The 227,049-nt window shown below is 45.5% G+C and overlaps 5 protein-coding genes, 1 long non-coding RNA gene and 1 pseudogene across 13 annotated transcripts; 4 read left to right on the forward strand and 3 right to left on the reverse strand.

Annotated features, from left to right (window-relative positions):
* Window positions 1–26,144: 26,144 nt before the first annotated feature.
* Window positions 26,145–33,273, forward strand: Upk3a (uroplakin 3A). The gene is made up of 6 exons (XM_052747492.1): window positions 26,145–26,484; window positions 27,272–27,427; window positions 28,365–28,644; window positions 29,610–29,692; window positions 31,309–31,441; window positions 32,881–33,273. Exons 1-6 carry the CDS (start codon window positions 26,433–26,435, stop codon window positions 33,038–33,040), a joined length of 864 nt encoding a protein of 287 aa, XP_052603452.1. The 5' UTR covers window positions 26,145–26,432; the 3' UTR covers window positions 33,041–33,273.
* Window positions 33,274–47,409: 14,136 nt separating this feature from the next.
* On the forward strand, window positions 47,410–74,870 carry Fam118a (family with sequence similarity 118 member A). Of its 6 annotated transcripts, none has more exons than XM_052748544.1 (10): window positions 47,410–47,550; window positions 57,596–57,651; window positions 58,199–58,451; window positions 61,083–61,304; window positions 63,622–63,750; window positions 65,870–66,155; window positions 67,764–67,796; window positions 69,161–69,244; window positions 69,829–69,910; window positions 73,574–74,870. In XM_052748544.1, exons 2-9 carry the CDS (start codon window positions 57,605–57,607, stop codon window positions 69,873–69,875), a joined length of 1,101 nt encoding a protein of 366 aa, XP_052604504.1. In that variant the 5' UTR covers window positions 47,410–47,550; window positions 57,596–57,604; the 3' UTR covers window positions 69,876–69,910; window positions 73,574–74,870. The 6 variants fall into 6 exon arrangements, with proteins under 6 accessions (XP_052604504.1, XP_052604505.1, XP_052604500.1 ...); XM_052748540.1 differs by having other exon boundaries at window positions 47,430–47,550; window positions 57,533–57,651; XM_052748542.1 differs by lacking the exon at window positions 47,410–47,550 and adding an exon at window positions 47,596–48,012.
* A 2,013-nt stretch (window positions 74,871–76,883) lies between these two features.
* Window positions 76,884–158,123, reverse strand: Smc1b (structural maintenance of chromosomes 1B). Its single transcript, XM_052748539.1, has 25 exons — window positions 157,963–158,123; window positions 150,987–151,175; window positions 149,635–149,747; window positions 149,345–149,548; window positions 146,598–146,836; window positions 140,250–140,508; window positions 139,248–139,388; window positions 135,087–135,169; window positions 134,086–134,293; window positions 132,046–132,231; window positions 129,431–129,610; window positions 124,777–124,923; window positions 113,157–113,294; window positions 112,485–112,601; window positions 111,605–111,711; window positions 105,204–105,345; window positions 104,211–104,356; window positions 102,710–102,863; window positions 95,842–95,937; window positions 84,615–84,771; window positions 83,732–83,886; window positions 82,588–82,739; window positions 80,858–80,927; window positions 78,806–78,916; window positions 76,884–77,281 (listed from the first exon to the last, which is right to left on the reverse strand). The coding sequence occupies exons 1-25, from the start codon at window positions 158,069–158,071 to the stop codon at window positions 77,138–77,140; spliced, it is 3,747 nt and encodes a 1,248-aa protein (XP_052604499.1). The 5' UTR covers window positions 158,072–158,123; the 3' UTR covers window positions 76,884–77,137.
* LOC128116896 (BBSome-interacting protein 1-like) lies at window positions 121,371–121,864 on the reverse strand. The gene has a single exon (XM_052748549.1). It carries the CDS (start codon window positions 121,777–121,779, stop codon window positions 121,567–121,569), a length of 213 nt encoding a protein of 70 aa, XP_052604509.1. The 5' UTR covers window positions 121,780–121,864; the 3' UTR covers window positions 121,371–121,566.
* Window positions 158,124–158,191: 68 nt separating the features above from the next.
* Ribc2 (RIB43A domain with coiled-coils 2) lies at window positions 158,192–183,395 on the forward strand. Of its 3 annotated transcripts, XM_052748548.1 has the most exons (7): window positions 158,196–158,511; window positions 159,076–159,157; window positions 161,631–161,975; window positions 164,632–164,750; window positions 176,896–177,123; window positions 179,275–179,441; window positions 180,307–183,395. In XM_052748548.1, the coding sequence occupies exons 1-7, from the start codon at window positions 158,380–158,382 to the stop codon at window positions 180,383–180,385; spliced, it is 1,152 nt and encodes a 383-aa protein (XP_052604508.1). In that variant the 5' UTR covers window positions 158,196–158,379; the 3' UTR covers window positions 180,386–183,395. The 3 variants fall into 3 exon arrangements, with proteins under 3 accessions (XP_052604507.1, XP_052604506.1, XP_052604508.1); XM_052748547.1 differs by lacking the exon at window positions 176,896–177,123 and having other exon boundaries at window positions 158,192–158,511; XM_052748546.1 differs by lacking the exon at window positions 179,275–179,441 and having other exon boundaries at window positions 158,193–158,511.
* On the reverse strand, window positions 161,864–174,014 carry LOC128116897 (uncharacterized). Its single transcript, XR_008220618.1, has 5 exons — window positions 173,705–174,014; window positions 173,031–173,102; window positions 167,268–168,736; window positions 166,850–167,170; window positions 161,864–162,548 (listed from the first exon to the last, which is right to left on the reverse strand). It is a non-coding gene; the product is annotated as an uncharacterized LOC128116897 (long non-coding RNA).
* Window positions 183,396–193,101: 9,706 nt separating the features above from the next.
* LOC128116310 (small nuclear ribonucleoprotein G-like) lies at window positions 193,102–193,330 on the forward strand (annotated as a pseudogene).
* Window positions 193,331–227,049: the final 33,719 nt, after the last annotated feature.

Consider the following 227,049-nt stretch of genomic DNA (forward strand, 5'->3'; position numbering starts at 1 on the left):
TTGCCTGCCTAAGGCACCTGATTGGTCTAAGAGCTGAATGGCCAATAGCTAGGCAGAGAAAGGGTAGGCGGGGCTAGCAGGCAGGAAGAATAAATAGGAGGAGAAATCCAGGCTCAGAAAGAAGAGACCAAAGGAAGGAAGGAGAGAGAAGGAGGAGGAGAGAATGAAGGTGACGTCAGCATAGAGAAGCAGCAGAAGTAAGATGTACAGAAGTAAGAAAGGTTAAAAAGCCCCGAGGCAAATGATAGACAAAGAGAAACAGGTTAATTTCAGTTTAAACAGCTAGCCAGAAACGTGCCTAAGCTAGGCTGGGCATTCAAAACCAATAAGACTCTGTGTCATGATTGGGGAGCTGGTGGGTGGCCCCAAAGAAAAAGCCTGGGACCGGCCCCTCCCTTCAGTCACCCTGCCACAAGTGAAACAGGTGTCTGCAAAGTGTCTCTTGACCCCTTCTCCCCTCTGCCTCTTATCCAAGGTCATGAAACAGAATAGGCTCTTTTTGTGGGTGTGGGTGGTGTTTGTCCGTATGTGTGTGCGTGCTTGTGTGTGTGCACTCGTGTGTGTGTGTGTGTGTGTGTGTGTGTGTGTGTGTGTGTGTGTGTGACTGTGTAGAGGACAGAGGCTGATTTCAGGTATCATATTGCTCTCCATCTTCTTTTTTTTTTTTTTTTTTAAATAGGTGACCCAGGGCTCACCAATTATGCTAAACCAGCTGGCCAGCAAGGCCCAGTGACACCTGCTCGATGCTAGGCTTGAAGGCATGTGCCTTCTTCTGAGTCCAGCTTTAAAAAATATGGATTAGCCGGGTGGTGGTGGTGCACACCTTTAATCCCAGCACTCGGGAGGCAGAGGCAAGTAGATCTCTGTGAGTTTGAGGCCAGCCTGGGCCACAGAGTGAGTTTCGGGACAAGCTCCAAAAACTCTGTCTCAAAAAAAACAGCTTTTTATAAGTGTGCTGGGGATCTGAACTCAGGTCCTCTCCCCAGCCTCCAAAGAATATTGTCTTCAGTGTTATCTAGAATTCTCTCATTAACACTCTGTTTTTCTTTTAATAGCTCCCACTGAAACTGCCCTGGAGGGGACAACCTTACAATTATAATTAGATGCTGATGCCTTGGTGAGGAGGAGAGAGTCACAGATTTTGAAAGCAACACCTTATAAAATTGAGATCAGGGAGATTTGGGATAACATTATTTTTGTACTAAGAATTTGAGCCGGGCGGTGGTGGCGCACGCCTTTAATCCCAGCACTCGGGAGGCAGAGCCAGGCGGATCTCTGTGAGTTCAAGGCCAGCCTGGGCTACCAAGTGAGTTCCAGGAAAAGCGCAAAGCTACACAGAGAAACCCTGTCTCGAAAAACCAAAAAAAAAAAAAAAAAAAAAAAAAAAAAAAAAAAAAAAAAAAAAAAGAATTTGAACCCAGGGCCTCAAACATGCTGGCAAGTGCTCTCCCACTGAGCTGTATATCCTCAGTCATTGCAGATGTTTATATTCTGAAACAGAATCTTGCTAAGTATCCTAAACTGACTTGAGCTTGGAATCCTCTTGCCTACTCTAGGATTTCAGACATGGACAGACAGACATAAATAAAATCTTTAACAAATAATAATAATACTTGTCATCCAGAATCTCTGTATTATTTTGTTTTTGTTTTGTTGAGACAGGGTCTCTCTATGTAGCTCTGATTGTCCTGGAACTCACTAAGGCTGGCCTCAAACTCAGAGATCCATCTGCCGCTACCTCTCGAAAGCTGGGGTTAAAGGTGGGCACCAACCCCTGGCTAGAGAGACTTTTCCAAAGCCCAAATCTGAATCCTTCCCTTTTCTGCAGGTGGGACCAGATGCCCCGGAGCCCCCTGCCTCTCCCTCCTGATATTTTGGCGTCTGTACTTACTGCCATCCTTCCAGCCATAAACTCTTAGTGTTATTTCCTCTGTCTGGAAAGTTCCTTCCCATCAAGTTAATTTTTCCAGGGAAGTGTTGAGAATCTGTGACCTAGTTCTGGGTCTGGTTTTCCCTGATCCCTAAGAGCCTGTTCCTGCCCAGAAACCCTGTGTCCTTCCAAACCACCACATCGCTATTTAGCAGAAGAAGTGAGCTAGGAGTAGAGGAGGGGGGGGGGGAAGCAAAGGAAGGTAGTTCTTGGGTGTGTTGCTGGACCCTTGAGGAGGAACACAGCTGTTTGCCCTCAGGAGCTGGCCCTCTATAAATGCATGTTGAATCAGTGAACAGAGCAGGATTGTAGAGGGCACAGAGGTCCTTGTGCTCACTGATAAGCACCAGGGAAGCCAGGAATGTTAAATATGCATGCTTGTCTCTTCAGTGGAAGCGATGTATACCTGTTTTCCACCCAGAAGGCTGGGAATGGATGTTGTTGATAGCCTGGCGATCTATTCTATCTGTAGGGTCAGGCCGCACCGGAATCCCTGAGACCATTGTGTTTATCCCACACTCTTCCTCCCTAGACCTCTACCTTGAGCATTATTTCTCAGTCAATAGAACCCATCCCTAGGGGAGATGTCAGACAGTCACATGTACTTTGTAGCTTGGTGACTGTGGTGGTTAGAAAGAAAATGGCCTCCAAAGGGATTGGCCCTAATGGAATGTGTGGCTTCCTTAGAGTAGGTCTGGTCTTGTTGGAGGAAGTGTGTCATTGTGGAAGTGGACTTTGAGGTCTCATATATGCTCAAGCCACACCCAGTGAGACAATCTACTTCCTGTTGCTTGCATATCAGCATGTAGCAGCTACCTCTCCAACACCATGTCTGCCTGCACGCTGCCATATCCCGACATGACAATGGACTGAACCTCTGAACTCAAGTCAGCCACCACAATTAAATGTTTTCTTTGTAAGACTTGCCGTGGTCATGGTGTCTCTTCACAGCAATAGAAACCCTAACTGAGACAGTGACTTCTTTTTTTTTTTTTCGAGACAGGGTTTCTCTGTGTAGCTTTGCGCCTCTCCTGGAACTCACTTGGTAGCCCAGGCTGGCCTCGAACTCACAGAGATCCGCCTGGCTCTGCCTCCCGAGTGCTGGGATTAAAGGCGTGCACCACCACCGCCCGGCGAGACAGTGACTTCTTGATGACCTAGACCACACCAAATCCTCCCTTAGGCCCTTAATTAAGCTATAGAACCTATCCTTACGAAAGAGGTCACACATACTTTGCAAAAGATTGGATCTAGTCACGCCTTAAACTTTATTGAAATAAATGTTACCAGGAAACTCCTTCCCAAAATTGTTCTGTCCTTAAATATGCTTACAATAAACAGCTTGGGATCAGACCCTAGAAGCTTGAAACACCACCAGCTAACGATGTTGTATTGAACCAGATTTCCTTCTTGCCTCATGCAAATTGTTACTCTATTGGCTGTGACATTTATAGAGACCCCCCACACTGGAGGAGGCCAGAGCCACTGTCACAGTGAGATTGTGAAAACCCCACTGGCTGCAGAGGTTGCTGCTGGCTGTCAATAACAGCAGGAGTGGTCACCAGAGGGACAGGCCAGCCGTGATATGTTGTTCTAGCAGGGATGAGAGGCATCCTCATGTCCAGGGTCCCTCATGTCCAGGACACCTGGTTCCCTGGCTGCTGTGGACCACAGCTGTACCTGGTAGAAACGGAGGCGGGGGAGGCACTTTCTGTTTAAGAAGCTAAAGTAGGCTTTAGCTAAAGGAACCCCGAGTCTCCTCAAAGTTCCCTCAGGAGCCACCAGGTCACAGCCAGAGGGCCCAGGACTAGGGCTGTGGGACCATGGTCAGGGGCAGAAGAGGAAGGGGCTGTAGATCAAGAATAATGACCAAAAAAGCAGGGGCTTGGGTTCAAGTCTTCCCCAAGCCCATCATGCACAGTGACTGCCAGCCAGGGAAGGCTCTGCCACAGACCTCAGTTTCCCCACGAGTCAAGAAGGAAGTGCACATTATCTGAGTGCTTCTCCCTTCTAGATACTGACAGCTGGGAGGAACAGGGAAGTGTTATCCCCAGTTCTGCTGACATCACCTTCTCCCTCCAAACTGGGAGCACAGCTCAGCCTCTCCGAGCCTCAGTTCCCTCCTTTGCAAAATGGTACAGAATGGCCACTCACGGGGGCACTGTGCAGGCTCCACAGGAGGATGTCTGGCAGCCCTGGCATGCCTGGACTCGGTGTGGTCCCTGTATTTTCTCTAAGACCCAGAACTCAGAGAAATAATGGGTTCATTGTGCCCTCCTCCGCCAGCTGCCTGCCTCCCCTGGTAGGTCCTGGAGGGCTGGACGCTGGCAACACTGAGGGGCGTCGTCACCACCCCATCCCTGCAACTGCAGACCAGGACTTCGCAAAGCTCCCCACTATGATTAGCCTAAGAAAAGGAACAAGGGCATATGGAGAGGCTAGAGAGCCGGGTGCTGAGGCAGGTATGTGGGCAGAGCTCTGGGAGACTGCAGTCAGGGAAGACTTACTGGAGGAGGTGGCCCTCCACAGCTTCCAGTTGTGCTGGTGGCCTCAAGAAGAGCCTGAGATTGCTCTCTGGCCAGCGCTAGACTTTTCCAAGGTCTGGCCAGACTGGATCCATCTGCCAAGCTCACCCCGGGCTTGGGCAGCAGAAATGGGACCTGATTTCACAAGTCAGATTCTGCCCAGGTCAGTGACTCACCCACTGTTGCGAGGAGGAACCAGAGGCTAATTAATTAAACTCAGGGTTTGAACCCAGCCCTCTTCCTCTTCCCCTTAAAGGCAGTCGAACCTGAATAGCCCTGAGTCTGTCCGGAGGAAGGCTGACAGCCTCGTGGGGGATGGAGCCCTGCCTTTCCTGGGATTCCAGCAGGAGGCCAACCATTGTGAACCTCCCTCCTCGGCGCCACACCAAGAACTTGAGCGGGACTGTCCTCCAAACCTGCTGCCGTCTTCAGGAGTTCTGCTACGCCTGATCTCTCTCTCTCTCTCACACACACACACACACACACACACACACACACACACACATACACCCCATCACAACTGGGCTTGTCGATTACCAATGTCCCCTCACAGATGGAGGGGGCAGAGAGGGTCATGGGACCCTCACCTGAGTCCACCGCCCCTGCCCCCAACCATCCATATTCCCTAATTCTTCCCTAACTGCTCAGGACTTCAGGGTCTTGAGGGAGCTGGGGGAGGAGCTAGAGGATATCGGTGGGGAGGGGGCTCCATTCCTGCTGCAGACTGTCACGTGCAGCCTTTTGCAGCCTTTTGCCGGGAGGCGCCCACAATCCTGGCAACGATCCCTCCTCACCTATGCTTTGTGAGTAAGCCCAATAAACTCATTGGCGCCCCATAGTGAACTTTGGTGGAATCGTTGGGACCTTAGGAGGAGGAGGAGAAGGTGTTGGTTACATCTCCCCCTGGGAAGGAATTTTAGCAACAGGGCTGCTTTCATGACTAGAGAGCGTCCCAGGCGAGTGAGTGGTCCAGAACCCTGTCCCTGCCAAGCTTCCCTCTCCGGCCCTGCCTCCATGCTGCCCCCTTCTGTCCGCTTGTGGCAGCAGCCTGCGCCGCAGTTAGAACACCCAGGTTAGATCCACCGGAGCGGAACTTGAGGCAGCTCCTGCGTGGTAGGAGCCTGCAGACACATCTACTCAATCAACAAGGCACCCTGTGGGCGCTGGTCTTCCTCACAGAGAAGAAGGTGGCAGCCTCGGGCAGAGCAGTGCAGGTGTTGAGGCTGAGCGGGCTCAGCCCACCGAGCAGCCCGTGGGGAGGTCTGCGTGGGAGGACAGGTGGAGTCTGTACCACAAAGCCCAGGGCTTTATAAACCAGGCATGGTGGTGCATGCCAATCATCCAAGCACCCAGAAGATGGAGGCAGGAGAGATAATTCAGCTGTTCAGGGTTCTTGCTCTTCAATCATGAAGACCAGAGTTTGGGTCCCACAACCACATGCTACCTCAAAGGAATAGGCAGAGATGTATATGTGGAGGACATCAGACACCCTCTTCTGGCCTTCATGCGAGCATACACATACACAAATGCACTTGCACACACATACATACATTTACACACACACACACACACACACACACACACACACACACACACACACACGCGCGCGCGCGCATACACTAAACAGAAAATGTAGGATCTAGACTATAGGAAGAATTATTTTTGTTGTTGTTGCTTTGTTGTTGTTGGTTTTCGAGACAGGGTTTCTCTGTGTAGCTTTGCGCTTTTCCTGGAACTCGCTTTGGAGACCAGGCTGGCCTCGAAGTCACAGAGATTCGCCTGCTTCTGCCTCCCGAGTGCTGGGATTAAAGGCGTGCGCCACCACCGCCCGGCTTTAGAAAGAATTCTTAGAGGCAGAAAATAGGAAGACAAACCCGCATTGCAGCTCAGCGGTAGAGCACGTGCATGAGACTCTCCGTTCCATCCTCAGCACCATGGAAAAAAAAGAAGTCTTTTAATAGCAGATTAGAATAAACTGGGCCCCGAGTAGATAAATTATAAACCCAGGAGAAGAAATTCAGCATCCTTTAGTAGGGAGTGAGCTGTGTCCGTGACACATCGCTACACCCACTTCCCAGTGTTCAGAAGTCAGACAGCGTGACAAGGGTGGGTGGGTGTGTCATGAGATTTCGGGGACCGTGACAAAATACTTGAGAAAACAGCTTTAGAGGAGTAAAGGTCTGGGCTCCTGGTTTCCGAGGTTACCGCCAGCCACTCGCTGCTCTGTTGCTTTGGGTCTATCGGTGGCGGGCATGGGTGGCAGAGGCTGCTCACCTCACAGCTACCAGGACTCAAAGGGCAAACAGAAGGGGCTGGGGACAAAATGTCCCTAAGGGAACACCCACAAGGACCTGCACCCCTGGACAAGACCCTACATCCTGAGTTCGCATTATCTCACAGCAGCCTGTCAAATATGACCCCATCAATGGAGGGGGAGCGGTCAGAGCCCTTCTGATTGAGGCACCTCCCCATCTGGGAACACTGCTGACTGGGAGCCAAGTCTTTTCTGGAGCTTTTTTTGTTTTGTTTTGTTTTTCGAGACAGGGTTTCTCTGTAGCTTTGGCGACTTTCCTGGAACTCACTCTGTAGCCCGGGCTGGCCTCGAACTCACAGAGATCCGCCTGGCTCTGCCTCCCGAGTGCTGGGATTAAGGGTGTGCGCCACTACTGCCCTCGGTGGGCCTTTTGTTCCTATTATTGTTTTGTTTGTTTTCGAGACAGGGTCTCTCTGTGTAGCCCTGGCTGTCCTGGAACTCACTATGTAGACTAGCCTGGCCTCCCCAGTGCTAGGATTAAAGGTGTGCACCACCAAGCCCAGTTTATGCCTCAGTTTCTTAAAAAGCTAAACGTGTCTGTCCCAGGATCCAGCCATTCTACTCGTAGGTTCACCAAGGCAATTCAAATGTGCACAGCTGTGCCACTAGTAACAGCTAAAGGAGAAAAGTGTCTATCCGTTGACAGGCAAACGGGCCAGCTAATGGCAACTATGTCACCGTACAATGCTATCTACTCGGGCATGAGAAGGGACAAACTGTTAATCTCATGTAACAAAACGGATGAATCGCCAAAGGATTTCGCTGAGTGAAAATTGCACTGAGGGAAAGAAGCTGGGCCCAGGCCAAAGGAGAGATTGCTGTATGGTTCTATTTACATGCAATTGTGGAGAGTGCAACCTAAATCTAACCCACAGCGATAGAAGCAGACCCACGGCTGGCAGGGTGGAGACGAGGTGGGTCAAAGGAGGGGGAGAGGAAGAGGAACCAAAGTCCAGCATTGTGGTTTATGCCTGTAATCCCAGCACTCAGAGTCTGAGGCAGGAGGCTTGCCATGAGTTTGAGGCCAGCCTGAGCTACAGAGTGAGCCCAAAACATAACACAGATAAACTCACACACACACACACACACACACACACACACAAATACGGGACTATATTACAAAGGGGCAGGAGAAAGCTTCTGGAGTGATTGAATAACCATATCTTACTTTGCTGGTGTGTTCATGGATGATATATCCCTGTTAAAACTCAACAAATTTTGTGCTGGTCATGATGGCACAAGCCTTTAATCCCAGCACTCAGAGGCAGGTGAATCTCAGAGTTCAAGGCCAGCCTGGTCTACAGAGTAAGTTCCAGGACAGCCTGGGGCACACAGAGAAACCCTGTCTCAAAAATCCAAATTAAAAAAAAAAAAACTCAGAAAATTGTGTAGTTTGTTTTCTATGTTATACCTCAAAAATGTGTACAATGCGAAAATATAAATTAGTTGCCAACCTTGAGGCTGTCTCATTCCATTCAAGCAGCTATAACAAAACACAACTGGGTGGGTTATAAATAATAACAATTTTAGGGGTTGGCACGGTGGTTCAGTAGGTAAAGGCGATTGCTACCAAGCCTCCTGACCTGAGTTCAGTCCCAGGAACTCACATGTTAAAAGGACAGAACCGACTCTGCACACTGTCTTTGGATCTCCACACATGGGAAATGGTATATTTGCATGTCTGTGTGCATGTGGGTGGAAACCAGAAGGGGACTGCAGGTGTTCCGCTGTATGACTCTCACCTTATTCCCTTGAGACAGGGTCTCCCACTGAACCCCGAGCCAGGCTGGCAGCCAGCAAAACCCAGCAATCCTCTTGTCTCTCCAGCGCTGGGGTTACAGATTTGAGTGGCCATTTAAGTGGGTCCCAAAGATTTCAACTCAAGAGTCATGCTTAAACAGAAAGTGTTTCTACCCACTGAACAAGCCCTGGGATGCCACTTGTTAAAAAGACGTATTTGTATTATTTTAAATGATGTGTCTGTTTGGGGTGTATATGAGTGCATGTGTTAGATTTCCCTGGAGCTAGAGACGGTTGTGAGCACCCGGTATGGGTGCTGGAAACCAAACTCAGGTCTTCTGCAAGAGCGGTATATGCTCTTTTTTTTTTTTCCCAGAGCTGAGGACCGAACCCAGGGCCTTGCGCTTAACTAGGCAAGCGCTCTACCACTGAGCTAAATCCCCAACCCCAGCGGTATATGCTTTTAACCACGGAGCCATCCCTCCCAGGACTTCGGTTTTTTCTTAAAATTATACTTTTGATTTTGCCTGGGAAGGCAAGACTGGCTTGCCGCGCTATTCCTAACAGTATAGAGGCCAGTGGCTGAGAAGAGGGTCCACCCAGTTCTTCCAGACCCGGGTTCCTGATGGCATCGGTTTCTCAGCTCCACAGTGGTGGCCGGGTTGTAGAGCCAGCAGATGGGATGGAAGCAGGCAGAGGGATCCGAACTTGGGTTCTCATGCTTGCTGCACAGGACGCGCTCTACCCATGAGTCATTTCTCCAGCCCCAAATTAAAATTACTTTAAGGTTGAGTTCATATAAGGACAACCGTGTCAAAATCATATGTTCAGGGGCTAGGGAGATGGTTTAGCTGGTAATGGCACTTACCAAGCAAACCTAGTGATCTGAGTTCAACCCTGGACCCACAGGAAGGAGGAAGGAGAGAACAGACTCCACCAAGTTGTCTTCTGACCTCTACCTGCGTGCTATGATGTGGACATGCATGTGTACATACACACAATTAAAATTTCTAATTATAATGTTAATCTGGTGTCATGGCACAAGCCTTTAATCCTAGAATTTATGAAGTGGAGGCAAAGTCATTGTAAGGTAATTCTTGACTACAAGGCCAGCCTTGACTACATAAGACCTTGTCTTTAAAACGAGGCCAGTCTGGGCTACCAAGTGAGTTCCAGGAGAGGCGCAAAGCTACACAGAGAAACCCTGTCTCAAAAAACCAAAAAAAAAAAAAAAAAAAAAAAACAAAAAAACAAAAACAAAAATAAAATAAAATAAAAATAAAAAAGCTAGTAAGCACCCGGGCATGGTGATGCACACCTTTAATCCTAGCTCTCTACATGCAGAAGCAATGGATCTCTGAGTCTGAGGCCAGCCTGGTCTACATAGTTAGCTCAAGGATAGTTAGGGCTACACAATAGATACCCCGACTCAAAGCAAAGCAGAAAACTAGAAAACAAATGATATATTTGTGATGGTGTGTGTAAACTGTTAGCACGACAGAATCTGGAATGACCTGGAAGATGAGCCTCTGGGCATGCCTGTGAGATACCGTCTTATGTTAACTGAAGTGGGAAAACCCATTTTAATTGTGGGCTGCAGCATTCTCTGGGCAGCGGATTCTGGGATATATGAAATGGAGATGGCTAGCTGAGCGCTGGCATGCGGGTGTTCATTGCTGTCTTCTGACTGTGCATGTGGAAGCGATGTAGCCCAGCAGCTTCAAGCTCCCACTGCCTTGATTTCCCCACCGTGACGGACTTATACCTTGAACTCTGAGCCCATATAAACCCTTCTTTAAGTTGCATTTGTCCGGGCGTTTTAGCATAGCAGCAAGAAAGAAACTTAGGACAATGATAAACTGCTTCTTTCTATCGCAAAGTTCTTTCTTTTTCTGGTTCTGATAGAACTTGGGCGGACCACCCTGGTGCACACAACCGCCCGCTCCTTGTCCGCAGCGCCCACGAGCGCCGCCAGAGGGCGCTTGACACCCGCGCTGGGTGCGGGGGACGCAGGGACACGCTGGGCAGGGAATTCCCGCCCACACCCTGCATTTCCTAACAAACTTCCTGCACCCTGCACCCTGCTCTTCTCACTCCGCCTTAGCACAAGCAATTCCCTCTGCCAGGAACACTGACTTTCCTTAAGGCATCCTGCCTCCAGGAAGTCTTCCTCCCTGGGCCAGGGCCTTGCTTAGGCAATCTTGGCTGCCCTGTAATTCATTGCAATCTTCCCCGGGGACAGTGGACAATGATTCACAGGCTGGAAATAAGGTTGCATCACTCACCGTTCTGGAATGGTCCTCAGGGGATGCCTGTGAGGGCTGGAGCGTTTTGCAGCACTCTGATGATCTCTCTTGATGGAGCTGTGCCTGTCAATCCTTATTTATTCAGGCTCTCCCCCCAGCCCCACACCCCACCTCACCCTCCCAGGGCTGACTTGTCCTGCAGTTCTGGAAAAGGAGCCCTCCAGACCTGCTCTAAAATGACCTTGGTGTCAAGCCTTGGCCTTGCTTAGACTTTTTCCAGATGGTCCTTCCTCCTGCTGAGGCTCTGCCTGATGGGATGGAAGGTTCCCTTGAGAAACAGGTCCTGCATTTGTGAGCAATGACAAGGCTCAGAGGTGCTTGAAAAGGGACACCGGCGATGGCTGGTCATCTCTGGAACAACCCATCTCTTACAGTTGGGTTTGAACGTGCTAGAACACCCAGCCCTGGGTCAGTGCTGGCCTCCGGCTCACACAAGCACAGTGGGGCTCGAGGCAAGACAGGCGTGAGACTGCATTCCAACCCCAGCATCAGCTCTCTGTAGCTCTGTGACATAGGTAAATGGCGAAAACCTATCTGTGCCAGGGTCCCCCCAGGATCCCCAGGGTTCGGGGATCAGGTGAAGGTTAGATATAGGCCCAAGCTTTTCCCGTGGACCTACAAAGCCATCACCACATGCCCAGGGAGGGGGAGAGGGAGGATAAAGCCGGCTTGGACCTGGGATGGCTGTGAACGCTGAGAACTATGGGTAGGAATGGCCTAGGTTGTCCTTGCCTGTTCCTAGATTGACAACACATGGTGGGGGGGGGGTAGGAGTAGGGTCTGTCCTCTTATCCTAGAGAGGACTCTGCCCAGGGGTCAGAGTTCAATTCCTTTCATGAGGACATAGGAGAGCCAGATGACCCCTGAGTAGAATGGTGACTAAATGGGCTGGGCCTCAGGCTTGGCTCCCTGCAGTCTTGGATCTAGACTGTGGCCCCTCTGCCCTGAGCCGTGGCTGGTTCTCCCAGACTGCCCCATTCCCTGCCCAAATTCTGAAAGGTTTTGTCATCATTTACACACACACACACACACACACACACACACACACACACACACACACACACGAGTGGGTATGTGTACTGAGCACAGGTTCCTATGGAGGCATCAGATTCCCTGGGAGCCGGAGTCACGTGCCATTGGGAACCACCAGACTAGGGTACTGGGAACCAAACTTGGATCCTCTGTGAGAGCAGTACGCTGTCTTAACCTGAGTCATCTTTCCAGTCCCCCAGTTCTGACAATGTGAGTGACCCCAAATTCATGAAATGAAGCCTAACCCCAGTGTGACTGTTATTGGGAATGAGACCCCTGGGAAAATCACTAAGGTTAGAGGAGGTCATGAGGATGGGGTGCTGCGATCAGGGCCCTTATATGGCAGAGATGACTGGGAACCTTCGGTTTTGAGTGTCCCCTCCTGTCCCAAGTGTACCACACATAGATAGGCTGAGAAGGTGTGTGGCATACGCTTATAATCCCAGCTGCTAGGGGGAGCTGAAGAAGCAGAGTGGAAGCTTCGGGGCCAGCCTGGGCTATTGAATGAGACCCTGTCTTGAAATAAAAAGTAAGAGGGCTGGGGATGAAGCTGGGTGGAAGACTGCTTGCCTAGAAAGTGTGTAGCCCTGGGTCCCTGACTCAGCATCAGGATTGTGTGGAGTTTGAGTCTATCCTGGACTACTTAGTGAATCCCAGGCTAGTTTGGGCTACAGACATCCACACCTCAACCAAAGTAAGTTAGGACTAGGTGTGGTAGAACATGCCTTTAATTTCAGTACCCAGGAGGCAGAGTCAGGTGACCTCTGAATTCAGGTCCAGCCTGGTCTATATATTGAGTTCTGGGTCAAGACTACAAGGTGAGACCCTGCACCCCCCCCCCAAAAAAAAGATAAATGCATATAGTGCTTTTATAGGAAAATTAGAAAATTTAGAGATTAAGGGGGAAAAGGGTTCTTATAGCCCAGCCCTACAGAGCTAAGAAGTGCCATTTTCAGGTGTTTTATTTCTGTCTCGGTTTTCTGCTAGCTACTGGAACAAACCTTATACGGTTCATGGTTTAAAATAACACAACTTGATCCTCTCCTTCTGCAGGTCAGAAGCTGGGATCTGCTCAGTAGATGAAAGCTGGGCCTTCGCAGAGCTGGTTCCTTGAGGAGTTTCTGGGGAAGATCCGTGTCTGAGGCATGTCTGTCTCTATAGAGGGAACCCCTAAAGTCCTTGCTATGCACCTCGAGTTCTAGGGGGACATGAGGTTCTAAGGGATGAGGGCGCTTTTGTTCAGCGTTTTGTGATTTTTCTTTTCTCTGGTTGCAACTCGGTTTTCCTCAAAGTCTGTCTATGGTCCTGCTTGGCTTGTGACTTGCTTACCCAGATCTGTGCCTCCAGTGGTCTCTGGGCTGGACCCTGAGCCCGTGTGCTTGTGGGCTAAGCATCATGGCTGTCTCCTCCTGGGGAACTCCACAAGCAAGACCTCACCCTACACCAGCCCAACCTTTCTCCTATCACTAGACATCCTCGACTCGGCTCCCATCACCCAGTATCCCCTGAGAGCCCCCAGCCCCCAGCTTCCCTGCTCTCTCTTTCCTGGGTCCTTTTTTTTTTTTTTTTATGCCGAATGCTATTTATTGAAGGAGGGAAGAGGTCCTAAATACAGGCTTACAGCACAATGGGAGAACCCTGGAGGGCAGAAGTTCACTACCAATGTTTTACAATCTTGTATCTAAGCTGTTAACGCCCAATATGCAGGATACACAAATAAGGAACTTCCCTTAAGCATAGGGAGGACATCAAGGTCAAGGTCAGCAAGTAAGGCAACAGCTACCCAAAATGGGGGCCAGGGCCCTACAGGTTCCCCCTTTTACTAAAAAATGAGCTTCTGACTTAGGTTGCGTGGGATGTCAGCAGGTCACCTTACCCGTCATGGAGACACCTGCCCTCCTAGGTCCTTTTGTGGTCACACTTCTTGGGATGTTCTCTGAAGAGTTTCTGGTCCAGGGTGAGTGAGATGGCTCAGCAGATAAAGGTGTCTGCTGCCAAGCCTGCTGACCTGAGTTCAATCCCTGAGACCCATAGGTGGAGGGCGAGAACTGACTCTCAGAGGTTGCCACCTCACCTTCACACTTGAGCTGTGGTGTGTGCACACCCACATATATACACACAATTAGTAAGTGTAATAAAAAAAAACATTGAAAAATAGAGTTCTGGGTTGCTCCTCTTCTTTGGCTTTGCCTTCTTTCCTGGACCCTCCATTCACTAGACCCCTGTTCTTGGTCCCCCACCCACTCGGGAATGTCATTCAACTATCCTAACTTTTTAAGGTTGTCCCGAGCAGTTTGGTGATGGGACATGAGGCCTGAAGTGAATCCAGATGCTACCAGCGGCTCAGAGCCAACCTGCGTGACTGGTCAGTCTCTCCCCTGGGCGACAAGACACCAGATGCTCTGGTCCTGATGGCCATACACCCCATAAAAAGGCCCAAAGCTGCCGGGCGGTGGTGGTGCACGCCTTTAATCCCAGCACTCGGGAGGCAGAGCCAGGTGGATCTCTGTGAGTTCGAGGCCAGCCTGGGCTACCAAGTGAGTTCCAGGAAAAGGCGCAAAGCTACACAGAGAAACCCTGTCTCGAAAAACCAAAAAAAAAAAAAAAAAAAAAAAAAAAAAAAAAAAAAAAAAGGTCCAAAGCTGAAAATGACCCCGAGCTGAAGCAGGGGCCATTATACTATCGACTCAGGCTGAGTCGCACTGCCCTCAGGGACTGTCCCTGCCATGCCACTGAAGGTTAGGAGCCCAGATGATATCTCATGGACTTATTCCTCCCCTGCTGTGGTTTCACACGTTTTTCTGTGATTATGTGTTATATGACTGACTCCTCCAGTCACAGTTTCCCGAGGGCTGGCTCTCTTCCTGTGACTGCTAGAATAACAGTGTTCCCAGCACATAGAATGGGCACTTCCTACACACTAGTTCAGTGATATTTTTGTTTTGTTTTCTAAAATTATTCTTTGAGGGGCTGGAGGGATGGCTCAGAAGTTAAGAGCACCTGCTACTCCTGCAGAGAACCTCAGTTTAGTTCCCCCCCACACACACACACGGTGGTTTATAATCATTCATAACTCCAGTTCCAGAGGGTCTTCTGGCCTTTTTTGAGCACCAGATACACGTGGCCTGCATACATATGTACATACACGCAGACAAAACACTTACACACATAAATACACACACACACACACACACACACACACACACACACACACACACACACACACATTTGAGACAGGGATCTCTCTAGTAGTTCTGGCTGTCCTGAAACTTGCTTTGTAGACCAGGCTGGCCTTGGACTCACAGAGACCCACCTGCCTCTGCTTCTTGAGTGCTGGCATTAAAGGCCTGTGCCACCACTGCCCGGCTCTATTTGTTTGTTTGTTTTAGATTACTTGTCTGGGTATGTGCATACCAGTGCAGGTGCCCTTGGAGGCATCAGATCTTCTGTAGCTGCAGTGACAGGCAGTTGTGAGGCGCCCAGTGTGGGTGCTGGGAACTGAACTCCATAGAAGGAGAACCATCTATTAACCACGGAGCCATCTCTCCAGTCCAACCCCTTCATTTTAGTTAGGGTCGCTTGCATGAGTGTGGGTGGTACTCTGTTCCTAACGCAGGATCTGCCTGCACCTCCCCAGTGCTGGGATTATAGGCATGTAGCATCATGCCCCACACATTATTTTATAAATCTAGCAGACCACAAAGGAGAAATGATGATCATTTTAAAGTAAGGACAGGGAGGTGTGGGGACTTGCCCAGGGTCATTTATACATTCAGGTCCTCCATGCACTGGGTGTTGCTACATGACCATACATACATGTGCTGTTCAGTAACCAAGCAAGGAGCCTTAAGTCCTACGTAATCTGTGCGCCACCTAATTTGCATGCAGCGCGATCACGCACTCTATGCGCATGCGTGGTGTAGCTGTGTGAGCCCATACGCGCATGTGCAGGGGAATCCATAAAAATCGGGTCACGGACTCCTCCCCCCCCCTTTTTCTTCTTCTCCCTTTTCCTTCTTTCTCTCTCTGCACATGTCTCTCAAACAGGCCTGAACACACCCTCTCCTGTCCCTCCCTTCTCCTAATAAACTCTCATCGTGGGTTTTGTTGTGCCTCATGACTTTTCCTCACAGGGTAAACAGCACCGCATAAAACCAACACTAGGACCCTTGTGAGCCAGTCCGGGAAGACTTTAAGGGCTGTAAAGTCATAGAAGGTTGACTGAGGGCAAGAACATGGCATAGAGAACCAAGTCTACAGCTGGCAGAATGTTCTGACAACAGGAAGTAACTTCTTAGGGCAACATCAAAAGGACCAAGTCAGAGCTGCTGCCCTGCACCTGAGCTGAGGTGGGTGGCAAGAGGGTCTGGGGGAAACCAGGGTAGTGAAGGGGCAAGAACAGTGTTCTAAGCCCACCACCCTACTGCAGTCCTACTGGCTGGCTGGACAGTGTCTTCCCTCTGGCCTCAGTTTCTCCACCAAACCACTGTGGTGATGGTGTATCTAGAGATTCATGGAAACCCCTTGCAGACAGCCACGAAGTGCCCCAGATGGACAGAGTGGGAGAAATAGTCAAAGCACACACAGTTCTGGGGTACCCGATCTGGGACGCCCCACCCATCTCCTTCCAGTGTGCCTAAGAACCTCTAAAACAGCCCTTGGGGATTAGAGCTCACAGGACCAAGCTGCAGCCTGGCACCAGATACAGGTTCTCAAGAGTCTTAGGGAGGTCACTGGGTACCAGATGCAGGTTCTTAAAAGTCTAGGGAGGTCACTGGTACCAGATGAAGGTTCTCAAGAGTTTAGGGAGGTCATTGGGTACCAGATGCAGTTTCTCAAGAGTCTAGGGAGGTCACTGAGTACCAGATGCAGGTTCTCAAGAGTTTAGGGAGGTCACTGGGTACCAGATGCAGGTTCTTAAAAGTCTAGGGAGGTCACTGGTACCAGATGAAGGTTCTCAAGAGTTTAGGGAGGTCATTGGGTACCAGATGCAGTTTCTCAAGAGTATGGAGGTCATCGGGTGCCAGATGCAGGTTCTCAAGTGTCTAGGGAGGTCATCGTGTACCAAATGCAAGTTCTCAAGAGTCTAAGGAGGTCACTATGGCATTTAACCCAGTGAGGTCAGGGTGAGGCTCATCGTCAGTCAGATTATCTTCTGGGGTTACTGCAAGCTGCTCCCCAGAGCCCGCATTCATTCTTTTTTTTTCAAACTATAGCTGTTATTTATGTATATATCACCACAACTTTCAATTCTCTTATTTTTTAATCTCAAAGCAAATTTTACTTAATTATCTTTTTCAACTGAAAATTTTTTTCATACAGTATATTCTGATCATACTTTTCTCCTCCTCCAACTCCTTCTAGACCCTCCCAACCTCCCCATCCACCCAATTCTATACCCTCTCTCTCTTTAAAAAGTAAAAACAAACAAGAAACATACACAAAATACTCCCACAAAAAATCACAAAAATAGAAACTAAAATATACAAGCAAAAGACCAATAAGACAAAAACATGCTCTAACAAAGCAAAAAGATGCAAAATGTCTGCAAAAATACCAGTGAGTTCATTTTATGTTGGGCAACTACTCCTGGGCACGGGGCCTCCCCTGACGTGTGCTTCATATTCTTGGTAACACTCCATTGAAGAAAACTAAATTTTCCCTTGCTAGGCGGTATCAGTTGTACATAACTTCTTGGTTAGGAGTGAGACCCTGTGTCCAGTTCCCCGTCTCAATGTTGGGACCACATCTGCCTTGAACCTGTACCTGCCCTGTGCAGGCTGCCCCAGTCTCTGTGAGCTCATATGTGTGTAAGTTACATTCATTCTTTTGACTCTGACCCACTAGGGTTGGCCCAGGATGTGGGGCCTGCAGGGCCCTGGTGATAAGATTAGCAGGAGATAGTGGGGACAAGAGAATGAATGGTCAGGAAAGTCTTCAGGCTTCCAGACCTCACAGGTAATGACAGAGCTATGCATGTCTGCTGCAGGCTTCATTCCAGTCCCTGACAAACCAGTTTTGCTCTGCTAACCCAGAAACCCTGACCTTTCCACCTTGCAGTCGCTCAGCTTGCTGATCCCCACCCACAAGCTCTTCTGGTTAGTCAGGGAGGCTTTCTCGGGGTCTTGTTGAATCTGACATCCTCAGCTCTCCATGTCCAGCATGGGATGGAGCAGCAGGTAAGGACAGGGGCATGATGCTTAAAAATCAGACTGTCAATCAGCGAATCCACCTTCGATCAGGAGAAGCTGCCTCCGGGGACTGCCCCTGGCTTGAGAATCAGCTCCTGACCCACAGGTGGAACTGTCAGGAAGAGAAAACCACTGACATCTGACCTCCCTCTGAACTCCAGGTCCTCTACTGTACAAAGGGGAACAGTAGGTCTTGGATCCCCCTCCCTACATCTGTGCTCACGCCTGTCCTCTCTTAGTTGGCAGGTTCCAATCCCACCCCCAACTCCTCCAGCCAGACCCAGATCCTCTAGATAGCCCCTTATTTGGACTCCACATCTAATGCATCAGTGGCGACCTGTTAGGGCAACCTTCAAAATACACTTACAGACTCTCCTCCCTTATGCTCCAGGGTCAGCCTGCGCCAGTGTCCTATGGGTTCTTCCTGGGCACCTTGTCTGGCATGACCCGAGATGAATTTGACACCCACAAAGAGCTTCTTTTTTCCCCCCATGCTATTTATATTGATTTGTTGTTGTTGTTGTTGTTGTTGTCTCGAGACAAGGTTTCTCTGTGTAGTTTTGGTGCCTGTCCTGGATCTCACCCTGTAGACCAGGCTGGCCTCGTCACAGATCTGCCTGGCTCTGCCTCCTGAGTGCTGGGATCAAAGGCGTGTGCCACCACTGCCTGGCTTTATGCTGATTTTTTAAAACCACTGGAACTTGAGTTACAAACAGCTGTGAGCCTCCATGGGGATGCTAGGAATTGAACCCAGGTCCTCTGGAAGAGCAGCCAGTGCTCTTAACCTCTGAGCCATCTCTCCAGCACCTTTAAAACCTTCTTCACTCATCTAGTATTGATAAGCTTACATACCTCACAGGACATGGGGTCACGTCACAAGCCCCTATCTTTACCCTTGAGGGGATTTTGCTCTTGGATTTGAAAGACTCACAGATGGCAAGATAGGTCTCTCCAACAGGAGCTGCTTGGGAGAGGCGTGCCCACTCTAGATGCCGACTGTTCAGGCTGACAACTGACAAGGGACTTGGGTCCTCTGTAAGAGCTGGTGGGTTTTTTTTGGGGGGGGGGTTCAAGACAGGGTTTCTCGGTGTATGTAGTATTGGTGCCTGTCCTGGATCTCGCTCTGTAGACCAGGCTGGCCTCGAACTCACAGAGATCTGCCTGACTCTGCCTCCCTAGTGCTGGGATTAAGGTATGCGCCACCCCTGCCCATCCATAAGAGCTGTTTTTTAAGTGCTGAGCAGTCAGAGAGTTTGCGAATGTATTTCTAAGGTTGAGTCCCAAGAGAGAGTTGTCTAAAGTCATGTGGAGATGCTCGAAGCAGGGGCAGGATGTGTGACTCTCAGAAGCCTGGGACTTTGAGTTTCTTCTCTTGGGCTGTAGGAAACAAATCATCATAGTCCATTTTCCACATGAGGTGCAATTAGAACTCAGCAGAGAAGCAGGGCATGCTAGGCCCTGTCTTCCGTAGCTGGCTCCCAGACGTCTAGAAGCTCTGTATTCATTCTAGGGTTCAAAGTCTCTGTGACTGAGCCCCGGGTAAGAAAAAGGGCAATTTTTGAGCCCCGGGATATGCATAAGGTGAGGCTTTGTGTCCTGAACCAATAGGATGGGGACTCTGGGGAGGGGCAAGGCTAGACACTGAGAAGACTGTGCCTCCTTGAAGCACTCAGCCAGCGCGGAGTCCAAGAGGGAAAATAAATGCCGCTGCTGCTCCAAATGGACCCACCAGCCATCTTTTGCCGGTTTGACTTCCCTGTTCTGAGCCTCCAGAACACTTATTACAAAGTGAGGACCCCCGTTTCCCACAGTGTCCCTCTGTTTTCTTAGAGTGACGGAATCCCACAGCCTCCGGGTCACCAGGGTCAGAGCCCAACACTGAAAACCAGCATTGCCCAACATCCCTGGCAGTCAGCCTCCCCAGCTTGTAAACCCACGAGGCAGATCTCTGGCTCTTGGAGAAGCCGCTCAGGGGCAAGAATTTCTACCCCACAAACTGCCAGTGTTGAACTTGAAGGAGGCCTGCACAGGGCTGGGCCCTTCTTCTTCTTCTTCTTCTTCTTCTTCTTCTTCTTCTTCTTCTTCTTCTTCTTCTTCTTCTTCTTCTTCTTCTTCTTCTTCTTCTTCTGTTTTGTTTTTTGAGACAGGGTTTCTCTGTGTAGTTTTGGTGCCTGTCCTGGATCTCGCTCTGTAGACCAGGCTGGCCTCGAACTCACAGAGATCTGCCTGCCTCTGCCTCCCGAGTGCTGGGATTAAAGGCCTGTGCCACCACTGCCCTGCCGGACTGAACTTCTGATCCTCCTGTCTCCATCTCCTGCCAGATTTATATCCTGCTGCTAGGTAGGCCTGCTGTCAGAAGTTCAAGGTCATCCTCCATTACAGACAGAATGTGAGACCTGAGATTACCAGGTCTGGAAAAAAAAAGCCTCAAAAAAAGAAAAAGCCAGAGGTAGGAGGCAGAGGTCATATAGTGAGTTCCAGGCTACATAGTGAGATGGTCTCAAATTAAAAAAAAAAAAAACAAATTAGCTGGGCGGTGGTGGCGCACGCATTTTATCCCAGCACTCGGGAGGCAGAGCCAGGTGGATCTCTGTGAGTTCGAGGCCAGCCTGGGCTACAGAGCGAGTTCCAGGACAGGCTCCAAAAGCTACACAGAGAAACCCTGTCTCAAAACAATAAAAAAAAAAACCCAATAAACCAAGGTATTATTATTTTGCAAAAAGGCTTTAAAATGCTTACAGGGGAATGTGGCTACCGTAGGGGCATGATTCTTTCTGTCTTTTGTGGTGCTCTGGCACTAAGTCACACTTGGCCTGGAGATCTTCATTAGTCCCTGCTCCTTTGAGATCTGCACCGGTCACCCCCAAGTGAGCTTGCTGACATCACATCCTCCTGAATCTCCCAGCCAAGCTACAAAGCCAGCAGGCTTTAAAGCCGAGGCCTGACTATAAACCGAGGAGGAGGTTTTGCTTTATTTATTTTGCTGAGCATGTTTGGGCCTTTGCGGATTATTATTTAAATATTTCCCCCACAAAGCTCTCTCCCTTTTTGGGCAAAGGAGGAGATGAGAAGATGTTCTGTTTGTTTTTCTCAGAGGAAACAGCAGGGCCTGGAGAAGTCAAGGAATTACAGGCCTGCTCTCTCTCACCAGTGAGATCAACCCTGAGGACCCCCTACCCCCATGAAACCCCAGGTGCACAAACAGTCACAAAGCCAGAAATGCCAGCCCCTAAAAACCCTTGCAGGAAACCCCACCCCTGCTCTGGAGCGCCTATCGCTGGGACTTTCTAGGTGCCCAGGATAAGCTGTCTACCCTGCGGGTCAGAGCCCAGCGGTGTCCAACCCCACCCCATTCACAGAGGGAATCTGATCCCCAGAGAGGTGAGAACATGGAACTTCCCCCAGCACCCTCCCCCCTTTTTTATATTGCTGGAAGTAAACCCAGAATCTCACGCACGTTAGGCAAGTGCCCAGCCCTTCCCCCACAGCATTTTTACACTGAACATGTCAAGCCTTTAGGAATGCTGCAAGAACAGCGGTGTGCAAACTCATATCCATTTACAAATGTTGACAAGGCGCCACACTTCCTTTCTCCTCTCTCTCATCCGGTCTGACTCAGGCCACTTCACCTTTGCCCCCCCCCCCCCCCCCCCCGCAGCGTGTGGTGCTTTTTGCATAACCTCATCATCACTATAAAAATGGAACTTCTTTAAAAGAATACAGAGAAACTGTTTTTCCATGCTAGGCTTGGTGGAGCACACCTTTAATCTCAGCAGTTCGGAGGCAAAAGCAGGTGGGTCTCTCTGAGTTCGAGGCCAACCTGGTCCACATCACGAGTTCCAGGCCTGGCAGAGTTACATAGTGAGACCCTGTCTTATACCCCCCCTCCCCATTTTTGTTTGTTTATTGGGGGTAAGAGGTGTATGTAGGTGGCACAGTAGTGCTGTGGGAGGCAATTCTCTCCTTTTACTATTCCCGGATTTGGGGACACAGACTGTGCCCCAACAAGTCAGATTCAAACCCCTGTTACTGATAAGGCATTTAAAGCTGCCAAATTAATATCGAAAGGCAGACAATGAGATCTATTCAGCATGACTGCAGTGGGTAGAGAGAGACATAGATTCAGTGGCTCCAGGTAGAGTTTCAGTGGAGGCCAGTACTATACAGAGCTAAGCGGTCTGGCTCAAGCTATGGTCCCACGCACCATTGACCCATCATTGTCTCCTCTATAAGGTAGGCTGACAAGTTACGAACTTCTGTCCCGGAGAGAAACGTCCCCTCTGGTCAGCCCTGGGTTTGAGCTTTCTCTTCTCAAAGTAAGATTCCTGGGGGGAATTCCAGTTTCTTAGGGTCCACTGTTCCGATCGTCGTACAAAGTAAAGGACACAAACCTCAATTTAGAATATCTGGATCCTGCCAGATGGGTGGTGACACATGCCTACTTTAGTCCCAGCACTATGAGGCTGATTTCTGTGAGTTTGAGGCCAGCCTAGTCTACAGAGGAAGTTCCAGGATAGCCAGGGATACATAGAGAAACCCTGTCTAAAAAAAACTGGGGTTGGGGATTTAGCTCAGTGGTAGAGAGCGCTTGCCTAGCAAGCGCAAGACCCTGGGTTTGGTCCTCAGCTCCGGAAAAACAAAACAAAACAAAACAAAACCAACCAACCAACCAACCAACCAATCAATCAATCAGGAATATCTGCATCCCTGGCGGACATAGATCCCAGGAATTAGACCCTGGGTTGTCAGGCTTGGCATCAAGCACCTGAGCCATCTCACTGGCTCAGAAATGTAACTTCCATGAGCTATTGTTATTTAATATGCATCACAGGCTAACAGTTTCCCCTATCACAGAGGTTATGATAGTGTGCACTATGCATTCCTCTGTGTGTGCCTCTGTGTGCACTAGAGGCAGAACCTGGGCCTTGTGCATGCTAGGCAAAGTGCTCTACCACTAAGCTGCAGTTCCAGTCTTTGGATTTGGAGACTTGGGCAGCTCAGGCTGGCCTCAAACTTGAGATTCTCCTGACTTCTCCGCCTAAGTGCTGGGACTACAGGCATGTGCCACGGTGCCTGGATGGGTTGATTGTTTTTAGATGACTAAGCCAGAAGTTGCCCTGGTGTCTGTAGGCACTACATACCCTTAGTCCCCTCAGTCGGCCCCAGGTCTCAGCTTCTGTTTGACTCTGTCTTTTCTCTTTTAGGACACTGACATTTGCAAAGTGACCAGCTGTTTGGCAGACAGGCCCTCAGTTCTCATCTGTTTGCTTCCTGGCGAGTAGACCCAGGTTAAACTTTGGGGACAGGACACTGCGTAGATGCCTTTGAGTCCCCACTGCTGTAAGTCCAGGAAGCACTTGCTGTCTGTCTGTCCAGTGATGCCTGGCTAGGTCACTCTTCCTTCAGCTAGTCTCTCCAGATCTCTGTACAGAATCAGTATTGACTCACGGACCTGTATGTTATCAAATGGGCTAAATGTTAAATATTACCACCTTTGTTTATTTTGTGAGCAAAGTTCCTCCGATCGGGTGAGGGGGGCCTCTTCAAGCCGGTCTGGACTGGCTCCTTTGACATGTGTTCACCATTCTTTAATGGATTTCAAAAGTCCAGCTCCTCCTGCCTTGCCCATCCCAGCCTGGAGTCAGCCCCTCTCCAAGGGGCCTGGGGACCTTTGCAGGAAGTGGATTTTAGAATGTAAGCATTTTAACTTTGCTCTTTGCAGGGGTGAGGGTTGGAGGGTAGGAGTGGTAAAGCAACTAGGCTCTCTTAAGTGGCCAGAAAAGGTAAAAAACAAAACAAAACAAAAAAACAAAAACAAAACAAAAAAAACCCCAACATTTTACTTACTTATTTGTATGTGTTGTAAGCATGTGCATGCATGTTTGCGTGTACATTTGCATGTACATATGTATGTGCATGTGTGTTTATGTGTTTATGTATACATGTGTGGTGTTTGCATGTGCATGTGTGTTTGTGTGGGCATGTATGTTTGCATGTGCATGTGTGTTTGTGTGTGCATGTGTGTTTGCATGTGCAGGCCAGAGGTTAGCATCAGGTGTCTTCCTCTATATACCATACATTTTTTTTTTTTTTGAGACAGAGTCTCTCATGGAACTTGGGGCTCGTCTTGACAAGACTAGCTGGCCAGAGAATCCCAGGGATCCTCTGTCTCTGCCTCCTCAGCACCAGAGTTCTAGCCGTGCCACTGTACCTGGCTTTTCTCATGGGGGCTGGGGATTTGAACTTAGGTCCTCATGCGTACAAGGCAAGTACTTCACCAATGGGCCCATCTTCCTTGTCCTGTTTTGCTGTAGAGTTCTGTCCACATCCCAAAGCTTCCCCATCCTCTAGCAAGCACAACATCAGAGCTAGGACACCATAGAATTTGCCCTCCCCTCCCCTCCCCTCCCCTCCCCTCTCCTCTAGCAGCAACTTACCGGGAAGGTCCTGAGTTCTACCTCAGGAATCGTGTTCTTAGAGTTCTCTCCAAGAAGGGCCTGAGATAACTGCTTGCAAATTCACCCAGATCCAGTTTCCACACAGATGATCATATTATCCATTCCACACTTTATTCATTTACTGGTTCCCCCACCCATGCTTGCTGAGTCGTATGTCTTGCGTATAAAATTGATTCAAGATGCATTTGGAGATGTGCATAGATTCCCGACACTGGAGGGAACTGGTTAATTTAGGGGAAGAGCCCCCATCTCTCTCATTTCTTTTTTCAAGGCCTGATCATTTATTTGTTCCTTTAAAGACTTACTTCGCTGGACTCAGACTCAGAAATAGAAGCTCTCAGCGAGGACAGCCCACGTCTCCTGGCAATCTGTTCCTGGCGGTTTTTCTTTGATTTCCTTCATTCTCGTGGCTGAGAGTTCAGCACATTCTGCAGCCTCCTCCTTGTTTGCCTTAGTGTGTTGTTTCTTCAGAGCAATACGGTGGTGTTTGTGTTGCAGGCTCTGTGGGGTGACAAGATGCTGAGTCTGGGTGCTTTGGTTCTGGGTCTCTTACCCTCTTTGTTTAAGAGCTTCCTGACAATACACTCGTGGACATCATCATCATCATCATCATCTTTTTTGTTTGTTTGTTTGTTTGTTTGTTTTGTTTTTTTGAGACAGAGTTTCTCTGTGTAGCTTTGGAGCCTTTCCTGGAACTCACTCTGTAGCCCAGGTTGGCCTTGAACTCACAGAGATCCACCGGCCTCTGCCCCCCGAGTGCTGGGATTAAAGACATGCACCACCACTGCCTGGCAGACATCATCTTCTTTAGAGAGATCAGAAGCTGGCAGATTTTGCCAGCTCCCTTGGACCCCAACAGCAGAAGTACTGTAGTATCTGTCAGTCCAAAAATATCCACCTCTCTTACAGGAACATTCTGATAGGCGCCCTTCTACAAGGAATCTGTGAACACACTTGCACTTCCTCTCTCCCATTCTCCTTGGTTCGTAACAAGAATGCCCCTTCCTCAACAGCAGGGGCTCTCTGCCATGGGTCAAGACACCTTGCTTCATAGGAAAACCTTGTTTGTTGTTCCCACCACAGACTGGAAGTCCATAACCCTTCTGCTCTTCACCTAGGGCATACCCAGGGAGTCAGCCCTATTTCTGGGACCATGTGTTTCTCATAGGACCAGTGACATTTGCATTCATCAGTGAGTTTTGACAGCAGTGGCTGGGAAGATGTTCAGCTTCATCTTGAAGGATCCCATCAGCAGAAGAGGCGCCACAGAAAAGAACGGGGTTTCTCCCCACACACACACACCACTTCAGTTCTGCTGGGGAACGACGACCCAGCGTCTTACTTGGCCCATGCAAGCATCTACCATTGAGCTGCACCCAGGCCACCATCACTATTGTCCATTGCTTCTCAGGAAGCAGCGAGGGGTTAAAGACCCTATTCCGTTCATCTGAAGCAGCCCTTGGTCTGGTCCCACCAGTTCCTGCCCCGTCTCAGTCTCTCTTGGGCCTCTGTCTTGCATGGTCTGTGAACAGAAAAGAACCATCATCCAGGACTTCATTTTTTCCATGATTAATTTACCAGTATCCGGCACATAGTATGAGTGTCTCTACTTTACAGTATAGAAATTGAGGGTCCAAAAATGAGAATGTCTCAGACGACACTGCGAAAGCCTCACCTCAGCTTTAGCATGCAGTAGGAGCTTTTCAGAAGGCAAAGAGATGCTTGGGAGCCTTAGTTACTTAATGGTCCCCAGAACAGCACTGGTGGGAGGAGCCCAGGGCTAGGCTGTATGCAAATATCACACTGAGAGGCTTCGGATTGGTCCGCTCGGGAGGGGTGGGGCGTGCCCTTGCTGGTGGCAGGTGCTCAGGGCTGCATCCGGCAAGGTGTGGTGGGCTCTCAGGTTGGAGCGCGTTGCTGAGGCTCATCTCGGGCGATGCTCCTGCTCTGGGCCCTGCTGGCCCTCGGATGCCTGCAGTGTGGCTGGAGTAAGCCGGGGATGAGAACCCCGGGGTGTGTCTAGGGAGGTCGGAGAGGAGCGGAGGCATGGAATGGCACTGGGAACCTCATTTAGGAGGTCTATGATTCCGGCAACAGGGACACAGATGTTAGCAGCTGTAGTAAGAGAAACAGCTCACATTTACGTGTTTCCTTTGATGGGAATCCCAGCGCCCACCCATGGGCTGGCCTCAACCTTCTGAGGGGTGTTGCCAGAGAACACCCTACAAGGGCTGTAGAGAGCAGACCCAGTCCTGTGGCAAGCCCTGGGCTGGGGGAGGTGGAGGGGCAAGTTCCTGGAGTGAGAGGGATGGTCTATACTGGGATTGATTTTTTGATCCCTGTAGCTGAGGCAGGTATGGCGTGAGAGGGAGCCTGCAGGGGTTGAAGTTGAGAGTGGATATGGAAGAGCCCTGAACGTCTGGATTTCACTGTTTTTCCTGAAAGACTGGACTACGTGGGAGGCCAGTGGGGAGCCAGAGGGCGGAAAACGGATACGGTTTTAGAGGGTTCAAGTGAAGAGAGTGGGGTGGAGGGGGAAGGACCCTAGGATAGAGAACTTATAGAGACAGAGGGCAGCTGGGGTGGGGTGGGGATGTGACTGCCTAGGGTGACCAGCGGGGTGGGCACAGGAGCAGTGATTATCTCTGCGAGAAGTTCATGGATTGGCCCACTGGGAAGGCCAAGCCCAGTGCAGGACAATACAGCAAGTGCTCAGATACACCTGTGCCCAGGGATGTGCCCAGAGGTCAGTTCCCACCCTATTGCCTTCACCAGCTGTGGACCTCCAGCCCCAACTGGCCAGTGTGACCTTTGCCACCAACAACCCCACCCTGACCACTGTGGCCTTGGAGAAACCTCTGTGCATGTTCGATAGCTCAGAGCCACTCAGCGGCACTTACGAGGTTTACCTCTATGCCATGGTCGACTCAGGTAAGGAACCTGTTTCCTGATAAAAGGGTCCTTGACAGTCCACAGGGAGGAGGAAGAGGGAACTGGGTGATGGGACGTTGCATGCCTGTGAAGGTCCAGGACCCCCTTACTCATCACTGCCCATGCACACACTGACACTACTGTGAGTGTGACCCCAGACCTGCACTTGTCCTGGCATCCAGGCTGGTAGCGGGGGAGACACACCAATTTTTGAGTACCTGCCTTGCCAATGTCTGCAAGCAACTTGCACGTTATTACCGTAGAGCATGGCATCAAGGCAGGGGTGGGTGGGGTCCCCTCTCTAGGGCTCCTACAGTTATATTCTGATCTTACTGGCATTTGAACCTAGGTCATTTCAGAGTTTTCCCCAGGATTGCTCCCCTTGACCCAGCCCACAGCCCTTCAATGCAAGCTCCTGGGTTTGGGGACCAGGTACCCAGTAACAGCCTTCTGACATTTCCCAGCCTTCCATCCTGTCAGTAGGCCTGATCTGTGGGCATCCTGGGGGTCTTTTTCTGCCACCTCACAGAAGCCCAAAGGCAACAGATGCCAAGTAATAGGTCCAAGGTCACCCTTGTAGTAAAGAAGAAAGGTGGGATCCAATATGGGTCCAGCTACATGCACCTTAGCATTATCTCATCCTTCCTGTGTTATAGGGGAAAGAATCCAGGGCCGCCAATTGCAGGTGGCAGGGGTCTGTTGAGCTGGGGGGTTACAGGGCATTGGAAGACAGAGTGAGTGAGAGATGAACCCACCACCTCACAGTGAAGTGCTCCTGGGCCAGCTGCACTGTTACCACTGAGCTTGTGTGTACAAATCATCCTAGTGCCCAGAACGAACCTGGGTAGACGTGGGCTTGGGGTGTTTGATGGGTGACTGAGTGGTTGTCACTGAGTTGGAGTGGCCAGGGTCCTGACTCCCAGCACTGCCTCTGCAGCCAGCTCCAGGAATGTGTCTGTACAGGACAGCGCTGGGACTCCACTGAGCACCACCTTCCGGCAAACCCAGGGTGGGCGGTCGGGCCCCTACAAAGCTGCGGCCTTTGACCTGACCCCTTGTGGTGACTTGCCCAGCCTGGACGCTGTTGGAGATGTGAACCAGGCCTCAGAGATCCTGAATGCATACCTAGTCAGGGTGGGCAACAATGGGACCTGTCTTTGGGACCCCAACTTCCAGGGCCTCTGCAACGCACCCCTGTCAGCAGCTACTGAGTACAGGTGAGTGTAAATGACCCTGGGAGAACGGAAGACCCAGGGAGGGGACAAATGGGGGAAGCCATACTTCTTAGAGCTTTGGCACAGGGACCAGGTGTCAGGCAGGGGAGGCTTCCTGGTTTGCAGCAGGTACACAGAGGCCCAACAGGACATTGCTAGGCACCCTGCTCTGTAAACACAGTTCAAAACACATCCTCTCTTCCCTTCCTTCTTTCCTTATTTCTCCCTCCTTCCCTGCCTTTCTCCTCCCCAGCCCCTCTTCTGTTTTGAGACAGGCATTCACATAGCCCAGGCTAGGCTTGAACTCCCGAACTGCCTGATTGAAGGGTGTGTGTATTGCTATGGCTTCGCACATTCTGAACGTGTGCCCTTCCACTGAGCTACAGTCCCAGCCCCTAAAGGGGCTTTAATTTTAAGGGTCACTAAGCTACAGGCTGTAGATGAATTGGTCCTCATCGCAGATTATCAGTCTATCCAAGCCGCTGTTTAAACTGGGGCTTAAGTGGGCTACAGAGCTTACCATCTCTCTTGGTCTTCCCTTCTGATTAATAGCCCTCATTTGGGGATTCTTGCACCTAAAACAGCCCTGATCCAAGGGAACCAAGGGAACTGGGCGCTGGTGATGGATGCTACCAGGCTAGCTTTCTAATTCCCTTTGTGACCCCAAGGACCAGAGCTGCTTGGAGGATTATAGATTAATACCCAGAAAGGGTGTTACAGACACATGGAATAAAAGGGGGTACTCTCAAAGGAATGCTAAGCAACAGCCCTAATCCTGAAGGCTTCCCAAAGCAGGTGCAGCCGAGGGGATATGTGGTCAAGTCCAGCATCCTTCTGTTGTCCTGACTCCACCCACAGCTGTCTCCTGGAAGTCTTCCTGTGTGCCCCCCATGGTTCTCCTCCTTCCTGTTTCCTGTGGCTGGGCACCCAGGATAGAGGAAAGTCACTCTTAATCCATCTTCTTCCAGGTTCAAATATGTCCTAGTCAACATGTCCACAGGCTTGGTGCAGGACCAGACACTATGGTCGGATCCCATCCGTACCAACCAGCGTAAGTGCATGCTGGGGTGTGTGGGGGGGGGAGTGGTGGTGGTCATGCAGGTCAGTTCTGGGATACTCCTTAAGGACATATCCAGGAATGCAGGGCCAGGGATTGATCAAGAGGAGGGTTGGCTGTCCCTGGGAAAAGTCCCCCAAGCACTTGGCCATTGTGCTGTTTAATACAATGCTTCTTGAGATATTTTCATCTGAACCATCCCTTCCCTCTTCCATGCTTGAGACTGGCCCAGGTTGGGTGCACTAGAGTCAAGATCACCTGTCTGGATATGGAGACCGGTGGTCCTGTGGATCCTCACGATAGCAAGGATCCATGGCAGTACAGGGATTGGGCACTAAGTGGGGGAACTCAGGAAGAGCCATGTCTTTCCTTACTCAGAGCCCCCTGTACCCCTGAGGCAGGCAGCAAGGGCTAGGAGGCTGCAGAGCAACTGAGGTCCTGTTCACACCAACTCTAGTGCCATTAGGGTGCAGGGTCACACAGACTTAGGTCCAGGGAACATCCATGCTCAGCAGAGCTAGACCAGATGATCGTGACTGTATGGCACTCCAGCACAGAAACCTTCTGCCTCCTACTCCAGCCCCAGCAGGGCTAGGGCCACATGAGGGAGGCTGGTGCTCCAGATGGTTGCTTGAACTCACACACCAGTGAGGAACGTGGTGGAATGTGCGGTACCTTGGTGGGTGGGTGAGTGTGTGAGTGTACATGGCTGTGGGTATGACTGAATTACTCGTGAGTCCGAGTGTGTGGTGTGTGTCTGGGGTTTGTGTGTGATCGTAGGGTATGAGGTGTGTGGCATACATCTATGAGTGTGTAATGAGTGTAGTGTGTGTGTAAGTATAGTGTATTTGCTATATGTTGTATGTGGGTGTATGTGGCATGTCTGTGCTGCCGGGTGACCCCCACCCATGCTCCTTCCCTGCCACACCCCCTGTGACATTCCCATTTATTGTGTTCTTGCTGATATGACCTTGAGATCCTTGGAGCTGAGTCCTGGCTCTAAGCCTGGCCTCTGTCCATCACACAGTGGGCACCTCCACCTCCTTGCCTGGCTAGCTTGGTGGAATCCCTCTAGGAACTCTGGTGGCGGCAGCAGGCCCAGGGTTTCTGGAGCCTGTCCTAAGGGTTGGCCTCTGGGGTGTGCATATGGGACCCCCTAGACCTGGGGTACCAGAGTGGAGTGTGAACTCAGAGTCAGATCTCCAGGGACCTGTCCCAGGGACAGTGCCACAAATCGCTTGCTCGTTGTAGGACCTGTCCATTGTTTCCAAGGGTGACACTAGCCAGAAAGATCGAGAACCACATCCCCTCTGAGCCCTTTGCTCAACTGTGTGTTGTTTAGAATGTGTATGCCATCTATTCCACCAGAAGTCTTGAGTTAGTATATACCTAATTTTAGGCAAGCAGAGGAAGTAAACAGAAACACACAGACTACAGAAGGAGTTGAGGGACAGACAGGCCATAGGGCCAAAGCCTGGGAAGAGCAGTTACTGCCCTGGGTATGTAGGTCGCCCTGGATTCCAGGCACCCAGGGCAGGGGATTCCTGTCCCTGGAAGAAGATCCAGGGTGGGGCATTTCCTGGGGAGTAAGTGGCTGTGGTCCTCTGCAGCTACCCCCTACTCAGCCATCGACACCTGGCCAGGCCGGAGGAGCGGAGGCATGATTGTCATTACTTCCATTCTCGGCTCCCTACCCTTCTTCCTGCTTGTGGGCTTTGCCGGAGCCATCATCATCAGCTTTGTGTGAGTACTGCCAGCTCCTCAGCTTTGTGTGAGTACTGCCTGTGGGGAGGGCCGGAGCCTGGAGACAGAGCAACACGTTCCCCAGGAAAGACTCAACACTGGGTCCTCTGAGACAGGGCAGAGAGTGGAAACCAGGGGCTCCCAGCCATGGCCTTGGTGAAGGCAAGCAGAACCCTGGCATTCCAGGGTCAGGTCATTCACCAGGGGAGGGAAGGACTCAGGTACATCCCAGGCTGTGGGCAGTGGGTCCATTTATATCTCAGTTCTCGGGCTGGGAGTATATAGCTCAGTGTAGCACTTGTCTAGTATGTAGGAGGCTCTGGGTTCAATCCCAACATCCCACAAAAAAAAAGACAAGCTTTAGCTGTGATGGAGTTGTGTGACCTCAGCAAGGCGTCCAGGTCCTCGGTTTTCCCGTCTGGAAAATGAAGGTGACAATAATATGCACAACAGAATGGTAAAGGTCACCTGGAATTAGCCCTGGGAAGCCCTCAGAGAAGTTCCTGGGAGCTGTTATTTAACTCACCCATTTAGGTGGGGAAACTGAGGCCTCGTAGTGGGGAGGATATCTCACGGTCAAAGCCTGGGCCTAGAACCCGGGTCTCTGACAGCAGTAGCCGGGGAGGGTGGAGCCGGACGTGAATCAGCACTCTCCCTCCCCGAGCCTGCAGTGTGCTCACTGGGAGTCTGGAAGCAATGGGAAAGAAAGGGCTTGAAGCAGCAGCAGGCTGGCTTCCTGGAGGAGGGTTCAGCAAGAGCAAGCTCATGGCACAGGATGGATCCCAGCCCCAGCAAACTGAGGGAACTCAGAGGGGTTTGGGACACTGGCAGGGGTCCTAGTGAGGGTGGGGAAGCACATGGGAAAGCTTGTCTCAGTAGGTGACATTAACTGGGCCTCAGAAACTGGCCAGCAATGGGCCCAGAGAGGGACAGTGAAATCTGATTGTCTCCCCCTGGCATTTAAGTTAACAAAGCACCCATGGTAAATGGCAGCAGCCATCAAAAGTTGCTGGGTGGCTATGTCTTTCTCTCCCTTCCTGTTTCATCCCATGTGTCTCTCTCTACCCATGACCCTCCTTCAAGATCAGAGTATCTGCCCCCTCTTCCAGGAAGCCTTCCACCTGGACCTGTCCACTTTGTGTGATCCCTGTTAACTGTGATCTGTCTCTCCTGATGATCAAGACACTTTGAGAACCTGGAACAATGGCCTCCAATGCTCCAGCTCACAGACATGAATGAAACTATCCTCATAATTTCAAGAAGGGTGACATTTCCCTTATTCCCAAGGCCTCACACACCACAAGGGCTACAAACATACTGTTTGTTGAGACTACACCCTCAAAGGCAGGGTACTATCTAAGTTAAGGCCCTGAGCAGCTGCAGGGGTCCAGGTTTGCTCGGCTCCCCTAACCCTGCTTCTCTCTCTCTCTCTCTGTCAGGGACATGGGCAGCTCTGATGGGGAAACAGCACATGACTCACAGATCACCCAGGAGGCTGTCCCCAAGACCCTGGGGGCCTCTGAGCCTTCTTACACATCTGTGAACCGGGGCCCACCCCTAGACAGAGCCGAGGTGTTCACCAGCAAGCTCCAAGACTGAGACAAGCCCCAGCCCCAGGTCCTGGTCTTGTGAGCTGCGGTGATGGTGTTGATGCTCTGACAGGACCAAAGGCGAAGCAAGGCTTGTTGGCCTGGTCTTGTGAGCTGCGGTGATGGTGTTGATGCTCTGACTGGACCAAAGGCGAAGCAAGGCTTGTTGGCCCAACTTGGTCATGAAAATGCTTAATAAAATCTCAAGTGACAGTATCTGGAATGAAAGCACAAGCAGGGGATGGCTATGTGAGTGACATCACATTGAGGGATTGGACACTGGGTCTCAGGAGGTGGGGACACTGTTGTCAAAACTATGGTGCTGAGAACATGTGAGTTACTCAGTGTCAACCCCGAGTCCGCCCCATCTGTTAAATGGGCTGCTGGATCTGGGCTGTTACAAGGCTAGCCTGACCTAGCTTCCTAAACCACTTTCCCTGTGGGCATCATCATGGCCTCTGTTCTGTACCTTCTGGAGAATGATCTTTGCTTTCAGTTTAGAATGAGTTGAGTTTATTAAGTAGATAACAAGCCAATGTAAAAGACTAAATAGAAAGAGAGGGGGGAGGAGGGAGGGAAGGAGGGAGAGAGAGAGGGAGAGAGATAATAGGCAGATGATAGATAGATAGATAGACAGATAGATAATGGATATATAAATGATGACTAGAGATGATGATATATAGGTAGATGGATGGATAGATGATAGATAAATGATAGATAGCTAGAAGATAAATAAATAGATTATAGATGATGAATAGAGAGATGATACCTAGGTAGAGAGAAAGATAGGTAGATTGATGATAGGTAGACCGATGATAGATAGGTAGATAAATGATAGATAGATAGATAGATAGATAGATAGATAGATAGATAGATAGATAGATAGATGATAGATAGGTAGATAGATGATTGATAGATAGGTAGATAGAAAGTAAAACATTATCAAATCAGGAGCTCAAAACACCCAGCAGGAACCGACTAGAAAAGCCCATTTAAGTAGCCAGTTGGGTTCCCATGAGAGCCCTGGGCAGAGTGGAGGACCCCTTCAGGTGAGGCTTCCAAATGGAAGAACAGCCGGGCGGTGGTGGCGCGCGCCTTTAATCTCAGCACTCGGGAGGCAGAGGCAGTCGGATCTCTGTGAGTTCGAGGCCAGCCTGGGCTACCAAGTGAGTTCCAGGAAAGGCGCAAAGCTACACAGAGAAACCCTGTCTTGAAAAACCAAAAAAAAAAAAAAAAAAAAAAAAAAAACAAATGGAAGAACAAATAGCAAGAGAGCAAGATGATGTCGTCATCAAATTGGGCCCTCCCAACATCCAGCAGAAACTGACTGGATGTTAGGAGGGCCCAGTTTGATTAAGATGGGGCAGTCAGCTGGAGCTGGCCCCTCTCTCCTTGACTGAGCTTCCAGCCCCCCCCCCCCCGCCCCCTTTCCCATTGCAGGTATTTTTATACCTTGGGATAAACAGTAGTAACCCCTGTGGGAATGGTTTGTGTCCTAGCTGTTCCATCCTTCCCATCACAGTTAGAGCGGCCGCCCATCCCCAGACAAGGGACCTTGGAGGATTCTCTAGACAACCACACTGGAATCTGAAATGGGATGGGAATGACAGCCAGCTTCGGGAGTTCAAATGGCACATAACAACTGAATAGTGTAATGTACATTACAGGTTCCCAGAGCAGCAGGACGATGAGGAGCCAGCAAATCAGACTGTCACAGAGCAAGCCCAATAGGCTGCAGGACATGCAGGGAGCAGGGAGGCACCAGGTCTGCCTGTGCTCATACGTGCATGAAAAGGAGCTGTTCCTGCCCTGGCTCTGGGTTCAAGACTCATTTCTCTTTTCTGAGCCACATACCGAGATGCTTCCCCTTTGAGGGTGTGCAAAATAAGTCCCAGGCCACCCCTCATCACTGGAAGAGGAGCTCAGGGGCTGTTTACAATAGGAAAGTTCCTTACAGCTGAAGGAAGGTCTTGCGCACACACACATACCCCCCCACCCCCCACCCCCACCCCCGACACACAAGCTAGTGACTAGACTCATCTTCCCAGGGCACTGCAGAACAGTACATGTCTGTGCCCCTCACCTCGCTCATATGTTGAAGTCTTGACTCTCAATGAGTGATATCAGGGTGGGGGGGGGGCTTTGGAATTTTTGGAATGATTGCTGTTGAAGTTGGGGTCCTCACCACTGGGATCAATGTCCTTCTAAAAGAGCCCAGAGTTGGCGTGGTGACACATGCTTGAAATCCCGGTGCTCAGGAAGAAGAGGCAGGAAGCTGAAGAGTTCAAAATTGTCTTGGTCAACATAGTGAGTTTGAGGACAACCTGGGCTACAAGAGAGAACTATTGAGAAAAAAGGACGTGGTGTCAGGGGTGGGGTAGGGGGCATGTAAGCCCCAGTCCTGAGAGCCCCTGTCATGAAAGGATTTAAGGACTGAGTCTCAAAACAACCGGGTCGTACAGTCACCCTGATCTCAGCTTCCAAAACCATAAGAAGTAGATTTCTGTCTTTCATCAGCCACCCTGTGTGTGGCAGCTTATTACAAAAATCCTGCACAGGCTTGTGATGGTCCACTGGTGGGTGTGGACCCAGACTGAGCCACTGGAGGGCAAGAAGGGGTCAGATTCATTTCTATGCCACCCCCTCCCGTTCCTCCCCCCCGCCCCCCAACACACACAGAATGCAAGGGGAAGAGGGAAACTGGCAATGGCAGCCACTGGTTCACTATTCACTGGACACCTGTTCTGTGCAGAAACGATGCAGAGACCGCACTTTGCCAGTGTTCTGCACCCTCAAGGTCAGCAAGAGGGCGTGGCCTAATGGTCGAAAGAGTTGAGATAAACAAGGTCCGTGGGCCAGAGGCCTGGAGGCCTTCCACTGTGGTACAGTGGCTTTTATTCTGAATGTGATAGCCGACCGTGGAATAGTTTCAGGTAGAAGGTAAGCTTGACAAAGCCGGCTTGGCTGCCCTGTGGAGGATGGTGTATCATGGAGCTTTCTGTTGCAATAATGAGATACCTGAGGGGTCAACTAAAAAGACGAAATTTTTAGTTTGGCTGTTCAGTGTCTTAGCCCATGGTCACCTGGCTCCCACGGGATGAGGAAGAATGTCATGACAGAGAGGGCGAGGTGGAGTGAGGATGCTACCTCACGGTGGCAAAAAAGGATCGGGTGAGAGAGAGGGGAGAAAGGGGGAGAGAGACAGATACCAGGGACAGGATGTACCCCAGAGGTCTACTCCTTTCAACGACATCTCCCTTCCAATATTGAGTCCCAGTAGCCCATCCCGTTATCAGTCCAACGGATCAGTCCATCCGTAAGGTCAGAGCCTCATTGCTAGGAATTTGCACCAGTGGAGAACCCCCAGCGGCCAAGCCAGGGTATCCCACGCGTGGGGGAAAACATGCTGGGCAGATGCAGTGGTGGTGACCCGTGGAAAGTCATTCACACCCAGACGCTGCATCCACATGAAGAGTTTATTATAACTGATGAAGAGAAAGACAGGAAGAGGGAGACAAGGAAGAAAGAGAGGGGAGAGAAAGCGGAGGTGTGCACACCTTGTGGGGATGGGGAGAGAGAGTTCAGAAGAGAGGGAGGGGAGGAGTTTTTCCTTAAAATGAGGCTTTTATGTCAGGATGCAGGGCAGCCCCCAAGGGGCGGGATTTCAAGGGGGCAGGTCAGAATATTGGTTTTTTTTTTTTTTGGTTTTTCGAGACAGGGTTTCTCTGTGTAGCTTTGTGCCTTTCCTGGAACTCACTTGGTAGCCCAGGCTGGCCTTGAACTCACAGAGATCTGCCTGGCTCTGCCTCCCGAGTGCTGGGATTAAAGGCATGCGCCACCACCGCCCGGCTTACAGGTCAGAATATTAAAACTCATGAATCAATCGTTTCTCAAAGTGCTGCCTCTGAGGCTCAAGAGTTAACAATAAGTGCTGTGGGATGGTCTTTCTGTACACTGTGAATATGTGTTGCTGCTATTGGTTAAATAAAGAAGCTGTTTTGGCCTATGGCAGCACAGGTTATAGCCAGGTGGGAAATCCAAGAGAGATACAGGGAGAAGAAAGGTGCGGTCAGGCTGGGCGGTGGTGGTGCACGCCTTTAATCCCAGCACTCAGGAGGCAGAGGCAGGCAGATCTCTGTGAGTTTGAGGCCAGCCTGGGCTACAGAGTGAGTTCCAGGACAGGCATCAAAACTACATGGAGAAACCCTGTCTTGAAAAACAAAACAAAACAGAACAAGAAAAGAAAAAAGAAAGATGGAGTCGGGGAGACACTGCTGCAAGTTGCCAGGGGGAGCAAGATGTAATAGAACAGAAGTAAAACCACAAGACACGTGGCAACACATCGTTCTATAGAAATGGGTTAATTTAAGATGTTAGAGCTAGCTAGCGATAAGCCTGAACCAAAGACCAAACAGTTTGTAAATAACATTAAGCCTCTGAGTGATTATTTTATAAAAACAACTGCTGCCCGGGTGGGACCGGATGGGAACGAGAAACTTCAGTCTACACAATAAGCCTTTGGGGACATTTCTAGATTCTAACCATAGTTAGAATGGGGAGCCCCCTCAGTCAAGTGTAGGCTCTGCAGTAACCCAGGCAGGAGGTGTGAACAGCCCAGCAGGGAATGGGGCAGATGGGAACCAGGTGGTGTGCAGCTCTGATGGGGGCTGAAGAACACGCTGATGGACTGGCCGGGAAGTGGCAGGAAAAGGGGTGGAGCTTGTGGGTTCAGGGACAGGGGCACTGGGGATGTGATAATGCCATCTCAAGATGTGCTGGGGGAATTGGGGGAGTTCAGTGTGGGTTAGTTAGGCTGTATCAGCGGAGCCCAGCAGGAGTAATAGGTGTGGGAGTCTGGCACACAGAGAAGGAAGGGGTTCCAGGTACCCATATGGGGCCTTATCTGAGTGAGGTAGAGAGATCATGGCTCCCAGATAACCCTCAACCTTTGCTGCGGAAGGATTTAAGTTATGCCTCAATGCCCTTGGGGATGAGTTCCAGCATACTCATGCATACCAAGGTGCACCGAAGCGTAAATCCCTGTGTACACAACATCTGTATAAGCAGTTTACACATGCCCTTCCGTATCCTGTTTTATTAATTCTTCCGGCAGCGCTGGGAGGGAACCCAGGGACCTCGCACATGCTAGATAAGCATTCTACCTCTGAGCCACACCCCAAGTCCCTTCTGTATACTTTAAATTGTTGGTAGAGTACTTAATGCCTAATACAAGGTTATGTTTATTTGCCTCCAAACAGGGTCTCCCTGTGTCTCCCAGGCTGGACTCAAACTCTTAGGCTCTTAGGCTCCAGCGATCCTCTGCTCTCAGCCTCCTAAGCAGCTGGAGCAGCAGGTGGGAAGCACAGTGCCCAGCTCCTGTCTTGTATAGGACTGTTAAAGTTGTTGTGTTGTGTCATTCAGAGAACAAGGGAAGTCCTGTACAGCCTTAGGCACAGTTCTTGTAGCGCATGCGTGTATGAGCAGGTGCACTTTCCTATGCACGCACAAATGGAGGCTGGGGGTCAGTGTCAGGTGTCTTTATCACTCTGCACCTAATATTAAAAAAATGTCCTTTTACATTTATTTCTTCTGTGGTGGGGGATGAGCAGGTGTATGGAGGTCAAAGAGCAGCTGTCAGGAGTCTCTTCTCTCCTGCCATCACGTGGGCTTCAGGGACGACCTTAGGCTGTCAGAGTTGGCCGGGAGCATCCCCACCCGATGACTCATCTTGCAGCCCTCTCCACCTTAGTATTACCGTTGTTGGGGGTCTTCTCTCTCTCTTTCTTTCTTTCTTTCTTTCTTTCTTTCTTTCTTTCTTTCTTTCTTTCTTTCTTTCTTTCTTTCCTTCCTTCTTTCCTTCCTTCCTTCCTTCCTTCCTTCCTTCCTTCCTTCCTTCTCTCTCTCTCTCTCTCTCTCTCTCTCTCTCTCTCTCTCTCTCTCTTTCTTTCTTTTTACTTTTTATTCAGTGATTTTGAGACAGGGTTTCTCTATGTAGCTCTGGCCATCCTGAAAATCACTCTGTAGACCAGGCTGGCCTCACCCCCAGAGATCTACCTGCCACCTGGTGCTGAGATTAAAGGCATGCTTTTTTTTCCTTTTTCCTTTTTGAGACAGGATCTTACTGTGTGACCCTGACTGTTCCTGAAACTCACTCTGTAGACCAGACTGGCCTCAAACTCACAGAGATTCATCTGCCTCCGCCTCCTGAGTGCAGGGGTTAATGGTGTGCACCACCACATCTGGCCTCTACCCTCCTTTTTGAGACAGGGTCCATCACTGGCCCTGGAACTCACTGTTTCTTGACTGGCAGGTCCTGGAAGACCTGGGACCCGCCAGGCTCTGTCCTCCACCCCAGTCTGGAGATACAGGTGTGCACAACCATCCGTCGCTTTTCAAGGTGAGCTGGGGAGGGGAGCTCAGGTCCTCACGCCTGCACAGTAAGTGCTTTACCCACCAAGCCATCTCTCCAGATCCCTCTGAATCTGCTTGATCCACATTTGGTTGGTTCAAGGTCGCAGAATCCAGATACGCAGTGCCAGCGGTATACAGGCAGTCATCAGGCTGGCCCTCGATGCACGGGGGGCTACTTCTGAGCAGGCGTAAGAGTCTTCCACGGTTGCTTTTCTCTACTTTTTTTTTTTTTTTTCCTATTCCAGAAAAGCAAGCCACTGCCGATCCAAGTGTGCAGCCCCTCCTCCATCCGTCAGAAGAGCAACCCTGTCCTCTCAACAGGAAATAAGCCCTTGCATTTTATGGCACTCCAGGGCACTCCCTTCTGGTGACCTGCCTCCATGGCAGACTGCCACACAAGCCCTTGGGCTGGGATTCCCCACCATTTCTTGGCAGAAAACTGCGGCTGTCCCAGGAGAGGGGCAGGCGGAGGTTTGGGACCTACTGCTCCAGAGCCCTGCAGCCCCATCTTCCTGGAAGCTGTGGTGACAGCCTCTTCACAGCAGGTGTCCCACTTGGCACAGGTTAGCCACCTGTGCTCAGGAATGCAGGGGTGCGAGGAGCTGAAGACAGCACTGTCTTTCTCTTGCTGACTCCAACAAACTCTCTTCTGTCCACCCCCTCCCGCCCCATGGAATCATTTACCTTGTCTCGACAATTGAGTCTGCGCAGCAAAATGTACTACAAGCTTTCTGACGCTCAGGGCAAAGACAGAGCTGGCGGACACCGCTCAGGTCAGGGTTGGAGCTACAGTGATGGAGACCCTGATACAATTTGGGCAGACATGAGCATTGAGTGAGGTCGCAGGAGAAAAGATTGGAAAGCCAGCCCTAACCCCAGTGGCCCACCGCTGGCCTTGCTCTTGTTTTCTTCCCTGAACACCAGAACCTCAAAGCCATCAGGGTGACCTTCTCCCCACCACCTCTGAAAACAGAGTAACCCACGTGCACGGGTCTGTCTTGAGGGAGGAGGTCGTTGTGTGTCAACAGTAACATTACAAAGGGCTAAGTCTGATTTGAGGGTGAAGCAAAGCTCTGCAGACTTATAACCAGTTCTCTCCAAGCCCTGACTATTGGATCAGAGTGGGCCCCACTGGTGGGGAGAAGTGGAATTGTGGCATGTGGCTCCCGGACTCTGTGGTCACGGGGGCTTGCTTGCCCTAGCATGCATATGGAGACCAGAGAGTAGCTTGTGGGAATTGTTCCTCTCCTTCCAGCATGTGGCCCTAGTTGTCCTCTGACTTGGTGACAAGTGCTTTTGCCCACTGACTGGTCCTTGGGAGTAACCCCCCCCCACCGCCCTTTGGTTTTTTGAGATAGGGTACTCAAGGAGATCAGAAGAGTTCATGGGATCTCCTGAAACTATAGTTACTGGAGGCTACACGTGGGTTCTAGGAACAAAACCCAGGCCCTCTGCAGGATCAGGAAGTGCTCTCAACCACTGAGCCATCTCTCCAGCCCTAAAATGAAATCCCATTAAGCCGGACAGTGGTGGCTCACGCCTTTAATCCCAGCACTCGGGAGGCAGAGGCAGGCGGATCTCTGTGAGTTCGAGGCCAGCCTGGACTACAGAGTGAGTTCCAGGAAAGGCACAAAGCTGTACAGAGAAACCCTGTCTCAAACACCACCACTACCACCACCACCACCACCACAGAGAGCGAGGAAGTAAGAGGGAGTCAGGGAAAGATATATGTCCCAGTAGCCTACATCCTCCACAGAGGCCCAGCTCCTCCCTTCACTACCTTCCAGTAGAGCAATCAATCATCTTTATGAGCCCAGCAAGGGAGTCGACCCATTGATTCCGTTAGAGTCTTTATAATCTAATCATTTCTGGAAACACTCCCCCGCCCCAGACACACGGAGAGGTGCACTTTAAATCTTCTAGGTATTTCTCAGTCAAGTATATTTCTCAGTCCAGTGAAAGTTGGCAATTAAGATTCATCATCATGGGCTGGAGAGATGGCTAAGTGGTTATGAGCACTGACCGCTCTTCCAGAGGACCCAGGTTGGATTCCCAGCACCCACGTGGTGACTCACAACTGTCTGACACTCTAGCTCCAGGGGGTCCCATGCGCTCTTCTGGCCTCTGCAGGCACCAGGCACGTACACAGTAAACATACATACACGCAGGTAAAATGCTCGTACACATAAAAGTAAATAAATGTATCTAAAAGTTGGAGTTACATCAGTGGAATCACAAAGTGTGTCGCCCTCCATGCAGTACAGTTCCTTGGAGTCCCACGCCAAAGCCTTTTGATCATCAGGAAGTGATCGTAGAATAAATGAGCCTGGTTTGTTTATCCATTCACCAGGGAAGGGCATTTGGGCTATTTCTGGTTTGGGCTGTTTTAATTCCAGCTGCAAGGCATATGTGTAATCAGGTCTCTCTACACATGAGAAGTTTCACTTCTCTGGGTAAATAAATCCAATCCACGAGTACAACTGCTGGCTTGCAGGGTAATGCATGCTTATTTTTTTTTGGTTTTTCGAGACAGGGTTTCTCCGTGTAGCTTTGCGCCTTTTCCTGAAACTCACTTGGTAGCCCAGGCTGGCCTCGAACTCACAGAGATCCGCCTGGCTCTGCCTCCCGAGTGCTGGGATTAAAGGCGTGCTGGGATTAAAGGCTTGCTGGGATTAAAGACGTGCGCCATCACTGCCTGGCTGTTTTAATTTTTTTTAACCTTTATTTTTTTTTTTTTATGTGTGTGGGTGTTTTGCCTGCTTGCATGTGTGTGCACTGTGTGTGTTATAGTGGGTATCCCAATAAAGCTTGTCCGGGGATCAGAGGACAGAGCCAGCCACTACTAGACAGAGGCCAGACAGTGGTGGCACACATACCCTTCCTTAATCCTATCACTTGGGAGGCAGGGATCCGTTTGGATCTCTGTGAGTTCAAGGCCACACTAGAAACAGAGTCACACAGTGGTGGCACACACCTTTAATGCCACTGTTGGAAAGCACACACACACACACACACACACACACACACACACACACACACACACACCTTTAATCCCAGGAAGTGACATGGATGGGCAGAGAAAGGTATATAAGGCGCGAGGAGACTAAAGCAGTTCAGCTGAGACTCATTGGGTGAGGACTCAGAGGCTTTCAGTCTGAAGATTCACGGGAGCAGGAGCGGCCGAGGAGTTGGTGAGGTGAGATTGGCTGTGGGTTGCTCTGTTTCTCTGATCTTTCAGCTTTCACCCCAATATCTGGTTCTGGGTTTTTTTTATTATAAGACCTTTTAAGATTCGTGTTACATGTGTGTGCTTGGAGAAAAGAGTGATGGGTCCCCTGGAAAGGGACGATGGTGAGCGCTGGGAATGCAGCCCAGGTTCTCCAGAAGAGCAGTCAGTGCTCCAGCACTGAGCCATCTTCCCAGCACACGCACCCAAATCCCGCACCCTTGCCTTTGTTTGAGATAAGGTCTCACTGTGTTTCCCTGGTTGGCCTGGGATTTGCTTTGTTCACTCACAGAGATATACCTGGCTCTGCTTCCTGGGTGCTGGAGTTAAAAGGGTGTGCCACCATGGCCAGCCAAACACCTTCTCTTCCCAAGAGATCTATTTCTGGTACTCCTTACTTGATGAGAAGCAAAGGAAGCTAACAGAACTGAGCCACCCCATTTCTCCACATCCTCACCAGCACTTGACTATTTCCCCCTTAGCCTCGTGGTGGGTGTACGGTGGCTGAGGCACTTCCCATTCCCTCCAGAAGTGGGAGCAGATTCCAGTCCATACCTCTGAGGATGGACTGCCTTCATCAGTCTTTCACTTATTTGTTTGTTTGTTTGTTTGTTTTTTGAGACAGGGTTTCTCTGTGTAGTTTTGGTGCCTGTCCTGGGTCTTGCTCTGTAGCCCAGGCTGGCCTCAAACTCACAGAGATCTGCCTGGCTCTGCCTCCCAAGTGCTGGGATTAAAGGTGTGTGCCACCGATGCCTGGCCAGTCTTTTTAATTTTGAACATTCTAATGTGTAGCCGTACCTCTGAGTGGTTTTGATTTGCATTTCCCTCATGAGTAATTATACTGAGCACTTTTCCAGGTGCTCATCTGCCATCCACAAATCTTCTTTGGAGAAGCATGTGTTTAAATATTTGCTCAATTAAGTTTTTTAAATCTTTCATTGCTGGGAGTTGCTCCTGGGCTTTGCATATGTTAGGTAAGCATCAGCCTTCTCTGTTTTGATTTGGTTTTACACATGTACTCTGCCAGATTTTTAAAAATTGGACTTGGTTATGCCTTGTTACTGAACTGCGGTGAGATCTTTATATATTTTAGATCAGGTCCTTGATCAGTGCTGTGGGATGATCCTTCTGTATGCTGTGAATATGTATTACTCTCATTGGTTTATAATAATGCTGTTTAGCCGGGCAGTGGTGGCTCACACCTTTAATCCCAGTACTCGAGAGGCAGAGCCAGGTGGATCTCTGAGTTTGAGGCCAGCCTGGGCTACAGAGAGAGATCCAGGGCAGGCACCAAAACTACACAGAGCAACTCTGTCTCAAAAAACAACAACAACAAAAAAGCTGTTTGGTCTATAGCAAGGCAGGACAAAGTTAGGCGGGATAATCCAATTAAGGACTGGGATGAAGAAGGGCGGAGTTGGGAGAGATGCCAGTGAGCCAACCAAGAAGCAGGATGCCAGAGGACTGGTAAGGCCACGGGCCACATGGCAATACATAGATGAATAGAAATTGGGTTAATTTTAAAAGTAAGAGCTAGTTAATAATAAGCCTGAGCTATTGGCCAAGAATTTTGTAATTAATATAAGCTTTTGTGTGTTTATTTGGGACCAGGCAGTCTGGACAGAAAAATTCTGCCTCCATTTACAGGTCAGATGTACATTTTCAAGTTTCTTGTAGTCTAAGTCTTTCCCTTACATGACTTATTCTTTCTTCAGGGTCTTATTGGCCCCACCACCCATGTTGGTAGTCATTTTCCCTGGCTAACCAGCTCCACAAGGGCAAGAACGGTTTTCCTGTTGTGTCCTAGCACAGTGGGCACGTGAGTATTTAATCAGTGCCCAGCTGTCCCCAACCATTTCATGGCTGCTGGGGGTGCAGGAGACCCAGGAGAGGAGGGCCTCAGAGCAGCCCGTTGCAAACTTTCAGGCCAGCAGAAAGGAGGCCCTAAGAATCTAGGGCCTAGGTGGAGTAGAGGTGAGACATGGGGTGAGGCAGGCACAGCCAACAGGTGTGAAAGTGGGCCAGAGAGGTTCTGCCTGGATGCTACGTTCTCTCCTACCAGCAAAGCCATCTTGCAGCAGCCACACAGTCCTTCCTGCCCAGAGTCAGGGGAAAGCTGGACGACTTCTGTAGGAATCTGACTTGGGTGTATGTGGGAGAGAGGGGGAGGGTTCAAAGCCCTCTATTGCTTCCTTTGTCTTTAGTGTTTACAGCTTGCATTCGTGGTGACACAGACCTGTGCGTGGCTACAGTGCTTGGTATTTAAATAGAAGGTGGTACTAGGGCCCAGGATCTGTGTCTACCTGGCCTGTTCACTGATGTAGGGCCTAAGTGATAGAGGCCGTCCAATGCTACAATAAAGCAACAGCTTCATCTGGGGGTGGGGGTGGGAGTGGGGGCACTGTCATGTGCGGCACCTTGTGTCCTTCCTGTTCACCCTGTCATGTCTCACTGAATTCAACAGCTGCCTCCTTTCTGGCTGCACAAAGAGATCTGCAGCAGACCAGAGAGCAGCCAAACCCAAGCATTTTTACTAGTTACTTTGAGTCCTTGTGTGCGCGTGCGCGTGCGCATGTGCATGAGCGTATTCATTCATATGTATGAGCATGGGCATGTGTATGTTCATGGCATGAGTATGGAGATCAGAGGACAAACTTCTGTGTGGGTCGTGACCTTGCGATGGGGTCCTTTTTATGTTGTTTACAGCTTCCTGTGCCAGGCTAGCTGGCCTGTGAGCTTCTGGAAGTTCTCATGTCTTTGCCTGTTGTCTCACTATACGGTGTGCAATCACGCCTGATTTTTACATGGGTTCTGCAGATTCAGACTCAGGTCCTCACGCTCGCATGGCAAATGCTTTACCCACACGGAGCCATCTTCCCGGTCCTGACTCTGGTGTTTGAATCTGTAAAAACAGACTAACTATCCTTACGGCAAAGAGTTGCTGTGAGAGTGAAGATGGGACGTTAGAAGAGCTTAGCACACAGTGTGCACTTAGTAACCATTACTGTCCTCTCACAGGCTTGCAAGCACATGCCTTTCAAACACGCTGACATTTCCCGGTCCTGGGGTAGTCCCTGCTGCATGCTCCAAAGGCCACCTTTGGTATAACAAAGAAATCAGTCTGTTCTGTTGAACTCAGGCCATGAGACCCATTTTGTGCATACACCTATTCATGTATTTGTCCAACACACCTGAATGATGCATACCAGCAACACATTGGCACATACCACACTGGCCCCTGGTAAGAGCCACATTATCACTCAGAATAAACACAGTGGCCCGGGGTTAAAGCAGCTTTCTGGGATTGCTCTCTGTAAATCAGGGTGATCCTAGTACTGCCTGGCTGGGGGAGTAGGTGCTCAGCTGTCTCTCTTGGATAGGGGGAAGAAGGGGACCATTGTACCAAATGTGTCCCTTCTGTGGGTCTTGTCCTTGTGAAGCTTCTGGGCTGAGACTTTCAGTCTGTGTCCCCCAAGGGGCTGTACTTGGATGGAGAGTTGAGTTTACCTGGGCTCTACTGCCCTGGACCTTGGAGGACATTCAGTCTCTCTCTGCATACTGTGGGTCCAAAAGCTTCTAGTCCACAGTCTCCTTGAACAAGTTCCTCCCTGGGACACAGGAGCTCCTTCAGTGTCACAAGTGTAGGTCTCAGGACCTGGCCTGGGGCAGGAGCTTGTCAACTAAATTGCATCACACTTAAACTGTACAGTCTAGGGGAGGAAAGCCTGGACATTGGGAGTCAGTGCATGGCTGGTATTGCCAATACAACCTCCCTGGGCCTCCGCCTCTTTTGCTGTTAATTGCAGTAAAATGTGGTGCCGTCAACGGGGTTGTTCTGAGGACTAAAGGAATATTCAGACTCAGGTAGGTGCCGGGTACTGCATGGGAAACCACATGGGCTGACTCCACAAATTTCATGCCGAAAGTCGTTAAGACCAGCGTCTGTCACAAATGCAGTTTCCTTATGGGCTACAGGGATGCTAACAGCAAAACTAGGTAGAAAAAAGGAGGCAGAGAGAGAGGAAGTCCTAAAAACTTGCCTGGGTAGGGCGGACCCGGGAAGGTGGAGAGGAGGAAGTGGGTTTTGTTCCGACCCAGCCTCATTTAGAGAAAGGGGAGGTGTAACCAGGACTTTAGGTTCTTCAGGCTGAGTGCTCCCGCGCAGAGCCCACCCACGTGTGCCGCCCCCCACAGTCCAGGGCGGGTACTGAGTTCACCCTGATTGACAGGCGCGGAACCTGGGCACAGACGTGTCCAAGAGGGGCCCCGGGGCACACCGGGAGGGCCAGGTGCCAGGTGCCGGGTCTGGCAGGAGATGGGAGAGATGGTCAATGTGGGAAAGCAAGCTGGGCCAGGTAGCGGCACAGGCGGTGTAGCCTGTGGCTTGAGCTTGAAGGAGCGCGCCCGAGTGCCGGGCTAGACGCGGCTGCCGAGGGGTGGTTCCGATCGAGCTCGACGACCTTCGCGTCTTCGCAGGGCCGTCCAGGCGCGCAGATGGGGAAACTGAGGACGCAAAGCTGCCGTGAGCTCTTCCCTCTCTAAGACCTCGCTCCCCTCCCTACCCCTGCGCGACTGCGCAGTCCGCCCGGTCGCAGCCCCTCTGAGGGCGGGGCGCGCCACGGCCCCGCCCCCTCCGGGGCGGGGCTTCCCGTTGCCGCGGGGCCGTTGATTTCAGGGCGGAACGTTCGCGCGGGGAGTGCGCGCGCGCGGGGGAAGGCATTGAGGGAGCGCTGCGGGTTCGGCTCGGCAGGCTCCGCGTGGTGCGCGCGCAGCGCCATCCGGCGCACCGCCCGGCGGCTCCACCCAGCCCGAGGGGCGCGGCCCGGGTGGGAGGAGGCGAGAGCGCGAGCGCGAGCGACAGTGGCGACTCCGCTGCGCGGCAGGTGAGGCGGCGGGTCGGGGCCGGATAGCAGCACCGCGTGTTTCCCCAGCCCACAGGACCCGCCCTGAGTGCCCGGGACCCCAGGTCCCTCATGTCCTGGGGACCCCTACCTCCGGCATCCCCTGGGATTGCCCGGGTCCGCGGCCACCTGTGGACTGGACCACCTTTCAGTCCTGGGAAGCCCCCCAAACCCTCCAGTTTTCCCCCAGACTCAGTACACAGAGGACCTCTGCGTCTTCAAGGCCTGAGACCCTGTCACCTTGTGCTCCAGAAGCCCAACAGAATCCCCTCTGGTCCCGCTCCTAAACCTCGGGTCTCCCCAGCCGGTGGACTCCAACCTTTCTTGGGTGGAGGCCTTCAGAGCCACCTCTCCCCACCGTCCTTCCTTCCTGGGATCTCCTGCCTCCTGCTTTCTGACTTGAGGTTCACGGAGCCGTGCAGCTTCTACTAGAGTGTTCTTGAGGTTTGTGATTTGTTAATAGGAATAAAAGTAGAAACATGCGACAGGTCAGCGGAGGGCTACGTACTATAACCGAAGAGGAGATGGGATGTGGGGCTCTGCATATGGGTTTGTGCTCACCGTACAGCGGAAGCCAGTGTGGGACCGCGTTTTTACTCGTGAGACTCATATTGTAGAGAGGCATCGCTGGGAGTGAAGGAGTTGGCAGACAAAGGCTCTTTTAGGTTGTGTCCTCAATGTGTGGTAGTTTCTGTTACCACACACAGCCCACCAAAACCAGTCCAAGAGAGCAAGGCTTGATTACGGTGGCCTAGTTGCTAGGAAGATGGTAGCCTAAAGAGCTGTCTTTCTGGATCTTCATTTAGGGGCTGCTTATATAGGAAATGGAAGTCTGTGGCTGTCTTCCCGAGGTGGAGGTTTGGAGCCAAATGTTACACATGTTATCCTTTTCAGTCTTGGAAATCTCTAGAACAGAGATTATCATTTCCTCAGGCTATCGTCATTGATCAACAGTTCTGGTGCCCCGAAGCACTGCTTACAAAAAAGAATGTACTTCATCTGCTGATTGTGAAAGACAAGGGTCAGGCATGGGTAAAGACGGAGTGGGTGCCCTATGTGATCCAGGACGCTTGGTGCTGGAGGCAGAGGGCACAGCCCCAGCTGGTAAGGTTGGGAGGTGGGAGTGGTTAGCCAAGTTGTGTGGTACTTGTGTGCAATGACCTTAAAGGCAGCTGGGGTGGGATTCTTGAGAACAGGTTATGGTGAAGAGAAGGGATGTGAGAAGTAAAAGAGAAGCAGACTCTCAAAGGCTGAGACGTTGTTGAGGGTCATCTCAGGCAGAGTGACAGGCAGATGAGAAGTCAGCGAGGTAGGCCCAGCACACCAGATGTTAGAACCATGAGGTGTGGGTGGCAGAGCTTCGTCCTGGGAGCTGTCCTTGTAGGGATGATAAAGAGAAAGGAGGAGGCCGCAGCCTCATCCCCTTGGGCTGTCTTCAGTGACTGCTTCTGCGGTGACTTAGGGAACCAGCTGTGGAGGGAGAGAAGTTAGGATGAAGGCAGTGAGGGAAGCGTTCTTAGTTGAGACCATGATGCCATAGCAAGAGGGCCTGAGCCAGAACCTGGCGCTGAGCTTCCAGTGCTGAGCAGAGGCCTGGCTGGTTTAGGGGAACAGGAGGCCAGGGAAGGGCTTAGGGAGGAGGAGTAAAGTAGCTTGTATGTTTTTGTTGTTGTTGTTTTTTGTTTGTTTGTTTGTTTGGTTTTTCCAGACAGGGTTTCTCTGTGTAGCTTTGGAGCCTGTCCTGGATCTCGCTCTGTAGACCAGGCTGGCCTTGAACTCACAGAGATCCGCCTGCCTCTGCCTCTCGAGTGCTGGGATTAAAGGTGTGCACCACCACCACCCAGCATATGTTTTTGTTTGTTTGTTTGTTTCGTTTTGTGTGTGTTTATAGCAAGCTGGAGGGTAGGGGACAGCACATACGTCTGTGTGCATGTGGAGGCCAAATGACAATCTTGGGTGTCATTCCTCAGGTGCTGCCTCCTGTGTCTTTTTTTTTTTTTTTTTGAGGCAGGGTCTCTCACTGGCCTAGGATTTATCACTTAGGCTAGACTGGCTGGCTGGGGAGCTCCAAGGACCTGCGTGTCTCACCATTCCACCAATGGGATCACTAGTGTACACCAACACATGAGACACTTTAAAAAAAAGTTGTTGTGAGGATCAAACTCAGGCCTTATGTTTACAGGTCAGATGATTTGCTAATGGAGCCATCTCCCCAGTCCTGACTGACATATTTTTCCAATGGTCACTTTAGCTGTAGTAGAGAGACTTGTTTGTAGGAAGCAAGACAGACCCAGGTGGTGTGGTTCAAAAGCCCTCTAGGGTTTCACTAAGCTTCTGAAAGCCCAGGGCTCAGGGCCTAGGACACTGACATGGGAACTTCTTAGGCGAGATTTTATCTGTTTGCTCGTAGGTCATAGTCACCTTAGTGCCTCACCAAGGTGACTGTGTCTGCTTTCCTCTAGGAGACATGCTTCCAACAGGGGGTGTGGGCTTGATTCTTAGAGGCCAGCTGGGGGGGGGGGGTCTTGAAGGAAAAGGAAAGGTGCTGGAGACACATGTGGATGTGTCAGCACAGTCCTGTGTGACTGGAGGGGCCGAAGCTGCCAGCAGGAGGTGTCAGTGTCCAGACAGGTGAGCACTTTAAGGCATGGCACACTGTAGACAGTGTGGATTAGAGATCAACAGTGAAGGAAGCCTGGACTCGGGAGAGGGAACTGGTTTCCGGTGGGCACCACAGCACCCTGTGGTAGAGTCTTCGGACACCAGCCACGCATGGCTGACAGTCACTGACAGGGCTGGATTCTAGTGGATTAAATCTAGGGGTCCTTCAAAGCACGCTCCGTAGGTTGCTCTGGTGTTGTCCCGTGGAATGGCTCTAACTACCTAGGAGGTGCACACTGCCCTTTTCACGTGTCAGGGCACAGACTCAGAGGGGGCTGCCTAGGCTGAGGCAGCACAGCACCGCTGAAGTTGACAGGGGCTTTCTGTGAACCTTTCCTTTCCCCACAGCCTGGAGCCGTCTGCCTGGAAAAGTGGCCACACCTCTTCTCCTTCAGCCCTCCTTATCAGTTCTGCTAAGGTTACTGCCGGCAGTTAAAGTGTGACAGCCAGTCTGTGCTGGCTGGCTATGTGTGTCTGTCCGTCCATCCTAGCTTCCCTGAAGGCATGCTTCTGGGGGAATGACAGAGGGCCGGCAGGCTAAACAGAGCAGCCAACCTGGGGGTCCAGGTGTTGAAATGAACATGACAGGGAGACTTGGGGATGCAGGGTGCAGGCAGTGCCTGGGATAGTCAAAGGAGTCTGGATGCAAACCAGTAGCGAGTTATTGCTGTCCCCAGTGCCTGGGGAGATGTTGACCAAATTACTAGAGGCTTACTTTTACCTCAGAAAAATGAGGGCAGTTGACATTATAAACCTTAAGATTCCCCCTAGCTCTAAAATTCTGTGATTTTTTTTAAGTTGCTCTACAGAATATCTCATCTGCATCTTGTGGGGCTGGGGGTCATTTGGTCTCTGTTTGGGGTGTTTCACTGACTCACTAAGTTAATACAAATACCTGTGTTATGGGATGTGTCACCTCTGATGGGCAGACTAAAACCGAGTGCTGTGGGCGGCAGGTTCCTGGGAAACCATCCCATGTATTGTCTGTCATCCCAGCACACTGGCGTTAGAATTCGGACAAGACCTCAGTGTGGTAGTTGCCTCTACTATGGACTCAGTGGGAGTCGTGTAGGTGAGTGCTGTAGGCACTTCCCTGAGAGGGTGGAATGAGATCGTGCATGCAGAGTGCTTTGCGGTTTTTTCCCCTAAAAGCAACAATACTTAATATTGGTTTTGTTGTTGTTTTCAATCTTTTTATTTATTTGGACAAGCTCTCATGCCCAGGCCGGCCTTAAACTTCACCTTAAATTTTTTTTTTTTTTTTTTTTTTTTTTTGAGACAGGGTTTCTCTGTGTGACTTTGGAGCCTGTCCTGGAACTTGCTCTGTAGACAAGGCTGGCCTCGAACTCACAGAGATCCACCTGCCTCCTCCGGAGTGCTGGGATCAAAGGCGTATTATGCCACACCCAGCTACAGGTGGATTTTCTGCTGTTATTTATTTTAGCGATTGGCCTAGTGGCGTGTGCTCAGAGTTAGGGTTTGTCTGCTGTAAATTGTTTTGAAGTGTGTGTTTGTGTTGCATGGAGGCCAGGAGAGGCTGCCAGGTGTTCCTCCCTGCCTTATTCCTTATAAGATTGGGTCTCTCACTGAACCATCAAGTGCCAGGGATCTTCCAGGCTCTGCCCCCTACAAAGGTGTAGGTGCCTGTATAGCTATACATAGTTTTCTGGTTTTTCGAGACAGGGTTTCTCTGTGTAGGTTTGGAGCCTGCCCTGGAACTCGCTCTGTAGCCCAGGCTGGCCTCCAACTCACAGAGATCTGCCTGCCTCTGCCTCCCGAGTGCTGGGATTAAAGGTGTGTGTTACCACTGCCTGGCCACACACAAATTTTAAGTGGGTGCTGGGGGTTCAAACTTAGATCCTAGTTCTTGTGCAGCAAGTAATTTTACCCACTGAGCCATCCCCCCCCCCCATCCCTGTTTCTGTTTTAGGGTCTCATTTTGTAGCACAGGCTGGAATTCACTATGTGGACCAGGGTGGCCTTAAACTTTTGGTATCTTTCTTCTGCTTAAGCCTTCTGGTTGCTGGAATTGCAGGCATGAGCAACCATGCTTGCCTGCCTTTGTTGGTGGAGGGGATCCATGAGCAACCATGCTTGGCTGTCTCTCCCCGGGCGAGGGGATGGGAGTGGAGGGGTGTTGAGGCAGTCTCATGCTGTATGCCCAGGCTGGCCTTTTACTCTTAGTGATCCGCCTGCCCGGTATCCTGAATGCTCTGATCACAGATGTGAGTCACCATGCCTAGCTTTGGTCTCTGAGCTGGAGACAACAATTCATCCTCACACCCTGATTACAGGCCGCAGAAGTTACTGTTGTAGGATGGCCCCGAGGGAGTGGTTCAGAGTTAGAAACTTGCTGGTGTGCTTAGGTAGCTTCTGGTAGCCTGTAGGCATCTTGACCAAGTGCCTTTCAGATTCTGTGCTCACCTGAAGTCTTTGCAATGGTCTAACCAGGGACATGGATGGGGGAACCCCACAGGCAGGTGGGAACGGAGCTTTGGGTTTTTCTGCCATGTCTCACTCAGTACTGTTCTGAGTGCTTGTGGTTCCGAGTATAAGTCTATAAGTCGATTCCTCGTGTGGCTCTGCACACTTCACCTTTTTAAAGCTCCTTCCTGCTTTGTTTACAGTTCAGGTCGATGGAGTCCTGTTGATCCATCTCACCTGAGATAGATCTGTCACCCAGACCCCAGCTGGTTCATTTGTGCCACGGAGTAGACTGGACATTTTTATTATTACCAGTGATTTCTGCCCCAGCACCATGTTCCTCCTGTCTAAGACCCACATAAGGTCCATGTGGTGTGAGAAAGAAGACTGACTGGACATCAGGGATTAGAAATCAGGTGAGGGGAATGGGCCAGCATCAGTTGTAGTGTCAGGGTTGGCAGATGGCCACAAGTGCCTGCTGTGCAGATGCTCCAGTCTTGTGGGAATATGAGTGGCGGAGTCCAGCTTCCTGTTTTCCTGTGTGCTTTTTTGAGATAAGATCTTGCTGTGTAGCCCAGGCTGCCCTGGAACTCAGTAGATAAGGCTAACCTTGAACTTGAAGTGGTCCTCCTGCCTCTGCCTCCCCAGAGCTAGGATTAAAGGAATGGCCACCGTGCTCCATGATAGCCTTCTTTGAGGACCTCCGAGCCTTTGAGTGCTGGGACTAAAGGCATGCGCCACCACATCTGGCTAGAAGTCAAGTTTTTTAAAAAGCATAATTTCTGAGATTTCACAGGCTTGGGCTTAATTTAGTTACTTGTTACGGCACTTTTAATGATCAACAACACCCCCCTTACATCCCCCACACCTATGGCCACTCCCATGACGGCTCTGACTTGTTCTTTCTTCTCTCTGCTCTTTGTGGCAGTGTGGAACCCTGGTGGTAGCCAGCCTTTCAGACAAGGGTGGCTTGTAGAGTTTGGGCTGGGCCTGGCTCAGCAAAGTTCCACCACACAGTGTTCTTGGACCTGAGTGGTTGAGGGTAGGGTAGCCTTGCTCCTTAGCTGGGTGATGCTCATTCTCTCAGGGGGCTGGACCAGCTCTACAGGGCAGAGTTGCAGAGGTGCTTGTCACACTCTCCTCACTTTTCTCCCATTTGTTGGTGTGCCAGTGGCCAAAGAAATCATGTGACTAAGACCAGAGCCATTGTGTGGGGTGTGGATATCTGGAGACTTGATGGGAATTGTCAGTGATCCACCATGGTGGGTTGGAGGTGGGGGTTCCTTTTCACAGCTATATGAAGATGGAGTCTGTCATGTTTTGGACTCTGAACATTAAATGTTTTAAAATTTTAATTTCTGTGTCTGTGTGTGCCAGTGTGGAGTATATACATATGAGGCAGGTGCTCGTGGAGGTCAGGCGCTAGGTCCCCTGGAGCTGGAGATTCCTTTGAACACCTGGAGTAGGTGCTGGGACCAAAGGTAGGACCCCTGTCAGAGCAGTTTATGATCGTAACCACTGAGCCATGTCTCCGGCCCTTCTGATGAGCATATATTTAGTGCTGGATGCCAAGGAGCAGTCTAGCTACTACAGAGCTCATTTGTGTAAAATAGCTGTGATTTCTTATTCTAGACCCAAAACATTGTGCTGAGACTTTGCCGAAGGGTTTAGATAAAGAGGACAGTAACTGCTTTTAAGAGTCTGTTTTGGGCCTGATTTTTACATTTAGAAAACACTGGTAGGTTTTTATGAAAAAAAAAAAAAAATGGGTTGCTATGATGAGTTGGCTTTGAGACTGCAAACTGGTGACGACATGGTCACCTAGGAAACCGAAAGCTGCAGCATCTAAGAGGCCTCTGAAGGGTTTTGTTGCTGTTGTCTGGAATGTGATTGGCTTAAAGCAGCGGCTGTTGAGAAGGGAAAGGAACATCAGAGGTAGAAAGGCCTCCAGAAACTTCTAGGCACAGATGAAGCTGGGCAAATCTCCCACTTGGGCCTTGGTTTAAAAACAAAGGGGAGAGTTTGGCAATCTGGATTATGATGAGGTTTGGCTCTGATCTTTTGGCTGCTGAAAAACAGGAAATGAAGTAATGTCTTTAAGCATGTAGTGTTTATAAAGAACTGTAAATGTCTAAATATGGACAGCGGTGCAGCTAACACCGCACGGTTCCTGTGCTGAGCCTGTGTCTTGTGCGTCCCCTGCTGGTTGCTTTGATCCCTAGAGGTCCCCAGCAGGCTAAAAGCCAGAGGCCCCCTCCCTATGGAGGTGGGAATCCCTGCGCACGAGCTGGCTGCAGAGACCTCTCCAGACCACCAACTCAGGCTGAGGCAGAGCCCAGCAGGAACCAGCCACAGTGTGCCTGCCCAGAGCAGAGTTCTCTCCTGTGAGTGTCTCTCGTTTTCTTGGGGAACTGAAATCTCTTGTTTTCGTGTTACTTTGCCGCCAAGGTCCAAGTGCACGGTTTTGGGTGTTAACTGTGGTGCCTACAGATGTGTGGAGGACAAAAGCAGTTGAACAGGAGGAAGATCTAGGGAGTCTTTAAGTTCTTTCCGTGCTAACAGTTGAGGCTGTGCCATTTTTTTTTTTTGTTTTGTTTTTCAAAACAGGGTTTCTCTGTATACCTTTGCACCTTTCCTGGAACTCACTTTGTAGGCCAGGCTGGCCTCGAACTCATAGAGATCCGCCTGCCTCTGCCTCCCGAGTGCTGGGATTAAAGGCGTGCGCCACCACCGCCCGGTGTAAGGCTGTGCCATTTCTAAGGCATGCTGGCTGCCTCTGACTGAAGTCAAGCTGTAAAGTGCTGGGGAGAGCCGGCCAGGATGAAGGACTTTCCCCCAGGCAGGAAGACAGGTTCACTCTGAAGACAGTTATTTTGGTGGTCTTGAGTTAGTCTGCTCATGTTAACTTCAAACAGGAAGTGCAGCAGCATCTCTGTGCTCTGTCCTTCAGGGGTCCCGCCCCCCTCCTGACTCCTGACCCCTGTTCTCAGCTGTGGGACACAGCTCAGCTGCTTGGCCTAGCAGTTTGGTTCACAGAGCACTTTCCCTCTAGAGAGGACTGAGCTTGGTAGTTTGGCCAGTTACAGGAATCTGCTTTACAGTCGGAAACAGAATCAACGAATATGTATTGGCCCCCTGGACTCTTGGGGTGGGGTCCATAGGGCTTCGGTGTGCAGTGGACAGGTTTTGTGAACTAGAATACTTGTAACTTGCCTTAGAAAGTTTCTAGCAGGTTACAAAAACAAAGTAGACTTGACCGTGTATGGTGACTGCAGTGAGGTGGGAGGGCACCCGCACTCCTCCGGCCCTTCTTTCCCCCGGGCAGGTGGCATCCTCTGCCAGCTTCACTTTTTTTTTTTTTTTTTTTTGGTTTTTCGAGACAGGGTTTCTCTGTGTAGCTTTGCGCCTTTCCTGGATCTCACTCTGTAGACCAGGCTGGCCTTGAACTCACAGAGATCCGCCTGGCTCTGCCTCCCGAGTGCTGGGATTAAAGGCGTGCGCCACCACTGCCCGGCCAGCTTCACTTTTTGGCCCATGGACTAGTTTCTTAGCACTGAGGAAAGGTCAGGGACTCTTGGAGACTTTGGAAGCTATGAGTGTTTTCCTCTAAGGTGGGGGGATGGATGCTTCACATGTTTTCATGGGTGACTGCAGGACCCCATTTCTCCAGCCTGAGGGTGCAACTTATAGACTCATTGAGCTTGGTGATTTCTCCTGGGAAATTATTTTTGGCGACCTAATTCTAATTGAAGAGGAAAAAGGTTAGAATGTGGACAAGGGTTTGGAGTCTGTGGGGAGGGTTGGCAGGGCTGGTGTTCTTCCCACTGCTGACCCCTGGGGGTGCTGCTGCAGGGGGTGCTGCTGCAGGGGTGCTGCAGGGGGTGCTGCTGCCGGGGGGTGCTGCCGCCGGGGGTGCTTCCGCAGGGAGTGCTGCTGCAGGGGGTGCTGCTGCAGGGTGTGAGTGCTGCTGCAGGGTGTGAGTGCTGCTGCAGGGGGTGCTGCTGCAGGGTGTGAGTGCTGCTGCAGGGTGTGAGTGCTGCTGCAGGGGGTGCTGCTGCAGGGTGTGAGTGCTGCTGCAGGGGGTGCTGCCGCAGGGGGTGCTGAGGAGTGGTAGGACTTCTTTTTCTCCTTTGTTTTGAGCTGGAGTCCCTACATAGCCTAGGCAGGCCTTTAACTCAGGTCCCTCTGCTTCTGCCCTTCTGCCTGATGGGATCGTAGATGTTGCTCTGCTCATGCCTTTAATTCAGCAGGTCTGCCGCTCAGAGGGCTGCCCTCCATAGACAGGGTCATTACAAGTTCTGCACACAAGCTGCTCACCATGCTACTAGCATCTTGCATTAGTGAAGGGCTATTGAAGATGGCGTATCAGTCAGTATATTGTAATTCCACATGTGTGGCTTGCTTTTAATTTTGAATAGTTCCTAATAACACAGAAAACTAAAGTTAGGATATGTACTAGGCTCTCAAATTACATGAAAAATATCAGTAAAAAGCCTGGAGGTAAATGGGCAAATGGTACCATAATTCTCAGTGATAGTAGGATATAGGCCTTCATACCAAGTTCTCTGCATATTTCCTTGCTCACAGTAAACATTAGTTCTAGAATCAAGGGATAGGGGATTGGGAAAATTGTAGATGGCTTTGTCTTAAGGAGACATTTCCAGGGTGAAAACACAATGGGGAACTAGCTCATAAAAGCTGCTCACTGCCTGCTCTGGGAATGTTTTCCTTTCTGTTGGCCCAAGACACTCGAACCCTTGACCGGTGGAAGCCGAGGAACTGTTTGTACGTGTCTTTTCGTAGATGGCATTTTCCAGGTGTTCTGATTAGATGGGGAGTCAGGACCTGTGGTTTCAACCCCATCCTTACTGTCTTCCAGGACACTCGTAAGAAGTCTTTCATCTGGGGAGTAGAACCTGGGCTGATGATCATTTCTCTTTAGGATTCACAGATGGAGTCAGTGGAAAAGACAACGAACAGAAGTGAACAGAAATCAAGGTAACTAGAGTCAGTTAGGAAATAGGGGTACGCTGGGAGGGGAACCCAGAGCTGCTCACCACGGTCTCCTCCAACGCAAGAAACATGGCAGAAAATGACTTTCTGCTCCAAGAAGCCATCTGAGCCCCATCTCTAAACCAAGCAGTGTGGAGGTGGAGGGTGGGAAGGCCCCAGGACTGTGAGTGGCCCCAGGTTCCACTTCCTGGAAAGTGATGCAGAATAAACTGCTGCCCCCTGGAGAGCGCAGCGCGGGGGTGGCAGAAAACCTGCATTTTGTCAGAAATTGTCTTGCTGTCACCACAGCAAGATCATTTTGTCCTTAGTGTTTGCAAACTTCTTGCAGCTTCAGAGGATGAGAGGGGCTGAACTGTTTGTTCACAGATACTGTCATGTTAATGTGCTTATCATTGTGAGCAGCATGGACTTTGTCTTCTGGTAGCGTATGGAAGGGCCAGTGTTTGACCTGAACATTCTAAATGTTTCTAGACTGGAAGCTTTCGGTACTTCCAAGCGACTGTTGGATTCTTCTTCCCTTGTTTCTCAATAGGAAGTTTTTAAAGAGCCTCATCAGGAAGCAACCCCAGGACCTGCTCCTGGTCATCGGGACTGGCGTGAGTGCAGCAGTGGCCCCAGGCATCCGCGCACTCTGCTCTTGGAGGAGCTGCATCGAGGCAGTCATCGAGGCTGCGGAGCAGCTGGAGGTCCTGCACCCCGGGGACGTTGCCGAGTTCCGGAGGAAGGTGATGAAGGACCGGGACCTGCTGGTTGTGGCCCATGATCTGATCCGGAAAATGTCACCTGTGAGTCTCAAACCCTTCTGGTTTCACTGGGCTGCCTTTGGGTTCTAGGCCAGGTTGAGGGAGTGAATAGATTAAACACTCGGCCTCCATGAGCAGAGGTACTCATTATTTAGTGCTCAGCCTAGCTGGTCACCGTCCTTTTGTTCTTTTTTTTTTTTATATATTCAAGACAGGGTTTCCCTGTGTAGCCCAGGCTGTCCTGGAACTCAGAAATCTGCCTGCCTCTGCCTCTTGAGTGCTGGGATTAAAGGTGTGCGCCATCATGCCCAGCAGATGCTACCCTTTCAAACCCTGACGTTGTCTGCAGGGGCTGGATCAGCCTGTAGCAATGACCCCATAAGCTGGCTGGCTCTGGATGTTGACATGCTGCATTTTTGGTGTGAGGTTTGTGAGAGGCTGTGAATACTGTGTTGGTAGTCATACCTCTCCTGATACAGTGGGCCCTCAGAAGACATTTTAAGGTGGGAAGTCAGTGTCTGTCTGCTGGTAGAAGTGACACAGCAGAGCAGTCACATAGTTGGTGATGCAGGGGACAGTTAATGAGAGGCACAGCCAGCTCGTGGTGTCTGTGCCGGGTGCAGGTGCTAAGCAGAGTGTGAAGCTGGAGTAGGCCGCTTCTCCCTGGTCTGTGTTCGTGGGAGATGTGCAGTCAGCATTTGGAGGAGGCAGAAGGAAACTTGAGCTGTGAGCCCAAGGGAAGATGATATGAACCTGAAATGGTCAACAGGAAGGGCAGGAGAGCTTTTGGGTCAAATGGTGTGGTTTTATTGTGATAGTAACTGATTCCTATATTGAAACCTGGGGATGCAGCCCAGGAGGGTGCAAGAGCTCCATGGTACTGGGGATCTGGGCTCTGCCAGCCTCAGCATGAAGTGCCCTGTCTTTGTACAGTGGCTGCCTGACTCCCCTGCTGTTTTCCAGTGGGCAGTGGGAGATGGGCTGTCAGCCTTCACCCTTCCATGGCGTCCCATGGAGTCACTAGATCAGTCTGTCATTCTGATGCTGCACCTCACCTTCCCAGGCTGGGGACGTTTTCAGTTAGGTGGGGCTGGGCCAAGTGGGGGTGTTCTGTTAATCAGGGGCAGCTGCCACTGTAGGCAGGGGCTGAGCCAAACCTGACCTGCTAGCCATTTTTATAAGGTTGTGTTGGCATGTGGCCACACCCTCTTGCAGGCACATTGTCTATGGCTGCTCTCGTGCCCAGAGGCCAGCTTGAGTAGTTGCAGAGGAGCTGTGGCCACAGGCCTAACAGATTTACTGGCCTTGGTAGACAAAGGGTGCTGACCCCTTCCTTCTACAGGAAGAGGAAGGCTACATCTGTGGATGGCTGGGCAGCATGGAGGGTGTGTGGCTCATGCAGGGAGAGGCTGTCATGTTGCTCATTGGTTAGGAGAGGCGTCTGAAGTGCTGTCTGTCACCTCTCACCCTTGTGCGCTCTTCTGAACCTCCCGAGGAGTCAGGTGGGGTGGCCAGCAGGCCTCTGCTGTGTTGGCAGGTTTTCCAGGAGGGTTCTGGTGCCATGGATAAAGATGAGGCCTAGCAGGTACTGCAGGTGAATGGCGCAGTGGTGAGATCCCCACAGCCTCCTGGGAGAAGGAGGGGCCTGAGGGAACTTGCCTGGTGGCTCTGCCTTGTGGGCCCTTGAGGTGCTGACTGAGGCGAAGCCTAGGTTAGGCAGGCTGCTCTTCCTTGACCCCTGTGTGTGTCCAACTCAACCCCATCCTCTGGGTCCCTTCAGCAAAGCTCTGCTGCCGCCGCTTCTCCCGGCTCACGCCCTTAGCGCCCTACCTTCCCTGCCCTCTTGGAACGTAGGGACTTTCCGTGTACAAAACCTGGTCCGGGCCACCTCTCTGACCTGCTGTCTTCCCCCTCCCTCTCCTAGCCACACATGGGCGCTTTTCTGACCTTGGACCCATTTTCACTCCTACCTCAGTCCCTTTTACTTGCCGCTGTGTGCTTACAGCAGTCCTGAGAACTCCTCCTGCAGGTCTCTGCCTGGACATTGATTCTTCAGAGAGACTCTGGGGGCCCTTGACCTGCCCACGCTCACCCCAGCGGTAGCTGCACCCCTACTCTGCCTGCTGCCTGGCTTTCCCTGTAGTATTTATTGCTGCAGTGTTACAGCCTTGCCCTTGAGCTCTCCCCCTCCTCCTCCTCCCACCCTCCTCCTCCTCCCCTTCCTCCTCCTCCTCCAAGACTGACTTCCTTCTTTCTGTTTGTAAGAATGTGCCTCCTACTCAGGTACCATGGCTTTGTCACAGTGAGCTCTGGTGTTCCTAACTCCTTTTGTTGTTGTTATTTTGAGACAGGGTCTCTATGCAGACCTGGCTGGCCTGTAATTCACTGTGAAGACCAGGCGGGTCTCAAACTCACAGAGATGTGTACCTGCTTCGGCCTTGTGCACCATCAGGCCCACCTTGCATTCCTAACTCTTTTTTTGTTTGTTTGTTTGTTTTTTGAGATGGTTTCTTTCTCTTTGGAGCCCTGCCTGTCCTGGAACTCGCTCTGTAGCCCAGGCTGACCTCAGACTCATAGAGATCCACCTGTCTCTGCTTCCTGAGCTCTGGGGTTAAAGGTGTGCACCACCACTGCCCGGCGTGTGTTCCTAACTCTTGATCTACCTTTCCATAGCGCACAGGAGACACCAAGCCTAACTTCTTCCAGGATTGCCTAATGGAGGTTTTTGACAGCTTGGAACAGCACATCCAGAACCCCGTGGTGCTGCAGTCCATCCTCGGCCTAATGGACAGGGGCACCATGGTGCTGACTACCAACTATGACAACTTGCTGGAGATCTTCGGGCAGCAGCAGAGCAAGCCCATGGAGTCCCTGGACTTGAAGGACAAGACAAAGGTACGGGCTGGGCAGGAGTCGGGGAAGTCACTGCCGCGGACACGTCACTGGTGTCTGCATTGAAACGAGGCACTGGGTTACTCCTAGATGCCACACAGCCGTTTCCTCAAGCAGCCTGGGAGTCGTGCCCTCCCCTCTTGGGGTGCTTGCTATTATCCACTCATACTGTTCTGTCCCGTGCCCTGCGAGCGTTTCTGTCTACATTTAGTCATTAGCGGTCACTGTGGGAATATGGATGATAAAGCAAGTATGAAAAGAAAGGACTGCAATCCTCCCAGGGTGGGTTTTACTGGCACAGTTGGGATTACGATGTATGCAAACATTTCAATGCTGCTTTTTTTTCCCCCCTTAATATTTATTTTGGAGACAGGGTCTTACTGAATAGCTCAGGCAGATTTCACACTTGGGGTCCACGTGCCTCTGCTTTCAAGTACCGAGGTTCAAGGTACACAGCACTGTGCCTTGCTCCCGTTAGCCATTTTTGTTTGTTTTTGAGACAGGCTCATGCTATATAGTTGTAGCTGGGCTGCAGCTCACTATATAGACCATGCTGGCTTTGAACTGACAGTGATCCTCCTGCCTTTGCCTCCCAGGTGTTATTACTACAGGCGTACTCCATGATGCCTGGCTTCATTAGGCGATTTTGTCTTACTTACTGTTCTGTTGCTATGATGAGACACGATGACCAAGGTACCTTGTAGAAGGAGGCATTTATTTATTTGAGGGTTTGCTTACAGTTCCAGAGGGTGAGTCTATGACCATCATGGTAGGGAGCTTGGCAGAAGGTAGGCAGGCCTGGTGCTAGAGCAGTAGCTGAGAGCTTACATCTGAGCTACATGTTGGAGGCAGAGAGAGAGAGACAGACAGACAGACTGGGCCTGGTGTGGGCTTTTGAAACCTCAAGCTCACCCCTGTGACACACTTCCAACAAGGCCACACCTCCTAACCCTTCCCAAACAGTTCTAACTGGGGACCGAGTGTTCAAATAGATGAGCCTATGAAGGTCATTGTCATTCAAACTAGATTATTTTTATTTTAAAAAGAGCAAATGTAATTTAAAGAAAAGTGAGGAAGAACTTCTGAGAGCGTGTTCTAAGGGAGAAGAAGAGCCCAGAAGTTGTTGACAGTGATTTGGCCTGGCATGGTGGTGCCTGTAATCCTAGCACCAGAAGGCAGGTGTGCCCCTCCAGCTCTGTGTGGCACAGCATTCCCTGTCCCTTGCCAGCAGTGGAGTTATTAAAAAAAAAAGCAAGCAAGCATGGGAGTGCTCGCCTGGAACCTTAGCACTTTGGAGGCTGTGAATTTGAGTGAATTTGAGCCTGCCCCAAGCTACCTAGTGAGTTTGAGGCAGGTCTGGGTACCTGTCTCAAATACAAAACAAAACAGAAAAGCCAAGCATTTCCCTGTCAGGGTGAAAATCCTAATTGTTTCCCTTTTATTGCTGAGGTTGAACAGTTCCACTTCATGGACCATTTTCATTTTTGGCATGTTTGTGCCTTTTGTGATAGTCTTATATTCTGGGTTATTAGGGATTCACATTGCTACCTGTCCTGTTGGCCACTGAGTGGTACCTATGTTCTCTCTGTGGTAGCCTGTCTAGAGTTGGCTGTGGGCACAGGCTGGCTGCTTGGGGATCCTGTGCTGTGACTTAGCCCTAGGAGGGGGTGCACACAGGCTGTGGCTGAGCATGATAGCACCTTAGGAAATGAATAGTCTGTTATGGGTAAGAGAATTGTCGTCGGGCGAGCCTCTGCCCCCAGTTAGTCTGTATCTGTAGAGCCTGCAGATTCAGGAGCCCCACACTGAGGGATGAGTCACAGACATGGAGTGTGTCCTGTAACCCGCTTGGCTCTGTAATTAGAACTGAAATGAATGTAGGGGCTATTGGATAAGTGACCTTTTTATGAATATGTAGTTTTGCTGGTGTAAAAATAACAGCTGGTATTATAGCCCGGGCGTAGAACACTTCATCTCACATATGTGACGGAGGACCTGGGTTTTACCTGCAGCACCAAAACAGGAAAATGGAAACAAACTCAATTACAACACCTGCAACAGCACAGAGTGATGAGCTGCATATAACTTAAGAAGGTCCCTTCCCCCACACAGTCACTACCAGCTGCTGGAACAGCAGAGTTACAGTCCACACACTGTCTGTAAAGATCCTGCTGAGTTCTGGGCAGGAATAACTGCCAGCCACATTTTGTTTTCAAAGTGTAATTATAAGTGGAAACATTTACCTTTTCAGATATTTTCTTCTTGTATCTTGTTTGAAGTAACACCAGGCTTTTCTTTGTCTTGGTTTGGTTTTTGATAGGTCCTTCAGTGGGCAAGAGGCCACATCAAGTATGGAGTTCTTCATATTCATGGCTTGTACACAGACCCCTGTGGGATGGTACTGGACCCATCGGGCTATAAAGATGTCACTCAAGATCCAGAAGTAATGGTATGCCTGTTTTCACTAAGCCTTGGGTGCCTGTCCTGGGGAATTTACGGTGGCAAGCAGCCATCTGGCTGTAGTCTGAGTGTTTCCCAGGCATTCTGGTCGCCTGTTGACCCTCCCTCCACACGGTTGCTGGGGATAGGACCCTGTTTTCCTGTTCTTAGCTATGTCTCTGTGCCCTGGTACAGGGCCTGCATTTTGAGTAGATGCTCAGGGCACACTTTCTGGAGGAGGAAGTGTGTGCTTCCTTAGAAAGTACAAACCCTGGGGAAAAAAAAAAGGAAGTACAAACCTCTCTCTTGGTACCAGCACTAGCTCAACGATTTCCTTGCCAGGGACTTGGCAGGAGTCTTGCATGATGCTGGTAGCCTGTGGTCTTCCTCTGTTTTCCCTGTTCCTCCGTTCTCTGTGTTTGCTCAGGTGTCTTCTGTCTGCAGTCCTCACCCTCCTTACATAGCAATCTCTTGAGCTTTCCAAACGTAGTTTTAAAATTCAGGCTAAGAATGGAGCTCTGGCTGAGCTCTTGCCCAGCACATGCCCTCGGTTCCATGCCAGCACGCACGGCAGACAAAACCAATTAACACCTCATTTTTTGACTGCCTTTGTTCACTTTTTAAGGGTCTCTCTACAGAGCCTTCGCTGTCCTGAAACTCACTATGTAGGCCAGACTGGCCTTGAACTCAGAGATCTGCCGCCTCTGCCTCCTGAGTGCTGGGACTAAACATATTTGCTACCATTCCCAGCCTTCTTAATTTCTTAAACAGATTTGTGTGTGTGTGTGTGTGTGTGTGTGTGTGTGTGTGTGTGTGTGTGTGTGTACACATAGTGAGTGCAGGTGCCAGTAGAAGCAGAGGCATTGGATCCCTTGGAGCTGGAGTTACAGGTGGTTGAGCTACCTGATGTGAGTGCTAGGAATTGAACGGGGCCCTCCAGAAGAGCTCCCAGTGCTCCTTTTTAACCACTGAGCACCTTTCCAGCCCCCCACCCCAAGCCTGTCTTGATGTCCTCAGCAGATGTCCATGTGAAGTGTGTCATGTGAAAAGCCCTATCCTGACAGTATGTTGCCAAGCTCCTCTGTCCTGGCCACCACCCTCCCCCATTTCTGAGATGGGGTCTCATGTTATCTGTCTGGCTTCAAACTTGCTACGTATCTTTGAACTCTTGTTCTGCCTGCTTCTGCCTCCCAAGTGCTGGAATTACAGGCATGTGCCACCATAGCAGGCTATCTAGAACTCTGACTGAGTCTGTGTGTTCACTCCTAGGATCAGGTACATGGTCCCCAGAGCTCTTCTCTGGACTCAGAGTTGATGCCGCTGAGCCCCTCATCATGAGAAAGTGCTGTCCTGGTGTTAGGCCTTGCTGAGAGGGCTTCATGTTTGAATCAGTGACTCCTGTTCCTCTGAGTGACCCTCAGAATCTGTGCTTGGCTTACTGCCTGTTCTCTTGCCTTCACTCACCAAAGTTCACCTACCCCTACCCTACTGTGGGATCCAGTTCATCTAGCCATTCATTAGTTCCAGGGTGTTGTCTGTATACAGCTTGGAACCAAGAAAAAATGTTTGATTCAGGGTCTTTTGACTCTGTAGCCCCAGCTGGCCTGGTACTTGCTGTGTAGACCAGGCTGGCCTGGAACTCTCACACTGAGCTCCATCTGCCTCTGCCCCACAGTGCTGGGATTAAAGGTATGTGCTACCACATCCAGCAGAACTGGGAACATTTTAATGTTCTTGTTTCGTGTTTTAGTAATTGAGGATTGTACGTAAGTCTAGGAGTTGACTTGGGTGAGTTGATTTGGCAAGCCATAGGTGTCCCGTAGCCTGTCCTCATTGTGAGGTGCGTTTGTGCTGGGCAGGTTGGCCAGCACCCCGGCTCTGTTGGTTCACCTTCTGTCCTAGCTGGGAGGTGGATCTGAGCCTAGCTGAACTCTAGTGGTACAGACCACTGCATGGGGTTGACCTGAGTATGTCAAGAGCTCATAGCCTTTCAGAGCTCCTCAGGGTGGCTCTTGGGAAGCCTGGTGGGTACAGGATAGGATGTAAATGAACATAGAGGTGACTTTGTGTTAACTGTGAGCTCCTGCTGTCCTCACAGAGATGTCTCCTTTGTTTTTGGCTTTCCCCAGGAAGTCCTGCAAAACTTGTACCGAACCAAGTCCTTCCTCTTTGTGGGCTGTGGAGAGACCCTGCGCGACCAGATATTCCAAGCCCTCTTCTTGTACTCAGTGCCAAACAAGGTGGACTTAGAGCACTACATGGTAGTACTCAAGGAGAACGAAGACCACTTCTTTAAGCATCAAGCAGACATGCTTCTGCATGGAATCAAAGTGGTGTCCTATGGGGACTGTTTTGACCTTTTCCCAGGCTATGTGCAAGACCTAGCCACTCAGATCTGCAAACAGCGAAGTCCAGGTATGGAGTTCTGTCATTACTTCCCGAGCACGGTTTGGGGCTTCTTCCTTCAGCTGCTTCCCCTCTCAGCCGATGAGACTTACCAATTACCAATAATTAGTTATTCTTAATGCCTCTAAATTTCAAAGTAGAAAATGGGGTGATTGTATAATAGTGACAATCTGTAAGTAGAACTTGAGACTTCTGCCCACAAATGTGGGACACACTGATTCATATTTCAGGCCAGTTCTGTTGGTTGTAATACTTAAACCTTAATTATGTGAATATCATATACATACCTTCATCCTTCACTACATTGGAAAAGCTGAACCTTGAAAAGCACAGAAAACACAAAGCTTCAGGTAGCTTTGATCCCCCCCATCCCCTCCCCCATCTCATTGGTGCTTTGGCCTTTCTAGGGAGTCACAGTTCTGCCAGTTTAAACCACGACCGTGGGAAATACTGATTCACTTTTACACTAGGGAATTAAGGGCTTTGAGTTCATTGTCATAAAACATGGATGATGGCAAGCATGGAAAGTTCTGTATTGCCTGACCTTTCATGGTAACAGGAACCCAGAGGCTCACCATGTGGTGGAATGAGGCTAGCGGAGACCAGCAATGGACAGCTGCACATAGTACAGCCGCCAGGAGTCTGTGCCACTGGTGGTCTAGTGGCTAAATTAGGAGGAGGTGTACAATTAGGGTAGCTGTCAGTTCTTACTGGGAGTGGGAACAGAGAATTCAAGTTGTAGAGAGGGCCCTGCACAACTACAAATTTTACATTTTTGCCATTATTATTTTGTTTATTTTGAGACAGGGTCTCACTATTTTCCTCTGGCTGTCCTGGAACTCACTATGTAGATCAGGCTGTCCCAGAACTCATAGAGATCTGCCTGCCTCTGCCTCCCGTATGCTGGGATTAAAGGCGTGTGCCATCATGCCCAGCTGCCCTTATTTTTTAGTATTAGTACCTTTTGCTACTTAGATGTTTAGAGTTGATAGCAGCTGGGGGAGGTGAGTTTTGCCCAGTGTGCGCCAGAACTTGGGAGCTGGGATTTGATCCTGCACCAACAGAGACAAAAATGTCTTGGTACCCGTTGTGTGCATGGATCTTCAGAGACCTCCCTCATCCTGCCCATCTCTGTCCTGCCCACCAACTCTTGAGACTCCCCAGCCCTGACTCCCTAGAAGGCAGCACCCAGCCATTGAGCATGGTGTCTAGAGTAAGCAGCTGAATTGCTTCCCACCCCCATTGAAGCTCCTTTTCCAGGACCTGGCAGCTGAACAGACTCAGTGAGCGGCTAGGAGTAAAAGGTCACTGAGGTTTTCATCTGTGCCACCTGTCATGAAGGGCATTTGTATTTGTGTTCTCTCCTGATGATGAGGATGCCTACCGACAGGGAAAGTGGCATTAGCTGTTTGGGTACTGTGTCTCACTGCATGGCCAAGCGTCACATGGCCATGCAGTGAGTTCTTGCAGCCGTCCTGCCAGGTGAAGAAGTGGGTGACACAGGCAGGGCTCCATGGTTGGCATGCGATGCAGTTGGCACAGAAGCCTGTCCCAAGCCTCTGCCTGATGAAGAGTACTCCATGTCTTGGCTTTGCTGACTGTTTCCTCTCTTCCCAGATGCTGAGCGAGTGGACAGCACCACCTTACTGGGTAAAGCAGATCTTTACTTTTGCTCCCGACTTTCGCTTCCATAGTCTACTACTCATCACCATTGGTGACGTCATGAAAGTGCCCCTTCCATTCAATAAGTTCTTATCAAGTAGCAGAGAAAGGATAGATGGCAATGCCTTCAGATGGCCCTGCCACTGTAAAGGCACAGAAGTCCATCCTCTTGAAGCAAAGCTGACATTGTAGCTTTACTCCCTTGAGCCTGTGATTGATAGCCCTAGCTGATTTCTAAGAGACCTTCAAGGCATCTTTCCTGTTGTCTTGGTACAAAAGCATGGCAGCCACACCTTCCTTAATCCTAACTTCAAATGTCTTACTTTTCTGGCCGAACTCTAAGGTTTTCCAATTCTTCTCTGCTTTTTGCTTTTAACTCTCACTGTGAAGCTGGCTAAAAAGCAGCTAGTAATACCCATGCCACAGCCTGAGTACTGTGCAGCCTTGCAGTTTCCTTCACCGGATTATTTAGTCTATCATTTTTAAATTCAACCTCCCACAAAGTCTCAGGGCATGGACAAAATGTAGACTTTTAATTCACTAATTAATAATGTTTTCTAGAATGTGAAATGAATGGCCTCTAGTCCAAACCCCTGGAGTCCTCATTTTCCCCTGAGCCTATGAACAGTCCTTACTGTTTGTATTCGAATGAGCATCCTGGGCCTCTGAACACTGAGCATTTATTTCTAAGCTTTTCCTAACATGTTTCTCTAAACTTGTAAATCACTCCTGCATATTGGTTTAAAGGCTTCTGGTGCACATGCTCAGATAGAGCCATGGCCTCAGCTGTTAGCACCAGTTCCCTAACGGGCTTTCTGTGACAAAATTCTGGAGAAAAGCAACTTAAAATATACTTGGCTCTCAGGCTTGAGTCCTTGGTCACCTGGCTCCATTGTTTCTGGACCTGTGACTAAAGAGAGACGTGGCAGAAGAAAGCTGCTCACCTCAGGGTAGCAGGAGAGGGAAGCAGAGTGAGTGCAAGAGACAAGGTCATGCCCCAGTGACTGAACTTCCAGCCAGGCTTCTACCTCCTGCAATGTTGTTGATTGGGTTGGAGACCTCGGGATCTAGTCACTACCCCAACAGCCTCACTTGGGGGTTCTGTGTTGGGGACCAAGCCTAAACCATGGGGTTTGCGGGATACTTCATATCTACACCATAAAAAGTAGGCAAACTGTATTTCCATTTATGGGCAATTTCAAGGCTATGCAAGGATGACAAGTGAATTTCCAGAACACCCCAACTGTTACCCTCATGCTGCCCTTTTTCCTCCTGGACTATTTAATGTAAATTGTTTTTTTAAATTTATTTTTATAAATTTCTTAATTTTTTTAATACAAACATTTTTTAAGGTAATGCATGTCAGGATTGTGCGAAGAGGAAGTTGGAAGAAAATGGAATTGAAATTACAAAAAAAGTCCGACGGTCAGACACTGGTAGGTATTACTTGTTTTGTGGGACCCATCTTAGATCCGTAGTTTCTGTAGTTAGTGCTTTGCTAACACTCCTGGTTTGCAGGGAGGAGTAGCACACACCATGTCAGAGTCACACAGACCTTTCACACCACTCATCAGAGGCACCGTTGTTTTCCCAAAATTTCTATTGAAGTAATGTAATTGAAGGAAAACAGGCAAGTGATGGAGCATCGGCTCAGTTGAGCGTTCATGAGGAAAAGACACCGTTTTCATACCAAGTCAATAGACAGAACCTTTTGGGAGTATTCCCCCACCAGCCAGAGTGCCCACATTAGTCTCTAAAGAAACCACTTCAGACTCTTGCTTTTTGTTATCTCTACCACAGAGGTGCTTGTCAACTGTCAACTGCTCATCTCAGTAGACTCCATTGATAGGAGGCAAGGTGACCTGGCTGACTACTCATGTCCTGTGGCCTCCTTTACTTCCCTTCTCCAGGTGTTTCTAGTTACTCTAGTTACTAGTACTGGGTTTGAGTTGGGGTTGAGTCTGTTGATTAGGTTCTGAAAGGCTCTCCCTTATCTCCCTTCTCCATCTCGCTCTCCCAGCTCCAGCTCTTAACACTGCCAATGTGAAGCACCTAGACACAGGATAAAAAGGAAGCAAAGCCTCTACTCTGGATTCTAAAAGGTGGAAAAAGAAAAGCACTTCCTTTATTAAAGGCATCTGTAGTCTTTCCTTTCGGCTTGTTTGCAGTGTTAGTGGGCCGAGGCTGTGACTTTAGTTGTAGATGTGTGCTCACTATCAGTTACATGTTTATTTTCTGAGCACTCCTTTCTTCCACTTTGGATTGTCTCGCATTGGCAATTATTTCTTCTTTGAATCTTCTCCTTTCCTCTCATGTTGGGAATCATGCTACTTGGAGTCTCTTGGATTGGTTCCACTGTCTTTTATGTTTCCTTTAATGCTTGTTTTGTATTTGTTTTTTGAGGCAGGGTTTCTCTGTGTCACCTCTGTAGACCAGGCTGGCCTTGAACTCACAGAGATCTGCCTGCCTCTGCCTCCCGAGTGCTGTGTGCCATCACCGTCCGGCCCTTTAGTGCTTCTTAATTTTCATTTTCAATTTCTATTAAAACACTTTGAGAAGTTCTCAAAATTATATTTTAGTCCTTAGGTTAAAATGTTAGTTATTTTTGAGTGCCTGGAGCTGGGGATATAAAGCAGGGGCTTATGCATGCCAGGCATAGTGAGCTACGTCTCCAGCATCTAAATTTTGTTTGTTGATGGAGTTCTCACTGTGTATCCATGGCTGGCCTGGAACTCACCATGTATAAATCAGGCTGACCTCAAACTTAAAATGCCCAACTTAAAATTCTTACTTTAATAGTAAGAATAGGTTTCTGAGATTCTTCTCTTATCTGTTGTATAGTGCTGCGATAAGTCTTTTCAAATCTTTGGAGACCAGAGTCTGCTCTGATTATCTGTTACCACCTCAATCCTGAAGCTTTTTTGGATAGATTTCTGATTATAGGCATTTTCCTACTAGAAGAAAAATCTCAGGCTTTCCCACCATGGAATACATCTCTAATCACTTGTAGCACATATGAAGTTGAGGCAGGGGTATCATGAGATTGAGGTTGGTTTGGACCATATAAGAGCCCTTGTCTCCAGAACAACAGAGAGGAGAGGCAAGAAGAAAAGGGAGGGCAGGGGGGAGAGAGAGAGAGAGAGAGAATAAGTATATATACCCAAACACTACTCTTACATACTTATGTAACTCTTCTCTAATAATTTTCCAGAGTTTTGGAACATTTAGCATACTGATGACCTACAAATATTTAAAGTTAACTCCTCAGTGGGTGTCTAGTCAGTACTGTGACAGAGCTTGAGCATTCCTAATGTGAACCCCTCCCAAACTGAAACTTTTTGGTTCTTAAACATTTTAGATTTGAGAGAGAGATGGCTTAGTGGTTAAGAGTGTTTGCTATTCTTACAGAGGACCCTGATTTAATTCTCAGTATCCATGTGGCTCCAACCACCTGTAACTCTAGCTCCAAGGGATTTGACACCTTCTTTTGACCTCTGCAGGTATTCTCTCTCGCCCTCTCTTTCTCTCTCTCTCTATCTCTCTCTCTCTCTCTCTCTCACACACACACACACACTCTCTCTCTCTCTCTCTCACACACACACACACACACACACACACACACACACACACACGAGAAAAAATATATATATATATTTAAAATTACAGATTTGGAAGCATTTTAGATTTCCAATTAGAGATATTCAATCCCTTAAATTCTGTGCAAAATTCCTAAGTCCCCAAAACTCACAAGTCTGGCCCCAAACATTTTGAATAAGGTATACTAGTATGTTTTGGATAAGAGATATATGTACTATACGTTCCAAGGACATGAGTTGCTGAAGTCATCTGTTTTTTAGTCACACTGAACACAGATCACCTAGTCAAATGAAACAAGGCCATTTTAAATATTATCTGCAGAGTGAATTAGTCACACTGGGATTGGATTGGTGGCAGGACACCAGAGGCTGTGGAGGCTTTCTAGAGGTGTCCCAAGAGGAGTGAGTAGAGATGCTGGGACAATGGTTGGGAACAGCTGCTGGAGACTGCATGCTTCTTTCAGATTTTTGTGTAACTTTAGTGTGTTTGGTAATTATATCTTTAACAGGAAAATTCAGTTTTGGTTGTGTATAGACAAAATTCTTTGGCACCTTTCCTTTGGCTTGTATTTTTAGTTGGCAAGGACATCTATAACTAAAATGGTACAGACTAGTTCCTTAATTGCTGCCTCTGGGCAGGTGTTTCTTTTCTGTTGGTCTCCTTCATGTTCCTGGTTTTCCTCACATCTAGGCGTCCTCCACCGTCTGCTGATGTAAGGTTCCAGTGATTGTCAGTGCAGAGTTGTGGGGTTTTGGTTTTGCTTTGTTTTCCTGCTGTCACCTGTATACATGTAGGTTTGACATGTTCATGATCTCTCTGAATGCTGTTTGTTCAGATGCCAGGGCTACTGTCTATGCCATAGAGCCAGGGATCCTCTTTGACACCCTGAGCAACTGTCTCAGCCTTGCTCTCCCAGGCAGTCATACTTAACGAAATGCCTCTGGTCTCTGTTTTTGTTGTTGTTTGTTTGGTTTTGTTTTGAGATAGGGTTTCTCTGTGTAGCTTTGACCTCTGGTCTCTGATGTGCAGAAAGCCTTAGCCTGTTCTGCATATGGATGAAAAAGGTCAAGGGCAACCTTCTTAGTCCCGCTGTCCACACCTGCAGCCTGAAGCTCCCCAACGAAATGGAGTTTCTACCTGTGTTGCTGCCGCAGGAATCTTAGAAGTTCTTATTAATAAAATCAAACCTGAGGCCAGTTATTGGGGTGAATGCTGGAAGGTCAGAGAAGCGGAACAAGCCACAGCTAACCTCACCTGGCCAACTTCTCAGCTGGTCTTGTTTCCTCAGACTGGAAGCTTCTGTGTCCTCATCCCAATGGCTCTCAGCTGAACTGCTGCTTGAAAGCCTGACGCTTAACCAGCTAAAAGCTTAACCAGCCAAATGCTTCTAGTTTCTGGTCCTCACGCCTTATATACCTTTGTGCTTTCTACCACCACTCCCTGGGATTAAAGGCTCGCTTTCTGGGATTAAAGGCGTGAGTCACCATGCTTGGCTTTATCCTTGAACAGATGGATTTCTGCCTCTGGAATGCTAGAATTAAAGGCATGTGCTACCACTGCCTGTCCTAAGTATCTAGTGGCTTTTCTGTTCTCTGACCCCAGATGAGTTTATTAGGGTACACAGTATTTTGGGGAAGACAATACCACCACATGTTTCAGTATTGTGTGTGCATCCTGAGCCTTCATTTCTTTCTTTTCCTTTTCTTTCTTTCTTTCTTTTTTGGATACAGGGTTTCTCTGTGTAACAGCCCTGGCTGTCCTGGAATTAGCTCTGTAGACCAGGCTGGCCTTGAACTCAGAGATCTGCTGACTCTGCCTCCCAAGTGCTGGGATTAAAGGCATGCGCCACTACCAGCACCAGCACCGAGCCTGAGCCTTCATTCTTATCCATATTTAAAATAGGCTTTTACTGCATGTGTGCTGAAATTGCTGTCTTGATTCTACCAGAAAACTGCATGGGGAGAGATTATCCATAGGTCTTTACATGCCTACATTGTACCTGGTCCTTGGTAGTATATAGCTCTGAAAGGCCATTTCTAGACAGTGGCTACTGTTCCCGTTATGGAAGGTTTTTAAAATTTTCAGCATGTGACTTAGCTGGTGAAACAGAAATCCTAATCGAATTTTTAGTGAACTGAAACACTTTGGTATTTCTTTTGCTTAAACAGATGATGCTGGAGGGTCTTGAAGATTTTAAAACTTGAACCTTGAAAACCAGCCTTCTGTAACCACAGTGCCATGCCCAAGTGATGAGGAATGTACAGAGGACTCCATATGGATCTCTACTGTAGAGAACTGTTACACACCCCAGAAGAGCCATGTGGGTGTGTGGCCTTCGTGGTTGAATGGCAGAGCTCCACTATGTGCTTAGCTGCTCAGGAGGTGACATGGACACACTTCAGGTATACTCTGTAAGGACTAATGGACAGCTACCTCAGGGACCAAATTGGGAGGTGGGAGGTAGGATGTACCTGGCATTGTTCCCTTTTCCCATTTGACATGTTTTCTTATGTCAGGGTGTTATTTTTCCTGATACATGGAGGAGAGTGAAGATTGTCCAAGCAACAGTAGTTGCCAAAGAGAAAATAAGACATAAACATTTATATTTTATACCTTTATGTAGAAACATCTTTTACAGTAGAAAGTTTTTTAAAGATGTGTTGGTTTCATTGTTAAATAGTAAAGAATGAGTGGATAGTAGAGGCATTGAACCCACTAGTGAAAATGGTTGTTTTTAAAGGGATAACTAGATCAGTTGGGTTTTTTTGGAATTGTGACATTTCAGTAATTTCTGTTCCAAAGAAATGGTAGACTGCCTGGTAGGAAGTGTTAAGTCCAGAGTCCGAAGACCTCTTTCAAAGTCTTTAGTGCTGTCTAGATCCACTTTGTGACTTAGAAGTTTGAAAGTCAAAGGGAAGCACAAGACCAAGCTTTACACTTTCAGATCTTAAGTTCTAAGCTTTCCAAGTCTTATTTCTCTAGGATAAGGCCCATCTTTTCTGTTCTCCTCTCTTCCCATGGTTCATATTAAGATTTACACTGAGTGCGGTAGGCAATTCTTTGAAAGGGCTTGCCACATTTGAACTACATTCAAGGTTTACTTCTGGGAAACACCCATGCTCAGAGCACTGCACATGGCGAGTTCCTTTGAGAGGGACTATGGCAAAGGCTCACGTTATGCAGTGGTCCTGAAAGGAAGACTTCTTAGAAAAAGGTCTGCATGGCTCATTTGAGGCTACTCATCTTTGATATGTCAAGCCCTAATATCTTGCCGAGCCCTGCCTATGACATTGCATGGATGGCACTGTAGCTCCCAAGGGAACAGGGATAATTAAGAACAGGAAACATAGGTTGAGACAGGGAATGAGGGAGAAGCCAGAAAAGGCTAAAGACCTACCCCTCCCTTTTTAAGTGTGGAAAATAAATCTTTTATGTCACTGGTTATGAATAAAATTTTAAAGTCAACCCTGTGTGCTCAATTTTTCTTTAATTATGATAAGAGGTAATATACAGTGAGAATGTTTAGTCACTGAACTGTGAAATCAAGCAAATTATTACTTTTGAATATGTCTAATTAAAAAAAAATACATGGATTTTTGAAAATTGGTTTTGGGGGGCTAGAGAAATGGCTTAGCAGTTAAGAGCACATACTGCTCTTGTAGAGGACCAAGTTTGGTTTCCAGCATCCACATCAGGTGGCTCCCAACCACCCAGGGAATCTAATGTCCTCTTGTGGACTCTGTGGGCACCTGCACTCATATGCATAGACCCTCAACAGAAAGAGATTATTATTATATTGAGATAGGATCTTACCTTGTAGGCTAGGCTGGCTTCCAACTCATGGAAGTCCTGCTCATCCTGTTAAATGTGATTACAGGTTCAGCAGTGAGGCTTTTTCTTTTTTAAACACATTTACAAAGTGCAAGTACTATCAGGGATAGACAGGTTAAATATTAAAGTTGATCCAATACATTGTTTATATTTACTTATTACTGTATACAAATTACATATAATTATATACAAAATTATATTCTGCTGGCTATAAAAGCAGAATACAAACTGCAAACCAAATCAGAGCCCATCAGAAGCTTTAGTGTCACACCTTTGAAGGATCTGAGTTTTCTTGCTATAACGAACTAATATAGCTACATTGTCTTTTTGTTATCGTGTGTTTTGAATGTTCTTTTATTCCAATATGATTCATGTATTAGAAGGAAACAGTCTAGGCACAGGGTGTTTGCTTTTCACTTTATTAGTGAGAAACACAAAGTTAGCTGACAAACTCCGGCCCTCTCTGGTAGTTACTTACCAGAGCTTAAGAGTCAAGTATTTCAGCCGGGCGGTGGTGGCGCACGCCTTTAATCCCAGCACTCGGGAGGCAGAGCCAGGCGGATCTCTGTGAGTTCGAGGCCAGCCTGGGCTACCAAGTGAGTTCCAGGAAAAGGCGCAAAGCTACACAGAGAAACCCTGTCTCGAAAAACCAAAAAAAAAAAAAAAAGAGTCAAGTATTTCATATGAACCACCTGAGAACCTCGTTATAGCCTCACTAAAGCTAGAAGCTGGATCTTCGAGAAGTCTGCTGATCCTGTCCTAACTGGGTCCTGCAGATCACACCCAGTTCCTTGGAGCGGAGAGAATACCCTGAAATCTTCACTCTGGAGCTCCCTAAAGCTCAGAGGCTTTTTACCTCCCATGTGCACCATGTGCCTCCTTCCACAGTAGACTGAGCTTTAGACAGCCCTCTTAATACCCACTTTTCCCATAAGTTAAAATTAGGGCTATTTCAGGGCAAATTGACTATTAATTGTAGCATTTATGTATTTCATAACCACTTAATATATAGAAAAGCTATCTTTGCTTTTCTGGGGGGTGTATAGTTCAATGACCTTATTACATTTTATTTTTTGTGTGTTTGTGTCTGTGTGTATATGTGTGGTGGAACTAAATCTTGTGACTTAGTCCACTAAGTAGGCACAGAGCATGTTCTGTGTACAAGAAACAAGTTCTATTCAGAAGTGACCATTGGACTTCAGCAATTGGACTAAATCAGATTTCCATGAAGATCTGCAGACAGTCCTGTTCTCTTTGAAACAGGAACAAACACTGCTGAAAACTGTCCACATTCCTTTCTCCATGCAGTAGCATTTACGTTAAGTCGCTGTTACTAGGCAACACCTTATAGTTCTGTACATCCTTAAGATAAACTAGATTTAGAAAAATTAGGATTGTACTAAAGCAGATGACTCAGTTTCACCATCAAAAGTTTTCTGCTTTTAAAACTTGTGAGATTACTTTACCTGTTTTCAGTACTGACACACATTCCCTCTGAAATAATTTCCCATATATCAAGGCTGGGGAGGTATTCAATGGTAGAACACTTACACAAGGGTCTGGGTTCCATCTCCAGGACCACAAAAATAAAAACCTCTAACCAGCTGTTTCCTTTAAAGATAATGCAAGGCAAGACCAGAGTAAAGATGCTGCAGAATTTAAAATTTTATAACCAATTTATTTCAAAACAGAAGTTCTTAAACAAACAAAAAACAAAAGAAAAGCACACACTTCATTCATTGCTGTCATAGGAAACCTCCATTGGAATGGGGCTGAGCACCCCTTAACTGGAGTGGGCTATAACTGTATAATTAAAACTGTAGCAATTTTTTCCATGACACATGGGACTAAACAGAGACTGACCTAACCTCCACAGGGTCAGGGTACAGGCATTCTCATTTCTAACGAGACTGAGGGGACTGTGGAGACTGGGATGCTCGTGATGCTCTGGGCTTCCGGTGTCTCCTGCTGCCTTCTTGGTCTTCAGTGTCTGGATACTTGGAGAGATCCAGAGTCAACACGTGGCTGAACATGCATTCATCGTGCTGAAATGGAAGGAGGCCAGTTTTAGCTCTCCTGCTTACAGGAGAGCTATTTTTCAAAGTGAGGTAGGTCACTAATCTTGACTTGCATTTAAAAGGGATTAGTTATCCTGTTTTTTTTATTTTGTTTTTTTGTGTGAGTTTTTTTTTTGTTGTTGTTTGTTTGTTTGTTTGTTTTGTTTTTTGGAGACAGGGTTTCTTATGTATCCCTGGCTGTCCTGGAACTTACTACGTAGACCAAGCTGTCCTGAAATTTAAAGAAATCTGCCTGCTTCTGGCTCATAGGTGCTGGGATTAAAGGCATGCACTACCACACCTGGTTCAGTAAATTAATTTTATCTTAAAGGGGAGTTGCCTAAAAACTGAAGGTCTTGAATTGTCCCTCTACTCCCTTGGCTCATGTCTGTATCTATTTAAAGACTCTAGTGTGTGTGTATGTGTGTGTGTGTGTGCCTGCAGCGTACGGGTGAGGAGGTTAAAGGACAACTTTCAGGGCTCAGTTCTCTCCAGAGTCGGGGATGGAGCTTATGTTGTCAAGCTTGGCAGCTGGCGCCTTTACCAGCTAAGCCATCTCAATGGCCTTAGCTCAGTTTTTGACCTAAGTATGTGTTTGAATGGCTTTAAGACAGGTGTTTTTGAAATTGTAAAAGTTCTTGTCCCCTTGGAGTGCTGAGTGAACTTGTTTTTAGATATAGTACATGTTTGCGTAAAATATTCACAAGTTAGAAAGGAGAAGCACAGTATTAACAGTCTGTTCTATGTTACTATGTACTACTGTTTTTCAAAACACAACTATCACACTACCCTGCTGTTTAAAGATATTTTTTTACTGCACATACTTACTCTTTGTGTGTGGAAGGGATGAGTTGGTTTTCTCCCTCTATCACACGGGTCTGGAGGATCAAACTCAGGTCAACAGGCTTGGTAGCAAGTGCCCGAACCTGCTGAGCCATGAACTACAGTTTTAATTTTCTTCGTTCGCTTAAAATGTCTTAAATCTCTGTCGAGTAAGGTTTAAACCTTACTCTTTAAAAATCATTTGGTGGGCTGGAGAGATGGCTCAGAGGTTAAGAGCACTGCCTGCTCTTCCAGAGGACCTGGGTTCAATTCCCAGCAGCTACATGGTGGCTCAAAACCATCTGTAATGAGATCTGGTGCCCTCTTCTGGCATGCAGGTGTACATGCAGGCAGAACACTAAACAATAAGTAAATCTTTAAAAAAACATCATGCCAGGCAGTGGTGGTGCACGCCTTTAATCCCAGCACTCAGGAGGCAGAGGCAGGTGGTTCTCTGTGAGTTCAAGGCCAGCCTGATCTACAAAGCGAGTTCTAGGACAGGCTCCAAAATACACAGAGAAACCATGTCTCAAAAAACCAAAAGTAAAATAATAATTTGGTTTATATTGACCCACTGTAGAAAGCCAATAGTGTCTGCAAGCTCCTGGACACTATGGATGTGGAAGGGAATCCCAAGGTTGGCAGGGTCGAAGGAGTTTATGGGGCCTGTCCTCGCCCTGTGTCTCTTACCTCTGGGTAGATGCCTATCAGTGCATCAGCTCTGGAGTAGAACTCCTCTTTCAGGGAAATGATTATCATCTGAAACTGTTCCTGACTCTGCTCTTTGATGTAACTTGAAACCTGGGAGGAAATAAAAAGCACACATTTCACCAGCAAGGCAAGGCCTCCTTTGGGCTCTGGAAACAATGATTCTCTTTCTTTTTAGTTTTTAAAATTACATTTGAGTTAATAACTCAAAGCTTAAAGATTGGGAAAATGAGCCAGGCGATGGTGGCTTATGCCTTTAATCCCAGCATTTGGGAGGCAGAGGCAAGTGGATCTCTGTGAGTTTGAGGCCAGCCTGGGCTACGGAGTGAGTACCAGGAAAGGCGCAAAGCTACACAGAGAAACCCTGTCTCGAAAAACCAAAAAAAAAAAAAAAAAAGATTGGGAAAGTGTAGTATATGATTTCGTAATCAAGTCTTGGTTAAAGATGAATTCTAACTCCTTCGGGAAGCTCAATTCAAAATATATATATATAAGTTAAATAACTGGGGTGTGGTGGTGCACACCTGTAATTCCAGAGAAGCAAAGGGTCTGAGGGAGGTCCTGGAATCCTCAAGGGCATGCCTGAAACCACCTAACATCCTCCCACTAAGGCCCTGCCCTCTTAAGAGCTTCCTTTATGAAGCTCAATTGAAGAAAATCCCTTCCCAGTGCCATAGCCTTTATGTGGGGGCATTTTTTATACAGACCATCGCATCACATCTCTAGTTCAAGACTTCCATTCCTGCATCATGGTTACTGCCATGGCCTCTAAAACCAGAGCCCCTTCTGTGAATGTGTTTTTTTTTTTTAAAGCCTATCTCATTAATTCACTATAGATAGTACTTCAGAAGCACAGTTATCCTGAATTCAGAGCATTTAGGACCAGTGTACTCTAACCCAGACCAATCTTAGGGACTTGGCAAGTTTTGAACTTTTGAATGTTTTGAATGGTATGTTGTGATATTTTATCTGTGTACCCCAATAAAGCTTATCTGAGGATCAGAGGAAAAAGCCAGCCACTATATTTAAGTCAGGCAATGGTAGTACATGCCTTTAATCCTAGCATTTGGGAGGCAGAGATCCATCCAGATCTCTGAGAGTTCAAGGCCACGCTGGGAACAGAGCCAGGCATGGTGGCACATGCCTTTAATCCCAGCACTAACCATGGAGGTCTGGAGGTCTGTACAGACAGACAGAAAGTGATAGAGCTGGGCAGAAAGAGGAAGTGATATAGCTGGGTGGAGAGAGGAAGTAAGAGGGCAGGGAAAGAAAGGCATATAGTCGTGAGTATACAGGAAGTAGTCTCTGGAGGCTGAGGAGTCAGTAAGGTGAGGTTGGCTGTGGCTTGTCCTATTCCTCTGATCTCTCAGTTTTCATCCCAATATCTGGCTCTGGGCTTTTTTTTTTTTTTTTATTAATAAGACTGTTTAGCAATTCATCTTACAGTTTGTTCATTTTGTCATTTTATTGTCAAGCAAACCATCAAACCGCCTAGTCTTCCTCCATGGTTTCTTGAAGCTTATGCTTGAGTCTTTGTCCTGACTTCCTCAATGATGGACTGTGACGTAAAGTATAATCCAAATAAGCCCTTTCTCCACTAAGTTGTTCTTGGCCGTGGTTTTGTCACAGCAACAGAATAAAACTACAACAAAAATGTTCTATTAGAAATTGAAAGCAGGCTGGAGAGTGGTGGCGCATACCTTTCATCCTAGCACTTAGGAGGCAGAGGCAGGCAGATCTCTGAGTTCAAGGACAAAGCAAGTTCCAGGACAGCAAGGACCATTACACAGAGAAACCCTGTCTCAAAAAAATAGGGGGAAAAAAAAAAGGAAATTGAAAGCAGAAGCCCAAGGTGGAGATGGGGGTGGTGCATACCTTTAATCCCAGTACTCTAGGAGGCAGAGGCAGGAGGATCTCTGAGTTGGAGGCCAGCCTGGTCTTCAGAGCAAGTCCCAGGACAGCCAAGGCTACACAGAGAAACACTATCTTGAAAAACCAAAGGGGGTGGGGAATTGAAAGCAGAAAAAATCTTACTTTGCCAATGTTAGTATTGTCCAGGGCTGCATCTACTTCATCTAATACAAAGAATGGAGCAGGCCGAAAACTAGAAAAAAAATTACATGCACATGAGTAACAACTTACTTGTTTTATGAAGACTCAGAGGCAAGGAGTAATAGTCCTTAGGGTATACAAAACCTTTCAGAAATTCTGAGAGACTTCTAGTGCCACCATACCCAGCTCCCACACATTTCAGTGACAGCTCTGAGCTCTCTTCTCACATGTCTGCATACTGGATTCCATATGAGTATTCAGCCATCATCTCCCCTTCCCTCTACCTGTTCTCTCCTGTGGGCAGTTAGTGGCAGCAATTATTATAGTTACTTAGGCCAAACCCATGGAGTCATGACTGACACCTTCACATTCCATGCCTGTCTGTTAGCACCCTCTATCTCTCATGCTATCCTAAGCCACTACTACCTTTCCCCTTGCTTGTTACTTGGACTTAGGGTCTTTGCATTTGCTATTCTTTATTATATCCAGAACATTCTTGCCTTAGCTATCCATACAACTTGTTTCCTTAATTCTTACCCAGTCTAATCTAATCTAATCTTCTTACTGTTGTAAAGTGCTTCAGGGCCACCCATATCTCCATTCCTTTATTTTTTTCTTCATGGGATTTGTCATTTTCAAATATTCTCTATATTAGGGAAATAGTTTACAAATATACTTCACTATCTCCTGAAAACAATTTTTTTTTTTTTACAACAAATGTGATTTGTAACACCCCACAATGGTTTTATACATGAGCCTAAGATCTCATACATGGGAGGCATGTAGTCTATTGCTGAGCTATAGCCCCAGCAAAAATGAAGTTATTTGTTTTGTTTTTCCTCTCTCTTAACCCTGGCTGTTCTGGAACTCATTTTGTAGACCAGGCTGGCCTCAAACTCACAGAGATCTACCTGCTCCTGCCTCCTGAGTGCTGGGATTAAAGACGTGTACTGCTGGGCAAAATGAAGTATTTTTAAGGAAGACACTTTGTTTTGTTCACAGGAGTCTCCACAGAGCCTGCAACAGTACCTGAAAGTGTGAATATTTAGTAGAGTGAAGGGGTAGGGTGCTACCTAGTGAGAATCTCACTCTGCTGTGATCCTGCGTCTGGAGTCCCTCCCCAGCTGACCAGGGTTTGTCTCTGTACCTCTCCTGTGGGGGCCTGTCCCATTCCTTTCTTGAGACCAGAAGTCAGATTCCTGTGATCTTTCTTAGTGATGGGAAGAGGCAGCACTCACACTGCTGCCACCTGCTGTGAATGCTGAAGGCTGTGGTTTGTCTCAATTTTACCCAACTTTTGTTTCTTGATTTATGTTTCAAGAGAAACGGTACAACCATCATCAGTGGAAATGAGGATATTAAGCCCCCCACTCCCTTTTTTAAGGGAACAAATATTTTGCTTTCATTACACAGCAGAGCTCTGAGTATGGCCTAGGAAAATAATATGTAAATTAGGTCATTGCTTAATGTTCATTTTTGGCAATCTTGATATCCTATGTGGATTATCCAAAAACTTTCCTTTTAAAAATAAAGCCAGTACTAGCTATTGACAACATTTGTCAAAGACTGTACTTGTAGGTTCTCTAACTTGATATAGACCTAAAACAAACTTCAATTTATGACTGAAAAATTAGCTTTGCTAAATATTATTAAAGAAAATAATTATAGCTTTTCTGTAGAAAGATGCACTTGGTAACTTGATGTAGCCTTACCTGTGTACAGCAAACAGAAGAGCCAAAGCAGCCACACACTTTTCTCCCCCTGACAAATTGTCCATAGGCATGAATCGTTTGCCTGGAGCCACACAATTATAGCTAATTCCATCTAAATAAGGTTCTTCAGGGTTCTCTGGGCTAAGAAATGCCTGAAACACATTTATTTAGCCATATTAGAAAAGTAATCAATATATTTCAAGTTGAGTGGCAACATATTTAAATGAAAAAAATTCTTTCTCTTGGTTAGGTTTTCCTCAATTTTGATGTAAATGCCTGTAAATACATTTAATTCTAGATTTAACCACAGACATGAGTTATCTGGGATGAGGGAAAGAGAATGTTCAGTGTATCCAAGGCCCAGGTCTTTCCATCATAATTCCAGTCAAACCTTAGCAACAGATGCTGCAGACTTACAAAAACAGTCTCCATCAACTTATTTGTTGGTCTATCTACCTGGCATTTACTATGGGCCACATACTGTAGATATATGTATGAATCCTGTTTTCAATGAATTAATATGCTTATTTTATTAAATAAGTTATGTTTTGTTGAAATTCTAAAATTCAGAATTAGGATCATCTCAGTCATAACATGAGCTCAAGCAGAGCTGGTACATAAATCCTGACCTACATCTTTTTCCACATTTAATTCTACAAGTATTTGCTGTGGCTATTGATAATACAACTGGAGTGGATAATACGATGGGCCAAAAGATTCATTCAAATGGATAGTATCTGGATTTGACCCCACCTTTAGTCTTCCACTCACTTTTGATATGCTGATCAATACAACTATTTCTTCTACCCTGAACCCACTATTACCACAGAGACCAGTAGTTCCATAAAGTCAATTTAGTAGCAGACAATAGAATTTCAGCATTTAAAAAAACTTACAAAACAAATGATCCAACCCCACTCATGTTTCAGGTGAAAAAATAGGCCCAAAGTGGCTCTGACTAGTCTGTGCTGTCAGGATAGTGGTGGAATCCAGAACACGTCTTGAGATGACCGGTCTTCAAACACTGGCTTTGCACCTACATCATTTAAGGACTATGCCATGGTCATTTATCTCTCACCGGAAAACAACACAAATGTCATCATTTACACTAAGCTCCTGTAGTATTGGGGGTTGAAAAACACACCTGGGCACTGCTGTTCCTGCAGAGCTTCTTGTAGATCTGATCAATTGAGACTGAGATGTGCTCAAAACACTGGCTGAAAGCATCGTATCTCCGTCTTTTCACCTGTTCAAATTCTTGTCTACATACTCTAGCTTCCTTTCTGCTGGCCTCAAAAGCTAAGAAAAAAAAAAAAACATTCTTTATTTTTGAGACCATTGGGTTCTTCTCTTAAAATTTAATATATAAAGTATTTCCAGAACTGATTTTTGAGTTTGGTTGTCTTAAATATATATATCTCCAAGATACCTTAACTGCTACTAAGTTCTGAGAATACATCTTTTAAACTCAGTAAGTCTTTTCCTGGCAGAGCTAATGTCTAAATAATATTAGCAAATCCTGACAGTGTATTTAATATATTTATTTTTCTGGTATGAAAAACTTAATTATATGTTTTAAAATAATTAATAAGCCTACTTTTTTTTTTTTGTTAAGACAGAGTTTCATGTAACCAGGTTGGCCTCAAACTCACTATGTGGCTGAGGGTGACCTTGAACTTCTGATGCTCCTGCCTCCACCTCCAGAGTTCTTGTATTATAGGTGCATGCCCTAAACCCAGTTTATGAGGATTTGGAAATGGAACCCAGAGCTTCATGTACATTAAGTATTTGTCCAACAGAGCTATATTCCCAACCCCCAATAAACCTATTTTTAAAGTAAAGCAGGACATTCTTCATGAAGGAAGACATTTTGTGTTTCAGTATTTAAAAAACACACATTAATATAAGGCAACAGACAAAAATACATGGTAATAAAAGAAAGGTACAATACAAGGAGGTCGTTGGCACACACAGAAATAAAACACCCATGAATATCATCTTGCTAACAACTATAAACTCAATTTTACCATCTGCAGATTCTTGAAACTTGTCTCTGACAGCCTTTAAGTTCTCCTGGGCTCGTAGGTTTGGAGCTGCAGTCTTCAGTAGAGTATTTTCTTGCGATGCTACTTGCTCTAGAAGGAGTGTAAGGTGGTCCTCCACTTCCTTATCTGATTGTAGAGCCTATCATTAGCAAAGAACAGCATGGGTTGGCATGCCTTTCATATTCCAAGGTATAACACTTATCATTCTTTGTATGTGTGAGCCTATCTCCCATAGCATGTGTGTGGAGGTGAGAGGACAGCTTTTGGGACTGATTCTCTTCTTCCATTATGTATGACCCAGGAATTGAACTTAAGTTGTCAGGGTTGGTGGCAAGTGCCTTCATCTGGTAGGCCACTTTGCTGGCCTAAGACTGCTGCTATCATATCTCTCCCCCCCCCCCTCTGTCCCTCTTTCCCTCCCTCCATCATCATCTATCTATTTTGTTTTCTTGAGATAGGGTCTTGTTATGTAGTCCTGGCTGGTCTGGTATTTACCATGTAGCCTGGACAGGTATTATTAAACTTGTAGCGATCCTCCTGCTTCAGACTACCAGATGCTGAGATTACAGGTGTGGCACCACACCTGGCAAGGATGCTACCATCTGACTCTACTTGCACCCTCTGCATCTCCTTGCCCCCTTTGTAAGCCATTCTGGGTTTGGTACTGCAGTCACACAGGCAATGTTTGCAGCTTCCCTACCCAGCTGTGCCTTTCTTGCTCTAACACTGTATAATGCTGCTCTGTGAACATTCTTTACCTCCCAAGATTATGATCATGCCCAAAATGTGAAAATTCACCTATCATCTGTTTCTTTGTTCATTAAAAATAATATTGGTCATCTATTATAGGTTAGTTTGAAAACTAGTCTTTGCCTTAAAAGAGCTCACAGAGGGGCTAGAGAGGTGGTTCAGTGGTTAAGAGCACTGTCTGCTCTTTAAAGGGCCTGAGTTTGATTTTTAGCATCCACATGGCAACTTACAACCATCTATTAACTCCAATTCCAGGGGATCTGACACCTTCTTCTGGCCTTTGAGGGCACCAAGCATGCATGTGGTACAAGCATACATATAGGCAAAACACCCATACACATAAAAAACATTTAAAAAAAAAACCTCAGAGAAGGAAAAAATACAAACTGACATTTACACCAGGATGAAAAAGCCGCCTCACAGGATGAGCACAGGTGCTACAGGGCAGAGAGAAGGAATCCAAATGACCTAGAAGGTGTAATGCTTAACTCCAAAGCCAATGAATAAGAAGGGGGAGGAGAAAGTGTAGCTATGTTATTCCAGGAAAACTTCCTTGACTCCTAAAGGCGGTTAATTAATATGTAATAAGGATAATATTTAACTTACTAAGAGAAAGATTATCTGGAAACTGAAATAAGCTGCTTATTTGGGTGACTTAAAAAATGAATAAATTTTAAGTGATTAAAAATGATAGTTTCCTGCTGAAATACTATGCTTCCAAGTTTCCCCTGCAGACTACAGAAGTCCTTTCCACCCTTATAAGGGGCCGGCATCCCATCTTCTTCTGTAGGCATTTTGACCACCCACATTCACAGGCGACCAAGTTGCCCCACTACTGGGAATAAACATGGCCCTAAGGCTAGACCAAGCCTCTCTTTCTACTTTCTGTCTCTCTACAGCTGCCTTTAAATAATCTTAACACACTGGTGCCAAAAGACCAAGGAAGGCATCTGGAGGTGGAAGCTGTCCCCCACCTCCCCAAGCTGGCAACTCCAAGCCTTTACTCTAGGACCTTCTCTGTCTCAGCCCTTTCTCTCACCTTGCTGTCTCATCCTGACACAGTTTGACTTAGGTGGGAGGCCACGATGCATTCAACCAAAACACACATGCAACACAACAAAATGCCAGGACAAGGTAATTGGTTGCACTTAACCCTGGTTAGGTTTGGGAGTTCACCAGAGCTTTTTTCTGCTTTAAGACCCGCTGGGACTTATCAAAGGTTACTGGACTGGACATTGTTAATACATATAATGGAGTTTTTTATCTGAATCTGTCAAATGTTAATGGACTAGACATTGTTAATGTAATCTTGACGGTGTATATTGTATATACTTATTGGATTTAATTTTTCTTGTATTAGTTATAACTTTTTTTTAATTTTAGACAAAAAAGAGGAAATGTGGTGGTATTGTGTTCCCCAAAATATTGTGCACCCTAATAAATTTATCTGGGGTCAGAGACAGAACAGCCACTAGATAGAGCCCTCTGGATCTCTGTGAGTTCAAGGCCACATTGGAAATAGCCAGGCATGGTGACACATGCCTTTAATCCCAGAAAGCGAGCCTTTAATCCCAGGGAGTGGTAGTAGAAAGCAGAAAGGTATATAAGGCATGAGGACCAGAAACTAGAAGCTTTTTGGCTGGTTAAGCTTTTGGACTATTTAAGCATTCAGGCTTTTGAGAAACAGTTCAGCTGAGAGCCATTGGGATGAGGACACAGAAGCTTCCAGTCTGAGGAAACAGGACCAGCTGAGAAGTTGGCCAGGTGAGGTTAGCTGTGGCTTGTTCTGTCTCTGCTCTTCCAGCGTTCAACCCAATACCTTTGATCTTATTACTAAGAACTTTTAAGATTCCTGCTACAATGGAAATGCATCAGACTTTCCATTGGCTGTGAGAACCACTAGATTAGCCAAAAGCTCTGAGAACCTTCCACTGACCCTGTGGTTTCTTAATACTGAAACTATAACTTTTGGGGACACCCCCTTACTTTCTAGGTACATTAAGTCATTACAAGGCATTGAGGATGCTCTATGCAACTGGATTTGACCCATTTTTTTTTTTTTTTGCCTTTGTCTCTCATCTGCTTCAAGTTTTTCTGTAGAATTGAAACCAGTGATTCTCTTTCACCTTTTAATGCAAATCTGGTCTCAAAATACACGGAGAAATGGCCACTGCTGGCCCATTTGGAACTTTCAACTTTTAGTATCTAAACTGATAATAATGGAATGGCAGCATGGTCTGAGGCTCCCTCCCCCATAAAACTCAGTTTACTTTAATCTTTCTCAAGATTCTGGCTTACAACCATGCTCAGAGTCAGAATGACTCCCACTGTTTCTTCTGGGCCTCTAATCTTTATTCCTGAGACTACACAGAACTCTTGCCTTCTGCTTTTGGCCTAGCCTGTCTCTCCTCTTTAAAGCTAAGAGGTAGACATTTTGGATTATCTGCCCCAGCTGCCTACCCACACAAACTGGTTATGGATATGTTGATCACTGGGTTTAATCTTAGAGAGAATTGAATGTCTTTTTGGGTATCTGAAAATTTTTTTCCTTCCTTTCTACTCTACCGAGAAGGTAGGCTCTGGAGCTGGAATTTGGCCTGTCTGCTCTAGACCCAAGCATGTATGTTTAAAAAAAGTTTCCTCCAAAGTCTGTCCTAGGTCAGGCTGGTCACCTGACTCTGTGACAGGGAGGAGAGCTAACCAGAACAGCCCAAGAAAAGACACTTTGTTCTTAAGGATAACTAAGAAGCCAACTAATTCCCTTAGAGGTTACAAATGGTAAGGTGTTTTTAGTTTTTCAAGACAGGATTTCACTGTGTAGCTTTGGCTATCCTGGAACTCACTCTGTAGACCAGGCTGGCCTCGAACTCATTGCTTGCCTGTACCTCCCGAGTGCTGGGATTAAGAGCATGCACCATCACTGCCCCCAAAAAGGAAAGGTGTTTTAATTCTGAATTCTCCCCACTTTTCCTTCATTTTGTTTACTATCTTCAAAGCTTTTTTGAAATTTTAACTTTCTGTATTTTAGGATTTGTAAGTTCACTGAGTAGGACTTTAAAAGGACGCACAGATAATCTTAATTTGCTAGAACATGGATTCAACTTTTGTTCAGGAAAAAGGTAGCTTGCCACATCTTGGCTGGTGACCTAGCAGCCATGTGACTTGGCCACCAACTTTACTAAGGTTAAAAAGAGGACATGTCATGTGACTTCACTGTGATCTTGGTTAGGGTGACCTCACTATGTCTTTGCTAATTTTGTTAAGCTTTAGCTATTTGATGGAACTGATCATATAAAAAATATGGCATTTTGTAAAAATACATTATAAATGGATCATGAAAATGAGGTTCCCTGTCTCTGTGGACTGTATTTATGATTTAAAGTTTACTTTGATAATAATGACCTTTAATTTACGAATTATGAGTGTTTTAAGACTCAAACTTAAAAACTGTATGATCCTAATCTTATAAAAGGTATGAACTTGTTGTAAACTATTAAGATATAAAAATTAATGGTCAGTTAGATGTAAAAAAGCTTAGGACAAATGTAATCATTTAATTCCAAATGACAAGCTCAGAGAGAATAATTTTTATCTTCTACCATATAGTATTCTGTATATTTATCAAAATTAAGAACAAAACAAGTGTAAAGTAAACAAAGTTTGTTTAATGTAAAATAATATTCAAAATCAGGTATATAAAAAATTCGTCATGAAAGTTTGAATGCTTGAGAAAAATAGGTTAAATTTACAATATACTTGTATGGCATGAAGTTCCTCAGGCTCAAATCGTTCCCTTAGATGAAGCACAATCCCACCACAGTAAGATGCATACTAGCCTCCTTAAAGGACAAGGCCGCATGGGAGTTAAGACCTGCCAAAAGTCTGCTGCTTCTGTTCTGGCTGTGTAGGTCTGACCAGCTCTGGCTATATAGGCCTGGCCAGCTCTGGGCATGTAGGTCTAACCAAAACCAGAACAAACAAATCAGAAACCCTCCTTAAAGATGAATTACTCTTCATGTCACACATGACAGAGATTTTTCATGCCCAGTGGAGGATCTCAGAGAGTCTGCACCCATATTCTAAGTGTCTCAAACAGCAAAGAGGCAAAAATAGCAATTACTCTGTCCTCAATGTCTCCCAAATTAGTATTTGAGGATGCTGTGAACAGGGAAACCTTGTACTTAAGTCTACCACCTGACTGGTATGGGGCTTGTATGCTAGTTCAATTGAATATGTCCTTTACCCCGGCTTTCAATTCTTCCTCTTAACAAAAGCTAATTCCAGGGTCCACACCCTAACCACCATGTACCCTGATTAAAGGAGGCTGCCAGAAACTCCATCATCAAACTCACAGCTTTGAAAAGTTATTCAGACTATCTAAGTGGTATTTTTGACAGTTGGCTTTTCTATCTGAAAAGTCAACAGATGATTCTATTAAGTGTTATCCCTTAACCCATAAGCCCTCAGGTTCATCAGGAGCTGACTTAGATGAAGGAGATTGTCTCCAACCTGGGCTCACCTGTAGTGTTTTGAAAATATAATCTATTCTCTGCCCAGATAGAGCTCCAGGGCCAGTGCCTACACTCTTACCTTGAAGCCTACAAGGAGTACACAGGCTTTGGGATAATGCTTGTGGATATTTCTTAGAAATTCCAATGTGGGTGGGCGGATGTGACCCACTTCAGGGACAGTGCCAGGTGGAGAGTTTGACAGGGGCGGTACACCTGTCAAACGGTAACGCAGGAAGTGTCCTAAGGCGAGCTCAGGGAGGTTATTAAGAAAAAAAAATTTAAAAAAAAATTCCAAAAGCCAAAAGCTTATTTAATTTGATTATCTTGCTTTACAAATTATACCTCTAAATAATCAATAGAATGATATCAAGAAATGTGCTTACTACTGTTAGTATGTGGTAACCTACCGATCTGTCCATCAACAAAAGGAGTAAAGAGTTGGCCTTCTTTGTTAGTTTAGTACATGTTACATGTAAGTTATTTGTTACAGATTTGACATGACTGATTGTTTTCATTTTTCATCTGTTTGTTGACTGTATGGAATGAAATGTTATAAAAATTTTACAAGGCTCTGTTAATAGGGCTAATTTTAGAAAACTATAAAATGAATCATTTATTCTTAACAAGGCAGTCACTATCTTTGGGAATATACCTTTATTAAAAAATTAAAAATAATTTTTTGGGGAATACAATTTAGAATGAAATGTCTTTTTACATAACCTAGCAATATAAAACATTTACTGTATAATCCTGGAATGTAAGTGTAACAATTTGATGTTAACAAAAATATATATTGTCATGTTTTCAAATACTAGATATGGACATTTAAGGTAATAGCCCCAATTTTACTTTATCAAATTGTTTCTAACTAGAAATTTTGTTTTATTTGAGATATTGTTTTTGTTCATTATCACTTAAGACACTCTCTGTTCAGATCCATTCCTTGGATGATGACTTTAACTGACTTCTTTCACACAGCCTCCAGGTCCTCGTTCCTTATGCAGGAGTCTGATATAAACAAATAGCTAATTACAGTCACCTCATCTTTCTGTAGAATCCAGTACATGGTCCAGTCAGTTGTACAATTTCATTTAACTTCATATTATATTGACTCATGTTAATGTTGATGCAAAAATTCCCTCATTAACTGTCTCTTAAAGTTCCCCACAAAGTTGTAGTTATTACCTCCTGACTTATGTTCTGGATCTTTGCCAACAGTTAAGTTTCACCACGGCCCCTTGGTTGGCTGTTGCTCTCCTCATCACCCTTCTGTGAGCCTTGAAGCAGTTACTGAGCGAGCCACACTCCCAAACCCCTAAATGCAGTTTGGGTGACCTCTAAAAGGGGCCTAGTGGGCCATGGGTCATCCAACTCATCTGTCTTTTTGCCACACTGGACATTGTTTTTGGGACTCCGAACTAACAGCAGGACTGAAGCCTTCCTTGAATCAACTAACCTCTGTCTCATCAGCTCAGAGCAGCTTCACATCCTCCTCTTCAGGACCACCTTGACTCCTTGACTTCTTGACTGCTGCAGTACTCCACAATGAAAAAGGACCAGCTCTGACTACTGCTAAGGATGGATTTATGCCTCCCTCAAACAATGCTGCCTCTATGCCAATCAATCAATCCTAACTGGTTTTAAATGAAGCCCAAAGACACAGGTACCAAACAAAATTATTTCTGGTCCCTCCCACTCTGGCTTCTCCCCTTGATCACTTTTTCCTCCTTATTATCCTCATGTGGTGGTATTGTGTTCCCCAAAATATGATGCACCCTAATAAACTTATCTGGGGTCAGAAACAGAACAGCCACTAGATATAAAGGCTAGAAAATGGTGGCACTCACACCTTTAATCCTAGCACTCCAGAGGTAGAAATCCCTCTGGATCTCTGTGAATTCAAGGCCACATTGGAAACAGCCAGGCATGGTGACACACGCCTTTAATCCCAAGAAGTGAGCCTTTAATCCCAGGGAATGATGGAAAAAAACAGAAAGATATATAAGGCGTGGAGACCAGAAACTACAAGCATTTGGCTGGTTAAGCTTTTAGGCTTCTAGCAGCAGTTCAGCTGAGATTCATTCTGGATGAGGACTCAGAGGCTTCCAGTCTGAGCAAACAGGACCAGCTAAGAAACTGGCGAGGTGAGGTAGCTGTGGCTTGTTCTGCTTCTCTGATCATTCAGCATTCACCCCAATAACTGGCCTCAGGTTTGATTTTATTAATAAGACCATTTAAGATTCCTGCTACATCCTCATACCTATGTTTTTTTTATTATTTTTTAAAAATTTTATAATTTAATTTAATTTTACATATCAGCCACGGATTCCCCTGTCCTCCCTTCTCCCGGGTCCCCCTATGCCCTCCCCCCACATACCTACGTTTTTACCCTTTTATAAGTTTTACTTACTGAACTTCACCCTATACACAAACAAAATGTTTCACATTAGCTCTTCTGACAGCTCTCACTCTGCAACAACTCCATTTGTTCCTGATCCATCTGCAAAAAAGACCTTTTGGATGCTGTGGAAAATCTGGCTAAAAGGGACCTTCATCTCTTTCACCCCAGGCCAGATATAATCCTTTATGTTAGTCCTCTATTGTCTCCTGTCCCCTTTCTTTGATGTTCTGTGGCTCCCTGCTACTTCTGCTAGCTTGTTTTGGTGCAACAGTTCCAGCAATGTGACCAACCAGTCACTGTTACCTGAATCAACATTTTCTCTCACTGGCCCACTCTGTCTCTCCTGCATCTGTTCCTTCCTACTCCTCAACCTTCCCAAAAGTATCTTTCAATTCTATTCTGTAACCAAATCATATCCTTACAGCCCTCTAGTTATTTTTCAAGCCTCTTCAGGAATACAGGATGGCAAATGCCTGATCCATCAAAGCCAATTAAGTTAAGACTCACCCCCTGCTACATGACCAGAGGAATCCCTCTAACAAAGACCCTCCTCAGCAGAAAGCAGCTACAACATTCCTGCCTCTGCATTTTTTTAATAGCCACTTACAATTAGGAATGATAGTTTCCTGCTGAAAGACTACACTTCCCAGCTCCCCTTAGGGGCTTAAGGAAGTCGTTTCCATCCCTATTAAGGCTGCTGTCCATCTTCTGTAGGCATTGGGCCATCTACACATATGGGTGACAAAAGTGCTCCCTCACCATGAATAAACATGGTCCCACCTGAGGTCAGACCAAACTTCTCTTTCTGCCTTCTGTCCCTATACATCTGTCTTTAAATAGTCTAACAATGTAGGCAAATGAAAACTAAATAAAACATCCGCTGGGGATATAGCTCAGGTAGTAGAGTGCTTGCCTAGTAGAGGCCTGGGTTCCACCCCTCCCACTTCATACATTGGTATAGTGAGGCATGCCTCTAAACTCAGTACTTGGGAAGTGGAAGCAAAAGTATCAGAAGTTCAAGGTCATCCTCAGCTACATAGTGAATTTGAGGCCAGTCTGGGTTACATACCCTGTCTCAAAAAACCAACAAAAATAAAACTAAATACTCCAGAAAACCATCAACACAAAATAATTTACTGGATAATGAGACAGAAAAGGACTTTTCTAAACTAATGTAAAATGAGAAAGCAGTAAATAAAAAAACTGTAGAGAAGACAAAAGCCATCAAAAATAAATCAAATAATCCAGCAAGTTTCCCAAATACATTAACACATGATGTTTAAAGATGTGGGCTTTGTTACTCAGCATCATCCTCACTTTTCAACATTGCCCATGCTTTGAGAAGGTGAGCCATTCTTACCTGTGGGGCCGTGTTGAGGGACTAGGAATAGCAATGACTGACTTGGAGTAAGGCTAAATTCACTTGAGCTACTGGCTCAGAAATGAACATGTGACTTGTTTAGATCACAGTGTAACAAGGGGATAATGGCTTAGGCTTTCTAGGACCAACTTCAGTTTTAGAACTGAAGTTCTAAAGTAGGCAAGCACTCTACTACCTGAGCTATCTCCCCAGCGGATGTTTTATTTAGTTTTCATTTGCCTACTTTGTTAGAATATTTAAAGACAGATGTATAGGGACAGAAGGCAGAAAGAGGGGTTTGGTCTGACTTCAGGTAGGGCCATGTTTATTCTTGGTGAGGGAGCACAACTTCAGTTTTAGAACTGTACTACTCCAAAGGCAGGTTCACTTCTCTGAAGATGCTGGCAGTGTGGGTAGGTAGCCCAGATGGCAGCAGTCACTATGCCCAATGAGTTCAGGTCAGCCAGCCTATAGTATGACTATCTCATAAAAAAAAAAAAAAAAAAGGCCGGGCGGTGGTGGCGCACGCCTTTAATCCCAGCACTCGGGAGGCAGAGGCAGGCGGATCTCTGTGAGTTCGAGGCCAGCCTGGTCTCCAAAGCGAGTACCAGGAAAGGCGCAAAGCTACACAGAGAAACCCTGTCTCGAAAAACCAAAAAAAAAAAAAAAAAAAAAAAAAAGGTTACCTATTTTCTGCTATTTGTAATAGGCATTTGGCATTCATCCTGCTCCAGGCTCAGAAACAACACCCTTGACATTTCCCAAGGGATGAGATGAAAGGAGCTCCTACTGTTATTCACAGTCTGCCCCTTTCTACTGTAATGGGGTAATGCTAATAAACTGACTTTTGAAGGATAAGAACTGACTGCTGGTGTACCAAATAGGGTTAGAAGCTTGTAATTTTTATCATGTCCTCTCTGGGAATGAAGAGAAACTAGGGATTCAGTTTAATCACCAGTTACCAGTTGAAACAGTCATGCTTAGAGGGAAGCAGGCATCGAGGTTGGTGGACACATGGAGAGGCTGGCAGGGCAGCACATCTACAGGAGGCAGAATGCATGGGAGCTCTGTACCTCCTCCATTCCTGTCCTATGCATCTCTCTCACTTGTCTCTTCCCATGTTGTATCTTTCATAACAAACTGGTAAATGTATAATAAATTATTACCCTGAATTCTGTGTATGAGTGTAGCAAATTACTGCACTTGAGGGCTGAGGAACCCCTGGGTGACTGGCATCTGTAGTGCAGGCAGTCTGTGCCCTTAATTTTTGGAATCTGATGCTACCCCAGACAGGCAGTGGCAGAATGAACTCCAGCTGGTGTTCAGAGAACTAAATAACTGCTATTCCTCTGGTGTTGGAAACACTACACACAGATGTTAGGTGGTGTATGCACATATTTGTGTGTATGCACATGTATGTGTAGAGGCCAGAGGCTGCCTTTGCTGTCTTCTTCAGTTTCTCTCCATTTTATTTTTATGTAATTAATTAATTTTAAAAAATTACAAGTGTTTTTGCCTGCATGTGTGTCTGTACACCACCTGCATGCAGTGCCCACGGAGGCCAGAAGAGGACACTGGATCCGTTGGAACTGGAGTTACAGATGCTTGTTAGCTGCCATGTGGGTAAAGGGAACAAAACCTGGGTCCTCTGGAAGAGCAGCCTACTCTAACCACTGAGACATCTCCATAGCTGTCTACCTTATGTTTTGAGACAGGATCTGTCACTGGATCTGGAGCTCACTACTGACTGGCTAGACTACTAGCCAGTGAGCTTCAAGGACCTACCTGTCTCTGACTCCCCAGTTCTGGGATTACAGACTTAAAACTTCAGCACCTGGCCTTTTCTGTGGGTCCTGGGGAACCAAACTCAGGTTACTATGTTTGCTTGGCAGGCACTTTACTGACTGAACAACCTCTGCAGCTCATATTTTGGTTTTTGGAGACTGGGTTTCATGACACATGAACTGACAGTCATTCTCCTGACTCTACCTCATAAGTGCTGGGAATGCAGGCATTTGCAATCATCACCCCAGTTTTCTTTTTTCTCTTTAATGTCTCTTCCCCCACAAAACAACAAATGCTACCAACCACCCACCCCAAATATCTTAAACTTAACCATGTAAAAATGATTCTATAGTATTTTAATAGCCAATATTACTGTTAATCACAAACAAATCTTTAAATTACCTTCAAATCCTCCCTTAGAGGACTGTAGTCTATTTGGATGGATGCTTCTTTCTCATAGATATCAGCTGTTGCCTGGGTACTTTCTGTTTCAGTTAACTGAAAAACATACACAATTGCCTGAGTAGTAACCTCTACTCCGGCCACTTGCTGAGTCATTCAGATCAAAAGTTAACCCCTTGTATAGCAACCAAACAGCCACAAAGGCCTGGTCTCAGTCATTCTTGACATAATCATGCACCAGTGTCCTGTGCTCACTTTGTTGCAAGTGCACAACCTTACTGATAACGCAGTTGGAAGCCACTGTCAGGGCTGACATACTTCAATGCAGTCCGCCCTGCATGTCTGCTCAATTCTCACCTCAGCTGCCTCCTCGCTGTCTTCCCTTAAGCTGTCTTTCTTTCCTGTCTAAGTCTCTGGGACCCACTCAGTACTAGGTTTTCCTTTTTTTTTTTCTGTTAGAATGTATGACTATCTAATATAAAAAAATTAAAAAGAGGAGAAAATTACTGTATTCAACTATTGTTTGGCTGTTGGTGTAATATTGATGAAAACCAACTTACAAAATGAAAAAAGAAAGCATTATTCATCCCTTAGTAGACTTCTTAGCAATGTAAACTCAATGAAACTACTTTTTGAATTAAGTTTATGCTTTGCATACTGTATGTTAAAACAGCTCAAATGCAAGTTAAAGCTGAATACAAAATGTGTTGCAGAAGCTCTACATCTCATGAGTGTGACTCCATTGCATATGAGAGAAGACATAACATTTGTCTGAGTTTGACTTACTTTGCTTAATGTCATGATCTCAAGTTCTATTTTCCTTCAAACAATATAGCATTCTTTATAGTTGAACAAACTTTCGTGTGTGCATATACATTTTCTTTCATCTGTTGACTAGAATCTAGACTAGCTCCATATGTTGGCTATTGTGAACAGTATTGTAATAAACACAGATATGCAAGTGTATCGGTGGTATGCTGATTCCTTAGGGCACATAGAGGGTAGTAGTGTATCTGTAACATATGGTGGGTTTTTGTTGTTGTTTTACTTAAGGAATCTAAGTGTCAATTCTTGCTGTTAGTTCTTGAGTTGTTGGAATCCTTTTCATTAAGTTCTTGCCTCTACCCATATTTTCAAGTGTTCTGTTTCCACCAGCAGTTTTAGAATTTCAGGTCTCACATTAAAGTCTTTGTCTATTTTGAATTTATTTTCACATATTGATAGGGAAGGAGAGTTCCATTCTTCTACATGTGACATATAATTTTCCCAGTGTCCTTTGCTGAAGTTGTCTTTTCACCAATGTTTGACTTTAGCACTTTTACTGAAAATCACACTGCTTAAGTGTATATACATGTTTCCCTCTGGATCCTCCATTCTGTTCCACTGGTCTGTGGATCTTTTTTTTTTTTTTAATGTTAATAGCATGTTGTTTTATTATGGCTCTGTCATATAATCTGAGATCAGGTATTGTGATACTCCAACACTGCTTTTTCTGCTTAGGGTTTTGCTATTAAGTCTTTCGTACTTCCATATAAATTTTAGTCTTGTATAATATTAGAGGGACCAGCCTTAATATTATACATCCCAGGGGCTCAGGAGAGAGAACTACTAACGGCGAGGACTATTTTCAGGAAATAGAATCTCAGCACACCGAGCTCTATAGTCCACTTGCTTTAATTCCTCTGGTATAACATCCTTTATACCCAGCTTCAGTTCTGTTCTCATGTCTAGCTCCTTTCTTGGCTGATTTCTCTCTATATTTATCTACTGCTTCCTCTAAGTTCTATCTTAATTCTTTTGTCTTAACTCTGCCTCATCTAGGTCCTTTTCATCTTGTTCTTACCCAACTAGTACTTCCCCATCTGACTCTTCCTCATCTTCCATCTCGTTCCTCTGGTGCTCTTCTCTAGCCCTTCAATCTAATTCTTCCCCATCTCAGTTTGTTCCTCTCAAGTTTTTACCCGTCTAGTTCTTCCATTCTCTTTTCTCTTCTCCGTCTCCTCATGCCCTGGAAGTCCTGGTATATAAAGCCAGGCTTCCAGGGTCAAACTGAGGGGTAAGAATCACATAGGGAGCCAATAACCATTAATTATCATTTGCAACCCCAAAGGGAAGTGACCAATGGGGAAATGAATTAACTAAAGGCTAAATTCGGGTAATATCTAAGAAGAGGGAATCTTATGTACTCAACTATAGTTTTAAACGTGATTAGTAGAAAATGTTAAGAATCTATAAGTTGTTAGGTCAATGGGAGAAAATAAAACTGTCTTCTTTTTTCCTGTGGCTCCTATCTGTCCAAGCTATCTGCCGTTTTTCTGCAAGGTGGGGGAAAGTGTGCTCAGTCGCTAGGCAACCCGTGTACAGCTAGATGCCTCTGGTGATAGTTAAAGGGAGATCTGGAACCAGAGGTAAGGTTTGGGAAAGGAGGAAGTAAAGCTTAATTGGCATATCCGCCAGGCCTTCTCAAATGGGTAGCCTGGATGCTTAAGTCTGTTCTTAGAGAGTACAGAGGTATCTCTGATAAGGTACTTTCCTCCATCTGGGGATGGACCTGGCTGGATGCTGCCAATGATGATAATTACAGGGAGGCTTGAACTGAGGTTTGGGCTGAGCATAGCTGTCAGCACAGGTTATCTAAATATTCCTAGAAGTGGTTAGGTAAGGAGCTGGCAGTCTATAAAGTTAGTAAGGCTGTAAGAAAGGAGGGTCTTTATGTCTTCAATTCTTTTTTTCAATTTCTTTAGAATTTTAAAGTTTTAATTGTAGAAGTTTTCCATCTTTTGATTTGGTTTATTCCTAGGTATTTTATTTTATTTTTTGGCTTTTTGAAACAGGGTTTCTCAGTGTAGTTTTGGTGCCTGTCCTGGACCTTGCTCTGTAAGACCAGGCTGGCCTCGAACTCACAGAGATCTGCCTATATTTGCCTCCCGAGTGCTGGGATTAAAGGAAGCGCCACCACCGCCCGACTTGGTATTTTATTTTTTGAAGCTGTTGTGAATATGTTTTTCCTTATTTCTCAGCAAGTTTATTATTGATATGTATAAAAGCTTTACTGAAAAGATTTTTCTACGCCTTTAGTTTTTAATCTCAGCTCCTTCTTCTACCACATTCTGTTTCTTACTGGTATTATTTATTCATTTAATAATAACAGTTCCCAAATGTAGGAAAAGCATCATGCCAAATCATGTTATATCTTACGTTTTTTTTTTCTATTGGAAATAAACTGTAATGAACTGATAAATAAAAACATCACACAACTAGATTAAGGTAGCCACCTTAACACTTGCCCAGTCTCAAACACTATATATTTTAGGGTTTTTTTGTTTTGGTGTGTTGGGGGCAGTGGTTTAGACAGGGTTTCTCTGTATATCCCTAGCTATTTTGGTACTTGCTCCATAGACCAGGGTGGCTTTAAACTCAGAGATCTGCCTGCTCTGCCTCCCAAGTGCTGGGATTAAGGTTTGTACTACCAGGCCCAGCTAGAGTTTTACACTTTCACTATCGCTTACATTTCTACACTTACCTATCACACACACACACACACACACACACACACACACACACACACACACACACACACACACACACACACACACAAAAAAAAAAAAAACCCCACCATGACAAGGTTGAAACTAGGAAAATAATTAGCTCTATATCTTCTTTCTTATGTGTCCTTTTGCCTGCACTCCACCCTTCCTTATCACATTCTACTCTGTCTCCTGAGTGCTGGGATTAAGGCATCTGCTATACCACACCCAGCTCTAAGGTCTTCCTTTCTGAATGTTATACTATAGTAATGCAATACACACACACACACACACACACACACACACACACACACACACACACACACACACACACACATATACATTATAGGACAGGAAGGATCTATATATGAGAAAAAGTGATTTTTTTTCCCCCTGACTTTGGATCACCATCTTTTCAAAACCTGGTAGGTGTTAAACACTTTGCTGAGAGAAAGGCTGAGGACATGAGATGTTGCACTAGAGCTTCAGAATTCTGAGTCCTCATAGAAGTAAGCCTCATAGAAGATAGGCAGCTCCAAGGGCTGGGTCTAGATTCCAGTTATCCTCAGGTGGTGGGCTCAGCTTCTTGCCATCAAAAGCAGGTCTATCAACCTTTTCTTTTAAAACTTTATTAATAGATTTTATGGTGGTTTGAATGAGAATGGCTCCCATAGGTTCATAGAGTTGAATACTTGAGTCACTAGGGAGTGGCACAATTTGAAAGGATTAGGAGGTGTGGCCTTGTTGGAGAGAGGAAGTGTGTCACTGGGGTTGGGCTTTGAGGTTTCAAAAAGCCCATTCCAAGTCCAGAGTCTCTCTCTTCCTGTTGCCTGTGGATCTGGATGTAGAACTCTCAGCTCCTTCTCCAGCACCATGTCTGCCTGCAAGCTGCTATGTTCCTTGCCATGATGACAATGGACTAAACCTCTGAAACTGTAAACAAGCCTCAATGAAATACTTGCCTTCATAAGAGCTGCCATGGTCAGCCAGGCAGTGGTGGCACACACCTTTAATCCCAGCACTTGGGAGGCAGAGACAGGTGAATCTCTGTGAGTTTGAGGCCAGCCTGGTCTACAAAGTGAGTTCCAGGATGGCCAGAGCTATTACACAGAGAAACTATCTCAGGGCAGGGCCTGGGGCCGGGGCAGAGAAGAACTGCCATGGTCATGGTGTCTCTTCATAGCAATAGAATGCTAAGATTTAAACATTTTTTTTTATGTGTAAATGTCTTGACTGCATGTATGTATGTGTACCATGTGTATGCTTGGTACTTGTGGATGTTAGAAGGCAATGGATCCCCTGGAACTGGAGTTACAAAGAAGGCGATGAACCACCTGATGTGGGTGTAGAAAGCTTGGTTCTCTGCAAGAGCAGCAAGTGCCCTCAACTGCTGAGGCTTCTCTCTAGCCCCACACTGTACTTTTCTTTCTTTTTTTTTTTAAAGATTTATTTATTATGTATACAGAAGAGGGCACCAGATCTCATTACAGGTGGTTGTGAGCCACCATGTGGGTGCTGGGAATTGAACTCAGGACCTCTGGAAGAGCAGTCAGTGCTCTTAACCTCTAAGCCATCTCTCCAGCCCATCACACTGTTCTTTTCAATGCCTGAGCTAAGCCTCCTACCACCTGAACTTCCTGGTGCGTTAGCATCTAGTCTTCCATTTCACTATGCCTCCTTGAATGTCTCCCACTGTGGGGGCTGTGGCAGGATGACACCAGACACATTTACTTGTGACAGTTCTTATTTTCAGGCTCCCAAAGTAGCTCAGTCTTAAATAGGTTTCTTCTGAAGATAGCACTGAGCCCATGGGAAGTGACAAAGAAGACTTACTTTCTCTTGTTGACCGACCACGATGAAGGAATCACTATCTCACCACAATCCCCAATAGGATTCTAAGTTTTTGAGATCTTTCATGGGCTTGTCCTAGTGCAAGATTGCTAGTTTCTTTTTACCAGGGCTGCTTCTACTCTGCCTCTTTCATCAAGGAGTCATGGAAGTCAGTTTTCCATCAGATGGTCTTCCAGTATTTCTCTTGCGAAGAATCTGTTATCTGTTTCTTCTTTCTTGGTAAATATACTTTCTACCTTTTGTAATTTTCCCAGAGTACCTGGAAAATCTCTTTCTTTCTGCCTTTTTTCTCTTTGTCTTTTACATTTGGGGTTTTTTATAAAGCCATCTTTAAGCTCAGGGATCTTTAGCTTTGTTTTATCTATTAGTAAGCCCATATAAAGTATTCATTTCTGTTAGTGTTTCTTTTGGTTCTGCTTAAAACCCCCACCCCTGTTTAAATTATCCTTACACACTGACTATCCAGTAGAGCTCTCAGTTTATTATCTCGTTTGTCTTAAATTTTGATCCTGATACTGCCAACAGCCCCATCCATTTCTTAGTTTAAGTCTGATGTTGGCTCTGATACTTTTCCTGACAGCTAGCTATGTGCTGAGCAAAAGGAGCTACTATAAATAGTCCTTCAGAGGTGTAGGAAGAGAAGCACCTATAGCCCAGTGACTAGGTGCCAATCTTTAGCAAGCTTCTGTGCCTGGACTATGAATTTCACAAGCTTCTCGGTGCATTTTTTTCTTCCTTAGGATGATGAGAGATGCCTGAAGTGGAAGACTGCTAACACCAGACTGTTAACACTTAAGCACTGTTAACCTCAGAAGATGAGGTTCTGGTAAAGTAATTTCTCCAGCGGGCAGCAGACACTGTTAAGTGAGAACCTGATGTCACTTCAGAAGGTTACAACATAAAAAAGTGCAAGGTCGCTGAGCAGTGCTAGTTTACACCTTTAATCCCAGCACTCAGGAGGCAGAGGGAGGCGGATTTCTGTGAATTCAAGGCTAGCTTGGTCTACAGAGCAAGTTCCAGGACAGCCAGGTCTACATAGCAACCTTGCCTTGAAACACCAACACACACACACACACACACACACACACACACACACACACACACACACACACACACACACACACACAGATAAAAATGTAAGATCCTGAGATTGGCTTTCTCTAGAGTTCATATATATATATATATATAAAACATATATGTTTGAGATATGATCCCACTATATAGCCCAGAATGGTCTTGAACTCTTGATTGTTATCTCAGCCTTCGAATCCCTCAAGTTAGAGGTCTATACAGTCTTGCACCACTATGACCATTTAGAAACCTTACTTTTCTTTTTAGATAATGATTCCTATTAATTCATCTTAATATTTTAATATCTGCCTTGAAATACCCTGTCACAAATATTTTCCCCTTTCCTTTCCTAGAAAGAGCTAAAGAAACCATAGCACGAGCAGTTAAAGACATCACATATTGTATTTTTGGCTAGATACCTCCACTTCAATGATGTCCTCCAATGACCCCAGCGCAAGACTTATCTCTATGTCCTGAACTTTGCAATCCAGCAGCAAGTTATGCTTCTCTAGTAGCTTCTGTTCCAAAGAACCCTGAACGATTACAACTTCTTTCTGTAATTTTCCCACTTCCCTGTAAATACAGGCATGAATGACTTTACTCATTATGTAATTATACCAAAGAATAACATGTTACATTATAAACATACACAAAAATGTTACTTTTTTTTGTTTTGTTTTTTGAGACAGGGTTTCTCTATGTAGCTTTGCGCCTTTCCTGGAACTCACTCTGTAGCCCTGGCTGGCCTCAAACTCACAGAGATCCACCTGGCTCTGCTCCCGAGTGCTGGGATTAAAGGTGTGTGCCACCACCGCCTGGCTGAAAATGTTACTTTCTTATGAGAGCTCCAAGTGCCAGTTCCTGAATTACACATTATCACTCCTGAGAAAGAGTATCAATGTATGCATTTGATCTAAGAGAACATTTTTCATAGACATTTCTTTAATCAGAGATAGCAAAGACCCTGCCTTCCTTCAGTTATTTTAATTATTTTTCTTGAAACAAGGTTTTGCTATTTAACTCCTGTTGACTCCAAACTTTTTATTATCTTGCTTCCAACTCCCAGTTGCTGGGATTACAGGTGTGTCTCCATATCCAGCCCCCAAAAAACTTTATTTTTAAATCTGTACAATTGTCACCCTGCATTTCCTCTTCAGATAGGCTGTGTATTTTAGAATCTTAAACTAGGAGAATGTCTCTTAGCAGATAGATACCAGATCAGTTATTGCATCCCTGACAGCTTGGTTTCCATCACTCACAGAATGCCTTAAGTGCAAGTGGGGGACTGAAAGTGGGGTATGAGTGTTAACACTAAGTCAACAAGGACCTTTAAATTGCATCAGAAAATGGACAAAAAGAGAAAAAGAAAACAAAAGAGAAGAGATCAGGATACACGGGGAGGTGGAGGAAGATGAGTGGTTTTCAAGAGTGTAAAGAGAAGCAGAAACAACTCTGCTGAAATGAAATACAAGAGGCAAAATCTCAAAGCACTGAAGGTCTCTAGATAGTAAGGAAAATTATGACAGGCCAAGGGTTGAGCAAAGAAAAGTGACAGGACAGCAGATGTCATTTTGACACAAATCAGGTGATTCAAGGTACTGATTGTCCTCATCGTGATGGCACATATACTTATCAGGTACCAGATACTGCTTTAAATGCAGACATAGACAAGAGGGAATCCCTGAATGACAGGAAAATACCAGTATCAAAAGAGATTCAGAGTAAAGGACTACACAAGGGTTCAGTTTTCAGCTGCCAAAAAGAACTTCACTTGTTTTCTCCATGTTTAGAACATCTGGAAGATGTTATCTGGGACCAAGAGCAACAAAGAGTAAACATTCAAACAAGTTTAGATAAGAAATATCAAACTGGAAGTATAAGTTTAGAATATTAGCCATGTCTTTCAAACTGAAGTATTACCTATCAACAGCCAGAAATTTCTTGCGTTCCTCTTCAATTTGAGTATGAATTTTCTCAATGTTGGAACTCTGAGTGGCAAACACTTCCTTAATTTGTTCTTGCTTTACCATGAGTTCATCCACGCCTTTCAGACATTCTTCTTCAGTCTGAACAGAGAAAATTTGTGTGTGTGTGCGTGCATAAAACATTTTGTATTAATACAAAAAGGTTCTGCTATTATCTGTAAAAATACCTACTCATCCTAAAAAGAAAGCCCCTTAACCCATGTGCTCAGATTGTGACCCTTTTATCCTATAGATTTTGGAAGCTAGTAATCATTTCCTATTTTTGTCTTTCCTTTTGAATTCTCTTCAACCTGCTGCCACCTGACTTGTGTTCCATTTGTCCAGGGGAAGTGCTCATGAGACTATAAAATGCCAGCCTGTCTTAACAGTTTTCATCACTTCTTCCTTCTCATAGTGCTGGGCTTCTGTACTGCCTCCTCTTCTGTCTTTCTTCCTAAAATTTCTGAATTTTCTAGAATCCCAACTGTTTCTCCATTGCACCATGCTCTCCACCTCCCATAGTCTCAGCCCTTGTCATATGCTTTTAATTTGCTCTACAAACTAGGAATTCCTGCCATACATGGAACATATCAGTAATCTAGCTCTCAGGAGGCTGCGACAGAATTTTGAGTTTGAGACCACCATGGCTATATAGTGAAACTGCTTCTGAAAACAGAGCAAACCATAACTCAACCAGTAATTCTGAAGTCTGTAGTTCCAGTCAAGAATTCTCTTGTCATCTACATGCTTGAGTCCTCTCTGCCACGGCTTTCTCTCTTCCTACTTAACATCAAATAACGCATCAGTTCTGTTCGTTTTACTTTAATGTTTCTGAAATATGTTGCCCCCATCCCAATGAGGCACCCTTGGGTGCTCAAAAAAATTGCTACTCAATGAAAGAAGTCATAACGTCAACAAAGTGGTACTTCAGCCACCCATAATAAATTACCTTCTTTAGGTTATCAATGTCTTCTCTGCCTTTCTGGATAGTCATTTTTAATGTGTCGATCTTATTCAGTTTCTTCTTAAGCTGATTTCGACTATATTCAAGCTGAATATTAAGCCGAGTTTTTTGTTTTTCAAACTCTAATCTAGTATAATAAAATCAATCAATATAAGTGGTAAGAAAAGTACGTTGATTCTTTTAACTTTTTTCCAGATTAAAAAATTATGTGTATCTGTGGGTTTATGTGTACCACATTTGTACAGATGTCCACTGAAGCTAATGGGCATCAGATCCTTGAAACTGGAGTTACAGGTGATTGTGAGCTGCCTGATATGGGTGCTAGGAACCAAACCTGGATCCTCTCCAAAAGCAGCAAGTGCTCTTAACCACTGAGCCATTTTTCTAGTCCCTTTTAATTTTTTTTCTTATAGGAAATTTCAAAAATAAAAGTAGAATGAATGCTATAATGAACCACATGCAACTTACCCAATTTAATAATTATCAATTCATGTTTACTCTTGTTTCACCTACAACACCATTCAAAGCTACTGGACTGTCTGAAGCAAATAGCAGATACTAGGTAATTTCATCAATAATGCTGTATGAAAGTGATTGTTAATTCATAACCACAAACTACTATACCCTAAAAATATAAAAATGTTCTTAAAATAATCACTGTCATTGCCAAATTTTCTAACACTATATTAAAAAGTTTGGTTGTTTGCATTAGGATGTGTATATTGACAGTTTCCTTCTTTCTTTCCTTCTTTTCTTTCTTTCCTTTTCCTTCCTTCCTTTCTTTCTTCTTGTTTTTTGAGACAGGGTTTCTGTGCAGTCCTGGCTGTCCTGAAACTCAGTCTATAGACCAGTCTGGCCTAGAACTCACAGAGATCCACCTGCCTCTGCCTTCCAAGTGCTGGGAATAATGGTGTGCATCACCACTGCCCAGAGATAGTTGATAGTTTCTTAAACCTTTTATAATATAAATTATCTACTCACTTTTTCTTTAAGTTATAATCTATACATTTATTCTTAGTCTTTGTGAATAGCTATTCATACATAAACTTCAAGGTTGGGAAATTAAGAAGTTCCTGACACTTTCTTTTTCTGACAGTTCCATAAACTCCTGTCAATTAGATGTCAGTTGGGTATGTCAGTGCATATCTGTAATCTCAGCACCTTGGAATGGAAGCAGGAGAATCATAAGTTTGAAGCCAGCTTGAGTTACATTTGAATAATTCAGTGTTTGATATGTAGACAGCTTACATACTATAAACTCTTATCTTTAAAAGGTACAAAAAGAAAAGTAAATCAAAATAAGTACTAGGAAAGAAACAATAATAGACATTAATAACATAGAAACAAACACCTCACAGAAAAAAAAAATCAATGGAACAAAGAGGCACTCTTAGAAAGGATATGTAACACTGAGGTACCTTCAGCATGATAACAAGAAAAAAGAGAAATGACAAATCACCAATAAAAGTACATGAGTAAAGATGCTACGGATTTTAAAAAGTATATTTAAATAACTTTATGTCAGTAAGTTTGACAACTCATAAAATACACAAAGTTCATGAAAGACACAAATCACCAAAGCTCACTCAAGAAATATATACTGTAGACTGAATGATGAATAACCCTGTATTTATTAAAGACACTGGCAGTAAAAACCTTTCCATAAACATGTAGGTAGCCAGCAGGGTGGTGGTGGCACACGTCTTTAATCCCAGCACTAGGGAGGTACAGGCAGGCGGATCTCTGTGAGTTCGAGGCCAGCCTGGTCTACAGAGGGAGATCCAGGACAGGCTCCAAAACTACACAGAGAAACCTTATCTCGAAAAAACTGAAAAAAAAAAAAAGTTAAGTAGCCAATTAGGAAGACACTCAATTCTATTCAGTCTCCTCCAGAAGTAAGTAAGAGACCTCACAGCTTAAGTTTAACATTACCTTGATGCCAAACACTACAATGATATAAACAAAACAAAACTACAGGTCATTATACTTAAAAGAGACAAAAAAATTCTCAACAAAATTTTAGTGAATCCAAAATATTTGAAAATGATAGTTCATGATGACTAAATTGGGCACATTTTATGTATGCAAGGTTGTTGAACATTTGAAAATCAATGTAATTTATTACTGAAACTTAACGTATCTTTAGAACTCTAATTATATAAGGATCTAAATGGTTACCAGAGAAAGTATTTAAAAATTCAACATTCACATATGGTAAGAATTTCCATGAAGAATTCCTCAATTTGACAAAAGTATCTTAACATTTATATACATTATACATTACTGTAGAAGTCTGAATGCTTTTCCCTTAAGAATGAATATGTCTGTTCTCTCACCATTTTATTCATTCTGAAGATAGTGCAACAGGCAAGAAAAAGAAAAAAATACTAACTAGTCAGGAAGAAACAAAACATTTTATTTACTGAGAATTATTATTCTCTCTCTCTTTTTTTTCTTTTTGGTTTTTTGAGACAGAGTTTCTCTGTGTAGCCCTAGCTGTCCTGGAACTTGCTCTGTAGATCAGGCTGCCCTCGACCTCACTGAGATCTGCCTGCCTCTGCCTCCCAAGTGCTGGGATTAAAGGTGTGCACTGTCAGGGACCAAACATGGACCATGGAAAAGTACTAGCTAGGCCAGAGAACAAGCCCCTGCCCTAAACCAGATGTCCCCAAAGATAAAGAACAGGTCAGGTAGGTCAGGTAGCATAGTAACAGAACAATGGGCCCTGACCAGTGACCTTACCACCTAGCACAACATCCTGTAGCCTCACGACTTGCACGTCTCCCTTCAACTGCATGTACGGCACGTTGTGCACCCCTTCCCTCTTTCCTGCTCCCTTCCCCTCCCATGCTATATAAGCCATGCTGAGGAGAATAAAATTTGCAGCTTGATCAGAACACTGTCTTGCTGTCTTCTTTCGTTTCTCCCCGTCCCTTTCATTCTGTCCCGCAGGTGGGTTGCCCCCGTTGACACCCCGCTGGCCGTGGCAGTGCACCACCACCTCCTGTTGAGAATATGATTCTCTACATAGAAACTCTAAAGAAATCTGTCAAAGGGCTAATAGAACTAATGTGTTTAGCTAAGTTTTAAGATACAAGGTAAGTTTAAGGAAAACTAATTTTATTTCATTAAGAAGTTTTATAATTTATGATTTGTGTGTGTGTGTGTGTATGTATGATATGTGTGTAGAAGCACATATGCCATAGTGCAAGTGTGGTCAATAGACAACTTTGTGAAGCTATTTTCTCCTTGAACCTTTCCAAGGGTTCTGGGGCTTGAACTCAGGTCACAAGGCTTCATGGCAAGTGCTTTACCCATAGAGTCATCTTGCTGGAACTACTTATATTTCAATATACTACCAACATACAATTTTAACCTGAATTTAAAAACAACTCAATTTGCAAAAGCACAAAGATATGAAATGCTGAGGAACATATGTCATGAAATAGGCACAAAACTGAACTTATATACTGAAAACTAAAGACCATTAATGAGTGAAATTAAAAATGACCTAAAATAGACAATGTGTTTGTCGATCAGTGTTTAGTTGTTAATTCTTCCTAAGTTGACCTCTAAATTTAGTAGGATCCAAATAGAAATCTCACAAGTTCTTTTTAAGAATATGTGGTGGTTTGTAAGAAAATGGCCCCCATAGGGAGTGACACAATAAGGAGGTGTGGCTTTATTGGAGGTGTGGCCTTGTTGGAGGAAATGTGTCACCATGGGGGGGCGGGGGCAGGTATTGAGGTCTCTTTTGCTCAAGCCACACCCAGTGTGACACACAGACAGACACCTGTGGATTAAGAAGTAGAACTCTCAGCCGGGCGGTGGTGGCGCACGCCTTTAATCCCAGCACTCGGGAGGCAGAGCCAGGCGGATCTCTGTGAGTTCGAGGCCAGCCTGGACTACCAAGTGAGTTCCAGGAAAGGCGCAAAGCTACACAGAGAAACCCTGTCTCGAAAAACCAAAAAAAAAAAAAAAAAAAAAAGAAGTAGAACTCTCAGCTTCTTCTCTAGCACCATGTCTACCTGCATGCCTCCGTGTTCTCCGCCATGATGGTAATGGACTAAACCTCTGAAATTGTTTTCCTTTATAAGAGTTGCTGTGGTCAAGGTATCTCTTCACAGCAACAGAAACTCTAAGATAGAATAGCAATTGAAAAATTGATTCTAAAACCTATGGAGAAATGTAAAGGACTTAGAACAAGAAAAAGGGTCATGACTCTTTTCCACCATTGTACTCTTAGCCCCTAGGAAGGGTACCTAGCACATGTACAGTAAATACAAGTTGAATGAATGAAGGAGATATGAAAGTGTTACAGAGATTAATAGAAAGACTGTAGGCCAAATGTTGATAATTTTGATTTGAAAAACATTTTCTCTCTTTTTGGGAGGAAGGTGGGTGGGGAGACAGAGTCTCTCTTATGGAGCCCTGGATGTCCTGGAGCTCACTATGTAGACCAGGCTGGCCTCGAACTCATAGAGATCCACCTGCCTCTGCCTCCTAAGTGCTGGGATTAAAGACATGTGCCACCATACCTGGAAACATTTTTTCTCAAGGACATGTATTACTTTTATATTTCAATGTATTTGAAAAGATGATACATCCATGTGGTACAAAATGCAAAAGATGTAAGATAAACAAAAATTAAAACTTCTGTTTTTCATGTTGGCTTTCCTGAGGCAGCCACTGACCATTTCTAAACACAAATGGTACATGCCCTCCAGGGTACCATTTGTCTACTGATTTTCTTTATTTGTTTGCCATATAATGTAAGTTTTTCCATATATTTGTATTTCATTTATTTGGGTTTTATTTGCTTGTTTGTTTTTTTGAGACACAGTTTCTCTGTGTAGCTTTGGCTGTTCTGGAACTCACTCTTTAAACCAGGCTGGCATTGAACTCACAGAGATCAACCTGCCTCTGTCTCTTTAGTACTGGGATTAAAGGCAGGTGCCACCACTGCCCAGCTTATTTTTAAATGTTTATTTATATGTGCTTGTCTCTGTGTGTAATCCATGTGCATGTGGATGCCTACAGGGGCCAGAAGAGGGTGGTGAATACCCTGGAGCTGAAGTTACAGATAGTTGTAAGCCCTCCAACACCAGTGCTGGAAACTGAACACTGGTCCTCTGCATCAGCAACCAGTACAGTGCCCTTAACTTTGAATGATTTCTCTAGCCCCAAGAGATTAATATTACAAATTCTCTTATGACACATTCTACTATTTTTATATTTGTACTTTTACATTAAGAGGTTTTTTTTTTTTTGTTTGTTTGTTTTTTAATTTTTGAGACAGGGTTTCTCTGTGTGACAGTCCTAGCTGTTCTGGAACTCAATTTGTAGACCAGGCTAGCAGGGTTTCTCTGTGTGACAGTCCTAGCTGTTCTGGAACTCAATTTGTAGACCAGGCTAGCATGGAACTCACAGAGATCTACTTGCCTCTGTCTCCCAAGTGCTGGAATTAAAGGCGAGCACCACCACAGCCTGACAACATGATTTATTACAAAAGTACAACTTTTGCCTGGTCTACAGAGTGAGTTCCAGTACCACTAGGACTGTTACACAGAGAAATCCTTTCTCGGGGTGGGGGGAGGGGAGTACTTTTGTCCACTGACATTACATATCAAATCCCTCCTTGTAGATGTATTTCCGGACTCTACTTACGAGCTAGTTCCTCATGGCTTATACTATGTTTTAAAATTTGGGAATTGGGGGCTGGAGAGATGGCTTAGTGGTTAAGAGCTCTTGCTGCCCTTTTAAAAGAAGGCTGAGTTAGGTTCCCAGCACCCACACTGGGTGGCTTCTAATTGCCTTTAACTCCAGCTCCAGGGGTTCTGACACTCTCTTCTGTCCTCTAGAATGTCTCACACATTTGCATATAGCATAAATACAGACATTCACATATAAACTTGAATCTCTAAAATGAAATAAAGTACAACGTGGGAGTTCTAGTCCCACTACTCACTAGTTTCCTTCATATTTTACTTGTCTACTTCCTATGTGAACTTTAGAATCAGCTTATTTAAATAAAAAAAAACATGTCTATATAGGTGGTGTTTAAACTACAGATTAACTTAGGAAGAAATTAACTTCTTTATAAAGAGAACTGGTATGGCTTTCCTTTTTGTTCTGGTTTCTGTTAGGTTTCTTGGTAAGAAACTGAAGTTTTACTAGCTTCTCCATCCTCTGTAGTACTGAGGATCAAACCCAGGCAGGGCCTTATGTATCAAATGTGATCAACTACTGTACTGTAAGTTTACCATTACTAGCTATTTCTTGTTGAACTGAAATAAAGCCCACCTCAAGCTTAATTCCTTTATATTAGGGAATAGTTATTTTTATGTGTATACCAATACTGCTTACCAATTTTTAAATAAAAATACCTTTTTTGATCGTTTTCTTGCTGCTGTTTAACATGTTTGTCCTCAAATTCACGGATATTTTCCACACCAATTTCTTCACAGAAGTCTTGGAATATTTCATCTTCCACCTTTTAAATTATTTTAAAACAACTGATTTAATAACCATTTTTAAAAATACATAATCAGTGTTATCATATTTCACTTTTAGCTTTTCCTGAATTAGGTCAAAAGCTAATCAGTGCATTCAGCCCAGTGCTTTCTCGTCCTTATCTCCATAAACTATGCTCATATTATTTTCAAAGTTCTTATTCAGAAAACATGAATACATGAAAAAGCTTATGAACTGGCTTTATTAAATGGTATTACTAATGGTCTGATAAAAGCTTTAGAGATTCTATGTTCTTTAGCCCTGCTAAAATATAATGTTCTATGTTAAGAAAAAAACATGTATCCTTTATATGAGTAAGATGAAACATCTTGGACAATAAAAACAACTCAGGATTAGAGCACAGAATCAGTAATAAATTCCAAAAAACTGGCATAATCTCAATCCAACAATAGTATCCAGCCTCAAATACAATAGCATTTTAATAGTAAGTCATGTTAAAAACTTGTAGATTTCAAACACAAATGTGGTAAGACTGATACAGCAGTAAGTAACATTAATGCCAGTAGATAATCAAAATCATGGGAAACTACAGAGGTCCATGATCCTCTGTACTGGTAGATCACACTTTGATATTATGCTCTGTTCTGGGCATGAACAAATAACAATATCCAAAGGATGATTTTTCCGAGCTAATCTTGAATCCACAGTTGTGTGTACATAGCCAAGAAGCCCTAGCTCTGGTCTAGAACTATATTCTATAAGCCATTTAGTAACAAGTGTAATATTTATTACCTTATCTATCTTATCTTGCAATTCTTCAATTTTTTGTTGCTGCTTGTTGATTCCTTCATTCAGCATAGTACACTGAGAATCAATATTCAGCAATTCACTTTGTAGCTGAGATTGCTCCTAATAAGAAAAAAATTCTGCTTAATAATATGACTATTTTATTTTTATACAGTAAGGCTAAAAACATGATAGATGTCTTTTACAATTAATGAAGAATCGTTAGCTACAACAGATTCTGGTACAGCCAGATAACATGATTAAATACTATAGAAATCATCAGGGACTGTAACAAAATCTTAAACATGGGATAAAGTATTTACAATTACTTAACGTTATGTAAATATCCATTTGGGGAGGGGCAGGGTTTTTCTGTGTAGCTTTGGCTGTCCTAGAACTCCCTTTGTATTAAAGGTGTGTGCCACCAAAACCTGGAGTAAATACCATTCTTAAAATTCTATGTTGTAGCTGGGCGGTGGTGGTGCACACCTTCAATCCTAGCACTTGAGAGGCGGAGGCAGGTGGATCTCTGTGAGTTTGAGGCCAGCCTGGGCTACAGAGTGAGTTCCAGGAAAGGCACAAAGCTACACAGAGAAACCCCATCTCGAAAAAACAAAAACCAGAAAATTCTATGTTGTGATACAAATTTCCACCAAACTTTAGACAAGTCTACATTACCCGGTAAAATGCAGCAAGATGCTTCTTTTTCATTGTCTCTAGTTCATTTTGTGAATACTTGAGTCGTGTATTGGTTCCTTGTACTAAAGTCTGTATTTGTTTCAGATCTGTTTCCTTTCGGAGTGTCTTCATTAACCCCTAAACAGAGAAATGTGGGAACATTTTACAGTGGAAAAGCACTTTTACTATTCAGTGCTTTCATAATAAAGACTCACTGATTTTGCACACAATCATTCAACAACTTCTTCCGATAAGAGATATGGTCTGGGGAATGTAGAGATGTCTCAGTGGTTAAGAGCACTGACTGCTTTTGCAAATAACAAAGTTCAATCCCTAGCACTCACATGGTAGCTCACAATCATCTATAACTTCAGTTCCATGTGGTGGTATTGTGTTCTCCAAAATATTGTGTACCCTGATAAACTCATCTGGGGTCAGAGAACAGAAAAGCCACTAAATACTTAGGACAGGCAGTGGTAGCACACGCCTTTAATCCTAGCATTCCAGAGGCAGAAATCCATGTGTTCAAGGATACAGCCAAGCATGGTGACTCACGCCTTTAATCCCAGGGAGTGATAGTAGAAAACAGAAAGGTATATAAGGCGTGAGGACCAGAAACTAGAAGCATTTGGCTGGTTAAGCATTTAGCTGGTTAAGCTTTTAGGTTTTGAGCAGCACAGTTCAGCTGAAAGTCATTCGGGTATGAGGACACAGAGGCTTCCAGTCTGAGGAAACAAGATCAGCTGAGAAGTTGGCCAGGTGAGGTTAGCTGTGGCTTGTTCTGTCTCTCTGATCTTCCAGTGTTCACCCCAATACTTGGCTCAGGTTTGATTTTATTAATAAGAACTTTTGAGATTCATGCTACAGTTCCAGGAGATCCAATGCCCCCTTCTAACCTTTGCAGGCATCAAGCACTCAGGTGGCACAGACATATGTGCAGGCAAAACACTCATACACATAAAAAGGGGTGGGGTGCTGGAGAGACAGCTTGGTAGTTAAGAGCATTGGATATTCTTACAGAGGACCCTGATGTTCAATTCTCAGCACTTACAGGGTAGCTCACAACTGTATAATTGAAGTCCCATGGAGTTGCTGATGACCTTTTCTGGCCTCCATGGGCACTGCATGCATGTGGTACATTCAAGCCAGAACACTCCCCTTTTCTATATATATGTATATCATATATTTTATCACATAAAGTAAAAATAAAAGACTGGGTATGTAAGTACATTTGTCATCTGGAGTAAGGTAGCATACAACTTCCACAAAAACTAACAAACTTCCCAACAGAAAAGACAGGAATGAAAAGTGAAAAACAATGCTAAACAACACACCTGTCTTTATATCTCAAGTATTGGTGTTTTATTTCATGCAAGACATTTACAGTGAAACTGACTGGTCAAAGATTTATTGTTTTTTGTTTTTTTTTTGAGACAGTTTCTCTGTGTAGCTTTGGAACCTGTCCTGGAACTCGCTCTGTAGACCAGGCTAGCCTCAAACTCACAAGAGATGCCTCTGCCTCCCAAGTGCTGAGATTAAAGGCGTGAACCACCACCACCACCACCACCACCACCACCACCACCTGACAGTATTATTGTTTTTATTTATTGTCTGTAAGCAGTGGATGAATGTTCTTTCCCTTACATTTCACTAGAACTATGTATTGAAATTTTCAAGACTTATTTTAGTATATGTGCTGCCGAAGCGAGCACATTCAAGACTTATTTATAAGAATAAAGCAATCTCAATTTGTATACTATCACGAGCATGTCCTATTTCCTGACCATATGGGTGTTGTATTTCAGTCACTAATAACTGTGTGTGTGTGTGTGTGTGTGTGTGTGTGTGTGTGTGTGTGTGTGTGTGTGTGTATAGATTTCATGTGTGTGCAGTGCCTGTGGAGGCTGGAAAAGGGCATCAGATCTCCTGGTGCTGGAGTTACAGGTGGCTATAAGCGGCTCAACGTGGGTGCTGGGAAACAAACTCAGGTCTGCTATAGCAGCAATATCTCTTAACTGTTGAGCCATCCTGTATCAGTCAGGGTTCTCTAGAGTAACAGAACTTATAGAATGATTCCTACATATAGAGAGAAAGGATTTATTAGAGTGATTTATAGGTTGTGGCCCAGCTAATCCAACAATGGTTACCCATGAATGGAAGTTTCAAGAATCCAGTAGTCATTCAGTCCATGAGGCTGGATATCTCAGCTAGTCTTCAGTTTATGCTGGAATCCTGAAGTAGGCCCTAATGCCAGTAAAGGAATGAACTTGCCAGCAAGAGTGAGAGCAAGTTGGCAGAGTGAGTCTTCCCTCTTCCATATCTTTATATAGGCTTCCAGACGATGTGGCCCAAATTAAATATGGGTCTTCCCACCTCAAAGATCCAGATTAGAAGTGGATCTTCCCACTTGAAATTAAGCAAAAATCCCTCACATGTGTACATTCCCTTTTTGAGTTTTAGTTAATTCTAGGTGTAGTTAAGTTGACAACCAAGAATAACCATCACAAGTCCACCCCTTGTGAACTTGACACAATCATATCTCCTTATGTCACGATTAATTTCCAAATGAAAACAACAACCAGGTCATGATTATGCCTAACATAACTATCCCACATACACTTGTGAACATATATTTAACCAGGTAATAACTACACCTAACATGACAACTGCAAACAGATTATAAATTTAGAATAGGTGGCAATGTCCCTTGAAGGACATTCTTCTAGTATCACAAACTTAAATATGATAACCATTGATAGTCTCTTTAATTATATGATAAAGAAATTGAGAAAAGAAATTGTACAAATATCGGTACAAACACATTTCTTTTTTCAAGACAGTGTTTCTCTGTGTAACAACTATGGCTATCCTGGAACTCTCTTTGTAGACCAAGCTGGCCTCGAACTCACAGAGATCCACCTGCCTCTGCCTCTTGAACGCTGGGATTAAAGTCTGCATCACCACCACCTGGTGATTACACACACATTCTTAAAATATATGACAGAAACATTCATGTCAATTATAATCCTTGTTTCTGAAACTAGTTACATAGCCTTAGATAGTATTTGTAACCACCTTCTTCTACTACCCATTTCATATTTCCTCCACCCTCAGCAAGCACTTCAGCAGATCTTGGCTCTTTTCCTGGAGGAGTGACCAACACCTTTATTCCAGATGTGTCTTGTGCCCTTTGTCATCCTGCCTGGATTAGATTGTTGCAGTTTCCCATTGACAATCACAGGATGTGGTAGCACCAAGAGATGCCCTAAAGGATCTCCTACATTCCAGATATAATCTTTCTTACCTCTATTGTGGAGAAACAACCCAATTTCCCCATGGTAATTTGGATCAATCACCCCTCCTAACACTGTTATTCCTTACTTAACCTGTTGGCTTAAGGGCATCAGAAGCCCAAAGTGGCAGGAGGCTGGGGGGAGTCTGAGCTTCCAGTTGAATGAAATATTTGTTGTGGCTCCTGGCAGGAGCACTCCCCCACTCTGGAACCAAAACTTCTAGGCCAGTAGAACTTAAGGTTGTGAGAACAGGAAGCAAAAATTTTCCCAATGGGTCACTAGGAGTAATAGTGAGTGGAACCACTCAATTCCTGGACCCGTGGATTCTGGCTATGGGAGAAACTGTACCATATACTAGACATTGATTCAAAGCATATACTGCCTTCTGTTGAACCTTGATCTAGCTTTCCAGGCTACTGCCACCTAATTGGTGCTGGAACTGTGTCTTCAAAAGGCCATTCCATCTTTCTATCAGGCCAGCTGCTTCAGGATGGTAGGGAACATGTTAAGACCAATGGATTCCATGATCATGCTCACTGTTGCACTTCTCTGGCTGTGAAGTGAGTTCTTTGATCAAAAGCAATACTTACGGAATACCATGATGGTAGATAAGGCACTCTGTAAGTTCACAGATGGTGGTACTGGCAGAAGAATTATGTGCAGGAAAGGCAAATCCATAACCAGAATAAGTATCCATTCCAGTAAGAACAAAGTGTTGTCCTTTCTACAGAGTAAATGGTCCAATATAGTAAACCTACCAGGTTGCTGGCAGGTCACCCTGAGGAATGGTGCCATATCTGGGGTTCAGTGTTGGTCTCTGCTTTTGGCAGATCTGGCATTCATCAGCAGCTGTAGCCAGGTCAGCCTTGGTGAGAGGAAGTCCATGTTGTCAAGCCCATGCATAACTCCCATCTCTGCCACCATGGCCACTTTGTTCATGGTCCACTGGGCAATGACAAGAATGGCTGGGTAAAGAGGCTGACTGTCCACAGAATGGGTCATTCTATTTACTTGATTATTGAACACATCAGCTGAGGTCACCTTTTGATAAGCATTTATATGAGACACAAGTATCTTCACATCCTTCACTGATTTGGAAAGATCTATCTACATACTTCTTTCCTAGATGTCTTTCTTACCAATTTTCTAATCATAGTCTTTCCAAGTCCCTGACCATCCAGACAAGCCATTGGCTATAGTCCATGAATCAGTGAACAATCACAATCTGGACATTTCTCCTCCAAACAAAATGTATGACCATGTCTATTGCTCGAGCCTACTGTGAAGATTTCCCTTTGCTGGTGTCAAGACTATCCCAGGAAGGGATTATAATGCTGCAGCTGTCCACTTCTAGGCAGTGCCTGTGTAATGGGCAGGACCATCAGCAAACAATGCTCTAGTCTTCAACCAATCAGGGCACACCCCATGAGGCTATAGGTGCATGCTTGGTAGCAGACAACATTTTAATGGGAGTAGAAACCATAGGTATTTGGGCAACAACTTCATGCAATTTCCTTGTGCCTTCAGGACCTGCTTGGGTCCAGTCATGTATATACAACTTCCATTTGATAATGGATTGCTCCAATATACATCCTACTTTGAGTTAGTAGATCACATGTAACACCCAGTTCATGACGGGCAGCTCAGATTGCATGGTAACTTGATGGCCCACTGTCAAATGTTCAGTTCCTACTAAGGCTCAATAGCAGGACAAGAGCTGTCTTTCAAAGACAGAACTGCTGTCTGCAGATGATGATAGAGCCTTGCTTGAAATTCATAAGGTCTCTTCTGTGTTTCATCCATAAGGGCCTGCCAAAAGCTCCAAACAGCATCCCTATCTGCCACTGATACCTCAAATACCATTGGATCTGTTGGATCATATGGTCTAAATGGTAGAGTAGCTTGGTTCTATTGAAGAGCTTTCTCCCCTTCCAGGCCCCACACAAAACTAGCAGCTTTCAGCCGGGCGGTGGAGGCGCGCGCCTTTAATCCCAGCACTCGGGAGGCAGAGGCAGGCAGATCTCTGTGAGTTCGAGGCCAGCCTGGGCTACCAAGTGAGTTCCAGGAAAGGCGCAAAGCTACACAGAGAAACCCTGTCTTGAAAAACCAAAAAAAAAAAAAAAAAAAAACCCCCCCCAAAAAACCAAAAAAACTAGCAGCTTTCTAAGTCACTTGGTATATTGGCTGGAGTAACACATCCAAGTGAGAAATGTGTTGTCTTCAGAATCCAAATAGGCCTATTGAATTTGTGGTGGGACAGACCAGGTGCAATAACTTATCCTTTACTTTAGAAGGAGTATCTCTGCATCCTCAAACTACTAGAATCCTAAGAATTTCACTGAGGTAGAAAACCCTTGAATTTTGGTTGGATTTATTTCCATCCTCTGTTGCACACATATGTTACCAATGAGTCCAAAGTGGTTGCTACCTCCTATTTACTTGGTTCAACCAGTGTAATGCCATTAATATAATGAGTGATGTGATAGTCTGTGGAAAAGAGATGGTCAAGAGCTGTGTGAGTTAAGTTTTGACACAGGGATAGGCAGTTAATATATCCTTGAGGTAAAACTGAAAGCAAATTGCTTCTGGTGGTCCTTATGGACAAGTACCAAAAAAAAAAAAAAAAAAAAAAAAAAAAAAAAGATACTTGCTAGATTAACAGCTGTGTCTTAGGGTTTCTCGATTGCTATGAAGAGACACTATGACCACAGCAACTTTTTGGGGGTTTTTGTTGTTGTTGTTTGGTTGGTTGTTTTCTTTTCTTTTTTTTTTTTTAGATTTATTTATTTATTATATATACAGGGTTCTGCCTGCATGTGTCCTTGCAAGCCAGACCAGAAGAGTGCACCAGATCTCATTACAGATGGTTGTGAGCCACCATGTCGTTGCTGGGAATTGAACTTAGGACTTCTGGAAGAGCAGTCAGTGCTCTTAACCACTGAACCATCTCTCCAGCTCGTTTTTTTTTTTTTTTTTTGGTTTTTCAAGACAGGGTTTCTGTATAACAGTTCTGGCTCTCCTGGAACTCACTTTGTAGACCAGGCTGGCCTCAAACTCACTGAGATCCACCTGCCTCTGCCGCCCAAGTACTGGGATTAAAGGCATGCGCCACTACCGCCCAGCCCACAGCAACTCTTATAAAGGAAAACATTTAGTTGGGGTGGCTTATAGTTTCAGTTACCATTATGGTGGGACATAGCAGTATGCAGGCAGACATGGTGCTGGAGAGGGAGCTGAGAATTCTACATCTTAATCCACAGGCAATAGAAAGTGAACTGTGTGCTACACTGGGCATACCTTGAGCATAGGAGACCCCTCATAGTGACATACATCCTCCAACAAAGCCACACCTCCTCATAGTGCCACTTCCTATGGAAGCCATTTTCTTTCAAACCACCACAAGCTGCATACCATGTACCAAGAGATACATTAATCTGCTCAAGTAAGGACACCACATCTAGAATAGCAACTGAAACTAGAGTGAGTTTTGGATAGTCAACTACCATTCTCCACTATTCATCTGTCTTCTGTAGTATCCAGATAGGAGAGTTAAAGGGAGATGTGATGAGAACCACTGCCCTGTATCTTTCAAGTCCTTGATGATGACACTAATTTCTGCAGTTCCTGGGGATGTGATATTGTTTTTGATTCACTATCTTCCTTGGCAGAGGCAACTCTAAAGGCTTCCATTTAGCCTTTCCAACCATAATAACCCTCACTCCACAGGTCAGTGAACCAGTGTGAGATTTCTGTCAACTTCTAAGTATAGCTATTCCAATTATACATCCTGGGAGTGGGGAAATAACCACAGGATGAGTTTAGGACTCATTGAACCTACTGAGTTGAACTTGAACCAAAACTCCATCAATGATCTGATCTCCATAAGCCCCTACTTTAACTGGAGGGCCACAATGTTTCTTGGGATTTCCCAGAATCAGCAACAGTTCAAAACCAGTATCCAACAGACCCCAGAAAGTCTGGTCACTTCCTTTCCCCCAATGTACAGTTAACTTTGTAAAAGGCTGTAGGTCCCTCTGGGGAAGGTCTGGGGGAAGGCTAACAGTAAAACTTTTAGGTATTTTATACAGGTCCTTCCTCAGGGGAACCTGGCCATCCCTTCATTCAAGGGGTTCTGGGTCTGTAAACTGGTTCAAGTCTGAAAATTAGTTCATGGGTCAAGATTCCCTTTTTGTCATAATCCAATGTAGAACTCCTTTCATTTGTTTGGTAATTTTTCACTTAAAATGACTGAACAAAAATGCAATACACTTGTTATCTATTTCATGCCTAGAAACACCATAATTGGTTAGCCAGTACCAAAGGTCCATATGAATCAAGCCACCATGACATTCACTTTGCCTATGCTGACCATTATGGGTCAGGCCATTATGGACATTACTTTGTGCTGCCCATTACAATAACTACAATCACCTTGACTTTGATGATTCAGTACTGCCATCTGGCCCCTGCTACTTCAGGGCTCAATTAAACCCACTGCATTTAATTCATCCAACGGAGCATCAGCCTCTCTAGCCCTAAGGTCTGGCACAAGGTAAAGGGTGGTGGCAAAGTTCTTCAAATGTGCTGGTGCCCCTCTCACCTTTTTACATCTCAGAGGATTAGTGAAAGGCAGGACTTCTGGGATTTCCCATTGTAGAGGATTAGGTTTTACCCAGTGTACCCACTCTAGCATTGCAACTCCCTGAGCCTTAAAATCCCTTCATCAACACTAAGTCGAGAGATATCAGGCATCTCCAACTCCTCTTTAGTAGGCCATCTTTTGAAAAATGCTTCAGCCAACCATTCAAATGGACTCTGGACTATCCATCCAACCCCCCCCTTTTTTTTTTTTATCCATAAAAGATGCATTTAATTTCTTACATTCATAACAATAGGTATGGCAAATAAGGTAATTTATAATTTTAAAAACTTTTCCAAAATCCCCCAACTTGATAAAAGCTTTCTTTTTAATATAAACCAATGTTTAAGTTCCCCAATTTTTTTTTTAAAATTATAAATGTCCAGTTTGATTATATATTTTCAGCCTATATTTATAGAATAGTTTCTAGTTCCTGAACAGGTAAGATGGGGCGTCCATCCCCTTAAAGTGGTACTCGTCACTGGGCTCTTTGCCGGTCTTCTTTTTCGGCCATTTCTTGTTGGCGGATTGTATCCTGTGCTGCTTGCTGCATTTTCTCCAGTTTTTCCAGAGTCAGAGATTTTAAGGGTAAAAGTTTGGGTTTACACAGCACCATTGTGGTTACATCTTCCACAGACAACTGCCCTTGTTTTGGAAGGACTTCATGGAACATCGACTTCACTTCTGCCATCTATAACTGCTGGATACAGTGCTTTTGCTCGGGTTCGTTCCTTCCCAGACCGCTCCGCTGTTGCCCGGGGTAACGGGGACTGAACGAAGGACAAACCCAACCCCCTTTTTTTAACTGTTCAATCTTCCATATTAAACCTAGAATCTCTACTCAATGGGCTCATATCAATAAAACTCTCCCCAATCCAGTTTTATGTTCCTTTGACTGCTACCCCTCAACTTTAAAATCCATTCCCACACATATTCCTCAGATTCCTGTTTGAATGAATTAGCAAACTCATTAAGCTCTTTATTAGTGTAGTACACCTTTTCATGGACTACACTTTCCACCTCCCCTCTAGGAGCCTGCTTTACCTTATGTCTGGTTATAGGTCTAGAGGCAACTATTGGTAGGTTCCAAAGGATATCAGTATTGTCAGTCAGAGACAGAAAAGGCAACATTTCAAGGGGTGAAAGTTTATCTTCTGTGGAGGGTGGAGACTACTTTCTTAGATAAACCCTTGAGACTCTGAGAGTTCAAAGTTCTCAGCTTCAATAGGGTCTTACTACACATCCCCATTCCAAGTTATAGGATCCCATTCTTTACCAACTAATGACCTTAACTGTCAATGCCCTCTGAAGCTGATACTTGAATTTTTGCTGTTATTCAGCCAACCTTATAATGAAGGCTTTGGTTTTATTTTCTGCAACTTGAGCTGTGGCTGCTGGAGAGAAGATTCTCCTCCAGGGCATACTTAGAAACCTTTAGATTGTTAATGTACATCTGGAGCTGGTCAATTTTATCACTAAGTTCATTGCTGTCTTTCACCATATTCTGAGATGCTAGAAGTTGGTTAATTTTATCACGAATCTCATTCTTTTCCTTTGTCAATTTATGCAGAGATGTTAGTAGCGACCAGTATCATCATTTTCCTTATTTTTCCACAAACTGTCAAAAGTTTTATATGAGTCACTAAATCTGTTGCCACTGATAATTGGTGAATCGAGATAATCAAATGCATCTGTCTCCTTAAATTTGTAAAAATAGTTCACACTGTGGGCTGTCAGTACTCTCCAAGCTTCTAAGAGAGGCTTCAGTAACTGGAGAGGCTTCCGTAACTCTAAGTGCTGGCAAATTGGAAAGCCTATTTCAGATACTTAAAATATTCATCCTTATACTTCAGTTACTCTAGAATCACTTTCTGGTACCAAAATCTGTATTAGTCAGGGTTCTCTTGTGTAAGCTTATAGAATGAATACCTACCTACCTACCCACCTATCTATTGGATTTATTAGGATGACGTATAGACTGTGGTCCAGCTAATCTAACAATGGCTGCCTATGAATGAAAGATCCAAGAATCTGGTAGGTCTTCAGTCCATGATGCTGGATGTCTCAGCTGGCCTTTAGTATATGCCAGAATTCCAAAGAAGTAGGCTCAATGCCCATGAAAGAATGGATTTGCTAGCAAGGTGAGAGCAAGCTATAAAAGACTGAAGCTTCCTTCTCCCATACCCTTATATAGGCTTCCAGCAGAAGGTGTGGCCCAGATTAGAGGTGGGTCTTTCCACATCAAAGATATGGATTAGGAGTGGATCTTCCCACTTCAAATAAGCAAAATTCCCTCACAGGTGTGCTCCTCCATTTTGGGGTTTTAATTAATTCCTGATGTAGTCAAGATGACAACCAAAAATAACCATCACACATCTCTTCAGCCCTGAACCAATTAATCTTTTACTTGGATTTTAATTAGGCCTAGTTACTGAATTTTATAAAATGTCTTTTCTAGACACAAGCATATGACTTTTCTAATTCATATGTTGGATTACATTATCAAGTGTGTCCTAATTAGGTTTTCTATTGTTGTGATAAAAACACCGTCACTAAAAATAACTTGAGGAGTAAAGGGTTTATTTCATTTTACACTTCTAGGTTAATAGTCCATCACTGAGGGAAGTCAGGCAGGAACTCAAGGAGGGCAGCAACCTAGAAGCAGGCACTGATGCAGAGGCCATGGAAGAGTGCTGCTTACTGGCTTGCTCCTCATGGCTTGCTAATCCTGCTTTTGTATAGCACCTAATACCACCAGCTCAGGGGTGGCGCTGCTCACAATAAACTGGGCTCTCTTGCATTAATCATCAATTAAGAAAATACATCACAGTCCATTATGGTAGGAACATTTTCTCAGTTGAGGTTTCCTATTCCAAAACAACTCTAGATTATGTCAGTTTGACATAAAATCAGTCAGCAAAGTGTGATATCAAAAAATCCATGTGTTTTTGGAACAAATTTTATCTGATTATATATATTCTCTTACTATATTGATGAAGATTCTATACCTACATTTTATTTAGAAATTATACACTTAGAGCTGAAGAAATGGCTCAGAAGTTAAGAGTACTGGCTGCTATTGCAGAGGACCTGGTTTCCATTCCCAGCACCCACATGATGGCTCACAACCTTCTGTAAATGCAGATCCTGGAGAATTTTTTTTTTTGAGAGGAGTCTCAATATGTAACTTTGGCTGTCCTAGAACTCACTATTGTAGATAAGGCTGGCCTCAAACTCACACAGATCCATCTGCTTCTGCCTCCAGAGTGCTAAGATTAAAAGTGTGTGCCACCATGCCTGGCCAAATTAAAATGCAATGTACAATATGTATGAGAAAGTACTAACTTAGTTGTTACACAAATATCTTAAAATATGTAACAATACCTAATACAAAAATGTGTGCAGGGAGCCAGATACAGTGGCACACGTTTATAATCCAAGCACTTGGGAGGCAGAGGCAGGTGTCTGAGTTTGAGGCCAGTTTGGTTTATACAGTGAGTTCCAGGATAGCCAGAGTCAGCCCTTGTCTCAAATAAATAAATAAATAAATAAATAAATAAATAAATTTAAAAAAACAAAAACAAAAACAAAAAAAGAAAAAGTCACAGGAAACAATTCACAGAACTTAAGAAAAATGACTTGGATTTTGTATAATTATTTTCCTTAATACTTTATAACTTTGATTTACCTTTAGCTCTTGGACTAGTTGGCCTCTTTTATCTTTTAGACTGTGCAACTCTTTCTCATCCCAGCATTGAGCCTTGTATTTTAAGTCACTTGATCCTCCAGAGATCACTCCAGATTTTAAAAATAGCGTTCCATCAAGTGCTACTGCCTGCATCATAAAAACATTTTACCTTAGAGAAATGTATTTTAAGAAAGACCATTTTGAAGCCGAGATTTTATAGATGTGAAAAACACCTTCCAAACTTTACTAATAAAATACTGCTTTATGAAGGAATACAAAACACAAATATAAAACCCATTTTTACTAAGGCTAGGCAACAAATTAAAAGCAATCTCAGAGGTTTAAGACAAGCTGTATATTCATTCCAAGCATACATAATTCTGAAAAGCAAAAACTATATTTAGTATCAAATAATTTGCATTACACAATCCTGTTTTGAAGATTCTGACATATATATTAATAGCTTACTATGAAAATGACCTTTAAGAACCTTAGGATACCCCAAAACAATTGCATTCTCCAAAATGAATATGGAAAGAAATTTAAAGTCAAGGTATAAAATTGCCCCAACTTTAGTGAGTTCTTTAATGGAATAAATTAATCAACTTTCAACATTTAATAAATGTTTCTATACTTAATTAGAATTGTAGTTTAAGAGTTTTCTCTCTGGGTCCCACCAAGCCCTGGCAGTTCAACAGCCCACTTATAAAATAAACACACTGGGGATTGGGGATTTAGCTCAGTGGTAGAGCGCTTGCCTAGCAAGCACAAAGCCCTGGGTTCGGTCCTCAGCTACGGGAAAAAAAAAAAAAAAGAAAAAAAAAATTAAACACACTGACGCTTATATTATTTAAACTGTTTGGCCTAATGGCTCAGGCTTCTTGTTAACTGTTCTTATATCTTAAATTAACCCATTTCTATTAATCTATACTTTGCCACGTGGCTCATGGCTTACCGGTACCTTATATCTCCCTTGTCATGGTGGCAGCTGACAATGTCTCTCTGCCTCAGCCTTCCACTTCCCAGAATTCTCTTCTCTGCTTGTCCCGCCTATACTTCCTGCCTGGCTACTGGCCAATCAGTGTTTTATTTATTAACTAATCAGAGCAACACATTTGACATACAGAACATCCCACAGCACAGAATGAAAAATGTTCCTGGCCCTAGGCCCCACAGCTGCTTTCCCCAGAGATAATCAAAATTTTTGTTTAAATTCTTTGATATTTTTCTGGAAATATTTTGCATGTATAAATGCCTTCAGGTACCATATTACACATTAGTGTACATTTGTTAGGGTGGGTGTAAGGAGAAAAAACCACAGCCTTAGTCAAGCATACTAGGCAAGCACTCTACCCTCAGCCTTATATATTATTCTTTTTTTTTTTGTTTGTTTGTTTTGTTTTTTGTTTTTCGAGACAGGGTTTCTCTGTGTAGCTTTGCGCCTTTCCTGGAACTCGCTTTGGAGACCAGGCTGGCCTCGAACTCACAGAGATCCGCCTGGCTCTGCCTCCCGAGTGCTGGGATTAAAGGCGTGCGCCACCACCGCCTGGCTTATTATTCTTTTATTGATATCCTTTTTCCTTAGTTTTTAAAGATTTATGTGTATGAATGTTTTGCTTGTATGTGTACCATGTGCATGCCTGGTGCCTGTGGAGGCTAAAAGAGAGTATCAGGTCACCTACAAAAGGAGTTGTATGTGGTTGTGAGCCACTATGTGGGTGCTGAGAACTGAACCCAGGTCTTCTGGAAGACAAGTGCTCTAAACTATTGAGTCATCTCTCCAGCCCTGTGAGAAGCTGTGTTTTTTGTTTGCCTTTTTTCTTTTTGAGACAGATCTGAAGTAATCGAAACTGGTCTGAAACACACTGGAGAGCCAAGGATGACCCTGAACTCCTGTCCCTTTTGCTTCCACTCCCAAGTCCTCTGGGCTTACAGATAGGTGCCACCATGCCTAGCAAAACTGCTTTTTTTACATTATGTTGTTTGTAGGTATTGTATGTAGTTTATACATGCTACTATTTTTTTTAAATAAACTAGGTTATTTTGTAATGTCACTTGAAATGTAAAATTCTAAAATATAGGAAGTCTATAAGAAATCAAAAGCACAAATTACAGATGAGGGAATTTCTGTGAAAATGTGTTATCTACCCAAATTGTTTTACCAAATCTAAAACACAGAAGAAAAAAATTATTTTTACATTTCTGGAATATAGTTGAGATACTGACAAATAAACCAGATTAAAATTCTGAAATACTAAGAACAAGATAGAATATAATGAGATAAAGCATGTTGTGAACAAGAAATAAACTGTAAATATGTGTTAAATGAAGGGACAAATGGCCTTATCTGAGTATACAATCTTTAAAAAAATCTATTTTACAGGGGCTGGAGAGATGGCTCAGTAGTTAAGTGTACTGGCTGCTTCTAAAAGACTGAGTTCCAGTCCCAGTGTCCACATGGAAGCTCACATGTAACTCTGTAACACCAGTTCCAAGGAGCTGATGCCCTCTTCTGGCCTCCATGGGTCCTGGGCACACACATGGTGCACAGACAAACATCCATATACATAAAATAAAAGCCTATTTTATAAATATACAATTTTCACACAATAAGATATCTTAATAGGTAGCATTAAACTTGCTTATATTTAACACATAGAAATCAATGATAGTGGTTACTAAAAGATAGTGATGTTACCCGTAATATTTTTTTTTTTTTTTTGGTTTTTCGAGACAGGGTTTCTCTATGTAGCTTTGCGCCTGTCCTGGAACTCACTTGGTAGCCCAGGCTGGCCTCGAACTCACAGAGATCCGCCTGGCTCTGCCTCCCGAGTGCTGGGATTAAAGGCGTGCGCCACCACCGCCCGGCCTACCCGTAATATTTTTAAGAAGCACCAAATGTATGCAGCATTAATCATGTGAGAAAAAAATGGTTAATTTAAGAATGGAAATTCTTTTCAGAAGAACAGCTTGTTTTGTATTGATTTTTTGATACTAGGCATTTTAGGTAACTGTTAATTGATCATGAAGTGGTTATCGCTTGCTGAGGACTATTTGCTAGGCATTCTGGCAGCATTATGTGTGATGTTCTTAATGTAAGCTTCATAATCTTACGAAAGATTATTATCTCCTCAATTTTAAATTAAAAAAATAAGGGTTTAGGAACTTACCTAAAGTCATATAAGTAATTACTATATAACATCAGTCTTACTTTATAGCTTAGGCACTTAAGCACTGATATACTTTATAAAATAATATATAATTACTTGAGCAATACTTTAGTACTGCTCAACAGAATGTAAATTGTTCAGGTGAGAAAATATATTTGTGTGTGTGTGTGTGTGTGTGTGTGTGTGTGTGTGTGTATGTGTATGCATGTAAAGGCCAAAGCAGGATATGGGGTGTCTACTGTTCTATGCCTTACTGTTCTGAGACAATATTTCTTATTAAACTAGAGGCCTGTTATTTAGATTAACTAGATTTTGGAATTCAAATGTTTCTGCCATCTAATGCTAGAATTACAGGCATGTGGAGCCATACCTGGCTTATGTGGGTTCTATGGATTTGAAGTCAGGTCTGCATGCTTATAGAAGCGTTCTTACCCACTAAGCCATCTCCTCTGCCCCTAAAATATTTACTTTTTAGAGAAAAATCAGTCTCTTGAAAGACTAGTATTCTCTAACATTTCAATTGTGCTATTATAAATTCAATTGTGTTAAACTTCAATGTATGCCTGCCAGTGGTGGTGCAGGCCTTTAATCCCAGCACTTGAGAGGCAGAGGCAAGCAGATCTCTGTGAGTTTGAGGTCAGTCTGGTCTACAGAGTGAGTTCCAGGGCAGCTAGAACTACAAACAGAAATCCTGTCTCAAAAAACAAAAACAAAAGCAAACAAACAAACAAAAACCCCACATACAACAAACCAACAAAATTTCAATATATAAAAATATTCCTGTGGGGACTGGAGAGAAGTCTCAGAGGTTAAGAGCACTGGCTGCTCTTCCAGAGGTCCTGAGTTCAATTCCCAGCAACCACATGGTGGGCTCACAACCATCTATGATAAGATCTTGTTGCCTCTTCTGGCATGCATGCCGAATACTATATACATAATAAATTAATTAATTAAAAAACATATTCCCATTAAGTTATGTATGAACAAAGAATGTAAAGAAAGCAACAAAAATCCTCCCTGTTATTCAAATGTAGCACATAGAAAAATGCAGGGAAAAACACAGGGATCAGCAAGGGCATGTATTCCACCAAAGTAAAAAACTCAACTGCCTTAGGATAGGAAATCAAATTTCTAAAATACAATTTTAGAGAATGTTACAGAAGTTAATTTTATAAGACTCAACTGAAGAGCTGAGCATGTAGCTTAGTCAGTAGAGTGCTTGGCTAAATATACAGAGCCCTGGGTTCAATCTCTAGCACATACACAACTGGGCCCGATAGTACATGCCTATAATCCCAGCACTTGGAAGGCAGAGCCAGGAAGATCAAAAGGTCCCGTTATCCAACATCAACTGAAATCACCTTATGTTATCCTAGGTTGGTTTTCCTTATTAAAAAAGAACATACAAAAGCAACAGAGGGGGACAGAAGGAGAGAGGGAGAGAAAATGAGAACATTAGTGAGAAGTGTAATCAAGTTTCTCACCTTCCGTCTTTCAGGTCCACCAAATGCAATATGTCTTGCTTCTTCCACAGTCTCACAGACAAGGCCATTTCCACAAACAAACTGAATCACTTTCTTTAGCTGAGGAAACTGAGTCTTTATAACATCAATCATCATTTTACAGCCCTTAATTTCCCTTAGTCGTTCATTGATTGGCTTGATCTGAAGGGTTAAAAGGAGATGTAGTATATTAGAATAAAACCAAATGCTTATTATATTCTTTTTACAGTATAGCCAAGGGTTAACAATGTGTTCTTTTTTTGGTTTGTTTTGTTTTTTTCAACAGGGTTTCTCTGTGTAGCTATCCACCTTTCCTGGAACTCACTCTGTAGCCCAGGTTGGCCTTGAACTCAGAGAGATCCACCTGCCTCTGCCTCCCGAGTGCTTGGATTAAAGGCGTGTGCTACCACCGCCCAGCTAACAATGTGTTCTTATATGCAATGTACTTGCAGTAAGAACATGAGAAACTTATATCCCACATTATATCATGTACTATTTTTTTAAAAAATAGGAAAATTTCATCAAAAGTCAGAAGAACTTCCAGATTCACCTGCCACTAACTATTATGAACAAAACAATACATAAGAAGTACATTGTGTTCTTTAAATCATAAAACACAGGTGAATGCAGTTGCCACTTAAGATATGTACCCAAAAGCAGCTTAGTACTTAGAGATCTAAATACAAAACAAAAATAACCCTCTAGGCTGAAATGACCAGGAAGACAGCCTTCAGATTACAAATGTAATTCCAGGTTTCTTTCTACAAGTCATAATTTTATCTGCTGTGTATTACTGAAAACTAGCAAATATGATCTCATTTCTGTTAAACAAAACAAAAATCCTATGTATACTAAAAGATGCATATGTACATACATGGGAAGATAGATATATACACACATATATGTGTACACATGTTTCACATGGCCTGAGTGTAGAGAAAAACCCTCTAAAGTAGAATTTAGGAACTGTGTACTAAAAAGAAATACTCCTTTTATAATTAATATATTTCTATATAATTAATATATTTCGTGTGTGTGTGTGTGTGTGTGTGTGTGTGTGTGTGTGTGTGTGTGTGTGTAGGTGTCCTCTGGATGACTCTGGAAGTCAGTGGACAACCTATGGGAATTGGTTCCTTTCCTTCTACCATGTGGGAAGAGGAACTGAACTTTGAACTCAGGTTGTCATGGTTGGTGGCAAACACCTTTACCCACTGAGCCATTTGATGCCCCTGTGTAAGATTTTTGTTGTCATTATTTTTTCCTATATAAGATTTTAATTTAAATTTTTTTGTCTACATATATGTCTGTGCATCACATGCATGAAGTACCCACAGAGGCCAGAAGAGGGCATCAGATGACCTATGATTGGAGTTAACAGATGGTTGTTAGCTGCTGTGTAGGTGTGCTGGGAATCAAATCCAGGTCCTTTGTAAGACAGCCAGTGCTCTTAACTGCTAAACCATCACTTCAGACTCTCCTGTATCAGATTTCTGTAAAGTATGTGTTTGTCTTAAAAAATGAGTAACAAAAATGATTTTTACCAGGCATGGTGGTACATGACGTTAATTCCAACACGTTAATCCCAAACAAGAGTTTGAAGCCAGCCTGGTCTACATAGCGAGTTCCAGGTCAGCCAAGACTACAAAGTGAGACCTTGTCCTCCCCATCCCCACCCCCAAAACAAAAATATTCTAACAGGCAAATGAATTAAAAGTAAAATTCCATCATGGGCATATGCACAAGCAAAAATATGAAAGCATAGCACAAAAGGTGAGTCTGACCTTAAGTAACACAGTTGGCATTTGTTGACCCCATTCCTCTGTGCAGGCACTGTGCCAGGTAAAGATCCCTTGCAATAGTCCAACAAGGGATTTATTCCTTTACTTCATAGATGAAGAAACTGAAGTTCAGAAAACTTAAGAACCAACTGGTAGGGGGCTACTTAGGAGTAGCACCAGGATCCATGCTGGATGGATCTGTGTTCTTAACCACTATGCACTCTGCCTGCAGTTCAGGGTTTAGACCACTGAACTAAAGAGAACATTTTCTTCAGTGGTCAATAAAAAGAATCTCTAAAGAATAGTAATGACAAAGATCCTTCTCTAGTTTAGGAAATCAGATTTAGTTATGTTAATGTATTTCACCACCCACATCTCAAGATTCAAAATTTGGCCTGCTCATCAGGACCAGACACCTGCACTTGAGTTGCCAGTTACCAACATGTATGTCTTAATCCAGTTCTTATACTTTGTTACAAAACAGAACATATTGTTGGTAGTAGGCAGAGCAGTGTACTTCTCCAGTGATGGAACTGAAGGCATTAAGGTAGAATTGTAGCAAAACTCGATTAGGAAGAAGTAATATAAATCAAGAAAGATAGCAGTTGCTTGTTATTATTCACCCACCAGTTCATAAACACCAACCACTTGAATGACTGACTGGCTAACTGACATCCAAGTTACACCATTATCACCCACCCCACCCCTGTCCCATAGCTGCCAGTTTGAAGCAATAAAGACATTAAATTTAAGACATATTAAATGAAAGTCATATTAAATTTGATAACTAATAAATAACCAAACATTAAAATTTCTTACATCAAGGTAATCCAGAGCCAGGAATGTCTCAGGTTCGGCTCTTTCCTCCTTCAGAAATCGAATACAATCTTTTGCTACCTTTTCCGAGGCTACAACAATGGCAACCATATACCGGCCAAAAAGCTTAGTCACAGCCAGCTGGTATTTCTTATGAATAGGATGACACAGATCAAGAAGTCTTCCAAACTTAGTAGGAGAAGAAAACAAATACATTAATGAGAAACATGTAATTGTTTTTAATGTAACAAAGTAGCATAGATAACTAATTGTATAAAATTGATATGTCTAATTTAATAGTTACATTCAAAATTCAACTGAATGCTTAAATATCTTTAATGTGGTCAGCTGTTCAGACCTTTCATTTTCTACAATGGACAACCTCTTGATTGCCTTTCCACAGTATGAGCCAATTGCCTTCTTTGAGCAATAAGTGACTGAATCCATATTCCTGCTCTAGTCACTCTCCTTGGAGGACAGGCTATAGGAGGGCTCAGCTGATGCATTGTAAAAGTACACTGTTTGATTATCTCATTCTCTCTATGGAGTTTTTAATTAGCATCCTGTTTCAAGGCAATTCTATCCTGTGTAGGAAAACACACTTTATTTGGTGGGAGGGATTCAAAATAGGCTCTCAACTTAATGAGAAACACTGGAGGAACCCTTCATTGAGAGAACATTTGAGGTTCCTCCCTGATTTTCTAGTTTTTAAAACCAATTCCCTCTACTTGGGAAAGGAAACAAGCACATACGTTGTGCTTCTTGTCAAATTAAGGCATACCAGGTAAGAATTTTCAGAATTTAGTCAATTAACCAGTTTGGCTTCTATAGAGTTTGGAACAAGCAATCCTATACTTAAAATTGCTGAGCCATCTCTCCAGCCCTTTCTCCTTCTTTTAAAAAGAAATCTGCACTATGATTTGCTAAATATGTGTGCTAAAAATCTGCACTAAATATGATTGCTACACTAGTGGATTTTTTAAAAATAGGGCTGTGTCATTTTGTTATGAATTGAAGAAACAAGATTTGGCAACCTAGACCTATTCATCATCCATGATTCCAAGTAAAGATTGAGTAATAACACCAAAGACTTGAGGATATATATCTCAGTTGGTGGAATACTTGCCTCATATACATGAGGCCCTTGCCTCATGTACATGAGGCCCTACGTTTAGTCCCCAGCAACACACACACACACACACACACACACACACACACACACACACACACACACACACACACACACACACACACACACACACACTGTTCCCTGAAAAAAAAAAAGATGTTCAAGAAAGACAATGTAAAGGAGATAAAGGAGGTGACCATGAAAATGTAACACACCATGAAGTTATGGCAAGTGTTTTGAAACAGAGCAATGATTAAGTGTTAAATACTAAAAGACAGGCCATAAGAACTCATAGGGAACATTGAGGTAGAAGTGAGGCCCCTGATATAACAGAAAACAATGTTGTGAGGCTACCGCCCCATGTGACAGAGGATAGTATTGTATTTTGGCCAAAGAATACTACTAAGTACTACAGGATACAGTCAGAAAATGAAAATATGGCAACGATACCTGCCAAAGATCACAAAGAACTTTGGTTTTGAGGTTTCTTGTTGGGAGGATCAAAAAAGACTACTTCACACCATGTCTGGGGATACTGGTCATAATGTATACTGGCTAGGTACTATGCTCATGTAAATGTTTCTTTTCAATATTTACTTACAAACACAATTTGAAATTACTTACTTCTTGCTCTATTTACTATTATATTTTAAATATAAAACTACCAAATATAAAACACATTTCTAAAATACTTCTGCTTCCTTACAATGATTATATTTTTCGATCCCAAGTAAGAAGACTACTTTTAGAAATGAGAAAGTGTAGCCTTTAAAATGAACTATTCGGGGTTGGGGATTTAGCTCAGTGGTAGAGTTCTTGCCCAGCAAGCGCAAGGCCCTGGGTTTGGTCCTCAGCTCCGGAAAAGGAAAAAAAAAAATAAAAAAAAATTAAAATGAACTATTCATTCTAATTACCACGGAATCTGGGTAAAGTCTTTTAAGATTTTCCAGAACTTCAGCTCTCTTCCGCTGACGTTTTCCCTCGTGGTTATCAATTCCAGCATTCTGCAGTTCACTTGTGATAAGACTCAATTCTTCATTGACTTCAGACATTCTTGATTTTGTACTGTCAACTTCTTTTATGAGGGCTTCTTCTTGCTGTTTTTTATCTTTCAAGCAATCCCTACAACAGTAACAAGAATAACAACCACCTGGCACTGTACAAGAATGGAGTAGTGCTCTATCAATTAAAAAACAAATACAAAAAAACCAACCCAACACTAAACAGGCAAAGAAGATTTTGATTATTCTTTGTTTATTTGAAAATACAAATTTCTGGTTACTACAAGAGTTAAGTATAGGCCAATATAAACCAAAGTAATCATCACATGCTTAATAATATCAATGCAAAGTCAACTAAAATTCCTTAGTGGTAGATTAAATACTATATATTAGCTTTTATGACACAATTCATTATATTTTTAAACTTTTTGAAATTTATTTTTATGTGTATGAGTATGTTAGCCTTTATGTATATCTATGAACATTTATCTAGTGCCCATGAAAGCCAGAAGAGGGCATTGGATCCTCTGGATCTGTCATTACAGATGGTTGTGAGCCGAACTGCCATGTGGGTACTTTGAATCAAACCTGGGTCCTCTAGGAGAGCAGCCAGTGTTCTTAGCTACTGAGCTACCTCTCCAGCCCCCACAATTCATTATTTATTCATGAAATATCAATATCAAAAGATTTAAGTATTGCTATTTTTACATATTTATATTTTCAAAATTTAAACATTTTATTCATTTTTATTTTCAATTTTTAGATAGATTTATTATGTGGCAAGTATAATTTTTAGCATTCTATAAAGAAATGAAAGACATTGAAGTGAGAACATCACACAATGGTAACATTCATTCACTATTTAGATAATACACTGGATCATTTAGATACTGAAAAGATTGTTTTCTACTCACATGCATGTCTTTGTATATTCCTCCAACTTCTCTATTCGTTTTTTATGCTCTTCTATTTGCTCTTTTATTTGTTTTAGATTTCCCTATAATAGGAAATAAAAACTAAAATCAATTCCAACATTCCAAACCAATAAAAATGACGCATCTAGAATTTATTATAAGCTGCTAAAAGCTTGAAATGTATAAAATATGACTATATGAAAATATTAAGGGTTTGTGTGATAGCTTAGCAGATAATGGTGCTTGCTGTTAAGCCAACTAATGAACTGAGTTCAATCATCAGGACATAAGAAAAGGAAAAAGCCAACTCTCTCAAGTTGTCCTCTGACTTCTACATATGCATCACAGTGTGCTCGGGCATTCACGTGCACACATACAAATATATAAATAAATGTAATAAAAAATTGGAGAAAATATAAAAGAAAAATTTAATTTTGAAAAAGCCATCTGATAGAGAGCTTTTACATCTCATAGGTCGGGGATCAATTCTGACTATATTTTGCTAAATATTTGGTCTCCAGTGATTTTATTTATAAATTCAAACTTCAAGCATATTATTTTTTTAAAATGTATTTTGATTTATTTGTTTTATGTGTATTAATGTTTTGCTTGCATGCATGTATGTGTACCACATTCATGCCTGGTGCCCATGGAAGAGGATATCAGATACCCTGGAACTGGAGTTATGGATTATTGTAAGCCAACCATCTTAAGGGCTGGGAACTAAATCCTAAAAGAATGCCAAGTGCTCTTAATCATTAGTCATTTCTCCATCTCAAAATCATTATTTTCAAGTACCTATACAGTTCTTATCTGTCTTGCAAACTAACTCATTCAATAAATATTCATTCACTGGCTACCATGTAGTAAGAACTCGAGATATAATAATGAGTGGGACAGAGTATAGCCATCTTGACTTTATGTGACTATTGAGGATTTGAACTCAGGTTCTTATATTTGTGGAGCTATGGCAACAGAGACAAGAGAATTGGTAGGCCTTACTGGCTGCTAGCCTAGCTTCAGGTTCAGTGAGAAACCTTGTCTGAAGGAAATCAGGAGAGAGAGGGAGGGAGGGAGGGAGGGAGGGAGAGGGAGGGAGGGAGGGAGGGAGGGACAGAGAGAGAAATAAGTGATTACAATAGAGTAGTTAAGTATCACCATGATGCAAGAACTGACAGGGCCTCTAATAGGCACAAGGGAAGGACTTCATGAAAGTCTTGCTCTATTTGTCCTTCACCAATAAATTCAAATAATGCAGAGCACAGTATAAGTCACCTGAGAAAGGCAAGGTCTAAGATGCCTGAAACCACACATAGCACTGCATCCTAGACAAATCATGTTTTCTCCTATGCAAATGTACCAATGACACAGTGACTAAAAATAAAACAGAACAATACAACAATGTAAGTTTACTTGTGAATTGTTTATTTTTTTGAATTTCCTATTTAGTTAGCCAGGGATATAACTGAAACCATGGGAAGGGAAACTGGAGGATAGGGAAAGCAGTCTCTACCAGAATTTTAACCTTTAACCTTTCTTCCATCTAATTGATGATAACCCATGAAACAAATATCTAGTGTGCTGGGTGCCAGTTATAAAAAAAATGAGCAAGACAGGCTGAGAAGATGACTCAGATGGCTCCACAAATATAAGAACCTGAGTTCAAATCCTCAATAGTCACATAAAGTCAAGATGGCTATACACACCTGTAACCTCAGTGCTATGGCAACAGAGACAAGAGAATTGGTAGGCCTTACTGGCTGCTAGCCTAGCTTCAGGTTCAGTGAGAAACCTTGTCTGAAGGAAATCAGGAGAGGGAGGGAGGGAGGGAGAGGGAGGGAGGGAGGGAGGGAGGGACAGAGAGAGACAGACAGAGATGGGGAGGAGGAGAGGGGAGAGAGAGGGAGGGAGGGAGGGAGGGAGGGAGGGAGGGAGGGAGGGAGGGAGGGAGGGAGAGAGCGCAAGATACTTGCTCTGTTCTTCTGGGCTCTGTAGCAATACACACTGGCACCTGTACTCACCTGCACACACACAAGTACATGTCTTCCCCACTTCCCAGTGCCCCCCCGAAAATGAATATGGGCAAGACATAGTTTTCTTTTCTGATGGAATGCACACGTTGAAATTAAGAAGCCCAACATTGAAATTCTACTATTTCACTTAATAATTCCATTCAAAGCTGGATGTGGTGGTACGCACCTTTAATCCCAGTACTCAGAGGGCTGAGGAAGACAGACTTCTATGAGTTAGAAGCCAGCTTGATCTACATGGTGAGTTCCAGGCCAGCTAGGGCTGACTCAAAAAGGAAAACAAATCCATTCAGGGCTAGAGAAATGGCTCAGTGATTAAGAGCATTAACTGCTTTTGCAGATACAAACTCTCATGAAGAAACATGTTTGGTATGTTCCAGGAGACCAATACAGCAGATCAAAGAAAGGAAAACAGGAAGGAGAACTGATCAACAAATCAGGTAGGTCCACATAGGTCACTTAAGGATTTTGATTTAAAATTTTTATGTGTAACTGGGGAGCCTCTGATAGATATAGAGCCAATTTCATGATTTGACTAAGTCACTGCATTATGGCTGCTATGCTGAGACTACTGTGTAGGATCAAGAATAGTAGCAAAGAAAACTGGTAGGCTTCTGAACTGATCTAAACCAAAAATACAGTGATGTGGACAAGAGTGGTAGCAGTAGAAATGGAAAAATGTAATTGGATTCTTGTTATATTTTCAAGTTAAAGCCAACAGTTTCCTAAAAGAGTCAAAGACTGGCTCCATATTTTTGACCTGAGTAACTAATAAAATTAAAACATCATAACTGAAGAGGGGAAAGACTATGAAGCAAATTTTGGTGAAAAGATCCAAAGTTCAGTTTGGGGTCCAACTTTGAGATGTTTGCTCAACACCCAAACTGGAGAACCTGAAGTAGCAGCTGGAGATATACATGGTTTGAGTTTTGAAGGACTGAGAGCTAGATGTTCAAATTTTTAGTGCAGTATTTAAATATGTGTAACTACAGATCACCAAGTCAGTGAATACATGTAAGAGAAAAACCATTACTTAGAAACATCAACAACAAATTGGGCTTACAATAGCACTTAGCATGCTATATACACAAATATCAGGGTGGGTCAGAGAAACTTCATAATGTGTAATGAACTATCTTTGTTGAATGTGCAGTGACAGACAGTAGTTTTATACCCAATCCCTAGTCTTTAGAAAAGGAGTCATGAAACATTAAGAGGGAGTGACTGCTGAGTTTGTCCTTCACTGTGACACACCTATCCTCACTGTACACACAAATGCAAAATGTAAGGCCCAGAGAAATCTAGTAATTTAGTTATTTACTGAGATTAAAGACAGTAAGTAACAAGCAAGATGGGCTGAAAGCCAAGTCCATCTTAGTCTGAGGAAGAATATAATACTATCTCAACAGTTGTTTCCAACATAGACTGACTAGCTCCTCTTGGACTACAGTCATTCCTCAGATCTGTGGGGGAATGATTCCAGAACCCATCGTTAGTCTAATTTGCATATACTCAAATTCTTACATAAATGACAGTATTTATATATAAAATCAACACATATCTTCCTGTATACTTTAAATCCTCTCTGGAAGACTTACAGTAACTGGTACAGTGTAAATGCTATATAAATAGGTGTTGTATTGTATTGCTTAGAGAATGACAAAAAGTACACAAAAAACGTTTGGTAAACATATTTTTACCCTGAGTACTGTTGATCCTTAGTTGATTCCACAGCTTCAGGACCCACAGATACAGAGAGCTGAAAGTATTTAATGTCCTCAATGACTTTGCACTTATCTCTATGATGAGATTTACTTCTCCCATCCTCCTCCTTGCTCTACTGAACTAAAATACATGGTCAACCTTGTTAATTACCATACAGATGCACAGAACAGAAACACGAATGAAGTCACTGCCTACTCTAACTATAAAAGTGCACCAATTATTTTGCTGTGCTAAGGAAGTCAAACGTAGGACATCAGTGTTCTACCACTAAGCTATACGCTCCTAGCCCCTCAGATTTCTAAAATTTGTCTGATATAAATCCATTAGTATATTGAAAAGGTAGTATAAAAGGGAGTACCATCTCACTGCGAATAATTCTAAGCTATGACTATATAATCCATGATACCTGAGTGTCTCCATGCCTCCTCTTTTCAAATGCCAGTCTTTCTCTTTCTGCTTTCTGTTCCCACTGCAGTTTTTCCAGTTGTTGGGTCATTATGGCTACCTTCCGTCTTACTTGCTCCTTAAGCTCTTTGTAACGATCCAGCTATATAAACAGCATTGACATATTACTCACTTAAATGAAGTTATTTGTACAACATCCTGTTCTCATCAAAATCCTTATACAAATTAGATCATAATTAGACATCTTCTCCAGGTAAAATATGTGAACTTAATATGAAAATCTCCTTATTAAAAACTCTTTAGATAGAACAACAAAGTAACCAAGACAAACTCTATAATAAGGTCTCTGACAGAAAATCTTAAGAAAAGAAAATCTTGAGAAAATGGTACTTTCTTCTATCTTCCTAGTCACAGTGATTGTGGTATATGTATGCTGTGACACAAGACTAGCATAACTCAATGAAAGAGATGAATAATGACACTTTCATTGAAAGAATGTTTGAAAACTAAGTTACATGTTTTTAGTTTAGTTATATTATGTTTTACTGACTAATAATTTTAATCCTGTATACTGTATTACATTGACTATTAACTCATCACTGAACAGTTAAAATCATCTTAAGTAATTTTCTCTATCAATTAAGTCTCTTCAAAGTTACATATATCTGATCTTTAAATTTATGTAATATCCAAGAGAGAATTGTTTTATCTTTAAAACAGTAACGATTACCTAACTTTTATTACAGTATAATTCCAGGTAATACTGGACTTTAACTAACTCATAAATGTTATAACACCATCTAACTATATGAAGAAAAAATAGCTTAGTTTCAAGATTAAATTTAAATTCTGCGAATAGATTAAAGAATTTTTAATTCCTACAATGTACATTCTAGGGATAATCTCAACAAATTATCAGAGATGTCACCCTTTAAATTTTTTCTAATTAAAAAGAGAAACTGAAACAATAGAAAAGTGTTTCTAGTATTTTCATTTTCTTCACCTGACTATTTTCCAATTCAATGTCTCGACCTTTATGTAAAATTTCTTCTTCCATCTGCTTTTCAAAACTTCTCCATGCTCTATCTAAATCAACCAGTTCTGCTTCTAAGGCTCGTATGTCATCTTCCTGCTTGGAACATTGTTTTTCATTGTCTGTTATCAATTTCTTAGATAAATCCAATTTCTTGAGATGGTGAGAAGTATTTTCTTTAGCTTTAATATACTGAGGCCTCTTCTTACTTAAAATTGCTTCGAGAGATCTAAAAAGGAATTTTTAAAAATTTATTTTAGCATATAAAAGCAAGTAATTATTTATTTATTTATTTATTTATTTATTTATTTATTTATTTTTGAAGACAGGGCCTCACTATGTAGTCCTGGCTGGACTGGAACTAGCTTATGTATACAAAGCTGGCCTTGAATGCAGAGATCTTCCTGTCTTCTATGTGCTGGGAATAAAGGCATGAGTCACCAACAAGCCTGGCCAAAAGGAAAGTAATTTTGACCAAATATCATTCAAAATTAAATTCTAAAAATTAACTTGCAGAGATTGTTAGGCAGACCCATAGTTGCCAGAGGTTGGGAAAGGGAGAGAGAAAGTATTGAATAGTAGAAACAGAAGGGTATTTTTTTAGTGGTTAAACTATGAATTTATCAAAATCAAAGGAACTTTATAGCACCAAGAGTGAACCTTAATGTAAACAAAATTTTAAAAACTGATGTAGGAGAGGTAGGTATACCAAATGGAATGAAAAATGTGACAAAAGACTAATTGTATCACAAGTGTATCTCACAACTTTATTAGTGGGATGGAAAGAGAAAGAGGTGGCTTAAGCAATTTTTAGAAGATTTAAAATCATGTTTGTATCTGTATATGGGTATGTACACTAAGTGCAGGTGCCTTTGAAGAACAAAGGTGTCAGGTCCCCCAGAGCTGGAATTACAGATGGTTATGAGACACCAAACATGGGTGTTGGGAATTTAATTCTAGTCCTCTCTCCAAGAGCAATACACTCAACTCCTAGGCCATCTCTCTAGACCCCTAGCCTAAGTAATTTTCCATAAACTTTGAAAGAAGATAATTAAGCCAAGTGGTGATGGCGCACACATTTAATCCCAGCACTCAGGAAGCAGAGACTAGTACATCTCTGTGAGTTAGAGGCCAGCCTGGTCTATAGAGTGAGTTTCAGGACAGCCAGGGCAGTTATACAGAGAAATCCTGTCTCAGAAAAACAAATAAAACAAACAAAGAAAAGATAATTATACAGAAGCACTGTATTCTATGTGTAAAATTGTTTCTCAAGGGGAAATGGGCTGACTGTTCTGATATTGCTGTAAATGACTGTTGAAACTGAACACTTAAACCAATAACAGAATTCAGGCCTTTCACTGTCAAAAAGGAGTTTCTAGAGAAACAGAAGGACAAAATAACCCATGTGGTAACAGATTAAAGTTGGGAGACATCAGTATGATTCATGTTTATGTTGATATGAATACAGATGTCTACCTATGGAACTATTTACAGAAGTGTATATATATGGATGTTCTAGTGATACAGTTGGTGAGTGACCAGTACTTATACAGAAATGTGTGTGTGTGTGTGCGCGTGCACGCACGCGCGTGTATACACATACATACACACGTTAGTATGTGTGTGTGTGTGTATATATATATATATATATATATATATATATATATATATATATATCTCCATACTTTCTAATCTGCCAGATGAGACAAGTCTAGGAACAGTATTAATGACCACTCTTAGCATGTAGATGTGGAGTCCTAATACTATCCTCTACTTTTAAAAAAGAGAACTCCTTGGAGAAGTGACTAGTGCTAGGTCTGGAGCAGGTTCACAAAAGCTGGGAAGGTTGTTAGGACTAAGTCAGACAAGACGAGCCTGGAGCATTTTGCATTTCCTGAAAGTAAAGAAGTGCTAAACAGAAAAAAAAAATCACAATGATGGGATGTGAAGCATAAATCTAATTAATCTTATTAATAAAAACCAGGAGTCAGGTATTGGGGTAAAATGTGATAGATCAGAGGAGCAGGAAAGCAGCCACAGTCACTTCCTTCCTCTTCCATTCCTCCACTCCAAAAGGGCTGAAATCCTGTCTCTGCCCTGCCTCATCACTTCCTGTTCCTTTCTGCACAGACTGCAGACCTCTATGGTTAACTAGTGGCTAACTCCACCCTCTGACTCCAAGCAACCTTTATTTGTCAGAACACAAACAACATATAACACAACAGATATACAAACAATTCAAAGAATTTCCACAGAGAGAATAATTGAAGCAATAAAATAAGCAATACAGTATTGGGTTATAATTCCAGATGGAAAATATCTCTAAATAGTAATATAAAAATAACTGAACAAGCTGGGTGGTGGTGGTACACACCTTTAATCCCAGCACTCAAGAGGCAGAGGTAGGCAGATCTGAGTTCAAGGTCAGCCTGGTCTACAAATTGAGTTCCAGGACAGCCAGGGCTATACAGAGAAACCATGTCTTGGAAAACAAACAAAAACTGAACAAATAACTGAGATGAATCTCCTGTGCAGACATACAAATATATCACATGAACCTTGCCTCAAAGTGGAGAAACTCTCACCTCCGTGTCAGCTGTGCTGAAAAGAAAGGACTAACTTTACTGCAGAGAAACCTGACAAACTCACTCTTAGTCAGGTGATCAGGTCAACATGAATAGTGATATGTTGATATTAATCACAGGATATGCCTAGAATATGCTGGATGATATTTTACTTCACCTTCAGAAAACTAGCCTATAAAAAGCTAGAAACAGTATTTCTTTAAAACTGCCATGATGATAAACTATCACAGCCCAAAGGAGCCCAAGAACAAATAACTAAATGTAATGTGGTATTCTAGGACAGAAAAAAAGATGTTAAACAGACATTAAGAAAATATAAATGAAATATGGATGTAATATGTATCAATATTGATTTATATATTCTGACTATACTAATTGTTAGCATTTAGGCATCTGTACTGGCCTGCCCTTAGGGTCCTGACAAGATATATCCTCAGCTACAGCCACTATGAGCACCCCCTATGCACATTTGCTACGTTTCTTTATAAAAGGTGGACCGTGCCCACCTCCTGTCTCTTTCTCTTCCTTTGCTCTCGTCCCCAGGGACTGGTCTCTGTCCCCTTCTCTCCCCTCCCCTCAATCAACCGCCCACGTGGGCCCTGTGTAATGCTGTGACTCCTTCCTGAGATTTTAAAATACAATATTTGGTTCCGTGACTCAGATAGGCTCTCCTGGCAGTCTAGATGTGCTAGAACGTCTGCCTGACAGCCCTACTTTCCCACCTAAGGGATCGCTGGGACTCTCCACCCAACACCGACAATGGGTAAGCAGCAACCCCCTCCACACTTCAGTTCTGGCCATTTCCCATGAGCAAGGCTGTTTCTAGAGCACATTCCTCGCCTTCTGGCTTTTCTCAAAGTCCTAGTACTAGGTAACTGTGTCTCACTCAGGCTCTTAGCCTATCAGCCCCTGCTTTTTTGGATGATGATCCACTGAGCAGCCTGCACCTCACTGAATTTCTGGGATGCTACAGATTCCAGCCTTTGGATCTTCTCTATCTCACTCATGAAAAATGCACCTACCACCATACCTACCACCCGACTTAAGAGCTAAACTTATCTACCTTTACCCTAATACCCCTTAGATATCAATCCAAATGGCCACTTACCAGCACCCCACATCCCGGTATTTCACAGGACCTTTGCAACTTCTAACAGCGATCCAATAGTTGGAAGGGGGTACCTTGTTTTCAAGCTTTTTTCCAAGCCCTTCACTCTGTTCTTTCTTCCGGCTCTACTCAGCTCCTGCTAACTACAAAGCCTGCAGATGTGCCTCCCTGTTAAGCTGCATTTCCCCTGCCCAGCCTCTGCCAAAGCAGTTGCATCATCACCTGTCTCCAGGTCCTTTTCCATGGCATGTGCACCCTTAAAAGTGCCTGCCAGGCCGGGCGGTGGTGGCGCACGCCTTTAATCCCAGCACTCGGGAGGCAGAGCCAGGCGGATCTCTGTGAGTTCGAGGCCAGCCTGGGCTACCCAGTGAGTTCCAGGAAAGGCGCAAAGCTGCACAGAGAAACCCTGTCTCAAAAAACCAAAAAAAAAAAAAAAAAAAAAAAAAGTGCCTGCCAGGCAGAGCTCACTCCCTTTGTCTCTTCTCTTGCCTCTTACTCATCTTTGTGTCTAATTTCCTCTCTTGCCTCTTCTTTTCTCTCTTGCTTCTCTTCCTCTTGTCTGCCTGCTTCTCTCAAGTCCCCACTCTGATGCAGCCTTTCACTCTTTCATTCTTCAGCTCTCCCCCTCCCAATAAACCTCGTGCACTAACTCTGCTGTGTGTGGTGTGTTTGCTTAGTGGCATACCTTGGCAGGGCCCACCAAAGGTACCCACTTCACGCTAGGACCTTATCTGCCTGTTTCACCCACAAGGGATCTGCTCTTTCACTTGCAACAAATCTGCTTTCTCATTCACCGACAGCTTTGCCTTCCATCCAATACCAACAATTGGGTCTCTGGTGGGGCTACCTGCCTCTGATCATTTCCCTAGATCATTCCTCGAGCACAGTCCTCACCTGGCTTTTCTCGAAGTTCTGGTACCAGGCAACTATGTCTCTCTCTCAGGCTCTTAGCCCCTGGCCCCTATTCTTTGGATGATGATCCACTGAACAGGTTGTGCTCACTTAATCTGATCCTCCCTGGATCCCTGGGATACCAGAACATTCAGGTCTTTGGATCTTCTCTCTGCCTCATCTTTGGGAACTGTGTCATACACTTCCTCGCTCCCACTGGGATGCCTTTTGGAGACCCCTGACCATTCTTTGGACCAGGCAGTTTGGGAACTGAGAAAGAATTCTCCACTTTCTTTTTCTTTGCTCCAAGACCTTGTGTCTGTCTGCTCTTCCCTCTCTAAATGTTCTGTTTGCTGAAATGTGCAAATCAGAGATGGAGGAGCCAGCTTCGTCTTGCTCAGCACATATCAGTTCTCCCTTTCTATTTACTTCTGTGTGTATGTGCATGTAACTATTAACAGCAACCAAATGGCTCTCCTCCATTTTGGCTGATGACCTCATCATGATTTGTGAGCTCCAGGGAGTTGACTTGAATCCATCTGAACATCTTGCCAGGTCCATGCAGTGCTGGATGGTTCCACAGAGCCTGGACAGCGAAGTGAAACAGCCAGCTACCCCGGGATGTGGCCAGCACCCTAGTTTTCTCAGGTCTCCCAAAGATGATCAAAGCCCCTCCCCCACTCCTTGCAGTCCAGCAGAAAGCAGTCTTGAGAGCATGGTGCCCTCATCCTCGCCTATCTACTACCCCTTTCTAACTCCTCACCTTTTTTATAATAAACAAAGGGGAGGAATGTTAGCATTTTAGGCATCTGTACTGGACTGCCCTTAGGGTCCTCACAGGATATACCTCAGCAACAGCCACTATGAGTACCCCGATGTGCATTCACTATGTTTCCTTATAAAAAGCGGGCTTTGTACACCTCCAGTCTCTCTCTTTCTCTTCCTTTGCTGGTGTCCCCAAGGGTGGGTCTCTGCCCTTTCTCTGCCCTTCCCCCAATAAACCTCCCATGTGGGCCCTGCTGTTTGGTGTGACACCTTCTTGCTGTTTTTAAAATACTAAACTAATGCAATATGTTAGTAATAAGAGAAACAGCATGGGAATATGGGAGAAAGGTACCATATTTGTAACTGTTCTGCATATCTAGAGGCATTCCAAACTAAAATGTACATTTTATAAAGTCAATTTCCACCAGGGATGGTGGTGCACACTTTTTATCCCAGCACTCAGGAATCAGAAGCAGGCAGATCCCTGTGAGTTTGAGGGCAATGAGGGCTAGCTACACATGAGACTATGTCTCAAAACAAAACAAAACAAAATAAATAAATACAAATTTTAAAAAGTTAATTTGTAGGCTGGGAATATAGCTCAGTGGTAAAGTACTTGCCTACCAAGTGTGAAGGTCTAAGTTCAGTCCCCATTACTGTCTCCCCAAACATATTATCTCCTAAAGTGTTAATTATATTTTCTCAATTATCATGAAACTCAACTACTGGACCAGAGAAATGACTCAGTGGGTAAAGTTACTTGCTGACAAAATTAACCTGAGTTCAATTCCTAGAACCCACATGGTGGAAGGAGAGAACTGACTTCTGTAGGTTGTCCTCTGGCCTCCACATGCATACTGCAGTAAGCATGAGCTGGCATGCACATGTACACACACAGATTAAATAAATGTCAATAAAAAAAAAACTTTTAAAAAAGCCTAAATGCTAACATCTATTTTAAAAACTTACTTCAGTTCTTTTTCTGTTTGCTGTAGTTGTCTAGTTAACATGCCACGATCCTTTTTCTTAGCTTTAATTATGTTTTCATGGTGAGACAGAGTGCCTTTTACAACGTTCAAATTCCTGTCCATATGCTCTAATTTAGTATTCAGAACATTAATTTTTTCCTCATTGTAATACAGTTGGAAAAGCATCAGTTGTATCTTGTTTATTTTCAATTCTTCAAGAAGACTTTGGTAACGTTCTGCCTATAAAACAGTACAAGAGAAGATAAAAGGGTATACATTTAAGCTTCTGTTCATGAACTTGATAGTATCAGCACATCATTGCTAACAAAATTTGTCATAGAATTATCTCTTCCCTGCTTTCTCTCATTTTTTTTGGAGACAGAGACAAGGCCCAGCTAGTCTCAGACCTGCTATGCAGCTGAGGATGACCCTGAACTCCTGATTTTCCTATTCATCTCTCAAGTGCTGGAATTACAGGTGTGTACCACCACATCCATCCAAGAAAGATTATTCCTGAAAAAAGTAGAATTATTTGAAGGTTTCTTAATATATTTCTAAAATAAAACAGCAACCAAGAAATGAGTCTGCATTCATGCACTCAGTGACCAGGTTGTGACAGTGAAGTAGTCCCTGTCAACATGGGTCCTCAGAAAGTCGGATAAGTTCCTTAACATTGCTGGAATCATCCTCTTTACTATAAAGTGAAAGGAACATTATATAAATAGGTCCCTAGCCACTTTACAGTAATTCCAAGTAAAATTCTTGCTCTAAGAAGTAATTTTTACACTGATAAAACTAATAAGACTATCAGAATTTTAATTTACACATGAAAAGAATTCTCTTAACATTCGTGCTAGCAATAAGGAAAACAAGGGAGTGCACCATCACCTCATGAGGCGGGGTCTTAGTCAACAAAGTTTAACTAATAACTTGTAAACAGATGCCTGCCAAGGATATTGTAAAAAAAATAATCAGGAAGCTCGAATATTCTAATTGTCTTTATGAAAATGTATTAAGTTCTGCTACTCTATAAGCTATTTCAGTATGCTCTAAATACTATATTCTGACTTACTGCCCACCCCTTCACACTAACAAAATACAGAGCAGATAAACACGTTCGCAATATGAAGAAACTGAGCAATATTACTAATAAGGAATACATTCACCTTCCATTTATTTCCTCAAAATATTTACTGAGCTATACAGCAGATCCTGCTTTATGTGTTGGGAATATGGTTGAGAATAAAATGAGATAAATCATTCTTATTCTTATAAAGCTTATATTCCAGTTTTTCTAATAGAGGGTAGAGGACTCAGAGACTACTAAAAAAACAAACAAAAATAAACAAGGTAATTTTATACAGAATTATATGCTACAAAGGACACTAAATTAGTAATATGATAGAAAGGAGGAGACAGCAATTTAAATGAAGCTTTGAACAGTAAATACTTAATGAGGAAATGGTTTGGAGAAAGCTTGAGTTATAATGCATCACCTTTATAAAAAAATCAGAAATGTTTGTGAGAATACAACTATGTTCTATTAAGCCAGACATTACAGAATATAAAAACATATAATGTTGTTCTTGTAAATTGTTTTGAAAATGTAGTTATTTTTCATTAAGAATATATTAGCCATGTCAACATAAAATGAGCCAATTAAAAATTATTGAGTTTTAGGCCGGGCAGTGGTGGCGCACGCCTTTAATCCCAGCACTCGGGAGGCAGAGCCAGGCGGATCTCTGTGAGTTCGAGGCCAGCCTGGACTACCAAGTGAGTTCCAGGAAAGGCGCAAAGCTACACAGAGAAACCCTGTCTCAAAAAACCAAAAAAAAAATAAAACCAAAAAAAAAAACTTATTGAGTTTTAATTTAAAACAGAGTGGAAGAAATGGCTCAGCAGTTAAGAACACTGGCTGCTCTCCCAGAGGACTGGGGTTTGAGTATCAGCTCCCACATGGTGGCTCACAACAGTTTGCAACTCCAATTCCAGAGGATTCATTGTCCTCTTCTGGCCTCTACAGGCACCAGACACATGATACACATACACACATTTAGGCAAAACACCCATGCACATAAAAAAAAAATAAAGTTGAAACATAAATAAAACATATAAATATTGGCAATACAATTTGCTATGAAAAACTCTTTGGGGTTCTCAGTAACTTTTACAAGTGTACAAGAGTCAAGATCCGAAAGTGTTGAGTACCTCTGCTGTACTGTCTTATATGGCAGACAGATAGAAATAGTTTATCGTGGGGCAGCAAGATGGCGCAGCAGGTGAGCACACTTGCTGCCAAGCCTGACAGCCTTAATTCCCAGGAACCACATGGACAAGAGAGACCCGACACCTGCAAGGTGTTCTCTGACCACCACACATGGATCTGTGTTGCACATACACACATGAAATAAACATTAAAAACTATTTACCTTTTTTATTTTATTTTTTTTTCTGAATGCCAGATTTTGTTTTATATTATTGATGGAACCTTTTAGTACCCCACAGCCAATAATGTGGGGTTTTTGTTTGCTTCCTTTTAGTTTTTTTTGAGACATACTTTCTCTGTATAGCTCTGACTGTCCTGGAACTAGCTCTGTAGACCAGGCTGGCCTCAAACTAAGAGATTCACCTGCCTCTGCCTCCCAAGTGTTAGGATTAAAAGTGTGCATCACCATGCCTGGCTAATAACTTATAATTTAAACAGAATTTTTTCTATTTAATATGTAATTATTATTGGTGACATCTTACCTCTTCTTTTTCGATTTTTGCATGCTTCCGCTCTGCTGCTACATTTTTTTTTCTATTAAAATGAAATTGTGCATCTTCTTCAGATTTTTGTAACTTCTTTTTCTTCTCCTCATATTCTCCTATAAACTCTCCTGAAGTACTGATTTCTTCAAAAAATTGAGTCCTCTCTTTGGGCTTCTTCATAGAAATGGACTCTACAGTTCCCTATTAGTAACAGTAAAGCACAACAGCATGTAAAATATGGTAACATGTTTTAAAAACAAACGAAACAAATGAGTGTAACTACTTACCTGAAAAACTAGACAGTTCTGTGCTTTGACTATTATGCCTATCTTTTCCAACTGTGCTACATATGCAGAACGACTCACAGGTTTATCCCCAAAATGAAATTCTGAGCATCCCCCTAAAATAAACAAAATAAAATGTTATAGAATGGTTTTATTGAAGTAGGTATATAACTAATATACCTATACATAAATTCATTTAATTACTCAATAAATATATGTATTATAAACTAAAGATTACTTCACGGTAGTAACATAAAAAGTGTTTTACCTCAAAAAGTTCGTATCTTAGAGATAGAAACAAAATATTCAAATAAAATAAATAACATGTGAGAAAGTAGTATCTATAAGGAAAGACAGAATGTTTCTGCATGTGGGGGAAGTCATTACAATTTTAAATACAGTGAAAAAAGAAATTTTTATTGAAATGGAGAATTCTCAGTTAAAAAGCCAAAGACTAGGTACTGTGACATGGCCCAGAGTTCCAGCACCTTTAGGAGGATCACTTGAGCTTGTTAACAGCACATTGAGAGCCCATCACAACCAATAAATGTCCAAAAGGGAGTGAGAAAAATTGGCCAATGACTACTCCAAGTGCTAAAATGCAGAAATACTTAATTATATATCTAAAATGATATATAATTTAAGTTAATAATACAGTTTTCATACTTTAGAAATGTAGTGAAGTCAGACATGGTAGCACGTGTGTGCAATGTCTACACTTGAGAGCCTAAGTAGGATTGTGAGCTAAAGGTCAGTTGGACTACATATCAAGACCTTGTCAAGAAAGGGAGGGAGGGAGGGAGTATTTATCTTAGTGAACTAGAAAGAAAACAGCAACAAGTAAAAGCAATAAAATATATATCTACTTTTCATGACTTTATAAAGTCCTTGCATGATACACACATGAGCCATAATAGTTTATTAGAGTAATATAGGGAATTCATAAATAAATAATAAGAAATAAACATTTTATTCAAGTTGCTTTTAGGTGTATATAGGCCAAAAATACACTTATTTACTAAGAAAACAAGCACAGAGAAACAGAGAAAGAAGTTTTATGATGTCTCTATTTAGAGATAGGCTCCCTCCATCTTAGACAAATAGCCAAGTATAAAAATGTTACCTGACAGTAAGAGTATTGAAAAAGTGAGTCTGCTTAAGCAAGAGACTTAATAGGGAATAAAACAGGTTCTGTTATTTGCTTCTAAGAAAGAATCTGTTACTCACTATGCTGGTGAATTCTAAGTCTCACACTTCAAAGAAAGAGTAGGCAATCAGACACTAAACTAAAATTCTCTCTCTCTCTCTCTCTCTCTCACACACACACACACACACACACACACACAAACAATTACCTCGGATAATCCTTGTGAAAGTTTTCTCTTCTCCACTGTCCTCTATGTATATAATTTTTACACTTGCAGAAGAAGAAACAGGTTTTCCAATATGTGCTCCATGAATAAGTTCTTGAATATTTTTCACCCTTAAATTAGTTGTTTTTTCTCCCATTACGAAACTAAGTGCATCCATTACATTAGATTTTCCTGAAGAAGAAAAAAAGGTGAAGAAAGATTCTTCATTATTATATTATCATTATTATTATTATTATTATTGTTATTAGTGGTGGTTTTTCAAGACAGGGTTTCTCTGTGTAGCCCTGGCTGTCCTGGAACTCACTTTGTAGACCAGACTGGCCTCAAACTCATAGAGATCCACCTGCCTCTGCCTCCTGAGTGCTAGAATTAAAGGCATGTGCCGCCACCACCCAAAAGATTCATTCTTAATGACTGAAAAACCTTCTGAGAGCCAAAGAAATCAAACCACCAATACAAGTGAAATATAGCCAATATGCAAATCTCAGAATTCTTGTTTGGTCAATGTTCAAAATCTATGTGATTGAGAAACTTCAGGTAGGTGGATTGTTTCTCCCATGTAACTGTGGCAGAGAGGTGTGAATGTAAGGATATAAACACATGAATCAAAAACTAATTAACTAAATAAAATTAAACAAAACAAACATAGACCTCAGCTCTATCCTATTCCTGGATATCTGTGGTTGATATATTGTGCACCCTAATAAACTTATCTGGGGGTCAGAGAACAGAACAGCCACTATATTAAGCATAGGTTTAGGCAGTGTTAGCACACGCCTTTAATCCTAGCATTCTGGAGGCAGAAATCCATCTGGATCTCTGTGAATTCAAAGCCACACTGGAAACAGCCAGGCATGATGTAACACGCGTTTAATCCCAGGAAGTGAAGGCAGGAAGCAGAAAGGTATATGAGGCTTGAAGACCAGGAACTAGAGTCTTTTTAGCTTTTAGCAGCAGTTCAGCTGAGATCCATTTGGGTGAGGACTCAGAGGCTTTCAGTGTGAGGAAACAAGATCAGCTAGCTGAGAAACTGGCGAGGTCAGGTTGGTTGTGGCTTGTTCTGTTTCTCTGATCTTTCAACATTCACCCCAATACCTAGTTCTGGGTTTGTTTCTATTAATAAGACTGTTTAGAAATTCATGTTACAGATATCACACAGGGCAAATTACTTAAAATCTCTATTTCCATAACTCCCATTTTATAAACGGAAATAATCACATAAACATAACAGCACCATATCCCTCTATATTTAAAAAATTTGAAAAGCTAGCTGAGCAGTGGTGGCATAATACTTTAACCCCAGCACTTGGGAGGCAGAAGAGGCAGATCTCTGTGAATTAAGAGGCAAGCCTGATCTATAGAGCAAGTTCCTGGACAGCCTGGGCTGTGTGGAGAAACTTTGTCTTGAAAAACAAACAAACAACAAGAAAAAATTTATAAAGCTAAATGCTAACTGAATCTAGGATCTTCTCAAGGTATAAATGAAGACTGCTAGAATCTTCATGATTTTTATACTTGGAACTGGGCAGGGTTTTTACAATTTCTTGGTAAGAACGGCACATGGTACCTACACTTGGTGAGACATGATTAGAATTAAATATGTGCTTCCTTTCTAGGAGTCTGGAATTTGGTTATGTGCTAGGTAGAGGGCAAGACTATCTCCCAATAAAAACCCTGCACATTGAGTCCATGAGGTTTCTTGGTGGCATTTCAACATGAGAACTTACTGCTTAAGAATTCAGCTTTTCCCACTGCTGAGTTTGCTTTGTACCTCTCCACTGTCATGCATGACAACCCTGAGTAAACTATATGCCACATACTTAAGGATTGCCCAGCAAATCACCAAACCAGAGGGTAGTCCTGGAGATCATCAACCCCACTGGTAGATTCACACTATATGGGGAACCTTTAAGATGAGTTCTACCAAAACTATAAAATTTGTGTTTAAACCAGTTGTGGTGGTACACACCTTTAATCCCAGCACTTGGGAGGTAGAGGCAGGTGGATTTCAGTGAGCTTAAGGCAAGCTTGGCCTATACAACAAGCTCCAGGCCAGCCAAGGCTACATAGTGAGACCCTGTCTCAAAAAACTAAACAAAAATCCTTGTGTTTGAGTCAGGTGGTGGTGGCACATGCCTTTAATCCCAGCACTTGGGAGGCAGAGCCAGGCGGATCTCTGTGAGTTCAAGGCCAGCCTGGTCTACAGATCTATAGCTTCTCCAAAGCTACACAAAGAAACCCTGTCTCAAAACAAAAACAAAAACAAAAACCAACCTTGTTTTTGAAACAAGGAATTCAAATATTTTATCTCCTCACCAAGTAAATCCTTTCCTACACAAGGTTCTACTATATTCCCAGAACTTAAGTGAATTAATTGGCTGACTGCTTCCTGCTTTCCTTCATTCCTTTTGCCCCAATTCTTTTAAAACTAGCCAGTTGCCAAGACTGAGGTCAGAACCCAGCTAACGGGAAAAAGACACTATCTGCCTTAGAAAAAACAAGTGCACTTCCAGTCTCAGTGAGCTTGCTCTTCCCAGCATACCCTCTTCATCAAGACATCTGTTAAGATACTTCAGCTGGAGTAGTGGTCTTTTTCTTTGTGACCCCAAACCTATTTCTAACATTTCACAACTATGAACCCATAAATAGCTGTAATTCCAAGATGCAATGTCAGTTCAGCTATTACACAAGCAATTTGAATTTCCAGTGCCAGAAAGTAATGTAAACAAAGGTGGTTTTAGAGGGTTAAAGTCCTTCTAAAAAGAACAATAATAAGTTTTTTAAATGCTACAACAACAGCCAGGTGGTGGTGGCATATGCCTTAAATCCTAGCTCTCAGGAGGCAGAGGCATGTAGACCTCTGGATTCGAGGCCAGCCTTATCTATAGAGTGAATTCCAGGACAGCCAAGGCTACACAGAGAAAGTCTGTCTTGAAAAAACAAAACAACAAAACAAAAAAAAGCAGCAAAAATCATGGCTTATGAAGATTGATAAACTTCATATTGAAAGCTACTATAAGACACACATGTAGGACAAAACGAACATTCACTGAACTGAATCATGTGGCAGAAATGAAGCCAAATAGATGGATCTTTATTGAAAATCTTCTCAAAAATATTTTTCCCCAATTAAATTTTTCACTCAATGTATGTGTCCAAAAGGTTTGCTTTATTTTTATTTTTTGAACAGGATCTCACTATGTGGCCCTGGCCGCCTTAAACTCCATGTAGACCAGGACAGTCTCAAACTCACAAATTCACCTGCCTCTGCATCCTGAGGGCTGGGATTAAAGGCATGCACCACCACATCCAGGTAAAAAAGTTGTATTTTCTTAAGATAGTCAGATAATAAACAAAAAAGACAATTACAAATGGTAATAAATATGGACAGATAAAACTGGGAGATGAAAGAATAGAGTAATTGCAAGAGAAATGAAAAGTGTTTATCTGTCAACTAGTATTAACCACTATCTGTTATTAAAAAAGAAAGAAAAAAACTGAACAAACCAAGCCAAGAGACTGTGGATACCTGCTATGAATAATTTTAAAAGAACATTAAGAAAGTAGCTATTCTGAAAGAGTTGTATTTTAGGCTATGATCGCTTAATACAAATGAACCAAGATTTGAAAACTCCTTGAAACATAACTGTGTACCTCTCCTTTTTGCCATTCCTTTCCTATTTAAAATTCTTAAAAGCCTCTTTAATCTTTGATCTCTTAGCCCTCAAAATATCCATTCATCCTACAAACATTTTCTGAACATTTACCAGGCATTCTGTTAAGTACCAGGCCTAAAAAGCAGTAAAATATAGGTTTTGCTCTATCAAAATTTAATGGAAGTCACAGTTTTGGACTATCCTCTTAACTAGATATCAGACTATGAGACCAAACCAACAGAATAACTCGTAAGTTCCACACAATCAAACTGAATTTTTTTTTTTTTTTTTTTTGGTTTTTCGAGACAGGGTTTCTCTGTGTAGCTTTGCGCCTTTCCTGGAACTCACTTGGTAGTCCAGGCTGGCCTCGAACTCACAGAGATCCGCCTGGCTCTGCCTCCCGAGTGCTGGGATTAAAGGCGTGCGCCACCACCACCCGGCTTTTTTTTTTTTTTTCCCCAAACTGAATTTTTAAGGCAGGAAGTAAATCCCCACATAGACTGGCTTGTCCTGAAAGCAGGAAGCTCACAACAACCAATTAGAGTCCAATCTACCTCAGCTGGGTATAAGGAAAGTAACCTGTCATACCTCACTGTTGGCCAATCCACTTTTATTGTTCTTATAAAAGCCAACCACTCTATTATTCCTACAATACCCATTCTACTTCATAGAATGAGGTGTGGCGTGATGATACAATCACAAACAAAAGTCAATTAGCTCTTTAAACTTGCTGTTATTTTTCTTTCCATTGCTTTAAAGTGCTTATAGTGGGAGAATGTGATCAATCTGTTGAACCACTTTGGTGCTGGACACTTGCCATCTGTTATTTTTTTTTGCAATAATTTTTGCAAATTTGGTATTTGCATTTTACAAAAGAAGAGGCACAAAGTCAAACATGTTTTAAAGTGAAATATTTGATTCCCAAAATACATTGTTTCCAATAAATGTGGGAAATTTACTATAATAACTTTAAGGAAAAATGTGAAATGCCACAGAAACCCCTAACAGAAGCACCAATAGCTAGAGATCAAGTTGGATCTTTTTTAAAAATTTTATTGCGTAAGTGTTTTGCCTTGAATGTGTGTATGCATACTACATGTGTGCCTGGTGCCTGCAGAAGCCAGAAGAGGTTGTCAAGATTCCTCGGAGCTAGAATTACAGATGGCTGAGAGCAACCACAGGGGTCCTGGAAACTGGATCTAGGTCCTCTGAAGAGTGGCTAGTACTTGCAACCACTGAGCCACTTCTCTAGCCTGAGTTAGCTTTTCAGGAAATAATTCCAGATGAAGTTTCAAGGACTAAGTCAGTTTGGAGAGGGGAGTGTTAAAGGTAAATATATCATTCCAGGAAAAGACAGTAACTTGATCATAGATACAAAGGAATAAAAGAGCATGGTACTATTCCAGTTCTTTTTTTTTTTTTTGGTTTTTCGAGACAAGGTTTCTCTGTGTAGCTTTGCGCCTTTCCTGGAACTCACTTGGTAGTCCAGGCTGGCCTCGAACTCACAGAGATCTGCCTGGCTCTGCCTCCCGAGTGCTGGGATTAAAGGCGTGCGCCACCACCGCCCGGCATTCCAGTTTTTTTTTTAAAAAAAGCAGAATATTACTTTTATAAAGTTTATACTTGGGAGTGTAAGAGAAAAGGCTGGATAAGTTATCTAATTACAACACACTACATTAAAGGAATTGAACTTTATGCTTTAGATTATGGGAAGTCAAGAAAGGATTTAAAAATAAAAGCACTGTACTAAATTAAGATAAATTTAAAGGATATAACATTCTGATACATTATGTAGGTCTGAAGTGGAAAGGGTTCTGGCTGAAGACTTTTTGAAATTAGTTGAGGAAATCTGAATTTGAACATCAGATGAACATGTAATGAAAGGCTAATCTTCTGAAGGAGAAACAGTACATATTAACTCATTTTTTTTAAAGTTTACGTAGGGAAAAATCTGTATAGAGATGCCCCAAAGGAACAGAGCTATCATCTCTGAATTGTAAATAAATGTTTGATTTTCTATTCTTATTTTCAAGTTTTGTATGTTACATGTATACTTTTTTTTTTTGAGACAGGGTTTCTCTGTGTGGTTTTGGTGCCTGTCCTGGGTCTTGCTCTGTAGACCAGGCTGGCCTCGAACTTAAGAGATCCGCCTGGCTCTGCCTCCTGAGTGCTGGGATTAAAGGCATGTGCCACTGCCGCCCAGCCATGTATACTATTTTTAAATGAAAATACTGTTTAAAAAAAAAAAAGATTGTACCACTAGATTATCCAAAATGGAAAAAAATAAGCCGGATGGTGAATCAGGGGGTAACTTCAGGTCGTATGATTAGTAAACATTAACTGCAGGCCTGCCGGTGGAGGCTTAACAATCATTTGCTGAAAAAGATGAATACACCAGATCTGCTGTGTTCAGACTGGAGACCTCTGCTGTGACTGATTTAAACGCAGCACCAGTCAGGAAACCTATTTTAGAAATTACCTTTTAGGCACTACAATTCCCTCTCTTTACATTAACTATGCCCGGGTTACGACGGGTTTTGATTGTCCCAACAAAGGCCAAATCCATTTCATTCTCAGTATTTGCTGCTGTTGGGGTGAGGCGGTGGGGAACGACAGCGGAGGGGGGCTGGGGATGGGCGAGGACAGCCAGCAAGGGTGGTGGCGGGAGCAGTCTGGGGCTCTTGGCCCGACCCAGCCCATTAGGAAGCAGTGAAACCTCGGGCCACAGGGCGGCCCCAGGCTCCTGGGTCCCCTTCAGACCTACAGCGGGTGATGCGGGTGGGGGGGCTGGAGGGGGTGGCGGTCACGCTGGGTCCCTTCAGGCCAACAACGGGCAACAAGAGGCCCCTGGGTCCCCCTCAGGCTGCCACCCGGGTCCCTGGGTTCCCTCGGGCCTACAGCGGTGGGGGGGGGGTGGGGGGTGAGAAGGGGTGAGGGAGGAGGGGGTAGTGGGGTGTCCCCTCAGGTCTACAGCAGGGATGGGGGGGTCACTGGGTCTCCTCAGGCCGGCAGTGGGTTCCCTCGGGCCTACAGCGGTCAAGTGGGTTCCCTGGGGCCTACAGCGGTCAAGGGGCGGAGCAGGGGGGAGGGGGGAGGAAGTGTGGGGGGGGAAATGGGGTGTCCCCTCGGGCCTACAGCAGGTGACAGTGGGGCCTGGGAGTGGCTGGGTCCCCTCAGGCCAACCACGGGCGAGAGCAGGCCCCTGGGGTCCAGGCCGGGGCCCCTGGGTCCTCTCAGGTCCACAGCGGGCGGCAGCGGCCTGTGCGTCCCCTCAGGCCGAACTGCCCTGGAGCGCCGGTTACCAGAGCCGTTGGGGCCGATGATGCAGGTGAACCTCTTGAAGGGACCGATGACCTGGCGGCCTCGCCACGACTTGAAATTCTCCACGAGCAGCAGCTCCAGCCGCCCCATGGCTGCCCTCCGCGCCTCCGCCGCTTCCTCGTCGTGCGCCAGGGAGGCAAAAGCGCGGGAAGGCCCTTGGCCAAGTCTCGCGAGACTGGGGCGCGCGCGCGCGAGAGGCTCCGTTCCTTAGCAACGGAGGTTGGTTGGTGTTTCCCTGGGAATCCGATCCCTGCGCCGCCGCTTGTTGCGGAAAGCGGGCTGCGGGTGGCTGCGGGGACAGACGGGCTCCCGAACTTTTGGGAGCGCTGCTTTTCGGAGCTGCAGCTGGCTTATTTCTGTGGCCTTTTTCTTACCGTGTGTGTTCTGAAGGCTGTTTCATGCCCGATTCCAAAACCATGGAGGTAGCGATGCTCCAGGACCTGCGCCAGGACGCTAACCTAGCCAAGAGGCGGTACATGGAGCTGTGCAGGCAGGGACGGGTCTTCGACGCCAGGAACAGGATCATTGGGGTGAGGCACCAGGGACGCAGAGGAGCCAATGCTTGGAAGGAGCGTTTATATCGAAGCACCAGGTTTGGCTGGGTCGACTTGAAAAGCCTTACCCCTCCAGCAGTGTCCCAGCGGGAGCCAGTGGGGGAATGGAGACAAGATTTACTTTCCCCCTACTTCGTTCATTCTTCCAGGTGACAAATGCCCTGGCTAGCCCGAGTTGGGTCCAGGAAGTGGGAGACCTTGCAGAGTTTACCACGTACTGAAAGAGGCAATGCCTTATTAAAACGGCCACAGAAAATGCAGTGGGATGAGCACCAGCACAGACTGGAGCCTGAAGGGGAAATCACAGAGGGTTTCTCAGAAGAGTTTCTAAGCAGTGTTGAGAGGGTGTGTGTGTGTGTCTGTTAAGGAAGTGAAGGATGCTCTGATGAAAGCTGACAGCATAGGCAGGACACCCAGCTATAAACAAAGCCATACAAGCATGGGAAGGCAGTTTGTTGATGCTATGGCCAGATGAGGGGGATTGTGGCCTACTGAATAATGTTAGCTGGCTCTAACCTCTCTTCCCATGTCCATTCCTAGGGAGACACACAAGCCTGGGATGTTCAAGTCCGTGACCAGAAGATAAAAGAAGCAACTGAGAAAGCTAGGGATGAAACTTTTGGTGAGCATTTCTACAGTGTTCATCCATCACTTAAGGCCTCGTGTCTTCATTTCTGTGAAAACCAGAGCAAATGCTTTGTATTCTTGGGGCCCTGGATTCAGTCCCCTGCATGTGCATGAATGAGAACACACACACACACACACACACACACACACACACACACGGTTATTATTTGCATGGTCTTTCTCCTTTTAAAAATTCCACAATTTTGTCAGGCCGTGGTGGCACATGCCTTTAATCCCAGCACTCGGGAGGCAGAACCAGGCGGATCTCTGTGAGTTCAAGGCCAGCCTGGTCTACCAAGTGAGCTCCAGGAAAGGCGCAAAGCTACACAGCGAAACCCTGTCTTGGAAAAAAAAAAAATCCACAATTTCTTGTGCTCAGTTGACTTAATGAGCATATTCTTCCTCTCAGGAAAAAGGAGTTACAGAATTTTTATGTACATCTTAGGAAATATATTTTACATAAAAGGAGTGTTTTTCATTTTTTCTTTAAAAATCCTTGCTCTAAAAGGGGAAAGCCTTAAACACATACACGTGCACATTCTTCACTTCAAACTCGAAGCTGACCTATGGAGAACAGCTGTTGATGTCAAGCGACACACAAATCCTGGAGCTCAGACCTCTGAGCTAACTCAGTAATGTACATGGCTCACTAGGCTTACTAGGTTCTAGTTCAAAATTTCAAACAGAATCCAGTTTTCCTTTCATGGCCAGTGATTTCACCTATTGTTGAACATTTGGCTTTTTAAAATGTCATGGGATTTTTTAAATATGAAAGAGCTGGACATATAATTGTAGAGACAAATATGTGTCAGTTTAGGCTTTAAGATATATGATGAGAAAAAGACAAAAGTTGTTATCAGTGGTTGTTAGAGTGGTTGGATTATGAGTGAAGTTGCTTTTCTTTATACTATTATACATTCTCCAAACTTTTAATCTTGTTTATTGGTAAAGTAATCCAATGTAACAGACACACATGTGACCGCCACCAGGCTTGATGTCAACATTTTGCCATGTTGGTCTCAGGTGTCTTTTTTTTTTTTTTTTCAGAGACAGGGTTTCTCTGTATAGTTTTGGTGCCTGTCCTGGAACTCACTCTGTAGCCCGGGCTGGCCTGGAACTCACTGAGATCCGCCTGGCTCTGCCTCCTGAGTGCTGGGATTAAAGGCGTGCGCCACCACCACCTGGCTGGTCTCAGATGTCTTAAAGAGTTCTGAGAACTATGTTGTATATAACACAAGTACCCCTACCTCCTTATGATTTCCCCCTTTTTTCCTCTACAGAAGTGTGCATTTCCAATGTGTTTATGCATATACTAGTTAATGTATCCTTAATGATATAACTTGCTCTCGTGTGTCTTTGTGTCTGTGTGTGTGTGTGGCATGTGTGTGCAGGTAAGCATGCCCATGAAAGCATAGAGGCCACGTAAACCAGGCAGGCAGGCCTCTCCCTCCCAAGTGCTAGGTCTGAAGGTGTGTACCACCATACCCAGATTTTAAAAAGTTTTTGGCAAATACTGCTGCAACGAATGTCCATGTATTATGTACCTTACACATGTGAGAGTGGCAGTGGAGTTGAATTGATGGGTCAGATTGCTTTGTTAGAAGTGTACCAAGTTATGCTCCAACAGCAGTGAGTGCACAAGTCTCGGTCTCCTTCTTCACATCATTACTAATGCATGCCATTGACAGAATTTTAAGCGTTCTGCCTGACGTTCATTGAATGTATCCCATGAAAGGTTAATATTCCTTAATATTAAGTATGTTGCCCACTTGTGTTTCTTCACAGTGCTTTGCCTTTGCTAGCCCGTGCTCATTTTTCAGGTGGTTTTCCTGTGTATGTAAAGTCTGTTTGTAGGTGCTTTTTATATATGTGTGTAGCACGAATCTTATAAGGTCTTATTAATAAAAACAAACCCAGAAGCCAGGTATTGGGGTGAATGCTGGAAGATCAGAGAAGCAGAACAAGCCACAGCCACCTCACCTTGCCAATTCCTCAGCTGATCCTGTTTCCTCAGACTGGAAGCCTCTGAGTCCTTATCCAGAATATATCTCAGCTGAACTGTGCTGCTCAAAAGCCTAAAAGCTTAACCAGCCTAGTTCCTGGTTTTCACGCCTTATATGCTTTCTGCCATTACTTCCTGGGATTAAAGGCCTGAGTCACCATGCCTGGCTATTTCCAGTGTGACTTTAAACTCAGAGATCCATGCCTCCAGAAGGCTAGGATTAAAGGCGTGTGCGCCACCATTTTCTAGCCTCTGTATCTAGTGGCTGTTCTGTTCTCTGACCCCAGATAAGTTTATTAGGGTGCACAATATTTTGGGGAACACAATATCGCCACATATGTGGATATTATTCTTTTAATGGCTATGTTACAGTTTGGGAACATTGTCCTTAAGGCATGAAAACTAGTTTTAAAGTGGATTCATTTTTACTCATCTTAGCTTATATGTATGCTTGTGTCTTTCCTAGCTGCTGAAATGAGGCACAATGACAAAGTCATGTGCATCCTACATGACCGCGAACGGAGGGACAAGAAACAACTCTGTTGCGCTATCAATGACTTCCAACAGAGCTTTCAGAAGCCAGAAACTCGCCGTGAGTTCGATCTGTCTGACCCCCTGGCCCTTAAGAAAGATCTCCCAGCCCGGGTGTCAGACTGTGACATGAGGAACACCATATCAGGAATGCAGAAGTTCATGGGAGAGGATTTAAACTTCCTAGAGAGGAAGAGGTTCCAAGAGGAGCAGAACAGAGAATGGTCTCTGCAACAGCACAGAGAATGGGAGCGAGCGTGGGCTGACCACAAACTTGCAGGTAATGAAAGAAAAGATAAGTTGATCTCAAGAGTCTTTCCAGCAAGTCAACCCCCTAGCTCAGTTTTTGTGGGTGCTTTTAAAAGCTCTGCCAACATTACAAAATTCAAAACCTCAGCCCTAGGAGTCGACATCTCCAAATGTGCCTCTACAGTACAGGAAACGCTTTCTGATCACTCTATTGCCTTAGTTTGCTGTGATAAAACACCAGGACCAAAAGCATCTTTTGGAAAGGGTTTATTTAACCCACAGGTCACAGTCCATCACTAAGGGAAGCCAAGGCGGGACTCAAGTAGGGCAGGAACCTGGAGGCAGGAGCTGAAGCAGAGCCTGCTGAGAAGATGAATGAACGTATATAAGGTCTTCCAAGTCTCCTGGGTGTGAAAATGGAGGTTCCACGGGGTACTTTGGGAGCCCAGTCACAGGCCCAGTGCTAGCAGGTTCTCACCAGGACTCACTGGACCCAGAGAACCTCTGGATTCAGACATGAAAGGGCCTCTCCGTGGGGAACAGAAAAACTCTCCAGCTCCTCCTTGGCAGGCAGTCTCCGCAGCAGCCGGCTCTGAGCAGGTCACTGGTGAGAGAACAGGAAAGAGCTGCCAGGAAGAGCAAACCAGGGCTAAGTGGGAGCTACCGCTCTGCCCTCCTCAGCTGCTCCTGTCTCTGTGTTAATTCGGTCCCCTTGCTCAGCTTGGGCCCCTCCACGCCTCTTTTCTCCCTGCTGTCTTCCCTCCCAGCCTCTTCCTCTGGCCACCTTGTCCACTAGAGTTGCTGTGGCCAGCCTGGCCCATGGCCTCCTGCTCCCCTCTCTGAAGTCAGCTCTCAGCCTCAGCCCCCTTGATTTGGCTTGCCGGCCAGTTCTTCCCCTGGTTGCCCTCTTGGAGCTGCTCCTCCTTCAGCCTCCCCCCTGCCTGTCAAACCAGAGAGCCGAGAGGCCATCCTGACCCCGTCTTCAGCCATCCTCCACTGTGCCCCTTCTACCTCCTACGTATACTTTGAACACCTCTCGTCATCCCTTTTGCCACCACTGTTGAGAACAAGCCACAGTCATTAAATTTTCTCACCTGGATGGACTTCTGCTGGTGGATTTCCAACTGTTTACTCCCCTTCTAGTCCATTTCTAACATGTCCGGCAGAATGATACCTCTCAAATAATGTCAAGTTGGACCATGCCACACCCATGCCCTTGTCCTGGCTCAAAGCTATCTAATGTCTTCATGGGATGTAGAATAAGATATAAAACAGCCGGGCGGTGGTGGCGCACACCTTTAATCCCAGCACTCGGGAGGCAGAGGCAGGCGGATCTCTGTGAGTTCGAGGACAGCCTGGGCTACCAAGTGAGTTCCAGGAAAAGGCGCAAAGCTACACAGAGAAACCCTGTCTCGAAAAACCAAAAAAAAAAAAAAAAGATATAAAACAGCCCATAAACTGTACACTTTGGGCCTCTGCTCGCCTGGACAGCATCATCTGATGTCTCCACCTTACTCATGGCATTTCAAACATTTTGGCTCTTTCACTCTGGATTCCATCATGTGTCTCCTACCTCAGGGCCTTTGCACTTGCCCTGACCCTTTAGTCCTTCAGATCTGAATAAACGTGTCCTCCTAGAAAAGCAGTTTCTTGGTCCCTACCCTCCAACTCCCTAGTCAGGTATTTCCATCATTTCCTCTCATCCTCCCTTTCCTCTATGGACTAGCACACTTTGTATATCTGTTTGGGGGAGGTTGTGTGCTTTGAACCCGTTTCTCACCTCTGGGTTGTGTGCATCCTGAGCAATGTGGGGCCCAGTCTAGGCTCTTGATCAATGTCCAGTGCATGACAGATTAACAGATGATGAGTGAGCTGAGGATGAAAGTGTGCCGAGGCCAGAAAGCCAAGGCTAGAGAGTCTGGTTCTTCAGGACTGCGCTATAGCATAGTGGAGGAGCACTTGCCTAGCATGTGTGACGCCCTTCATCCCCAGCACCTCAAAGAGTGTGCTCCTTGTTTTTGGAGATAATGAGGAGCCTCTCTAAGCACAAGTACAGAAAGCAGAAGCTGCTGACTTTTCATATGTCCATTGCATATCAGCACTGTGCCTCAGATGAGGGCGGGATGGGGGGATGACGGGGCGGGGCACAGAGGTTAAGCAATAGCTGCCGATAATGGTGCTCGGCCATGTCTGGAAGCCTGTTCTGACTCCAAACCTTTCTACTTCACTCCTGATGTCCTCCACTTTCACCCCACTTTGTCCCTGTCACTGGCCTGGCAAATTTCTACTGTCACTCCACAAGTATCTGTGCACTCTGCTCCAGATCTTGTCTGGTTTCTACAGCCCTTTTTCCTGTCCCTGCCACCTCTTGCCTTTGTAAGGCTGAAACCACCTCCTGATAGACCAGGGTTAGCAAGGCCTAACTAATGTACCCTAGGACTGCTGCAGACATCACCAGTTCACAGCAGACATCATCCAACCATCAAGATCACTAGTAGCCCTTGCTCACAAAGATCTACAATCTACACTTAAATCATCCAGCTCTCCCAGAACCTGGGAGGCAAGTAGCTTTTCCCCCTCCACTTCCTCCCCCTTCTCTTCCATGGTAAGAAATGAGTGTGAATCGCCATGCCCTGGTGGTGCCCTGGTGGGCATCCCCAGGCTGATGGCATCTTGTCTCCTGGCAGAAGAGCATCACCTGCAGACAAGACTGAAGTTTGATGAAACAGCCCGAGACTTGCAGAAGCTGGAAGGCCTCACCAGGAAGGAAGTCTGTGCAGCCATGAAAGAGTTCAACAAGAACCAGGTATACTCACCCTGAGCTCGGTCTGAAGGGAAGGACATGCACACAGCAGCTTCCTCTGGGGCTCCTTAAGTTGTGAGAGGCCCCAAGTTCAGACTACTCACACCACCAGCTCTGACAGAGCCCTTGACAGGGCTCATCCCGGGAGAGAGGTAGGTGAGGTCTGATCTGGCCTGTCCCTCAACTCAGACTGAAACCTGGAAACTTCACCATGCAAGCTGCAGGGGCAGGGGAGGGTGTCAGTTTTTAAAACCTCCAGCACAGGACAACAGGAGCATTTGCCCAGATGAACACCATCTGGCCTGGACTGGTCTCTGTTCTCATCATGTCATAAGCTCAGTAATCAGGCAGTCAGTGCAGACCAACAGCATCCTGCTCTTCTCAACTGCCTGGCTTCCCCATAAGCTTCCTGAGCTCCAGCCCCTCCTGAAGTTGATCCAAGTTCTTTTCTCTCCTTTGGAAACTGCACCCTCCACGTGGTTCGATTCTCAGGTGATTGACCAGCTCTCCCTGTCTCTAGACCTGTGGTTTCTGGAAGAAGATGGCTGAATTTATTACACATTTACTGTTTTCTGTTTGTTTGTTGTTGCTGTTGTTTTTTTAAATCGAGACAGGGTTTCTCTGTGTAGGCCTATCTGTCCTGGAACTCACTCTGTAGACCAGGCTGGCCTCGAACTCACAGAGATCCGCCTGCCTCTGCCTCCCAAGTGCTGGGATTAAAGGCGTGCACCACCACTGCACCCTGCTTGGCATTTACTCCTAACCTCACCTTAACCTTAAGAGAGAACTCAGGTACCCGCGTGGGTTTTCTGTAGCGCACGCAGTGTTTGTGGTGTTGGTAGTAACACACCGTGAGCTGAATCTGTGAGATGCAATGCAGGAAAATGCTCTGTAATGGGCCATGATCAAAACTCGGAGAGGCTGCCATGAATCAGAGAAACCTGGTCTCCAGCAGTGGGGAGAGGAAAAGGGGGGCAGACTGCCAGTGTTGGTGAGGGACCCAGAGGACAGATTCACACCTGCAAGCTGCAAGTGTTCTCAAACATAACCTAGACATAACCCAGTCCTTTTGTTTTGCAGAAGGAAGGCTTAGCTCTAGGCCTCACAGTGAATGGCAGGATGGAGGGAGCTCTTGTCAGCTCAATGGCTCTTGACAGTCACTCAGTGTTTATAATTCAGCAGATGTGGTCCGAGCTCCTCCTGTGAGCACTTCTGGGATTCTTATGGAACCATGGTGTCTCACTCATGGATTTGTACATTTGTGTGTGTTGTGCATGCACATGTGCGTGCAGTGCACTTATACATATATACATGTACATATACATGAGCACATACACACACTTTTTTTTTGATTCAGGGTCTCACTATGTAGCTCTGGCTGTCCTGGTACTCACTATGTAGATCAGACTGGCCTTGAACTCACAGAAGTCTGCCCGCCTGAGTGCAGGGTTCAAGGTGTGCACCACTATGCTTGGCTCATTCCATTCTGTTTTGATAAGCATCTACGGTGTTACCTTCAGACCGCACGGCTCCTGTGTGGATACTCAAGGTAGCACTGTCACAGTGCCTCTGCCCGTGGAAGCTGCACTTCAGCCTCCACAACTCCTGTTCCTGACTGGAATCAGACTTTGCCATTTAGCCAGGAACATGAAAATTCAAAGAAAATTCCACGCTGGGCACGATGGTCCACACCTTTAATTCTGGCACTCCAAGGCTATGGTAGAATGAGTTCCTGGCCATACTGGGCTAGAGAAAGAGACCCTGTCCCAAAACAAAAAAGAACCTTCCAGGAAGGCCATTTTGTGTCAGCAGGGCAGGCACAGTGGGGACTGCTTATTTCATTAGAAGGTGGTATGATGGGTTGTGGGGATTTAGCTCAGTGGTAGAGCTCTTGCAAGACCACTTGCCTAGCAAGCGCAAGGCCCTGGGTTGGGTCCTCAGCTCCGAAAAAAAAAAAAAAAGGTGGTGTGACATTGGGGTTTAGCATACAGGCTTAGAGCCTACCAGCAGGGTTCAAGTCAAAAAGCCCTTCTTTGCAGCCTTTGGCAAAGCCCATCGAGGCCTGTTTTGTCTTCTTCAGAATGAGGAGGAAGGATACCCACCTTACCCATCAGTATTCACTAACTCTTGCTCTGGTAAGGCTGGCCTCAAACCTCAGTGGCTCTCCACACGAAACCATTGTTCCCCTCTGCTGCGTGTCCATCCCAGACTGGCTAGGTCAGTGCAACTGCCAGGGTTCCAGCAGCACAGAAAGGAAAGGATGTGGTTGGTCCCATCGGTGGGCAGTTGCCAGGGTTCCAGCAGCACAGAAAGGAAAGGATGTGGTTAGTCCCATCAGTGTCCTCCAGGAAGCTGCACAACCACCCTTGTGTTGCGGTAACGCCCGCGTTACCGATACCCGTTCACCATGTCCGAGCGAGGGGCTGTGGATTAAAAAATAAGGGACAAGAGACAGCGAGTCATTCGCCACGGCTGATGCCGTTTATTGAAAGAGGGAGGAAACCTTAAATACAGGCTTACAGCACAATGGCGGATCCCCGGAGGGCAGAAGTTCGCTACATTCTTGCATCTAAGCTGTTTACACCAAATGCAGGATACAGGAACAAAGAACCTCCGGTTGATCATTAGGTGAGAAGGAAACCAGCAGGGAATCTGAATAGGGAGGACATCTGGTCAAGGTTGGCAAGCAAGGCGGCAGCCACTTACAGTGGGGGGCCAGGGCCCACAGGTCCCCCCTTTTTACTAAAAAAATGAGCTTCTGACTTAGGTTGCGTGGGACGTCAGCAGGTCACCTTACCCGTCATGGAGACACCTGCCCAGGCCACACAAGGGCTCTGTCTTAGGTTGATGACCGCCCCCCAAGGATTACCCGTCTCTGAATACTCATTATCATACAGACTCAACCACGTGAGCTGTAGAGTGACTGCTGCCAAAGATCTCAAAGTGGCGCTGGGCTTGCAATCTGTGCGACACAGAAAAGACCAACAGAAGTCCTAACCCACCCATAGCCAGGAGGCTAAAGGCAACTGAGCCATTCCCTTCTTAAACGAGCCTTACTGCAAATTGGAGTCCTTGTAAGGTGGTATCCCATAAGCAAATGGAACTTGAGTTTTAATAATTTTTAAACTTTCAAAGCCAATTTAAATGTATAAATGTAGCATTAAATTTATCATGCCCAATAAGATGAAAGATTAACTGTGGTAGCTACTTTTGCTGCCAGGGTCTCCATTGTGCTAGCTGTAGTAGCCAATTAAGAAATAGCAATCCCAGAAACAATAGCAGCAGTGGCCACCACCGCTATAACAGCAACAACAGCAACAGCGATGTCAGAGTCTCTTCTGGAGCGTGTGAACATCATCTCTGTCTAACTGCCACGGTCCACTGGCATGGACACAGCTCCAGGAACACGAACCACCAAGGCCCATTTTTCTTGATCCCAGCACTCTGCAAAAGAACAACTAAGAACCATAAAGAAAACAAAAACAAAAGCAGCAAACAAGGAGCAGAACTAATGGTCTCATTAATGGCTACATTCAGGCTCACAAATTTTAAGGTATCTTCAAAAAGGCTAGATGAATCTCAGGAGGCCAATAAATGTTGCACAGAGCCACTCTTGAAAAGTAGGTGCTACACCAGCTTGAAGAGGATTGTGAAAATGAAAAAGGCTAAGCTGGCATGCTATTGTTAACAAATGGAGGTCATTGACCTTCAGAGTTATCCTTAATCTCCAAGGTGTCTGGGTGACACATTCTCAACATTTTTGATAAAAGTTACCATACATTACCTTCTGAAGAAACCAACCGCATGGCTACAGTTCCTAGGCTTACATTAATGTTTGCCAAGGCTAGCCTTATTGGGTTCTCAATCTCCATTGGCATCAGAAGGGGAGAGTTTTTCATGAAGGCCCAATAGGTCTCTGCCATGTCGGGATTCAGCAGCAGCCACAGGGGCACACAGTGCTCAGGAACCCAAAGAGGAACCTCATTGTCCTGTGGAAAGACACAAACAGATCCCCGGGCCCACACCAACACCGGATCGGGTCCCCTCCAAGTGCCAGTAGAAAGATCCTTCCATCACACCAGGGATGATTTGCAACAGGAGCCCTCCAGTGCTTATCTGCAGCGGATACTCCAGCAGAATCCACCGATAAAAAATTTTAAATATAGCCAGCCGGGCGGTGGTGGCACACGCCTTTAATCCCAGCACTCGGGAGGCAGAGCCAGGTGGATCTCTGTGAGTTCGAGGCCAGCCTGGGCTACCAAGTGAGTTCCAGGAAAGGCGCAAAGCTGCACAGAGAAACCCTGTCTCGAAAAAAAAAATTTTTTTAAATATATAAAACAAGGGAAAGAATAGAATGTGGAGAGGAGAGATGAGCTCCTAGCTCCCCCCTTTTTACTTTAGCAATATATGTTTTTAAGTATGATGGCAGCGTTCTACTATAGCCTGTCCTTGAGGATTATAAGGAATACCAATCTTATTAACAATAGAAAAGTCTTGGCAGAATTTTGAAAATCCCGTACTGCTGTAGGTGGGACCATTATCAGTCTTTATGCATTTTGGCACTCCCACGTAAGCCAAAGCATGAAGACAATGATTCTTTACATCCTTAATCTTTTCCCCTGAATGGGCAGAAGCAAAAATTAGAGAAGATTATGTATCAATAGACACATGGACATATTGTAATTTTCCAAAGGAAGGCACGTGTGTGACGTCCATCTGCCATACATGATTAGGTAAAAGTCCTCGGGGATTAACTCCCAAATGAGGGACAGGTAAAAATTCAACACAAATAGAACATGATTTAACTATCTGGATGGCTTGTTCCCGGGTTATGCCCGTATGATGACAAAGAGATCCAGCATTAAGATGATAACATTGATGCAACTGAGTAGCCTTATTAAAGGCAGAACAAACTAATGTGACAGCCATACGAGTAATGGCATCAGCCCTCTGATTACCTTCACTTAGAGGTCCAGGCAATTGAGTGTGAGCTCTAATATGGCCCACATAAAGGTTATGTGAGTGGGACCATATAAGTCCTTGCACTTGCAATAAATATTTGTGAATGGGAGAAATGGATGCTATGTAGGCTGTTGTCTCCAAAGGCATAATGTGCCACATATTGACTATCAGTATAAATATTTACACTCTCATCAGAAAACATCTGTAAAGCAAGCAACAGTGCCTGTACTTCTGCCATCTGGGCAGAAGTGCCCTGGACTTTCATTCTCTTTACTGTGTTACCAGAAACCACCACAGCAAAACCATGTGAAGTGCCATCAGTAAATACCACACGGGCCTGAGGAATAGGAGTCATCTGTACTATCTTGGGAAATATAACAGGATGCAATTTAAAAAATTGACATACATCATTAGAGGGATAGTGAGTATCAAACTGACCCTGCATGGAAATATGTCAATATGGTCCAATTATTATCATTAGCTTGCAACCATGCTATTTGAGACTGGGTGTATGGGGTCACCACAATATCTGGCTCCTTACCAAAAGTTTGAACACTGATCTTTTTTTTTTTTTTTTTTTTTTTTTTTTTTTTTTTTTTTTTTTTTTTTTGGTTTTTCGAGACAGGGTTTCTCTGTGTAGCGTTGCGCCTTTCCTGGAACTCACTTGGTAGCCCAGGCTGGCCTCGAACTCACAGAGATTGAACACTGATCTTGATTCTCTCAAATATAATCTGAGCAACAGCTTGAGGATAAGGAGTAATGGTTTTCGCTGGAGAAGCTGGGGAATGTACCCATAGAATAGGACCTGTTTGCCAAAACACTCCAGTAGGTGAATGAGTAAAACAAAATATCAAATACAATAAGGGAGAAGAAAGATTTATATACTGCACGTGAGCCTGTTCCAGGGCCTCTTGCACTCGTTGTAGGGCTATACGTCCTTCAGCTGTTAATTTACGGGGAGATAAAGGGTCAGGGTTGCCCTTTAAGACATCATACAAAGGGCAAAGCTGACCTGTTGGAATTTTTAAAGTGGACCGAAGCCACTGAATATCCCCCAGAAAGGTTTGGAAATCATTAAGTGTGCATAGCTGATCCGTACGCAGAGTAATCTTTTGTGGACGTATACCCATGCATAACAATTCATGACCTAAATAATGATAGGGAAAAGATACCTGTACCTTTTCTGGGGCTATCTGTAAATTAGCCAGGCTAAGAACCTCTTGTAATAGAAAAGGCATCAAAAACAAGTGTTTTATCTTTAGCAGCCATTAATATATCATCCATGTAGTGAATTATATAAACATCTGGAAAAGCTTTTCGAACTGGAGCTATGGCCAAAGACACATAAATTTGACATATAGTAGGGCTATTGGCCATTCCTTGAGGCAATACCACCCACTGATATCTCTGATAAGGTTCCTTAAGATTTTCTGAAGGAACACTAAAAGCAAATCGAGGACTGTCCTCAGGATGCAAAGGAATGGTGAAGAAACAATCCCTCAAGTCAGCCACAATTAAATGCCAATGTTTAGGAATTGCCACAGGGGCAGGCAAGCCAGGCTCTGTTGTTCCCATGAGAAGCATGGTTTTATTTACAGCCCTAAGATCCTGTAATAGCCTCCATTTTCCTAACTTTTTAATAACAAATATAGGTGAGTTCCAAGGTGAAGTGGAAGGAATGATATGTCTAGCATCTAACTGTTCCTTAACTAATGTGTTCGCAGCCTCCAATTTTTCTTTAGTAAGGGGCCACTGTTCCACCCATACAGGGTCATCACTTTTCCAAGTGATTTATATCAGTTGTATAATCGAAGGCTGCTGTGCAGTGACCCCTATGGAAAAGACCCTAGTCCTCTAGTATCCCCAGGACCTCTAGTGACACAGTTTTTGTCTGCCACAGGGAGTGGGTCTCCTTGCAACATTTTTCCTAAGCCTCTGCCCGGGCAGTAGCCCTGACTCTTCAGCATCTGTAGTACAGGCTGTGTACTGTGTAAGCACTGCTCCCATACCATCTAACACATCCCGTCCCCACAAGTTTACTGGCATGTCAGGTAGCACAAAGGGTTGAAAAGTTCCCGCATGACCTTCCTCATCCTTCCAATTTAAAAGTAGCCTGCTCTGTAATGGCGTCTGAGCTGTGCCGATACCTTGTAGGTTAGAGGTAGAATTTTTAAGGGGCCAATTGGGATCTCAGGATTCTTGTGAAATTATAGGTATATCCAGCACCAGAATCCAATAATCTTCCAATCTCAATCCCATATAATTTTTTTTTTTTTTTTTTTTTTGGTTTTTCGAGACAGGGTTTCTCTGTGTAGCTTTGTGCCTTTTCCTGGAACTCACTTGGTAGCCCAGGCTGGCCTCGAACTCACAGAGATCCGCCTGGCTCTGCCTCCCGAGTGCTGGGATTAAAGGCGTGCGCCACCACCGCCCGGCATAATTTTGTTTTAATTTAGGCTGTTTATCATTGATAACTGTTTGTCAAAACACCTTTTCTCCTGTACTTTCAAAACCTCTAGTTCTACATATAGGCGCCATTTTGCATTTAAAATATGAAAGCAATAATAATTGAGTGATTCTATCACCAGCTTCTGTTTCCATGGTCCTTTTTACATATGCCAATTATAAAAGTATTAAATACAATCTATAGGATTTGAAAAGGTAACTTTAGGCAATACTCGAGTATTTTATATAAAATCTTAAAAAGAGGATCCTTTTTTATAAATAACACATTAGCACAAATAGCCAATTATTAACAATGTGCACCAAACAATTTTCCTGTATTTTATTTACTGGAAAAATAATTTTGTAACCTCTTTATCAGTAAGAGATTATTATTTATGGGTTAATCTTAGCAACATTGTTTAATAAGCTAACAACCCAATCCATTTCAGGTGTTATATTTCTATAGAATTAAACCAAGAATTTCTAGAAATCAACTTAAATAGCAGAGCCAAATTTTCAGTAATGATTAACAGACAAGAGCACACCTAATATATAGTTCAAAATTATGAATCCTGTTCCTTTAGTTTATCTACCATGAGAATCAAACATTCATTCAGACATTTATTAAGACAATCAAAAGAACAGAACATCCTTTATTCACACAGCATTAACTTAGAATTCAATGTCCTGACCGAAACCATTTTTCACCAGAAGTTAGGCCCCGTTTAAACTTTAGGTGCTAGTCCCTTCCTGGGCCTCTGCTCGCTTGGCGGGAGCTGAGGCTGCAGCTTAGCTTTGCTCCGCCCAGTGCTTGAGCTCTAGTGCTGGTGCCGGCCCAGGCGGCACTCCATCGCAGCTCCGCCTCCCACTAGTGCGTACCTGTCCATCCGCCCGCCGCTCCGGGCTATCTCCTGCACGCCTTTGCCTGCCGCTGCTGCCGCTGGGCGCACCCTGCGTACACACAAACTCACATTTAAACATCCTACTCCCATGAAGGGACTACCTAACAATGAGTTATTCCCGCCATAAGGGAAAAACAGAAAAACATTTCCCACGAAGGGATCCTAAATATTATTCCCACTCCGAGGGAAAATTAAAAAACATTTGAACCAAAATAAGCAAACAGACAGCAAAACTTCTAACCTCTGGGCTTGCTTGCTGTTCAGCCAGCAGCAATGAGGCCTACCTGCCGATTCTTTGTAATTCAGATGCTGCACTGCAGAAAGAGCTCAGACTTTCAGCTATCCTGAAAATTCTACAATTGGAAAAAGTCTTTTCTTCCTCCATTACCACTGGGAAGAGGCTTCTCTCTTTTATTCATCCTTCCTCTATAGGGCCCCAATCTTTAGGCCTAGTTTCAAAATTTTTCCCCTTTTTATCGGGAAAATCCTTTTTACTTGATTAAAATTTTTTCTCCCTTTTCTAACGGGAAATTTCCTTTCCTTCCCTCTTCTCTATTGGGAAGATTTCCTTTTTTATTTAAAATCTTTAGTTGTCTTGCCCTGTCTAACTGCGGTGGTGCCCTATTTGCACCCATGACAATTCACTCTTACCTTTTCTTTTTTCTTTAAAATGCTGGCCAGCCTTCCAAGAGTGTCCATCAGCTTGTTCCTTCTTTCTCGGATCTCGGTAGGGTCTTGGTAGAATCTTGGTAGGGACCTCCATTTGTTGTAGTAACGCCCGCGTTACCGATACCCGTTCACCATGTCCAAGCGAGGGGCTGTGGATTAAAAAATAAGGGACAAGAGACAGCAAGTCATTCGCCACGGCTAAATGCTGAATGCCGTTTATTGAAAGAGGGAGGCAACCTTAAATACAGGCTTACAGCACAATGGGGGATCCCTGGAGGGCAGAAGTTCGCTACATTCTTGCATCTGTTTACACCAAATGCAGGATACAGGAACAAAGAACCTCCGGTTGATCATTAGGTGAGAAGGAAACCAGCAGGGAATCTGAATAGGGAGGACATCTGGTCAAGGTCGGCAAGCAAGCGGCAGCAACTCACAGTGGGGGGGCCAGGGCCCACACCCTTGCTCACTTTTTGTAGGATAGAATAAATGGTCAGGCACAGTGTCATAGTCAGCATCTCTATTCAGTTTGAGGATGCACACAGTGTGTTAGGACAGTTTAGACCATCATCAGGACTCTGAACAGTAGCCACTATTTATTTTTAAATTTATTATTTTTAAATTATTATTATTTATTGTGTGTGTGCACACGTGCGTGTGTGCCATATGAATGCAGGTACCTTCAGAAGACAAGGTGTCAGATCCTCTGGAGCTGGAGTTATAGGAAGCTGGGAGCTGCCTGATGTGGGTGCTGAGAATAGAACTTAGGTCCTCTGCCCTTAAACATTAAGCTCTCTTTCCAACCCCAGTAGCTGATATTTTTATCCCTGGCAACGATTCCCTGCTAGCATGTTTGGTTATTTGACAGTCCTACCAGAGAGGCTGATTAATGCCTTTTCATTTATTAAAAAAAGGCTCAGAAGGGCTGAGCAATTTTCCAAGGGCATCCAAATACTAAATGGCAAATATTTGAATTTGGTCTTGTCTGCCACAAAGCCTGTGCTGAGTGACAAGGCAGCTGGCCTTTTGCAAGCCCCTGCCTTTCAAGTCCTCTGCCCATTCTTCCCTAGGAAGAACAACCAACGCTGGGAAATGTCTCCTAATCCATCTCTGTTAGTCAGGTTGTTATGCCCAGATTGTGATCCCAAAGATTCCACCAAGACCTTAGGTACAGAATGCAAAAGCAAGGTTTATTTCTGTTAACAAGCCGCGGGCAGGGAATCTCGATCCAAAGCACTCACTCGTAGTAACCGTGAGGCCAGGAGGAACTTGCTTTTTCTTTGTGTGGCTAGCTTTTTAAAGGCAAAATCCACAAGCCCTTCATGGGGTTTGGGGGAGTTTTGCACGGGTGCAACTTGGATTGGTTTATTTTTATCTCTGTTCTCTTTTAATTGGGTGAGGGTATGTAACCTTTGAATTTACTGGTTGGTGGTTACAATTTATCACTTTGGGGGCAGTCCAGCACAAGTCCCAGGCTTTGTCCTTGAGCCACCATGGGGGCTGGCTGGCCAAGCACGTACTGCACATAACTCTAAGTTGGTGAGGGGCCCCAGAGAGTAAACATCTGGCTGAACTTTGAGCAGTCAGAGTACATGCAGAAAGGGAGCTACTGCAAGGACTATGTCTTTTGTTCATGGCCCTCTCAGAAATTGCTTGCCCAAGTCTCAGGAAACTGAAATTGAGGCCTGATCTCTGAGAGAAGACTGAGCAGCCTGTTATGGCATCTGCTTGGTCCTTTCAAGGATTTCTAGAGCAACAGAACCGATAGAATGAATCTCTCTGAAAATGGGGTTTCCTAGCCTGGCTTACAGGCTGTGGTCAGCCTGTTCTAACAATGGCTGACTCCTGACAGAAAGTCCAAGAACCCAGTAGTTGTCCATTTGGTCCATGAGGCCGGATGTCTCCGGTGGTCTTCAATATACCTCAGAGTCCCAAGGATATAGGCTCTTGCACCAGTGGAGGAATGATCTTGCCAGTGAGAGTGAGGGCAAACAGGCAAAGAGCAAGGACTTCCTTCTCCTGTATCCGTTACATAGTCTGCCACCAGGTGTGGCCCAGATTTAAGGTGGGTCACTGTCTTAGTGTTCTATTCCTGTGAAGAGACACCGTGACCAGGGCAACTGTTATGAAAGAAGGCGTTTAACTGGGGGCTTGCTTACAGGTTCTGAGGGTTAGTTATCATCATTGGTGGAAGCACGGTGGCATCATGGCAATGCAGCAGTATCTGAGAACTTTTCATCCTGACCCACAGGCAGCAGGGAGAGAGAGAGACACTGGGCCTGGTGTGGACTCATTTTTTTTTTTTTTTTTTTTTTGGTTTTTCGAGACAGGGTTTCTCTGCGTAGTTTTGGTGCCTATCCTGGATCTCACTCTGTAGACCAGGCTGGCCTCAAACTCACAGAGATCCACCTGGCTCTGCCTCCTGAGTGCTGGGATTAAAGGTGTGCACTACCACCGCCTGGCTCCTGGTGTGGATTCTTAAAACTTCAAAGCCCACCCCCAGCAACACACTTCCTCTAACAAGGCCACACCTCCTAATCCTTCTCATCCTCAATTAGTGCCACTCCCTTGTGACCAAGCATTCAAATGTCTGATCCATTAGGAGCCATTCTTATTCAAACCACTACAGCCTTCCTACCTCAAATGATCCAGTAAAAAAAAAAAAAAATCCCTCACACATGTCCCAGCAGCTATAGATGTAGTCCATCACACCATCTCTTGACTGTACAGAGAAATACCTGCAGCCCAGAGAGGCCAGTGTACTATACAAATCACACAGACCTCACTTCCAGGCTCTGAGCGGTGAATCAGCAGGAATTCATTTGTAATGGGAGCTGTGCTGAAACTGTCAGGACTGCTGAGGCAGTTATGTGCTCCGCCTTTAGAAGTCACCACTGTGGCAGCTCGTGGTGGTGGCCTGCAGATGTCCAAAGGTTTTAGGAACCATGGCATGCACACTGCCCTGCACTGGAAACGAGCCAGTGGGGCAGCTCCTTGCTTTGACAAATTGGTGCAGAGACCCACAGTTGTACATACACCAGTGGGGAATGACCCAAAGCCCAGCCGTTGCCCAACAGTGCTCTGGTAGCCTGGGGTCTCGAACCCGCAGCCAGGGCCCAGATGAGATCTTGACCCTGACGTCTCTCTAGCGTATTCTGAGGTCCTTCTCTGCACAGATTGTGGAGCTGGCAGAAAGGAAGAGGCAAGAGAAGCAGCAGGAGCAGGAGGACAACCTGGCCGAGATCACCAACCTGCTGCACGGGGACCTGCTCTCTGAGAACCCACAGCAGGCTGCCAGCTCCTTTGGGCCTCACCGTGTGGTTCCTGACCGCTGGAAGGGCATGAGCCGGGAGCAGCTGGAAGAGATCCACTATGTTCAGAAGCAACAAATCCAGGAGAAGCTGGTGAGCCCCTCCTGGGCCACAGAGCCGCCTCTGCACCCCGGAGTTACCGCCACACCCAGCTGTATGAATGTTCACTCTGAGAGTTTCCTCTGCCGGAGGCAGTTTTCAATCTGGTGGGGGGATAAGAGCCAAAAACTATGGCCATATGATATGTGTGGCACATGTGACAGAAGGGTGACTTCAGGCCTTTTGGAGGATGGGACTGGTGTCTACGGAGATGGGAAGTTGGTGGGAGGGACGTGCTGGTGGTGTCGGGGCTCACAAGTACAACTTTGGATGTGTTAACTGTGTGATGTCCACTAGGAATCTGTGAGATGAGGTTTGCCTGCTGTGGCAACAGAAACCCAAAAGCCCCCACTTCCGCATTGTAAACAAGGTAGAATCTGTCTTCAATCAGCCCTCAGAACCGTCTCGGGCTTAAATAGCAGCTCTGTGGCCACTGTATTCTTCCATCCTGGGCACCTGGTCCTACCTTTGTGCAAAACGGCTGCTTGAACATCAGCTATCACACACATGAGGAAACCGTGGAGAAGGAGAGGTCAGGATAACATTTTAAAGGAGTTCCCCAAGACATTTCCAGCCATGTTTCATTGGACAACATTTAGATTACTCCAACTGTAAAGGACATTGGGGAATGTAACACTAGTGGTTCTCTACTAAGGATGAAAGGATGGTGGCTCCTGGGGACTCTTACCATTTGCTGTCCACAGTTTCCAGGTAAAGTGTAGGTGGGGAAAACTGAGGAGGAAGCAGGGTTTGTGATCAGGACTTAGAACAAGGTCTAGGCTAGGGCCTTATGTTTGGAGTTGTCAACTACAGAAAGTAATACGGTAGCAATCCCGGGTGTGATCATGGGTGAAGAAGACAGGAGAGGAGCCCCGAGGTCTGGGGCTCAGGCATGGCCACCATTTCCAAAGCGGGATCCTGCTGAAGGCAGCCAGGGAAGGGGTGGGTAGATGGATGCCGAGAGGGATGTCCTGGAGGTCAGGGGAGGGAAAGTGTTCCTGGAGGGTGGAGAGTCCCTGCACCACACACTCCCAGGCTGTGGACTGGCCCCTCAGCAACCCAGCAGGAGAAGTGCTGGGGTGAGGAAGGGCTGCCCTGTGATCGGGTGCAGGGGAGGCTAGCCTGGGTGGAGAGCACAGGGCGAAAATGGCAGAAGGCCTTGTCTGTCTGTCATACATCTGTTCAGCTAGGCTGTGGAAAAAGGTTGCTCCCTGTCCTAAACCCTGCATTTTGGTCCAGTTTTTAATCTAGAAGACTCAGAAAGCAGGACCACACAAAGGGAGAAAGACCACGTTAAGATTCTTGCTCAGGCCGGCCCTTGCTCCATGCCTCTGGGTGCTCTGGCTTCTCCATGTTTTCTGTGCCTGGGGCGATCCAGAAATGGAGCTTACGTTGAGGCAGGTGTGCTGCTGGCTGTGGTGTCTTTACACAGTTCCTATACAGAGAGGCCTCTGAGAGTCCCAGAAGCAAGGCCACTCCTCCCAGGTGGCAGGTGACTAAGCCAGTGCAAGCTGACTTTTGGCCCTGACATGAGGCCATGCTGGACACCACCGTTCCTCTGGTGTGGATGCCCCTCTTTCCTTCAACCTGGCCCACCCAGTTGCTTCTCCTGGGAGATCATTTGTGGGAAGCTCACCAAGCTGAGCTCTCTCGGGAGCCACTTCTCTGCACTAATCCAGTGTCCCCGGAGGGCTTCACGCTTCGCAAAGAAGAATCTGGAGTGCACAGCCAGGGCTGACTATCGCCCACACCCTCATGGTGACACTGTTGTCACAGGGTGAGGTTCAATGTCAGCATGCTCAGGGGTTCCACAGGTGATCCACGTATTGGGCAGCTTGCTGGGATGGTATCTGGCTTGCTAAGCCAGCTGGGAACCTTCCTGAGGACCTGATAGAGATCAGCCTGGCTGGGAGCACTGTGGGAGCCAAGTCCCCAGTTCCTTCAGGAATAAGAGAATATCAATGCCATTTGAGGCCAGAAAGCAGTCAGGCCACATAGGACAAGGGCAGGGTGGGTGAGGTCACGTGACCTTCCTTCTCCGAGCTTCAGTTTCTCCATCCACAAAAAGAGGCCAGATTTCCTAGGTGAACCCCCGGAGCTCCTGGCCCCCGGGAGAAGGTGGTAAACCCCCTTTCCCGCCTTCAGAGGCTTCAGGAGGAAGAACGCCAGCGCATCATGGACTGGGACCGACGCAGGATCCAGAAGGCCCGTGCTAGCCTACTGCAGGAGCGACAGCAGCAGCGCTTGCAGCGGGAACTGCGCAGGGCCCTGGATTGCAGCAACCTCAGCTTGGCCAGGGAACAGTATTTACAGTGAGTGGCGGGGACCTCACATAGGTGCAGAGTAGGGAGGCAGACCCGTAGGTCACTGTGTGTACCCTAGGTGCCTGAGGAACACTGAGTCACCAGAGGAATCGGGGAGGCTTTCTGGAGGAGGCTTCGTGGCTGAGCCTTGGGGTGCAGTAGCCGCCTACTGTGTGGCCTCTCCAGGCAGAGGGAAGGAGGGCTCCCAGGCTCTTTCACGTGCCAGAGTCACCTGGACACAGACAGAACCCCAAGAGTGACTCCAGGATGCAGCCATGCTAGAGAAACTAGCATCTGAGCACCAGGCGACATTGGCTCACACAGCTATTCTTCTATCCTGAACTTGAATCTTGAGGGGAACCCTAGGGTCTGTGGCAGTCAGAACACTGTGTCTGACAGTTGTGGCTTCCACTGGGGATAGAAAGGAGCACTCAGACAAGACCTGACAAGACAGTCATCCGCTTGTGGCATGGCCCCGTGAGTCACAGACACCAAGTCCTTCCTCTAACTTCAGTGTCACCACTGAGGAGTAGTGGAGAGGCCTCTTTACAAAAGAGATACATTTTTAGTAATGTGTGTGGGTGTTTGGCCTGCATAAATCCTGTGTACCATTTGCACGCAGTGCCGGTAGAGGCCAGAAGAGAGCATCAGATCCACCTAGAACTGGAGCTACCAGGCTGTTGTATGCCTCCACGTGGGTCCTGCAAACTGAACCTGGGTTCTCTGCAACAAGTGTTCCCAGCCAATGAGCTGTCTCTCTAGGCCCGGGGGACTCTTGTTTTGAGCCCGTTAGTGTTGGAATGGATTCTATAGTGTGAGGATAAAATACTTGCAGGTGTGGCCTCACATATTTGCTCTTTTCTTTTGTTATTAGGAAAAAACGAATGGATGAAGCCTCCTCAAGTCAACCCACAGAAGATTATTTCTCACAGTTTAATACAAGAAGCCGCTAATGGAAAATATTCCCCTTTTCTTTTTTATAGTAGTGTGGTCCCCAGGACTCACACTTACTTCAAAGTGAACCTGCTCCTTGGTCTGAACATCTCCATCAAGTCTCATCACCCTGGTGGAGAGTGCTGTGGTCATAGGGCATAGTGGACCAGGGGTCTCATCACCCTGGTGGGGTGCTGTGGACATAGGGCATAGTGGACCAGAGATCTCATCACCCTGGTGGAGAGTGCTGTGGACACAGGGCACAGTGGACCAGAGGTCTCATCACCCTGGTGGGGAGTGCTGTGGACATAGGGCATAGTAGACCAGGGGTCTCATCACCCTGGTGGGGAGTGCTGTGGACACAGGGCACAGTGGACCAGGGGTCTCATCACCCTGGTGGAGAGTGCTGTGGACATAGGGCACAGTGGACCAGGGGTCTCATCACCCTGGTGGGGAGTGCTGTGGACATAGGGCACAGTAGACCAGGGGACGGACACAGTGAGGGCCGCTGTGCCGCTCAAGCTCTGGGCTGGCTGCTGCAGTCACTTGCTAATTCAGTGAGCATCGTAAGTGTTGTTCTGTGTGCTCTGTGAAGCACTCCTTTGTTGGATTCTCATCCTAGAGGCTGACCAGTACCTCTGCCATTGTCTAGTGGGAGAATCTGAGTTAAAGGCACACATCTGGCTTATCGTGTGATTCTCCCGCCCCTCCTCCCCACCGCAAGGAAATGTCGGCACTCAGGATTGAACCCGGCAAGTCTGGCTTTCAGCCTTTTCATCTCCTTGCTGCTGTAACAAAGACCCAGGCAACAGTGGCTTCCATAAAGCATCAGTTTTTATTTCTTGCTATAACAAAAGCCAGTGGCCCTAGAAGCCCCGCTGGTGGGGGGAGGGCCCAGTGCCTTGCTGCTTGCTCAGCCTCCCTCCCTTGCCACTGTGTAGCTCCCATCCTAGGGTCTAGCCTCTGCTCCAGCTTGCAACCCTGTACCACACCCTGTCATCAGAAGCTAGCATTCCCTCCCTTCAGGGATGTGGTCCAGAAAGTACCCATGTCGCCTCTGCTCCATCCCCACTGCGACTTGAGCTTCTGCCAGCAAGAGTGTGCCTTTTTGGTCTGGGTGTCTCCAGGATGATAAAGACTTGAGGGGATGTCCAGACCAAGGAGACCTCCACATTTACCCATCACAAATGCATTCTCTAGGAAACAGGCCACCACCAACACTGTCCACAGCTGCTGGGCTTTCAGGACGGTCAGACCAAGTTGAGGTCACCAGCACAGTAGGGCAGTGTGCTCTCAATGGCCTTCACTTTTGGCCACAGGTGTGAACAGGTACCCTTGAAGGCCTGTCCTTTACAAACACCCACCTGGGCCGAGAGTCCAGTGGTAGTGACCAAGTAGCCCAGGATGTTTAGTCAGTCACAGGATCTACCCAAGCTTTCCACAGGCTTCACTTTGCCTGGGTCTTTCCACACAGCCTGTACTTCTGTCATAAAACTGCGACCTGTTGTTCTGCCTCATGGTTTTCCTCAGGGACTCACACACCCCCTGTGAATGGCTCCAGCCACAGGTAGACGAGGCCTCTCTTCTCTACAGCAATGTGGAATCCTGTGGAACTGAGTAAAATGTTGCCAGAGGCCCACAGAAACCAGAGCACCTCATCAGAGAAGAGACCAGGGCTGAGCCCTTCAGAGGCACCTCTGCCAGCTACACTGTGCCCACCTGCGTGCTTGGGTGGCCCCACTACCCAGCCCAGGGCACCCACCTCTGGAACTCAGCCGTTTCCTGAGCAGCAGTGTCTGACTCCAAGAATGCATTATGGGACAAGAACACACCAGGAAGAAAGGGTGGGTGTGGATGCTTTGAGGAGGGAGCCTTAAGAGACCGGGCAGCTTCAACAGTAGACACTTCTAGCTCCTTGCAGTTCTGAGGGTTAGAAGTTTGTAATGGAAGCCAGGTGGTGGTGGTGCAGGCCTTTAATCCCAGCACGCAGGAGGCAGAGGCAGGTGGATCTCTGAGTTCGAGGCCAGCCTAGTCTGCAGAATGAGATCCAGGACAGTCAGAGCTACACAGAGGAAACCCTGTCTTGAAAAACCAAAAAACAAAAAACAAGTTTGTGATGGAGATGTCAGGAAGAGGAGGACAACAATCACACTGAGACAGGGCACGATGACTCCATGTTAACAAGTGCATTGATAATTACCCTACTTCCGAGTAAGGTTATGGTCTGAGCTATTGGAGGGTAGGACCACAAGTCATCCCATCACAGAATAAAGTGCTGAGACATTGATAAGTCTATGGGGAACATTGATGAAAGGACCAGTATTTGGCACAAAGGACAGGAAATATAGAGACAAATACAGGAGACAGAGGAAGAGAGAGTAGGGAAAAGAACAAGAATGGGGGAGGAACATTTGTCCTGGAGGGACAAAGGACTGCCTCCGAATTGAGAGGAGACAGATGTGGCCCATAGGCAAATGGTGGCCTATAAAGGTAAAAGGGAAACCTCATTGCCAAATAAGGGAACAGACCTTGGTGCTAGCTTCAGGAATGTAATCTGATGGTTTTTAGCAAGGCAGAGGGAATAGGGGAAGGGAAAGGCCCACCAGAGCCATGTTTGCCATGTTTAGGCCAACTAGAGTCCCTTCAATGGGTGCCCAGGCTAAACAAGTCAGCTTGGGGTGGCATTCTGTTGATAGACAATGGACAGCCAGCTGAGGTGATGGAGCCTCCTGCTTCTGAGGACTGTGGTGGTTTGAAAATGGCCTTCAAGGCACATAGGGAGTGGCACCATTAGGAGATGTGGCCTTGTTGGAGGAAGTGTGTCACTGGGAGTGGGCTTAGGGGTTTCAGAAGCTCAAGCCATGCCCAGTGACTGACTCTCTTCCTGCTGCCTGTGAATCCAGATGTAGAACTCTCAGCTCCTTCTCCAGCGCCATGTCTGTCTGCGTGCTGCCATGCTCCCCGCCATGATAATGGACTAAACCTCTGGATCTTTAAACCAGCCCCAATTAAATGTTTTCCTTTATAAGAGTTGCCATGGTCATACTATCTCTTCACAGAAATAGAAACTATAACTAAGACAAGGAGAGAGACAGTAAAATGTCCACAGAAACACTATGTGGAATGGATCAACAAAACGTGATGTCTCTGTACGGTGACTGTTCAGCCCTAGAGAGAGATGAGTTGCCAACAGAACACACAGCATGGATGGCCTTGAAAACATGCCGAGGGAAGAAGCCAGTCACAAAAGGCTACACTCAGTGTGACTACATTTTTGTGTAGGTCATGTCCAGAATAGGTCTTTAGAGACAGAAATCAGGTTAGACTTCTGCTAGGGACAGGCTTGAGTGGTAACTAAAGGGTATGGAATTCCTGTGGTTGCTGAGAATGTTGTAGAATTAGTACCAATGGCTATAGAACACTGAATATACCAAAACCCATAGAAATAGACACCATCAGAGGATGGGTAATATGAAGATAATATAGAGGTGGGTGAGATGAGGAAGTCACATTCCACAGCCAAATTGCAAGTGGGAAATTGACTTTTGCAAAGTCAACCATGTGCTTAACCTGGGGGCTGGAAAAGAGATGAAAATAATGTCCACACAGTGACTGTTATGGGGATGGCCATAATGTTTCTATTTGTTAAAGCCCCAAACTGGATCAACCAAAGTGTTTGTCAACAGGTAACCAAGTGCACATCTGTGTTGTATTCATAATACCACAGAAAAAAGTTGCCAATAAAGTCCTCCAAAAGGCAGAGACAGAAACCATGAGCATAAACACCACGCAAGATATGAGCCTATACAACCTGAGATACACGTGTTGGAGGTAAAACTATTCTTTCAGGAAGGCAGGAGGATGACTACAGAGAAACATGTAGCTACTTGCTAGGACTGGAGGAAGTATATAGATAAAAATAGTTACTCCACCCACTATTACCAGGACTGCAACTGAGGGCCCCTAAAAACCCCAGAACATCAGTGTTAAGTGAGCTCCCTTTCTGTCGGCCACTACCACATCCACCAGCAGGTGGCGATACGGGCTCGCCTGCTCCAACTTCCACAGAGCCCTGGCCATCTTGTTTCTACAAGCGCTGGAGTGTCTCTGCAAATAAAGGGAGCTGGCAGGGGAAGGTCATTATGACAACCTGAGCAACTGCCACTCTCGGCGACAGTGCGATGGGACAATAGGACAGGTCTCCACGCCGTCCCCGAGCGGCAGGCCTAATCCTAGTCACCGGCAGAGCATGGTGAAGACAATGATGAAAGGTGCGGGAGGTGGGAGCCAGGCAGGAGCTAAGCAGAGTGTGCGTTTACAGAGCGGGGCTTCATCTCTGATTGCTCGCCCGACCCCTGATATCCGGGTCTCTTTCCTAACCGTTACCTTCAGGCACTTGCTGCCCAGGGTGGAGCCCACGCCCTCTGCCAGATCTGGCAACAATCAGTCTTTCCAAGTCTGTCTGTAGATCTGTAGAGCGTCCCCTTTGTTTTCTTTTATGAATGAGGGAGGTCAGCATTTTAGCACAGCCCTGAAATGGGACATGGCCAGTAGAAGGCCCAGGACCACAGGAGTCTTTTTTTTTCTTTTCTTTTCTCTCTCTCTCTTTTTTTTTTTTTTTTTTTTTTTTTTTTTTGAGACAGGGTTTCTCTGTGTAGCTTTGGAGCCTGTCCTGGAACTCGCTCTGTAGACCAAACTGGCCTCTGCCTCCCAAGTGCTGGGATTAAAGGCACGCGCCACCAATGCCTGGTCCACAGGAGTTTTTTTGTTTTTTGGGTTTTTTTTAACAGTTATTTTAGAAAACACTCCAAACTTCCTTCTTTCAATGTTGCCAGAGAAACTTCAACTCTGCTAAGCACAACTTGGGGACCAGAACACCCCAGAGCTAATTGAAGAAAGAAAACGCTAGGGCCATCTCCTCTACACCAGACTGGTTTCTCAATTAATTACTGCAAAGGTTCCCATCTGGGGCTTGGGTTCACAGTGTAGCTTTGTTAACAAGATGTCCAGGCAGAACCTAGGGCAGGACTCACAAGTATCTGGGTCTTCTGGGAACAAGAATAGGAGCCAGACAGTCACCACTAAGTCTCGAAGGTCACTCAGTGTCCTTGGTTTGCTTCTCTGATAAGAGGTCCAGAGTGGTCCACTGACTGGCCCAGTGTTCATTCTCAGCTCAAGTTCAGGAAGATGCACAGTCTACAGGCCCCACCTCCAGCCTCATCCTCTCCTGGGGAGAGTTTTGTGGGTCAGAGTTTAATCCCATGGGGAAGGAGCAGTGGACTTGCAGCTGTGGAGCCCAGCACCATGCTAGCCCAGTGTGATGATTATCTTATTAAAGCCTTCACAGTCTTTTTCTTACACAGTCCTCGTCCCAGAGGAAGGTCAGTGGCTTAGAAAGGTAAACTAACTTCCCCAAGTCCTCAGGGCCAGGAGAAAGTGAAGTCAGGTTTTGAATCTAGTTCTGATTCCAAAGCCCTGGCCACCTCCCCAGAACAGAATACCCAACAGGCAACCATCAGCAGAGTCCCCGCCCTGAAGCATTAAGCTGACACGGGGAGCTGGTGCGGTTAGGCTTGAAGTCTCTGGGCAAAGCCTAAAAACCTGAGTTCAACCTCTGGGACCCAGAGTGGAAGAAGAGAACCAGCTCCCAGAAGTTGTCCTCTGACCTACACACACACACCCACCCACCCACCCCCACACACACTTTTAGAATGTTGAATATTTTTTGAAACTCTGACCCAAGGAGATGGCTCAGTAAAGTGCTTGCATAAGCATGAAAACCTGAGTTCAGTCACCAGACCCACATAAAAATGTCCCACATACCTGTAATCCCAGTGCTGGGGGAGTGCAGACAGGAGGTCCCCCTGGCTCAGCCTATCCTACTTGACAGCTCCAGGCCAGTGAGAGACCCTGTCTCAAAAAACAAGGTAGAGCCGGGCATGGAGGCGCACACCTTTAATCCCAGCACTTGGGAGGCAGAGGCAGGCAGATCTCTGAGTTTGAGGTCAGCCTGGTCTGCAGAGCAGGTTCCAGGACAGCCAGGGATACACAGAGAAACCCTGCCTCAAAAAACAAAAAAAAATTTACACAGAAACAAGCTCATTGCTTGTGTTGATCAGTTGGTAACCTATGATTGGCTATAACTCAAGTGCTGTGACAGGGAGACTCAGTTACTTAGTCATAGGAGTATACTCATAGTTAGGTTCCACCATGTTTAAATGTCAAGCTGGGCTACTGCTCACTATGTATGGAAGCCATTTTTGGGTTAGACTTTATCATCCAATTATGGAGACAAGTTTAGGCTAAGCTCCAACTACTTTCTTTTGGTTTGTTTCGAGACAGGGTTTCTCTGTGTAACAGTCCTGGCTGCCCTGGAACTCGCTTTGTAGACCAGGCTGGCCTCAAACTCACTGAGATCTGCCTGCTTCTGCCTCCCAAGTGCTGGGATTAAAGGTGTGTTCCACCACCGTCCAGCCCCAACCACTTTTATGTGGGTGACAACTCCCTAGTACAGCTCTCTCTTGTGCCCAGTCTCTGTCTTGAATTCCAGCTTGATCAGTCAACTTGGATGCCTCATGACAAAATTAGTGTGTCCTGGGCTATAGAGTTGGTTCAGCGGTTAAGAGCACTGGTTGCTCTTCCAGAGGATCTGGGTTCAATTCCCAGTGCCCCTGTGGCAAATCACAACCATCTGTAACTCCAGTTCCAGGGGATCCAATGCCTTCTTCTGGTTTATTTGGGTAGTAGGCACACAGGTGGTATGCAGATATACATTCAGGCAAAACAGTCATATACATAAAATAAAAATAAAGTCCTTTTTAAAAGGTTATTATGTGGGCCGGGTGGTGGTGGCACACACCTTTAATCCCAGCACTTGGGAGGCAGAGTCAGGCAGATCTCTGTGAGTTTGAGGCCAGTCTGGTCTACAGGACAGGCACCAAAATTACACAGAGAAACCCTGTCTTAAAAAAAAAATTATTGTGTCCAAGCTGCTCTCCCTCCTCCCCAAACCTGTCTCCATCCATGTCAACCCCATTCTTGTAACTGCTCTGGACAGAAAATTTGGATTCACTGAATTTCCTCTCACATACACACACAAGAGAGAGTGAGAGAGAGAAAGAGAGAGAGAGAGACCCCATTAGCAAAGCCTGTTTGCCAGTCTTCAAACATATCTCTCTCTCTCTCTGTGTGTGTGTGTGTGTGTGTGTGTGTGTGTGTGTGTGTGTGTGTGTGTGTGTGTGTGTTTATGTATGCATAAAACAAATTTCAGTGTGTCTCACCTGTCTGGGTGAGACACCTTGATCCAAGGGGACCAGCTTTATCTAAGCCAACATCTACCTAATCTCTCCTCTTGTGTATCTATTTCTTTCCATCCACCCACATTTCTTCTCAAGCTGCCATCACCACAGAGCCAGGGTAAAAATGCAAGGCAGATCTTTTCAACTGCGAGAGGAGTCAAAAGTCCACATGGCCGTGCCGCCTCCCTTTCTGTTTCTCTTCACCCTCTGCCCCACCCACCTTGTCTCCTTGCTGTGCCCTGGTCATGCCCCACATGCCTGCCTTAGGCATTCTCCACACTTGCCATTCCCTCTGCTTGGCATGCTCTTTCCTCCAGATACAAACATGGCTAACTGTTATTTTCTTAGGAACTCAGCTTAGCAGTTACCTTATGTTGGGGGGGGCTTTTCCTGGCCCCCACATAGAAAGGCTCCATGGTATCCTTCCTGCCTCCATGGCCCTTTTACCTCACTTGTAGAACCATCATTTGTCATCCTTTTGGCCACTAAGATGCACGTTCTGTGAGGGCAGGGGCTGCTTCATTCACCGTTACTCCCAGAGCCTTGAACAGTATAAGGCATGGGTTTGTGGCCTGAGTTGTCTGGGAAGAGTTTCATAGTCTGAACCTAAACAGCCAGGGCTCTGGTATTGTTGCAGCTATCCCTGCTCAGTGTCCTGAGAGCTGAGAGGAAAACAGACCTGTTGTTGTTTCTGTTCTTTGGGGGGCCCACCACCCAGCTCCCAAATAAATCACACATGGAGGCTTATACTTAATTATAAATGCCCGGCCTTAGCTTGGCTTGTTTCTTGCCAGCTTTCCTTAACTTAAATTATCCAGGCTACCTTTTGCCTCTGATTTTTTCCATTCTCTTACTTCTGTAAATCTTACTCTTACTCCATGGCTTGCTGTGTAGCTGGGTAGCTTGGTGGCTGGCCTCTGAAGTCCTGTTCCTTCTCTGGCCACTTCTTTCCCCTCCCAGAGTTCTCCTTCTTTATATCCTCTCTGCCTGCCAGCCCTGCCTATCCTTTCTCCTGCCTCACTATTGGCCGTTCAGCTCTTTATTAGACCATCAGGCACAGTAACACAGCTTCACAGAGTTAAACAAATGCAGCATAAACAAAAGTAACACACCCTAAAATAATATTCTACAATGCCGACCCACCAGAGATCAATTGACACGATGATCGAGGAGCAACCAGGGAAGAATTCATCCTGGGCAAACAGGCCCCTGCATAGTGTAACCTAGTTATCTGACCCAGTTAGCTGACAATGGGGAATGCTGCTGGTTCTGGGAAGGGCAACGGAAGTCCAATGGCCAGCACCCCTGTGAGACATGAGGGACAACAACCAGGCAGGAAAAGCCCTGCTGTGGCACCTGAGAGACAGCTTGAGGTCTCAGAGAGCATGCTTAGCCAAGCCTGCTGGTGTTGAATGTGCCAATCATCTCAAGTTGGAAAGGCTGCACCGAGAGGCTGGCCACACTCACCTTGAATCACGTTCAACCTGTGTTTGGTTGGTAGCCCTTGCAAGTCATATACTACTGCCAAGCGCCTCATCTCTGTAGATTCAAGTTTGCTGGCTGGGGCTGCTGCTCCAGAGAGCTCACACTCTGGAAGGAGGGACTGTTCATCATTCATCTGACATGTGATGAGAGATCATGCTGTGCAGGCACAGTGCTATGCCCCTGGCTGTAGCAATTAAGAGAGCTGGGGTGGAGCTCAGTGGGTGTATTAGTTACTTTCCTGTTGCTGTGACAAAACGCCATAACCAAGGAATCTTATAACAGGAAAGGTTCACTTGGGCTTATCGTTCCAGAAGGATAAGAGCCCATAATGGCAGGGAAGCATGACAGTAAGCAGCAGGCATGAATAGGACACTGAGAGCCCACATCTTGAATCATAAGCAGGAAGCAAAAACAACTAACTCAAAAATGGTGCATGGCTTTTGAAACCACAAAGCCCATCCCCAGTGACATACTTCTTCTGGCAAAGCCACACCTCCAAAACCTACCCATACAGCTCTACCAACTGGGGACAAAGTATTCAAACATCTGAGCCTATGGGGGACATTCTCGTTCAAACCACCACAGTGGGCGAGTTCTTGCTTATCACATTCAATACCCTAAATTCAAGGTCAACAATTAGGGGGAGGGTAAGAAATGACATGTAGTCTGGAAAGAAGAGGGACAGAAATAAATAAGCAAATACATGGGCAAGACCTAACTCATATAGCCCCATGTAATGGCTGAGAGCAATTTTGATGTTTTTATTAGTAAAGGAAGCTGTCGTGGGGAGGAGGAAGCTGTGGTTGATATTTTCAGAACACTGTCATCATCCCTACTTGAACCAGGGCAAGACCTTGCCATTCCCTGAGCCCGAACCAGGAAAAGCCTGCCATTCCCATGAGTCTGAGGCATCGGTGTCTTTCCCACGGCCATGAGTCTGTTTTCCAGGAGTCCGGCCTCCACTCAGGGGCGACAAGTTGGTCATGCAAGTGATAGGTCTGACTGGGTGATGTGGGGAGCTGGCTGGTCACTGAGGCACCAAGCATGTAAGGGGAAAAGAGGCTTCCCCAGACTCAGCTGAAACTTGCCAGGCAAGCAAGCCCCAGGGCAGGTGTAGAGCTGATTGAGTTTCATGTCCACTGTGTGCATAAGATAAACAGCATGGAAAAGAAAGACTTTGGTCTCAGGATCTGGGTTCCTTCCCTCCATATGATCTTAGCTACACGTTCAGCCTCTTTTTCCTCTTCTCCAGGATTCCCTGAGCCTTGCCTGGGGAAGCCATAACTTCATCAAGGTCTAGAGTGTTTCAGGTTCTCAGGACTGAGGGTTTGACGGAGCCCAGTTGTCTGAGGCAGGCTGTGTCATCTGCCTGCAACAACACAAGTTGGGGGTGGAGGGACAGGAGCAGAGCCCGGGCTAGGTTCAGCTTCCTCAGCCTCCTGTGACTTCAGCCAGGTATCTGACCCCCAGTCACTCACCTAAGACACACATCGTTGATGAGTAAGTGGAATGGACGTGTGAGAAGGTACATACTGGCCATCCCAGGTCACTGGGGCCTCAGGGACTCAGACCCAGTGTCAAATGGGTGTGTAGAGTCATATTCTACACTACTACCTTCTGTCCTCTTATTGCTCATGTGCTTTTGAAAATATGACTTAGATGTCCCAAGACTGGGTTTCCACATTTGTAAAATGAGGTTAATAAACACACTGTCATCCTAATCTTATTCTGAGAATTAAATGACAATTACATAAAAAAAAAAAAATGCTTCGGGGATATCCAGGGCTCATGCATGTAGCATGTCATGCCAGTAATTTACATGGAAGGAGCCAAAGTCATCGAGATCAGATTTAACAGGGGGAGGGTAACGTTTCCCAGTAAAGTCCAAACCATGAGCTCTGCATAAATATTTTTCCATCTCTGTCGTAGAAAAGTCACCCCTCCCGGTGACAAGCGGCTGGAACCTTTGGTAAGCAACATCAAATGAGAACACATCTTATGTGATGACTTGTGGCATTGGCCTGTTTCTTTTCTCAGTAAACAAGCCCTGATTAGCCCTGTCTGGAGGGCCCCCCTGAGTGTGAGGCTGGAGGTTGGGGGAAATGCCCAGGCCTCTTCCCATCGGCCTTCCTGGCTGAAAGTTCAGATGACAGCCTTGACTCCCTGGAGCAGCTGGCCTTCTTCCACCCAGAAACACTGGAAATGGATCTGCTGGAGAGTTAGCCAACGAGCATTTCTTGGAATCGTAAATGTCTGAGGGCTGCTGCAATACTTTAGATTATCTTGTTTTCTTTATCCGTGGAAGCCAAGGTTTTAATGCAGCATCTGTGTGAGTATCTTTTGATAATAAGAACCAAATGTTGTTGGTGGAAATGACTGGAAATTACACCGAGGATCAGAATGTGGGCTTTTAGATTCCCTCTGGAAGGCCTGCTGAGAAACAAACACATAAGACGTCTCTCCTACAAATCACCTAGGGATGTCGCAACCCTGGGGGCTCCTGCTGCCTCCTCCCTCCAGGCATGGGTGGGCTGGGACTGTGCAGCCTCTTGGAGGCTTCTGCCAGCTGGTGGAGATGCCCCACAGCTCCAATCAGTTCTCCAGCCTTCTCCTCTGAGTGCCTTCCTTGGCCGCATCTAGAAACTTCTACCTAGACATCCCACAGGCCTGTCAAAATCAAACCCATCATTTTCCCCCAACCTGGCTTTCTCTTCTATTATTACCAGATGCCACACTGATGGTCCTACAGGAGAAACCTGGAGCTCATTCCTGACCCCTCCCCATGCTCCCCCTACCAGCCGATGGCATGTCTCACTCTGACGTCATTCCCTCTTACCCACACATTGGCTCCTGTCGTGGCATCCAGTCTCCCCCCCAGACACCAAACCCTTGCAGGGTCTCCTTTGCCAGGCTCCGATAGTGCCTCTTTTTTTCCAAGCCCACCGCCAGCCAAAATGATCTTCTTTTTGGAGGGGGGCGGGGAAACAGATCCTATTCAACCATAACCAAAACTGAAGGTGGGGCTGCGGAGAGAGTTCAATCAGTAAAGTGTTTGCTGTGAAAGCATGAGGACCTGAGTTTGATCCCCGACACCGACGTAAAAAGCCCAGCACTGGGATGCACATCTGTAATCCCAGTGCTGGGGAAGCAGAAGCCCCGCTCACTGGCTAACCAGACCGGATGGGTTGGTAAACTGTCCCAGTGAGAGAGCCTCTCTCAAAAAATGAAGTTAAGTAGATAGCTTAGGCAGTAAAGCAACTGCCATGCAGTCATAAAGAGCTGAGTTTGGCTTCTCTGCATCCACATAAAAAGTCAGGCTGCATCGGTAACCCTAATAACCACAGGGCTGAAACAGGCAGGTCCCTGAAGCTCACTGGCCAGTCAGCTTAGCCGATCAGTGAGTTCTGGCCTCAGTGAGAGACCCTGTCTCAAGCACAGAGGTGGAGAAGGATAGAGAAAGACGCTGTATGTTGGCCTCTGGCCTACACACACCCTTACTACAGGGCCGGGCAGGACCAGAGAGACTTCTGGCTACATTTGGTGCCCCACATTGGGCACCACTTGTTAAGATCAATCCATGTGAATCTATTTAATGGGTAACAGAGATTTATTAAGACATAAATTGGGCTGGAGAAGATGGCTCAGTGGTTAAGAGCACCAACTGCTCTTCCAGAGGACCTGAGTTAGATTCTCAGCACCCACATGGCAGCTCACAACTGTCTGTAACTCCAGTTCCAGGGGACCAGACACCCATGGCAAAACACCAATGTGCATAAAATAAAGTTAAATAAAAAAATTTTTAAAAAAGATACAAATCATTACAAAAGTAATGATTACTGGAAAGCAATTGCCTTGCATGGTAGTAACGTCAGACATCAGCACCCAACCTGCCATGTGTGCATTTGTGAAGCTGCCTGCTCCTTTCCATCGTGCTGAACTACTGAAAAGTCACCATGAGCAAGGCCCACCCTTCCAAATTGAAGAAATTTATGGACAAGAAGTTATCTTCGAAGTTAAATGGTGGCCGACACAGATAAGTAATACCACGAGGCTTTGATCTTTATGAATCTTGTGATTGGTGAGTGTGTGGAGACGGCAACTAGTGGGCAACAGAATAACATCGGCATGGTGGTCATACAAGGAGGCAGCAGCATCATGTTAGAAGCCTTGGAAAGAGTCTAAACAATGGCTGTTCACAAGGGCTGTTCAGCAGAGGAGTCCACATCCCCTCCCCAAAGTACTGTTTGGCTGGGGTGTAAAATTGGCTCATGTACATTTTCATATGAAACTTTTTGATAAATAAACGTTTGTGATGCTAAAAAAAAAAAGATATAAATTGAGGAAATACGCTCACGAATACAGAACGGAGTAGACAGCTGAAGTTGTCCTCTGATCTGACCGGGAGCCAATCCACCTGGCAGTTCAATCAGACCGGGAAGTAGGCAGCAGGGAGCAGGGGCTCATGAACCTTCTCTCTTACCTTTTAAGAGGTCACATACAACGGCAGGAAGCACCACCTCCTTCAGGCCCTATAACTCAAGGTCATAGGCAAATACTACTATACTCCCCCAGGCTCCCGTAACTCAGCACCAATAAACAAATTGGTTTGGATGTAATTGTTTCTTTTGTCTGCTAGTGTCCTATCTGGGGTGAATAGATGTTCTATTAGTCTCTTTCAGTCCCCCGCCCCCATGAAGCATACTGCCATGAGGGCCTGTGAATTCAGAAATGACTGGAAGGAAAGTTGGCAAAGGAGGGTCCTAAGAGGGTCAGAGGGTACCAGAGAAGATACTGAAGGCAGACCAAAGGCTTGGTCAGTCCCTGGGGTCTGGCAAAGTGTTAGTGAATGGCAACGGCCGATTTCTGAGCGAAAAAGCTAAAGGTGGCACATGCTCTCTGACTTCCCTTTCAAATTCCACTGCCTTTAACAAGGACTTCGCCATGGAGACTCTACATGGAGGCCCACATAGGCCCGCATTCCCTCACCTGGAATCAGCTGCTTGGCCCTGGGCCAGCATCTCCATGGTGTAGGTAGGCCTGCCTGCTGCTGCCTCTGGAGCCTCTAATGAATAACAGATTTGAGTGCATTTGTTTGCTTTGCTTTTAGAAGGCAGCCATGAACTAAACATGCATTAGGTGAATGAAGTAGCCCCTTTCCCTCAAGCTTTCTTCCCTGCCAGGCTGCCCCAACATGCCCAAAGTGACAAGCCCTGAAGAACTCAGTGTGGGGTTCTATGGGCTCCCCAGAGCCTCCACCAGAAAGGAAACCACAATTCATTCTGTGAGACCTTCTCTGTCTTTTGTTCGGACTCCTCCACATTCTGCTGAACACCACTCGAGAGTGCCACCCTCAGATGGCTCCTAGCTTCAGATGAGAACTCCAAGCCCTTAGCAACCAAGTCACATGTGTGGTGGTATTGTGTTCCCCAAAATACTGTGAACCCTAATAAATTTATCTGGGGTCAGAGACAGAACAGCCACAATATTAAACATAAAGGATAGGCAGTGGTAGCACACGCCTTTAATCCTAGCATTCCAGAGGCAGAAATCCATGTGTTCAAGGATACAGACAGGCATGGTGACTCATCATGCCTTTAATCCCAGAAAGCGAGCCTTTAATCCCAGGGAATGGTGGTAGAAAACAAAAAGGTATATAAGGCGTGAGGACCAGAAACAAGCAGCATTTGGCTGGTTAAGCATTTGGCTGGTTAAGCTTTCAGGCTTCTAGCAGCAGTTCAGCTGAGACCCATTCTGGATGAGGACTCAGAGGCCTCCAGTCTGAGGAAACAAGACCAGCTGAGGATCCTGCGAGGTGAGGTAGCTGTGGTTTGTTCTGGTTTTCTGATCTCCAGCATTCACCCCAATAACTGGCCCCGAGTTTGATTTTATTTTATTTATTTTTTTTTTATTTTATTAATAAGACTCTCAAAGACTCATGCTATACACATGGGCAGTGAGGCCTGGAACTCGGACATCGCACTCCTGAAAGCACGCTTATGGAACAAGCTTCAGCCATTCCTCTTCCACATTCTCTGACTCTCTCCACATAAGGCCATGGACAACTGAGATGCAGGTTCTAAGGGAACCATGTACACATAGCTTTGAACAAAGTACTCAGTAGAGCTTTGCTCACAGAGCACATGGGTGCCTTGCTTAGTCACACACCAAGCAACACCTCACCCCACCAAACTCTCCCTCCCTAGTGTGAGCCCCTCTTTTGGATTGTGACATTAAAAGCCCCTGGGCAGCCTTTATCCATTCACTTAACATCCATAAACCCATCTTTCTGAGTAGAAGTCACCACACATTCCCACATTTCCGAATTCACCATCAATCACCCTGTGGTTTTTCTGGGGCTGGCAAACCTGGCTTTGCACACAGCAGGGTCACAGAACTAGCAGTGGGGTGGCCTCTGCACAGAGGAGGCATCCTAAGAGGGGGTCCACTGCCAGCCACCCCAGCCACAGCACAGCCTCTTCCATGGGGCGCCGAGTAATTGGTTCTGTATGGTGTTTGTTATGGCTTATGTCAAAAAATCAGAAAAGAAGCCTCTGGGGGAGGAAGGCTTTTGTCAGACACCACATGGCTGGGCCCCTGCTGTGGCTCTGCTAACCTGGTCCCAATTAGGGGTTTGTGGGACTCGGGCTGTGAGCTTGTTTTTGAAGCTCTTTGACTGAATTTTGCCTCCTCAGAGCCCCGCTTCCTTTTCAAAATGCAGACTTGCAAAAGCCTTGGAGGTGCAGCTGAGCGGGGGTCCTACAGTCGGGCAGTGTTGGAATACTGTTCATTCTTGCCTCTCTGCACCAGGCAGTGCCCAGAGCCAGGTTGTGGGGCTGACAGTCAAGCAGATGGATGCTTCCAACTGATGCTAGTCACCTTGATTCATGAGGGAGCTGGATGGAAACTTGGGGAGAGATGCTGTTTTCTTCCAAGTCTTGGGCACCATTTTGCCATCTACAAAAATACCCTTTGCTATATTTAGGCCCTACTCATAGGCCCTGCTCTCGAGAATGTTTCTCAGGCTGTTTTTATCATTTAATATTTTTTCCTGCCACCTGGAGAAATCATCAAGCATTTGAGTCCCCCGAATTCACTCTTCCTGCAGCTCGCTAATTAAAACAAACCGCTGGCCAAATTACTACCTTCAAACGGAATTCGGGCGTCAGTGGAAAGTACTGGCATGTGTTTTTCCCACCCTCATGACTCCTCGCTAGTGTTTATGAGGCACCTGCCCTGTGCCAGGCCCTGCTCTGTGCTATACACAGGTTTGCTCACTTCAGGCTCTTGTCCCCTGTGGGAACCATGAGTCACCATCACACCATGTTAAAGACAAAGAAGGCCCACCAGGGAAGTACAGCCATTGGTCCCCATCCCCAGAGCCTCAGGGAGAATGATGCAAAGCTTTGCTTGACTGTCCTGGGACTGATTTGTGTGGTGTGACACTCTTCCTGGAGAGGCATGAAGAAACATTTACTTACCCCAGATAGGGAACTGAGGTCAGACCACGGTGTGGATAACATTGAAGCCCGTCTTGGTGAATCAGTGGGTTTTATTGGGGTTACTTACAGGAGTATGGGTGAGAGGTTACTTATGGAAGCAGAAATGACTCAGGGTAGCTATATCAAAACAGCTCTCCCCAGCATGGGTGACAGCTCCTCAAAGCTGGAGGAGAGTGTTGGAGAGTGTCCTTTCCAGGTAGTTCAGCTAGTCTCAGCCTCTTCCAGACAGCTCAGATAGTCACTGCTCCTTCCAAGCATTTTGGCTTGTCTGCTCCAGGCAGCTCAGAACATCTGAGAGCTCCCCTCAGCCATTTTTACTGCCCATATAAGGATAGGGCAGGAGAGACCTAGTGAATCTGGTCAGTTTCAGGGACTTCCTAAAGCCTTTGAGTTGTTTACTTCCTGTCTTAAGGAGCCTATCCTCTACAGGATGGAGTGTTTCACCTCCCCCCAGAAAATCCTGTGTCTTAAGTAGCTTCCTCACAGGAAGGACAGTTTCCCTCCCCTTTAACATCCTGTGCCTTAACCAGCTTCCCCGAGAAAAAAATGTTTTCCTCTTAGAACATCCTGTGCATTACTGAACTTCCCTCCAAGACGGAACATTTTGTCCCAGAGGAAATTGCTGCACAACACGACACCAAGACTCTCTTGAAGGAGACCCCTGTATAGCAGGGGCTCCCTCCTGGACCCCAGTTAGGCACAAACCACACACAAACACCTGTTTTCTCAGAGAGACCCTTTATTCAGCAGGGAAGAAAAGTTAAAGTGGCCGCTTTCTGACTCAGGCAGAAAGACAGCAGCAACTGGCCTTGCAGGTGGAATTTTTAAGAAGAGAAAAGGGGAAGTCTGTGTTAGAATGGGCTATGGTGTGGTGGTAAAAAGACAGGGGACAAGGGGAAAGGGACAATGAAAAAGGAGCAGGGGTATTTGTCCTGGAGGGACAAAGGACTGCCTTGTAGAGAGGAGACAGATGTGGCCCATAGGCAAATGGCTGTTTATAAAGGTAAAATGGGAAACCCTGTGTTAGGATGAGGTGCTTCATTTTAATTGGACATGTTAATTAGGCGAACCAAAGGGGGCTTTTGATTGCTGAACTTCAGTACTTTGATAGCTGGACCTTGGTAGTCAGCCTCAGGAGGAGGAAGTGGCCAAATAAGGGAATGGACCTGGGGGCTAGCTTCAGGAATGTCGCAAGGCCCAGGGAATTGGGGAGGAGGGCAAACGCCACCAGAGCCACATGCTCGAGTGGGCTAGTGTCCTCTCATCCCTCCTATATGGCACTCAGTGCTAGAAGAGGCAGGTTAGGGACAGTGACTTCTGAGGGTACAGATTTTATTTGCACATGGAATCCCATAGGAATCTGGAAGTGCGTTCTGAGGGAGGGCTCTGACCCAGGAGGGGTTGATGAGAGCCCATCTCCTAGTACAGGGGTTCCCCAACCTCAGTCCCACTCTCAGAGTCTGTTCTTCGCCTCTAGCCCCCTCCTCAACGAGGGTGACATTGACACTCTGTTTACTGCTCCTGGGGCTCTAGCACTACAGATGTGAAACAGAGAAGTTCTCCTAAACCAGCCCTGCCTCAAAGATTAGCTCTCTCTCTCTGGTGTGTGTGGTCTTTGGCTCAGACACCTGGTCTAGTTCGCTCACAGACTCATCATCCACGCTGCTGTTTGGGCTTAGGCCTGGCTTCTGCAGAGCAGCCAACAGCTTCCTGACTGTGTGGTTTCCAACCTCCTTCTGGGAAGGTCAGTCACAACAGTAAGGGCTGCATCCTCCTGAAACTGCCCTTCCCTGCTGGCCCAGGAAATTGAGAACAACTGTGACCTTCAGCAGTGACACAGGCCATGCAGCACATGGGGTTATCACCTCCACCTGAGAGAGAAACGAAGGCTGCCACGTTTTGTTTGTGTGGTTTGCAAAGGGGTTTCTTGTAGCCCCAGGTTGACCTCAAACATGAGGATGACCCTGAGCTTCTGATCCCCCTGCCTCTGCCTCAAGAGAGCTAGGATTATGGGTATGCACCTCCACATCCAGTTTTTTGTGATGCTGGAGATCATATTCAGTGTTTCGAGCATGGTAGAGAAACATTCAACCAACTGAGCTACACCCCTAGCCCCTGAAGCAGTCGTTCATGAAGATATCTGAGAACCTTGGGGCCAGATTCCTCCAAGGAACAAGCCTGACTTCATCATTCTCCCAAACCTTATGGGATCCACCCCTACTCCCACCCCTCCCCCCACCCCTACCATGTCTAACCTCAGGTGTGGACAATGGCTTTACAGCCCTGTCAGGAATGATCCTGCCTGCTAGTCCAGCCTTAGCCCCTCTAGAACCAACCACACCCAAGAGAACCTTTGCATGAACTGTCACCTGGGTTACCTTTCCCATCAGTGCACCTGGCAAACCCCCCTTCCTCCTCTCTCAATCTGTAAGGGAACATCGGTGTTTCAAGGCTCTGCCCCAACAGTGACTCCTTTCTTCCTGCTTCTGGGTTCTCCCATGCCTACTATATGCACCTCTCATGGGACACCTCTGACTGTCCTTTGTCCACTTCTGGTGGTTGACAGTAGGACCTGAGAGGAAAGGTGGGGTGCTGGATAGTTTTATGTCAACGACACAAGCTAAAGTCATTTGAGAGGAGGAGCCCCAATTAAGAAAATGCCTCCATAAGATCTAACTATAGGGAAGCCAGTATGGTATTTTTTATTAATGATTGGTGGGAGAAAGGCACAGCCCACCCTGGGTGGTGGCACCCCTGGGTTGGTGGTCCTGGGATCTATAAGAAAACAGACTGAACAAGTCAGGGGAAGCAAGTCCGTAAGCAGCATCTCCATGGCCTCTGCATCAGCTCCTATCTCCAGGTTCCTGCCCTGTTTGAGTTCCTGTCCTGACTTCCTTTGAGGATGAACAGAGATAAGGAAGTCTCTGTGCCTTCAAATCCCTCCCAGGCTTGCCCACACTGACTAGTGAGTTTGCAGAGGATCCAGTCCCCTAGCCCTACCCAAGTCACCCTCCTTTTAGACCTCTGCCTTCCTCTGGTACCCAGCTAATCTTCTCACTGAGAATTTAAACCTTCAACTTAGAATCTTAGTGTCTGTCTACCCCTGATGATGGCAAAGTTCTGCATGGTTTCCTCTGGTGTGTTTTTCCTCACTGTCCTGTGCCCTGACTTTGCTGGTATCCTGTGCATGGGCAAAAACATGGTGTGATTTGGGCCAAGTGTCCCTCAGAGGGACTGGTTCTTAAGGCTTAATGTCCAGGTAGGAGTCAAGCATGACAGGGTGGTTTATCATGAAGGGTCTGACTTCAACAATTGGTTCATCCATCAAGGATTAATAATTGGCCAGACTATAGCAGGCTAGCAGAGACCAGAGAAGGTGGGGTCTGACTGGAAGAAGTGGGAAACTGGTGGTGTCTTTGAAGGTTATGTCTTTTTGATGGCCTCTTCTGTGTTTTTCTAATTACTCATTGCTGTGAGTAATTGGAATTAGAATCCTCCCCCACTACATGTTCCCACTGCCATGATATTTTATCTTGTCTCAGGCCCACAGAAATGGATCCAGCCGGACTACATTGAGCCCTCTGAAACCCTGAACAAAGTCAATCTTTTCTCCTTTTAATTTTTTTTTTAAAAAAGATTTACTTATTTCACTTTTATGTGTATGGCTATTTTGCCCACTGTGTGCCCGTGCACTGTGTGTGCAGTACCCTCAGAGGCCAGGAGAGGGCATCAGATCCCTTTGCGCTGGGGTTACATGTGGATGCTGGGATACTGGGAAGTGAACCCAGGTCCTCTGCAGGAGCAACAAGTGTTCCTTAATAACCAAACCATCTCTCCACTCCTCCTTCTAACTTTAAGACAGGTCTTTTGTCACCGTGATAAAAGGCTGGTGACCACAAAGCATGATGACACACATGTGTTGCAGAGGCTCATTTCCTCACTCCTCATTCTCAAAAACCTTGAGGCTATGAGACTTTTTGTTTTGTTCTGCTATTTTTCAAGACAGGGTTTCTCTGTGTCCTGGAACTCGCCTTGTCGACCAGGCTGGCCTCAAACTGAGAGACCCCCCTGCCTCTGTCTCCCAAGTGCTGGGATTAAAGGCGTGCGCCACCACCATCTGACAACCTCGAGGCTATGAAGCACCTAAGAACCATATGGACTATGAGGTGAGCACAAGCCCTCAGTGCCCAGTTCCTCGGAGCGGGGGGGGGGGGGCGGGGGGGGGGGCGGGGGGGAGGGTGTGGCATACTCAGGCTCTGTTGGTTGAGGAGTTTCCAAGGTGGGAGGAACCTAAGCACAGAGCCCCCAAGTACCTCACTCTGCCTGGTGTGGCTCTGGTAAGAAGAAATATTGCCTGGATTTCATGGCCAGTTTCTCGTTATTGTTCACGGTACCATCTTGGGCCGTAGTATCCTGGTTATGCAGTAATCTCTGTTGAGGCAGGATCTGTGTTCAGACCCCTGAAGCCATAAGAGGATAACCCTTGTGTCTGTGATGCTGTGTGCTGAGTTTACAGGTCCTGAAACATTCTTAGCTGGCCGCTCTGCCTGCTGGGTGGTCAGTCGGCCTGTCAAGTGAAGCCCTGAGGGGTTGCATGGGTAGAAAGATGTGAACACACTAGAAAGCTCTTCAGGAGGCTCGATTGCCTAGGTCATGAATGGCCAGGGATGGAACCCAGAGAAGAAGGAAAGTCCCAAGTGTCTTGCTTTGTTCTAGCAGCTGGCCAGCTGTTGGTATCAGTCACAGAAGTTAGCTGGCTTTGATGTGAGGACACATGTAAGAATTTGCAATGGCTGCTATAATAACACACCACAGTCCAGGGGACTTAAGCTTCAGCAATGAGTTGTCTTGCTAGGGGGAGTGGGGAAGCCCCAAGTGAATGTGCGAAGGAGTAGATGAAGTCCTAATGAATGTGTGTTGTTGACATGAGCACAGCCATTCCTGAACCCCAATGCCTCAGACCCATGTGAATGGCAAAGCCTTCCCCCAGTTAAACTCAGGGTGTTGCCATTGCCTTCTCCTGGTCCAAGTAGAAGTGTTTATGAATAAATGACAGATGTGCAAAAACTATCAAACACAGCTTCCTCCTGGGGACGTTGCAGCCTGAGACTGTTCCCTTATGGGGGCCTTCTACAAAGTCTAGCTAACCCTGCCTCCTTATTCAGTTGAATGCAACAAACCTGCCTCCTCTGTTGAGATGTATAAAATAAATGGGCTGGGCTTCTAGGATGCAGTTGGTGCCCGCCATCAGAGCAAGCATAACCCACCCAATCCTAGCTTTTCTGTATAAGTGTCTGTGCATCTGTCTTTTCTTATCGCTCATTGCCCAGTCAAATTTCCAGGACCAAGCAGTGTAGGACGAGGTATCTTGCATTTCTAGAAAACAGAAAAGTCGAGATGTCTCCAGGGCTGGTTTCTTCTGAGTCCTTTCTCCTTGGCTGTTTACAGACATCCATCTTCTCCCTGTGCACTTGTATGGTTATCACTTTGTGCGTTTCTATATTTCCATCTCCCTGTAAGGACAGCATCATGTTGGATTAGCATCATGTTGGATTAGGATACATCATAATGACCTCAATCAACCTTAGTGCCTTACCGACTCCAAGTGTGTCAGGTGCTGAGATCCTGGGTTTTAGGACATTAGCATATGGATTTGGGGGCGGGGGTCACGATGCAGCCATTATAGTAAGTACATATCCGGTTTAAAACGGGCTGAGTTCTAAGAAACAGACAAGCATCCAAGAGGCGATGGTGGGGTGTGTTTCTGAATTTGGAGGACAGCTTGGCTGGGGACGTGAATTCGGGTGTAAAGAGTGACAGGGATCAAGAAACAGCTGTATCAGCCCTGAGAGGGGAGGGAGAAGGGCACAAGACCCGCTGGGAAAAGTGCAGATGGAAGCTGTGGCCAGAGAATCAGAAGACCCATGGATAGATAGAGTCCTAGAAGGCCCCAAGCAAGGAATTACTTTAAGGCGGTGATTTTCAACTACGGGTCACAACCGCCTTGACAACCCTCTATCTCCAAAAATATTTACTGTTGCTGTTGTATGCTGTTGTGATCCATAACAGCAGCAAGATTACAGTTATGAAACATCAACAAAAATAATTTTATGGTTGGGGATCATCACAACATGAGGGACTGTATTAAAGGGTCACAGCATTAAAATTGAGAACCACCGCTTTAAGGAGTGGCCGCCATGGATCCACTTTCTCCATATTATGCCACACACACATGCTGTAGCTCTGGGGCCTCTTCATACCTGGTTCTCACTCAGTTCTCTGTTTTCTGCAAGATGCGACATAGTTAAGAGCAGCAGCTGAGTTTCATCACCCCAGGACTGTGGTTTGGAAAGAGAATAAAAATTAAAATACAAACTATTGTATCCCCCTAGCGGGTATGGGTTTTTATGTTCGTGAAATCAGCCCGCTTTCCGGGTGGGACAAATCAGTATGTCTTTTAATCTTGATCTCAAGATGCTCATGTCTCCCCCAGGAGATTCTGAAGTTAAATGGCACATCCAAATGGATATTCTACTTGGAAGGTTAAAAGAAGGCGGGGAGATCCATCCAGCCTGTGCTTACTGTGTAGCCTTGTTTGGTCTCTCGGCATCCATTGGTTAAAGGGAATGATGTCTTCCAGATGCTTCCAATCTTCTCCGGCCAAGAATCTGGCTGGCCAACTGGGCCCCCACCCTCAGTCTGGCTGCCCATAGCCAGATGGACTTTCCCAGCCCAGCTTCTCACACGCCCACCGCAGCTGTGTCTGTGGTCTTGCCTCATGTGGTAGACAGGGCCAAGCAGGCTCCCCTGTAGACCCTTCCTCATGTAGTAGACAGGGCCAAGCAGACTCCCCTGCAGACCCTTCCTCATGTCATAGACAGGGCCCAGCAGGCTCCCCTGCAGACCCCTCAGTTCTAGGGTGTGCCTTGTTGGGCCTCGTTGGTTTACCAGGCCTCAGCATGAGAGGAATCCTTTGGAAATCACTTGGAAAGGATTTGGTGACCCTCAGCCACCCTCTCAGTCCCCTCTATAGCTCCTCTTCTCTCTCCTTCTTCTTCTGCTGGTGTTGTGAGTATCCTGATGCCTGAATGGGTCTGCTCCTGGTGACAGGGCCTCCAAACTGTTGCACTACACTTGTGACTACTCCATTCTTGGCACTTGCTATATACTGACTTGAATGGATAAATATCAACTTTCTCCTTTCCTTCCTTCCCTTCCCTTCCTTCCTTCCTTGCTTGCTTCCTTCCTTCTTTCTTTCTGTTTTTTGCTTTTTGTTTTTGTTTTTCAAGACAGAGTTCCTCTGTGTAACCCTGGCTGTTCTGGAACTCGCTCTGTAGCCCAGGCTGGCCTCAAACTCACAGAGATCCACCTGCCTCTGCCTCCCGAGTGCTGAGATTAAAGGCATTGCACCATCACCACCTGGTTGTAAATTCTTTCTTATATTTTCATGTCTCAATAAATTAGACCCCAATATTAGGAGTCATTTTTAACTTTTTTCATGTGCACGTGTGTGTACATGTTTGCATGCACATGGGTGCGCTTGTGTGCGGATGTATGTGCATTTACACAGATGCCGGTGCCCATGCATGTGCACAAGGAAGCCTGAAGTTGATGTTTTCCTTGATTGTTTTTCACTCTATTTATTGAGGAAAGTTCTCTCACTGCATCACAGCTCACCCACCAATTTTGCTAGTTTAACTAGCCAGCATGCCCCAGGGATACCCTGCCTCTTCACACCCCGCGATTGCACGTGGTCACCACATTGGCCTAGTGAACTCCAGTTCTTATGTTTATGTGGCAAGCGCTTTATCCAATGAGCTATTTCTACATTCCTCTTTTTGATTTTCTATTTTGAAAACTAAAAATTAAAAAGTCACAGAAAGGGGGTTGGGAATTTAGCTCAGTGGTAGAGCGCTTGCCTAGCAAGCCCAAGGCCCTGGGTTCAGTCCTCAGCTCTGAAAAAAATAAAATCACAGGAAGTTGTGAAAAACCACACAGAGAGATGTCTGTTTCTGAGCAGATAGATAGATGTCCTTTCCCCATTCTGCCCACCAAATGCAACTGAAAACCCTAGACACAGAGACACTGACCGACAGGTGGGGGCCAACGAGTGACTTCCGGGTCTAAGGAGCCCAGGAGGCTGCCATCCAGAACCAGGAACAGACACAAACTAAACTCAGGCCAACAGAGCTAGGCCACTGCAGGCTACCAAGACAGAGTAAGTGGTGTGCTTCTGCTGAGCACAACAGTCAGGGAGTGACTAACACACACACACACACACACACACACACACACACACACACACACACGCCAAACCCTGTGAAGTGTCCAAACTTTCTGCCAACTGGTATTGCGGGGCAGAGAGCAAGACCTCCATTCCTGCCAGGGAGACAGGTGCCTTGCCATGGTGTCAGGAGAGACTGCTGTCACGCAGAATATCAAGGCACCTTTCTTGTTCCTACTAGGAGTCAAGATTCTCATCATGTCCTCCGGTGGCGGAGCTGACCCTCCACCAGCTCCGTGGCTGCAGGCAGGTATTGGTGGAGGCTGGTACAGAGCTGGAACTGTCACTTCCACTGAGCAGTGACAAGGAGCAGACCTCTCCCACCCCAGGTTATCAAGGAAGGCTGAGTAGGAAAGCTGGCCTTCTCCTTCCATCGTGGTAATGGGGCAGCGTCCCCTCCCCCTGCCAGAGCTGCACAAGAAAAAGCCAGCTGCAGCAGGACACTTAAATAAGATCCAGAGTCTCAGCTGAAATATGAGACTGTTCAGGTTTCAACGGAAAAATCACTCATCAGCATGCCAACTGCCAGAGAGATCGCAATCGGAGTGAAAAACGACAAGGAATAGACACAACCATGGGGTAGCAGGCATGTCAGCTTATCAGGCCAAGATCTTGAGGCTGCAATGATAAAAATGTTTCCATAGGCAATTAGTCTGGAAGACAAGAAAAAGGAAAAATAGAGGCTCAACAAATAATCATGAAAGGAAATACATAAACAAATGTAGAAAAATAGAAATTGTCCAGGAAGAATAATAGAAGAAAGACCAGAAGAAAATCCCAGCAGAACCCTGGGGGAGAGTTGTTAATGGGATTCTGTAATAAGAAAGAATAAGAAAGGGGGGTAGAGACGAAATAATTTAAAACTCCCCAAATTAGGGGAATGGCCAAATCTCTGAGAATCTCAGTTAACCTCCAAACTGAAGTCACCAAGACAGCGCTAGGTCAAACTGTCCCAAACTGTAAACAAAGGGAAATACTTGAAAGCAGTGTGCTGCTTTCCTGTGGGATCAGTACTTACTACAGAGTCCTCATCCTAACTGTGGGGTCAGTACTTACTGCACAGTCCTCATCCTAACTGTGGGGTCAGAAGGCAGGCTCTTGACACTCTACAAGACTGAGAGGAAAAAAGTCAACATCTATCCCAGTGAAAATGCGTGTTAAGAACAAAAGGACAGAGTGGGAAGGACGGCCCAGTGGTTAAGAGCACACACTGCTCTTGCAGGACCAGGGTTCCATTCCTGGCACCCAGATCTGACAATTCAAGACAAGCAGTAACTCCAGCTCCAAGTAATCTGACACTTCTGGCTATCCTGGGCTCCTGTATGTACATGCCTGTGCATGTACACACACACACACACACACACACACACACACACACACACACACACACAACTCACTCACACACATGCACTCATACACACCTTCTCACACATGCACACACATACTTACACACAACTGCAAATAAAAAATAAAATACTGAGACATGAGTGGTAAACAATAAGCTCTTTTCAAAAAGAAAGGAAGGAGCTGGAGAGATGGCTCTGTGATTAAGAGCACAGGCTGCTCTTTCCAGAGGACCCAGGTTCAATTCCCAGCCCCCATATGGTGGCTCACAACTGTCTGTCAACTCAGATCCAGGAAATCCAACAGTTTTTCTTACTTCTTTTGGCCCCTCTATGCACATGGTACACAGAGTTACACTCAGGTGCGTGTGCACGCTGATACACACACACACACACACACACACACACACACACATACACACACAAAATTAAGTAAATTAATATTAAAAGATAGGGGGAAAAAAAGGAAAGAAGCTTGTCTTGGTAACACACATCTGTAATCCCAGCACTTGGGATGCAGAGGCAGGCAGATCTCTGTGAGTTTGAGGCCAGCCTGGTCTACATAGCAAGATCCAGACCAGCCAAGGCTACATGGTGAGACCCTGTCTCAAAAGAAAAGAAGGAAGAAGAAGAAGGAGAAGGAGAAGAAAAAAAGGAGGAAGAAGAGGAGGAAGAGAGAAAGAAAGAAAGAAGGAAAGGAAGAAAGAGAAAAGAAATGATAAAATAAGAAATCTTAGATTATCAGGAAGGTAGCCAAACAATAGAACTTTAAAAGAAAATTTCTTAAACTTTTTCTTGAAGCTTGGTTGTTTTTTTTTTTTAACTTTTTTTTAAAAGGTATGGTTGTTTCCTGCATTGTACATCTGTGCGATACATTCATGCTTGGAGCCTGTGAAGGCCAGAAGAGGAATCATGTCTCCTGAGACTGGAGTTACAGATGGTTGTGAGCCGCCACGTCGGGGCTGGGAACTGAACTCAGGTCCTCTGGAAGAGCAGCCAGTGCTCTTAACCACTGAGCATCTCTCCAGCTCCAGTAACTATTATTTTCAAATACCAATACTGCTCTAAATAGATGTGAAGGGAACGCTTGAGATAATTATAAAATGGCCCAATGGTGCCTGTAACCCTAGCGACCTCGGAGGCTGATGCAGAAGGACAGAAAATTCAAGGCCTGCTTAGACTACAGAGCAAGAAAACAAAAACAAACAAAAACTTATGATAGAGAGATTAAAATGAAATTCTAAAAAAAAAAGACAAGTAGCTTTATAGGATAAAAGAAAAAGAAGCAAGAAACAGAACAGATAGAATAAAAAGATGAAAGGTTAGACACCAACGCTGGTGTATCAGTACCTACACCAGCCATGACTGTCTCATAGAGCAATTACAAGACACAGATTAGCAGCGTGAATGAAAACGCAGGCCCTGACTACATGCCCCTTACAAGGGGCTCCCAACTGTAGAGGCAGGTCGACAGCTCACTGACGGAAGAAGATCTATCATGCAAATATTAACCAGAAGAAAGCATGTTGCCGTATGAATATCAGGCAAAGAAGGCCTTGGAGCAGAAGCAGAACTTCCAGAGCCAGGGAGGAGCAGGGTATGAAGGTGAAGGGCCAGGCCCACCAAGGCAGCAACTCCAAATGTGTCTGTACCAAAGAGCAGAACTGCAACATGCTTACAACTGAAAAAGAAAGAGGTTAACTCTGCAGGTTCGTTTGGATCCTTCAATAACCCTCTAGAATGAGGCGGAATACCAGTCAGGAATCACCCTACAGGAGCTAAATAACGCTGGGGCACTCCGCCTTACAGAAGCAGACATGCACAATCTTTTCACTGCTTGTGTAAGGGTAGGTGTGTGTGTGTGTGTGTGTGTGTGTGTGTGTGTGTGTGTGTGGCAGTCAGAGAACAACCTGGGTGTTCCTCCTAGCTTTCCACCTCCTTCAAGGCAGGAGCTCTTGAACTGGCCCCTGGAGTTTCTAGTCTCTGCCTCGTATCTCTCCATAGGAGCCCTGGGATTATAGACATGAGTTACCATGCCTGGCTTTGTGTGGGTTCTAGGAGTTCACACTTACGTTTTTTACTCTTGCTTTACCCACTGAGCTACCTCTGAAGGCTCGACGCCTTTATTCTTCCCGCTTCAAACTGGAATGGTGCCAGCTGTCCTCCAGCACGCCTGGGAGTGTTCAAGGTCAAGTATGAGACCCACCGTCCCCAAGATGAGGTTTCCTTTCACTCCCAGCTTGCAGAGATGTTTTGTCTAGGATGGATGTTGGATTGCGTCAAGTGCTTTTTCCATAGAAATTGAAATGGTTGCATGATCCATGTCAATGTGGTGAGTCATCCCGATTGATTTTCAAATGTTAAACTGATCTTGGAAGTCTGATGATGTGTCCCGCTTCGTCGTCACGACGGGTCGTTCTTTTTATATACTGCTGGATTTGGTTCAACGTTTGGCATTGCAGATTTTTGTGACTGTATTCATGAGAGATATTGGATTGCATTTTTCTTGTTTGGTTTTGGTTAAAAGGGTAATGCTGCCTTTATAGAATGAATTAGTAAGGATCCCTTTTCCTCTGTGTTCTGAGAGAGTTAGTGTAAAGCGAACTTGATCTTTTTCCTCCTGGAATGTCTGACGTAATTCACTTGTTCATCATGGAGTCTTCTTTTGCCTTCACCCCGTCCTAAGGCAATAGCTACATGGTGTGTGTGGAATGTGGAGGCAAGTACTACAAATCTGACTGGTTTCCAGGCCGCGTATAAGTAGGCAAATGGTCTGCAGTATGAATGGGGTTGTGGCGGAAGTGGCAGGCACAGTCAAACGTCTCGAAAGCCCTGTGGTTCCTGCTGCAGCCCTTTCTGCCGTCCCTGGGGACAAGGAGAAGGTGATAGAGGACACTATGAACCCGAAACAGAGACAAGTTGGACTAAACTCCACAGACTGTCCTGCTCCCTCTCTGTGGAGCTGCTCGCTTTAAGGTCAATTGACTGTAGAAACCATCAGTTAGCAGTGGCAAGTGGTAGAGCAGACAGTGAGCGGTAGAGCAGATAGCAATCGGTAGAGTGGATAGTGAGTGGTGATGCACTCCCGCGGCCTCAGCTGCTTGGGAGGGTGGGTAGTAGAATTGCTTGACCCTTCAAACTCGGGGAAAACCAGTGAGGCCCCGTTTCAAACACACAAACACGGACCTGTCTTTCGCCCACCAACCTTAGAACCAGAAGTATAGCGCCGCAGCTGAGTGCTGGCCTAGCATGCACAAGGCCCTGGGTTCCCCCGCCCCCCACCCCCAGCCTCATGACCACAACCACCAATTTCCAGAGTATAGTTACGTCATAGGTGACAATTGGATGAGGTTGGTTACAGGTGTGCAGACCACAGACAACTTCCTAACCTGCCGTTCCCTTCCCCAGGCTGCTGCACACAAAAACCGCTTCACTGAATTCTCTGGGAGGTGAGTTAGAGACTTGCTCTCCCATCTCCAGAGGTGACTGCCTCATGAATAAACAGTTCTTCTTGTGAAATTCATTCCTGTGACTGACATCCTGTGCAGTGGGCAAAGGAGGCCTACTTCTCCAGCATATTCCACCATTGTTGGTTTGAGACAGGGTCTCACTAGTAGCCCAGGCTATACTGGAACTTACTGTACAGCCTAGGCTAACCTTGAACCCACCTGCCTCAGCCTTACTAGTTTGGGGTTACAGGAATGTGTTCTCACACCCAGCTAACACTCCCAGCTCCAACAGCTTTTAGAAATTAAAAACATTATATATTTGTGTATATATGTGCTCACAAGGATTTGGGTCAATGTCTGATATCTCCCACTCTCCACCTTATTTTGTGAGACAGAATCTCTCACTGAACCTAGAGTTTGCCATTTCTAGTAGACTGGCTCCTATACCCCGCTTTTGAAGGCAAGGCAAGGAAATATCATCTGGCAATCTTTCCTTTCCAAAGTGCCAAAACAAAGCAGCAAAGGTGGATAGGCATGGTAGCGCATGTCTGCAATCCCAGCCATCAGAAGCAGAGGCAAGTAGATCACTGAGAGTTTGAAACCAACCTGGTCTATACTGTGAGTTCCAGCCCTGCAGGTCTATAAAGCAAGATCTTGGCTTAAAAAACAGAGTCTAGATTGTAGCTCAGCGGTAGAGTGCTTGCCTGGCATGCACAAACTCCTGATTCAAATACCATGCATAGCATAAAACCAGGCTTGGTGGTATATGCCTATGGTCTTAGCACTTGGGAGATGGAAACAGGAGCATCAGAAGTTTGAGGTCAGCCTGGTCTACATGAGACCCTGTCTGCTCATGGGGACGTGCTACTTTTCTAAACACAGGACCAAGGAGTGTGAGTGCTAGCAAGCACCCCTCTGTTTGTGAAGTGTGGGGCACACAGGCAATAAATCCCTCATCAAAGTCTTGTAGGTGACTTCAGTGGTCAAAGGGATCATTCCTGACCAACGTCTTCTGAGTTCTATGTAACTATGAATCAATTCTTTCTTGTTCCACTTAAAGTCGACCTCATCTCTTTATGGTCTGTTTCATTTTCCATGAAGCTTTGAACAGTATATTTTGATTTTAGAATGAAGTCATAAGACCTTGGAATCATCAACAGATGGTCTCTTTCTAGAATCTGAGTGTGTGTCAGGGGGTGTTTTATTAAAGTGATTTTGCTGTGTAGAGGGAGATTAGGCACAAATGAAGCTTGCCATAAAAAACACACACGCTCTCTGGGGAATGTCTCTGTTTTGATTGCAGGGTTCAGCCTTGGCTGGGTGATGATAATGATATCTTTAACATATAGACAATTTTCTTTTCTGTTTTTCAGTTTGGGTTCGGGTTTTGTATGCTTGTCCTAAATCCAATTTGCCCAAATTTAAACCTTGAAAACTGGCATTGGGAATTAACCATGAGAGACTATAAGGTGGTGCAGACTTCCAATTTGTTTCACGCATTTTGTGCACTCTCGGTTCCAACGTGCTTTTGTGCCAACAGTGAACATGTGCTGGGATGCAGGGTGGGTTTGGAAAGTGCTCGAGACACGTACTTTTAGCTAATCTCATTGCAGGGGTGGGGCAGGGGGTGGGGCAGAAAGAAGGAAACAGCATTTTCCAGAATATTGGCTCAAGAGCAATTTAGCCAATTGTCGGCTTTCAAATGCTTTGGGCAAAGAATTTTTCTTCCCTGGGACAGGCCCTGGGTCTTGCTCATTCCTTCATTTTGAGTCCCTGGCTCAGGGCCCAGCAGAGGTGGATTATTTGAACATGTCTGTTTCTAAGAGATGTGTTAACTGAGCAGGTCCCTAAAAGCAGAAGCCATGCCTCAAGACGAAGGGTGTCTCTGTCTCTCTCTCTCTGTCTGTCTCTCTGTCTGTCTGTGTCTCTCTCTCTCTCCCCCTCCCTCCCTCCCTCCCTCCCTCCCTCTCTCCCTCTCTCCTTCTTTCTCCCTCTGTCCTCCTTTCTTTCCTTCCTTTCTCTCCTCTCCCCTCTCTTTCTTTGAGACTGTGACTTAAGAAGACTAACTGGCCTTGAACTCAGCATGCAGCCGAAGACAACCTTAAACTTCCGGTCCCCTTTACCTCCTCCTCCTGAGTACCAGGATTACAAACTTCTGCCACTACAGCCTGGGTTTACGTCATGCTAAGGGCTTAGGAACCGAACCCAGGGCTTTTTGCATGCCAGGCAAGCTCTCTACATCCTTAGCCTCCCCCTCCCCGACTTCCTTCCTCCAAAATAGAATTTAGAAACTTGGTTGAGACATTGCCTTAAAATTAAAGTAACTGCTCAGGCTACAGAGAGAGGCTTCTGAGAAGGGAGGTCGAGGGCTCCAATGCTGCAGAGTTCCTGAATAGGGATGTCCAACTCTGGATTCCTCCAAAGAAAGAGTCTACTCAGCCAGAGGGTGAAGAGAGGACCGCTGGGGGCAGCTTCCTGGGACATCTTGGTTTCTTCTAAGGACCACAGCCACACGCATCCTCGCTGGAAGGCCTGCATGGCTCCCAGCTGGGGTCACGTGTATCCCATTCTCTGAGTTCCCTTGTCCATTGTGCAATCCTGCTGACGTAGACTGATCTCACCGTAGTCAGTCCTGTCTTCTTCGCAGCCTGTGCGTGCACAGGCATGTGGAAGCCCGAAGTGCATGCCGGGAATCTTCTTCCATTCCTCTTCTGCCTAACTCATTGGGGTTGGGTCTCTTCATCAAACCCAGAGCTCGATGATATGGCTTGTCTTGCTAGGGATCCCACCTCCAGCTCGAGGAGGCTGGAGGTGTCGCCTTCTCTCCTCCTCCTTTCCCTCTTCCCTCCTCCTCTTCTTCTCCCTTTTCTCCTCCTCTCTCCCCTGTTAAGTATTTCCTGCTGGTTTTCTCTGAGTTCCTGTTTCCTGTGTTTTGCTGTGCCTAACCCATTAGTAGACTCATCCCTGAAGTTCTTGATTTTTGAGTTGTAGAATGTTGTTTTGACTGCTTTTCTTCAACGGCTCCAGTTTCCCAAAGCGAAGCCTCACTCTGGTCATTTCACATATATTTCCTTGTCCGCTGATGTCCACATCTGTATCATTCAGTTTCCGCACCTCTAGCTGGCCTCTTCCCTTCACTTCTTGCCAGATTTTTCTAGCTCTTTTGATGTCTAATAATTTTAATGGAATCCTGGATGTTATATGTCAAAAGCAAAGAGGTTCTGGGCAGTGTCACGCTCTTCAGGGATGGCTCTTCCTCCTCTCCTAAAAATGTTTATGATCAAAAGACAGAAGCTAAATATAAAACTGCCCTCTCTAGATAAAGAGGACTGTGGGAAAAGCCCAGACTGTGCCGTCACAGCCTTTTTTTTGACAGGGTCTCACGTAGTCCTGGCTGTCCTAGAACTCATTCTGTAGACCAGGCTGGCCTTAAACTCAGAGAGAACCACATGCCTCTGCCTCCCAAGTTCTGGGATTAAAGGTGTGCACCACCACCACCCGGCTCCTCATAGCCTTTTCACTGAGAACTTGGTGAATCTTTGTTTCCTCTGCCCTTGAAGACTCCTTCTGCTCAGCTCTCTCCACTCCACGTAGGCTGAACTCTGCAGATGTGCTGCTAAGGCATACAGGCAGGTCACCCCAGCCCCTTCCTGAACTCTTGGTGCCCTCTTCTTTTGACTTCTCAAGTATTCACTGCTTTTTTTCTCCCCCTGTAAGAAGCTGGGAGAAGCCCCATCCTCGGCCCTAAGAAGACTAGAGGAAAGCTAGGGAGGTGGCCCAAGTACCAGGACTTAAATCTAGATTGCCAACTCTCAATAAAAGCCAAGAATGGGAAGATATGTCTACAACCCAGCATTGAGGAGGTGGGGCACACAGAGACAGATGAATCCCCAGGTCTCAGTCCACAAGTGTGAGCAGATGGTGCCAATGGAGGCCCAGAACCACCAGTGGAGGGACACATGCACAGCCCAGGGATTCTAGGATGACCTGGCTAAATCCATGCATGAGTCAGACCTTGTTACATATACATATGCATATGCATATGCATATACATATACATATGCATATACATATGCATATACATATGCATATACATATAGTGTATGCCACCATGCCCTGCTTCTACAGAGGTACTGGGGATCCAAATTCTCACACTTGCACAGCAGCACGCATTTTACCCGCTGAACCATCTGTGTCTCCAGGCCTGATTAACTTTTTTTATATTTCTTTTTAATTTTATGTGTATGGGTGTTTTGTCTGTGTACCACATGTGTGTAATATCCATAGATGCCAGAAGAGGGCATTGGATCCCCTGTAACTGGAGTCACAGATGGCTGTGAGCCACTGTGTGGGTGCTGGGAATCGAACTCAGGTCCTCTGGAAGAGCAATCGGTGCTCTTGACTGCTGCGTCCTCTCTTCAGCGCCCCTGCACCAGCTCAGATCTTGTCATTTAACCAGCTGCTTCAAGCTGTTCCGGTGGGGACACGAGCCTGAGGTCATCTACTTGCTGAGTTTAAAACATAGAGAAGAAAGGATGTCTCTGCCTCGTCTGTCCACGTCTTTGCAACCATACTTATAAAACAGCAGTAAACAAGCTTGGCAGGGGTGGTGCATGTGCTTGGGAGGGCAGAGGTCTGAGTTCGAAGCCAGCCTGGTCTATAGAGTGAGTTCCAGGCCAGCCAAGACGGAGAAGCCCTATCTTGAAATAACAAAAAACACCACCAAGCACATGACAGCATCTACTCCATGGTGACCCCAGAGAAGTCTTGATGCAAATCACCAACCTCCAGAGATGGACATGAAGAAAGGAAGCCTTGGTAGGTCATTTTTTCTTAGGGCTTTTAAAATTTCTTTTTAAAAGATTGAAATGTGGCCGGGTGGTGGTGGCGCACACCTTTAATCCCAGCACTCGGAAGGCAGGGCCAGGCAGATCTCTGTGAGTTGGAGGCCAGCCTGGTCTAGAAAGTGAGCTCCAGGACAGGCACCAAAACTATACAGAGAAACCCTGTCTTGAAAAACAAAAACAAACAAACAAACACAAAACAAAACAAAACAAAAAACCCAAAAAATTGTAATTTGTTTCACAAAGTTTGCCGAAATATTTTTGAAATTCCAAGCTTGGTTCTGGTGGATCTACTTAATGCCTTCCTGCAAGATCACATCTTGGGACCTCGTAAATGGGTTATTGTCCCACCTCCACCCATTCAGAGTCACTCCAGATGAGTTGGTGCCCTTGTGAAGAATCCCCACAGCTCCCCTGACCCCTGCCTTCCTCCCCATCAGGACTTTTAAGAGGGTTAAATTTAGGGAGGAGAGGCCACACCTGCCCTGCCCAGTTCCGAGGAAGCTGGAGACAAACAAGGCAAAGTCAAGCCGGGAGGAATTGAGGAGGAAGCCCAAGCCTGTCATCTCAGCTGTGAGGTCTAGAGGAGGCCTCCTCCACGGTGCCCTGGGTGGAGCGCATGCCCAGGAGTGCAGGGCTAGGCACCACTGTGTGATGCTTGCAGGAGGGAAAGCGCCTTAATGAGAACAATGAGTTGATCGTGTGCCAACAGACAGTGAGGAGCCCGTTCCCCTCCCCCACCAGGGCTCATAGAGTCTCCGCACTAACTAACTAACTAAACTAACTAGCTAACTAAAACCTGTGGCAGAGGGGCTGAGACAGCCCGTGTCCTATTCCCGCGTACAAGCTGCTCACAGTGGTGTGTGTCTATAATATCAGCACTGGGGAGGTGAGGCCAAGAAATCCCTGTCTGGGGCTTGCTGATCAGTCGCCTAGCCAAATCTGCTACCTCTTGGTTCAATGAGAGACCCTGTCCCCGCCCCCCCACCAAAAAAAATTAGGTATGTGTGGTGGTGGTGGTTGGAGAAATGACTCAAAGGTTAAGAGCGCTGCTCTCACCTAAGATCCAGATTCCGCTCCCAGCACACACATGGAGACTCACAACTACTTTTGACTCCAGTTCCAGGGCATCCTATACCTTCTTCTGGTTTCTGAGGCCCCCAGGAATGCATGTAGTGCACAGACGTACATGTAGGGATAATACCCATGCCCATAAAATAAAATAATAGTATTTTTTGAAGGCTGAGATGCTGAGGCCTCTCTCCAAGATGTTGCTATCTTTCTGCCTCGGGTACCTTGCTGATCTGCCTCTGCCTGTGGACCTTCTCATACCCTTCTCTGCCAGGGTTCAGAATCTTCGGGAAGACTTCCAAGCTCTCTGCCCATCTCCTCCTCCTCCCCCACCATCATCATAGCCAACTCTTAGCAATGAGGTCCCAAGAGCCCAGTTAAAAACTTCACACACGTTGCCCTCTGGAACCCTCCCAACCCCAGCAGGCAGATGATGTCATTGTGCTTTTTAATGGAGAGGCCACTGTAGCTGGGGCAAAGCAAGTGGCTTGCACAGTTGTTCATCGAAGCGCAGACCTGCAAGAGCGAAGCTTGCCCTTAGCCACCACAGCACACAGCAGCCCAGAGAAAGTGGCCATGGCCTCCAACAACATCTCTAGCCACTCATCCCTGATCCTTGTGCTTTAGGATCCTACCTGGGAGGCCAGGAGAGAACCTTTTTAAATTTTTTTTTATTATCATTACTGTGTGTGTATGATGTGCGTGCCTGAGTGTGGGTGCATGCATACCAGGGCATGTGAGGGGAGGTCAGCAGACAACTTTCAGGAATCAGTTCTCTCCTTCCATCGTGGGTTCCAGGGATGAAGTTCAGGTTGTCAGGCTTGCACAGCAAATGTCTTAACTGCGGAGTCATCTTGCTGCCCATCACATGACAAACGTTTTCAGGGTCCTCCAAGGAACCCCTCACTTCCTGCAGGGTGTGCTTCTCAGGATCCCCACAATTCTTCCTAGGACCGTCTCGTCCTGCTCTCCAGGGCCCAGCACAGACCTGGTGTGTGTGTGTGTGTGTGTGTGTGTGTGTGTGTGTGTGTATGTGTGTATGTGTATGTATGTGTATGCATGTATGTGTATGTATGTGTGTATGTATATGTGTATATGTGTGCATGTGTGTGTATATGTGTATGTGTGTGTATGTGTATGTATGTATTTGTGTGTATGTGTATGTGTGTATATGTATATGTATGTATGTGTATATGTGTGTGTATGTGTGTGTGTACGTGTGTGTGTGTGTGTGTGTGTGTTCACGTTTGTCTAATGAGGGAATCCAGTCCAGTGTGAATGGATCTGCCAGTGGACCTGGAGTGGAGGGAGCACTGATTGATGACTTAATAAGATAATGTTCCCAGTCCAGTCCCTCACCTTTTGACCATCTGTTTTCCCGATGGAGGCAATGAAGCATTGAGAGATGGAAAGGCCAGTACATTCTGAAGTGAGCTGTGAGGTGGGGTGATGGTGCTTCAAGCCTAGGCAGGGACGAGGGCTTCGGACCTGCCCCTTGCTCTTCCAAGTGTATGTGTTTACAGCCTCGGCTATCACAAGGTCTCCTGAAACATGAGCCAATACAAAAGGTCATGAAGTTTCTTCAGAGAACAGTCTAACAGAACCCCCTGCTCCCCACTGGCAGTTCAGCTGAGCAAGTTCACTACATTGTGTGTGCCTCAGGGGTTCCTTCTTTTCTGCAGCTGGAATCTATGAGAAAACTCCAGGCCTTTAATTGGAAGCATGTGTCCTTCCAACAAACAGCAGGTGGCTGGGCCAACAGAGAAAGGTGAGCATCAGAACAGTATGTGTACTTTGACCTGTTCATCCAACTTCTGGGAATCAGTCCTAAAGAAATAACTCCAAATATGGGAAGGCTTATGAGCAGATAAGGCTCCTTGCAATATTTCTCATGACAGCCGGGGAGAGGACACCAAGAGAACGGAGGGATGCTGCTCCACCTGCTTGACTGGTTGATACCCTGAGTGGGAGTGGCCGGGAAGCTCCATGGCAACACAGGAGGGTTGAGGGAAGAGTTCAAGTTCAAAACTATGTACCCTGTGATGAGCTATGGAAGCCACGCATGCACATCAAATACCAGAATGAGCACGCTGCAGCTTTGTCAAAAGGACGGCGTTATAGGAAACCTTTGTTTCCATTTTCCCAATTCTCTGCAATGTGGTTCTGGTTAAAGTATATTGCAAATAAAAAGCAAGTAAAAGCAAAGAAGGAATGCCTAGTTTTCTGAGAGAGAGAGAGAGAGAGAGAGACAGAGAAAGACACAGACACACACACACACACACACACACACACACACACACACACACACACAGAGAGAGAGAGAGAGAGAGAGAGAGAGAGAGAGAGAGAGAGAGAGAGAGAGAGAGAGAGAGAGAGTGTGTTTCTGAGTTGGTGAAAAGCATTTTCTGTAGAATCTCTGGCCTGCTTTAGATTTCTTTTTCTTTCTGCAGACAATGGAAACCTACCCTGGCGGATGTTAATGAACAGAACATGTTCAGGGCAAAAATACTCAGAAAAGAAAGACACACCAATGCCACCTTCCTAACCTGGCTGTGTTTTCTTCCAGGCTCAGTATCCCCCTCACCCCCTGCCTCTGTGTGTGTGTGTGTGTGTGTGTGTGTGTGTGTGTGTGTGTGTGTGTGTGTGTATACACACATTCATGTGCACATGAAGTCAAGACTGATGTTGGTGTCTTCCTCCATCATTCTCCATTTTACTTTTTGAGTCTGGGCCTTTCTCAAAGAGCCTGGACCTTGTCAGTCGGCTGAACTGGCTCTCTAGCAAGCCCCGGGTATCCTCCTGCCTCCACCTCCCCAGAGCTGGGCTTGCAGAAGCCCACGCTGCACCCAGCTTTTATGTGGGTGCTTTGGGTCCTCACGTTTGTCTTTACAGCCTGAGTCATCCCCCTGGCCCTGATAATTCATCTTTATTTTAGCAAAGGCAGTGTATGCACAATCTTAACTTCTGCTTTTATTTTTATTTTATTTAGATAATAGTTTATTTCAACAGCACTCTTGTTTACAAATATGAAGAGTTTTTACCACATTTCAAGTGGGGTGCATTGTATTTATGTGACTGTCCTTATATGACATATTTTCTTATATTCCTTTTTTGTGATTATGTTTCTATGGCGGGTCTCATGGTGATAAATGTTTGTATATAAAGCTCCTGTAGTTGTCCACAATAAACGTGTAAAATCATACAGCTTTCCTTTGGATCAGCACTAACAAATTAGGAAATATGGAAAAATATTCCACTCAGCATAACAATCAATTATAAAATTCTTAGTACTAAAGTAGTAAGGATGGAGATGTGAGTGCAGATCCACAGGTGAGTACATGCTTGGCATGCACAAGGCTCTAGTGCCAGTGTGAGGATGGTGACGGTGGTGATGATGGTGTTGATGGTGATGATGGTGATGATGGTGATGGTGGTGATGATGATGAAGTTCCCACACACAGACGAACCTGGAGGACATTACACTCAGTGAAACAAAACACCCTCAGAAAGAAAAATACCTGTATCTTGTAAGTCATTTAAAAATTACTGAACACGTATGAACCGAATGAATGATGTTTACCAGGCCCAGGGGGCGGGGGAGGAAGTGAGGGGGTTTAGGGCCAAGGTTTCCAAGTTGCAGACTCAGTATTAATAGGTTCAGAGCTCTCTATCGTGGAAGTTTTGCTAGAGAGTAGATTTTAGACACTCTTGCTATCGAGTAGCTAGTTAGATATTAGCAGACTTGGAGGACCAGGGCCTTTCCGTTGTTATCAACAGCCAGCAAAACAAAGATGGGGAGAACAGGGCTGAAATCCTATCTGACCATGGAAGGACATGTGACATCCTGACTTGCCCAGAACCATTAACTAAACTCTACAGCTGAAGGTTTTCTGATAAACAGAGAAGATATAGATGACCCTCTCATAAGAGGCAATTCAAGCCAGGTGTGGTGGCACATGCCTTTAATCCTGGCTCTTGGGAGGCAAAGGTGGGCAAGTCTCTGTGAGTTCGAGGCCAGCCTGGTCTACAGAGTGAGTTCCAGGACAAACAGAGCCACACAGAGAAACCCTGTCTTGAAAAACAAAACCCCAAAACAAAGCAAAAAAGAATTCAAACGGGCCTGTCAATCGCCAGGACAGGACAAAGTCCCTCAGGAAAACCGTCAGTCCTAGAGAGTTCAGACAAGGATCTACCTACCTGCTAAGTTTTTAAAATAAACAGTTTGTAAAACAAAACCTAGAGATGAACCTGCACACGGTTTGTGGTGAGAAAATACAGACGTCAGTGATGGAGGAAAACCAAGACCTAGGAGTCGTGAAGGAGGGAGGAAGGGTCATGCACGCAGCAGGACTGAGGAACCAGTCCCTACGCTCTCAGTACCACTGCCCTTCTAGGCTGATGCCCAGCTTTGCAAGTTCAGAAAACAAACAACTTCCTTTCTGCCCTACTGACTCTCCAGTCCTCTTATGACAAAGCGAGTCCTGGACCCAGTGGGGAGCTGGCTGGTCAATGAGCTCCAGAACTCCACAGGGCTCTGCCGCCTCAGAGTTGGGATTCCAGACGCCCGAGGCTGGGCTTGGCTTTTTATGTGGGTACTGGGATCTGAACTCAGATCCTCAGGCTTGCATGACAAGCCGTTCACCAACCGTGTGCTCCCTAGTCCTTCCATGTGTCTTCTTGAAAAGACCTCAGTCTGAATACAAGGGAACCCCCTTCATGTAAGCACCTCTTATGGTTTTGTCTCCCTACACAATTTCCTGAGGTCCTAAGGGCTAGGATGCCAGCATGTAAATTTAGGGAGACACATCTCAGCCCTCTACCCTGAACAATCACATGGTATTGAGCCGGGTGAGCCCTATGGGAGATGAGAACACAGGTCCAGCCCTGCCAGGGGTGCATGTGAACCCCCATCTGTGGAGTTAGCAGCCACTTCAGGAATCCTGCCTCCCTCTCTGTGAGATCCAGGAGGCACCCTCCTCCTGGACTGCTGTGTCAGTGAAGCGGGATCAAAGGCCTGGCCTGTGCTGGGCCTGGACACATGGAATCCTCAGACAGATGTGTAAGATGGACCGGCCAGGCAGGGAGCTAGGTGTGCAGACAGCATTGTTAAATCCTAATGCCTGCCCCAGGCTGAAAGTCACAGCACTCATGGTCACATCCTTTCTGTGGAGTTCCCTGACTGGTCACCTGCTGAAGTCCTCACCCACTATTTATTCCCAACACTCCCACACCAGCCTGAATATGGTCTGCTCCCCTCCAGCCTCTCTGAGGCCTTTTCCTTTGCTCTCTGAACTTGCTTCATCACTGCCTGTGTTGGGTCACGTCCTCCAAGAAGCTTGCCCTGATTACTTCATGCTTCCTCAGCCCCCAGAATCTGCCCAGTGGCCTAAGGTTATCCCTTGGGCCTAGGGTTATCCCTTGTCCTTGTTGTCCTGTGGAAAACAGTAGCCCATTGAGAGCAGTCACTCCAGGACAGTCGTCCTCCCCACCCCCCATCCCCCGCCCCTGCAACCCTGGATTCCAGGCCTTCTTACCATAATAAGGAATGTGGCCTTTGGGAGAGCCTTGGGTGAAGCTGCAATGTGAGGAGGCCCAGGTGCCAGGGTGGGCTTTGCGGCAGGAGCATCTGCTGGGTGCTATTCATATTTTGCATGTACGGTGTCATTTATTGTTTCCTGCAGCCCACTCAAGGCCACACCATTCTCTCTATGTTTCTTACCCTGGTCACATGACGGCCAATGACCATCCAAAGAAGAAGAGGTCCCCAAAGAAGGAGAAGCTAAAGGGACAGTGAGGGGCCACAGGCTCAAGCCTACTCGCAGCCTGCAGGGTAGCCGCGACCAGGCAGCCATCCAGGGGGGCTGGGGTCTCTCAATGCCTCTCTCGTAAAGGGCTAAGTGGGATGCTGGTCCCGGCAGTGGGTGTAAGTGTCACCTGGGGCTCTCACTGAAGGCTGAGTTTTCCTTAGCTTGTGGCAGCAGCAGGGTAGAGAGAGAGGCTCTTCCTATTCAAGCCTCCACAGGGACTTCAGGGCACAGCAGAAGAGGCAGACTGTCCCTGCCCTCCAGGAACCCATGGGCTAGTGGGCACAGGAGTAGATGGGCTAATGGAGAAATAAAGGAACGTGAAAGGAATTGGAGCCTTAGACTTGGGGGAGGAGTCAGTGCAGGGCAGGGGACATCCAGGCCCAAATGTGGCCAGCATGGGAAACAGGAATGCCTCTGGGAGGTGCATCTTGGCTGAGGCATGAAGGACAGGAAGAAGCCAGCTGCTCAACTGTAAGGCCATGAAGCCTTTGAAGCTGCCTTTGAAGCGGGCTTAGGAATCAGAGAAGCCAATAGTCAGTCAATCGCACCCTCGGCTCCCTGCCTTGGAAGGGCTTCCGTCCGTCCATCCGTCCGTCTGTCTGTCTGTCTGTCTGCTTCTGCTGCACACAGGCAGAAAGCAAGGGTAGGGCTTAGGTGCTCTGGGAGCTGTGCAAAGGCCATGGGGCTGTGAGGGGGGTGTATGAGAGATGTGAGGCTGAGATGTGCCCTGGAGGGGTGGGCTGAGGTCAGGGTGGCCTCTGCTCTCAGAGAACCACGAGTGGGAGTGGTGACGGGGCGGGGAGGGGGGGGGGGACGACAACATGGCTTCAGGCACAGAAATCACGGGCAGCTGTGCTCCAGAGGCTGGGCAGCTTGAAGCCATTCTGTTTTCTAACTTGGGGGAGGGGGAGGACAGGGCGATCTACAAGGCCCAGCCGCGATCTCTCAAACAGATGAAGAGCTGTTTGTGATCAGGAAAGCCATCTGTTAATCTGGCTCTGGAGATGAGACAAAGCTGGACTGTCACACAGGCCATAATGAATGACCTCCTGCTAGGAGCGGAGTGTATGATGGTATGAGTATGTGTCATCTTGCCTGGGACCCAGGGTCAGAGGTCTCTGCTCTCACTCTCCACACGGAACTTCTCTGAAGATCAGCCTCATTTCCTTTCTTTCTTTCTTTCTTTCTTTCTTTCTTTCTTTCTTTCTTTCTTTCTTTCTTTCTTTCTCTCTCTCTCTTTCTCTCTCTCCCTCTCTCCCTCCCTCCCTCCCTCCCTCCCTCCCTCTCTCTCTCTCTCTCTCTTCTCTGTGTAGCCCTGTCTTGGAACTTGCTTGGTAGATGAGGCTGAGGCTGGCCTTGAACTCAAAAATGTACCTGCCTCTGCCTCCCAAGTGGTGATTGCCACTACTGACTGATTCAGCCTCGTTTTCTTAATTCTTAATTTTTTATTTTTATTTTTTTGCAGAGTACAATCCACCATGTAATTTGTGAAGTTTTGTTGACTCTCACATGAACACTTGTGTCTCCCAGTAACATGGGGCTCTTCTTTGGGCTAAAAACAAAAACCACAGAAACCACCATAATTTATTTATTTTTTCTTTTGGTTGCCAAGAAACTCAGGGTCAACTTGAGGTGCAATAACTATATCTCACTAGGTTTCTGGCATAATTGTTAGTTCAATCCAACTATGTACACCACAAGTAGGCTATTGACGGACATTGCATTTTTCTAGATTTTTGCTGTTAAGATAATTCTTCCATTGTGATAACTGAATGAAAGGAAGTAAATCACACAGAGGAGAATACAATGGCTCATAACACATGGTAAATGTTTGGTCCTTTCTGAACATGGAAATTAGACTGTTCTTTGTTTTTGTTTTTTGCTGGTGAAAATAGCCTGTGTGAAGAAATGCTAGCCCACACTGGCTGGGAGACAGAGAGACTCCACTTTTGGGTCCCTGCTGCCTGAATGTGAATTCCTCACTTTCTAGCTTCCAGGGCACCTATGCCAGGAACTACAGAGACAGCCCAGCCCAGAGCACAGATCTCACACTGCCGTAGTTTCTAGCCGAGCAAAACCTGAACATCTCATGACAGGAGAGTGGCCACTCGTTGTACCCATAATAATCACACAGCGTGTTCACTGGGTGTACAACAAAGAGTTTCACCCCGACGGGGACACATTTCTGCACTGGTGTTTGGTAGGAAACAGATGCCCAGATGCCAAGTGGATCTGGGATAGGCGTCAGAGGACATGGAGTCCCAACCCTGTGGCGCCGCTCTCCAGTCTGAGACTCCCGGTCAGAGATGTGAGAGTAAGTAGCCAGCTGTAGTATAAAGCCGCTCCCTGAGTCTCCCACACCCCAGCAGGCTGAGGGCAAGGGCCAGTGCTGCGTGCCTTCATATACTCAGAGAGCATGGAACTTGAAATGCTGATCGAAATGATAGAAAGCACCCTCCAGTGACAGCGTGTCCTGTGGGGTGGCAGTGTGATGGGGCCGAGATTGTTGTGGTGAACTATCATCCTATTCAAAGAGTTGGAGGCTAGGGGATGTTTTAACAGGAAGTGAGGGGGATTACAAAAAGTACTTTGCAACAGTAATCTTTGGCCACAAAGATCAATCCCAAGGGTGGTGTCTGTCCAACGCTGCCGAGGCCTTTGTTAGAGACATCCTTGCAGAAGTTTTTCTGGGCAAGGCTGGGATGGCTTTTGTGCCAGGTTGAGGTTTTGGCAGAGTCTCCTGGGATGGATGGTTCCTGCTACTGGGCAGTCACGTGTGAGAGCCCCTCCTTCAGTCACGCCTCCTGTCGAATAGTTCTTGTTACCAGGGCCCGACAGAAGTGACTCCATGTGAATCTGACAGCCTTCCCTTCCTTCTCTTCTCTCTTTCTTTTCTTCCCAATCCTCTTCCGATTCCACTTCGTCCTCTTCCTTCTTTTCTTCCCCCTCTTCATATTCCATTTCCTCCTTCTCTTCTCTTTGTGCCCCTCCTGCCCACTCCCAACTTTTTTTTTTTTTTTTTTTGAGGTAGCACCTCACTGCGTCTTCCAGGCTGTCCTCACATGCACAGTCTTCCTGCCTTTGCCTCCAAAGTGCTGGGATCACGTGTGTGCCACCCTGAGGGTTAGATGGATACAGGGTAGCCAATGCTTTGCATTTTGTGCAGACTGTGGGAATGCCTGGGGCTTCGGATAGGCAGCCCCTGTCAACATCTGCAAAAAAGCTCAGGCCTTCAGTCTTTCCATGGACATCTGAGAACTGAGGTCCACCTAGAATGGGATAAGGAACCCGAAGTCACAGAGGATTTGGGGTCTGCGGTTTTCCTGACACTAATCTGATGCAGATCATTTTGCAAACAGGGATATTGAGTCTGGGGCTGGGCAGGGGTCGGATAATGGAGAGGAAGTGGGGAGTGATATTGTGCTGCTGTGCCGTGAGGACCCTTTGCTGCAGCCACTGTCCCATGGCTGACAGCTAGTGAGCCACAACGTTCTTGGTGGGGACCCTGCCACAGAAATTTTGCATCCTTTACTTCTCAACCGATTCCAGCCCTATCACCACATTTAACAGAGGATGACTGTAGGCAGATTACCGTCAGCTCCCCAATAATGACACCGAGACTTATCATTAATTAAGAAAGGTTGGCCGACAGCTTAGGCTTGTTTCTAGCTAGCTCTTAAAACTTAAATTAACTCATTTCTATGAACTTACTTTCTGCCTCGTGACTTTATTACCTCATCTCTGTGTTGCCCACCCCGCTTGTTCTGTGTCTCCTGGCATCTCCTGCCTTCTTCCGAGAGTCCTCTCTGTCCCCAAATCCTGCCTAGCTATTGACCGTCTAGCTTTTTATTAAACCAGTCACTGCAACACATCTTTACACAGTATAAAGCAATAGTCCACAACAGAGGACACAGCACACCAAGTGGATGAGTGATTCACACAGGGTCACAGAGCCAGGAAGTGGTCCAGCCTGGATTGGACCTGGTCACCACCTCTAGTTCATCCTGGGGCTTCAGACTGGCCCATTTCCCTGACATCTGCTGCCTGGTTTTCCAAACCACTAGGGGCTTGGGGCAAGTACCTAATAAGTGAGATATGAGAATAGAGAGAACTGGTAGAGACTGGTAAGGGCTGAGCATAGAACTTGGATCTCCTGCCTCCCCTCAGTCACCTTCTCTTAGTCCTCCAAACTCTGCGACAATGATCAAATTCATAACAAGGTACTAAGGAGTCTCCAATCTGCTCACAGTTCAGGGGCCCCTCCTCTCCTGCACCTGCACATGCTCAAGCCTCCCGAAACCATCAGTGCCCAAACCTCTGAGCCTTTGCAGAGGCTGTTCCCTCTACCCTCCTTCCTTTTCTTTCTTGTTATGAGGTGGTTCTCACACATCCGACTCTGTCCTTGACCTCACTATGTAGCTAAGGGGAGGTGACCTTGAACTTCCAATCCTCCTGCCTATACCTTGTAACTGCTGGGATTACAGGTGTGTACCAGTATATCCGATTTATGCTCACTGTTGGGGATCAAACCCAGAGCTTTGGGCATGCCTGGCAAGCATTCTACCAACTGAGCTACACTTGAGGCCTGCCTCACTTCTGGGCGGCCTCCTGAACCAAGGGTCAGCCAGCAGGCTCTTTCCTGGCCTCTCTGCAAACCTCCAGCGTTAGATATCTTTTGAGATGAGGTTTCATTCAGAGGCGCTGGACACAGTGGTGGTGCACGCGTATAGACTTCAGTTACTCATGAGGCTGAGGAAGGAGGGTCCCTGGAGCCCAGGAGGTCAAGGCTTGCCTGGGCAACAGAGCATGACATGCGTATAGACTTTAGTTACTCATGAGGCTGAGGAAGGAGGGTCCCTGGAGCCCAGGAGGTCAAGGCTTGCCTGGGCAACAGAGCATGACATCCCCTTTTCAAAACCGAACAGAAGGGCATATTTTGTAATTGAAGGGCCCGGTAAGTGTTCACGCGCTGAGTATATTAAGGAAACCACTCCTCAGTGGCTGCCTCCAGACATTGCCCACCCCAGGAGCAGCAGTCTCCTAACTTCTGACCTGCCCTGTCCTTCCTACAAACAGACCTATGTAGTAAAAGATCGTCTGTGGCTGGTCCCATGGTGCACTGTCAGAGTTGAATGTCCTAGTGTGTGACTACTTTCCCACATACTCATTCACTGTGGATGATGCTGGGTGGCTCCCACTGGACACTATGGACAGTCTCTGTGTGCAGACAGGCACGTTCATTCCAGCAGAGCCTGATCCCTAAAATTGAATCACTGGTCCCACAGAAGCAGCTAAATGGTATCCTAAGGTCCTCCGAATTTACTTGCACTGTTTGTTTATTTATTTATTTATTTGATTTTATTTTAAATCTTTTTGTTAGTTTTTTCAACACAGGGTTTATCTGTGTAGCCTTGGCTGTCCTGGAACTCGATTGTAGACCAAGCTCCTTGCCTCTGGAGTGCCCCACACCCGGCTAAAAGTCTAATTTTTTTTTGCATTGTTTTTATTTATTTTATGTGAGTGCTGGAAATTCGAACTCAGATCCTCATGTCTTCACATCAAGTGCCCTTACCCACTGAGCGATCTTCCCAGCTTCTTTTTTCT

The sequence above is a fragment of the Peromyscus californicus genome, unplaced genomic scaffold (genome assembly GCF_007827085.1).
Source record: "Peromyscus californicus insignis strain IS unplaced genomic scaffold, ASM782708v3 Scaffold_20__1_contigs__length_68692818, whole genome shotgun sequence".
Lineage (NCBI taxonomy): Eukaryota > Metazoa > Chordata > Mammalia > Rodentia > Cricetidae > Peromyscus > Peromyscus californicus.

Bases quoted from the DNA above. Each gene is read 5' to 3' on its own strand.
- Smc1b (XM_052748539.1), bottom strand. From the start codon at position 158,071: ATGGGGCGGCTGGAGCTGCTGCTCGTGGAGAATTTCAAGTCGTGGCGA. The intron at 111,712-112,484 runs GTAATAAATATT...ATAATTTAAAAG, and splicing joins TGCAAGATAAGATAGATAAG to GTGGAAGATGAAATATTCCA. The intron at 82,740-83,731 runs GTGTGTTTTTCA...AATGTGTTTCAG, and splicing joins GCAGGAACAGCAGTGCCCAG to GCATTTCTTAGCCCAGAGAA.
- Ribc2 (XM_052748548.1), top strand. From the start codon at position 158,380: ATGCCCGATTCCAAAACCATGGAGGTAGCGATGCTCCAGGACCTGCGC. The intron at 159,158-161,630 runs GTGAGCATTTCT...TGTCTTTCCTAG, and splicing joins AGCTAGGGATGAAACTTTTG to CTGCTGAAATGAGGCACAAT. The intron at 161,976-164,631 runs GTAATGAAAGAA...GTCTCCTGGCAG, and splicing joins GGCTGACCACAAACTTGCAG to AAGAGCATCACCTGCAGACA.
- Fam118a (XM_052748544.1), top strand. From the start codon at position 57,605: ATGGAGTCAGTGGAAAAGACAACGAACAGAAGTGAACAGAAATCAAG. The intron at 67,797-69,160 runs GTAAAGCAGATC...ACATTTTTTAAG, and splicing joins GGACAGCACCACCTTACTGG to GTAATGCATGTCAGGATTGT. The intron at 69,245-69,828 runs GTAGGTATTACT...TCGCTCTCCCAG, and splicing joins AGTCCGACGGTCAGACACTG to CTCCAGCTCTTAACACTGCC.
- LOC128116896 (XM_052748549.1), bottom strand. From the start codon at position 121,779: ATGGCAGAAGTGAAGTCGATGTTCCATGAAGTCCTTCCAAAACAAGGG.
- Upk3a (XM_052747492.1), top strand. From the start codon at position 26,433: ATGCTCCTGCTCTGGGCCCTGCTGGCCCTCGGATGCCTGCAGTGTGGC. The intron at 26,485-27,271 runs GTAAGCCGGGGA...TGCCTTCACCAG, and splicing joins ATGCCTGCAGTGTGGCTGGA to CTGTGGACCTCCAGCCCCAA. The intron at 31,442-32,880 runs GTGAGTACTGCC...TCTCTCTGTCAG, and splicing joins GCCATCATCATCAGCTTTGT to GGACATGGGCAGCTCTGATG.